Raw genomic sequence first — 288,358 nt, 5'->3', positions numbered from 1 at the left:
AATACAGTGAACACATTTTCCTGTTAATTTTCTTGATTTTGAACGAAAAAACTGCTTGTGAAAATTCCGAAATCAATGACGGATCCTGCCCCCTTAATTCTGTATCCGAGTGCGTATCAGTAAGAACGTTTAATAAAGCTAGTTTGTAAACCGTTTCCCGAAATATTTTATTTGATGACCAAATAAAACATGGTGTCAGAAGTCGTGGACTAAAAGTGTATTCCGGCGTCATTTGTAAATCGCGGAGGGTGTTAGTGGAAAAGTTCAGTTCGAGCGGTGGAAAAATCATTTGCAGCAAGGATTGTTATAAGTTGTGCGGTGAAAAGCAAACTTATTGGGTCTTGTCGTGCGCCATATTTTTTCTGTCGTGTCGGATTTGAGTGATTTCCCGGAAGTGTTAACAAACTCAAAGACAATGGATGCAGATCAGTTTTCTCGTTTTATGGACATGCAACGGGAGGCGATGCAGGCCCTGATTGGTTCAATGCGGGACGTGCAGTTAAAGCAGCCGTCGGCACCCGTGATAGGAGGTTCAGCCGCATCATCCGTTTCTCTCCCGCCCTGGAGTTAGAGGGGGATATGGAACAAAACTAATTTTTTCGAAGAGAATTGGAAGTGCGGTTGGCATGGATGCGTGGCCGGTAGAGCAGAACAAGCAGAAAACGAGTATTTTGCTATCGGTTGTTGGAAAAGACGCGTTAAAGAAATATTTCAACTTCGAGTTGAATAATGCTCAGCAGAACGACCCGGACCTCGCTCTGGCAGCGATGAAGCTCAAAGTAGTGCGGGATCGGAACAAGTTCGTCGATTGGTTTGATTTTTTTTCGCTGGAGCAAAGCCCCGCGGAAAGTATTGACAATTATTTGTGCCGTGTGAAATCGCTGTGTAAATTCGGTGATTTGGAAGAGGATATGATCAAATACAGGCTTGCTACCTCGATCGAGTGGATGAAGCTTCGATCTAAGTTAATCACAACTCAAAACTTGACGGAAGCACACGCTGTGGATTTATGTCGTGCCGAAGAAATCACCGAGAGGCATCCGGTAACAGTGGGTCATGCAAGCGCAGAAGTGAACATGGTGAAGAAAAGCAAAATGAGATGTAAATTCTGTGGCAGCAAGCATGACTTTTCGAAAGGGTCTTGTCCGGCACTTGGCAAAAAATGCAATCGTTGTGGTGGGAAGAATCACTTTGAAAAAGTGTGCAAGGCAGAGCGAAAGAAGAAGTTGAAGAAGAAGCTCCGAGTGAAGAAAGTGCGTGAGGATGCCAGCTCTGATAGTGAATCCTCGGAGAGCAGCGACAGTGAAAATTCCGAGTCGTCCGCTAGTGAGAGTTTGTCCATCGGAAATATCGTTAATAAGTCTGGTGGGGGTGGCCATGTAATCGCCGATTTGGAGCTGAAGCTGGCTGGTCAATGGCAGTCAATAAAATGCGAATTGAATACAGGAGCAAACACAAACCTCGTTGGACGAAACTGGCTGGAGACCATGATTGGACGTGACAATTTTGAACTCAAACCGTCAGCATACCGTCTTCAAGGTTTCGGCGGCAGTAACATTCCAGTAATTGGGCAAGTAAAACTTCCATGTCGGAGAAAAGGCCGTAAGTACAACCTTGTTTTACAAGTAGTAGATGTCAAACATGGACCACTTCTCTCAGCAAACATTTGCCGAATTCTTGGTTTCGTAAAATTCTGTAGCTCGGTCAGTTTCACTGCACGGAAAACGGAACAAGAACTGCTGAACGTGTACCGTGTGAAAGCGCAGGAGATCATTAAGCAGCACGAGGACGTTTTCCACGGTATCGGTAAATTTTCTGGCGCTGTTGCTTTGGAAATCCGACCAGATGTTCCACCTTCAATTCAGCCACCTCGGAGAGTGCCGATTGCAATGAGGGAGAAACTTAAAGCAGAGTTGCGCAATCTGGAGCGCGATGGGCTGATTGTGAAGGAGAATCAGCATACCGACTGGGTCAGTAATATCGTATTGGTGAAACGTAAGGAACAAAAGTCGGAATCAATCCGTATCTGTCTCGATCCAATCCCGTTGAATGTAGCGCTCAAACGTCCGCATTCACTACCATCGATGAAATCTTGCCGGAATTGGGAAAGGCGAAGGTGTTTTCAACAGCGGATGTTCGTAAAGGTTTCTGGCATGTGCTGTTGGACGAGAAAAGTAGCCGATTGACAACGTTTTGGACTCCGTTTGGCCGGTATCGGTGGACTCGTCTACCATTTGGGATCGCTCCAGCTCCGGACATTTTCTAAATGAAACTAAAAGAAGTTATTCAAGGACTGCAGGGTGTAGAATGCGTTGCGGATGATTTGCTGATTTACGGCTCAGACGACACGTTGGGGCCTTCCTTAGCCGAGTGGTTAGCGTCCGCGGCTACAAAGCAAAGCCATGCTGAAGCTGTCTGGGTTCAATTCCCGGTCGGTCCAGGATCTTTTCGTAATGGAAATTTCCTTGACTTCCCTGGGCATAGAGTATTATCGTACCTGCCACACGATATACGAATGCAAAAATGGCAATTTAGGCAAAGAAAGCTCTCAGCTAATAACTGTGGAAGTGCTCTTAGAACACTACGCTGAGTAGCCGGCTCTGTTCCATTGGGGACGTTAATGCCAAGAAAAAGAAAAAAAAAAGACGACACGTTAGAGGTAGCTCTGGAGAACCACAATTTCTGCTTGGAGGAGTTGTTGGTTCGCCTGAACGAATGCAACGTAAAGTTGAATATCAGCAAGCTCAAGTTGTGTTAAACGTCGGTAAGGTTCTATGGACACATGCTGACAGACAAAGAAATTCAACCAGACGGGTAAGATTGCAGCCATCAAGAATTTTCCGCGGCCGACAGATGGAAAGCAACTTCAGAGGTTTGTCGGCATGGTAAATTACCTCAGTCGTTTCATACCCAATCTCAGCGCTAACTTCACCATTCTCCGGCGACCAATTTCGGAAAAAGAAGTTTGGGTATGGTCGGAAAAGGAAGATGAAGAATTTGATCGTGTAAAAAGGCTAGTAGCAGACACTAAGACGTTGCAATAATACAATATGAACGAACCGATAGTCATTGAGTGTGACGCTAGTTCTTATGGTTTGGGTGCAGCTATCTTCCAGAGTCATGGAGCAATTGGATATGCTGCACGTATACTGACAGCTACCGAGAACTACGCACAAATCGAAAAGGAGTTGCTCGTTATCCTTTTCGCCTGTCTACGTTTTGACCAGTTAATTGTTGGAAACCCTTAAACTACTGTTAAAACGGATCACAAACCGTTGGTCAGCGTATTTCGAAAGCCATTACTATCAGCACCACGGCGTCTGCAGCATATGTTGCTGAATCTACAGCGTTACCGATTGACGATAGAGTTCGTGACCGGAAAAGAGAACGTAGTGGCTGACGAAATATCCAGAGCTCCGTTCGATGGAAATCTTGCCGTCGACAAGTTCAACAAACGGGATATTTTCCGAGTCTTTCGGGAAATCGAAGAAGTTAACATCTCCAGTTTTCTGAAAGTAAAGGACGCGCAACTAAACGAGATCATCGTAGAGACAGAGTCGGACCCTTCGTTGAAGCAGATCAACTGAACCAAGTTCCAGACTGCGCCAAAATGTTTTTCAAAAACAGGCACGAACTAAGCACGCAAGAAGGAATCATCTATCGTAATGACAGAATTGTGGTGCCTTATTCGCTACGTCGGAAATTAACAGAAAAAGTTCATGTAAGCCACAATGGAATAGAAGCGACCTTAAAGTTGTCACGCGCCAATCTTTTCTGGCCTGGCATGAGTGCCCAGATTAAGGAAGTCGTCACAAAATGCAGCATCTGTGCTAAATTTCAGCCGTCTCAAGCTCCAGCCCCGATGCAAAGCCACCCTATTCCGGTGTATCCATTTCAGTTGGTGTCAATGGACGTGTTCTTCACAGACTACCAAGGAAAGAGCTGCAAATTTCTTGTTACTGTTGACCACTATTCGGATTTTTTCGAAGTTGACCTGCTGAAAGATTTAACACTAAAGTCGACGATTGTTGCATGCAAATCCAACTTTTCGCGATACGGAAAACCTCAACAGGTTATTTCAGACAACGGAACAAATTTTATCAACAGAGAATGGAGACAATTTGCAAGAGTCTGGGATTTCTGCCATTCAACATCGGCTCCCCATCATCAGCAAGCTAACGGAAAAGCTGAAGCAGCCGTGAAAATAGCGAAAAGATTACTGAAGAAGGCAGATGAAGCTGAAAGCGATTTTTGGTACGCATTATTGCATTGGAGAAACGTGCCGAATAAAGTTGGTTCCAGCCCGGCAGTACGTCTGTTTTCAAGAAACACTCGCTGTGGCATACCGATTTATTTTTATTTCTTTATTAGTAGGGGAAAAGCACCAATTTTCGACCCAGCACTAATTTTCGACCCATTCATACGATTTCGGCCTACTCCGTATGGAAATCAGAAAATTGGCACAGAATTCTTGTAGGTCGAAAATTAGTGCTTTTCCCCTATCATTTAAACATTACATTCATTATTTCTTATATCTAGGTATTCTGTGTTATTAGGCAACACTATCATCCTAATTTGGTAAAATAAATCTAAGATTTTATTAACATTTTGTTAACAACATATTACATTTCATTTGCCGTAGCAGTTCATATTTTTTTACAGGTGAGTTGATTTCACCTGCTTATAAGAGAAAAAAAAAACGTTTTCAATATACTTAACCTAACTCAACCTAACCTAAACATATAACGCATTAATCGTGGCAATAGCAGATTGTAACGATTTTTGCCTGAAATTATTGATTATTTTATTTGACATTTGTTCCAATGTTTCAACATTGGATATTCTATGTAACTCATTGGTACTATACCAGGGAGGAAGCCTCAGAATCATTTTCAAAATTTTATTTTGAATTCTCTGCAGAGCTTTCTTCCTGGTTTTACAACAGCTAGTCCATATTGGTACAGCATACAACATGGCTGGCCTGAAAATTTGTTTGAATATCAAAAGCTTGTTCTTAAGACAAAAATTTGATCTTCTATTAATAAGTGGATAGAAAAATTTTACATATTTGTTAGATTTGGCTTGAATGCCCTCAATGTGATTTTTGAAAGTTAAATCCTTATCTAGCATGAGCCCTAGATACTTAACTTCATCTGACCAATTTATTGGAACCCCTCTCAGCGTGACAACATGTCTACTTGAAGGTTTCAAATAAAGAGCTTTTGGTTTATGTGGGAATATTATTAGTTGAGTTTTGGAAGCATTAGGAGAAATCTTCCATTTTTGCAAGTATGAAGAAGAAATATCCAAACTTTTTTGCAATCGACTACAGATGACACGCAGGCTTCGTCCTTTGGCGGAGAGTCCTGTGTCATCCGCAAACAAAGATTTTTGACATCCCTGAGGTAACTCAGGTATGTCAGATGTGAAAATATTGTATAATATTGGTCCCAAAATGCTGCATTGAGGAACACCACCCGGATAAAAAATACAATACAAAAACAATTTAACGTATTGTAACAGTACTATTCAATATATTGGAAATACAATACAGTATATTGTAAAATGACAATACAATTACAGTGCAATATATTGTTTTGAACAATTCACTGTATGGTGTATGAGATTTTTGCAATATAATGTATGGGTGGTTAAGTATCGTAACAATACAAATATAGATTTTTTCTCATCCAAACATTTTGAAAATACAATACGTTATATTGTTCATGTATTGTCTTGATTGGCAATTCGTGTATTGTTATACAATACAAAAACAATTTAACGAACTGTATCATGGTTGCATTCGTCATTACAGCTAATGTCAAGTGACTTCTAAAAAACTACTTATTTTTACTTTTTGAATATTTTTCACCCAACATTTCTTGCTTTCTGAACTTGTTTTGTTTATTTCTTTAAGCAAAGCTACATAGAAAAAAGCAACAGTTGCGAAAATAGGAATTTGACCAAAATTGTAAGGTATAAAACCAATTAAAAACAATACAATGTTCTGTTACAATATATTATATTGTTATTGAATTGTATATCCAAACAAGAATAATATTGCTTCGACATTCAATACGCTGTATTGTATCCAATACGTTATATTGTACATTAATGGTTTATTCCATTCACTGAATGATACGTTTTTATCCGGGCAGCTCTTACAGGAAGTCTTTCAGATCTGGAGTTCTGATAATTAACCTGAAGTGTACGATTGGACAGATAACTTTGAATTATTCTGACAATGTGGAAAATTGTAGTTTTTTTTTTAAAATTTACGATCAAACCTTCATGCCAAACACTGTCGAATGCTTTTTCTATGTCTAGAAGAGCAATACCAGTAGAATAGCCTTCAGATTTGTTGGAATGGATCAAATTTGTTACACGTAAAAGTTGATGAGTGGTCGAATGTCCATGGCGGAATCCGAACTGTTCATTGGCAAAAATTGAATTTTCGTTGATGTGGGCCATCATTCTGTTCAAAATAACCTTTTCCAGCCCTGTCGTCGTAAAATTTGAGCTTCTTAGTCATTTCCTTTTGAGGGGGGCGTTGCTATAGCCCAGAGGGCGGTTGTACTCCCAGGCGTTAATGAGGGAGTCTCACTCGAAAATTGTATCAAATTAATATATATTCCAAACACATGAGAACTTATATGCATTTGCACGTGTTTAGTTTGTGTTCAATGCTCATTCCAATTCAAATGTGAAACGGAGAAACACCTATACATTTAAAAAAAATAAATGGATTTTTTCGAGCCCTCTAGAAACATCGGAATATCTTCAAAACCAGGGACAAATGATCAAAATTCACACAGTTTTTCAAAATGGAGAGTATTTGCTTCAACTCAATTTTTATTTCATTTCAACATGATGAGTATCATCATACTAAGTAACTCATACTTTTGCTTAAAATTAAGACGGCCGCCAGACGTTTTACCCAAAATTGAATCCCATTTTACAGTTTACTCGAGGAAAGAACCAGCGATTAAATACTTTTTACTTTGTTGTACGAAATATGTTGTTTCCATAAATTTAGAAAATCGTTCATTTCAAACGGCTAATACCATTGCTCACCTAGTTTTCGCAGCTGTTCTAACTCAGTTTTTTCTTAGGGAAGTTTCAAATATGACGTCCATCATTTTTCGGGATTTCTAGACCCCCCTACCCCCCTTCTATCATGCATTTTAATACCTAATAAAAGCACTGTCACACTTTCGTAGACCATCGCCCTCCCTTAAATGATGACTGTCATTTTTGGGTGACCCCTTACCCGAGCAAAGGCGGATAACTGGATGATATCAAAATGATAGCAACCTTCATTATCACTGTTATCAATTTGATATTCTGTTATCAATGATAACCGAATGATAACAAAATTGATTATAATTGTATCCGTAACAGACATTATTGATAACAGATTAATATATGTTATCACAATTCTTTCCAATAACATTTTAACAAAGTGTGTGTTGATAAACAAAGTTGACTTTTCGCCATACACAATTTTGTAAAATTATTTGAAGCATAAGTTTAATCCAAATCACTCACTTCCCAAAACTTGTCCGTGATTTATGACCATAAACTTCATAAAAATATGATACTGTAAATTTAGTTATTAACATAAACTCAAAGATAACATAAATTACTATTACTTTGTTATTTGACGAACAAATTTGAGTTCTCAATTTTATTATGTTGGTTGTTAATTCAGCCAAGATCATAACAAAATCAGTTATCAAATGATGATAACCAGGTAACAAGATTTATTATCATTTTGCTATTCAACTTTGCTCGGGTAGTTAGCTTTTTGATGGTGACCACAAAATTAAAAACGAATGGTGCACTAATGGTGATTTTTTTCTGATAAAATTCAAGATGACCAAGTTTAAAATAACCAACATTATTGCATATGAAAGCTACATACTTTCTCAGTTTGATTTGTGTTTAAGGATAGGGTAACGGTCGTATCTTGGACCTCCTAAGGAAGTAATTTCAGTTTTTTGTCCCAATTGATTAATTGCACAGCGTAACCAATTCAAACAACATGCCAAAATGGAGAGAAAAACTTCCTTTACGAGATAAAAATGCCCATACGGTCATGTAGGATCCAAAAAACGTCGAAAATAATTGAATTGGGAATCCCTGTTTTTCATTATTTTGGACACACCAATACATTTTGGTCCCTCAAAGTATATATTTTGGACCCCCGGCATTTTTTATCGTTTGGCGACAAAGTCCACGACACTGGTTGTATAATATGCTTGCCCATAGTCTAATCAATCGATTGACAATGGAGAATCGAAGAAATTCTACGCTTTTAGTTCAAAAATTTGAAAAAAGTTTTTGTTTACATTTGGAAAATTTCTGACGGCTTCAATTTCTGTGTGTAACGTGTTGTAACGGTTGCATGGATGAACCGATTAAATTAAATTAATTTCAGAGAAAATAAACACATTTTCTATGTACAAACGGTTGATGCAAGTGCGGATTGGTCCTATCTTTCCAAATGGCATGTGAATTGAGTTGGTGTTTCGATTTAAACTGGGAAATTTTTAGGAAAATGGCTCAGGGGGTCCAAAATATATAGGGGTCCAAAATATATTGGTTACCCTACATGAAAAGAAAAATACGTGAAGAAATAACTGAAATGTATCAAAAAATTAGCTTCTCTTCAAACTGCTAGCTAGCGTTAGAGGGATCCACTAATAAGCTTGCTTCCCCCTGACGAGATTTCCGAACAAACAATTTCGCAAGAGATGTCATTGATTGAAATAAATACGCCTCAAAATGTGGCTTATGTGGAATTGCCGAACAGATTTACCTGTAGTTCTTATGGGAAAGGCTGCTTAAAAAAAAAGGATGCCGGCAATAGTCACAATTACATGAGGTATTTGAAGTATTGTAAAAACGTTTCTAAAAAGTTTTCAACAAGCCTGCCTGTGTGATCCAAGACAGGATTGAGAAGCACATAAACGTAACAAAAATTTGTCTGCGTATGTCCGAGAAAATTACAAATGAATCACGGCATTGGCTTAGAATGCTGAAAATGCGTAAATTCCCTTATATTATTTTATATAAAAATAGAATCGAAAAATTAAGTTCACGATCAAATGCTCAAGGTTTCTTAAAGCGGGACATCTAGAAAGTTTGGATTAAACAAGAGGTTCGAACTTCTGCCAAATATATCGCTTAATTTTAAAATGAAATGTCGCTCTTGAAGTGATATTAAAGTACAAAAAATTTGACAATTGCCCTGGATTTCAAAATATTACGCGTTTATAATAGTAGTTTGGTGTTGGATCTATTAGTGGATTTTAGACATGTTAATTATTCATTACAGCAGGTTTTCAAACTCATTTCAGAAAATACCGTTTTTACGTTGCGTACTTGATAATGAATTTTCGTCACTATCACATGAAAACTATTGGCCCAAAATGAACAAGAATACGAACTGATTGTCTTTAGAACATATTAGGTACATTATTTTTTTCTGCTTAAAAAAATCATGTATCTCATCAAACTTCAAGAGTTACTTCAGATGATTCTGAGTTACTGAGACAATATCAAATTACTCCAGTGCGTTAATACAGCTCGGGTTAATTTAATTTCGATTGTTGTCATAGAGGGCGTTAAGATGCAGCTGATCTAAAATTTACTCCAAGGGATTTATACAGCTTGACAATTTTGATTCATACCATACAGAGCGTTGATATGCATATGATCTACATGGAATTAGGTCAATATACTTCAGAGCGTTGATAAAGTTTGAAATATTTAATTGATGCCCTACAGGGCGACGAGATGCAGCCGATCTACATATAATAAAGTCAAATTACTCCAGAACGTTGACACTGCTTTGAATTTTCAGCTTATGTCCTCAGGTCTGACCTAAATGAGACATGATCAAACTTCATGACTTTAATGAAGCTTAACAATTTTAATTGATGCCATAAAGGGCGTTAATATGCAGCTGATCTATGTAGGGTAAGGTCACATAAATCCAGTGCCTTGATACAGCTTGAAATTTTCAAATGATACAGAGTGTTAAGATGCAAATGATCTACATTAGACAATGTCAGATTACTCTAATGTGTTTTAGAAGCATGTATTTTACAATTGATATCCTTCAGGGCGTTAAGATGCACCTAATCTTCTTGAATTAAGGTCAAATTACTCCAGGGCGTCGATACTGCTTGGAATTTTTAATTGATTTAGGGCGTCAAGGCGCACTTTATCTACATAGGATAAGGTCAAATTTGTCGTATGTACCGATTAGAATTTGCAATTGATCTTAATCAGGACGTTAAAATGCATTTGATTCACATAACACAAGATAAAAAATTCAGTGTGTTGAAACAGCATGAAAAATTTCGATTGATTTTCCAAAGGGGTTTTTAGATCATTCAGATCTTGCAAAGATATAGGTGAGATAAAGTCAAATTACTCAAGGGCGTTGATATAGCTTACCAATTTTAATTGATGTTGGACTAATTTTAATTTGATACAGGACGTTCAAATACACCTGATTTATTTGGAGTACTGTCAAATTTATCCTGGGTGTTGATACATCCTGTAATTTACAATTGAAGTTCTACAGGGCGTTAAAATGCACTTAGTCGACAAAGGATAAGGACAAATTACTGCAGGGCGTTGATACAGCAATGAATTTATGATGATGCGTTTAGATACAGCTGATCTATTTGAGACAAAATCAAATTACCCCAGAGGGTTGATACAGCTTGACAATCTCGATTGATGTTATACAGGGCTATGAGGTGCGCATGATCTACATAGGATAAAGTCAAATAACCGTAGGGGTTAGATACAGCAAGAAAAATTCGATTGATTTGCAATAGGGCGTAAAGATGCTTCAGATCTCGCCAAGATCTTTGTGGACTCTTACTTCAGGGCGTTGATACAGCTTGGAATTATCAAATTAAACCCTAAAGGGCGGTCACATTCACCTGATCTACATGGGAAAATGTCAAATTAATTCAGAACGATGATCCAGCTTAGAGTTTACAATAAATGTATCTGATATACATGAAATAAGCTCAAATTACTCCAACGCCCTGGAGTGTTTGGATTTATTTTCTACAGAGCGTTCAGATGCTATAGATCTCGCAAAGAGCTTGTAGAATAGAGCCAGGGCGTTGATGAAGATAGGAATTTACAATTGATGTCCTACAGAGCGTCAAGATGCACCAGATTTACATGGAATAAGGTCAAATTACTCCATGACGTTAATACAGCATGAAAATTTCGATTGATTTTCTACAGGGCGTTGAGATGTTCCAGATCTCGCAAAGATCTATGTGGAATAACGTCAAGCTACTCCAGGGCGTCGACACAGATGGCTCGATTTATTTCATACAGGGAGTTAAGATGCATCTGATCTACGTGAAACAATATCAAATTACTGCATGGCGTTGATAAAACTTGGAATTTTCAATTGTTGTCCAACAGAGCGTTGAGTTGAACCTGATCTACATAGGGCAAAGTCAAAATACTCCAGGGCGTTTATACAGCTCGGAAAAATAGATCGATTTTCTACAAGGCGTAAAGATGCTCCAGATCTCGCAAATTAGTCTAGGGTGTTGAAACAACTTGAAAATTTCGATTGATGTCCTACAGAGCGTCAAGATGCAGCTGATATACATAATAAGGTCAAATAACTACAGGGCGTTGATACAGAGACATTTCAATTGATTTTCTACAGGGCATAAAGATGCTCCCGATTTCGAAAAGATCTGTGTATTACACAGAGCGTTTAGTTGCACCTGATCTACATGCAACAAAGTTAAATTAATTCAGGTCGATGATACAGCTTGAATGAACTGATGTCCCAAAGGGCGTTAATAAAAAGTCTGAGAAAAGCTTCTTAGTCGTCGACTAAGCGCGACTAAGCAGGACGACAGGGCTGACCTTTTCAAAAAGTTTACTGATGGAGGAATGCAAACTGATTGGACGATAGCTAGAAGCTTCTGCTGGATTTTTGTCTGGTTTTAAAATTGGAACAACCTTAGCATTTTTCCATTTGTCAGGAAAATATGCTAATTGAAAACATTTGTTAAATATATCAACTAAAAATGATAAGCTACTTTCTGGAAGTTTCTTGATGAGGATGTAGAAAATTCCATCATCGCCAGGAGCTTTCATATTTTTTAATTTTTTAATAATAGTTCTCACTTCTTCCAAATCAGTCTCCCAGGCATTTTCGAAAACGTTCTCTTGATTGAGAATATTTTCGAACTCCTGAGTAACTTGATATTCAATTGGACTAGTAAGTCCCAAATTAAAATTGTGCGCACTTTCAAACTGCATAGCAAGTTTTTGAGCTCTTTCGTAATTTGTTAGTAATAATTTGTTTTCCTCTTTCAATGCCGGTATTGGCTTCTGAGGTTTTTTCAAGATTTTAGATAATTTCCAAAAGGGCTTAGAACCAGGGTCAAATTGAGAAATTTTATTTTCAAAATTTTTGTTTCCTCAATCTGCAAAACGTTTCTTGATTACTTTCTGCAAATCCTGCCATATAATTTTCATAGTAGGATCACGAGTGCGTTGAAATTGCCTTCTCCTCACGTTTTTAAGACGGATCAAGAGTTTAAGATCATCGTCTATAAACATGGATTCAAATTTTACTTCACATTTTGGAATTGCAATGCTCCGGGCTTCAACAATGGAATTTGTTAAAGTTTCAAGAGCATTGTCAATATCAAGTTTAGTTTCTAAAGAAATGTTAACATCAAGATTAGAGTCAACATACGTTTTATATGTATGCCAGTCGGCTCGTAAATAATTAAAAGCGGAGCTGATAGGATTGAGAATCGCTTCATGGGATATTTGAAATAATTTAATGTAACAGGCACATGATCAGAATCAAAATCAGCATGAGTAACTAATTGGCTACAAAGATGACTAGAGTCGGTTAAGACCAAATCAATCGTAGATGGATTTCTAGAAGAGGAAAAACATGTAGGGCTATCAGGGTATTGAATTGAGAAATATCCTGAAGAGCACTCCCCAAATAAAATTCTGCCGTTGGAATTACTTTGAGAATTATTCCATGACCGATGTTTGGCATTAAAGTCACCAATGACCAATGATTTGAAATAAGTAGAATGGGTACCCATGGATCGAACAGGGGAGGAGTTTGAATTTCCTGCTACGATATTGGCAAAGGATTTACCGTGGGTAGATACATTCGAAATTGAAAGATTCGAACGGCTACCCGACGGATTAAAATTTGTTTGTGAATGAGCATGATTATGATCTTCCTGGTGGGTATGATTCCTAATCAAGCGATCGTTAACTGAAAAATGAGCATTGTTCGACACTCTACCAGGCAAATTCCGGAAACGACCGTTAACGTAACGGATATTATCCCTCATCTGCCTGGCACGAGCCTCAATGACCCTTTTGCGTGAAGGGCATTCCCAAAAGTTAGCTTTATGAGGGCCCTTGCAATTGGCGCATTCAAACTTTCTGGTATCTTCTTTCACAGGACAGACGTCCTTAGCGTGAGAAGAACCTACGCAAATCATGCATTTAGCATCCATGCGACAATTTTTTGTACCATGACCCCATTTTTGGCACCGACGACACTGAGTGGGGTTCTGGTAATTTTCTCCAGGTTTCTGGAAATGTTCCCATGTCACACGGCCATCGAACATAAGTTTTGCTTTTTCTAAAGCTTAAATATTATTAAGTTCTTTTTTGTTAAAGTGAACTAAATAATATTCTTGAGAAAGCCCTTTCCGAACAATGCCAGATTGGGTTCTCTTTTTCATAATGATTACTTGGACTGGGGAATATCCAAGTAAATCATTTATTCCATTTTTGATCTCTTCAGGTGACTTATAGTCACTTGAGAGACCTTTCAAGACAACTTTGAACAAACGTTCAGTTTTGTCGTCATAAGTAAAAAAATTGTGCTTCTTCTCTTCAAGATGTCTGAGAAGAAGTTCACGATCCTTAAGAGTTTCCGGTAAAACGCGACAATCTCCTTTCTTTGCGATTTGGAAGGAAACCTTGATTCCCCTAATGGAGTTCAAGATCTCCTGCCTAAATCCCCCAAATTCGGAACAACTGACCACGATAGGCGGCACTCTTTGCTTCCTCATTTGAATCAAAGAGCCTGGGCTAGAGGCTGCTTCGATTTGCTGTTCGGAAAATTTGTCTAGAACATCGAGCTGATTGCTCATTTCGATACAATTATTCATTTCACCCTTGGAAGAAAGTTCGCATTCCGGGGAAGCGTCCTTTCTTCCATTCTTGCCACGTGTAGTGACAGTTTTAAAACCCAATTTTTTGGAAGGAAGTAGTGAATTCAGAGATTCACCCTTCCTTTTGTTTGTTGTTGATACCATGTTTAATTAATAAACGAAATAAGACGTGACCTTCGAGAGGTTTTTTCCCAAGACGGTGTTCAAGAAGGATTACCACCGCTAGCTTTCGCCAACGGGTCCAACGAAAAATCGAAGGCACGGGTCCAAACAAGGATCGTAAAGGGATCAATAGTAGAAAAAAAAGTACTGAAAAGTACTGTTTTAGTAGCACTGAAAAGTACCGTTTTTAATTTTAGCACTGAAAAGTACTGTTTATGTAGCACTGAAAAGTACTGATTTATTGCTTTAGGTAGTTTTTAAGAAAACTTCCAAGAGCAGAGAGAATTTGTGTACGCACAGTTTACTGATGGAGGAAGGTACGATGCGCACTGCTGTGTCATACCGATGTCTACAGATGGTCTAAAGCGAAAACATGTAACAGGAGTACCAGAAGCCATTGAAGAAAGAAGAAGGAAAGCAAAGTTCCAGTACGATCGAAAAACCAAAAATCTTCCGCAGTTGGAAACAGGATCCGCGGTCTATGTACAACTAAACCCAGAAGTCACCAAGAAGTGGACACCTGCGAGAGTCAGTAACAAATTGAATGAGCGATCGTATGTTGTAAATGGTGCACAATATCGACGTGATCTAGTGCACTTAAAACCACGTAATGAACCTGAAACGCCTGAAGTGAGTACCAATCCAGCAATTGCTTCAAACGTCGAAGCAACTGTTCCAGAAAGGTCGAATAGTGATTTGCAGTTGCCGATACCTAATGACGTGGTGGATATGAGCGTACCTACTACCATTACTCCGTAACTGATCTCAACACCGAAGCCGTCAAAGACTACGAGAATTGGGTCCTAAAATTTTTAATGAAATCTTGTTTTTATTTAATAACACGAAAAAGCATGTTACTGTAAATACTTTAGCAATTTTTCCCGCTCAAATAATGGCTATAACATGTTTAAACTTTAATTTAAAAATTTGGTCCATAAATGAACCTTGACACTTTTGATCATGTTTGACGTTTGCTTAGTCGACAAAAACACCACAGGGGTTTTAGTTCGACCACTGGGGTTGTTCCTATCTGACATTTCGTAAGGGACACGGAAAACAAAATACACCCAAAATTTGAGTTTAAGCCAAAGGATGTGACAAAATCTAAAAAAATGTTTTTTGGGCTTAAACCAACGGAAAACATTAGAAAATTGAGTAAACATGTGTTTTTGGCCTAAACTTAAGCGTTTGGCACTAAAATTGGGACAGGGCTTTAGGACCCTATTTCCAGATCATCTTGTGATCCAATGATCGAGGAGGGTAAAAATGTTAGATCTAAGAGAAATATCAAATTGCCAGTTCGTTTCAAAGATTACTGTTTTAAATAATTTCCTTTTTAATAAAACAGGGACGATGTTGCACTATGTAGTTATTGAACGCCACATGAGAATGTAATTTGTTAACGACCCTTTTGTACGTCATTCATTACGCGCACATTCCTCTCCATTGACTAGTTTTTCCATTCATTCTGTATCCGAGTGCGTATCAGTAAGAAGGTTTAATAAAGCTAGTTTGTAAACCGTTTCCCGAAATATTTTATTTGATGACCAAATAAAACATCGGCAAAAGTGAGAGCTCGTTGAAAAGTTATCAACTAGACCTCCTATTTGGTGGGCCCCCAAGTTGTCATTCATTGTAATACCATCATTTTCCATTATCTTAATATCTTCCACGAGTCTACGAAAAATGCAATTACCGCCGAAATAAGCAAAGTCGAGGTTGCCTACTACCATTTACACGCACAGTAGTTTGTACCGTGATGTGGCGTTCCTGGGACTTTGAGTTTTTACCAAAATACTGCGTCGTAAATTTGGGGATCATTGAGCATGGATGTCAATGTTTCTAATATTGGTACATTATGATAAATTCCATCTTTATGTTCATTGTCCTTTTGGAGAGATATTTCAATTGAAGGAACAAATCTGTAATTCTCCCGATAATATTTTTTTTCTCATATACGGAGACCTGAACAATCCATTGCTTCCGAACATGACATCAAAAATATTTGATTTGTCGAATTTTTGTCTCAAATCAGCTAGGAATATCCCACTGTCCACTTTTTCCCGGATCACACTTTCCACTGTTGCGCAGCAATTTTTAAGGTTTTGCACGACAACAGCTTCCCCTAAGGCCAAAACTATTTCTTGGATTGCCGTTTCTGTCACGTGATTTTTGGATAAAAGTTTAAGAAACAAGTTTCCATATATGTTTATTAAGAACTCCAAGTATTCGGTCTGAGATAACACGTCGTGGCAATCAAGTTCACACGATTCGTCAATTGAGAGCGGTTCCGAGATTGATGGGACTTCGGGAGGGACGTCACTCTCAACTACGTGGTCACTGTAATCCATCCGGACATTCTCGTTACGATGAAAATACATGTTACGCATGTATACACATACTGTTCGCGGTCACGAATGATTTCTTATTTATGCACCCAAATGGGTAGAACACTGGCTGGCCAGATTTCAAGTGTTTGGCCATATGCTTCACACTTTGCACAACGCAAGTGTAATGTCGTTTTCGTTTTTAGGAACTGGGTCGGTGATCAACACATAAACAAACCAATGTCAAGTAAATTGTAGTTCGGTCGAACCTGAATCGGGTTGGGGTTGAAACTGTGATTCAGAACGGGTTGCGCCAGTTCCAACCTAGGTTCAAAAACGAATTCGACATAAGTAAAGTAAAGTAAAGATGCTGCTGGTGGAGATATTTTTGTACGATTCGAAGGATTTGCACCGCAATCCACACTCCGGAATTGCACAAGGACTTCTGGAATTTGTGCACTTGCGGCACAAAACTTACACACAATTTCGAACAATGCACATGAATTCATTTTTCAACCAATCACTGAAAAATACATTGCGAGATAAGTTTACATTGATACACATTGATTTTTCGATGATTTTTAATGCTCTAAATATGTGCATGTATTTTTATTTAATTTTCAATTGTATTCCGATTTCAATTCGTGTATATTTGAAAGCTAATCGTTTTACATATCTTTTAAAATTCATATATTTTTGCTGTGCAGTGATAAATTTGCCCCTAGATTACGGTACAATAGATCAACGAATTATATTGCAAATCTGGTTAGGCGTGAAGATATCAAGGATCGCATCTCCATTCATAGGAGACTCCCTACCTATATCCTTTCCGTGACAGCTGTGGAGATGTAGAGGTATACTCGGTCGGTTGTCTAATTAACATTCCTTCTTTTCCCCGATGACTGGACATGGAACGACTACTGGAAAATCCGTAGCTTCAACTATATATAACTTTGATATGTTTGTTTCTTCGGAAATAAAGTTTTCAATAAAACAAAAAACTGTACGAAATTTCAAATTGCTTAGTTATTTTCATCAAAAGATACAATACAGTCGCCTCTCCACATGTCGATATCGAAAAGACATTTAGATAGGGAGAGATCGAGACACAGAACATATTTTTAAGGAATACTAGATTGAAAATCACTCGGTTACTAGGAAAGTTGAAACAAACAGACGTGTTTTCGTCTTTGCAAATTGTTTAGAATTTCTAAAATCTAGTCTGGTAACCTATGATAATGGGCATATCGCATAGGGGCATAGGGGCCAGATAGCCGTAGCGGTAAACGCGCAACTAATCAGTAAGGCCAAGCTGAGGGTCGTGGATTCGAATCCCACCAGTCGAGGATCTTTTCGGGTTGGAAATTTTCTCGACTTCCCAGGGCATAGAGTATCTTCGTACCTGCCACACGATATACGCATGCAAAAATGGTCATAGGCATAGTAAGCTCTCAGTTAATAACTGTGGAAGTGCTCATAAGAACATTAAGCTGAGAAGCAGGCTCTGTCCCAGTGGGGACGTAACTCCATAAAGAAGAATGGGCATATCGACATACGAAGAGAAAATCGGGAATGAAAATCACATCGAGATCGGGAGCTATCGAGATAAGGAGGAAAGTGAAAATGTATGCAGATTGAAGGGACCGAAAAAATCATCGACATAGGGAGAGATATCGAGTTATAGAACATCGAGATGTGGAGAGTCGACTGTAATTTCAATTTTGAAATCGTAAAAGTCCCAAAGCTTTCAATAACGTTAAGCACCATTATAGAAACGGCGATAGAAGATCAGTCACTTCACGACTTGTTGAGTGACCTAATACTAAATGCATGTCCATTTTCATCGTTTAACTACATACCAAACTCAAAATGCGAAGTAGGAAAGGACAAATCTACTACTCGGTTGCAGAATTGAGCCATCTGTTGCAAGCAGCTTGTTGCTATCTACGCACAATCGGGTCTCGGCCTGTTCTCGGTGAGTGCCTCCAACTTCGTGTGCCACTCACGCGTCCGAGAGCTTTCCCGGCTGATATCCTTCGCTGGAGTATCTGGAGAGTGGACTTGTCGGATTGTGAAGCTGGAAACTGGCCGCCAGTTGATTGATAAGATTGCTTCTCGTCTGACTCGTTTGGTTTCCTGGAGAACCACAGCGCGTTTGCTCCTACAGATCTGAAACAATATATTATTGTGTTGCATATACTGTTAATGAGTGTGCCCTGTACAGTGTACATATATTATACTGGACACTTTCCGTTCCGGTTCCGTGCATTCGAAGGATACATAAAAAAGAGTTACTTTTATCTATTTTTGTGATTGAAAAGAATTGCACTTGCATGCGATACATTGCGCCAACTTATCTTCGGTGATTTACATCATCGGATCTTAGTGTGAACCTCTGAATGGTGTTAATGAGATTATACTGTTTGTGATCGGAGTTGGAGGAAAAGGATACAAATAAGGAAGGGAGCAAAAGTGACCCGGAAAAGTTTAAATTGCTTCTAGTGAGTGAGTGGATAATAAAGTTATACTCGACGGATGTTCAACAATCCGAATTAAACACTGAAAAGCAAACTTTTTTTCCTTCCTGGAATGATAGGTAGGTTGAAGACATCCTGTTTGAACGAACTGCACTCGAAGTTTAATGCTGATGCTAACTTTCATCGGTGGCTTCACATGAATGGAGAAAACTTTTAGTTGAGAATAACATTCGATACATGCAACGTCCATTCGTTTGCCAAATGATAAGAGCACTTCCTGCGTTTTTCAATTATTGAAATATGAGAAGTTCGCCGCTCCAGGAACCGATATTCTCGAAAGGATTACTTAATGAATACTAGAAGAACGGCTATGAAAAGTGGTCACGGGATTACATTTCCGCAAATTTGCCATTTTCAAGGAATAGTTCAACGCTTTTTCTTGCTATTACGTATCACCAAGCTCACGGCCCTTTGTGCAGTGATTCATGCGCAGAATTGGAAATCAGTTTCACAACTGATTTGCTAAGCTTCTAAATCCGTTGATCAGTTGGACCCTTTCTCAAGAAGTCAAAATAAACATTTCTTGCTGATTTGTTTTTTGCTGAGAAAGAGCACCAAACTATGATGAATGCAATAATGAATTTTTATTTCAAAATTTGAAGTTTAATAGAAATTATTATTTTATGATTATCAAGAAATATGGTGACAAGTGTCATGAAAAATGATTCAAAACATTGAAGTCGATTAAAAAAAAAACGGCCATTTTAGATTTTGATCATCCTTAAGCAAAAAGTTTCGTAATTAAATTTACTAAAAGTTGCCCATACATTGCAAATTGGGCATATTTTGGGGAAAATTTTTTTTCTAACATCGAATTTTTTAAATTCAAAATAATTTTTTTATTTTACTTTCATGTCGCTTTAAATAATCTAGTATGATCATATTTTCCAATGAGAAATGAGTTTTGACCACAAAATAGATTATATTTGTTTTATTCGGAGTAGTTAAAAGAAATAAAACGGAATTATACAGAGTTTTATTTTTAATTAACCTTTACGTTACCGGCCTCCGACAAGGCATTTTCAAACAGCTGCCATTTCGTCAATTCCCATTCGATTTTTTTGAAACCACCCTCAGTTTACTTTAAAAAGGTTTCAGTTATTCGTCATAAATGGACAATTCTGGATTCGTAACCATGCCGGAGATATTCCGGGTTGTACTGGGGTCACAAGGGTGCCAAATTTAGGAAATGTGATTATTTTTTTATTTATTTCAGCTATAGCACTAAAGTTTTTATAAAAAACGTGAGATAATGGTCGATTGTCATCATTTCAACATAATTTGAATAAGTGGACCGTTCCGGAACATCGTAGCCGGTTCCGCCAGGGCCTCTTTGGGGAAATTTCCGTTTCATGTCCAAAACATATCGTGCGACGTCTTAATCTTCATGAATTCGGGAGAACACGTCAATAAAGAAAGAATAAACTAAATTTCAATAGATTTGGCCACTCCAGAGCACCTGACACAAGTTCCGCCAGGGCCTATTTGAGGACATTTTCGTTTTTTGTCGGAAACATACCGTACAACGTATCAATCTTCATGAATTCGAGAGAACATGCCAATAAAAGAAGAAAAACTCTGGTATAAACAGATGTGGCCACTCCAGATCCTGGCACAGGTTCCACGAGGGCCTCTTTGGGGAAATTTTCGTTTCATGTCCAAAACATATCGTGCGATGTCTCAATCTTCATGAATTCGGAAGAACACGTCAATAAAGAAAGAATAAACTAAATATCCACTGATGTGGCCAATCCACAGCACCTGATACAGGTTTCGCCAGGGCCTCTTTGAGGATATTTCCGTTTTTTTTTCGGAAACATACCGTGCGACGTATCAATCTTCGTGAATTCGAGAGAACTTGTCAATAAATATGAAAAACCCCGGTTAAAACAGATGTGGCCACTCCAGATCTCCTGGCACAGGATCCACGAGGGCCTCTTTTGGGACATTTCCGTTTTATGTCCAAAACATACTGGACGACGTCTCAATCTTCATGAATTCGGGAGAACACGTCAATAAAGGAAGAATAAAATAAATATCCATAGATGTAGTCACTCCACAGCACCTGATACAGGTTCCGCCAGGGCCTCTTTGATGACATTTCCTTTTTTTGTCGGAAACATACCGTGACATATCAATCTTCATGAATTTGAGAGAACTTGACAATAAAAGAAGAAAAAGCTCGGTATGAACAGATGTGGTCCCTCCAGATCTCCAGGCTCAGGTTCCACGAGGGAACATTTCCATTTTATGTCCAAAAACATACCGTGCGACGTCTCAACCTTAATGAATTTTAAATAACTTGTCAATAAATGAAAAATAACATGGTAATAAAATCAGACAGAGCAGTTTGTGGTATGTTAGAATATGTAATTTGGATTGTCTCCATGATGTTGTTAAATGGTTTCTGATTTTGTTGCTAATGGGATACTTATGAGACTGGTTATCTCAATCCAAAATAGCAGAACTAAAATCAGACAGAGCAATTTGTGGTATGTTAGAATGTGTAATTTGGATTGTCTCCATGATGTTGTTGAATATCTTCTGATTTTGTTGCTAATGGAATACTTTTGAGCCTGGTAAGCTCAATCCAAAACAGCAGAACTAAAATCAGACTGAGCGATTTGTAGTGTGCAAATTGAAACGAAATGTTACTAATGGGATACTTCTAAAACAAATGTTCATGATATTGTTAAATATTTTCCGATTTTGTTGCTGATGGGATACTTCTGAGCCTGGTAAGCTCAATCTAAAACAGCAGGACTGCAATCAGCTAAGCTTTTCGTAGTGTGTGAAGTATGTAAATTATTGGAACATGTCCAGCAAGTTTTTGGATATTACCTTATGTTTGATGCTTCGAGCCTGGTAAGCTTTAACAAAAATTTAGACAACTTACGTTAAATTGGGCTCATGGTGAGGGTTTGAACAATAAAAATTGTTATACCGCACGTAAATAACATGTTTGACAGCAATCGAATATTCTCAGAGAGTAGAGGTGATGGTAAATGTAGAGAATAGAAGATTATGGGTAAAAAAAACGTAAAAAGTTATATAATATTCTGATCGTGTATAAGCATGCTATAGTTAAAGTGTTAAATCCACGATCTTCAGTTTTGGAATGAATTTGTGCGAAAGCGGGTGTGCGTTCTTACGCTTTATGTGTCTTTCGGAGCGCAATTTACGACAATGGCCACTCCAGAGCTTCTGGCACAGGTTCCATAAGGGCTTGTTTGGGGATATTTCTGCTTTTGTCTCAATCTTTGTGAATTGTAAAAAAAAAACATGTCAACAAAAGAAGAATCAACTTATTAACATGTGATGTGGCCACTTCATAGCTCCAAGCACAGGCTCCACCAGGGCCTTCTCGGAGATATTTCTATTTTATATCCATAACAAACAGTGTGACGTGTCAATCTTCGTGAATGTTAAAGAACATGTCAATTAATGAAGTATCAACTAGGTATCAACTAATTAGGTCACTCCTAAGCACCTGGTCCTGGTTCCACCAAAGCCTTTTGGGGGACATTCCAGTTTCATGTCCAAAACCTATTGTGCAACGTTTAAATCTTCATGAATTCGACAGAACATGTCAATTAATGAGGAATAGACCCTGTGTTTCCACTCCTAAGCATCACGTACAGGTTCCAGAAAGGAATATTTTATGACATTACCGTTATTTGAAGAAAAAAATATGTTAATAAATGAAGAATGACCTCGCTACCAACAGATCTGGCTACTCCAGAGCACAAGGAATAGGTTTCGCCGAAAACCTTTTTTGAAAATTTCACGTTATTTGAACAAAACATGATGTGCCACGGGTAAAGCATAATGAAAAATCTGAAAAGTATTTAAATAAATCTAGGATAAAATAAATACAAACTGATGTGGCTTCTCTTCACTGATGCAGTCTTAGGCAGGATCTTGCTGAACAGATGTTTTCCACGATTTTTGGGAAATCTGTTATGCAGATCTTCATAAATACGCAAGGAATGCACTGTGCAACTAGTTAAAACTCAGCAGAAAGCTGAGAAGAAAACTAACAAGGAATCCACCAGAACTTTGTTTCGAACATCATCAGAATTCCAACAAGAATCCTAAAAAAGTTTTGGCTAGGATGTTATCAAAAATCTATTGTAAACTTCGAAGAAAATTTTCTACTAATTACTCAGGGTTCTCAATAAATTTGTTGATAAAAACTTAAAAGGAATTCGCTTTGGAACTTCTCATGAACACCATAAAAACAGTCTTATGATTTATGACATCGCTTTGGCTTACCGACCTTCAGCATATTTACTGCCAATAATTGTTTTAACAGTATAAAAAAGAACAACCTATTGCCCGTTTAAAGAAGAGTAAATTCGACAAAACGTCGGTTCCGTCTATCGTACCGCTTATTCATTAATGGAGGAATTTCACGTGTAACAGAATGAAAATTTTGTTTAGAATATATTAAGGATTTCTTCAGAAATTAAACAATAATCTAGCGATCCAATAGAAATCAGACGTGTCCGGTTCGCGCAGTACGAAGAAAAAGTGGTGTAATCCAGTCATAAATGTTTGGTCTATCGATTGTATTGCTTGCTCCAGCTGAAGCGAGCGATGGGACCGGAAACACCCACTAACCCAATGTACTTTCCAAGAAAATTGTGGGGATGCAGAGGTACATTCAGTCTTTGAACTCTCGATTCGTGCTCTTTGAAAATGGAGAATGGTACTAATCCCAAGCCCCATTCAATAAATCTCTGTGCATCTTCGACTGCTCCGGTCAATCACGGAGTGCAACTACAAAGCGGTCATCTAGCTCATGGTCATTATCCGCAAAGGTTTTACTTACAAATTCTTCATGCATTTTTTATTTTTTTATTTTTGAACTAATAAGCCAGTTCATTCACCCCAATTCAAATTGTATTGCTCTGGAGTGGCCAAATCTTCGTTTATTGACAAGTTCCCTCGAATTCATGAAGATTGAGACGTCGCACGGTATGTTTCCGACAAGAAACGGAAATTTCCTCAAACTGGCCCTGGTGGAACCGGCTACCATGTGTCGGAACGGTTCACTTATTCGAATTATGTTGAAATGATGACAATAAGCCATTTTACGAGACGTTTCGGAACAGCTGATCGTCGCAACGGCGTTAATTGACAGGAGACCTGGGATAAAATCCAGCGTGATTTTTAACAACGCCTGATCTTACCAAACGGGAACATGGAGAAAATAGCAAAAAAGAGATCCAAAAATGTTCGTTACTACATATCACACCTAGTAAGTGTATCAGCTACCACTTTGTTACCCATATTGCACATAAAATGGCACTTTTGTAATCACAAATATTTTAATATTTTTTCTTTATTTAAGTTTTCGCCTGTATGAAAAGCTACGCTAGAAATGCGCACAGTCATCAACCATCATCATCGCGAAAACTGATGACGATGATTGAAAAGGTAAACTTTTCTCCCAGGTCACCTGTTATTTGACCAGCTTCGTAAAATGGCTCATAGACCATTATCTTATATTTTACATAAAAACTTCAGTGTTGTAACTGCAATAAATAAAAATATAATCACATTTCCCAAATTTGGCACCCTCGTGACCCCAGTACAATCCGGAATATCTCCGGCATGGTTCCGAATTCAGCATTCTCCATTTATGACAAATAACTGACTCATTTTTAAAGTAAACTGACGGTGGTTTAAAAAAAAAATCGATGGGAATTGACGAAATGGCAGTTAGTTGAAAATGCCTTGTCGGAGGCCGGTAACGTAAAGGTTGAATACAATTGATCTCGAACGGTTTGGTTCGAGAAAATCAACTCCGTTTAACAATCCGATGGTTTTTTTTTTATGGTTGGAAAGATATCGCAATAATATTTCATTTCTTATTTGGTCAAAGCCAATCTTAACAGGTGTCTGGATAGCGTCAATATTATGCTTATGAAAAAAAGTCGTGGTTTGTTTTTATCATGCATTATTTTTTTTATTATTGCTATATATCCTAAAACGTAGTATCTGCACATGAATATTTACATTATTTTTGGGCTTTACTGAATAAATTAAATATTTTTGGTTCATCCTCCTAATTCCTTTGACATTTTAACATATTGTCAATTAGATATCACGGTGTGCCAGAAACCGTTATTAACAGAAACAAATGTCCATGAATTCGGCACCTACCAATCGAAAGAAATAGTATTCAAGCATCTTCTCCGTGAATTTGAAAATATTCTAACGGGGGAATCGAAAGTTATAGTGATTTGAAGGTTTTAAGCTATTTTGCATGGGATATTCACATGCTTATAAATATTCCTCAACGGTGCATCATTATTAACTTGTAAACAAGCCAAGTAACCATCAACTTTACATTAAGCATTCAAAACATGTGATATCCAAGCATCTTCCCTGTAAATTTGAAATCATAACGTCGAGAAAATCTGAAGTTACAGTGATTTGTATATATACCATTATTTCTATGAAGTCTAAATTAGAGCTTTTTTATGGCTTTTTGTATATTAGTGCACAGAATTTATAAATAAAAATGTCCACATGACTTACACTCGGCATTCAAAAGATGATTATTCAAGCCTCTTCGCAGCTAGTCTGAGAATACTTTATCTAGAGACAACACTACTAAAGTACTTTGAAGTTTTGGACCTATAATAAAATAAATTTTGAGTATTGAATTACCACGTTCAATATTTTTCCACTACTAATTGCCACAAATTCTTATCAATATATTGATCAATGTGATTTAATAGCGTGATTGAACGCCTACTGTTGCTTCTCCGTTATTACAAGAGCAACTATACATGCACAAGGAGCAACGGATGTTACTTAGGCTTTGTCGCAGAACTCTCAGTGTGTAAGTAATGGAATTCTCATTCCTTGTACTAGCAATACCAGCAGAACGGCGTCCGAATACATGTCAATTGGGGTTATGGAGTAAGTATTTACGAGAAGTCAATGGGAGTTTGGAAAATTGGAAGTGGTTATATAACAGATTCGTCTTGGTAAAAAAAACGCTTAATTACAATAGTCCTAGGGATCATCACATCATTTTCACTGGTTATACCCTGTTATACCTCTCTTAAAACGTAATGAAGTCATCAACATAATGAATAAAATAATATGAATAATAATCCTTTTATATGCACAAAACATGGCAGAATCAATGCATAATCGATACCTTTGATGACGAACTATTCAAAGATTTCGCATGATGAAAATCATGTAGTATCAATCCAAAAAGTAATCTATCAGTATCTAAAGGAAAAGTCGACGCTAATAGTATCCAATAGTTCTAGGAACTAAACAAAAAATAAGGCTTGTTGCATTTACATATTTTGTAAAACATGAAACAAGGTTAATTTCTACAATAAACTCCTACTAACTATCAATTGAACAAACACATATATAAACGTATCCCCTTCGCTGTCATGAACAAAATGTACATCATCATATTTAGCATCATATCATATTTTATTTAAAACACTAGCATAAAACGATCTCACTAGTTGATAATCCAACCTCGACTGAGCAACATGGTGCCACTTTCAAATTGTTCAGGTTCGCCAATATGCTTGTTTGGGCCATAACGAAACACTGCCCCGCAAAACGCGCAGAAATGAAACAAAATTCCCAAAAACGAGCCCATTTGCTTATGACTTAACGAAACACTGCATTTCTTCAATGTAAGATATAAGTTGAATGCAAATCTGTTAAGTTAATATGTGTCGAAATTATTAAATGCGTGTTGCGAACACTATTTTAGACGATTGAAAAAAAAATCTTAATGACTCCAAATCTTCAAAGTACTCTAGTTATGTTGTTTTTTGATAAAATAATCTCAAACTAACTCCGAAGATAATTAACTACTATATTTTTTGAATGCCGATGGTCAGTCCTATAGACATTTTAATTTGCAACTTACGTACACTTTCATAAAAAAGGCATATAAATCAGCCCTCATTTAAACTTCACAGAAATAATCATAAAAATTCAAATCACTGTAACTTCAGATTTTCTTGACGAAATTATTTCAAATTTACAGAGAAGGTGCTTGCATATCACATGTTTAGAATGCTTAATGCAAAGCTGTTGATAACTTGGCTTGTCTACAAGTTAATAATGATGCACCGTTGGGAAATATTTATAAGCATGTGAATTTCATTTCCAAATAGTTAAAAACTTTCAAATCACTATAACTTTCGATTCCTCGTTAGAATATTTTCAAATGCACGGAGAAGATGCTTGAATACTATATCTTTCGAATGGTAGGTGCCAAATTCATGGACATTTTTTCTGTTAATAACGGTTTCTGGCACACCGTGATATATAACTGAAATTTAATTTGGTGATACATGTATCAGTTTGTTTCACTGCCCAGTCGAATAGTTCTCGCGGAGTTGCGATTGTGTTTCCATAGTCTTTTGCAAGACTTGCTCTTTTTGTCTTTCCGCTTGAGAGTACCACCAATAGCGTTACAGGGGCCTTTGCCGTGGGATGTGGTAAAAAAGTACCACTCTGCTTCCAATCCATGTATTTTCTTGTACAGGTCGGACTCGATTATCCGGAGACTCGATTATCCGGGGACTCGATTATCCGGGGACTCGATTATCCGGGATTCGATTATCCGGAATTTGTTTTTTGATGTTCTTGTATTTCAATTTTTATGCACAAATCTGAGATAATTTGGTATTGCAATATACAATATGAATGGTTTTGCAGTTTTGAACGTATTTAAGGAAAAGGGGGTTCAAAAAGTGTTTTTTGTGTATGCTGATCAAATTTTTTTGTTTTTCTTGTATAGACCCTTACTGTTCCTATAAATAATTTCTGTCTATGTCACCGCATCATATAAATAAAACAAGGAAAAAAGATAATATTTAAGTTCTTTTATCGAAGATATCAATTTTTTTCTTAGTGATTCGATTATCCGGAGGATTCGATTATCCGGAATGAAAAAAAATCGATACTACGGATAATCGAGTCCAACCTGTATTACATAAGCTGGCAACATTTTTTTTATTTTTATAATGAGCTGCAGCTCCATCTGACATAAAAATAACTTTTGAGAAATTTATTTTTTGTTTAACAAAATTTATCAATTTTGAAATAAAAAGCTGAACTGCTACTGTGTCATGGGTCAACACTTCTGATATTATAATAAAACTAACGTTTTCCAATTTATTATCTTGTTTATGGTAAATCTCGAATGGCTGTATCGTAGCTTGGGAATTATTCCAGTGATATCCTTGAGCAGCGTTTTGTATGATAAAACTATAATTTTCAGAAAAGTCGCTAATTACCAGTATTTCACCTTGTTTTAAGGAGTATTTTTTGTTTCGTAGAAAAGAAGACTGTTCTTTGCAAATAAAATCATGAGTTATGAGCTTATCAACTTTCTCCACGAAATGCGTAACAAATTCTTAAACAGGCTTGATTATAGTTTCTAAGTTACAGCGATCGGTGGTGAGCCATTGCTGAAAAACTACATCTTCTTTGTCGCTTTCCTCTACAAGCGAGATTAGTTTTCCTGTAATATTTGCTTTGGAATTACAATTTTCACATTCTCGAAAAAAAAAAAACAATCAGTCGTTCTTACTAAAACATCGCAAAACAGTTTTTCACTAATTTCTGCCTGAGAGACAATTCCTTAACTGTTAAGCATTAATTTCACATTTTCGTGGTATGTGCACACACATACATTGTATGTGCACACACATACATTGTGAATTCCTGTGCTATCGAGAAGCCTACAATGTTTAGGCCTCAACGTAGTAAACAAAGTAAAACCAATTTCTACATTTTGGCATCTTTCTTCAAAAATCATGTACGCTTCTTTAAAAGACATCATCAATAGACGCTTTTGAACTTGTTCTTTACTACCATTTCGGTAGTTAGAAACGAAGTCATTGGCACCTGGCATAGGCCTACTAATATCATCACTATCAAAGAAATCAGTAACAACCTGTTTATCTGTATCAGTTATCCCATGCCCACTTCGAGCACTTGTGGTGCATAGAATGCCCTGTTCATTCACAAGTTTTTTTTAACTTGTCTTAGGAGTCATGCACAAATTACGTCACGCTCCGAGGGGGGGGGGGGGGTCAAGCCAAGCGTGACAAGCATCACAAAAAAATCGGAGGACTCGTAAAAAAACGTGACAAAAGGGGGGGGGGGTCAAAAAGTTGAAATTTAGCGTGACATAATTTGTGTACCATCCTTAACCATTGCAATCATTGTTTCGCAAACTTGATAAATTTACGCATAAAGTTAACGTAATTTTTGCAAAAATCTTAATTTTGAATAGCTCATAAATATAAGTAAGAGAAGCAGATGAGTCATTCCGATCAATGTTACCCCGCATTACGGTATTGGAAATTATCTGGTATGGAATACCTCAATTTGGTATACAGTAGTTATTTTCTTCTGCTCGGGAACGGACTAGCATGCAACGCACAGTGGCAAAGTCGAAATACATTCCTGACGAGAAGTTTTCCAGATTGAAGTGGGAATCGAACCCGCACTCCTTGACTCTATACGGCTAAATGCTTGGTAACACTAACCGCACGGTCACGAAGCCCAGTTTAAAAATTGTTAATGATCAAAATCAACATATTAAAATAGAAGAGTATTTTGAGAACTAGTAAAACTATATACAAAATTATATATTTCATCACGGTGCGTAAACTTCCAGTGAAACATTTCGGGATGACCAAATTCAACAGTAAATCATTCTAAGTACGGTTCGGTAATCTGACAATTGCCAATAGACCGATGCTATTCACTATGAGCCTCTGTACGTGCCATTAATTCTTTTGTTCTTTTGACTTAAAGTGTGCGCCATGTGTTGGTGCTGTCTTGCTCTCTCTCACGAGAGATTGGTAAACAGTAAACGTTTTATAGCATGTAAAAGTCAAAAGTTTTATAGCATGCATAGGCTCGAGTGACAATTAGAAGTTCGGCAGTCAAAACTTCGGCGAAGTTCGGCGTCGCATTCTAATTTAGTGCTTCACCAAGGCATAAGGAATGCCTTTGTCGGCTTAGCACTTCGGTAGTATGCCGATGCCGAACTTCGGCGAACTTTTGTTGGTGATATGCTGCTTCGCGACTAAAAATGGATGAACCAACGTGCGAAGTTCGATTTTTGACCAACTTCGCCGCGTCACGAGTACTTTGCTATAGTGCGCATCTATGCCCTCAGCCGTGTGCATTATGCGCACTATTGAAAATCGAGTTGCGACGCGGCGAAGTTGGTCAAAAATCAAACTTCGCACTTTGGTTAACCCATTTTCTAACGTGAAGCAGTATATTTCATTTCTCTCATGAACTTCTGTCAAAAAATAATCTGATTGCACAATGTTTGACTTTTCAGCGGTGCCGTGTTATTTATGTGACCATAGCAACGAGTGAATTCGGCACCGCTCAAACGTCTAATTCGTGAACTCGTGCAGTGGTTAATGGACCAATGCGCGAGTTCACTAATTTGACGTTTGCGCGGTGCCATAGGCCAGGGGAAGTGGTTCATCCAGAGTGAATTTATAGCAGAGAAAAAGTAGATTTTGTATGAAAATTGACAAGAAAATGAATGACCAGTTCATCCACTTCTCCTGGCCTATGGACCAATGCACGAATTCACTAATCTGACGTTTGAGCGGTGCCAAATTCACTTGTTGCCATGGTCACATAAATAACACGGCACCGCTCAAACGTCAAATAATGAACTCGTGCATTGGTCCATGGTCACGTAAATAACACGGCATTGCTCAAACGTCAACGAGTGAACTTGTGTATTGGCTCATACTTTGTTTTCTAAGAACGAGAGCAAATGCATTTCGCATTTGATTAAAAATGTTTAAAGTCGAGTGTTTGGTTCGCTATGTGAAATAATGTGTCCTGTTGGTGGCAGAATTGAATCCCTCGATCTTGGGTGAGGACTCTTACAATCGGTTCATCGGCATTGGAAAAGTGAGACTTGGACAGTCACCGGAAGTAGCTAGATCTTTTTACTCCATATCATAAACCACGTGGATTTTTTCTTGGATTACCAAACCCCCTCCCAATTCCCCTTGTGGTACCGATTTGATGATACATATTACAAACAGCTTCAAATTCCGGACACTCTACTTTGTATGGAAAATATTTCACACGAAATGTTTCAATTTTTCTGTTCAAAAGTTCTCAATTTCAAAGCTCGCTTTAGTAAGCTTTTTCCACAAATATATTTGAAAATTTATAATGCCCAACTACCTCAGATGTCTCTTTAGTGGTTTGGCGAATTCAATTGATGATTTGACTGTTCCATTGATGATTATCATGAGCTGTCCGGAATTCGAATCAAAGTGTCCGGAATATGAGGCAAAAGTAAGGAAGCGTCCGGAATAAGAATCATGAAAAGGCCACACATTTTGATTTCTTTAAAATCCTTCATGTTACGGAAGCGTATTATTTACCCACCATTCGAAAGTTAAGGGCTTTTGACGCTCGATAATGTTAAGGAATCATACAGAATGATTTATTTTATTTTTGCTGGGTTATACTTCGCTGAGGCCTTAATATTTTGTCCATTCAACATTTTTTTCAAATTTATTTGTACTGAGGTTTTAACCATCCCCCAATTGAGAAAAGACAAATAAATGACTCCAGCGGTCTGGGGACAATTTCAAATCAAATATGCGAAATACCGGTTATTATTTCAAAGGTAGCTGGAGATGCACTAATGCAAGCGGTCATATATATATGGAATCTATAAGCATTAATCTTGGCTGCTTTTGATAAGAACTAGGTGTGTCAACTGTTTGCTTTAGTTGAATAATTACCAAAAAAAATATTACCAATACGTACTAACGCTTTTGAATTGCAAAATAAATGAGGAATAAATTCTAAAAATGATCACTTTTTAACTGAAAATAGCAGAGAATTGATGTTTACAGCGGCTAGATTAGATTAGGCTAATTAGAATAATTAGATTATAAATATCTCGTTTGACATTCTACTGAATCAAACGAAGAATATTTCATTTTATTATTCCATTGTTGAAGTAACGCAGAATCGTACTTTACGCGGCTTTAAGTGAATCCCTCTATTATTTTTGAGGTGAACATATGCTGGCGGTAGAGGGTTCAATCAAAACCATCATTCGTTGGATCGCTGTATAATATACTGCTTTCGCGACTAAAAATGGATGAACGAACCAACGTGCGAAGTTCGATTTTTGACCAACTTCGCCGCGTCGCGAGTTACTTCGCTATAGTGCGCATCTATGGCCTCCACCGTGTGCATTATGCGCACTATTGAGAATTGAGTTGCGACGTGGCGAAGTTGGTCAAAAATCAAACTTCGCACGTTGGTCAACCCATTTTCTAACACGAAGCAGTATATCGATTGTTCTGTCCAATCACTAAGGGATGGTACATAAATTATGTCACGCTAAATTTCAACTTTTTCGAACCTCCCCACCCCCTTTGTCACGCTTTTTGGTAGAAGTCCTCCGAAAGTTTTATAATGCTTGTCACGCTTGGTTAGACCCCCTTCCCTCCCCTTAGAGCGTGACGTTATTTGTGCATGACCCCTAAGTAGCAAATAGTTTTCGTTTGCTAGGCATTGAATGGTATTTAAACAAATATTGAATTGAAAATGAAAACAGAGTTCTAGGAAACGCGTTTTACGTTCTCCTGTTAGATAGCTCTTCACGTTGAAAATTTATCAAGTCGTTATTAAAAATATCCGAAAAAATCGATTGCTTGCTGTGTACTTTTTCCAGCAGGATGCCGAAAATACATAAAAGCGGTGTGGTCCCATCCCCCAAAATGGCCAATATTGGTTGATCGATAGAGTAAACACGCGGTCTGGAAATGATTTTGGGTTCTCGTTCCCTTCATTTTCGATGCGCTAGAATGGAAATTAATAAATTTTAGCCAACCAAAGCATCCACTGGAGTTTAACCATAATCACACAAGCCCGGCCGAAATTGAACGTTCCTCCTACCAGATTGGGCCTAATGAACCCAATGAAGTCGTTTGGCTAGAGGCAGCTACTCATTATAACTTTTTATCATTAACGGTCTGATTACAAGCTGGTTCGCCTGAGGTGATAGAAATTTGATATAACGGAGCAATACCGTCATGATTTTATTTCAAAGCGATGTGGCTGATTTCCGTTCCTGATAATATGAGCCATGGTGATAAACGCAACTACAGGGTATAGTTTTGGTGCACCGAAATGACAGACCAGTGCAAAATATATGAATTGAACAATTTTCAAATGTAATTAAAAATATTTTAATCTATTATAATACATTAGCTTTGTAAGTTCCGTTTTTGGTGGTGGTTCATATTTGCCGGAGCAATTATTATCTGATCCAGGGATTTTCATATCTAATGGTTCACGCGAACACTTTTTCTACTCAAATAAACTGTTGCGCAGGTCACCTGTTGTTCATAGTTAACAATATCATCCAAAAAGGACGTTTCTCCGGAATGCGAACTTTCTTCCAAGGGTGTAATGGATAAAGTTGATAATTCCATCGAAATGAGCAATCAGTTCGATGCTCTAGACAAATTTTCCGACCACCAAATCGAAGCATACTCTAGCGCAGGCTCTTTATTTCAAGTGAGGAAGCAAAGAGTGCCGCCTATCGTGGTCAGTTGTTCCGAATTTGGGGGATTTAGGCAGGAGATCTTGAACTCCATTAGGGGAATCAAGGTTTCCTTCCAAATCGCAAGGAAAGGAGACTCGCGTTTTGCCGGAAACTCTTAAAGATCGCGAACTTCTTCTCAAACATCTTGAAGAGAAGAAGCATATTTTTTTACTTATGACGACAAAACTGAACGTTTGTTCAAAGTCGTCTTGAGAGGTCTCTCAAGTGACTATAAGTCACCTGAAGAGATCAAAAATGGAATAAATGATTTACTTGGATTTTCCCCAGTCCAAGTAATCATTATGAAAAAGAGAACCCAATCTGGCATTGTTCGGAGAGGGCTTTCTCAGAAATATTATTTAGTTCACTTTAACAAAAAAATAAATGAATTATATTAAAGCTTTAGAAAAAGCTAGACTTATGTTCAATGTCCGTGTGACATGGGAACATTTCCAGAAACCTAGAGGAAATTACCAGAACTCCACTCAGTGCCGTCGGTGCCAAAAGTGGGGTCATGGTTCAAAAAATTGCCGTATGGATGCTAAATGCATGATTTGCGGAGGTTCTTCTCATGCAAAGGACGTCTGTCTAGTGAAGGAAGATACCACCAAGTTTATATGCTCGAATTGCGGAGGCAATCATAAGTCTAATTTTTGGGCCTGCCCTTCGTGAAGGAGAGTCGTAGAGGCTTGTACCAAGCAGATGCAAGATAATATCCGTTACGATAACGGTCGTTTCCGGAATTTGTCTGGTAGAGTATCAAACAATACTCATTTTTCAGTTAACGATCACTTGATTAGGAATCATACTCATCAGGTAGATCATAATCATGCTCATTCATAAACTAATTTTAATCCGACGGGTAGCCGTTCGAATATTTTAATTTCGAATGTATCTATCCACGATAAATCCTTTGCCGATATCGTAGCAAGTAATTTGAACTCCTCCCTGTAGTAGATAAAGGTTGCATAATGAAATAAAATAATTATCATGAAAAGCGTGATTAGAAAAACCTGCTTAGAAAAGGTTCAGTGTGTTTGGCACCTGCTATAAAATACGGGAACAGGAAACGATGCAACAAAAACAAAAACAAAAAGAAGCCAGAGGAATGAACTGCATAAAATGAATATGATTCATTTATAGCATTATCGCGAAAGAGAGAGCATTTGTATGTGGCTTGGGAATCGGATTGTGTCGAGCGGAGATGCAAGCTTCGGCATGACGAGTAGAGTGGAAAAAAGGCGCGAGAACTTCGGGTGGTTAGAAACGAACCAACGTGATTCCGAACGTACGACACGCGCACATCGAAGGTGCGTTGAAAAGGGAGAGCGTGTAATCGGTAAGCACTCCGCTTCAGAAAGACGGAGACGACCGATTGAGCTTCTAGAGACCAGCTCCAACTCAAGAATACGAGCAAGTAGGGTCGAAGAGCCGGCGTCGTGTTTGATAAATCATTCTGTTGGCTAACGTTAACACGATTAGGCGTGATTTTCGTTTACGGAAGTTTTCTGCCAAGTCGGTTGGAGCCGGCCGAATTTTTAAATTCGGAAGTTTTAGTAATACGTCACGACAATGGCGCAGTTGTAGTAGATAAAGGTTGCATCGTTTCCTGTTCCCGTATTTTATAGCAGGTGCCAAACACACTGAACCTTTTCTAAGCAGGTTTTTCTAATCACGCTTTTCATGATAATTATTTTATTTCATTCATGGGTACTATGAGTACCCATTCTACTTGTTTCAAATCAAATGAAAAAAAAAAAACCCTGCCGCCACAGGTAACATCTACTCCGCCTCTTCGTCTACCGAAAATTCTAACGGAAAATCATCAAATGTACCCACTTCAGGTGATATGACTGCCTCTGATTTTAATTTTCTAACTGAACAATTGAATCTAATGATTGCTGCAATGTTCAAAGCCACCACTATGACTGATGCAGTCCAGGATGGTGTAAAATTTACAAATCAAATTGTTATTGGATTACGTTTTTCAAATGGATCCAATAAATAATAATTTAAATATTTTAAATTGGAACGCTCGTTCTTTGAACGGTAAAGAGGACGAGCTGTTTAATTTTATTACAGCTAATAACGTGCATATAGCAGTTATTACTGAAACATATTTAAAACATGGATCCTAACTAAAAAAAGATCCTATCTTTTTTGTTTATCGTAATGATCGACTGATGGGGCATGTGGGGGAGTTGCAATCATCATTCATAGGCGTATAAAACATCAACTGTTTCCGTCATTTGAAACTAAAGTTTTTGCAACTTTAGGTGTTTCTGTTGAAACACAGCTTGGTAAATATACTTTCATAGCTGTCTATTTGCCTTTTCAATGCTCTGGACAGCAAGTTAATTTGCTCCAAACTGACTTGCGAAAATTGACTCGCAATAAGTCAAAATTGTCATTGGTGACTTTAATGCCAAACATCGGTCATGGAATAATTCTCGAAGTAATTCCAACGGCAGAATTTTATTTGATGAGTGCTCTTTAGGATATTTCTCAATCCAATACCCTGATAGCCCTACATGTTTTTCCTCTTCTAGAAATCCATCTACGATTGATTTGGTCTTAACCGACTCTAGTCATCTTTGTAGCCAACTGATTACTCATGCTGATTTTGATTCTGATCATGTCCCTGTTACATTTCAAATATCCCATGAAGCGATTCAAAAGAGAATTTTATTTATTTATTTATTTTTTTATTTTATTTAATTGCGAAAAAGCTCAAAAACTTGCTATGCAGTTTGAAAGCGCGCACAATTTTAATTTAGGACTTACTAGTCCAATTGAAAATCAAGTTACTCAGGACTTCGAAAATATTCTCATTTAAGAGAACGTTTTCGAAAATTCCTGGGAGACTAATTTGGAAGAAGTGAGAACTATTATTAAAAATTTCAAAAATAAGAAAGCTCCTGGCGATGATGGAATTTTCTACATCCTCATCAAGAAACTTCCAGAAAGTAGCTTTTCATTCTTAGTAGATATATTTAACAAATGTTTTCAATTAGCATATTTTCCTGATAAATTAAAAAATGCTAAGGTTGTTGCTATTTTAAAACCAGACAAGAATCCTGCAGAAGCTTCTAGTTATCGTCCAATCAGTATGCTTTTTTTCCATCAATATACTTTTTGAAAAGGTCATTTTGAACAGAATGATGGTCCTCATCAACGAAAATTCAATGTCTACCAATGAACAGTGCGGATTCCGCCATGGACATTCGACCACTCATCAACTTTTACGTGTAACAAATTTGATCCGTTCCAACAAATCTGAAGGCTATTCTACTGGTATTGCTCTTCTAGACATAGAAAAAGCATTCGACAGTGTTTGGCATGAAGGTTTGATCGTAAAATTATAAAACTTTAATTTTCCAACTTACATTGTTAGAATAATTCAAAGCTATCTGTCAAACCGTACACTTCAGGTTAATTATCAGAACTCCAGATGTGAAAGACTTCCTGTAAGAGCTGGTGTTCCTCAAGGCAGCATTTTGGGACCAATATTATACAATATTTTCACATCTGACTTACCTGAGTTACCTCAGGGATGTCAAAAATCCTTATTTATTTATTTATTCATTTATTTAATAAATAAATAAATAAATAGATCTAGGGCTCTTGCTATATAAGAATTTAACTTTCAAAAATCACATTGAGGGCATTCAAGCCAAATGTAATAAATAAGTAAAATGTCTCTATCCCCTTATTAATCATCAAAACTTTGTCTTAAGAACAAGCTTTTGATATTCAAAAAATTTTCAGGCCAGCAATGTTGTATGCTGTACCAATATAGACTAGCTGTTGTAATACCATAAAGAAAGCTCTGCAGAGAATTCAAAATAAAATATTGAAAATGATTCTGAAGCTTCCTCCCTGGTATAGTACCAATGAGTTACATAGAATATCCAATGTTGAAGTATTGGAACAAATGTCAAATAAAATAATCAATAATTTCAGGCAGAAATCGTTACAATCTTCTATTGCCACGATTAATGCGTTATATGTTTAGGCTAAGTTAGGTTAAGTAAATTGAAAACGTGATTTATTTCTCTTATAAGCAGGTGACATCAACTCACCTGTAAACAAATCTGAACTGCTAAGGCAAATGAAATGTAATATGTTGTTAACAAAATGTTAATAAAATCTCAAATTTGTTTTACCAAATTAGGATGATAGTGTTGTCTAATAACACAGCACACCTAGATATCTATATAAATAAAATCTATATAAATAAAAAAGGAATGGTGTTTGTATATCACGAAATGACTTCCGAACAGGTCAACGGATTTGAATGATTCTTCTTCTTCTTCTTCTTGGCATTAACGTCCCCACTGGGACAGAGCCGGCTTCACAGCTTAGCGTTCTTATGAGCACTTCCACATTCCAAATAGTGTTTATATATTCGTATATCGTGTGGCAGGTACGATTATACTCTATGCCCAGGGAAGTCAAAGAAATTTCCATTACGAAAAGATCCTGGACCGACCGGGATTCGAACCCAGACACTTTCAGCATGGCTTTGCTTTGTAGCCGTGGACTCTAAGCACTCGGCTAAGGAAGGGATGATTATATTTCCGTTTTGTTCGGCAAGTGTTCCGACGTGTTTGTGTGTATAAAAATGCCAGGATGTTCACACGAGCGTGAAAGGAACTGTCATCTTGTGTGGGACGATTCATAGCGTTTTCGAACAGCCTACTTGATGGCAAGACGAAGTTTGCCGGGCTCTGTGAGGGAGAAACCGATACAAATTTTATGTACGTCATAGTGAGCCGAGATTCTGCTGTCACGAACTGTCACTGTGAGCCCAGATCTTAAAGAATGGACAAACATGAAAAAAGCGCGTAATTAATCAAAACATATTTTTGCATTTCAACAAAGTTGACAACAATCGGTTGAAAATCAATTCCTGCACACCCAAAAGCAATGCCACAATAGCATCTTCCAATTTGATCGAATATAAAGTACTGAAATACGCATCTTTTTACTCTTTTCCAATCATAATTAAAATTAAATGCACATAAACCTATGGCCCTTTTTCCAAGTTTGTCCAGAAAGATCGCAGGCGCACATCAAAAAAAAACTAGCGATTTTTCCCAAGCCTGCCTCGATTGTCGTTGGTGGGCGGAAGTTATCTTGCAATTCGGAAAAGTGTTGTTCAATATTTCGTGTGTAGTATCTGTGCCTCCCTCTCAGGCCCGGACCACTAGTAAGAAATGAATGTAATATTTGGAATAATATTAATAAAGAAATTAAAAATATATATATATATATTAAATTATTCAAACAGTGAAATCAAAATCTGTATCCACAAAGTGAAATATAAGTATTTTCATAGCTAGATAACGCAGAGGAATCATGCTTTATTTTATACGCTACTTAGCGGACTTTGGGGCAAGTGTGCCATAGGGGCAAGTGTGTCACCCCTGCTTTTTATAAAAACTACAATATATATTTTTTCTTTGAGCTTAACAATATGTTCCTTCATAGTTCACAATATAATAATCGAAATATAATGAACATTGCTCTATTTTACACGTATTTACATCGATTTTTGCAAAGACAATCAAATTTGAGTGGATTTTTATAAGATTTTGTTGTTTCTAAATAGCATGGTAAAAGGTAAATTATTACCAGATTTTTCTAACGTACTGTACATCGTGAAATTATTCAAATGTGTGAGTTATTGTGGCATTTGAACGAAAAAAGTATTTAGTTTTACATACAAAATCCAGTTTGGTTGAAATGTATAGTTATTGGGGCAAGTGTGCCACCTATTTGGTAAACAAAAATTGTTGAAGTGAAATTTATAAAAATGTAAACATCATCAACAAAATCATAATAATAAACTAAAATGAGGCACCAGTAGTGGTTTCTGAAGTATAGTAGGGGAATAACTAACATGTTTGCCCCCCAAAGTGATTTTATCTCAAAATATTCAATAATAACATGTTTTTCGGCTTATTAAGTACCGTTTTACATATCTACATCAATATTTTACCGTTATTTAGTGCTGATCTAGTGTAATATTATACATATTTGCCGTAATATAAGGGTACTACTTATATTGTATTGAATGGAGACAAAAATAACCATTTTAGTTATTCGAATGAGTAATAGAGAGTTATTACGGTAAAATTAAAATTATTACGGTAAAATTAAAATTATTTTTTTAAAATATCGATTAGCGTCTGCTTTTTAAGTAATATTAATAGGAAATAAAGAAAATTTCATTGCAAGTAGAATTACATGCGATGTTCATTCGGTGGCCGTCTTGCTCCATATGGGTGGCACACTTGCCCCATAGTGTCTAAAAATAGGTTATTTTGGATGATATTTGAGAAGCTCCAAAACTAATACTTTGTGAAATTATTTTCATTTCAAATGGCACAGTGGTTATGAAAAGATGTGAAACTATCATCATGAGGCTAAATTGGTGGATTTTATAAGCTTTGGGCAAAGTTAGAGAACAATTTGCTTAAGGTGGCACACTTGCCCCAAATTCCGCTATATATAAGAGGTTTCTTCACCATCGCTTCGGCCTTGAACCTATTTTAACCATAGAGTAAGGTGGGCCAAAAGTTCGACCATAGTTATATCAGTAAAGTTTCCAGAAAAACAATAGCAGTTGAAACAAAATAAATACCACACAATGAACTTTCAACATATTGGAAATAATTTTGTTGAACAAACTTGTGTCAAAATATTAACCCACTTTTAGATATAACAGTTTCAAAATTGATTGTCTTAAACGAATTTTTGCCCCACCGGTGGGGCAAGAGTTCGCTGGTAAAACACAAACTATTGTTACCTTCCTGACAGGCATACTTTAAACCAGTCGTAAACTTATGTTTGCCGAAAAATACACACTAAATTATCATTATAAAATTGCATAAAACAAGGGTTAATTGTAATATACCCGAAAATAGCATATTTTCGCAAAACTTAGTGAAAATGTAAAATTTTAGTGACATTTTTGCTAAATTTGAAGATAATATGTGAATTCTAGGCAATTTGATTTTTTTCCATGAGTTTATACATGGGTCGAACTTTTGCCCCACTATAAGCCAAAAAACCTTATGGTAGGCCTAGAAACGCTCTTACATAAAATATCGAAAATGATTTCATCTTCATTTGGTTCCATGCAACGAAAGTTTGACCAAAAGTTACAATATTCAATTGAATTTGTTTACCGGCATATCGTAAAAGTTACAATATTCACGTCGAAAAACGACAAACAGCCATAACTTTTCCAAATTTCAATCGATTTTCATAATATTTGGAGTGAAAGTCTCTTACTTGAAAAGCAATCGAACCACCATAATATTTTTAAGTCTTGTTTTGAATTGAATTAGAAATCTTGAAAAGAAACTCTTGCCTCCAACTTTTACCCCACTTTACTCTATGGGAAAACGTTATTTATAGCGTGAGGAAAGAAATCGGCCCTTAATGGGTTAAACTACAATAAGGCCTTAAGTTCCCGTAAAATGAATTGAACTGATACTTCTCTAATTCTTATAGCAATTCATGCAGATTTTTTTTCTGGAATTTATCGAGTGAATTATCAAAATTAATGGAAATCTTTGATCATAGAAAATAATAACTATTCATGTATTTTATATAATACAAAGAATAAATTACATGTAGTTGGGTCAAAATACATTCATTACCCTACCGTGCATCGTAGACTGGCATTAAACCCGGTGTATGAATTGTGCGGTGCGGCATGGCGATCCCGAGAAGAGTACGAAATGACATGGAAAGAAGCCCTCACGGCAATGAAATCCATCATTGATCTGGGATTCGCCAGGGGGACAGCACGGGGTATTTGTGTTTGCTTTATTGAAACGAATATTTCTGCGAGCTCCAAGCCTTAAGACAAACACACCGAGAAAATGGAAAAGTTTGTTGAAAGAAATTTTAGGGATGGCAAAGAGTAGTCATGATAAGAGAAATCGAAAAAGACACCGCAGCTGTGGAATGACTTTTCTGATGGAAGAGCTGCGGTGTTGGATTCGAGTTAGGACTGTTGGTAACATAAGTATTCAGCTGACTGGTTGGACGGAACATTGGCTGGACGATTGGTTTGAGAAGAGGGCACAAAGAAAACTTTGTCGTCTGCATTGCGTTTCGAATAAGCTGTGATTCAATTTTTATCGTGACATTTTGTTGAATAAGTGGCAATTAAAATGTGACGAGGAGAAAATAAATCAAATCAACGCAATTTTAATTTAATGATTAATTTCTTCATAGAATCAGCTCAGTGGTTGGAATATGTGATTCTTTGGTTGAAAAGTAAGCTTCTGGCAAGAGTGAAATCCAGTTTCTGATTCCTAAACAAATTCCAATCAATGGAAATATTCTGCAATCTTAAAAATCCTAGGATAGCTTTAAATAATATTTATGGCAAATTACTTTGAAGAATCCCTGTAGCAACTTCTTGCAGGAATATCTGTCATAGTGCTTTGAAGAATTCCTGTCCGAATCTTTGAAAAATTGCCGTAAAAATCCTTCTTTAATCTTAGCAGTTTCTAGTGGAATTTCTCAGAATGATCTTAAAGAGTAAATTCTGTTAAAATCAAGGATGAAAATTTGTGAAGTTTCGGTACGAATCTGCATGAATCTCTAAAAGGGTTCTTTGTGGTGTCCCTGAACATTTATTTTTACTTTAAGGTTACATTTCATCAAGAATTTAAAGAGCAAATGTCAGAGAAGGGGATTTTTGTAGGGATCATCGAAGAAGTTTATTAACCCTCTAATACCCAAATTTTTATTTTCGATCTAAATATCAATTTTAGTTATCTAAAATCGTTCTAAACACGTTTTGGGCAATGATTTAATTATTTATTATTTTTTATTCGCAAATCTATGAATTTTGGTATTTGATTTTTATAATTTTTATTTTTCAACATCCCTAACCTTTTTCATTTTTTCTTGAAGCCTCTTCTAATTACTGATATTTGGCAATAATTAAAATTCAAATTTTCAAAAAATTTAAATTTTTAATATTTTTATTTTCCGCGTAAATAACGGAAAAACAGATTTGAAATTATTTTAGTACTACCAAGTTGTTCTTCTATGATAGGTTGATACAGTGATACCTCCATGAGTCGATGTTCCATGACTCGATATCGACTCATGGAACCATACTAAAACAAAATTTCATGGTTACTATGATGGTCCCTAGAACAGCTTTCCAAAGGATTTCTGTTCCATGACTCGATATTTCCATGAGTCGATGGTCCCTTCAATATCGACTCATGGAGGTTTCACTGTAGTAGAAAAATATAAAAGGTACTAATTTTTATATTACACGTTAAATGAACCCCATGCATTTGTCGGTTATATAAGAATGCAATTTTTCAAACAATTTTCAAAAATACAAAAAAGTTTCAAAAGTCATAAAAAACTTTTCTTATATGCGTGTTATGAATCAAGGTGTAGACCAAAAATAAAATTACAGTGAAACCTCCATGAGTCGATATTGAAGGGACCATCGACTCATGGAAATATCGAGTCATGGAACAGAAATCCTTTGGAAAGCTGTTCTAGGGACCATCATAGTAACCATGAAATTTTGTTTTAGTATGGTTCCATGAGTCGATATCGAGTCATGGAACATCGACTCATGGAGGTATCACTGTATTTTGATTTCCGAGCTCCGAAAATATACACAAAATTCCAAAGTGTACCCCGTCTAAAGGCGGGGTTGGGTATTAGAGGGTTAATTTAGTTTTTATTAATGAATCCCAAGAGTCAGGAGCAAATCTTAAAGGCATATCTTTTGATACAACTATCTAGAAAAAATAAAAAAAATTAAAAAAGTGGTTTCTTAAAAATATATAATCATTACTTTCGATAGTAACTTCTGGCCGATTTTGAGAGACAATGCATGAAAAAACTTTTTAAAAATATGCAGGAGAATTCCCAAAGTTTCCATCTTAGTAAAATATGAGCCCTAGATACTTAACTTCATCTGACCAATTTATTGGAACCCCTCTCATCGTGACAACATGTCTACTTGAAGGTTTCAAATAAAGAGCTTTTGGTTTATGTGGGAATATTATTAGTTGAGCTTGGAAGCATTAGGAGAAATCTTCCATTTTTGCAAGTATGAAGAAAAAATATCCAAACTTTTTTGCAATCGACTACAAATGACACGCAGACTTCGTCCTTTAGTGGAGAAGCCTGTGTCATCCGCAAACAAGGATTTTTGACATCCCTGAGGTAACTCAGGTAAGTCAGATGTGAAAATATTGTATAGTATTGGTATCGAAGATCAAATAAATGGTCGCAGTGTAATATGTCCCCGACACTGGAAAAAAATGGTCCCAAAATGCTGCCTTGAGGAACACCAGCTCTTACAGAAAGTCTTTCAGATCTGGAGTTCTGATAATTAACCTGAAGTGCAGTGTTGACCAGACTCATTTTCCCAAAATTTGAATTGTGAAGCCATGAATGTTATAACTGTGCGTTGTATTCCTGAGATGGAGGGGGAAATGGTTGGGCTTGAGTGTTGCACATGGGATCCGACAGTTTCGATCTCGGTGGGCTTCAATTCAAGTTTCAGTGAAATGATTCGCACTCACTCACTCACTCATTTCATTTCACTGAAACTTGAATTGTGGCTCTCTGGGATCAAAATTGATCGATATTGTGTGCAGTATTCAAGCTCAACCATCTGATTTTCTATCTTAGGAGGATAGACCATGGTTGTAGTAGCTCGTGGCTTCGTAGTTCGGGAAATGTTATTTTCGGGGAAATGAGTCTGAGCAACACTGCTGAAGTGTACGTTTTGACAGATAACTTTGAATTATTCGAACAAAGTATGTTGGAAAATTAAAGTTTTTTAATTTTACGATCAAACCTTCATGCCCAACACTGTCGAATGCTTTTTCTATGTCTAGAAGAGCAAGACCAGTGGAGTAGCCTTCAGATTTGTTGGATCGGATCAAATTTGTTACACGTAAAAGTTGATGAGTGGTCGAATGTCCATGGCGGATCCGAACTGTTCATTGGCAAAAATTAAATTTTTGTTGATGAGGACCATCATTCTGTTCAAAATGACCTTTTCAAAAAGTTTACTGATGGAGGAAAGCAAACTGATTGGACGATAGCTAGAAGCTTCAGCAGGATTTTTGTCTGGTTTTAAAATTGGAACAACCTTAGCATTTTTCCATTTGTCAGGAAAATATGCTAATTGAAAACATTTGTTAAATATATCAACTAAAAATGATTAGCTACTTTCTGGAAGTTTCTTGATGAGGATGTAGAAAATTCCATCATCGCCAGGAGCTTTCATATTTTTGAATTTTTTAATAACAGTTCTCACTTCTTCCAAATCAGTCTCCCAGGCATTTTCGAAAACGTTCTCTTGATTGAGAATATTTTCAAAGTCCTGAGTAACTTGATTTTCAATTGGACTATTAAGTCCTAAATTAATATTGTGCGCACTTTCAAACTGCATAGCAAGTTTTTGAGCTTTTTCGCAATTAGTTAGTAATAGTTTGTTTTCCTCTTTCAATGCCGGTATTGGCTTCTGAGGTTTTTTCAAGATATTGGATAATTTCCAAAAGGGCTTAGAGCCAGGGTCCAATTGAGAAATTTTATTTTCAAAATTTTTGTTTTTTATATCTGCAAAACATTTCTTGATTTCTTTCTGCAAATCCTGCCATATAATTTTCATAGCAGGATCACGAGTACGTTGAAATTGCCTTCTCCTCACGTTTTAAAGACGGATCAAGAGTTTAAGATCATCGTCTATAATCAAGGATTCAAGTTTTACTTCACATTTTGGAATTGCAATGCTCCTGGCTTCAACAATGGAATTTGTTAAAGTTTCAAGAGCGTTGTCAATATCAAGTTTGGTTTCTAAAGAAATGTTAACATCAAGATTAGAGTCAACATACGTTTCATATAAATTCTAGTTGGCTCGTAAATAATTGAAAGTGGAGCTAATAGGATTGAGAATCGCTTCATGGGATATTTGAAATGTAACAGGGACATGATCAGAATCAAAATCAGCATGAGTAACTAATTGGCTACAAAGAAGACTAGAGTCGGTTAAGACCAAGTCAATCGTAGATGGATTTCTAGAAGAGGAAAAACATGTAGGGCTATCAGGGTATTGAATTGAGAAATATCCTGAAGAGCACTCATCAAATAAAATTGTGCCGTTGGAATTACTTTGAGAATTATTCCATGACCGATGTTTGGCATTAAAGTCATCAATGACAAAATTTTTTGACTTATTGCGAGTCAATTTTCGCAATTCAGTTTGGAGAAAATTAACTTGCTGTCCAGAGCATTGAAAAGGCAAATGGGCAGCTATAAAAGTATATTTACCAAGCTGTGTTTCAACAGAAACACCTAAAGTTGCAAAAACTTTAGTTTAAAATTAGTTTGTGAATGAGCATGATTATGATCTTCCTGGTGGGTATGATTCCTAATCAAGCGATCATTAACTGAAAAATGAGTATTGTTCGATACTCTACTAGGCAAATTCCGGAAACGACCGTTATCGTAACGGATATTACCTTTCATCTGCCTGGCACGAGCCTTAATGACTCTCTTGCGTGATGGGCAATTCCAAAAATTTGATTTATGATTAGCCCCGCAATTAGAGCATATAAACTTGGTGTTATCTTCCTACACTGGACAGACGTCCTTGGCGTGAGAAGAACCTCCGCAAATCATGCAATTAGCATCCATGCAACAATTTTTTGTACCATGATTCCACTTTTGGCACCGACGGCACTGAGTGGGGTAATTTCCTCCAGGTTTCTGGAAAGGTTCCCACGCCACACGGGCATCGAACATAAGTTTTGCTTTTTCTAAAGCTTTAATATTATTTAGTTCTTTTTTGTTAAAGTGAACTAAATATTATTCTTGAGAAAGCCCTTTCCGAACAATGCCAGATTGGGTTCTCTTTTTCATAATGATTACTTGGACTGGGGAAAATCCAAGTAAATCATTTATTCCATTTTTGATCTCTTCAGGTGACTTATAGTCACTTGAGAGACCTTTCAAGACAACTTTGAACAAACGTTCAGTTTTGTCGTCATAAGTAAAAAATATGTGCTTCTTCTCTTCAAGATGTCTGAGAAGAAGTTCGCGATCCTTAAGAGTTTCCGGCAAAACGCGACAGTCTCCTTTCTTTGCGATTTGATTCCCCTAATGGAGTTCAAGATCTCCTGCCTAAATCCCTCAAATTCGGAACAACTGACCACGATAGGCGGCACTCTTTGCTTCTTCACTTGAATCAAAAAGCCTGGGTTAGAGGCTGCTTCAATTTGGTGTTCGGAAAATTTATCTAGAGCATCGAACTGATTGCTCATTTCGATACAATTATTCATTTCACTCTTGGAAGAAAGTTCGCATTTCGGGGAAACGTCCTTTCTTCCATTCTTGCCACGTGTAGTGACAGTTTTAAAACTCACTTTTTTGGAAGGAAGTAGTGCATTCAGAGATTCACCCTTCCTCTTGTTTGTTGTTGATACCATGTTTAATGAATAAACGGAATAAGACGTGACCTTCGAGAAGATTTTTCCCAAGACGGTGTCCAAGAAGGATTACCACCGCTAGCTTTCGCCAACGGGTCCAACGAAAAATCGAAGGCACGGGTCCAAACAAGGATCGCAAAGGGATCAATAGTAGAAAAAAATAGTATTGAAAAGTACTGTTTTAGTAGCACTGAAAAGTACCGTTTTTAATTTTAGCAATGAAAAGTACTGTTTTATTGCTTTAGGTAGTTTTAAGAAAACTTCCAAGAGCAGAGAGAATTCGTGTACGCACAGCACGAAGGTACGATGCGCACTGAAATCTTATAGGATTATGTGAGCAATAGATTCTCACGAGCTTTCGTTGTACAGCTTTGATCCTAGAGATCCATATTGATTGATACGTGCACCATACAATAACATTCGATTTCAGAATAGACCGAACAAGTCCACAATACAGAGATCGTAAACACAGAGGGTCGCGAAACTAATGAGCTGCGATGGAACGATATTACATGGCATTTTTGTAGACTCAAGCTACTGTTGCACCAGTCGACGAAGTGATTAATGGACTGTTGAAGATGAAGACAATCTTGGAGACAATTGATAACCACGTATAACTTCACATCATCTGCATAGAACAAACGGCATCCGGGTAGTAGAACACTAGAATGCTCGTTGATGAATATGGAGAACAGCAGCGGATCGAAGTTGCTCCCTTGTCGCACTCCGGACAAATTGGAAAACGGATCGGATGAGTCTAATCCAATTTTTACTGTGAGTTGAGTATCCGTTAGGTATGATTTGAACTAGTGAACGAGATCACGTGAGACGCCAGTTTCTCAAGCCGAGCGAGTAGTATTCCATGGTCCACGCGATCGAAGGCGGATTTCATGTCCGTATATACCGCATCTATTTGCGACCCAGAGTCCAAGTTACATAAGCAGAATGAAACAAACTGGACAAGATTTGTGGCAGTTGATCCTGTAGGAAAAAAACCATTTTGATCTGGGGTGAGGTAGTTTTAGCAAGAAGCAAACAACATGTCATTCATGATAATCTCGAAAATCTTGGAGCAGGCACACAGTGATGTTACACCGCGGTAATTTTCAACATTGCGCTTGTCATCCTTTTTGTGCACTGGAAACATTTCAGACGACTTCCAACTGGTAGGAAATTTGTCTGCACATGTTCGGTCGTTATTTGGAACCATTCCATTTGAAAAGCATTTTCCGGTGTATCTCTGCATGCCATTTCAATATGTGCGGCGGAAGATACGAAATTGTTGAACGCACTTTTGAAATGGGACGCAAACAGGTTACATTTTTCCTTTGCAGAGCTACCTACTTCGGTTTTCAAATGCATCTCAAGGAGTAAGCCTTTTTCTTTGCGTTTTGAGTTGCCAAACTTCCAAAATTGCTTAGGATTTCTTCGCAGATTCTGTTGTGTTCGTTGAGTATATCGCTTGTAGAAGAACCGACTGTAAATCCGATACTGATAGCTAGCTCGGTTGAACAACTATTACTAACGGGACACTGATTCCGGGACGGTATTTGCGTTGTAATTTTGATCTAACCTGCTTCAATCGTCGCAAGTGAGGATTCCCCCATGGAGGTTTTGAGGATGGTCTAAACTCTAAGTGAAGGAATGTGTTCAGCCATGGTGCTGTGTAATTTGCGAGAAAAAAATCTGGACCGCTTCATCGACTTTTGTATCGAAGTCAACGGTCGTCCAATAAAGGCACGCTACTGCTTTAGCTAAACCTAAATACCGTTTTGATTCATATTACGGACAGCTTCAAATTCCGGACATTGTACATTGTATGGGAAACATTTCACACGAAATGTTTCAATTTTTGCCGTTCAAAAGTTCTCACTTTCGAGGCTCGTTTTAGTTAACATTTTCCATAGATATCTTTGAAAATTTATAATTCTCAGCTGTCTTAAACGCTTCTTTAGTGGTTTACCGATCGCAATTAATGATTTGACTTTTCTATCTATGATTTCCATGAGTTATCCGGAATTCGAATCAAAGTGTCCGGAATATGGAGCAAAAGTAAGGAAACGTCCAAATTTAAACTTTTCGGTGACGTTTTTCCTGAGGGCCGCTAGTCATACTGGAGATGTGTTATCCCTTAAATCTAAAATAGATGAATACAAATGTCCTATTGTTATTTGAAGTAACCTACAGGCTAGTGGCTTCAAGTTAGACTGGAAATAGAAAATTATACGGTTCAAATCCAGTGAGTTCTATGGACATTTGTCTTCCGTCATAAAGCTTGAAAAACAGCTCCCTTTAAGACACCTCAATACATTTGGCTTTGTTTTGCAAATATTTGAAATCTGAAAAGTGTCAAACTTACTTCTTAAGAATAAAATAAGCCAATGTTTAAAACCATGCAAGAATATTGAATTTATTATGCTTGATTGTATAGGGCCATGTCTTCAAAGTTTGTACGGATTATTTGCGGACACCCTGTAATTTCCTAGTGAAGTCTCATTCACTAGGACAAGATCCAAAAGGCGATTGTTCCTATTAAATATTGTGTTGATTTGTGTCAACCCGTGGAGATTGAAGCTATCAAGAAGTGAAGCGCATGCTGGAGAAATGTGCGACCTCAATACGTCAACTTTAGGAGGATCGCACAGTATTTCGATCTGCCGAAATCGTGAACTTAATTCTGTAGCACCTTTTAACGTGATTTTTTCGGAATGGTGTCTTCAAACGAAAATTTTCTAAAAATATAGCGCATATATTGACGGTAAATGTTAGTTCGCAACTTTGACACGGGCGGCGCTGCGAAAATATTTTTTTTTGAAATGACGATCTTTAAATATGATGTCTTCGGTAAAGTTGTAGATAATTCAAATACAAACAACTTTGCCAAAGACACCTAGTGTGTATTCAGCCGCATTTCCAAAATACGGGAGTATTTTATGAACGACCCCCTAAAACTAGTTTTTCTTCGATATTTTGAAAATACGAAGTTTCCGGTAGCAACAATGTTCTACAAAATTATGTAAACAGTCAAAATGAATCATTCTCTGAAAGACACTAGTCTTCTAAAGATCAAGGAAAAGCAGTTATAACCGTTTAAGTGCAAAAATCAGTCATTTTTGGAGTTCGTGTATATATTCGGGTGGCAACTGGTGGAAACTGGATGAAACCTAGTAGGATTCAAAATACATCATTCGTAGTTTGAAATGTCGATAGTGTCATTAGTATCCACGAGTATCCCTTTTACTTAGAGGAAGTTTCATCAATGACTCTTACTACCCTGTAGTACTTAGTTATATGATGGGTAGAGGGCTATGTGGCTCCATACTTCTTCTTTTTCTTCTTTTTGACACATTCTTCATCATTACGCACAACCAATAGGTTCCGAATACATTTTTGAAGAAAGTTCTCAATCTCCTGAAAAGACGCTTTACGAAATGACTCGCCCTACAACTATTTTTCACTTAAGATTTTTGCGTTTTTCGTACATCCCAAGTAATCAATTTAATTCGCTCTGCGTGCTAGCATTATACAGCTGACACGCTTAATTGGTCGAATAATAGCACTAAAAGACCAAAAAGATAAACTAGCAGGCTAGTGTTTACTACATGACACGTGCAAGAACGATGCGGTGAGTAGCAAATTAAGTGATGTATCAAATTCAAATCCAAAATCAGGCAAGTGCCTCAATATCAGATCATTTTGTAAATGAGTGTCGCAGCCACAAGAACTGCGTTAATATTTAAACACTGATTTGATTCACAGAATAGTGATTCAATGATTTATTCTTTTCTCAACAGAATATTTCACCAAATTTGCCTAGCTTGCCCTTACTATAGTGTCTATGTACGAAAAATAGCTAAAACTGCAAGCGAAAAATAGTTGTATGGCGAGTCATTTTGTAAAGACTAATTGAGAACTTTCTTCATAAAAGTATTTGGAACCTATTGAGTGTGTGTATAAAGATGAAAAATGTGTCAAGGAGAAGAAAAAGAAGAAGTTTGGAGTCGCATAGCCCTCTACCCATCACATAACTAAGTACCTCAGGGTAATAAGAGTCATTGATGAAACTTCCTCTAAGTAAAAGGGATACTCGTGGATACTAATGACACTATCGACATTTACAACTACTAATGGTGTATTTTTAACCCTACTAGGTTTCATCTGCCACCAGCTGCCACCCGAATAAATACACGGACCCCAAAAATGACTGATTTTTGCACTTAAATGGTTATAACTGCTTTTCCTTGATCTTTAGAAACCCAGTGTCTTCCAGAGAATGATTCATTTTGACTGTTTACACAATTTTGTAGAACATTGTTGCTATCGGAAACTTCACATTTTCAAAATATACGAGAAAAACTAGTTTTAGGGGGTCGTTCATAAAATACTCCCGTATTTTGGAAATGCGGCTGAATACACACTAGGTGTCTTTGGCAAAGTTGTTTGTATTTGAATTATCTACAACTTTGCCGAAGACATCATATTTAAAGATCGTCATTTCAAAAAAAAAAATTTTCGCAGCGCCGCCCTTGGCAAAGTTGCGAACTAACATTTACCGTCAATATATGCGCTATATTTTTAGAAAATTTTCGTCCGAAGACACCATTCCGAAAAAATCACGTTTAAAGGTTCTACAGAATTAAGTTCACGATTTCGGCCGATCGAAATACTGTGGATCGTCGGTGTGTAAATCTCAAACAAGGCCCGACAATGAGACAGAACGGCTTCAATAGATTCAACATGATTGTCAACACTGTCCAGATCTGATTTGCTCAAGAGTTGCTCAAGAGAATCAACAATTGGCGTTGAGTCAGCAGCGCTATCAATGTGACGTGCAACAGCGATAAAAACTCCTCCACCACGAGATGTACGACTGTTTCGAGCATAACGATCGTTTCGAAATACAGTATATGTAACAATTATTATGCATCCCCGAAGATCTGCGTCGAAAGAATCGGGTCGGAAAGCCACGTTTCAGTTAAAACGATTACATCGTAATTGGTTGCGGAGATGGCTACAATACATCGTCGATTTTCGTGCGCAAGCTTCGTACGTTCTGGTAGTATACGGTCAATTTCGCATTATCGGAAATTGTTCGACTGATCGAAGAAATATTAGCTGATCCCGACTTCGAAACAGAATGAGTGCAAGTTTCTGTATTCTGGACAGTGCATTCCGGAATAATTGCAGTAGATGAGGAGCGCGGACAATGGCCCCGGGTTGTTGAGGAGCGATGCGTAGATGTATAGACGATTCGGTTCGGACTAGCAGTAGGATCTTGTACCAATGATGTGTTGGAATCCGGAAGGCTTTCAAGCAGAGGACGTTCCGTGTGAAATGTGTACTTGCCTGTGATTAACGGTTGGAAGACCCCGATACCATTCTCGACCACAGTGCCAGAACGACTATGAAGGCAGGAACAACCAGGGAGCGCGACTGGGTCGGGAGGACTAGGGGCTTCCAAGATGCTACAGGCAGTGCGTTCTGGGATGACAGCAGTAGATGAAGGTGATATTGAATGGTTTGGTGATTTCAAATGTTTTAGTAACGTTTGTAAGATCGGATCAGAGATTGCGATTGCATCTTGGGCCAACGGTGTACTAGAAGTCGAAAGGCTATCAAGCGGTGGACATTCATTGCAAATAGAATACTTTACTGTGATAAACGGTTGGAAGACGGTTTGGGTTGTTCCTATCTGACATTTCGGAAGGGGCACGGAAAACAAAATATACCCAAAATATGAGTTTAAGCAAAGAGGTGTGACAAAATCTAAAGAAACATGAAAATTTTTTATTGGGCTAAAACCAACGGAAAACATTAAAAAATTTAGTAAGCATGTATTTTTGACCTAAACTTAAGCGTTTGGCACCAAAATTGGGTCAGGGCTTTACTGCTCATAAACGCATAATTGTCCCATGTAAATAGGAATCCAAGCAAACATGGGAATGACATGTGTTTATGGACAGTTTAGGACCCTATTGATAAAGAAATAAATAAAGGGGGTCTTCCTTAGCCGAGTGGTTAAAGTCCGCGGCTACAAAGCACAGCCATGCTGAAGGTGTCTGGGTTCGATTCCCGGTCGGTCCAGGATCTTTTCGTAATAGAAATTTCCTTGACTTCCCTGGGCATAGAGTATAATCGTACCTGCCATACGATATACGAATGCGAAAATGGCAACATTGGCAAAGAAAGCTCTCAGTTAATAACTGTGGAAGTGCTCATAAGAACACTAAGCTGAGAAGCAGGCTCTGTCCCAGTGAGGACGTTGATGCCAAGAAGAAGATGATAAAGAAATTTTTTGTGTTCTGAAGAAAATGCTGATAAGATTCTAAAGATGCATTCCAAAGAATGTCTGAAGATAGTGAGCAGTATCTCTTTGAAGAAATTTGAGGTGCATCGAGTGATTATTGAAGAAATTTCTTACAGAAACGAAAGTACTACTTTTAGAAGAATCTCAAGGTGGGTTTCCTGGAGAATAGCCCTCCCCTTTGCCCCTTTCTGTGTGCACACTTATTCTGATCTAAATAATTTCACCACAAAATTCGAAAAGTTACATTAACACAAGGGCAACGAGGGTCCGTAGCCAACAATCTTCCATATATTTTTTTAAACGAGAAGGCGTCTGGGTTCGATTCCCGATCGTTCCAGGATCGTTTCATAATGATGAATTTCTATGATGGGCAAATAATATCATTGTGCTTACGAATGAGGCAACTTTGGCAGAGAATGCTCTCAGATAATAACTGTGACAAAGCATGCGACACTTAACTGAGACCAGGCTCTGACGCAGCGTGGAAGTAGTGCCTTAAAGAAGAAGAAGAAGAAGCAGCAGAAAAAGGTGGCGATAGTGCTTCTCAGAATCCTATTTCTGCAAAGTCCTCACTATCGATTATTTCGCACAAAAGTTTCCGGTGCTTCGAGTTAGATACACTTTGTTGATAACGATGTAATACATTAAGCTGAGAAAGCACCACAGAATAATAGCTGCAACGGAGTTGAAAAAATGTTTCCGTTGTCTCTCATCATCATTATGCATTTACTTCCACGTCTATAGCGTAATGGATCGCGTCGGACCGTTTTTCTGCATCACCCGTTGGATACCTGATGATTGCAGCCCGTATTATGATGCTTAAGGGCTCTTTATCCATCCTAGTCTGTGTATCCTCGACTTGATTCGTTCCGTATTGAACTACGGAATTGCTTGGCCGGTTTGTGGCAAGAATGGTAAACGAACGATTGGATTGATTCGAGCATATGTAGCTCTATTTCTTGCATTCAATATGTACGAAAAGATTGACTTGGTTAAAAAAGATGATATCGAAAGTTAATGATTTTAATGTTTTGTTGTGATTTTTGTTTGTTAAGAGATTTTTTCCTTGGTATTATCAGTACTGGACAGAATAAAACACGCATTAGACATTTTTCATACAAAGTAGTTAGAATATTCATAAATTTCAAACTTAAACTTTCAAATTATTACAATTCATCCATTCTGCGAAAAATGGTATTCTACAAACTAGTTTGTATTATTATTTTTTAAATTTTGCGGTAGGGCCTGTTGTTTTAAATACATCCATTTAAGGTTTTTGTCAAGACAGGAGATTTGTGATAATTAAAAAGTTTTTGTTTGAAAAGATGTGAATCGAAAGATAAGAATATTTGAGGTTAAAGATTGGTTTTCATGGCTAATTCGATGATCCCTTGAATAGCATTTGCACTGGTTTTGTGTTATATAACTCGATACCTCAGTAAATCGAGTAAATCGATGGTCCATTCAATATCGAGTTATGAAGAGTTGACTGTATTTCCAAGCTGCGGTGAAAATTTCAATCGGAGTTCTAGAAGCTGACATTCAAATCTTTAAACTTTACGATTTTGTATGGAAAAACGGGCAAGAGTACTAATTCTGTAGAGTATTATAAATTTCTCTGAGAAATAATTTTCCAACACGGTACCTTACATAGCAAAAACCTCAGCATTTATTCGAAACAGCTTCGCCATCTCGCATTATGGTCACGCCCATTTCCACTGTTCTACGAACTTTCAACCGATAGCAGAGGTAGTCCTAACTGTTCTTTCTGCAGAACGATGTTCGAATGCATTGTATTCAACGTATTTAGATATTCAACAACCGTAATTAATGAACGAACAATACGAAACAAATTAAAATGTGCTATAAATGGGAAACCACGTTACCCACTCAAACGGAAGCAATGACAAAGTTTTCGTGAAACAATAAAATTTTCTCACTTCTTTGTGCCACTCTCTATCTGTTTGATGAAGTCGTCTAAGTTGTGTGCTGGCAGGTATGCGAATCGAGGGGGTTAAATGTTAGATACCGTTTTACGGGGTGACATTGATTTTGTTTATGGATTTTTCTTCAATAATTTGGGGTAACATTGATGCAAACAATATTTGGTAAAATTCAAAATGTCGTTACTAATCACAATTGTCGCTCTTCAAGCCGAATATGGAAGTCAAACTCTTAGGGCAACTTCACCGGTGGTCCAAAATCAATGGTTGGTTCCAAATTTTTGGGCCATGTTGAAAATTGGAGCTTGCACCGGTGTTGCAAATGATGTTTCACTTTTATTTTGTATCAGTTTTCTGTCCTATTTTTTTGGAACAGGCTAAGTGCCTAGTCCATTTTTGATCGGTTTTGGAGCATGATTTTGCTGTTCCAAATCTGGTTTGACACATGTTTGTTTACCAGTTTGGATTTTTCTCCCTGAAACAACCAAGTTGGGGGGAAGCTCCTCCGATTTACTTCGGGAATTCCTCTGGAAATTTCTTTGAGACGTTCGTCCGTCATTGGTCCTTCCTTCAGAAATTCCTCGGATTTCCTCCATAAATTTCTCGAAGTTCTTTCAGGAATTCCTTGGTAGATCCTCCAGGATATTCTCCAGAGTTCCTCCGAGATTTCCTCCATAGTTCCTTTAGCAATTTCTAGCAATTTCTTCGGAGCCCCTATAGGAATTCCTTTGAAGGCCCGAAATTCTTCATTGACTTCCTCCGAGAGTTCCTTAAAATTTCTTCCGGGAATTTTTTTGAGCTCCATCGGGAAATCGCTCGGATTTCCTTTATAGGGGAAGGGGTGGTAAAATGAACACCTTAAGGATTTCCTCTTGTTTCTGATAGAAAAACAAGGAATTTGTATAGTTCTATCGCACTACATCAAAAATAGGGATATTATCTAAAGCAACAACGTGAATTCAGACTAAAAAATATTAATTTGCACATATATTTATCGTTAGCAAAAAATGATGCAAATGTTCATTTTACCTGCACTATGTAGGTAAAATGAACAGCTGTTGGTGGTAAAATGAACATCATACAAAAAACGCGAGCAAAAAAATTTTTTTTTGGAGATTTTCATGGCACTTTCGAAAATATAGTTATCAATGATTGTAACCCATTCGAAAAGAAATCTTAGGATATCAGATTTGACATCATATCATAACATCATATCGTTCATCTCACTAATAAACCTCAATATCTACGAGCTAAAAGTTACGTCAGTTCTGATTTTCAAGCGTGGTTTTCTAAAATCTTAGTTTTCGATGATATTTTCACTTCAATTGACCTCCGTATCAACTCGAACAGTATGATTTATGCTCCAAATCATTCGTGCATGATAAAAATTCGTTGAAATTATTTTTTTCTCGATAAATGCCACGGTGTTTATTTTACCACCCCTGTTCATTTTTCCACCACTTCCTCTATTCCCTCCTGGATTTTTTTTCGGAATTTCTAAAGGAATTCTTCAGAGTTCCTATAGTAGTTCTTAAGAAATTATCCGGAGGTCCACTACGAGCTTTCCTAGAGTTATTTCGGAAAATTATCTACATTTCCTCCAGGAAATCCTCCAAAGTTTCCCCAAATAAAAAAATCTCAAGAGTTTCTCTGTCAATTACTCCAGACTAGACTGGCCCTTAAACAAAAAAGTTGTAAAACTCAATGGGGCACCCCCTAGATATGAGCCTTAGGGTAAGAAAAACGCTCTCTCAAAATTTCAACTTAATTGGTTGCTATACCAGCTGGCGCATTCGATTTGAAGTTTGTATGGGATTTTCGTCTCAAATATATTGAAAATTGATCCTATGTCACTGTTTCGTTCTGTATACTAATTCTTCACGTTCAAATGAGCCCATAATGACAAATACACTAGTTGTATCTGGATTTAATATCATTTTCATTACTCTTTCGGTTGTTGAAAGTTAAGGTCCAAACGCAATGATAGCGGAACGGCAACGGAAAGCGGAACCGGTTCGCCAACATGAATCACACCATCTCGACTGAGCCATCAACGAATGAAAGTGAATCAACACCAAGTCGTCAAGCATGTTGTAGTCCATGCTGGCGAACCGGTTCCGCATTCCGTTGTCGTTCCGCTATTATTGCGTTTGGGCCTTTAGGCTTAGATCAGCACTCCCGTAAAGTCACTTATATGAATGCGACATGTGCCTCAGCTCGCCCAGCGTCATAGGTGGCTATGATGCGCTTAGTGGCTACCTCCAAGCTATGCTGAAGAAATACAAGCAGTATTGCAAGATATACTTCAGATGGTTAAAACACCAACTTTATTAATTTCGATCATGGTACAATCTTCTACAATATTCTTCGCTATTAAATCAAGTAGTGTTTTTGACATTCTGGGTCCAACTGAACGCAATCATCAATTTTCCTGAAACAAACAGTAGATGATATGCTGTTGCTCATATGTTTGAGCTGAAAATCCCATATTAATTTCAATTCAAATGCGCCAGCTCATGGATTTTTTGGGCATTTACACCAGGAATTTCTCCGAAGATTTCTTCCAAGAATTCCTCCGGCGATTTCAACGATTTTGCCGGGGAAGTCCTTAAGCACTTTTCTGCAGATTTTCACCCAGGAAATCTTCCGGAGATTTCAAACATTTTTCCGAAGATACAGTCGCCTCTCCACATCTCGATATCGAAGAAACCATCGAGATAGGGAGAGATCGAGACATAGAACATTTTTTAAAATGAATATTTACTAGATTGAAAATCGATCCGTGGTTAGGAAAATAGGAATAATAATGAACAAGCAAACGTCATTTCATGCTCTTCGATGTTATTTAATCATGACAATGTGGTCTAGTATCCTTTGATAAAGTGCTTATCGACATACCGAGAGAAAATCGTGAGCGAAAAATCAACAATACCGAGGTATCGAGATAAGGAGGATATCGATATATGGAGAGAAAATTCATATGCAGAATGAAGGGACCGAGAAAACCATCGACATAAGTAGAGATATCGAGATGTAGAACATAGAGGTGTGGAGAGTCGACTGTATTTCCAAGAACTCCTCCGGTGATTTTATCCTGGAATTTCTTAGGGAATTTCCAACAAGTAATTCTTTCGACAATTTCGTCCAGGATCTGCTCAGGAAATTTCATTCAGGAATTCCTTCGGCATTTCCCACAGGAATTCCTTAGGGAATTTCAAAGATTCCTTCGAAGAACTCCTCCGGAAATTTTCTCCAGAAATTCCTCAGGGGAATTCCAGGAGAAATACTTCCTGGGATTTCGTTCAGGACTTCGCTTGGAATTCCTTCAGAATTTCACCGCGAATGCCTTGAAATTTCTCCTTTCGGGAATAAGTAGGAGCTCCATCGGAAATTCGTCCGAAGTTCCTTCCAAAATTCATCCCGAGTTTCTCCCGGAATTCTTCCGCAGTTCCTCCGTGAATTCCACCGTACTTCCTTCTGGAATTTCCCTGCGAGTTGCTCGAAGAGTCCCGCTAGCAGTTTTCTACCGAATACTATCCAGGAGTTCCTCAAAAATTCTTATAAGGAGTTCCATCAAGAATTCCTAAGTCTGTCTCCTAGGTCATAGTTCCTCCGGAAATTATTCGATAAGTTCCACCAGAAGTTCCACTACGCAGAGATGAATACGCAAAACGCCAAGAATTAATAAGTCCGCCATAAATTCCAGGATGGATGAGCTCTGCCAGCAACTCCTTTGTAAAATTCGCGGTATGTTTAATACATGGTTCTTACGTGAATTTCTACACAAATCCCTCCAGGGATCTAGTTGGAATTTCGCTTTTTTCAAGCATCACCAACATATTTGTTTTTGTGATCACGTTCGAAATGGATCGGAAAAAATACAACACCGGTGCATGCTCGTGCGGTTTGGTCTATTTTTACTGGTCTAATAAATTTTGACAGGTCCATTTTTGGAATAAATTTGGACCAAATAATGGACCACCGGTGAAGTTGCCCTAAGGGTCATGTAGTTACTGTTTGAGTTATTCTTAAAATAAAAACATCTTGAATTGAGGAATACGCCTGATGATAGGCAATTTCCTACGGGAATTATGCATTCTAAACAGTAGTTTGTTAATATTGCTGAATTAAACATTAGAGTGATGCAAATTTTGAAATTTTGGCTCCCCTATGCTTAAACGATGTTTATTATGGTAAGTAGCATCCTCCCAAAGCTTGAAATGATTCGGAGGCAATAACGCCATTTGAAGCAATGTTGCTGAACAACGATCGGAAACGCGAGGCACGATGAATTTTCGTAGGCATCAAAACAGAATCTGCGAATAAACACAAACAACCGTTCGGGCGCTTCATTCGTTCGTGTTTCATTTTCGGATCGCTGTTTCTCCCGACGCTATCATCGGGTGATTTTCCATCGCTTGGTAATGTGAACGGTACGATCCACGCCGCCTGCTCTTCGCGAAGAACAGAAAAATATTCATTTCGATCATCTTCATGTGGGCTTGCAACAATCACGCTAAACTTGCTCCGCTCAAAAATGAGTGCCGAGCGCACAAAATTGGCCTCTTTTCGTGCAGCACAGATTTTGTGCAAAGGGGCTGTACACAGTTTTATGCAAATGGTGGTAAACAAAACTGAATGAGTGAATTGCGCACAGAGGAGGAGCGCTTGGAATGCGGAATTCGTTTCCATTTTTGTTTTGCTCCTGAAAACATTAAAAAAAACATTCAAATTTTAAAGATTTTCAGAGATTTTTTCATTTGAATAGCCGAAGCGGAAGCAAATGGGGAAAAAACTTTCGCATTTGCGACCACCTTCCGGCTTTTCGCTAGAAAACATCTCAGAAAACTCCCCATCTTACCAACGGCCAACTGTTTGCTGCCACGCGGGATATCATTGACAGTTCCCTTTCCATCGATCTCGGACAGCCGAAGGCGAAAACGTCGGCAACTCACAGAATTAGTGCGACCTACTCAGAATTTTCACTCAGTCAGCCAGTTCTGCATTGGTTGCCTCATTCTGTGTAGTTTTATCACATGCGCTGCGTGGAGCTGGCTTAGCGTGGAGTGTTTGCTTGACTCTACGAGAAGAAGCAACCTTACAATGAATCACGAGAATGAACAGCACGTGGATAAATGAATCCTACGAGGGGAGAGGCTTCGCGAACCACTTATCGGTGTGTTCATTTTGCTTCTTCGACGTTGCATCCGTTCGCTTTTTGCGATGCTCTTCGTGACGCAAAAATGAAAAATGAATGTTGGCGAATGTTGGATCGCGAAGATGCGTCGATCATTGTTCACGAAGAAGATCCATCGCAACCCTGATTTGAAGTTTATATGAAGATTACTATGGAAAACACCGATCTTTTGTGTTTAGCCCTCTATCGTCATCATATTTTTTTTGCCGTCTACAGGGGATAGGCAAAATGATTGAGATAGGCAAAATTTTGCCCAAATTCAAATGCTTATAACTTTATGAAAAATGAATGAAATTGGATGCATCTGGAAGCAGTCGACGGCAAATTTGGTCCAGTTTCAGGAACTTCCTTGGCCATGCATATTGGCCACTGGACACCGGAGATGTTCCGGATTTTCTGAGGTCATGTCCAAATGTCATTTTTTCTGTCGCTTGTATTTTTGTGCGGTGTAAAGTTAGATAGATGTTTGCAATTTTCCTAGAAACAAGAACTAATAGGAAGTTGAATGCCACCGGACGCATTAAGATTGGTCGGAAATCTTCAGAAATATGACCATTTCCGTAAAACTGGTTCCGGAAAGCATGGTCAGTCATGTTTGTATTTCCAATCATGTAAATATTATCCGGAGCTATATCCAAGTGGACATCAACCTTAAAAATGATGTTTCCTGCAGCGTATTCAGAACCATTAGATGCACAGACCACTCTATAGAAGGTTCCAGGTGCCCTGGGGGAAGTTGATCCTCAATCAGCTTCTATACTCGAATAGCCGTGTAGTGTCGGTCGCCGATTGCAACAAGGCTAGAAATAACACTACGTATTGCCTGTTCCGGTGGTATAAGTCCATCATACAGGTGGCCCCTAATTCATGGTGTCATGCGGCTAAATGCATACCGTGTCTAGGAATGAATGGTTAGGGGGGTCAAAAGAAACCTAACCGTGAACGGTGCCTGTTGAGTCCCAGGTAACAATTTGAAGCTGCTCAAACGCTTTTATAATTAAGTCAAATCAGCCTTTGTTTGAACAAAAACTGTTCATAGCCTCCTCACACTTTTATTCAGTTTTAAACATCTAATTCTGGCGATTTTTTTCAGCCTGAAGCTGAATTGAAGCTATATGGAAGGCTGAATAAAGGTCTAGCATGCTATTATTCAAGTTTCTTTCAATAACGATAGTTCTATTTTTAGAACAGATGGCAACCTTTAAAAGCTTAATAACCGCTTATTCATCCATTATTCAACAATAAATCAAAAAAAGTTAGAATATTTACTGGGTTTTATCAATGCCGGTAACCATTTCAAACACATAATAGAGATATGAGCTGCAATTTAAAGACGAAGATTATTAATAATGATCAATTGAACTCAGATTCACTGATTACTACTCCACATGAGACTGTGTGAACATCATTCAGAACAAGAGAATAACTTTCCGACATGTCTGAATAAGGACTATGTCAAAGGTTGCATAGAGGTTGGAGAAGCGATATCAATGCTATGCGAAAACGGCGAAAACATTTCAATTAGCTGTCAATCGAGTGTAGAATTTCATCTTGTTGTTACCCAAGCTCATCGATGCCGAATCCAGGTGATTTTTTATCAAGAATAGAAATGCCTGTGCGCGTTTAAAGTGTGTCCGCTTCGTGATGGGTAGATTTGTTGTTTAACAAGTTTAACCCTCTAATACCCAACCCCGCCTTTAGACGGGGTACACATTGGAATTTTGTGTACTTTTTCGTAGCTCGGAAATCAAAATTATTTTATTTTTGGCTTAAACCTTGACTCATAACACGCATGTACGAAAAGTTTTTTATGACTTTTGAAACTTTTTTGTATTTTTGAAAATTGTTTGAAAAATTGTATTATTATATAACCTATAAATGCCCGGGGTTAATTTAACGTGTAATATAAAAAAAATCATACCTTTTATATTTTTCTACGATCGACCTATCACAAAAGAAGAGCCTGGTGGTATCAAAATAATTTCAAAACTGGTTTTCCGTTAGTTACACGGAAAATAAAATACGCTCCGAAAAAAAAAATGAAAATTTAATATTTTTAAAAGTACCGCAAAAATTTAAATTTTTATTATTGCCAAAAATCAACAACCAGAAATGGCTTCAAGAAAAAATGAAAAAAATCTAGGGATGTTCAAAAATAAAAATTATGAAAATCAAAAACCAAAATTCAAAAATTCACGAATAAAAAAAAAATAATTGCCCAGAACGTGTTTAGAACGATTTTAGATAACGAAAAATAATGTTCAAATCGAAAATAAAAATTTGGGTATTAGAGGGTTAATGAAACAATTTTCAAATAAGCAGGACCTACCTACATGAACGACCCAAACTTTGGTTGGTGTATTTTTGTTCCCATAAGATATGACAATTTTTCGACAGTGGATGTTGATTTGATTAAAGCTTTAAGGCGAAGTAGGCCGTCATTGAAACTTGTACGCGTCGTTGATGATTGTTGCTAATTCATCGCACGATTCGAATCAAAGAAAATCAGTTGGTTTTGCACTGACACACCTGAAAAAGTATCAGCATACTTAATGCATGTTAGCGTGCACAGTGATACTTTTTCGAGTCAATATAAACTATCAAGGCTGAGTTTTATCACTTTGAAATCCAAGCTGAAAAGTCATCATTGTTGCCAAGACGAATGACGGGCTACTTAGCCTTAAATAAACTTTTATCAGTGTCATTAACAGGGCTGGGAAAAATTTGAAATTCACTCTACAGTAGCCAAACAAAGCCAATCACAGTCAACGGGGCCAGTGAAACTCACGCCCATCGCTGCTGTAGGCAAAAAGCCTTGAAAATAGCAAAACACCCAAAATTACTGTAGAAAAATGTTCTATTTCCCGCTGCATTTCCCGCATTTAGAGCCTTCAATGACACTAATGATTTAGAGAAATTCATGTACCCAACGTAAGCTACTTGATGAGATTCACGTTTTTGAACTACTGTACTGGGAGAGCCACGTGATTTTCGCGAAATTCAAGCCTCCTACTGTTACCATTCTCAGCACTGGTCATTAATGCATGCTGAACAAAATTGAAAACTGTAGATGGAAAAAAGTTTGTTCAATTGATGTTTGATATTCAGCTTTGAGTGTACTGCTAAATAAGAGTGTTTAATAAGCTTTTCTTCAAATTATTGTTCAGCTGCCATGGTGTTCAGCCTTGTACACCATTGTTCAGCCAATGTTCAGAAATAACTCTTGCTATTCAGCTTTCATTGTTATTTGGGGTACCAGGGCACCCTACACAGTATTATGCCCTTCTGTGCTACCCGGACCAATGGCGCAGTTGATCTTGCACTTCTCCGAAATAATCGGCTACTCATATTTAGCCTCAAATCAGAGGCTTGATACGAGTGGGAGCATGTTAATGTAATATGAATCGAATAAAAATTATCCAGGTGAACCTTCATCATGCAAAGGGCGCATCAGCAGTACTCAGCAGAAGCTTCACCAAGGAAAATATCAATGTGGCACTAATTCAAGAGCCCTGGGTAAATAATGATAGGGTACTCGGTTGCCCTTCAAGCAGTTGTAGAGTTTTGTACGGCGAAACTCACTCCAAACAACGAACAGCTATTCTGGTAAATAGGGACATAAAATTGGTCCCAATTACAGAATTCATCCGTAGAGACATTGTTGCGATCAAAGTAGAGGTGCCAACTATCCAGGAAAAAACAGAGGTATGTGTTGCTTCTGCTTACTTTCCTGGAGATGCTGAAGATGTGCCTCCATGTTCTGTCGTTCATTTTGTCAACTACTGTAAGAAATTTAATGCCCAATTTATAATAGGGTGCGGTGCAAATGCCCATCATACAATTTGGAGCAGCAACGGTGTTAATAAAAGAGGAGAAGATCATTTAAACTACATGTCGTCTAACAACATACACATACGTAATAGAGGGGATTCTCCTACTTTTGTAAACTCTATCCGACAAGAGGTTCTTGATCTCATGATCTGTAGCGACCTGCTATCGGAGAAGATTGTGAACTGGCATGTTTCTGATGAAGAATCATTGTCAGATCATAAGCAAATTCGGTTCGATTTTAAAGCTGGATTAGAAATAACAGAAAGCTTTAGAAACCCAAAGAAAACCAATTGGGATTTCTATCGTTTTCATTTAACGAATAAGAATTCGTATAACGGTGAACAGTTCACGACTGTTTCACAACTGAAAAATGCCTCTAATGGGATCATTGACCAAATGGTCTCATCTTATCATGTTAGCTGTCCTATTCAACAAAGGTCATCTAACAGGGATGTGCCTTGGTGGAATGACAAGCTGGCAGGATTGAGGAAGAAATCCAGGCGGTTGTTCAATAGAGCAAAGATCACTTTAGATTGGGTTGAATACAAAAAAAGCCCTAACAGAATACAACAGAGAACTAAGGCACGCCAAACGTAAGGACTGGAGACGGGTATGTGAAAGCATAAATAATGCTCCTGCAGCTGCAAGGCTGCACAAAGTCCTTTCAAAAGACCATTCAAATGGTCTAGGTAGTCTTAGAAAGAAGACGGCAGTTTTACTGTTGACACTTCTGAAACACTGGAAGTAATGATAAGAACTCATTTCCCTGAATCGATTCCACATTCGGATGAAGAACAGGTCTCAAATGGAGCAAGACATGTATGGTCGATAAATGCCTTTCAGAAAGCTTGTGAAATCTTCACGCCTTCGCGGGTCGAATGGGCATTAGATTCTTCAGCCTTTCAAGTCGTAAGTTTACCGGGGGTGGCGTCCTGATCGCGCTGAAGAAGAAACTTAAGGCCAATATTATCGAAAACGATCTTTGGTGTAGCGCCGAGCAATTATGGGTGCCCTTTTATAGCTTTGGTCATAGCTTATTTCTGTGCGAGATTTACGTTCCACCAGATCGAGCGCGTGATGAGACGCTGATTGAAACTCACCTGCAGTCTGTTATGTCCGTGATCGAAATCGCAAAGCCCATGGATGTAATCGTTGTGCTTGGCGATTTTAACTTACCTGGAATATCTTGGGTATCATCTGTCAACGGGTTCCTTCACCCAGATATGAACCATTCACACGTGCACTCTGCCGCTTCTCGACTTCTCGATGGCTACAGTACGGCAACTTTTCGACAGATCAACCACGTAACCTAGGTGGGACTGTAGCCTTGAGGTTACGCTTTCGCTTCATAAGCGGAAGGTCATGGGTTCGATTCCCAGCCCCTCCACAAAAAAACCGTCCAGCCACCAGAAGACGCCTCACGGAGGACCGTGCTTTGGGGAGCACATCCATCCTCCGTCAGTATCAGATGGTGACTGAGACAAACTGACCCTCTTCGCAGGCAGCTAGCCTCACTAACAACAGAGCTCTCTCCTACCTACTCGGTGTGAGAGTAAAAGAGTAGGAGAGAGTGAAAATAAGATGTAAATATAGATAAGTTGAAAATAGATCTGTATCGGTAAAGAAGAAGCTACAGATCAACTGATTCCGGCACAGTAGTGGCCACGAGCACAAAGTGCCTTAGAAAAAAAAAAATTAAAAAAAAACACGTAACCAATGAGAATCTCCAAAGCCTCGATCTTTGCTTCGTCAGTGCTCAAGATGTCGCTCCGCCCGTATCCAATGCGCCCTCATCATTGGTAAAGCAAGTCAACCACCATCCTCCTGTGGTGCTCAAGCTGATCGTCCAGCATTACAGCTAAGTGAATCAATCGCCGAATGCAGCGCGGGCGATGATGCTGCAGCAAGGCACCCGTCAAAACGTGGAACGATACAAACAGAAGCGAAGACAGCAAACCCATCTATTCCGGGATAAAAAGCGCCGCCTGGAAGAGTTGGAGTGCGAAGAGATGGAGCAGTTGTATCGTTCTCAAGAAACACGCAAGTTCTACAAGAAACTAAATGCATCCCGCAAAGGCTTTGTGCCGCGAGCCGAAATGTGCCGGGATAAGGATGGTGGTATCTTGACGGACGAACGTGAGGTGATTGAAAGGTGGAAGCAGCACTACGATGAACACCTTAACGGCGCAGAGGAGGAAGATCAAGACAGCAGGAGGAATGGCTTCATCAGTACGGCGGATGAGGGAGACGTGCCAACTCCCACAATAGGTGAAGTTAAGGATGCTATCAAACAGCTCAAGAACAACAAAGCAGCTGGAAAGGATGGTATTGGAGCGGAACTTATTAAAATGGGCCCGGACAGGTTGGCCACTTGTCTGCACCGATTGATAGCCAGGATCTGGGATACAGAACAGCTACCGGAGGAGTGGAAGGAGGGAATAATATACCCAATATACAAAAAGGGTGACAAGTTAGAATGTGAGAACTATCGAGCGATCACCATTCTTAATGCAGCCTATAAAGTGCTTTCCCAGATCATCTTCCGCCGTCTATCGCCACTGGCAAGCAGATTTGTTGGAAGTTATCAAGCCGGATTTGTGGACGGTCGATCGACGACAGACCAAATCTTTATGTTGCGGCAGATCCTCCAAAAGTGTCGCGAATATCAAGTCCCTACGCACCACCTATTCATCGATTTCAAAGCGGCCTATGATACCATCGACCGCGAAGAGCTATGGAAGATTATGGACGAGAACGGTTTTCCCGGGAAACTGACTAGACTGATCAAAGCTACGATGGATAGTGTACAGTGCTGTGTGAAGATAGCGGGTGCTTTATCGGACCCGTTTGAAACACGCAAAGGACTTCGACAAGGCGATGGTCTTTCCTGCCTCCTGTTCAATATTGCGCTAGAAGGTGTTATGAAACGGGCGGGCTTCAACATGCGGGGCACGATCTTCAATAAATCCAGCCAGTTCATTTGTTTCGCTGACGACGTGGACATTGTCGGAAGAACGTTCCAGGTGGTTGCGGAACAGTATACCAGGCTGAAACGTGAAGCAGATCGGGTTGGATTGAAGGTAAATACGTCGAAGACGAAATATCTGCTGGCTGGAGGAACCGAGCGCGATAGAGCTCGCATAGGCAGACGCGTGACGATCGACGGGGATGAGTTCGAGGTAGTGGACGAATTCGTCTACCTCGGATCATTGATAACGTCGGATAACAACTGCAGCAGAGAAATTCGAAGACGTATCATCGCCGGAAGTCGTGCTTACTATGGACTCCACAAGACCTTGCGGTCTGGTAAACTTCACTTCCGTACTAAGTGTACCATGTACAAGACGCTAATAAGACCGGTAGTCCTCTACGGGCATGAGACGTGGACAATGCTCGAAGAGGACCTGCAAGCGCTAGGAGTTTTTGAACGACGTGTGCTTAGGACGATCTTCGGCGGAGTATGTGAGAACGGCGTATGGAGGAGAAGAATGAACCACGAGCTTGCGCAACTCTACGGTGAAACCAGTATCACGAAAGTCGCCAAAGCTGGAAGGGTACGATGGGCGGGACATGTTGTGAGAATGCCGGACAACAATCCCGCAAAAATGGTGTTCAACTCAAATCCGGCCGGTACAAGACGAAGGGGAGCGCAACGAGCTAGGTGGTTTGACCAAGTGGAGCAGGATCTTGGAAGTGTGGGGCGATCGAGGAATTGGAGGTTAGCAGCCATGGACCGAGTTAGTTGGCGTAACATTGTGGCGCAGGTCATGTCTTGAAGGACGTAGCGCCAGCAAAAGTAAAGTAAGTAAGAATCAATCGCCCAAGTGACGTATGTTTTCGCAAAAGCTGACCATGAAGGCATTCTGGGATTCCTCGCCGCCGTTGAATGGACAGAAGTTCTCGACACTCGTGACGTGAACAATGCTGCTTTGACTCTTGCTCACATTCTCGGACTCGTGATTGAGAGGCATGTTCCCAAAAAAAAACTCTTACCAGCAAGAGTTTGCCATGGCAAATCAGGGAGCTTCGCATGATGAAAACCGCAAAGAGAACCACATTAAGACGCTACACCAAAAACCCTACTTTGCGGATGCGCGAGCAATATGTTAGGTTAAATGCCGCCTATAAGAGAACAAGTCGGCATTGCTTCAATCGCTATCAGCAACAAGTGCAACGTGACCTTACAGCAAAACCGAAAACTTTTTGGAGGTACGTGAATGAGGAGAGAAAAGTGACTGGTCTGCCTCCAACTTTGTTTTTAAATGGAGATGTCGCTTCAGAGCCTCAAAGCGTTTGTCAACTCTTCGCTCAAAAGGCTACCAAGTTTCGCAGAGGGAGCGCAAACGGACGCTATCTATACCAACTTGACAGCTGCTTTCGATAAGATTAATCACGCTATCGCACCGGCTAAATTGGAAGGGTTTGGCATTAGCGGAAACATGCTACGCTGGCTCCATTTGTACCTCATTGGACGTAAACTGACGGTTACCATTGAAGGTTTTCAATCCAATGAATTTCTAGCTACATCCGGAATTCCTCAAGGCAGTCATTTGGAACCGTTAATTTTTTTGATATATTTCATCGATGTTCACTACACTCTCAAGGGGCCTCGGTTATCCTTCGCAGATGATTTAAAGATCTATCGACGAATTCACTCGGACCACAACGCAATGTGCCTTTAGCAGGATCTTCATGCATTTGCCAGCTGGTGCACCCTGAATTGAATGACCGTTAATCCCGGAAAATGTTCTGTGATTTCTTTTGTCCGTATTCGTAGACCTGTAGTTTTCCGGTACGAACTCTTCAACACTGTGGTTCAGCGCGTTGACAGTGTGAAAGATCTTGGAGTGATTCTTGATCCACAACTCACTTTTAAGCATCATGTGGCGTACGTAGTTGCGAAGGCATCGAAATCATTGGGCTTCATATTTCGCGTTGCCAAAGATTTTACTAGCGTAGGGGAACATGGTCCAAGACGCACTGATGGGGTAAAATGGCCCACGTCATTAAATCATTCCTAGATCGTTTCAATTTGTATTCTTTGCCAAACGAAGTTAAAATATGTTTAGCTAAGAGTTGCCGCCACAACCCTTGGCCATAAACTCATAGATTTTTCCTCAATTTTCCGGTGAAATTCAACATTTTTCCCTTTTTTGCCTAAACATTAAGGTTTTCCGATGATTTCATAAAGGAATAAGCGTTTCCATACCACAGAGCAAACTCATGGAGAAACATGGTTGCTAACTAGTAGTTCTCCATACTAAATGGCATTCTACCCCATCCATTTGGTCATTTTGAACCACCCCCATTTTTCAACAAACTTTTCTACACGATTTAAACCCGTTAAAAAACTCAAATTTGGGAAATGTTTTCATGATGGTAGCTAGCAAATATTGTAAAGTTACTGTTAGGACTTCGAATGGCGTTAAAATGTGGATCTCATTAGGAGAAAACGACACAAATCCTTAAAGTGGCATTTTGGACCATTTTGCCCTATATTGTCTGAAATCGCTGTACTGCTGGTTCGATAAACACTTGAATACTGCAGTGTAGTTTGGAATCCCTACTACCAGAATGGCTGTGACACGATTGAATGCTCTCCGTCAGCTTCCATGGCGAGATCCACTTCGGTTGCCGAGTTACAGAAGTCAGTGCCAACTAATTGATCTCGAAACTCTTCAGCTACGTAGGGATATCGCACGAGCTATGGTTGTAGCGGACACATTGCAGGGTAGAATCGACTGTCCTGTATTTCTGCAGTCACTCGACTTGAATGTCCGCCCAAGAGTATTACGAAACAATACGATGCTACGACTTCCTTTCCGGAGAACAAACTTTGGACAACAGAGCGCCTATATTGGCATCAAACGAGTGTTTAACAGGGTCGCTTCTGTTTTCGACTTTCACCTTTCCCGACAAACTATCCGGAGAAAGTTTAAAACCGTGTTTCTTTCATTTCTTGACGAATGATGTTGTTTTATGTTGTTATATTTTTATCGTTGATTGTGATTTTGTTAGTAACTGCTTTATATTTGTTAAACTAGAATAAGATATACATAAGTTATACATCAATGGGACCTGTTTTGTCTGTTGATGTCATCCAATAAATAAATAAATAAATCTGCCGGGAAAGATGACATCTTCCCAGGCCTACTGCAACAAGGAAAAGAGATGCTTTGCCCGTTCTTAATCGAAATATTCAAAGCAAGTGTTTCGCTTCCATATATTCCAAAAGCGTGGCAAAATGTACGAGTTGTTTTCATTCCAAATATTGTTATTTCGATCAAAGACACTCCGTTTTACGGTATATTCAAACCGACATAAAAGGTAAAACATTGTTTCCTTTCTGGATGAGGTTAAAGGCATAACTTCCGCCATCTCGCTGCCATGGTTCAACGCAAAGCCAACAACGACAGCGGCACATGCAACTGGTGGTTTTTCGCGAGAGCACTTCTTTTCGTCAATAAAGCCATCATCAACCAGAGCAGAATGTAGATATGTAGTTACATTTGAAGCAAAGTCGCTGGTGACAGCAGCAGCATCATCGATGACAAGGAACAAGCGCAAGTGCTTTGGCGCACTTCCCCCTAGCAGCGGTAGGTTCGGTGTTCGATGTGAAACATCTGAAAAGTGGGCACGGTAAAATGTGGAATAGAATTTTATTTTTGTTTACCTCACAACGATGTTACCAACATTGCAGAAATATGGACTATCAAATTTTGAACCACCTTCCTTTGGTAGTGCTATCGTGATATGCCAATCTTTGTTAAACGATTTTTTGGTATGTTTGTGAGAAAATCTTATGAGCAAGTCAAATTTGTCATTGGTGGCTTTAATGCCAAACATGGAATAATTCGCAAAGCAGCTCCAACGGCTGATGAGTGCTCTTCAGGATATTTCTCAATTCAATGCACTGATAGCCCTACATGATTTTCCTCTTTTAGAAATCCATCTACGATTGACTTGGTCTTAACCGACTCTAGTCATCTTTGTAGCCAATTAGTTACTCATGCTGATTTTGATTCTGATCATGTCCCTGTTACATTTCAAATATCTCATGAAGCGATTCTCAACCCTATCAGCTCCACTTTCAATTGTATACGAGCTGACTGGAATACAGTGAAACATTCCTACATCGATATGCATAGGTTTTTTGCTGCATTTTTATCTGTAAGATACGTTATCGTTTATTTTGAATGTTACAATCATTCGTTTTGCTAGTGTTCGTTTAGTTCTGAACTGGCGTCGTGATAATAAATCACCTTACATTTTCACGTATTCGGAGTGTTTTGTTTAGTGCTGTTGTGTAGTTTTTGTTAAAAATCTCACTTCTTCTACGTCGATTTTTTCTTCGGAAGCGACATCTGGCGGATTCGTGTTCAAACTAGTGAATGAATTTTCAAGCTCCCAACCAGGGTTGCCAAGTCAATTTTTCAAAAGTCTGGAAGATTTTGAAAATTTGTCTGGAAAAGTCTGGATCAAATATGTCGTATATGGAGAACCTTACAAATTATTTATAAAACCTTACAAATTCATCACAAATTTTATCTGGATCTTCCAGATTTTTGTAAAATGGAGCCTCAAAAATCTGGAATATTACAGACAAATCTGGAAGGTTGGCAACGCTGCTCCCAACTACTCGAATACGTATCAATTTACGAGAATCTACGTGTAGGCGCATTACCATGGCAAAACACTGCGCAAAATGTACCGACAGTGTTGTGAAAAACTCAATTTCTCATAACTCACGCATGAGATTTTTCATGCGTGAGTTGTCAATCACGCAATTCAGCAGTCAAAAAATCATGGATGAGTTAGCTTATCTTTTTGACTCATTGTCTCGTATTTCCACAGTTTACTTACACACGGCAATCATTTCTTGTAAGTCTGGTAAAATTTGTGGGCCTCGTGGCCGTGTGGTTAGTGTCACCAGGCATTTAAGCGCATCGTGTCATGGGGTGTGGGTTCGATTCCCGCTGCAGCCATTGAAACTTTTCGTTAGGAATGTTTCTCTGCTGTGCCACTGGAGCATGCTTGTCCGTTGTCTAGTGTTAAGTTACAGTCTGTGCAGCTAAATGGCTGAAGACGGTGTCCGTGTCTTTTAAATTATAGTAATCCTTTCTAACGTAAACAACAACATTTTGGTTGGAGTTTTTGACGGGTTTTGCACCTGAATCATTTTTTACGGTTTGAGTTGATTGAATCAAAATCTCAAGCGTGAGATTTGCGAAGCAGATCTCTAATGAGTTTGCTCTCATTGGAGAGCACATTGATTGAGATTTGAGTGTGAGTCTATCAACACTGTGTACCGAAGCAATCAATGGCATATTGACTATGTAACCTGTCGCGGGGCATGTTTTCACATGAACACATGTTCTGGTGTTACACGTGCGTTGCTGAACTACTTCACAACCCATCAGAATAACCTTTTCTGGATGTGTGACGGGTGCGCAATCTTATTCGAAAATTCGCATTTTCTTGTGATTTCGAATAAATCTGATGAGAATTCGCCACTTTGCTCACTTACGACTGCTATCACCGAACTGAGAAGTGAAATCAACCAACTGCATTCTAAGCCCGTCGCTCATTTCTCTCCAGCTGCACCTATACGTTGACCTACAATTGAGCAACGAAGAGCCATAACATGTCCCGCATCACCGATGTGGAATCTAAAGCTCCTGACTGCCACATGGGTAGCAAAAAAACCTGAGGAAAACGATGTTATTGTTCCTGTCTGCAAAAATGACACTGAGGAAAAATTCTGGTTGTATCATTCGAGGATTAAACCAAACGTCAGTAATGAAGCTGTAGCGAACTTAGTGAAGTCTAGCCTTGAAATGATAAACGATCCGACCATGGTGAAACTCGTTGCCAAGGGCAAAGACACATCCACGCTTTCTTTCGTATGATTCAAAATCGGACTAAACCAGTCATTGAAGAACAAGGCAATCGACCCCTCGGCATGGATCGAAGGTCTGGTATTCCGCGAATTTGAGGAATACGGATCCCAAAATTTTCGGATTCCTTCAACGACCATAAGAGCTGCAACACCGTCTCTGACACCATGAACTTCATCACTACCAGCAACCCCCGCCGAATAGACTGTTTCTTCCCGGGACGCAAAACTTTAAGCTCTTTGGAAGCCCCTTATCCTCCCAACTCAGTCGCGCCATTCCAGCCAGCGCTCTTCAGTCGTCCCGGTCCTGTGTTTTGGTTTGGAAACGGGGTCTTCTACACCATTGCATCAGGCACGTATTTTTCCAACGAATGTATGCCATCGCTGTTCGTACCTGATACTCGAAACGTTTTCAGCCAATCGAATGAAACTTCGCACGATGTTCAACCGGGATGCACGCCTGTCAGCCTCGTGGAAGCCTCCTATCCCCTCGTCACAGTCGAGCCTATCCTGCCAGCGATCAGCACCCATCCCTGTCCTGTGTACGAGTATGGAGAAGAGGTCTTCCAAACTCTCTTTGCAGGCAAGTACAGTTATGATTCGAGCAAATTCTCTCCGGTAACGTCTGTTACTTCTAGCGATGAACCTACATGTGAATCGGATACTAAGTCCGCGACGCTCCATGATTTTGCTTCCGACAACCCTGCCAACCGCCTTCCTAACGTTATTGCTGATTTGGACAACAACCAATCGTGTCATGTTTTGCGGTTTTATTACCAAAATGTTCGTGGACTTCGTATTAAGGTGGATTCTTTCTTCTTGGCTGCCAGCGAATGTGACTACGACGTCATTGTTTTGACCGAGACATGGCTGGACGAAAAATTTCAAATTCGTAATTGTTTGGATCCAAATTTATTGTCTACCGCACTGAACGAAATGCAGCGAACGCCGTGGTGGAGGCGTCCTAATAGTAGTTTCTACGCATTTGAACAGTTTCATAGATCCCACTTGTTTGGGGCAGGTGGAGGCCCCTTCATCAGCAATCCCAGCTGGTGCTAGCTGATAGGGCCTGAGCCTTCAGTAGGTCAAATTGCGAAGCCCGCAGTATCAGTTCTTGATACCTGCGGTGCAGCTGGGCGCGGGCGTTGTGGTCGACCCTGCCCGCCTTCAGCGGACAATGGGAGGTAAGGACCATCTGGGAAGCTGGCAAAGCGCCAGCATACTACCTTGGTGGACCCCCCTTAGCGTGTCATCGATGTTCGTTGTTGCATGGCCACGCAGCTAACCTGGAGGTTGCGATGTGCAACAGCCCCTCTCCGAAGCAATGCCTTCTTGGTGGTCCCGGAGAGACGAAGGGTTTGGCGGCAATGGGAATGGTTTAGTAGGTCGGGAGAGTAGTCCTGTTTACTGCTTGCATGTAGTAAATGGTCCCCAACACCACACTCCCGGACCTTGGTCCGGGGTCTGTTGAGCAGATTATCCCCCCATTGCTAAGAAGAAAAAAAAAATACGGATCTAAAAGCAGCGTTTGACCGAGTGGATCACGGCATTCTGCTAGCTAAGCTTGATAAACTTGGAGTTTCTCATTCCTAAGTGCGGTGGTTTGAGTCATATCTAACGAACCGCTTGCTATAGGGTATATGTATATGTGAAATGTACTAGTCTACGTCGGTTGACGAAATAAATAAATAAATAGATGTACCAGTTATGGACATAATGGTTCCCTATTTTGCCATACGTGATAATTTGATTATTTTCAAATGTTTAATCATTTTTTGTGTTTTAGTAGTTTGATATCAAATCAATCTTGATGTTAAAACATTAAAAAATTTATTTATTTATTTAGTTGGTGTTACATCAATTAATTTGACAAAACCTCGTTAACGATGTTACGCCAATTTACTCGGTTTATGGCTGTGTCTCTCCAACTTCGATTTTGGCCCACGTTCTCCAGATCTTGTTGCACCTGATCAAGCCACCTCGCTCGCTGTGCTCCTCGCCTTTTTGTGCCAACCGGATTCGACGCGAACACCATCTTTGCAGGATTGTTGTCCGGTAGTCTTGCAACATGCCCTGCCCAGCGCACCCTTCCGGCTTTCGCAACCTTCTGGATACTGGGTTCGCCGTAGAGCCTAGCGAGCTCGTGGTTCATTCTCCGCCGCCACACACCGTTTTTCTGTACTCCGCCAAAGATCGTCCTAAGCACCCTTCGTTCGAACACTCCAAGTGCTTGCAAGTCCTCTTCCAGCATGGTCCATGCTTTATGTCCATAGAGGACCACCGGTCTTATAAGCGTTTTGTACATGGTACATTTGGTGCGAGGGTGAATCTTTCTCGACCGCAGCTTCTTCTGGAGCCCATAGTAGGCACGACTTCCACTGATGATGCGTCTCCGTATTTCACGAATAAAGTTGTTATCAGCCGTTAACAAGGATCCGAGGTAGACGAACTCATCAACCACCTCAAAAGTATCCCCGTCTATCGTAACACTGCTTCCCAGGCGGGCTCTGTCGCGCTTGGTTCCGCATATCAGCATGTACTTTGTTTTTGACGCATTCACCACCAGGCCAACTTTTGTCGCTTCACGTTTCAGGCGGGTGTACAGGTCTGCCACCATTCCAAATGTTCTGCCGACAATATCCATATCATCCGCGAAGCAAACAAATTGGCTGGATCTTGTGAAAATCGTACCTCGGTTATTGAACCCGGCTCTCCGCATGGCACCTTCTAGCGCGATGTTGAACAGCAGGCACGAAAGTCCATCACCCTGTCGAAGTCCCCGGCGGGATTCGAACGAACTGAAATGTTCGCCCGAAATCTTCACGCTATTCTGTACACCGTCCATCGTTGCTCTTATTAGTCTTGTTAGCTTCCCGGGAAAGCTGTACTCGTCCATGATTTTCCATAGCTCTTCGCGGTCGATGCTATCATAAGCCGCTTTGAAATCGATGAACAAGTGATGCGTTGGGACTTGGTATTCACGGCATTTCTGGAGGATTTGCCGTACAGTGAAGATTTGGTCCGTTGTCGAGCGGCCGTTGATGAAACCAGCTTGATAACTTCCCACAAACTCATTTGTTATGGTGATAGACGACGGAAGATAATCTGGGATAGCAATTTGTAGGCGGCATTCAGGATAGTGATCGCACGATAGTTTTCACATTCCAGTTTGTCGCCCTTCTTGTAGATGGGGCATATGACCCCTTGCTTCCACTCCTCCGGCAGCTGCTCCGTTTCCCAGATTTTGACAATCAGCCGGTGCAGACAGGCTGCCAACCTCTTCGGGCCCATTTTGATGAGTTCAGCTCCAATACCATCCTTACCAGCGGCCTTGTTATTCATGAGCTGGTTGATGGCATCCTTAACTTCCCTCAATGTGGGGGCAGGTTGGTTTCCTTTATCCGCCGTGCTGACGTAGCCTCTTCCTCCGCTGTCGTGACCTTCGGAGCCTGTGTTCTCCGTGCCATTCAGGTGTTCATCGTAGTACTGCTTCCACCTTTCAATCACCTCACGTCCGTTCGTCAAGATGCTTCCATCCTTATCCCTACACATTTCGGCTCGCGGCACAAAGCCTTTTGGGGATGCGTTAAGCTTCTCGTAGAACTTTCGCGTTTCTTGTGAACGATGCAGCTGTTCCATTTCTTCACATTCCGTTTCTTCCAGGCGGCGCTTTTTGTCCCGGAATAGGCGAGTTTGCTGCTTTCGTTTTCTTTTGTATCGCTCCACGTTTTGTCGGGTTCCTTTGCTGCAGCATTGCAGCCCGCGCTGCATCCTTCTCCTCCAAAACCTGCCTGCATTCTTCGTCGAACCAATCGTCACAAGTCCTCCTTTCCACGTACCCGACGATGCTCTCGGCTGCGTTGTTGATGGCTGCTTTTATGTTGCTCCAGCAGTCCTCAAGAGGGGCTTCGTCAAGCTCGCCCTCTTCCGGAAACGCTACCTCGAGATGCTGCGCGTATGCGGCAGCGACGTTCGGTTGGGCCAGTCGCGCTAGGTTATACCGAGGCGGGCGTCGATACCGTACATTGTTAATGACGGATAGTTTTTGCCGCAGTTTCACCATCACCAGGTAGTGGTTGGAGTCAATGTTAGTGCCACGATAGGTTCTAACGTCGGTAATATCGGAGAAGTGCCGTCCATCGATCAAAACGTGGTCGATTTGTGATTCCGTCTGCAGTGGTGATCTCCAGGTGTATCAATACGGGAGGCTGTGCTGGAAGTAGGTGCTGCGAATGGCCATGTTCTTGGAGGCGGCAAAATCTATCAGTCGTAGGCCGTTCTCGTTCGTCAGCCGGTGGGCGCTAAACTTTCGTATCGTCGGTCTGAACTCCTCCTCCTGGCCAACCTGAGCGTTTAAGTCTCCTGTGATGATCTTGACGTCGTGGCTTGGGCAGCGGTCGTACTCGCGTTCGAGCTGCGCGTAAAATGCGTCCTTGTCATCATCAGTGCTTCCGGAGTGAGGGCTATGCACGTTTATGATGCTGAAGTTGAAGAAGAGGCCTTTGAGCCTCAACTTGCACATTCTTTCGTTGATCGACCACCACCCGATCACGCGCCTCTGCATATCACCCATCACTATAAAAGCTGTTCCCAGCTCACGTGTGTTGCCGCAGCTCTGGTAGATGGTATGATTACCTCTAAATGTTCGCACCATCGAACCTGTCCAGCACACCTCCTGCAGCGCTACGATGTCGAAACCGCAGGCTTGCAGGGCCTGACACCAACCCCCTTGATTTCCGGAGGACCATTCCCCCTAAATGTTCGGAGGGCCATAGTGCGCAGATTAGCTTAGAGTCCTTCTCTGGCACTCGGACGATGATCAGCCGCCCCTGACATGGGGAACAGACGCTGTTGTGAGCCGCTATTAACATGAAAAAATATTCAAAATGTGAAAGTTTTTGAGAAAGCACATATGGCCAAATAGGGAACCACTATAGCCATGACTAGTAAACTTTCTCTACGTGAAAATTGGATCATCGCAATCTGAGAGCTTCACAAATTCATCTGGAGTACCCCAGGGCAGTAATCTTGGACCGCTTCTGTTCCTGCTGTTCATTAACGAACTTTCTCAGCTGCTACCTCCTGAATGTCGGTTGTTCTATGCGGATGACGTTAAAATCTGATCATCGACAGCACTGCGGACGGCGAATTGCTGCAATCACAGTTGGACATAATGGCAATTTGGTGCTTTTCAAACTTTCTGACACTCAGCGTCAACAAATGCAATGTCATTTCATTCCACCGCAGACAGATGCCAATCATTTTCGATTACCGGATTTGTGATACAGTTCTCAACCGAGTGGATCAGGTTAAAGATTTGGGTACATGAATGAATTTCAAGCCACACTACAATGACGTGATCGCGAAGGCAAACCGGCAGCTTGGATTTATTTTCAAGCTTTCTGATGACTTCCGCGACCGTTCATGTTTAAAAGCATTGTATTGCTTGTTAGTCCGTTCCATTGTGGAATTCAGCGTTGTTGTTTGGTGTCCGTACCAAAGTTGTTGGATCGCAAGATTGGAGTCAGTACAACGTAGATTCCTTCGGTACGCGCTTCGACATCTACCTTGGCGAGATCCTCTCAAACTTCCTGCCTACGAGAATCGCTGCCGATTGCTGGGAATCGAAACGTTGGAGCAGAGAAAACGTAGAGCGCAGGCTGTTTTGCGGCTAAGCTGATCGTTGGTGATATCGACTTTCCGGAATTATTAAGGCAATTGAATATATATGCACCTGAACGAGTAATAAGACAACACAACTTTCTTCAGCTCGTTTGTATGGCATGAATGAACCTCTACGGCTTTTGATTTCAATTTGCCTTTGATTAGTTTTATCCGTAAATTGTCATTGAGCTTGATTGTTATGTTTTTTTTTCTTTAAGGCAAATAAATGTCAGATGAATTACAACTCCAATAAATAAATAAATAAATAAATACCGTAATCCGGGGTAACATTGATCATTTTTTTGAATATTTCCTAAATATTTCGTTTAAAAATGCAAATGTTGCAAATTTTATATTTTTAAAACAAGTACTGCCACCAATAGCTCGTGACTATATACTGTGTTTTGTTTTTGAAAAGATTTAAGTATGTTTAAAAAAATGTTTTAAACGATTTTTTTAATAAGCTGATATGGGGTAACATTGATCACCTATGTAAACAACGTTCGGTAATATTGAAAATGTCGTCACTTACTTAAATCATGGCCCCTGAAGCCGAATATGAAGGCCGAACGCTTACAAGTCATTTACTTTTTGAGTTATCTGAAATTTAAAATTACCTCGAACCACGGAATACGCCTAAATGTAGGCAATTTCCTAAGGGAATTCTATATTCTTAACAGTAATTTGTTAAAGTTGTCTTATTGAGCATACTTATGAAAATTTTGATTTCGGAATCGTTTTTAGCGATGCCTTTTTTAATAGGAACCGCATTTTCCTTGCTCATATCGTTTGCAGAACTTATGTAAAACATGAATCCTTGGTAGGGTCATCCTTACCCATTGAAATCATTGTTTCGAAAAGTTGACAAATTTACTCATAAGGTAAACGCAATTTCCGAAAAAATCTTCACTTTCTTTAGCTTATGGATATAAGAAAAAGAAGCACCATTCATGATTTGGAAATGTTCCATCAATAAATGATGATACGAACTTTTTATGAGATGAGTCATTCCGATCAATGTTACCCCGCTGATCAATGATACCCCGGATTACGGTAAATAAATAAATAGTTATCTTAATGTTAGCATTTCTTTACAAACAAAACTTGATATTGACAATGCTCTCGAAACTTCAACTAACTACGTTGTTGAAGCAAAAGGCGTTGAAATTCCAAAATGTGAAGTAAAATTCGAATCCGTGATTATAAACGATGACTTCAAACTCTTGATCTGTCTTAAAATCGACAGGATAAGGATTTCAACGCCCTCGTGATACTGTTATGAAAATTATATAGTAGGATTTGCAAAAAGAAATTAAAAAACGGTTTCCTCAATTAAGAAACAATAATTTTGAAAATAAAATTTCTCAATTGGAGCCTGGCTCTAGGCCCTTTTGGAAATTATCTCACATTTTGAAAGAAAAAACCTCAGATGCCAATTCTGGCATTGAAAGGGGGAAAAAATACTAACTAATTGCGAAAAAACTCAAGAACTTACTATGCAGTTTGAAAGCGCGCACAATTCAAATTTGGGACTCACTAGTCCAAATGCAATTCAAGTTACTCAGGACATCGAAAGCATTCTCAATCAAGAGAATGTTTTCAGTTGGCATATGTCCCTGATAAATAGAAAATTGCCAAGATTGTACCAATTTTGAAACCGGACAAAAATCCTTCAGAAGCATCCAGCTATCGTCCAATAGGGTCCTAAAATTTTTACTGAAACCTTTTTTTCATTTAATAACATGAAGTAGCATGTTCTTGCAACCACTATAACATTTTTTCCTGCTCAAATAACGGCTATATCACATTTCAAATTTTATTTAAAAAAATTGGACGAAATTTGCACCAGTGTCAAACTATTTATCATGTTTGACATTCACTTTGTCGACAAAAACGCCCAGGGGCTTAACATTTTAACACTGGGGTTGTTCCTATTTGACATTTCGGAAGCGACACGGAAAACAAAATACACCCAATATTTGAGTTTAAACCAAGAGGTGTGACAAAAGCATTCAAAAATTGAGTAAACATGACCGAAACTAAAGCGTTTGGTACTAAAATTGGGACAGGGCTTTAAGACTCTATTAGCTTTCTCTCCTCCATCAGCAAACTTTTTGGAAAGGTCCATAGCCCATGTTTACGAAAATTAAATTTCACGCATCAATTTTTACGTGTTACAAATTTAATTCATTCCAACATATCTCAAGTCTATTCTACTGGTCTTGCTCTTCTAGACATAGAAAAAGCATTCGTCAGTGTTTGGTATGAAAGCTTGATTGTAGAATTCAAATAAAAAGTTCATTTTTCTAACAGAATAATTCAATGTTATCTGTCAAACCGTACACTTCAGGTTAAATATCAGAACTCCAAGTCTGAAAAACTTCCTGGACGAGCTGGCGTTCCTCAAGTCAGCATTTTGGGACCAATATTGTACAACATTTTCACATTTGACTTTCCTGAGTTACCTCAGGGATGTCGAAAATCTTTGTTTGCGGATGACACAGGCCTCTTTGCCAAAGATTGCAAAAAAGTTTGGATAATTTTTCTTTATACTTGAAAAAATAGAAGATTTCTCTTAATGCTTCCAAAACTCAACTAATAATATTCCCACATAAACTAAACGCACTTTATTTGAAACCTTCAAGCAGTCTTCCGAAATTATCATTGCACAAGAGAGATTTAAAAAGCATGCCTTGGAAATTTTCTTTTTCTAATGATAAATTCAAATCCTCGCATTTCATTGCTCCTATGATCATTTGATGTAAAGTATTGCATCATTGATGCAGATCATTTTAAGTAGCTGCCCTGGTATCAAACGTTTTTGACGATGGAAGTGATTTCAAGGGATCGATTCAGAAAATGAGCACTAAGGAAATTATCTGATCTACCTACGTATAACGATCCCATACGAAAGATAAATTATTTTTCCGAAAGAATTTGACCTTTGGAAAACCATACCGTAATTATCTTTAGGAAGGTGCCTAGAAGGAAGAATTTCAAAAATGTCTATTTAAAGGATTGGTTGGTAGGGACTCGAATTTTGGTAGGGACTCGAAAACAATTTTGATCACTTTTCTCTGCGTCCGCAACACCATATAAGGGGGATTTTATTATGCTTTTCAAATTAGTTATTACCATATTTGTTTGAATATCAGCTAAAACTGAATTTTAATACGTATACCTTATGAGGGTGATTTTCGGTGAAAATGTCTCACGAAATAATTTAACTGTTTCCTGAATCGATGCATACACAAATAAAAACTGATGGTAGGATAGATTGTTGTAAGTCGCCAGAGAGAGCTCTATATTTCTTCTTCTTCAGTTCGCCATCTTACCCCGTGACGCACCATGTAGAGGTGATCTACCCATGTCACGGGAACTCTATACTGAAGAGCCTAGTTGCATTCAGTCATAAGTGAGTCGGGTGAGTTGAGATGAGCCGAATGAAATTATGAAAGTCGACTCATTTTGAGACTCGCTTGGGAAGGACAATAGCAGGGTGTGTTTAGAATATCTTTTAAGTTTATTTGATTAAAATTAAATCTACAAAGCACTAGAAGGGTTCTTGGGCAGCATTGCAAAGGCACAGATCCGGTATAATTCTTGCTGGAAACATGATTGGTCGATTTGCACAACAATATGATATCCATTCCCTACAAGCAAACAAAGTATTATTCATAAAATTCAATAAAACCTTAAGCAAATTAAAAAAACTTTTGTCTTGTATCTTCGAAATTCTCAAACGCGTACAACTGCTATCTGACACTTTGCAAGCTTTTCAATATTGTCAGTGCAGACATAATAAAGAACGAACACTAACTTCGCTCAACTATTTCGGGCGACCAAAACGTCGCTGGTCGCTGGCAACCTTTTCATGTTAGTGCTCGAGCGAAACAGGCTATTTCAATGCGTCGCTGGAGCACTAAACTGCAAAGCGCTCAACAGTCCAGCGACGCGACAGTTGAGCGATGTTGCAGCGATTACTCGGATGCACAATAACACAGCGAAGTGATAACCGCACGGTTGTTATGCCTACTACCCATGTTCGTCCAATGTAAGGAGCTGATATTTTTTTAGATCATTGATGCAGTATTTTCCCGAAATGATAGGAACAAATCAAAGCAATGTTGGGTTGGCAAAAGAGGAGTGTGCATTTTCCTACTCCTTGAATTATAGATCAAAGCAACGCAATGCAAAGGATATTTTGAAGACTGCCTTCAAGTAGAAATGTCGTCACGATGAGAGGGGTTCCAATAAATTGGTCAGATATTAACTTTCAAAAATCATATTGAGAGCATTTAACCGAAATGTTACAAATATGTAATAAATGTAATGTTTGGAATGATACTAACAAATAATAAAAAAAAAAGTTCAAGACAATCAGCCCCTATTTTTTGTAATGTCCAAATTTTGAAATGTTCGCACACAAGTTGCTCCCCGCGTATGTTTACGTATCAATTATTTTAATATCGTATAACAAGTTTAAACCCACGAAGCGAGGACAAAACGCTGAGCGAGAAATTTTATGCAACATTATCGTGAAGAGACACTGGGGTGATACATCAAATACATAGAAGCACAACTTTTCCCGTGCCCTTGTAAACGAGAAGCATTTCAGGACTATTACTTTGTCACTGGTTGCTTGTTTCCAGTATAAACAGAAGCAGTGATTTGTTTAGCTCCGAAGAGTTTTTCCTAGCTTGGAGCATTTGCAACGATGAAGCCATGTCTCGAATGTTGAACTTCTGAGTTTGTGCTTCAATCGCTCCTCTAGAAATGGATTGGATAGCGTTTTATACTTTGTCGTCGAACAGAAGCAAATTATTCGGAGAGCTTTGCGATATAATTGCGACACTTAAGGGGAGGAGTTTGTTCGCTTGGTCTTAATTATATTCAAGGTAGTATAACATATCGTTTGACATATCTAAAGTACTTTGATATTCATGGAACACAAAATCAAACTATAAATTATGTTCTTTTCTTCGGCTTTTCGGAATATGGGAGAGTTTATATACAGTAGAAGCTCATTATTATAGCGATAAAAGCTTTCCATAACAACATTTGTTGGTCCTTTTTTAAAGTATGTTGATGTTAAAACTATTCTTTATAACGATTTCTCTCTATTACGGCTGTAATATTTTTGAGTTGGACTTGATAGTTAATTATACATGTTTAAATAATTGGAAAGGTTCTATGCAAAATGTCCACGTACAACTATTATATTTTCCGTTTTTTATGCGAGGTATGTAGGAACATTATTTATTTTTGTTTTTTTTTTTTCGAATCAGTCTCTGAGCCGTTCAAAATAGTTGATTCACTTTTTTGAGTGAGTCACCTAGGGTGCGCTCGCAAAATTGGAGAAATATTCTCATCTCTAATACCGGCCACTTCATGCAGATATATTCACTGTGTTCAGTAAAAATAAGAATGATTTCAATACCTTTCTGTAATTAAAGTGAAGAGTGTATTTTTTTTCTCCAAGAGATTTGATCTCTGGACTCTCCAAAAAGGGTGGCACACTCAGAAAAACGGGTAGTCAGAGAATTATTAAATTTTGGTAATTTATGAATATCTGCCTCACTTTTATTCTGCAGGGAATTTTATTCCTATTTGTCGACTCCTGGGTTGAAGTATCGCTAAGCTTCAACCCAATCGAAATTCCAGTAAGTAAAAAAAACACAGCAGAATGAAGGAGACACAGATAGAAAATAGTCATCAATGCATAAATTTTAGTAATTTTGTGACTATTTTCATATCTGCGTGCATGTTTCTTTTCGCTCGGATACTTTCAGCAGTGCTGTTAAATGTCATAAATATCACGTGACTTTGACATTTGAATATTGCTAATATCATCCTTCCCTGTGGAAACAGTCATCGGAAAATGTTTATCCCGGTGACTTTTTCCGAATTACTATCGATTGGCAATATTTACTAATGGTAAATATCGACTGCAAAAATGATGTAAGCATTCTATTTTTTTTTTTTAAATTTAGACATTTAACAGCATTGACTGTCAGTGCAATCGAAGATGGCTTTGAAACAGTAAGCTCTCCGCGAGCGTGTTGTACGGTTTTACCGTACGTGCCGAAAAAAAGGAACCCGACCAACTTGCCTCAGTGCGGTCCCATTGAGGATTTTTTCGATTCTCTCAGCGCCTGACAGCAGGGATTTTAAGGATTGGGACGAACTAAATTTGGAAAATTCAAAGTTCTTCATCTTTTTTCTTAGCTTTAGTTCCACCCTTCAAAATTATTGATGTTTGAGTATATGCTTCAAAATTATTGTACCATCAGTGAAAGTTATTTGCACTTACTATTCTATTTTTGACTGAACATCGTAAAAACCTTTGCTATGAAATTCTCAACATGATTTTGTGACTGGTAAAATTCAATTTGCCACAAAACTAAAAGAAATTTTCCTAAAATTTTATTATTTTTTTGTTTTATTTATTTAGTTATTAACATTTTAGAAAATATTAAGATTTTTCAACATAAAATCAAGTTTCGATATCTATACATAAATAAAAAAACTTTCAGTGTATCTTTGAATAAATTATGTGTTCTTTTACTTTAACCCTATAATACCCAACCCCGCCTTTAGACGGGGTACACTTTGGAATTTTGTGTATTTTTTTCGTAGATCGGAAATCAAAATAAAACTTTTTTGATTTTATTTTTTGAAAAATTTTGTTATTATAAAGAAAAAAAATTGAAAAATGTTATTTATTATATAACCTACAAATGCCTGGGGTTCATTTAACGTATAATATAAAAAATCGTACCTTCCATATTTTTCTACGAGAAACCTATCACAGAAGAAGAGTTCGGTGATATCGATATAATTTCAAATCTGGTTTTCCGTTAATTACACGGAAAATTAAATATGCTCCAGAAAATAAATTAAAAAATTAACATTTTCAAAAGTATCGTGAAAAATTAAATTTTTATTTTTGCCAAAAATCAATAAATAGAAGAAGCTTCAAGAAAAAATGAAAAAGAATAAGGATGTTCAAAAAAATTATAAAAATCAAAAACCAAAATACATAGATTTGCGAATAAAAATAAATCATTGCCCAAAACGTGTTTAGAACGGTATTAGATAACTAAAAATGATATTTAGATCGAAAATAAAAATTTGGGTATTAGAGGGTTAAGTCTTTCTTCCTTTTGTGTATTTTGGGATCGCTCCTGGGGTTCTGTATGTTTTTACCTCATATTTCAAAGCTAACTCTATAAGCTTAGCGATTGCAAAATTTACCTTTTTATCCACACCAGCTAAGACTAATCTATAATTAATTGTTAATTGAAATAATTTTAATTTATTGGTTTATAAATGGAAATTAACAAGAATATTTTACAATTGAAAAATATTGTACAAGGTTTCCATTTTTGCGCTTAAATTATGTGAGTGCTTTAATTTTCTTCTCAATTTGACTAAATATTTTTTAACGCTCTTATTGATCTATTATCACAGATTCATTAATTAATTTATTACCATCTAAACAGATAACATTGAATCAAAAATTTTACGCCACAACTCTTGGCTCCCTTCTGGATGCTGGGTTCGCTGTAGACACATTCCAGCGTAACGCGACACCACGAGGAACCGACTTTCATTATCAAATTAGGCATGTTCTCGGAAATATGCCTTGTGACCATGTGATAAAACAGGTTTTATATCATGCATATTAAATGTACTTGATGTTGTGACATTCATGTTGAAACATAACACTGCATATATGATAATTGAAAGCAGTTGCATTTCGTAACGCGACACCATCGCTGAAATGCACTTTTTTAAACATCACTCTATAATCGCCTATATCTGCTCTGCTATAATTTTTACAATCCGGGTTTATTCTAGGCAATCCTTCTATGTATTGATAAGAATCAGAGTGTGACTTCAAACTGGATGGAAATATTGAATAATTGCAGAAATCATTGATTTCGTTTTATGAGCGCCGCGTTACGTTTATCTTCCAACAGGGTTCTGCAAATGGTGTTGCGTTACGCAAAAAGCATTTTTTATTTTTATTGATAAAATCGGTAATGTTGCTTTCGGGATTCAGATAAAATGTATATCTAGTATTGTTATTTGTTTAATGCATTCGACATTCTGCCTCACAGTGGGGTAATTTGATCCGACACTGGTTAAAATTAACTTAATGTTTCTGTGAAACCTTTTAAGAATGCGCTTGTGGTCACCATATAAATTTGACTTAATTCTTTGCAACAATGTTAAGATATTTCTGTGATTTTTAAGAATGTTTCCGGTATAATGCTTTCGGATGGCGGCGCGAATAATCTTGAGCTTTGATACATGTTAGAATGATTGAATTTAATTGTAAAATAAAATTATGTAAACCTTTCAACGATGTACTTTTAAAACTATGCTTTCGGCAAAGTCGACAAGCAGACATTTATGGTTGTCGGAACTATCCGAAATTCAATAACACAGTGGAGTTAATGGATCTGATAAATGGGTAAAATTATTAAAAAGATTCAATAAATTATTTTGAGAATATTGTTTCAGAAATTTGTATACGACCATAAAAGCTTCCCAATGATGGGATAAAAAATATGTAGAGCTGCTGTACAGTGGGGTAATTGCACTTTTTTTTGGGTTAAATTTTTATAATCTGCTGGTTCAGACATAGCGTCTGCATGTGTTTATGATTTACTAATGGTGGTCTAAAGGATACAGAATTTTGTGGCACAGAGGTGTAATTGAACCAGATATTGGGCCAATAAAATTTCAATGTAGCCATGTAGTATTTTGAGGATCATGTTTTAGCAAAATTGTTAAGGACGTTTATGGTCTCAAAATAGTGATCTGAATATCATGGAATTCTACCGCACAGAAGAGTTATTGAATCAGGTTATTAGGCGAAACTGTGAATACATTTTAACTCATAAAATTCAGTTCCTCAATTATTCAACCGATTGTTCATTGAAAGGAAATAGTTGTACCAGATTTAAGCGTTGGCGCAATTCTTCTGAAACCTTCCACGTTTTAGTGAGAGGTAGATAGGGTAGGTGTACCAGGTACGGACATAGTGAGTCCCTATTTCGCCATACGTGATTACTTTAGTGTCTTCAAATTTTGAAAATGTTTGTGTGTTGTTAGATTTAAAATGGGATAGTTATTAAAATTTTACATATTCCCCTATGTTTCTTTTTTTTTGCTCAAAGCTCTGGTTTTAGGTCTGGTTTTAAGAATGGTTGGTTAATATTCATAAAAAATATCAATTTATAAAATCATCCAATCAGGGCTGCCATGGGCCACTACAACTCCCTTTGTAAAATCCACAAAACTGGTCGTAAGAATCATCCTAGACCACTGCGCGTTTTTTTTAACACGTAAAAAATCATAATTATAGAACAAATAAAATTTGTAATACACGTATAATTGGGGGCATTTCTTAGCCGAGTGGTTAGAGTCCGCGGCTACAAAGCAAAGCCATGTCTGTGTTCGATTCCCGGTCGGTCCAGGATCTTTTCGTAAAGGAAATTTACTTGACTTCCCTGTGCATAGAGTGTAACCGTACCTGCCACACGATATACGAATGTGAAAATTACAACTTTAGCAAAGAAAGCTCTCAGTTAACAACTGTGGAAGTATCATAAGAACACTAAACTGAGAAGCAGGCTTTGTCCCAGTGAGGACATAACGCCAGGAAGAAGAAGAAGTATAATTTGTATTGAAATTAAACACCACCTTGATCACCGAAGTTTATTGCAAAATTAATCAAATTAATTATCATACAACGTAAAGGATGAATGTCAACATAGATAACTGTCATGACAAGACATCCAGAAGATTTGAAAAAAAAAACTACGTGTCTAAGTTCATTTTTAAGAGATGACCATTTTTTACGGTTGCTGCAGATCCTCTCAAGAGCTTTATAATGGCCACCTATATCCAAGAACAATCTCAATCATCCGTTATGTTGAGTAATTGATTTCTGATATGTTTTGAAAAAAAGCGCAGTGATCCAGGATGATTTTCATGAAATGACCATGTTACGCATGCTCCGGATCATCCGGAGGTCATTATTGTGACCACCTAGGTCCATGAACAATTCAAATAATCTATTGCGTTTTATAATAAGGAGTTCTGGTGAGTTTGCAAAAAAAAATCTGTCTTGGATTATTTTCATGAATTGACCATTTTTACGGATATTCCGGATTATCCGCTGGAGAACCACGTTGTTTACCATCGAAGCCAAGTATTCCACAACATGTAAGAGACTATTCCTGTACTAAACGGCGCTTGTCTGATAAGATTTGGGTCACTAGCCATGTTGAAAACCTGAGCTACTTGATCAGATTTAAGTGAAAAACTATAGAAAATAGACATACCCACATTTTACAAAAACGGGGAGGGTTTTAGTGGGGTGGCACCAACGCTAAAAGCTAGTATACCTATTTCCATCTACTAAAAATCAAAAATTTCGAATATCGGTTGTTGCATTGCTGAGAACGAGCATTTTGAAATTTGTAGTTTCATCCTAAAAATTTACGGAGAAAATTAACGTAACGCGACACCAAAACTTTGCACCTAGTGTAACTTTTCGAAGAATGGTCCGATTTTAAATCTTTTTTTTATGGAAACACGTATCTTGACGAGTAGGAAGAGAATCCAAAATATAAGAGTTCTATAAGAAGTATTTATTTTACAATGTCAAAAATAAGGCTATCTTCGTAACGCGACACCATAATAATGTGACTATTTGAAAAAATACGTTTTCAAAGAACCAATAATTCGTTTGAAAAAATTAAACCCGCACATAACAATGTCATCTAATACCCTTCTAGTTAACGGATAAGACAATCATATTACACTTGATAAACTATGATACAGGGCTATTATGAAAAAGTTGTTTAATGTCTCAATTTCTCACCAATAAATTATATAAACTTTATATAACTTTTCAGGTATGTTTTTCACTGTATTTTTAATCAAAATTATGTTTTTTATACAATTCAACATATTATCTTTCATGTTCTGCATAGCTTTGGAAATATTTCAGAGTTTGAATTTTTGATATCCTGGCGTAGATGTGCGTGGAATGTGTCTGTAGAGTTGAGCGAGCTCGTGGTTCATCCTTCGCCGTCACACGCCGTTCTCCTGCGCGCCGCCAAAGATCGTCCTTAGCACTCGGCGTTCGAAAACCCTAAGAGCTTGTCCTCCTTGAGCATAGTCCACGTCTCATGCTCGTAGAGGACTACTGGCCTTATGAGCGTTTTTTATATCGTGCATTTGGTGCTGAGGTGAATCTTTCTTGACCGCAGTTTCTTCTGGAGCCCATAGTAGGAACGACTTCCGCTGATGATGCGCCTTCGTATTTCCCGACTAACATTGTTGTCAGCCGTCAACAAGGATCCGAGGTAGACGAACTCGTCCACCACCTCGAAGGTATCCCCGTCTATCGTGACCCTGCTGCCTAGGCGGTTCCTGTCGCGTTCTGTTCCGCCAACCAGTATGTACTTTGTTTTCGACGCATTCACCATTACCCTGTTTACTGTTGCTTCGCGTTTAAGGCGGGTGAACAAATCTGCCGCCGTTTGAAATTTTCTCCCAATACCCAGACAACCAGAATGCTCGTATAATGAAATCATCTTTTGCGTTATGCGATGCTTATATGTGCAATGTTTTACGTATAAGATGACGTGAAAAGGCCCTATACGTACAAAAGCGGAGGCGATATACGTGCATATTTTATATGATGAAACATAGCGTTCAATGCGAGTGTGTAGATTTTATTGTGAACTAATCTATACTCTTATGCGACTTAATTTATGATAACAAAATTTATTTGAGAGCTGCTACGGATTGATCCGAATTACTTTGTACGAGTATACGGAACGAAACGAAATGTACATATGAACTCGTAAAATAGCGTTTTATGCGAGGAAACTCATCGATGAAACGATTTCAACCAGCATTTAGTGCGGATGTGATGCAATTTGTATGAATAAACGACTTTGTTCTTAAACTGTTATGCGACTTCTGGTTGTTTGGGGTAATATCCATGTCGTCCGCGTAGCAAACAAATTGATTGGATTTCGTAAAAATCGTACCCCGGCTGTTGAGCCCGGCTCTCCTCATAACACCTTCTAGTGCATTTTTGAACAACAGGCACGAAAGTCCCTCACCTTGTCGTAGTCCCCGGCGGGATCCAAACGAACTGGAATGTTCGCCTGAAACCTTCACACAATTTTGCACACCTTCCATAGTCGCTCTTATCAGTCTCAATATTCTGCGGATTCTATAGCTTATCGAAATTTTTTTCTATCTTTATTAACGAGATTTTTGGCCCTGGGCTAGTTCATCTAAGGACCAGCGGCTTTACTTCACTGAAATTTTTAGTGACTATCTCGGGGATGGGATTCGATCCCAGGTCCTCGGCGTGAGAGGCGTGTGTTCTAACTACTACACCAGGTCCATCCCCGTCGTGAGCTTCCCGGGAAAGCTGTTCTCGTCCATGATTTTCCATAGCTCTACGCGGTCGATACTATCGTATGCCGCCTTGAAATCGATTAAAAGGTGATCCGTTGGGACCTGGTATTCACGACATTTTTGGAGGATTTGCCGTACAGTAAAGATCTGGTCCGTTGTCGATCGGCAGTCAACAAAGCCGGCTTGATAACTTCCACGAACTCGTTTACTATAGGTGATAGACGACGGAAGATGATCTGGGATAATACTTTGTAGGCCGCATTTAGAATGGTGATCGATCGAAAGTTCTTCGCAGTACTGACGAAGGCATTTCCTCCGTTGTCTCGTCCTTCATTGCCTGTGCTTTCAGCGCCATTCGGGTGCTCGTCGAAGTGCTGCTTCCACCTTTAGATCACCTCACGCTCGTCCGTAGAAATTCTCCCATCTTTATCCCTGTATATCTTGCGGCACGAAGCCGTTGCGGGGTGCGTTGAGCTTCGGATAGAACTTACGTGTTTCTTGAGACCGGCACAGCTGTTCCATCTCCTCGCACTCCGTCTCCTCCAGGCAGCGGTTTTTCTCCCGAAAGAGGCGGGTCTGCTGCCTACACTCCTCGTCGAACCATTCGTTTTGTCGACTCCGTCCCACGTACCCGACTGCTCTCAGCTGCATTGTTAATGGCTACCATCACTGTTCTCCAGCAGTCATCAAGATGAGCTTCAACCAGCTCACCCTCTTCCGATAATGCAGCCTCGAGGTGCTGCGCGTACGCAGTTGCTAAATCCGGTTGCTTAAGCCGCTCTAGGTCATACAGGGGCGGCCGTCGGTACCGTACGTTGTTGACGACAGAGATTTTTGGGCGCCGTTGACCCATCACCAGGTAGTGGTCAGAGTCGATGTTAGCGCCACGATAGGTCCTGACGTCGATAATGTCGGATAAGTGCCGTCCATCAATCAGAACGTGGTCGATTTGTGATTCTGTCTGCTGTGTTGATCTCCAGGTGTATCGGTATGGAAGGCTGTGCTGGAAGTAGGTGCTACAAATGGTCATATTCTTGGAGGCGGCGAAATCGATTAGTCGTAAGCCGTTTTCGTTTGTCAGCCGGTGGGCACTGAACTTTCCAATAGCCGGTCTGAACTCCTCCTCCTGGCCAACCTGAGCGTTTAAATCTTCTATGATGATTTTGACGTCATGGCTTGGGACTAATTACTGAGGCGTCCGATTTGAAAACGGTTTTCGGCAAAGTTGAAGCTAATAAACGAATCTCACAGTATCAACGTAGTTCTGATCCCCAAGAGCACGTGAGCAAACACTATGACCGATTGAATGAACTGGTTGCTTTTCACATAGTAATTTCCACCACTCTACTGTACACGTTTATTATGCTGAAGTTGAAGTACCGGCCATCACCCGATCACGCGCCTCTGCGTATCACCCATCACTATAAAAGCTTTTCCCAGCTCGTGTGTGTTGCCGCAGCTCTGGTAGATGGTATGATTACCTCTTAACGTTCGCACCATTGATCCCTTTCAACACACTTCCTGCAGCGCTACGATGCCGAATCCGCGGTCCTTCAGTACGTCGGCGAGAATGCGTGTGCTTCCGATGAAGTTGAGAGATTTACAGTTCCACGTACCGAGTTTCCAATCGCTAGTCCCTTTACGTTGCTGGGGTCTTCGCCGATTGTCCTGGTTCGCATTCTCTCGTTGATTATTTGTTGCTGATTTTTTTACGGCTGGCTTGCAGGGCCTGATACCAACCCCCTAGATTTCCGGAGGACCAATCCCCCTAAATGTTCGGAGGGCCATAGTGTACAGTTTAGCTTAGAGTCCTTCTCTGGCACTCGGACGATGATCAGCCGCCCCTGACATGGGGAACAGACGCTGTTGTGAGCCGCTCCTAACATGGAGTACAGACGCTCAAGGTTTGCAAAAGCAAAAGCAAACCCCCCCTTCCCTGTCAGCATACTACCAAAGTTCCCACCAGGGGTTGGTTATCCGATCTTCCCTAAGGTTACTCGTACCCGGGCCAGTACCACGAGGAGGTAGGGATAGGAGTTGCTGGGCAAGAGGCTAAGAACCGCACAGAGGGGTCTATTTTATTCCTTCAGGTACGCCATATCCAGCCATTTAGCAACCATTTGAAAAGTTTATTGGTTGGATAAAGATCAGGCGCCCGAACGCAAAATGGCGCCATCCACAAATTACGTAACGCTGTAGTGGGAGGGGGAGTTCGCTCAAGCCTTACGGCTCATACAAAATTTTCATACAAAAAGCGTTACGGAGGGAGGAAGGGGGTCGTACATGTACAACTTTAGCGTTACGTGATAAATGGATGCTGCCTAAGATGTAAGTGACATTTTGGTCGGTTTTGAGTTAAGTAAGTACTACAAAATATCCTACTGTTTTCAAGCCATCCATCTGTATTTATAGGTGTTTTTTTATTTCGTCCAACAGAAAAAAATAACATAATTCGTAGAGGATTAGATTGCTATTTTGGCTCCCATACAACTTGTATGGACTGAAAAATTTCAGAAAATAACTTGAAAGTGGATTTTCTTAAAACTAGGTTTTTGTCACTCACACCCATTTGCTTCTAACCCCCTCGGATTTAGACTGATTTATTGTGTTTCAAGAACAATATTTCTAATAATTGTAATTATAATCGGTATATGCATTATAACATGTTTATTTTAGATCTTGATTACGAAAATGTATTCGAACCATTCAAAATTTCCACTCCAATGCCATATATTTGACATTCACATAGGGTAAATTGTCAATTGTTGTACAGGCTAAAAATGGATCCAGTTATCACATACTTATAACAATTGAACGGGCTGTGAGAGTCTTCAGCTTGTGCAGTTGAGTATTCATCACATTAGATAAAAAGGACCCCAGAAGCAACTGTGAACAAAATCAATCTAGTCTAGTTGTTGTTTTCAACGATCTTGTAGATAGTATCGACCAAAATTACGTTCCAATTACATTTTATAGTTGAAGAAACTCTTACATTCGATAACTTAAGATTTAAAAAAGGGTCACCTTACTGTACATCAATGAGCAATTTACCCTGGTGGGCCAACACAGCATGAGCGTGACATATGTACACTTGTCGAGGGTTACTATTTTTGGATCCATATCAACCAACCGTACATAATCGCCATCTTCAGCTTATCGATGTTAGCCTCCATCCTTTATTCGCAGAGAGGTAGAAGCTATTTCTCAGAAGGATCCTACTTCATAAGGAAATATTGTTTACTCACACTCTCAACTTTACAATAGAACTCCAGCTTTCAATAGAATTGCTTATACTACAAGTGAATCATACAAACACACGAAGATATGTGCGATGGGAACAAAACGCACCGTTCACCAAATATACAAAAATAAGCAAACATCATGATTTTTTGAATGTTTTTCTTATTTTATTAAACTAGAGATACCGTAGAAACGAACTATATCTATGAAAAAAAGCTTGAAGTTTGAATGGGGATGTCCGATCAAATTCAAATTCTTTCGTTAATGACATGAAGAATATCTCTTTTGGACTGCGATAAACCAAAAGCCTTTTCGCGCAGAAACAAAAACAAATACATTTACATGTATTCCTAGGAAAACTAAAATGCTGGTTACCACAGTGTGACATGGGCAACTCTACAGAAAAAAAATATTCAAACTTTCTGCAATCTTCCTTTACTAACTCAACTAACGAAATAAATTAATCGATTTTAGTGCCACTCATGGCCGCAAATTTAAAAACATTCCGTTCATTTTAACGGTAGCCCACAGAGGGGGAAAGCAACACAGAAGGTAACTCAGGGAGTGTGGGAATGCCGCACCACTTACGACCCACTAAAACCAGTCCATGCACAATTGCTCAAGTGGAGTTCAGAATGCACAGACATTACCCTTTCTCCCCGGAACTATCTTATGGTATTTCTTCGGGGATGACGACTAACACTCTAAACACATTAAAATGTCATTCTGATCCGAATCGCTTTTCTTCTTAATTTTCTTCAATATCGTGTAGTAAACTGAATCCCTTTCGTGAAAATTTTGGCTTGAGCCATTCGGTCAAAAAATGTTGTCCCTTTCAGCAAGGAATTTTTTGATCCATTACTTTTCCTGGCATACCTTGCTTTAAGAAAAATTCTCGAATTCGATAAAATAGCGATATTGCGGTTGGTCCCGGGGGATATTTTACAACATCGTCCCCTACTTACTGACCGTTCTATTCATGAGCTTGATATTGATGCTGGGAATTTATTATTAGATTGCATCACCATGACGGAACGGAACATACACTTGCTAGCTTCCAACGGAAACTACATTTCTTTCGTATGGGAATGCAAAGACGCTAATTCCTCACATGTGCGTGATCCTGTCGCAATGAATAAAGGGAAGGCTTGTTAGATTCGCTATTATCATCTAATCAGCATAAGTATATTGAGATTCAGTATTCCCATGTGACCATCATGAAGGACCTACTGCTTGTTCCTGTGGACATTGAAACGTTGTGACGGAATGTGATATATGAACTGTAATCATTCTGCTGCTGCTAGCAAAATAATGATTCTTGGTAGTGATATTATGATGTGGGATAACTTCCAAACACTATCGCAAATTAGGATTCTAAGTACCCTCAGCCTCTTACAGTGAATTGAGATTTTTTTTTAGTTTTGGGATAAAGTTTGAACAATAAACAGACGAAAATTTCAAGTTTACTCCTAATCCAACTTCGTATGATAGTTTTTATGACACAAATACATGAATTTGGTGGGTTGGTTCACATCTTTTTTTGGAATTTCAAGAAAAATTTTGAATAGAAAATAAGAAGGGATTTCTAGAGAGGACATTGAAAAAATTGATGTAGAATTTCTGAAGTTATGCTGTTTCTTCTAGTTAATGAATACCAGAATAAATTGCCTGATAAATCGTTTAGGCATAAGTGTTAAAATATCACAGCTTCATATACAAAGTTTTAAAATATTTTTATTAGTCTAGGTTGCTGAATTTAATGCCATTTTTTGGCATTATTTATCTTCATTTCAAAGTCTCGTGAGCAAAATTGTGTGAAGGTTTCAGGCGAACACTCCAGTTCGTTTGGATCCCGCCGGGGACTACGACAAGGTGATGGACTTTCGTGCCTGTTATTCAATATTGCGCTAGAACAGTGGTTCTCAACCTTTTTGCAGTTGCGACCTCTTTTGAAATTCTACAAACTTCCCGCGGACCCCTAGAATGGATGGTCTTTAAATTAAAGTTTATGGAAGCCTTCCAAAGATCTCATTATTAACCAGCAGATACCCTTGGCTGGCACACCCAAAAGTCACGTCTGTATTTCATTAAAAATAACATTGAAACTAAGCAAATCGCATAAATTCGTAAGTAGTACGTTTTTAGACTGATGAATGAAAGTTGCCCCCTTTCCTTCGGTTACCTAAGTCAGCTTGGGAGTAACCCCTGACTCTCACACAAGATTGACACATCGACTGGCTACGTCCTTGCAAAATCTGAGGAATAGAAAGGTGTAAGAGAACTTTGAAGATTATCATACATGTATACAGACAATGCAATACTTCTGCTAAAATCATCTGGAGTCCACTAAATTTACTAAAAATCTTCTTAAAAAGAGTTTACTAGACAGACATCTTTCGACAGACAGACAGGGTTCGATAATAAACTTCTGAGAAGGATCTTGCCAAAATCAACAGAAAATGAGATAAATGAGATGCTTCAATAAAAAAAAGTTTTTGCTGGCTTATTTAAAATAATTACAATAGTACATCAAAGTTTTATTCGAAGTCAAAAGATTTTCACTAGATTTGAAAGTTTTCTTTGGGTATTCTCAAGCTTGTAATCATAATTTTCGAAACTCTCGTCAAGAAATTTACCAAAGAAATGTTAGATGTCCTCCATACAAGCTGCTTGGAATGATGTCATAAACTTTAAAGAAGCCAACTGAAGATTGTTGGGCTTCGTTAAAATTTTACCAGAAATTCTGCAATAGTCTCGTCAGATCGAGAATCTTTGCAGATTTTATTTTTGCCGTGGCGATGCAGATATAACCAGATGGTGTTCGCGTCGGATCCGGTAGGTACAAGAAGGCATGGAGCGCAGCGAGTTAGGTGGGCGAATCAAGTGCGTATCGATTTGGCGAGCGTGGGGCAGAACCGAGGATGGAGAGATGCGGTCACGAACCGAATATTGAGGCGTGAAATTGTGGATTCAGTGTTATCTGTTTAGATGTTGACTAAATAGATGAATGATGAATAAATGATCAAGTGTTTCATACCTGATTCACTCCATACTGAAATGATTCAAGATTGATTCACTTCAAATTAAAGGGATTTAGGATTGATTTACTTCATTTTTCAGTGATTCATGACGGATTAACTGCATATTCAAGTCGTTCATATCTGATTGACTTGATATTCAAGTGATGCAGGTCTTCATTTTCACCTGTTTCAAGTATGAAACACTTGAGACTCAAATAGTTCAGGTCTGATTCACCTAAAATTCAGGTTTTACCGCATTTTCAGTTGATCAAGTATAATTTATTTCATGTTCAAGCAGTTTAGGGTGGATTCACCTAATTTTCAAATTAATCATGCCTGATTCACTTTATATTCAAGTGTTTCAGGTACGATTGGTTACATTTTCTAGAGATTCAGGATTGCATTACTTCATATTTGAGCACATCATTACTGATTCACTCCATCTTTGAGTGATTATTTCGTTTACGAATGATTCATATCTGATTTACTTTATATTCTAGTGTTTAAAGATGGATTTTAGTTATTCGAGTCTGATTTGCTTCATATTTAAGAAATTCAGGACTGATTTACTTTCATTTTCATGTAATTCAGGTTTGATTCACTTTATTTTCAAGTAATAAAGTTATGTTTTGAAGTTGTTCAAGTGACTCAGGTCTGATGATTTTAATTTTCGAATGATTTAGATTATAATCCCTTCATAATTGAGACTAATTCGCATTAGTCAAATGTTTCAGGTCTGTCATACTTCATATTTAAGTGATTCAAGTCTGATTCACTTCATATTCAAGCGATTAGGGGCTGATTCACTTCATAGTCAAGTGATTCATGTTCATGAGAACATCTAAGTGATTCGTGTCGTATTCATTGCGTATTCAAGTACATTAGGTCTGATTCACTTTATGAGTCTAAATTAAGGTACAGTGGGGTAAGTGGATCATTTGTCCATATTAAGCCTAAATACTTGAATATGTTGAATGTTTTCGCACTATTGCTTCGTTTTAGGTTATATCCTCACGTCCCTGCTAATACTATTGCAAAACTGGTAATACACGTATACTAACAAAAGCAAAGTTTTTAGCCGAAAAAATCAATAAATTTCAAAATCGTTTTCTATCAATCAAAAATCCATTGTATCTCTGTCTAAAAGCGAATACTATTAGTTTTTCCAACACGTGGTGAGCATTTCAGTTCTAATTAAGTGAATCACAATGAAAAATATGTGATTTTTATAAATAAATACACATATATTGGACATGGTACACTTCCCCCTACTTTTCAATGGGATGGGGTAAGTGGATCAAGCATTATTATCGCATATTTGCAGACTGCTTATGCGAATTTGAATAAGTTTGAATATCCTCAAATGTTGTTTTCCTTTAACTTTTTTATTCCTAGCTTAAATTTGTCAAAGTTCCATAAAAAAATTTGAATTAATCCACCCAAGAGTATTTTGAATCTTTCTGGTATAAAAAATATAAAAGAATGACTATTGCAAAATTCAAACAAAACTTTTCGTGGTTTATCGAAACTGAATTGCGAAAGAGCAAAATAAACGAATTTCCCAATTAAATGCATATTATCGTACCTTATTTGACGATATAAATTGTTCTAGGCAGATAGTACAATTATATTCATGAGTAGAATAAAAAAATTTCAGTTTGTTAACCAAAGTAAATGTAACTAATATTTTTAAACAAAGAGTGTTTTTTGCGGACTTCATTAGAAATAATCCTACAATACGTATGTATAACTTACGAGAATAAAATGGTGGGGCAAGTGGATCATTTGGCGCAAATTTTCAAGTCCCTCATACTTAATACATAACAATCAGAATAATCAAAATAATTGACGATTTGAAGTATATTAGCCTCTCATTTGTCATCCACAGAAATAAAATTTAAATTACATCATTATCGTTAGCTGTACATAACAATGAAGATGACTATATATTTTTTGTATCCACTTACCCCACGGTACCTTACTTCATATTCACGTGATTCAGGTCTGAATTACTTCATATTCAAGTAATTTAGGTCTGATTCATTTTGAGTTTCCACTGCATTTTCCAGTGATTCACGTTTTCCAAACAATTTAGGATTAATTCACTTCACTTTCTAGTAATTTTCAAGAGATTTTTAGTTGGTCTAATTATTTTTAACAAATCATGTCAGATTCACCTCATATTGAAGAGAATCAGGTATGACATCATATTCAACAGTTTCAGGTTTGATTCACTTAATATTCCAGTGATTCAGTCCTGATTCATTTCATTTCCTAGTGATTCGGGTTTAAGGTGATTATAAAACGAAGTCAAACTTTGAATTTACAAGTGCACAAGTCTGGAGAATCTAACAACTGTTCGCGTTGAAAATCGATCAAATTGCTTGCTTGCTGGTGGTAACCAATGGGATCAATTTTCACCGCGTAGAGCTGTTTGGTTTTCAAGGATCGTGATCTTGAAAATTTGAGGTATGGCTTCGTTCTATAATCATCTTAAATCATTGGATATTCAAGACTCCAATTTTCTATCTTATCTAGATCAGTAGATAAAACTCGCTTGAAACCCTTCATTTCATTTGCACCAACCGTTTTTTTAGTAATTAAAAGGTCTGCTTTCCGGATGTCCATGACGCTCTGAACAACTCTTCCGAAGACTCGAATTTTGGATCACAAGAGAGAAATAGTTTAGTAAGCACAATTTCACATGCCTACTAGCACCATTTATCGACAAAATTTCGAACCAAACTGTTTGCTTTTCAGATGTCCTTGACCTTCTGAATAACTTTGCGAAGACTAGCGCCACCTAGCGGCAAAAATTTCGAACCAAACTTTTTGCCTCCCGGATGTCCTTGACTTGTTGAACAACTTTGCCGGAGACTCGAGCTTTATATCTCATGTAGATCACAAGATAGAACTTACTTAAAATGCTCAATTTTACATGCTCACTAGCGCCACCTAGCGGAAAAAATGCGAACCAAACTTTTTGCCTTCCGGATGTCCTTGATCCGCTGAACAACTTTGCTGAAGTTCGGTTCTTTGCATATCATAAAGATATCGAGATATAGCAATGTAAATCCCTATTTTGAGGTGATGCTAAACTTTTTGGAGGGTGATTCAATATCCAACTGGGTGTTGCAATACTTATTTGAGTGAATCCGTATTTATGACGAGTAGTGTATCTCGCTCAGCTAGCAGCAATACATTACTATTCGTTAAACGCGCATACCCACCGTATTGGGCTTTCAGAAAGCAATATCTGTGTTTGCGGCGTGGCTTACCAGGATATCGAACATGTCGTATGGGGATGCGGTGAGCATCGTGGCATCAGATCTGAACTGATTGAAACTCACCGGATCCGAGGATAGAAACCTGTCAGGGAAGTGTTGGCGAGCCTATGCTATTTGATTCAATATTTTGCCACCAGGCGGCACTGGTGAGCATGAAACGTTTGTTTTGCGGTTATCTTAGGATCCTGGCCACTTAAAAAGAAAGCGCCTTCGGCAACGTTGTTCAGTAGCTCAAGCGCTATCATTATTAAAGCTATGAGATTCAACATTTTGCCACCAGGCGGCGCTAGTGAGCAAGAAACATTTGTTTTGCGGATATCACGGCAAAGTTGTTGAGTAGCTCAAGCGCTATCATGGCGCCTTCGGCATAGTTGCTCAGTAGCTCAAGGACTATCATTATAAAAGCTATATGACTCAAAATTTTGCCACCAGGTGGTCCTAGTGAGCATGAAACTTTTGTTTTGCGGTTATCTTAGGATCCTGGCAACTTAGAAAGATGGCGCCTTCGGCAAAGTTGTTCAGTAGCTCAAGGACTATCATTATAAAAGCTTTGAGATTCAAAATGTTGCCACCAGGCGGCGCAAGTGAGCATAGAACCAGGAGCCTGAGATAACCGCAAAACAAAAGTTTCATGCTCACTAGCGCCGCCTGGTGGCAAAATCCCGAATCTCTTGGCTAGAATAATGATAGTACTTGAGCTACTTCGGCTTTATGAAATATGAGAATGGGCCCTTATTCACAACTCTTGTCCTCTTGTAAAGATGTAATTCTAACGGAATTTGATTGTGCGTTTTAAATGTAAAACAGCAGTTTTTCTGTTCAAAACTAGAATTAATTAGAAGAAGTGTTTTGGTTGGAATATAGAATACAGTGAACACATTTTCATGTAAACTTTCATAATTTTGAACGAAAAAACTGCTTTTGAAAATTCTCAAATTATTTATTTATTTATTTATTTATTTTAACAAAAATTTTGGAAGAGGGAAAACCCCTCTGAGTGATTTTGTTACGAAATCTTACTCAAAGAGGCACAAAACCTCTTCATCTTTACAACATTAAAAAACAAATTAAAAATGAACTTATAAGTAAAGGCTCATACGGCAAAAATATGACCATAGTAGAGCTACAAACTGCAACATGGATCCATTGTTAAATGAAGTATGGGTTGACTTTCAAAACAGGATGAGGGAGGGGGTCTGCCTTAAAAGAATCCATCTTCATATCTGCAAATAAAAAAAAACACACACACGCACACACACACACAAAGTACGAGTATCAAACAAAATATGAGATTTCATTCAAAAAACCAAATAAGAGTTTAAGTATATGATGACATCTTGTACCCAGTAATGACTGATTTTTGGGCAAATTGAATGACACCATCTTCCTTTATTACTGGAGTTCCAACAAGTTTGCCAAATATCAAGGGAATGTATTTTCAATTTAGTATAATGTTCTGAAGGAAAAATATCACGATCATAAGTTATACTCCGAACAACACCAAGTTTTGCCAATGAATCATCCTGCTCATTACTGTATATTCTACAATGAGCAGGGATCCACACAAATTTAATGATGAATCCATGACTTTGCAAGTTGAATAATATTTTTTTCATCATGAATAAAATATGATGAGTTTTGAAATTGAAAGATATGGTACTCAAAGCACGAAGACAACTCAAGCTATCAGAGCATACAATGTAAACATAATTTGAAAAAATGAGCCCAAAATTCATTGTTTACTCCACAACTCGCGATACCTTGAGCTAAGGATCCATCAGTGAAATAAAATTGTGAAGAGGTAATTCCATCAAATTTACGCATGAATAAAATATTGGCAAAAGAAGAATAAAGATGGTTTGGAAATTGTTTCAGTTCATGGAATAGAGAAAAGTCTACCAAAGGTTGAAAAGTGTGAATATTAATTTCAAAATTATAAAAACTATTACATGAAATTGGTACAATATTTTCAGATGATAAATGAATGTAAGATTACAATATTTTGCTCGTTGTTTGATAAAGTGTGTTTGTGCAGCACTTCCAAATATGAAACAACCATATTTCATTACTGAACGAATAGTAGTTTTGTAAAGTGTAATCAAATCAGATGGATCCGCAACCCACCAAGTACCAGTAATAGTACGGAGAAAATTGATTCGTTTCGAACATGTTTTTTGAATTTGTTTAATTTGAAAGCTCCAATTCAATTAAGAGTCAAACCATATGCCAAAGTATTTAAGTTCATCAACTTGTTGTCAATCAAATTTCGATTGCATTAAGATATAAATTAATAGAAATGTTCGAATGTTTTCTCGAAAAGATTACCGTGATGCATCAATACCCGGACGCTTAAGTCGACAGAAATGTTCAAACTTACATTTAGGTATGTTTGGTTAAAATATTCTTGAAGTGTTAATATTCAACATATTATTACACTTCAGATCTTCATGAAAGTGACCAAATTTTCGATATTCTTCATGATTTTTACAAGTTAATCAACGAAATATTGGAGCGTGTCTTGTCTTTAAATCTGGACACCTGATCAAATGATGTTTTTAAATCCGGACATTTTTGGATCAAAATCCGGACACCTGTGTTTTATATGATATTTTTGCATACCTTTTCAAGAAAATCATACAAACTCGTCGAAATAATATATTTTTATCAATTCGACGTACGTTTTCCCTATACTGTCCAAAGAACAACTCATAACTAATATTAGTAATTTAATTACCTGAACTGAATCGCGCGTGTGGCTTGAGCTCGTCAACGTGTGGCTGGAATCTCAGATATACACAATTATTCTTACATTACACCATTTTCTTATAACTCACAACACTTTATATTTATATATTTTAAGTCTTCTCTTGTTTCATATATCAAAAACATCATTTACACTAGTGAAAAGTGGGTCTTCCCCATGATGTCCGGGTTTAAAAACACTGACCCGTAATCCCGGACAGTCTCTTTACACTCCTTTTAATACACATTTGCTTCATAATTCACAAAAGCTATGTTATTAAACATTGAAAGTATATTTCTGTATTTAATTGTGTTCAAAACACTCCATAAAAATATACTTCACACACTCTTTCTTCAACCTTCGGTTTGGGTTGTGCGTTCAAAGATCTAAATCTGCATTCACATGGACCACGAAGGAATGACATCCGACAGAAGCGATTAACGTGTTGCTATTTTTAGTAATTATTTGGCAATGTTAACTAGATTGAAAATGATAGTATAATAATCTTCAATGTTTAAAGTATAGACTATGAAAAAATCCCAAACATAAAAACATTGAAATTGTGTATAAATTAATGAATATTATCAAAGTGTCCGGATATTGGTACCGTCCGGATTTTGATTCACCACGGTATATATTTAGTTTTTTGAACAGAAAACGAAAATCCGTTCTCAAGAGCCCATGAATCAATATTATTCAAGGCACATTGCATAAAATGACTAATGCTTCTCTACTTTTGCCACTGATAGAAATAACATTATCATCAGCAAATTGAAGCAAATAACAGCCATTAGGAATTATTGATGCCATATCGCTGGGAAACAAATTATATAAAAATGGACTTAAACTTAATCCTTGTGGAAGTCCAAAATAACTATATCTTAATAATTTTGAATCTCCATTATGGAATAAAAAATCATAATTTTAAAAGAAACTCTTATTAATGTTCGAATCCTCTGAGCAGAATCTCAATAGAGAAACTTAAAAGTAGATGGAATACCCGAGCAAAGACGGATAAATCGATGATATCAAATTTATAACAACTTTAATTATCGCTGTTATCATATTGATATTCTGTTATAACCGAGTGATAACAAAATTGGTTATCATTGTATCTGTGACAGACATGTTTGATAACAGGTTGATAACAAAATATGTCACGGCGTGTATATGGGAAAGGATAATCACAAAAAAATAGGCATCGCTAAATCTTTCACCATTCGAAAATATAGGTTTTTAGCTTCCATTTGATGTGTTTCCCAAAAAAATCCACGAAGGGATCCCGAACATTTTTTTTATTTAAAATGTTTGTTCTTTAGAGTACATTATTTTTAAATGTATTAATTGTGAAAGACAGTTTCGTTGGTCTTAAGCTCGATGAAAGTTTCATAAAAGTTCATAAAATACATATACATACATATATATTGAGTTTCATTTTGTACAAAACAAAACTGTCCTATATGATTTTGAGGATTAATTGAGCTATAGGCCACTTATTCGATTAGATATGTTGGAAGTTCGACTGTTCACTTATTCGTACTGTGAAAGTATATCTAACCGAGCACTGTTTCCTTTCATGGTTAGAATACATTAAATTTATTCTTTTTCTGTCTGGCATTACACGTCTGCTGGGACATAGCCTGCTTCCCAGCTCAGAGTTCGTTGAGTACTTAGTTATTAATTGAGAATTTTCTTTTCCAATCAACCGTTAAAAAGTTAAAAGTGGAATGGATCAACATTACAACAGTCTACGAAAGTAAATTGAATATGCTAAGCTTTGCAAAAAGCTTAAAAAATCCTCATTAAGCTTATTATTGGGGCACCCGGAGTAAGTGACACTCCACAGACTTTTTAATAGTGTTGTAATGTTTTTGATGTTTTTAGCATGGAATTTCAAAATTTAATAAGTATATAGTGCAAGATATTTCCTGTTTAATCAAATCATAAGAATAATTCCACCGTGAAAGTGGTTTTCTGACAAGCAGAACGACAATAATACAATTTCCACAATTACTGCAGTAACTAAAACACGTAAGCAGCTTACAAACAAGAAAGTCACTATCAATTTGTGTGATTTGTGCTAACGTAAGAACAACACGACATTCACGGAACGCGACGCGAGACAAGACATAACACTTATAGTTCTTACTATCGTCAAAAAGTTTTAAAAATTACCTTTCTGTCGACCGGTTTCGGGCGCGATGTAGCCCATCTACGGGACAATGTCCGACCTGTCTTGTCTTGTCTTGTCTCGCGTCGCGTTTCGTGAATGTAACAAGAAAGTGTTACCATTTTATACTCCTCGTAAATTGATATTTTATTCATATAATATATGTTTTCAACATGAAGTATGGTTAATTATGTGATTATTGGCAACGGTTAATATTATGAGGTAGATTAACAAGTTAAATTTCATGTGCCCACTTGCCCCGTAGAGTTGAGTAACTGCAATTTACAGTAGATTTTTAACCCGTATAGGCCTGAGTGAAAGCAAAAATTCTAAAACCCTCACCGCTCAACGAATTCTTAACGGATTCAAATGATTTTTTGTCAGTTTACTGGCCCACATATCTAGTTTCTAGAAGTGGCCAGAAGAACTCAGAAATATTCCTGTGGACGGAGTTATTCCGGTGGGTCACTGGGTCAAGTCGGGTAAAAATAGGCTATTTTTTTGGGACATGCCAAGTTATCTTTATTGATTTGCAATGGCAATCATTTTAATTTGCATAAATCATTTAGATCTGATATTCGACATTCTAAATGAAGAGTTTTGCACCGTTTTAAATATACCGGATGTGGCCATTCGGACGTAATGTCCGGAAGAACTGGCTATAGATTTATTAGATACTATACCGTTTCAATTCTTGAAAAGTAGAAATCAAACATAATTGTGCACTAAAATGCGTTCCCATAAGCATGGCACAGATGTTATGATACAAATTGACCACTTCATCGTAAGTTTGAGGCGTACCGGGACCCAAAAATGGTCATTTGTAGGATCAATCAAATGCAAAATTCATAGTTATCCAATTCAACTGTTTCTCAAAAGGTTCACACTGATACAATTTTCTTAAAATTCCGTCATATAGTGACCACATTAAAGCCGATTCCGGAAATTTTCTGTGACTTGAAATTTGCCTTCCTCCAGGGGCAAAAATGCACAGTACCCTTTTCACCCGACCTGACCCAGTGACCCACCGGAATAACTCCGGCAACAGCAATATTTCCGCGTTCCTCTGTCTACTTCTAGAAACTATAAATGCATGCCAGTATACTGAAAAAAAAAACATTTGAATCCATTAAGCGAATTAGCGGTGAGGGTTTTAAAATTTTACCTTTCACTCAGGCCTATACGGGTTAAGGCGAAGTAGCCTGTCATTCGTTTTGGCAGCAATGATGACTTAGCTGCGTGCAATTTCAAAGTGATAAAACTTATTTTTGATAGTTTATATTGACTTGACAAAGTATCACTGTACGCGCCAACATACATAAAGTATGCTGATACTTTTTCAACTGTGTCAGTGCAAAACCAACTGATTTTCTTTGATTCAAAATCGTGGGACGAATTAGCAACAATCATCGGTGCGTACAAATTTCAATGACGGCCTACTTCGCCTTAAGGCTTTCTTTTAAGGGTTTCAATATCTCGAAAAGATACCTTCCCATTCGTGCGCACATCAGCGAATACAGGGTACACTATCTTTTACGCCGGTAAATTTCTATGTATGAAGTATTTTATTTAATTTGAAGTTTTGCAATTTTTTGGGCTTTTCCATGAAAACAACATCCACCAAGTGGCCGCATTTATTGGTCGTAGCAAAATGAGCTCCATGCAGCATTACATTTTACATATCCTTTTGGAGCTTTTTGGCTCAAATGTGTAAATCATATGTCCCCTTTTTATATCAGATGTGCATGGAATTTCCATTGTAGAGACATAATGAATAAACTTCCAAAGATATCGTATTCCATCGACTGTTTCGTACTGCTTGAAAAAAATTGCTCAATTATTCTTTTGATGCGAACGCTGGACCAAACTGTTAGTACCTACTTGGTCATGGAATGGCGTTTCTAGAATCTTGAATAGATTTTTTGTTCCTCAAATGTGGCATTTTTGCTTATTTATGAAGCCAGATGGTGCATGTTGAACACGATATTTTCAAGGATATAACAGTTGAGTTAGCACAACTGCAAGACTATTTTTATTTCAAAGAGTCACTATTTTGGCATTTCGTTTTTTATATCATATTAATTGTGGAAAAGATGAAAATATTAACCCAGCAGCAAGTGTTATTGATTTGTAGAAATGGTTCAGAAGAGCTCTATTTCGTATCAATCAGGCAGCGTCCATTTATTACATAACGCTAAAATCGAACATTTTTGACCACCTCACAACCCCCACCCCCCTTCCTCCATAACGCTTCTTGTATGGAGCCTAGTCCTCCCTCCCGCTAGAGCGTTGCATAGTTTGTGGAATTTTCAGCATGGTTGATTACCCAGACAACCAAAATGTACGTATAACGAAATCACCTGGAGGCTTTGTATGTGCAACATTTCACTTATAAGATGTCGCGAAAAGGCCTTCTACGTACAAAAGTGGAGGTGATATGCGTGCATATATTATGTGAAGATTAATAACATACAATGCGAGTGTATAAATATTCCACCGAACTAACCTGTGATCTTATGCGACTCAACTTATGATAACAAATGTCGATTTGACAGCTGCTACGAATTGATTCGACTTACTTTGTACGAGTGTACGGGACGAAACAAAATGTACAAAATGTACAAAGAAGCTGGCTTTGTCTCAATAGGGGTGTAATTCCAGATAGAAGAAAAAGAAAATTCATCTATTCTAAATATGAAAAAAAAAAACAGTTATACAATAGAATCAAATACACACCTAAATTCGAATGCCGATCTCAGCTGTGCAAATCTCGGTAAAAGGTCGTTTGCTGACATCTTAGTAAAAGTGACGTTTGGCGACGGCACCCAATGGTGCTGTTTTAAGTAAACTTAATGTTATGCTGACATATCAGTTAAATTAATTTGCTGACCGCTCAGCTGTGCGGATCTCGGTAAAAGAATGAAAATTATCTGAGTATGTCCTCCACTGTACGAGTAAGTGTCCTATGGCATATTAAATCCACAAGATCACATAGGACAGTTATGTCCATTACAATATGTAATCTTATATATCTTTGTTATATCAACTTTAATTTGAAATTTGGGCTACCATTGAGCTTGAGAGAAAAAAAACTGCCTTTTACCATGATTATATTTTAAAATAATGTACTACTAGGAACAAAAACTTAAAATAAAAAAAAATGTTCGGGATCCCTCGGTGGTTTTTTTTTGGAAACCTGTCAAATGAAAGCTAAAAACCTATATTTTCGAATGATGAAAGATTTAGCGATGCCTATTTTTTGTGATAATATTGTTCTACCAGACACGCCGTGATGTTATCACATATCTTTCTAATAACATTTTTATATAGCATGTGTTATTAAACAAAGTTGACTTTTCGTAATACAAAATTTTATAAAATTATTTGAAGCGTAAGTTTAATCTAAAACACTCATCTATCAAAATTTTTCCTTGATTCATGACCATGAAATTCAAAAATATGATAATGCAGATTTAGTTATCAACTTGAACTCAGTGATAACATAATTTACTATATCTTTGTTATTCGACAAATAAATTGGAGTTCTCATTTTTCTTATGTTGGCTGTTAATTCACCCTAGGTGATAACAAAATCAGTTATCAAATGATGATAACCAGGTAACAAGATTTGTTATCATTTTGCTATTCAATTCTAAAACAGTAGGAACGGCGGGATCATAATTTCTTAGATTTCTGGAAACAGTCCACAAGGTAGATAAAGAAGTTTCTTTATCTAAATTTTGAACAAAATTTTTCCAATAATTTATCTTTTTGGATTTAGTTAGTCTTATGAATTATCCCACCAGAAAGAAGGGCGATTTTTTTTAATAAATTGCGAAACTTTTATTTTTATTTTGTGATTTAAGTAAACAATCAATTATTAATATTGAAAAATTATTGTAATTGTCAATTGGAGATACCGAATCAATAAGATGAATTAATGAAAAGGATACAAGATCAGAAATTTTCGTCCAGTTGACATTGTTACATATATCAGGAAGATTAGAGTCATTAACTAATTTACTGCGAACAGGATTTTGAATTTCAATTAAAATTGGTAAATGATCACTACCATTAGGATCGTCTATTAGATAAACTATTGGAGCATAAAGACAAATCAATGCATGAATGATGATTTGGTGGTACAACAATCCTAGTAAAAGATCCATCATTTAGGATATGCAAGTTTAAATCATCGATTAAATCCATAATCAATGAACCTTGTAACTTGCAGGCCGTGTTACTCCCAGCCTAGATGAGACCCCCGTCTCCAAGCCTCAGGGTCGGCGCTACGCTCGTGACACTCCGCGAAAGAAAACACTTATAGATGGCTCCAGTAAAACTCCCTCTATTTCGTGGTCTCGTGTACACTTATATTTCCACTTTCCTAACGTCCTACTTCCTGTTCCTGACTTCTAAACTTCTTCTCTAACTTTCCTTGCGTCCGCCCACAACGTTGGACTACGCCTCCCACTTTCTTATGACTACTCCTACCTTACAATTCCTTCACTTCTTCGGGGCCCCGTTCACTGCAGCACCTTCTCCACTTCTCCTTCACCGTTGCTCCTTCACCGATCGCTCAGACGTCTCCTTCTCTTCTGGCCAGGGGTGACGATGCTTCCTTCTCTATTCTTCTTCGGCTGCAGCCTCTCGTGGACCTCCTGCCTGTCCCGTGCGCCCCTCGAGTATGGTGACGGACTCGAGGCTTCAGTGATCCGTGGATTCACTGGAAAGCCTGGGTTTCCAAGCGCACTTGGTTGTCGTTCTGGGGTACAGGTCTTCACGGATTCACTCCTGAATTAGCCGCCTAGGGTCAACGCAGGTAGGCTACGGTGGAACGGCTCAAACCGCAATGGCGTTTTTAAATAAAAACCGCGAGGTCCTGTGGGCACGACGGATTCAAAATGGTGGGAGTTAGACGCGGTACGGTCAGGCTAGGTTCGGGGTTATCTGGGGACGGAAATTTACCTGGATGTCCAGTTCAACTTCACTTCCTTTCTCCTCTTCAAAATATCTAGTTTCTTAAACTTCTTCAAACTTTATAACTTTTTGGAAAGCACTTCTGCTGTCTTCAACGATCACCAGGCTTATGATGTTTCGTTTTGGTGATCGTTGACCCCGAACCTCTGGCCGTTGACCCATGTCCATCTACGTCATCGATGATCCGCCTCATCATGGCCACCCATTTCGCCACCCCCATGGCCGCCCATTCGTGTGGTTTAGCGCAGCCCTGGTGGTGACTAGCGGTACTACTCTCGTCCTTCTATAGGGTGGAGCTGTGTTGGCTGCGTTCGTGGGAGCTTTCGGGACATCTTACTTAAATCTATCTACAAACGTTTTCTTTTTTTCAACAATACATTTACGAAACTAAACGCGACAAATCTCATCAACACTAGACATCACACTGACACTGGTTACAACCTCTACCGTCCGTCTTGTTACTACCCCAAGCAAAATTATGTGCGTTAAAATCGCCTAATATATAAAATGGAGGAGGAACTTCATTCAATACATTTTTAATTTGTGATAAAGAAAATGTACAATTTGGAGGTATATAAAAGCAAATAACTGAAAATTCACACTTTTCTTTTTTAATAGAAATTGCAACATATTCAACTTGTGAATGCATTGATAAATCTAAACATTTAAATTCTATATCATCACGAATTTCAATAAGAACTCCTCCATATGAAGAATCTCTATCTTTTCGAATTATATTAAATTTTGAAACATGAAAGAATTAGGATGAATCTAACCAAGTTTCATTTAAACAAAACATATCTATATTATAACTGCATATCAAAGCTTCTATCACATATTGGAATAATGCTACGGCAATTCCATTGCAAATTGTTCATATTATTTAAATTAATTGAAGCCATTACAGAGAGCAAAATGAAGATAAAAGAGGACCAAAAGAATTCAATTTATTTAAAAAGGTAGCCAAAATAGGTAATAATAATTTAATTTTTTTTCCAGAAATCGTACAATCCCAAAAAATCTACTATTTCTTCTAAAATGTTCAAAATAGAATTATCAGTATTTGCTGTCTCTTCCGATAAATTGTTTGAATTTTGATTTTTACTGTTAGATGTAGGATCTGTCTCTATTTTATGAAATCCGGGAATGTTTTTAGAAGAATTAGTACCATTTTAAGGAGGAAAACTAACATCAAAAGAAGTAGACGGTTGAGGTTCAAAATATTGATTATGATCGTTAGAAGTTTTATTGTTCGATCTTTTTCTTTTGCTAGGAAGTTTGTTAACATAATTGCCAAAATTTGCTTGGTTTACAACGCCGTCATCATATGACAAAATTTCAAAAGTATTTGCGGAAGTAATGTTATCGGTCGATTTCATTATTTCTGCATAATATAGAAGATTTTTATTTTTAATTTTTTGATTGAATTTTGATTGATTTTCAATGTAAACAACACATTCTTTCAAAGAATTGTGTTCTGTTTGCAATAAATACACACATTAGATAGATTTTTACAAGTGGATGAAGAATGAAATTCACCACACTTAGAACAGTTTTGTTTATTAGAACAAAAATTTGAAGTGTGACCAAAAAGAAGGCATCGGTCACAATGCATGAGCTTCGGATAATAAATTCTCACGCGAAAAAATACATTAGGGACCGTCCATATATGACGTAGCATTTTTTCACTGATTTTTTACAACCCCCTACCCCCTCGTAGCATTTCGTCACAAATGCTGATACCCCCCCTTTGGAAAATACGTAGCATATCAAGCAACCACCCCTACATTTGTTTCTTTGTTTTCCTTAGCAATTGGGTTAAAACAAAAAATTGGAATTCGGAAGTTCAATACAGATTTTGATATATTTTTTGCTGACTGAACCGTAAGGATAATCAAACGAATAAATGTTTGATTTGCAGTAGCGCTCAAAAGTAATTTGGAAAACAATTTAAATTAACTTTTTCCTGTTTAAGTTGTTGGCTAAATTGTATTACTTTTGCTGTTGTTACCATGAAAAAATAGTTTACAGCTGACAATATAGAAAAAAGGAAAAATCTTTGATTGGATTGATGAAGCGAACAGTAACGAGTTAGGGTACAATAGATTTTATAATATGTTGATAAGACATTTAGTTATATTAGAGGATTGTTTTTTAATTATTCGTTGTTAGGAAACAGATTTCGATGAAAATTTATTCGTCATTATTATCCAAATTCAAATCCATTTAGCAATCAGGTGCCAGATGTAGAAAAGATTACACATGTAATATTTGGAATGTTCAGAACATTTTATCGATTATTATTCAAGTTATTCAACTTTATTAATATTTCAGCTAATGAAATTATATCATTCCCCATACTGAAATAATCTTACACAACCTATAACGAAACATTTAAATACTAAAAATAATCTTTCTTCAAATTACTGAGTTATTGAAAAAATTGAACGATAGAGCAATAGTTGATTGGGTGGAGATCTTCTGCAATATTGAGAGCATAATAGGGTCCTAAAATGTTGAATGAAATCTTGTTTTTATTTAATAACACGAAAGAGCATGTTACTGTAACTACTTTAGCAAGTTTTCCCGCTCAAATAACAGCTATATCATATTTAAACTTTAATTAAAAAATTGGGTCCATAAATGAACCTCGACACTTTTGATCACGTTTGACGTTTGCTTAGTCGACAAAAACACCACAGGGGTTATAGTTTTTTCACTGGGGTTGTTCCTATATGACATTTCGGAAGGGACACGGAAAACAAAATACATCCAAAATTTGAGTTTAAGCCAAGGGGTGTGACAAAATCTAATAAAAAATATAAAAAATGTTTTGTGGATTTAAACAAACAGAAAACATTAAAAAAATGAGTAAACATGTGTTTGTGGTCTAAACTTAAGTGTTTGGCACTTAAATTGGGACAGGGCTTTAGGACCCTATTCACGGAATGAATGTCTTGTGTTAATGTTATATTTGCCAAAGCGAAAATATGTTTTTTAAAGATATAAGCTCTAACAGAAAATATGTATAAAACTGAAACAATGTTATCCAAGTCGTTATAGCCTTGATTTTTAATTAATTTTTTATCTTTCAATTTATATATTTATAAATTAATTGATTAATACATGAATATAATGTTCACGAGATGGGGCCTTCCTTAGCCGAGTGGTTAGAGTCCGCGGCTACAAAGCAAAACCATGCTGAAGGTGTCTGGGTTCGATTCCCGGTCGGTCCAGGATCTTTTCGTAATGCAAAATTTCCTAGACTTCCCTGGGCATAGAGTATCATCGAACCTGTCACACGATATACGAATGCGAAAATGGCAACCTAGGCAAAGAAAGCTCTCAGTTAACAACTGTGAAAGAAGCTGAGAAGCAGGCTCTGTCCCAGTGAGGACGTTATGCCAAGAAGAAGAAGAAGAATGTTTGCATAATAATTATTATTTAAAACATTAAAAAATCAAAAAAAATTTAGTTTTTTTTTTCAATCTTGTTATATGAATGTTTTGAAGCTGAATCATCATTTTAGAACCCAACTTTAGAAGTCAAACCAAGAAAAAATAATTTGATTAAAAAATAATTGCATGTCATTTTTTTCAGCGCCTCTCATTTTATCGACGTGATTCAAAATGCTACGTCCACTAGCTAGGACCCCTCCCTCCCCCTCGTCGCACATCGTCACAAATTCGTGAAGACCCCCCTCCCCCTAAAAATCTACGTCATTTATGGACGACCCCTTATCAACATTTACGTAGTCTGGAAGTACAGATCCAGAAAACGTAATCTTTATGCAATTAGAGTGTACATATTTGGATTTATTACCATCAATAAATAATTTCGATAAACGGACGCAATCCAAAATCTCGACAGGAGAAATAGATTTGTTCCGAAAAAAAAACTGAACCATGATTCCTAATGCCATCAAAATTCAATGATTCGTCATATATAATTCCGTTTATTTCGCATGAATCACAAGGCGCATACACACGATAGGAATTAAAAAACAATTTGGATTCCAAGAGAGCATTTGCTTCATCTCGTGATCCAAAAACTATTCTCAATTTATCTAAAGAGTGTTTTTGATTTCCTTCACAGATTTATACTTTTTATAAATCTCCGAGGAAATCAGTAAAACATCAATGGGTTTCTCCTTTTTTTCGGAAATATTGCTATCTTGCTATCTGAAGTTTTCCAACAGCACAGCACGCCAATTACACCTTCGCTTCAAATGCTTTACACACGAAATCCAAATCGCAAAACTCCGGGGTAAAAAATTACCTGAAAGTAGAAAACAAGCGCAGAAAAAAAGACCTGTAACCCGGTCAAGGCCAACTTACCGAAGATGAAAATTCTCAATTCGGATCCTGCCCCCTTAACAAACACATAGTTCAGGCAGGTGACCCGCTAAACAATGTTTAATGTTATCAATAGGATCTTTGTCGAGTGTGTAGTTTTGTAAAAGTTCTCATAAAAAATAATCAACCATATTCTAAGGATACCCGCGTAAGGATCTAAGTCTTTCATGAACTGTAATAATTTTGGTTGTACATTATCGTCCGAAAGAGAGCTATATTTTGGAAATTGAGTGCAAATTGATAAAAATATTCTTAAACTTTATGGTAACGTCCGCGAATACAATGCAAAGCCATGCTGAAACTTTGAAGGGTTCGATGCCCGGTTGGCTCAGGACTTCTTCGTAATAAAAATGTTCGTGACTCCACTGAGCATAGAGTATTACCGTACCTGCCACACGATATCCGAAAACAAATCTCGAAAACTTATTCATACAGACTCAAGTCAAAAAAGTATACAAACTTACTTTATCGATCCTACGTGTTAAGCAGGCGGAATTCTACACGTACCGCTCTGTACCAACTCAACTTTTCACTTTTAAAACGTTTAATTTCCGGATTTACAAAATGACGAAAGTAAGATTTTCAACTTTCGCAACCTAACCACTACTTTCGCCGCCCCGCTGTATGGAGAGACAAAGTGACTTAACCACGAATCAAAACAAAACACTACTTGAGTCGATTTTGCACTGGTAGAAAAACGTCGCAAGTAACTGAATAAAACGACTTATAATTTTGTCATAAAATTCTTGTGTGAAATAATAGGAACTCCATAGTTTTTGAACGCGAGCTCATTGTATGCAAAATTTAAGAAATGTACACGTTGAAAAAATGTTACAAAGGTGATTCATTTTAAAACAGTTTTAGAAGACAGGTTGTGATTCTTCTGAATTAATTTTCTCAAAACCGTATGAAAGTTACTTACGTCGATTTGAAAAAGTAATCGAGAAATATGGCAAGCTTGGCAAAGGAAGCTCTCAGGTAATAACAATGTGGAAGTGCTCATAAAATAGAAACAGGCTCTGTCCTACTGACAAGAATAACATAGAAATTTGCCATATTCAAGAAAGAAGAATAAAAATTAACGAAAGAAGTAAAAAAAGGTGAAAAAAGGTGAAGGAGAAGAAGAAGAAGAACAAAACAGAAAAGTTCGTATAATGATTCTGCATCCGCCGTGTGTTGACAATAATTCTCCATCTGTGTAGCCACTGGTAATATTGGTATCTGTTTCAGCGCAAGTAAAATATTTTACATTGCGTGAGTGTCGAAACATAACAAAGTTCTTGTAAGTTTATTGATGGTGTATTGAATAAGCTAATGAAGCAACTACATGTGAAGTGATTAATATCCAACGCTGAATCGATAGTGCTGTACATTGAATGACTCATCAAGAGAGCTGTTGCTGAACAATTCGAAGGTCCAATTTGATGTTTTAGGTAAGTCAAATTCCCATCTAAATAAAAATATTGTGATGTGATTTAGTTACCAAGATGGTATCGCGCATGGTTGGAAGGAAGCTACACACTTAGAAAATATCACCGACTTCGGTAAAAATTTTTTACCGAAATATAAACCGCTGAGCGCTCGGTAATGCTTTCGGTAAAGTTAAGAATTACCGAAGAATCTGTAACTTTAATCGACACACAGCTGTCAAAAATTTACAGTATATTCGTAGAATATTACCGAACGAAATGTTAAATAAATTACCGAACGCTTTGTTCGTAACAGCAAGCGGAATAGAATACAATCATAAAAAACAAAGAAGTTTAAATTGGAATCAAATGTAATGAATCGATTTTATTTCGTGAATTCTGTTGCTTTCTTTAGACGAAGGTAGGCCATTGAACACCGTCAGCGGGATCAGGTAGGAAATTGGACAACAATCCTGGCTGTTTCCTCCTATGAAGAAAACCGCTGCCGGTGAGATTCCGTCATGGGTAGTTGTGCTCGTAATGCGATGCTGCAATCCGGGAACGTAAATTGGCGGTTGTATACTACAACGAAAACATTTATTTCCATCTTAAAAATAAGCTTTTGCATAGAAACACTCTGGTCATACTCACGTAAAATATGTACCGGACGCTAATCGCGCTGCTGTAGTTAAAAAAAAAAACAGATGCTATCTGATCTTGTTGATAAGCACTTAGAGACAAACATGGTTGCCTCAGAATTTTCAAATTACCATTTGTTCGGTAAAGCATTGAGCATATTGAACTGAAGTACGGTAAAAACTTACAGTTCACGGCGAATCTAAACGATTTACAGTTTTTTCGGTAATGAAACGACGATTTCGGTAAAAATAGTGGAATATTGTTTTGATTTCTTTATACATTTAAGGTTTTTCGGTAATCTTGTCTGCATTACCGTAACCTCAGTTAAATATTTATTTACAGTACGTTTCCGGTAAAATAATTTACCGAACAACGAGAAAAAATCTAAGTGTGTAGTGTTTTGCTTTCAAATAAGCTTAGGGCTACTATACTGCCCATAACTGCATAACAGTCACATTCGACATTTTTGACAAATTGCAGTTAATACTATAGAGAGTCATCAGATGATAAATACTTTCGATCAACTTACTGAAATCTGTGAGAGTGTTCTAGAAAATTCGAAAAAAATACCAAGTTGTTTTGTCACATTGGTAATCATAATCGCATAACAGTCACATTGATATTCTAAATGAGCCTCGTAATGTAATAGCAATGAAATTTATATCAGAATTATTTTATGACTTTTCCCCTAGTATGCGGTATGAGTTGTACAAAATATCAGCCTCAAATAAGCACTTTTGAGATCCTGGTAATTTTTAAAAAATTTTAGTTTCCTTCCATACTGCCATGAAATGCACATTTGGAATTCCATTTACTCAATGCCTTCTTTTGTCGAATGTTACAAATATGCAGTTATGAGCAGTATACCAATCATGTTAAGCCTTGATTAATTGATTTATGGAATTATCTACCATATCTGACCAGAAAAGTATAACGTTGATCCAAAGACTAGATATCTAATCATGAAAACAAAACAAAGATAAATCTAATACGGGCTATCTAAACATCTACGAAATAACTCGAATATTTTATGATCCTTTCATTATCCTTTTCTGACTTTGCTGTCTTAACGTTTAACTGTACAACACATAATTTACACCAATTCAACATTATCAGCTTATCATGTTTTCCACAGGACAATACCGTTCAAAATTATTGCGATTATTACGATGGGAAATGTAACACAACGCTTCTTGACTCTCGAAAAGTGGAAAGCAAGAAAAAGTCGTTTTCCTTTTAACATTTTCCATTTAGTATACGTACATATTCATGTTCAACTGTGGAAAAGTAGGTTATCACTTGCAGTAGGTGTCTACCGGAGGCCGTCTGCCAGACATGGAAAAATACATAAACGATTTCCATCATGCTTTTCCACTCTGCAACAAATGAGGGAGAATCTCTTGAAGCGTACATATGGTGCCTGTTGGCATTGCATGCGATATACAGTCACTGGCAAAATAAAGTGCTCACTAGCTCGTAATCATGCACATTGACAAAAATGTCAAAATGGGAAATTCTTCTATTAAAATATATAGTTTTTATCAATATTTTCTCCTATTTGCTCAAAAATGTCTATCACAAACCTATTGTTTACTATGAAATACAAGCATTTTCACGGAAGAAACTCCTGTTTTCACACACGATTTTCGTAAATTTGCACGACTGCGAGCAGTGGGCACTTTATTTTGACGGTGACTGTATCTACATAACGATCGGTCGGTCGGTCGGTCGTCTCCGGTGGTGCAGCCAACCGAAAACAATATTAGATGCTTATATTCACCAGATTCCGACAATTGCCTCGAAGAATGGCGAAGCATATATGATGCCCGGAAAGCTCATGAAAATATGATAGGACAGCATATGATTGTGCGATAAAAAGGATCCCTTTCAACTCTTGCAAATTTAAGATGATTCTTTGGAAAATGATTCTCTACATAATAATTCTCTACTAGCAGCTAGCAGCTAGCAGCTATTTTTCATTTCAAGGTAAAGAATTTGATTTTGCTCAATAATATACCAAACGAGAAAGAAATTTCTTACCGATGATCACTTTTTTACAACACTTGAAAGTTGTTATGCGTTGTTCCGGTAATAAGTAAAAGTCATGTGTTAAACATTTCACACGTCGCATCCTTCCGATAAAAATAATGTTCTGTAAAATGTTCAGTGCCCAAAGACGATGTAGAAATTTATTAATATTTTTTCTCCTATCCGTCGGATTGAAATAGGCACTTTAGCAGGAGAAGATAAGTTTGAAGTGTTTTCACTATGAGATGATAAGTTTATTTATTAATTACAGTAACAATGCATTTGTAACATATTTTAAGTTTCCCCATAGTTATTTCCCTATAAATCTACATCGTCATAGGGTCACATTTAATATACCACCGAAATAGCTGAAAATTTCACAGAACACTATTTGTATCGAAAGGATAATAATACTACCTATGTTTGCATGGTTAACGTAAACACCATCACTGTCAAGAGAATAAGCTTTTTGTGATCTGAGCTTTATTCTTACATCTGTTGACAATTTTAGTCAAACAATTTGTGCGTTTGGTTAAGATTCAAATTAAAAAGTTGATTAGAGGGAAAATTTCTGATTATTTTCGCGATTTTATCATTTAAAAACGCATACCGTAACCCGGGGTAACATTGATCAGGATTTAAAATATTTGTACAAAATTTCATTTTAAGATGCATTTGTTGCATGTTTTATATTTTTGACATTTGAACAATATTTTGCTCTTTTATGCACTAATGGTTGAAAAATCTCGTAAATTTCTTGCCCATCCTAATGTTTTGAAGGGCCTCAAAGATTTACACACGAGTTTGGAACTTAAATTCGACTATTCACTTTACAAATATTCAATAAACAAATTACTTCCATTCAACCACTTATCCCGCGGTGCCTTATTTTAATATTAAAAACATCTTGAACTGTAAAATACTCCTGAATGTATTGTAAGACAATATTCTAACTCTTACTTTACTTTTCAAATTCAATTAATTCTATTAAAGCTAAGAAAAAGGTTCAAATAAAAAAAAAAACACTAATAAAAAATTAACACTAAGAAATTTATATGATTATTTACATTTAATCCCTCTCAGGGTCTATCCGGGAGAATCGGTTATCTTCTGGGCGGACTCACTTCCCACACTAATTCAACGAAATTTAATTCACACAACAAAAGAAAGAAAATAAGGGAATCGTAGCAAAATAAATAATTACACTCTAAAGATTATAAAATTCGAATTCATTTGTTTAGTTTATTTAGTAATTTACGGGAAATGGGAATAGGGTTATTTGGGATTTTTTGCACTGCACATCACCTGGCGCCGGATGGCGGATCATTTGCCGGTTGCCAACTGCTGGGGGTCTTGTCGGACGAATCGCCGTTCGAACACTCCGTGATGACCCGATTCAATGTCGACTCGAGCTGGGCACCGGGCGCACTTCTTGACGGGCGAGGGGTAGCGAACGGCCTTTCGTCGCGAACGGTTGAGGGGTGGTAGGCGGTTTCGTCGGTACGTTCCAGGGCTGATTAATCAGCACAATTATCACTGGTCAAAACCCCGCGAGGGCTGTAACTTTGGACCACTCGCGTCGCACAACACTTGAAACTTTGTTCCTGCGAAGAGGATTAACTTTCTTTAAATCAACTTAAGGTTTTAACGATTTGAACTTTGTTACCGAAAAGAGGCTTTTGCCTTCACCAACATTGGCTTTTAAGCAATTTCATGATGCTGCAAAATCTATGTCCGCGGAACATTTCCCGGGAGCGGTTTGTTTTTGCGCAGTTGGTAATGCGCGCCATGTTATTTTAGTGCAAGGAGGAAGGAATGACGATGTAGGGTTTTATGGGAGGGAATTTGAATTCAAATTTTATTTACAGATTTCATATTTTATAGTAAGGGAATAGTTATATACAAGTATTTACAACTTTTATAGTAAGGGGATAATTATTTACAAAAAAGACAAAATATAAACAAAGAATAAATATTTACATAAGAAAAAGAAGAAAATTAATATTGGGACCTATCTCAGAGGTAACAATTATCCCGGACTGGGTAAAAAAAAAACAAAGTTTTTTTTTTGTTAGGAATAGCAATATTCTAAAATTCAGTTTACAGAACAATATTCTAGTACAAGTTCTCTCCTCTTAAAGATTTACATTGATTTAGGGAAATGATTGATCCTAAACGGCAATTCTTTTTCGCAAAATCACTTAAATCTCTAAGAGTAAGCCTGCTTCTATCAGAATGCTCTTATTCGGTTTCCTGATTAGACTATCGAATTCAAGTGATGTCTGGATTGAATGGTCGCAAAACAGTTCTCTGCTCTTCGAATTTTAACTGATCCTTCGCAATGATTGTTCCTAATGCGGCAAGTGCTGTTCCGAGGGATCATGCAAAATTGGAAGAGTGAGGCTGGCTGTTGCGTGATGTGGTGTCCCTTTTGATATCAAAACTCATGAAATACTGGTTCCTAACGTCAAGCTATTAATGGGATCCGAAGGCTGTTGATTTTTAACAAAGTTATCTTCTCTTACTAATTCACATTGATTTGCAGCAATGATTGTTCCTGAACGTCAAGTGCTTTTCCTGCAAATCACTTGAATTACCAAGAGTGAGCCTGCTTGGACAAAAATCCTAGCCTTCATTTCATTTAGCTTAGATCGCGAGTTACCATGAGTTCCAAATCTATCTAAAATATCAGAAAAAATAGATTAACTATGAGACCAATTTCGATTACTAGCTCTCTGCTATTTGAAATTTAGTGTAATTTAGAGCAATGATTGTTCCTAGATGTCAAGTGCTTTTCCTCTAAATTATTTGAATTTTAAATAGTGAGGCTCACTAGTAGTTGAATCCGTTCATCATTGTAATCAATACGATTAAGAGGGATCTGCGTGTCGAGATTTCGTCAACTTCGAATGACTTATACGATTGTAGTTCTCTGCTTGCTGAAATTCCGTGTAATTTAGAGCAATGATTGTTCCTAAACGTCAAGTGATTTTCCTCTAAATTATTTGAATTTCAGTTAGTGAGGCTCACTATCAACAGTATGAGTCATTCATTGCCGCTCGATCTGGACAGGTGATTTGTCCCGAAGTATTTCAATTAGGTACAACAAAATATGCAGTTTTTGAAATGCCATAAGACGCAAAACCATGGATCGTGCACAAAGTTATCGAATTGCCATTCACTTTCCCACTGTTAACAAGACCTTTTTTTAACCATATCAACCTTTGTTGACCAAATAATTTTATGACTACTTAATTATGCTAATGAGAATAAATTAATGAATTACTTCTCTTTTTCGGTAACATGTCTCAAGAAAACTCTTGGACCAAATTTACTAATTATGATGTTTTTTTATGATTCTAGGGCGCCCTAATTCTATAATTGTTTCAATGCTCACACTCGCTGCTCTTATTTCAAGAGAACGGGTGATTTTGAAACCTAAATTTAATGAATCACTCTCGATGCTGCTTATTTCCCGTTCTCGCATGCGAGAACATATTGCAAGCAACACGAGAGGAGTTTTTAGTGACTATAAAATCGACCACCTGGATATCGCAAAGCCTTCTGCTCTACCCTGCGCATGTCGACTCGAATGAAAAAGGCTCTTGTGTGGGTGTGAAACGTCAAAGCGTGTTTACATTTTGGATGGATGCAAGTAAAAGTGAATGATTCGTGATATTCTTGCACGATTTCACGGTTTGCTGCACGGGTTTCATCATAAACTAACGGTGATACGAATCGATATCGACAAACGTATGTGCGGGTGTAAGTTTCATTTGTTTTTGTTTATTTTCAGGTACATTGGCAGATACAAGTTTGGAAAAATAAAGAGGAGGATCCGACAGTTGTTTTAATTGAACTAACCGGGCTTTAAATGAATCGCCGGCCAAATTCCGAGTGGCTTGCCTGTCAGATCTTCGAGGTCATATGATGAGGATCCGACCTTGGCCTTCACCTTGCAGGGAAGATACTGCTGACCGTATTTTGCGTTGTAGTTATCTACAGCGCTGGAAGGCTTCATATTTTTCCGGTACACAAGTTGACCGACGGAGAAAGCTTTGGAAAATCGCCGACTCCGCAAATTATAGTGCTTGGTGGATGATTCGTGTGCTTTGTTCAAGTTGTTTTTGACAATATCATATATTTTTGTGAAGTTTTGTTTACGTTGCTCCTCGCGTTCACCTTCAGAGGTCTCCTGATGATGACGTGAGAGACGATGGTCATTTCCCGTTTCGGATAATTCAGTGCCGTGCGTGATAAAATAGGGCGTGAAGCCAGTGGATGTGTGTTTGGATGTATTAAGAATCATCTCGATTTCAGAGAGCTTTGTATCCCACATTCGCTGGTCTTCACGTACATATGTTCTGATGGCAGAATTTATCGTACGATTCACTCGCTCGACAGGGTTTGCCTGCGAGTGATAACGCGAGTTCAGCCAGTGTTTAATGCGGAAGTGATCTAGTAGGTCTTTAAACACCTTAGATGTAAAGACGCTACCGTTATCCGTGATGATTATCTCCGGAACGGAATTTCGATAAAACCACTGATCCTTCAGAACTGAACACATAGCTGAACTGTCGATTTTCCGAACGGGATGTATCATCACCCATTTGGAGAAGTAATCGCTGATTACTAGCAGGTGTTGGTTCCCCTTTTTACTTCGAGGGAGAGGACCTACATAATCGATGGATATAATTTGCCATGGCCGTGATGCTTGGCGCATTTTTCCCATCTCTGGCGTGATCGCTACATAAGAAGCTTTGGTTTCTTTGCACGTTGTACAGTTTTGAACATATTTGCGTATTTCTGAGGCCATTTTCGGCCAATAGTAACGTTTTTGGATACGATTCAGAGTCTTGTCATAGCCTTGGTGGAAGTTGGTGTCGTGGTTTTCCTGGAGTAAGGTAGGTATATTTTCGGGTAATGGAACAATTTTCCACTCAAAGCGTGAATCATACGGTCCATTCTTTGCCGTGACGAATTTCATTAGAATTCCATCATCTATGCGGAAATCAGCAAACTCATCTGGCTTATTCCTAACTTTCTCGACCAATGAGGAGTGCCAGGAGGCAGCCGGTGTATCTTGGACTACAGCTATGCTTCTTGATAATGCGTCTGGGACTACATTTTCCTTGCCTTTTCTGTGTACCACAGACATATCAAACTGCTGTAGATCCAAGCTCCACCGACTGCACCTTGAGCCCACCTTCCATTTGGTATTGAGAATGTGTGTTAGGGCAGAGGAGTCTGTGATCAGTTTAAAGTGAGAACCCTCAATATATCCTCGGAAGGCTTCTATGGCAAGCAGAGCTGCCAGTGCTTCCTTCTCGGCTGCGTGGTAGTTCCGCTGCGGAGTAGTCAGTTTATGCGAATAGTAAGATATGACCTTTTCGCCATCATCTTGCTGTTGAGTCAGGACACCAGCCACGGCGACGTCGCTGGCATCCGTCTGGATTGTAAATTCCCTAGTAAAGTCGGGACTGCCCAGAATTGGAGCGCTGACCAGTCGCTCTTTGATGGTGCAAAAGGATTTCTCTGCTTCCTCGTTCCATTTTATAATTTTCGATTTCGTTTTCAGAAGATCGGTCAATGCCGCCGTGATCATACTGAAATCGGATATAAAACGGCGGTAATAATTTACCATTCCCAAGAATCTTCTCAGTTTAGTAATGGTGTTTGGCCTCGCATATTCGACGATGGGTCGAGTCTTTTCTGGATCGCGTTCGATAATACCTGTATCAAGCAGTCGTTGCAATTCCGTGGCCACCAACCCTTGAGTTTTAGGTGACATTACATAAGGGAACTGGCGAACTGGAAGTTTGTTTCGCCATTCCTCTTGAATTTCAATCCGGTGCTCAGCCAATGGAGTCAGTGACAACTGTCCTTGGCGAGCTGGGATAAAAAGTGCTTTGATACTTTCGATTTCTTGCTTCTCCTCGGTAGTGAGGATGCAAATGGAAGATTTAGAGGGCGGTTCATAAACCTCATCGTCTACTAGGGCACACTCACCAATAGTGGGTTGAATATTGAATTTGGCCCAGAAGTCCATACCGCAAATACAACGGATGGCTAGGTTTGGTACCACTAGGGTCGGGACAATTTTGGTCACACCGTTGAAAGTGAAGGGTAAGTCAAGCTGACCACGAATTTGCAACTGTTCTCCTCCTGCGGTTCGTAATGTTATGGGATTTTGAAGTGGTGAAATTTTATGTGATTTGAAATTAGAATAGACCGAATCATCAATTATGGTAAGGTTACTACCACTGTCTAAAAGAGCTCGGATTTTATGCTCATACACCGTTACGGTGGTGTATGGACGATTGTCGTTAGGGTACGGGTAAGTAATCAGACATGTAATAGGGTCTCGTGAGTACATATCCTCAGATGCTCTTTCGAAGCAATTGGAAGGAAATGGATAATGAAATTTGCACGCACCTAGGGGTTCAGCGAGCCGCGTTTTTCGCTCGCTGACATGGCGTTTTTTAAACAGTATGGGCAATTTCGAAAAGGGTAACCACGGAAACCACAATTTTCACATAGAACGGCCCTTGGGGCACGACATTCTCTGATAGAATGCCCGTATATGCCGCAGTTATAACAGGTGTTTTCTGGAGGGGGTTGATACGAATCTATGAGACTTTCCAACGTCAATCTTGGTCTCTGTTGGGACTGATTATGCGTGGGTGCCTGTGTTTGATTTTTGGGCGAATTTTGATAATTTTGCCTATTCGCTTTGTTGGGATGGTTGGTACGGGGATTAGGTGGTGTTTGTGACGGTGGTTGTCGGTTTTGATTAACCTCGGCCGAATTTGGCTTGGATTTGCCTTGGCTAACGGCATTTACTGTTTTTTCTATTCCAAAAACTTTGTTGTATGCCGAGAAGTTCAATGCATCGATCTTTTGACCGGCAGCAATCAAAGAAGGCAAATCAGTTATTGGGAGAAAAGTTAATTGCTTCTTGTAGTCTATCCTTATATTTTGGAGTAGGATCTGAACCTTTTCATACTCAGGAATTTGTACGCACATGGATCGGAAAAGTTTTTCCATCTCATAATAAAATTCATGAAATGATTCACTTCTCTGCTGGCGCCGCTGATAAATTTTCATTTTTATCAGAGCGTCCAAATCGGGGTGCATGAAGGTCCGCTTCAATTCCAACACCAAATGTTGCCAATTGAGCAAACGACCTGTGGTGCGCATGGTCATATACCACTTTAATGCAGGGCCCGCAAAAAGGTGAACAGCGGATTCAAATAGCTCAACCTCGGACACATGTTCGGCTAGCGAAAAGGTCTGAACGATTTCTGAAAACTCATTGAGATTGATACCCTGATCGGTTCCCTCATATTTGGTTATTTTCCACTGTGAAACAGGTAAGGTGTGACGTGAAGGGTTAGATGGTGCTGTTGATGGATACGTTGGGTAAGGCGAGAATGGAATAGGAATTTGAGGGTAATGTGAATGAGTTTGGTAAGTATTTTGAGGTGGGTTATTAGTTTGAGGTGCCATTGTTGGAAAACTAGGATTGAACCAAGACTGTGAACTGGTTGGATGATTTCTGGAATCAATTGACGGAATTTGAGGGATGGATTGCGTTGTCGATTTAATTTGAGGAATATTTTGATAGGAATTTGAAAAATATGTATAAGGCGGGTTTGTGAACCCAACTGAAGGTTGATTTGCCGGAGTTAAGTTCGAATCCACCTGTGGTGTTGTGTGACTCATGGGCCTGCCTGAATTTGTAACTGTAGCTTGAGTTGCTAATAAGCGTAAGTTGGCTAATTCAGTTTCAAGCTGTTCGATACGAATTTGAAATGATGCAGAACTGAGATTCTGATTTGAAACAGAATCCAGATTCTGATTTGAAACTTGATTCGATGCTTGGGCAGGTTCTTGAGTGATAATATGGCGGTTTGAAGACTCTGGGTTCACAGTGAACAAATTAATCAAAGCCTGTTCATTGTCAACTTCATGTTCGGTATTAGAAGGGTTTGCATTTTCTGTGTAAAACTCTTTTTGTAAAATTTCGGTAATGTCAACCAATAGAGCTTTCAAAAAGCTACTCTCTTCTGTGCTAATATTTTCCACTTTTAACAACTGGTATACTCTATGCCCGTAATGTAAAAGCCTGGTTTTACATTTGGTTCGTACAACTCGATCATTTTGTTTCACCATTTCAGAAAGCTCCTGAAACTTTTTTTCACAGATTGTCATTTCCTCTACTTTATTTCCCACAAATCCTGCATCCAAATGCTTTTTCTCTTGCTTTTCAAGCTTGAGATGCTCACGTAAGCTCCTACGTCTGCGTGAGAAAGACGCATCATCACGAATCACTATATTTCGCAAAGCCAATTCACAAAGCAGCTCATCGTTTTCTAAATGGTCCACCCTTATATCATGGTACCACACTAAAATCATTTCACTTGCATGCAAGTAATCTGGACGCATCATAGCCATTGCAAAAAAATATGCTACTCACAAAATATATCGATAGATGAAGAAGTAATTCACAAAATAATCAATGCAGTATAAAGAAAAGTAATTCACAAAAGAAACTAATTCAATTTAAATCTATTCACTAAAGGTCACTATTGTTCACTAATAATTCAATGGAAATAATTCAATAGAAATAATTCAATAAAGGTCTATTCATAATGGGTCATTGTATCAATAGGTATTCATAATGGCAATTGTTCAATTCACAAATTATAATCCAATTGTTTCACTATTGTTTCTGCACACAAAAGAACGCAATTTGTTGTAACTAACTTTTTCTGATTTCAGATAGAATAGAAATTTAACGAATTTCGATTTCTCCCGGAGCACATTTGAAAAAGGTTCTAATTTAATCCTAAAGTAGAAACTTTTTCAATCACTAATTCACGTTGGGCGCCATTTGTAAGACAATATTCTAACTCTTACTTTACTTTTCAAATTCAATTAATTCTATTAAAGCTAAGAAAAAGGTTTAAATAAAAAAAAACACTTATAAAAAATTAACACTAAGAAATTTATATGATTATTTACATTTAATCCCTCTCAGGGTCTATCCGGGAGAATCGGTTATCTTCTGGGCGGACTCACTTCCCACACTAATTCAACGAAATTTAATTCACACAACAAAAGAAAGAAAATAAGGGAATTGTAGCAAAATAAATAATTACACTCTAAAGATTATAAAATTCGAATTCATTTGTTTAGTTTATTTAGTAATTTACGGGAAATGGGAATAGGGTTATTTGGGATTTTTTGCACTGCACATCACCTGGCGCCGGATGGCGGATCATTTGCCGGTTGCCAACTGCTGGGGGTCTTGTCGGACGAATCGCCGTTCGAACACTCCGTGATGACCCGATTCAATGTCGACTCGAGCTGGGCACCGGGCGCACTTCTTGACGGGCGAGGGGTAGCGAACGGCCTTTCGTCGCGAACGGTTGAGGGGTGGTAGGCGGTTTCGTCGGTACGTTCCAGGGCTGATTAATCAGCACAATTATCACTGGTCAAAACCCCGCGAGGGCTGTAACTTTGGACCACTCGCGTCGCACAACACTTGAAACTTTGTTCCTGCGAAGAGGATTAACTTTCTTTAAATCAACTTAAGGTTTTAACGATTTGAACTTTGTTACCGAAAAGAGGCTTTTGCCTTCACCAACATTGGCTTTTAAGCAATTTCATGATGCTGCAAAATCTATGTCCGCGGAACATTTCCCGGGAGCGGTTTGTTTTTGCGCAGTTGGTAATGCGCGCCATGTTATTTTAGTGCAAGGAGGAAGGAATGACGATGTAGGGTTTTATGGGAGGGAATTTGAATTCAAATTTTATTTACAGATTTCATATTTTATAGTAAGGGAATAGTTATATACAAGTATTTACAACTTTTATAGTAAGGGGATAATTATTTACAAAAAAGACAAAATATAAACAAAGAATAAATATTTACATAAGAAAAAGAAGAAAATTAATATTGGGACCTATCTCAGAGGTAACAATTATCCCGGACTGGGTAAAAAAAAACAAAGTTTTTTTTTTGTTAGGAATAGCAATATTCTAAAATTCAGTTTACAGAACAATATTCTAGTACAAGTTCTCTCCTCTTAAAGATTTACATTGATTTAGGGAAATGATTGATCCTAAACGGCAATTCTTTTTCGCAAAATCACTTAAATCTCTAAGAGTAAGCCTGCTTCTATCAGAATGCTCTTATTCGGTTTCCTGATTAGACTATCGAATTCAAGTGATGTCTGGATTGAATGGTCGCAAAACAGTTCTCTGCTCTTCGAATTTTAACTGATCCTTCGCAATGATTGTTCCTAATGCGGCAAGTGCTGTTCCGAGGGATCATGCAAAATTGGAAGAGTGAGGCTGGCTGTTGCGTGATGTGGTGTCCCTTTTGATATCAAAACTCATGAAATACTGGTTCCTAACGTGAAGCTATTAATGGGATCCGAAGGCTGTTGATTTTTAACAAAGTTATCTTCTCTTACTAATTCACATTGATTTGCAGCAATGATTGTTCCTGAACGTCAAGTGCTTTTCCTGCAAATCACTTGAATTACCAAGAGTGAGCCTGCTTGGACAAAAATCCTAGCCTTCATTTCATTTAGCTTAGATCGCGAGTTACCATGAGTTCCAAATCTATCTAAAATATCAGAAAAAATAGATTAACTATGAGACCAATTTCGATTACTAGCTCTCTGCTATTTGAAATTTAGTGTAATTTAGAGCAATGATTGTTCCTAGATGTCAAGTGCTTTTCCTCTAAATTATTTGAATTTTAAATAGTGAGGCTCACTAGTAGTTGAATCCGTTCATCATTGTAATCAATACGATTAAGAGGGATCTGCGTGTCGAGATTTCGTCAACTTCGAATGACTTATACGATTGTAGTTCTCTGCTTGCTGAAATTCCGTGTAATTTAGAGCAATGATTGTTCCTAAACGTCAAGTGATTTTCCTCTAAATTATTTGAATTTCAGTTAGTGAGGCTCACTATCAACAGTATGAGTCATTCATTGCCGCTCGATCTGGACAGGTGATTTGTCCCGAAGTATTTCAATTAGGTACAACAAAATATGCAGTTTTTGAAATGCCATAAGACGCAAAACCATGGATCGTGCACAAAGTTATCGAATTGCCATTCACTTTCCCACTGTCAACAAGACCTTTTTTTAACCATATCAACCTTTGTTGACCAAATAATTTTATGACTACTTAATTATGCTAATGAGAATAAATTTATGAATTACTTCTCTTTTTCGGTAACATGTCTCAAGAAAACTCTTGGACCAAATTTACTAATTATGATGTTTTTTTATGATTCTAGGGCGCCCTAATTCTATAATTGTTTCAATGCTCACACTCGCTGCTCTTATTTCAAGAGAACGGGTGATTTTGAAACCTAAATTTAATGAATCACTCTCGATGCTGCTTATTTCCCGTTCTCGCATGCGAGAACATATTGCAAGCAACACGAGAGGAGTTTTTAGTGACTATAAAATCGACCACCTGGATATCGCAAAGCCTTCTGCTCTACCCTGCGCATGTCGACTCGAATGAAAAAGGCTCTTGTGTGGGTGTGAAACGTCAAAGCGTGTTTACATTTTGGATGGATGCAAGTAAAAGTGAATGATTCGTGATATTCTTGCACGATTTCACGGTTTGCTGCACGGGTTTCATCATAAACTAACGGTGATACGAATCGATATCGACAAACGTATGTGCGGGTGTAAGTTTCATTTGTTTTTGTTTATTTTCAGGTACATTGGCAGATACAAGTTTGGAAAAATAAAGAGGAGGATCCGACAGTTGTTTTAATTGAACTAACCGGGCTTTAAATGAATCGCCGGCCAAATTCCGAGTGGCTTGCCTGTCAGATCTTCGAGGTCATATGATGAGGATCCGACCTTGGCCTTCACCTTGCAGGGAAGATACTGCTGACCGTATTTTGCGTTGTAGTTATCTACAGCGCTGGAAGGCTTCATATTTTTCCGGTACACAAGTTGACCGACGGAGAAAGCTTTGGAAAATCGCCGACTCCGCAAATTATAGTGCTTGGTGGATGATTCGTGTGCTTTGTTCAAGTTGTTTTTGACAATATCATATATTTTTGTGAAGTTTTGTTTACGTTGCTCCTCGCGTTCACCTTCAGAGGTCTCCTGATGATGACGTGAGAGACGATGGTCATTTCCCGTTTCGGATAATTCAGTGCCGTGCGTGATAAAATAGGGCGTGAAGCCAGTGGATGTGTGTTTGGATGTATTAAGAATCATCTCGATTTCAGAGAGCTTTGTATCCCACATTCGCTGGTCTTCACGTACATATGTTCTGATGGCAGAATTTATCGTACGATTCACTCGCTCGACAGGGTTTGCCTGCGAGTGATAACGCGAGTTCAGCCAGTGTTTAATGCGGAAGTGATCTAGTAGGTCTTTAAACACCTTAGATGTAAAGACGCTACCGTTATCCGTGATGATTATCTCCGGAACGGAATTTCGATAAAACCACTGATCCTTCAGAACTGAACACATAGCTGAACTGTCGATTTTCCGAACGGGATGTATCATCACCCATTTGGAGAAGTAATCGCTGATTACTAGCAGGTGTTGGTTCCCCTTTTTACTTCGAGGGAGAGGACCTACATAATCGATGGATATAATTTGCCATGGCCGTGATGCTTGGCGCATTTTTCCCATCTCTGGCGTGATCGCTACATAAGAAGCTTTGGTTTCTTTGCACGTTGTACAGTTTTGAACATATTTGCGTATTTCTGAGGCCATTTTCGGCCAATAGTAACGTTTTTGGATACGATTCAGAGTCTTGTCATAGCCTTGGTGGAAGTTGGTGTCGTGGTTTTCCTGGAGTAAGGTAGGTATATTTTCGGGTAATGGAACAATTTTCCACTCAAAGCGTGAATCATACGGTCCATTCTTTGCCGTGACGAATTTCATTAGAATTCCATCATCTATGCGGAAATCAGCAAACTCATCTGGCTTATTCCTAACTTTCTCGACCAATGAGGAGTGCCAGGAGGCAGCCGGTGTATCTTGGACTACAGCTATGCTTCTTGATAATGCGTCTGGGACTACATTTTCCTTGCCTTTTCTGTGTACCACAGACATATCAAACTGCTGTAGATCCAAGCTCCACCGACTGCACCTTGAGCCCACCTTCCATTTGGTATTGAGAATGTGTGTTAGGGCAGAGGAGTCTGTGATCAGTTTAAAGTGAGAACCCTCAATATATCCTCGGAAGGCTTCTATGGCAAGCAGAGCTGCCAGTGCTTCCTTCTCGGCTGCGTGGTAGTTCCGCTGCGGAGTAGTCAGTTTATGCGAATAGTAAGATATGACCTTTTCGCCATCATCTTGCTGTTGAGTCAGGACACCAGCCACGGCGACGTCGCTGGCATCCGTCTGGATTGTAAATTCCCTAGTAAAGTCGGGACTGCCCAGAATTGGAGCGCTGACCAGTCGCTCTTTGATGGTGCAAAAGGATTTCTCTGCTTCCTCGTTCCATTTTATAATTTTCGATTTCGTTTTCAGAAGATCGGTCAATGCCGCCGTGATCATACTGAAATCGGATATAAAACGGCGGTAATAATTTACCATTCCCAAGAATCTTCTCAGTTTAGTAATGGTGTTTGGCCTCGCATATTCGACGATGGGTCGAGTCTTTTCTGGATCGCGTTCGATAATACCTGTATCAAGCAGTCGTTGCAATTCCGTGGCCACCAACCCTTGAGTTTTAGGTGACATTACATAAGGGAACTGGCGAACTGGAAGTTTGTTTCGCCATTCCTCTTGAATTTCAATCCGGTGCTCAGCCAATGGAGTCAGTGACAACTGTCCTTGGCGAGCTGGGATAAAAAGTGCTTTGATACTTTCGATTTCTTGCTTCTCCTCGGTAGTGAGGATGCAAATGGAAGATTTAGAGGGCGGTTCATAAACCTCATCGTCTACTAGGGCACACTCACCAATAGTGGGTTGAATATTGAATTTGGCCCAGAAGTCCATACCGCAAATACAACGGATGGCTAGGTTTGGTACCACTAGGGTCGGGACAATTTTGGTCACACCGTTGAAAGTGAAGGGTAAGTCAAGCTGACCACGAATTTGCAACTGTTCTCCTCCTGCGGTTCGTAATGTTATGGGATTTTGAAGTGGTGAAATTTTATGTGATTTGAAATTAGAATAGACCGAATCATCAATTATGGTAAGGTTACTACCACTGTCTAAAAGAGCTCGGATTTTATGCTCATACACCGTTACGGTGGTGTATGGACGATTGTCGTTAGGGTACGGGTAAGTAATCAGACATGTAATAGGGTCTCGTGAGTACATATCCTCAGATGCTCTTTCGAAGCAATTGGAAGGAAATGGATAATGAAATTTGCACGCACCTAGGGGTTCAGCGAGCCGCGTTTTTCGCTCGCTGACATGGCGTTTTTTAAACAGTATGGGCAATTTCGAAAAGGGTAACCACGGAAACCACAATTTTCACATAGAACGGCCCTTGGGGCACGACATTCTCTGATAGAATGCCCGTATATGCCGCAGTTATAACAGGTGTTTTCTGGAGGGGGTTGATACGAATCTATGAGACTTTCCAACGTCAATCTTGGTCTCTGTTGGGACTGATTATGCGTGGGTGCCTGTGTTTGATTTTTGGGCGAATTTTGATAATTTTGCCTATTCGCTTTGTTGGGATGGTTGGTACGGGGATTAGGTGGTGTTTGTGACGGTGGTTGTCGGTTTTGATTAACCTCGGCCGAATTTGGCTTGGATTTGCCTTGGCTAACGGCATTTACTGTTTTTTCTATTCCAAAAACTTTGTTGTATGCCGAGAAGTTCAATGCATCGATCTTTTGACCGGCAGCAATCAAAGAAGGCAAATCAGTTATTGGGAGAAAAGTTAATTGCTTCTTGTAGTCTATCCTTATATTTTGGAGTAGGATCTGAACCTTTTCATACTCAGGAATTTGTACGCACATGGATCGGAAAAGTTTTTCCATCTCATAATAAAATTCATGAAATGATTCACTTCTCTGCTGGCGCCGCTGATAAATTTTCATTTTTATCAGAGCGTCCAAATCGGGGTGCATGAAGGTCCGCTTCAATTCCAACACCAAATGTTGCCAATTGAGCAAACGACCTGTGGTGCGCATGGTCATATACCACTTTAATGCAGGGCCCGCAAAAAGGTGAACAGCGGATTCAAATAGCTCAACCTCGGACACATGTTCGGCTAGCGAAAAGGTCTGAACGATTTCTGAAAACTCATTGAGATTGATACCCTGATCGGTTCCCTCATATTTGGTTATTTTCCACTGTGAAACAGGTAAGGTGTGACGTGAAGGGTTAGATGGTGCTGTTGATGGATACGTTGGGTAAGGCGAGAATGGAATAGGAATTTGAGGGTAATGTGAATGAGTTTGGTAAGTATTTTGAGGTGGGTTATTAGTTTGAGGTGCCATTGTTGGAAAACTAGGATTGAACCAAGACTGTGAACTGGTTGGATGATTTCTGGAATCAATTGACGGAATTTGAGGGATGGATTGCGTTGTCGATTTAATTTGAGGAATATTTTGATAGGAATTTGAAAAATATGTATAAGGCGGGTTTGTGAACCCAACTGAAGGTTGATTTGCCGGAGTTAAGTTCGAATCCACCTGTGGTGTTGTGTGACTCATGGGCCTGCCTGAATTTGTAACTGTAGCTTGAGTTGCTAATAAGCGTAAGTTGGCTAATTCAGTTTCAAGCTGTTCGATACGAATTTGAAATGATGCAGAACTGAGATTCTGATTTGAAACAGAATCCAGATTCTGATTTGAAACTTGATTCGATGCTTGGGCAGGTTCTTGAGTGATAATATGGCGGTTTGAAGACTCTGGGTTCACAGTGAACAAATTAATCAAAGCCTGTTCATTGTCAACTTCATGTTCGGTATTAGAAGGGTTTGCATTTTCTGTGTAAAACTCTTTTTGTAAAATTTCGGTAATGTCAACCAATAGAGCTTTCAAAAAGCTACTCTCTTCTGTGCTAATATTTTCCACTTTTAACAACTGGTATACTCTATGCCCGTAATGTAAAAGCCTGGTTTTACATTTGGTTCGTACAACTCGATCATTTTGTTTCACCATTTCAGAAAGCTCCTGAAACTTTTTTTCACAGATTGTCATTTCCTCTACTTTATTTCCCACAAATCCTGCATCCAAATGCTTTTTCTCTTGCTTTTCAAGCTTGAGATGCTCACGTAAGCTCCTACGTCTGCGTGAGAAAGACGCATCATCACGAATCACTATATTTCGCAAAGCCAATTCACAAAGCAGCTCATCGTTTTCTAAATGGTCCACCCTTATATCATGGTACCACACTAAAATCATTTCACTTGCATGCAAGTAATCTGGACGCATCATAGCCATTGCAAAAAAATATGCTACTCACAAAATATATCGATAGATGAAGAAGTAATTCACAAAATAATCAATGCAGTATAAAGAAAAGTAATTCACAAAAGAAACTAATTCAATTTAAATCTATTCACTAAAGGTCACTATTGTTCACTAATAATTCAATGGAAATAATTCAATAGAAATAATTCAATAAAGGTCTATTCATAATGGGTCATTGTATCAATAGGTATTCATAATGGCAATTGTTCAATTCACAAATTATAATCCAATTGTTTCACTATTGTTTCTGCACACAAAAGAACGCAATTTGTTGTAACTAACTTTTTCTGATTTCAGATAGAATAGAAATTTAACGAATTTCGATTTCTCCCGGAGCACATTTGAAAAAGGTTCTAATTTAATCCTAAAGTAGAAACTTTTTCAATCACTAATTCACGTTGGGCGCCATTTGTAAGACAATATTCTAACTCTTACTTTACTTTTCAAATTCAATTAATTCTATTAAAGCTAAGAAAAAGGTTTAAATAAAAAAAAAACACTTATAAAAAATTAACACTAAGAAATTTATATGATTATTTACATTTAATCCCTCTCAGGGTCTATCCGGGAGAATCGGTTATCTTCTGGGCGGACTCACTTCCCACACTAATTCAACGAAATTTAATTCACACAACAAAAGAAAGAAAATAAGGGAATTGTAGCAAAATAAATAATTACACTCTAAAGATTATAAAATTCGAATTCATTTGTTTAGTTTATTTAGTAATTTACGGGAAATGGGAATAGGGTTATTTGGGATTTTTTGCACTGCACATCACCTGGCGCCGGATGGCGGATCATTTGCCGGTTGCCAACTGCTGGGGGTCTTGTCGGACGAATCGCCGTTCGAACACTCCGTGATGACCCGATTCAATGTCGACTCGAGCTGGGCACCGGGCGCACTTCTTGACGGGCGAGGGGTAGCGAACGGCCTTTCGTCGCGAACGGTTGAGGGGTGGTAGGCGGTTTCGTCGGTACGTTCCAGGGCTGATTAATCAGCACAATTATCACTGGTCAAAACCCCGCGAGGGCTGTAACTTTGGACCACTCGCGTCGCACAACACTTGAAACTTTGTTCCTGCGAAGAGGATTAACTTTCTTTAAATCAACTTAAGGTTTTAACGATTTGAACTTTGTTATACTGCTTCGCGACTAAAAATGGGTGAACCAACGTGCGAAGTTCGATTTTTGACCAACTTCGCAGCATCGCGAGTCACTTCGCTATAGTGTGCATCTATGCCCTCCGCCGTGTGCATTATGCGCACTATTTAGAATTGACTCGCGACGCGGCGAAGTTGGTCAAAAATCGAACTTCGCACTTGGTTCACCCATTTTTAGTCGCGAAGCAGTATACCGAAAAGAGGCTTTTGCCTTCACCAACATTGGCTTTTAAGCAATTTCATGATGCTGCAAAATCTATGTCCGCGGAACATTTCCCGGGAGCGGTTTGTTTTTGCGCAGTTGGTAATGCGCGCCATGTTATTTTAGTGCAAGGAGGAAGGAATGACGATGTAGGGTTTTATGGGAGGGAATTTGAATTCAAATTTTATTTACAGATTTTATATTTTATAGTAAGGGAATAGTTATATACAAGTATTTACAACTTTTATAGTAAGGGGATAATTATTTACAAAAAAGACAAAATATAAACAAAGAATAAATATTTACATAAGAAAAAGAAGAAAATTAATATTTGGACCTATCTCAGAGGTAACAGTATGCAATTTTGCATTCCTTATAGTTAAATTGTTAATTTTGCAAAATTGAACATAGTTATGGACAATTTGACGGCGGCATCGACATATTTCGCCATGTTTTATTTTTCATCGACATATGATATAAAAATAAAGCTCTCTGCAAAATTTCAGTAAAAAATCTCTGTTTTTCGATTTCTGACATTTTTTTAGGTTTACTGACTTTTTCGGTAGTTCCAAAACTCAGTTATTTTTACCGAACAGATTGAGTATGTTCGAAGGAAATTCCAAAGGAAATACGGGAGGAATTCCAAAAGAAATTCCGAAAAGAATTTCGAAGGAAATTCCAAAGGAATGTCAAGAAATTCGTAAGGGATTTCCAAAATAAATCTTCAAAGGAAATTCCGATGAAAAATCCGAAGGAATATTTAAAGAAAATTCCAAACGAATTTCCGAACGAAATTTAAAAGGAAATTCCTTTGTTAATTTCAAAGGGAATTCAAAAGGAAATTTAGAGGGAAATGTCAAACGAAATACTGAAAAAAATCGCCAAAGGAAATTGCGAAGAAAAAATGAAATGAAATTCCGATGAAAATTCGTAAGAAAATTTCAAAGGAAATTCCTGTGTTAATTTCCAAGGAAATTTAAAACGAAATTCAATCCAGAGCAAAATTTTAAAAGAAATCTAAAAAAAAAAATCGCCAAAGGAAATTCCGAAAAAAAAATTAAAGGAAGTTCCAAAGAATTTTGGAAGGTAATTCCAAGAAATTCCAATGAAAAATCCAAATGCAATTCTCAAATGAAATTCCAAAGAAAATTCCGAGCGAAATTTCAAAACATATTCCGAACGAAACATCAAACGAAATTCGTATATTAAATTCAAAGGAAATTTCAAATGAAATTCCAAACTCCAAATAAAAAAAAATAGTTAAATAATTATAATTTGAAATTTCGACAAAATCCTGAAGGAATTTGTAGAAAAACCCCGGAGTAGTTTCTGGATGGAAAAGTTACCTGATAGAGTCCTGGAGAACTCGGAATTTTCTGGGAAAATATTTAAGAGAATCTTTTGAGGAATTCCTGATGGAATATTTTAGGTAATTTCTTGTTCTGTTCTTGGAAGAACCTAGGTTGTATTTTTAAGGTCTTGAATTGAAATTTTTTGAAGTGGCTTCTTGGGAATATTCTTAAAAGAATTTCATGGGAAACTCTTAGAATGGGGTACCGTTTCAAAAGAATGGAATAAGCTTGGAAAGCGTCTGACTTCAACGGAGGTTTATTAGCAAGTGAACAGTTATGAAAAATAACAAACTCTTAGTTACTAGGGCCGGGGGCGTAGCCAGGGATATCTTGATTGTTGAGCTACTTAGATTACACTCCCTCTCAATCAGATAATCCAATCTTCATCCTCAGGGGCTTGAACCGGCTGAACTCCAGGGCCTTTGTAAAAATATCCGCCAATTGATTCTGCGTCTTGATGGGTTCAATTTTAAGCATCCCGGAAGCTACATGATCACGCACGAAATGATGCTTGACATCTATATGTTTGGTGCGTTTTGTCTCCAGGTTCTTCGCCATACAAATGCAACTACGGTTGTCCTCGTACAGGGTAACAGGTTTGGTGGATTCTTGAAGGTCTTCAAGTATTCCTTGCAGCCACAAGGATTCTGCAACCGCTGCACTGAGCGCGATGTACTCCGCCTCGCTAGACGAAGTTGCAACCGTGGTTTGCTTCTTACTACACCAGGTCACCGTGGATCCAAATACTTGAAACAGGTAACCGCTTACTGATTTCCGGTCTTCAGTATCTGACGCCCAGTCGGCGTCAACGTATCCAACCAATGGACTACTAGTTGGGTTACGCTTGAACTGCAACATCAGCTTCTTTGTTCCTTGCAAGTAACGGACAATTCGTTTCAGGGCTTGCCAATGCTCGACGGTCGGCTGTTGCTGGAAACGCCCCAGGTAGCCAACAGGATAACAAATGTCCGGTCGAACGCTGAGCATCACGTACATCAGTGATCCCAGCAACTCACGATATGGTTGGTTTTCGTCCGGTCCATTTCGATCAAGCATCAGGCCTTTTTCCATCGGTGTACGAGCAGGATTGCACTCAGCCATTCCAAAACGGGTCACCAGCTTTTCGATGCTGGCATCTTGAGAAAGCTTCAGCTGCCCATCGTCGCGATTGTACTCTACCTTCATGCCTAAGAAGTGCCGGAGCTCCCCACAGTCGGACATTTCAAACTTCGATGCTAGGTCCTTCTTAAGCTTTGAAATTGATTTCTGATTGCGTCCAGCCACCAGGAGATCATCAACGTACAGGATCAGTATTAGCTCGTCGTTGTCATCCAGCTTGGTGTACAGGCAATAATCGTGTTGTGAACGCTTGAAGCCCATTGTGACTATCGCCTCGTTGAATCGCTCATTCCAACATCTGGGAGATTGCTTCAAACCGTACAAGGATTTCACCAACCGACAGACTTGACCTTGTTTCGCAGCTACGCCATCCGGGACTTCCATGAAGATAGTTTCCTTCAAGCGACCGTGGAGAAACGCGGTACGAACATCCATTTGGTGGAAGTAGTATCGCCGATGTACGCCAACTGCCAATACGGTGCGGATGGTTGCCAGGCGAGCCACCGGAGCATACGTCTCTTCGTAGTCGTTACCTTGCTGCTGGAGATACCCCTTCGCCACCAGTCGGGCTTTGTAGCGAACCGGTCTACCGTTTTCGTCCTCCTTCAGTCGAAACACCCACTTGGATTTGAGCGGTTTCACGTCCTTGGGGCAGGTCACAAGTTGCCAGACATTGTTCTTCTTCAACGACTCCAACTCGTTTGCCACAGCACGCATCCAATCGTCTTTGTCATCTCGGCGGGCGATTTCACCAAACGTTTTGGGTACATCTGTGGACAATGGGACAGCAGAAATTGCTCCGTAACCAACGAAATAGTCGAGCAACTTACCCGGAAGTGTGCGCTCCCGATCGCTGCGCCTCACCATCGCTTTTCCTCCGGACTCGTGGTGTTCTGGTTGCGATGGGAGCGCCGATGCTGTTGCCTCGTCCATCTCATCATCGGAATCATCAAGCTGGTCTAGCAGATCTTGCTGGTCTTGTTCTTCAATCTCTCTTGCTACTTCTGGTTCTTGCGTAACGGGTTCGGCTTCGGCTTCATCATCCCCCTCTTTATCGTAAGAACATTGGACTACCAACGGTGAATCTGTTTTGGCTTCATTGTCAACTTCATACGGAAAACGACCTTCATCGAACTTCACGTCACGAGCCACGATGATCTTCCGATGAGTTCGATTCCAGAGCCGATAGCCATTCGGCGCGTAGCCGACCATCACCGCTTCAAAACTTTTTGCGTCCAGCTTCTTTTGTTGCTGACCAGGTATCCAAGCGAAGGCTCTGCATCCGAAAATTCGAAGCTTCTCCAGATTGGGTTTCACTCCTAGCCACAGTTCCGCGGGGGTCTTCTGGACCGACAGGGCTGCCGTCGGACTCCGATTCATTAGGTACACACCAGTCAAGGCAGCTTCACACCACATCTTTTTCGGTAATCTGGAATCTATGAGTATAGCACGTACCTTTTCGATGAGCGTTCGATTGAACCGCTCAGCCACCCCATTTTGTTGCGGGGAATATGCAACCGTCGCCTCGATTTGAATTCCTTTGCTCTTGTACCATTTCTTCTGCTCATTGGATCCATACTCTGTGCCTTGATCCACCGTCAGCTTCGAAATTTTCTTGTCAAAAGCCGCAGTCACCATTGCTTCGTATTCTCGGAACCGCTCGAAAACTTGACTCTTTTTCTTCATCAGATAAATCACCGAAAAATGGCTGTAGTCATCGATGAAAGATACGAAATAGCGTGAGCCATCCCACGCCGGAGGGTCGATAGTTCCACATACGTCCGAGTGGATTCTCTCCAGAACCCGAGTTGCACGTTGACGAGTTCCGTCGAAGGGCTCACGGCACTGCTTGCCCTGCACACATGGTTCACAAAATCCGATCTTCTGTGGTTTCGTTCTGATACCTTCAACCATATTGTGTTGCACCAGCTTCGAGATTGCTTGTTGGTTCAGGTGACCCAGCCGACGATGCCACAACTCACTCACCTCAGCTTGACATACATTCGCAGAAGACGCTTGAAGCTTGACATCCAACTCGTACAAACTTCCTTTCAAGTACGCTGTAGCAATAACTGTGTTGTTTTTCTGCAAGGTAGCTTGCTTACCGCAAAACAGTACCGAGATTCCAGCCTTGGCCAATTTCTTGACAGACATCAAGTTGTCTCTTAGCTCCGGCACAAACAGGACTTCGTTGATCGTCATCTGAACACCCTTGTTGCTCACACCTTCGATGGTTCCTTTCTTTCGAGCTTCCAAAGTTTCACCGTCCTTCGCGACGTTGATGATTATGGGACTTGATAGCTTGCTCAACGACGAGAACACGGCATCATCGTTCACTAGATGATCGCTTGATCCGCTGTCTAGCTTGAAGCTTAATCGTCCGTCACTATTTCGGGCTTCACCTGTGCGACCAGCCATAAAACTTACCGCCTTGCTTCCAGATCCAGTAGCCGAGTTCGCTTCACTGGGGTTCTTCTGCCGGCAGTCCTTCTTCATGTGCCCTTTCTTGCCGCACTTATGGCACTTTCCGATGAATTTCTTCGGTCGATCCTTATTCTTCTCACCTGCAAACGCCGTAGATTTCTCGATCGTGCTGTCCTGTTGCCGTTTGAGCTGCTTGACTTCTTCACCCAGAAGCCGTTGCTTCACTACGTCCAACGTCAGGTTATCGTCACCGAGGTTCTCCAGAGCAGTTATCAACGGGTCATACCTTTCCGGGAGCGTACCAAACAGCGTTAACACCATATCTGGTTCCTTCAGTTCCGCGCCTGATACTCGTAGTTGCCGGATCAGATCGTCGAACCGCACCAAATGGTTCCGCATGGTTTCGCCTTCCTGTAGCTTCAAGCGCATGAGTTGCTTCCGGACCAGATTCTGCGTCGCTAACGATTTCGTGGCATGGCTCTTTTGCAATGCTTGCCACATATGCTTAGCCGATTTTGCTTCGCGTACCGTCTCCAGGCACTCATCTCCCAGGAACCCGATCAACCACGACTTTGCCTTCTTGTCCGCCTCGTCGAACTTCGCTTTTTCAGCAGCTTCTTCCGGGGCATCCTTCGTCAGGGTATGTTCCACTCCCATAGCGTCCAGGTACGCACGTACACGAAAACTCCAGTTATGGAATCCAGGACCTCCTTGGTATTGAGGGATACCGTGCACCGAATCCTTGCCGGACGAGCCCATAACCTCTTAGAATGGGGTACCGTTTCAAAAGAATGGAATAAGCTTGGAAAGCGTCTGACTTCAACGGAGGTTTATTAGCAAGTGAACAGTTATGAAAAATAACAAACTCTTAGTTACTAGGGCCGGGGGCGTAGCCAGGGATATCTTGATTGTTGAGCTACTTAGATTACAGAAACAATAGTAGAAAAGTCTGTAAGGTGCTACAAAGTCCAAATCATGCTGAGATGTTCATTCAATTACTTTCAGAGCAACACTGCCTTTTTGCTGTAGAATATAGTAGCCTTTAATCTATTCTACCCACCAGGAGCATCACTGTTGCCTGCCGAACAGTTTGTGAAGCATATAAAACTAAAATAATCAATAGAAATTTGATTTTTTCATTGAAAAATCAAGTTTTTGGATAGTTTTTGTTGAATAACTAAGTTAAAACCATTTTTTAGGAAAACGTGTTGTATGAAACAAATAAATTTTCTTCAAAAACATGTAAAAAAATTCGGAATCGATTGAGTATTTATAAAGTTATGGTCAAACAAAAATGATGTTTTTTAGTAAAATGAGGAAAAATTTGGATAAAAGTATTTTTAACTAAGACTAGTTTTGATTTTAGACAAATTCGATGTTCTACAAATTTTTTACAAATTTAATTTTGAAGGTATTTATGCTTAATGTTTCAAAATTGGTTGAAAAATAACAAAGTTATGTTTATTTCACTGCAGGTCATTTTTCATAACTTGAAAATTCACCAAGACGCTTGCGCCACCTCTAAATGTTAATATTTTTGGCTCATATGTTGAGGATTCTCTTTTAATGTGATTTAAATTCAGTAGAGTACACGAATTTTTGGTTTTGAGCTGGGGGGGAGAAACCAATACAAAATTTCTGTACATCATAGTGAGCCGGGATTCCGCTGTCACGAACTGTCACTGTGAGCCCAGATCTCAAACATTGGACTAACATGGAAAAAGTGCGTAACTGATTGAAACACATTTTCGCATTTCATCAAAAGTGACAAAAATCGAATGAAAATTAATTCATGCACACAATGCAAGTAATGTCACGTGAGCACCTTTCAATCGGATTGAATATAAAGCATTGAAAAACGCATCGTTTTACTTTTTCCAATAAAAATGAATATTTAGTGCATAGAAAACTGTGGCCCTTTTTCCATGTTTGTCAGGAAAAATCGAAAGTACACAACAAAAGAAAACTAGCGATTTTCCCCAAGCCTGCCTTGATTGTTGTTGGCAAGCTGGAGTTATCTTGCAGTTCAAACAAACATTGTTCTATATTTCGTGTGTAGTATCGGTGCCTCCCTCCCAGGTTTTGAGAACTTTTGAAAAATAAGCCGCACCCTAGTGTACAGTCAAATTTCTTCCAAATCATTTCAAACTTTGGGACGATGCTTCTTCTTCTTCTTCTTGGTATTTACGTCCTCCTTGGGACAGAGTCTGCATCTCAGCTTAGTGTTCTTATGAGCACTTCCACAGTTATTAACTGAGAGCTTTCTTTGCCAAAGTTGCCATTTTCGCATTCGTCTATCGTGTGGCAAGTACGATTATACTCTATGCCTAGGGAAATCAAGGAAATTTCCATTACGAAAAGATCCAGGACCGACCGGAAATTGAACCCAGACACCTTCAGCATGGCTTTGCTTTGTAGCCGCGGACTCTAACCACTCGGCTAAGGAAGGCCCCAGCGGATGCTATTTACCATAATAAAAATCGTTTAAGCACAGTGGAGTCAAAATTTCACTTATAAAATGAGCAGTTCTAAGTTGAAAACGGTTCTGATCTTTTTTTAACATTGTAAACAATTTTAGTGCTATTGAATTATTTTAATATTATTATTTTGAAAATTTTTATCATATAATTTCAAATAAAGATTCTTCAAGATTCCTCCTAGGGTTGGTCCGAAATTTCCCGAGATGAGCCTGCCTTGGGCTGCAAACCTCGTTAATAAAGATAATAATAATAATAATAATATTAATAATGGTTGGTCCAAAGGTACAGGATGACTTTAGAAATCACGCCATGCACTTTATTTAGATGGACATTTTTTTAGTAATAACGGTAATTTGATTTTATCTACTTGATTGAATTTTATCAAAATTCATGTTAGCTTCGCAAATAGTATTAAGTCCAACTGAAAATGTATAATCACCAATCAAACCCCAAATGAATAATGACGTTTTGATCTATGGATGGTACCTGACTAAACAAGTTAACAAGTAAGCCATTTTCCAGTTGAGTTGTAATGCCTGGTATAAGGGGAAAATTCAAAAAATCATTCCTTGAATAACCTGACTCACACCTCATCCCTGTAGCATTGCAACTTCCGGTGCTGGAATAGAATTGACATAGGTGAAAGCTACAATAACCCCATGTGCTGCTTGTGCGCAGTGGATGAGAAGACATAAAAAGGTGCCAGTCACAAAACATTCATCATGTGACAACGCCACACACGCGAAAACGGAAAGATATGACCTTCTTTATGAGCTGTTGACAACAGTTTTGTGTCTGCCTTCCATTTTCGGTGGGGGGTTGTTAGTGGAATGTCATTTTCATTCCGTTTCTCGGACTAGTTTTGTTGTTGATGCGAAGTCGTTCAATTAAAAGATGCCATAGATTATTCAATAGTTTCTTCGAAAAACAACTATCGTTATATGCCTTATTTTGCTGAACATTTCAGGATATAAGCTAAGCCGTTCTTTAAGTGGGACAATAGTTTCTTTTCAAGATTTTCAATTCGAAAGGGGCCTTCCTTAGCCGCGTGGTTAGAGTCCGTGTCTACGAAGCAAAGTCACGCTGAAGGTGTCTGGGTTCGATTCCCGGTCGGTCCAGGATCTTTTCGTGATGGAAATTTCATGGACTTCCCTGGGCATAGAGTATCATCGTACCTGCTACACGATATACGAATGCGAAAAATGGCAACTTTGACAAAGAAAGCTCTCAGTTAATAACTGTGGAAGTGCTCATAAGAACATTAAGCTGAGATGCAGGCTCTGTCCCAGTGCGGACGTTAATGCCAAGAAGAAGAAGAACAAGAAGCTCAATTCGAAACGTTTATATTATAGTAGTTTTGATGTAATTCAAGTAAAAAAATCCTTTTAAATATTATAGAAATCTTATAGAAATTGATTGAGACATGGAAAAGTTATGGCAATTTGTTGACTTAATACAAGAAAATAGTAATTTTCGGTTCGAATTTTTAGAGCACGGAACAAAATAAATATAAAATCTTATTTATTCTTCAATTCCTTTTTTTGATTCTTTGTTATACTACGTGTCCTCAGTGTCCTCGAAGACCCATCGCAAACACCGTAACATCGATTGTCGACATACAGCGTAACCGGCAGAATTATGAAAAGACTGAAACAATCCACGAAGTGATGATTCATGATTCCGTGCGTCATTTCCGGTGCTGTTTGGTCCCGGTTCGAATGAAGAAGCGAATGATGTCTCGCTTGTCACACCCGTACACGTCACACGATTTTATGGACTTGCGAGGTCGATTTCCATGCGCCCCAATGCACGTTCGACAAAGAGGGTGAGCTCGGATAGTTTTCCATAGGTTCACCACAGTCATGTCCGCAAGCCCTTTACATTCCTTAACCTTGTGACCAGGTTTCTTACATACCAGGCACGTAGCGACTGGGCCTGACTCCGTTCTTACAAAACATCTGACTCCGGTGTGTCTTCCGCATTCTTCAGTCCGCTATGAGCTCCCAAGAAGTTCTTTTATTTTTGCGTTTTTCAGATTTTAAACCCTGGGTCGTTATTGGATCCATATGAAGGGTAACGTCGACCGCTGTCACTGAGACCGTTCAAATATTACGTAACGCAACAGGGGGAGGGAGAGGGTCTTACATAGTGTTACGGCTCATACAACAATTTTCTATACAAAAGCTGTTACGTGGGGGGGGAGAGGGTCTAAAATTGGCAAATTTTGCGTTACGTAATATTTGAATGAACCCTAGTCTCGACATAAACTGCGCGAAGGTTTGTATGTTTGTAATTGGAGCTTGCTACTTGAACGCCGCCCAGTCCAATTTTAGATTGGCTGGCAGCTTTTCCACCAGCTCGTACAGAAAATTGGTGTGCTACTTGTTGTCCCATCTCCACGTGATCACACAGGTTTCGCAACCTTTTTGAAGGTATCCAGCCTATCAGATTTCGGTGCAGAGACCTCCCGAACCTTCTTCAGCAACATGAAAATTAGATGCTCCGACTTTCCATACAAAATCTCCAAAGTGGCGATGGTATATTTTGAACATTTACGACAAAATCAAATGAAAAGATCTAAATTGGTTTGAATGCTTTATTTATATCTAAGATTCTTAAAGAAATGGTATGTGAAAGGATATTATGCAACAATAAATTGACTTGCTACAGATCTAATGTTATTTTACGGATACAATGCTTTTTCTCCGAGAACAAAATAGAAATCAAACTAGGAACATTAACTTTCGACTACCGAGCAGAGCTTCCGCTTCAACATGAAGTGCTTCCACCGTCGCAGCAGCAATAAAAGTAGAAGGTCGCTAATGAATTAAATTTCTTGGCAGCTGAAATATTTAGCAGCTACTATGGAAACCAACAGTGGCGGTGGAATCTGAAGGAAATCTGGTTAGATGCGCCGAAGAGAAAAGACGTCCGCGAACGAAAAACATGCACACCGACAGCCCAACTGCTACCTTACCTTACCTGCTTGTTCTTTACGCAACAAGCAGCTTGTGTTGGGTTTTGTTTCGCGTTTCTTAGGATTTTAGCATCTTGATGGACTAATTAAATTTAAATTTAATGAAATGTATTTTCATTATGCTCAAAGACATATAGCAGAGAAAAAGCGAACTAAATTGGAGTATTTTGATGCTTCGTGTTTGGTTATTTCATAATCATACCTGGCTTTTTGTTGCTGATAAGGCGGGCCCCTTGCATCGGCTTTCTAGTTGTCCTTACCGCCATTTGGTCATTGATTGTGTCAGATATTAGTATACAATTAGAGAAAAAGCATTAATTTTCGAACTACAGTATCGGACGACATATAAAATGCACCAAAGCCGTTTTCCCATACAAAAGGATCAATTTCAGATAGTTATATCTCCGCCGTTTCTCAAACGGATCTTTTTTTTTTTCTGTGTCGAACTACAAATTACCTCAATTTTGGATAAATATTGCAAACTTTGTTTAAACATTATTGGTTCAAAAGTAACAGATAGGTTGAATTTTGACATAAAAAATGCACCAAGACGAAAAGTGGTATATCAGACAAATTATGCGTCGTATCCTTTCGGTAACTTCAGCGCATTTGGTCCTTATCACTCAATGACCAATAGACTGATGCAAATTTTGAAATTTTTGCTCCCCTATGCTTAAGCGATATCAATTATGATAAAAATCATTCTCCCAAAATTTGAAGTGATTTGAAAGAGATTTGGTTGTGCACACGCTATTTGAAGTTTATATGGAAATTACTATGAAAAAGACAAAGCTTTTGTGTTCAGTCCTTTAACTGCTCGAAATAATAATCTATGGAAAAGTGAACAAACTCTTCTCATGTAAAATCTTCCCAGCTACAACTTTGCCGAAGACCGTATTTTGATGTAACGTATGGATAATTTGTTATTATTGAGAACAAAGTCTTAACCATGCTGAGATGATCATTCAATTACTTTCAGAGCAACACTGTTTTTTGCTGGAACATAGTAGCCTGGATTACTTTGATCTATTCTACCCACTATGAGCACCAATGTGATCTATAAGAGGTGAGGAGAAAGTCATTGTGTGATTGTATTAGTACAATAAAAATCAAAACAAACATTGAGGGGAAAATGAGTGACGTCATACCGTTTCAACGAAATGCTGTGAGTGGATGTAAAACACTCCATATCGTGGAACAAATCAAGATCACACCGTATAAATCTGCAACTAACACCTAGATGAAAGAGTCGAATGGGTAGATTCCAGGAATTATGTTTTTTCACTATATTCACGGATGAAAGAAAGCACTTTTCTTACTTTTTTCTAATTATATTCAATTTGAGCACTACATTTATGGATGAATTACGCAAAATATCCTTTGGAAGAAAGAACAATTTCAGCCTATTCCAGCACATTATCAGTTTTGATGATATTTGGGTTGCCTTCCGTTGTTATATTTCCTCTGTTTTATAATAGATTTCATCCTAAAATAAAGCAAAACTTAGCATGAAGCAAACAACGCATGAATTACCTGAAATGCCATATTTCTGCGACGAATTTTTTCATGTTGTTGTTTGAACAACAGCACACAGGACAACCTTGGTAACGATAGGGTTGCTAGTAACGATACCTCGAAATAAATCGATAACAAACTGTATGACGTCACGCAGTGGTGGAATGCAATGGGTTGCTGTGTGAAAATTTAAGCGATCCACTAACACATGCAAGCAGTTGTGTATTACACAAAATCATCTCCTCACCCGATGTGGGGTATTTAGAGGTGTGGGCGAACTTCAAATTAGTATTTGTGATAACATCAGTTTTGAAGTGGTAGTTGTGCAATGCCAACTTCGGCGAGCCGAAAGTTCACGAAGTAGCCGAAGATGACGTCACGTTGAGAAAGCTGCGAACAAAATTTTTCGCAGCCTTGTCGTCACCATCAGCTGATCGTTTTGTTTACATCTTTTTCGTGACTAATACAAGCAAACACATACTAAGAGCCGGACCTGTTATATATGACATTGCTCCTCACCTCTAATAAAGCACATTGTATGAGCACCACTGCTGCCTGCCGGTCAGTTGGTTCAGCATGCAAAATGCATCCCCAGTTTATGATTATGAATAGCAATTTATCCTGACGTCCAATCAAAATGTGGTCTTCGGCAATGTTGTAGCTGAAAGGATTTCACATGAGAAGATTGTGTTCACTTTTCCATAAAACATCATGACGAAGAGATAGACGGCTGAACACAAAAGGATGGCGTTTTCCATAGTAATCTCCATATAAACTTCAAATGGCCTGAGCACAGTCAAACTTATTCCGATTCATTTCAAACTTTGGTAGGATGCTATATACCATAATATAAGTCGTTTAAGCATAGGGGATGAAAAATTTCAAAATTTGCATCACTCTAATGAACAAATGCTCTTAAGACACCAAGAAGGATCGACGCTTAGTTTGTGACTTGGTGCATTTTTTATGTCAAAATTCAACCTATCTGTAACTTTTGAATCAATAGTTTTCGCGCAGCTTTTTCAATAGTTTTCAAAAATTGAGGTAATTTGTAGTTCGTTACAGAAAAAATGAAGCAATCGGTTGAGAAACGGCGGAGATATGGCTCTCTGAAGTTGACCATTTTGTATGGGAAAACGGCTTTGGTGCATTTTATATGTCCCATACGGTACAAGAATTCGGTGCCAGAATTTTCGTACAAAGTATGCCAAAACCGTATGAACGTCTAGGCTATTAGATTCGAAGAAAATAGGCAAAGAGTGCCGCCAATCATGGTCAGTACATTATAATTTGGAGGATTCTGGCAGGAGATCTTGAACTCTTTATTAAAGCAATTACCAAATTGCAAAGAAAGGAGACTGACGCGATTTGAAGGAAACCCTTTACCTTCTCAATGCAATAGGAAAAATGGCATTTTAAAATCGACTGATTTCAATCCTAATGAACCTTATGCATGTAGGGTAAGCGGTACAGTGGGATTCCGTTTTTGGCAACAAAGTCGAAATTTTCAGTTGCAAAAAACGGAACCGTGCCAAAATCGGAACCCATTTTTTTCAACATCAAGAAAATTATTTGAACATTGTTACATCATTATTATGGAACCAAATCATGATCAGACATCCTAACGGTCCTCTTCGAAGCAGATTTCCTTAGAATATGGCTATACTATGAAATTATAGACCATATAAATTGTAATAAACGTTCCACACACTTATCATTGCTGAGGTATCTTCAATGAGTTTTATTAGCTCTATGTATACTATTTGTGCACATAGGCCATGTAAAATAAATAATCGCATAATTGACCTTTATTCAATAACTGGTCCATTCGTTAAAATAGAGTTAAAATACAGAAATTCAATTCATTTCATTGGAAACGTATTTAAGAAAATAGTTCTACGTGTTACAAAACTGAATAATTTTTCGAATTGATTATTGAATAAAGACAATATTTGGTTATTTGAAAATGGCTTTTCACATGCACATAAGGCATCTTATATCAAATGATTGACTACAGCCAAAACGGCACACAAAAACAGCTTAAATCAATTGCTGTACACAAAAATATGACAATCGTTCAATCAGATTTTTCTTTTTCACACAAATAAGTACACAATTTATACACAAATAAGCTTCATATCACTTAAATTTTAAATTAGTTTAATTTGTGTTTTAGAAGTTGAGCTTGTATGTTAACCAGCCATATGAATTCAACAGAAATTTCGCTGCAATATTGCTGAAAATTATCAAATCTCGAATGAAATTCAATGGTACATAAGGACTTTGTAGATTACCCCTAGCAATCTCCAAATTCTGAAACCTATTCAGAATCCTCATGATTTTGCCAGAATTAAAACTTAATATTATTTCACTTGAAATGCACAGGGCGCGTTAGAAATCTTAGGAGTTTACAAGGAATCGCCCAATAACTAATTATACATTCTCAGAAGCAAAACCCAATATTCGATAGGAATACTCAGATTTCGCTCAGTATCCTTAAGAATACACTGAAAAATTTCAGAAGCGTACATACTATATGATCTTTTAAGAAATCTCCAGAATCCAGTTAGAAAACTACTAGACCCAACTAGGGATCACCAGGATATCGTAAAAAAAACAACATTTTGATCATTTCATGCGATCCGCATCCTTGATCATATCGAGATTCTTATGACAACCAGTATACTACAGTCAAAGCACCAATGGTATAGAATGTCAGATCGTTTCTTAAAATATCAAGCATCATACAGAGCCTCTATCGTAATAATCGCACGCTCTAATGACCCTATATAGCGCTATAAATGGCGTATAGAAGAATCCGGTGGGTCATTTAATTGTGGATTATATGTTGACATTTCTGAAATTTACTTGAAAACGAATTTGCTTGAAATACGCATTTTATTTTGTGAAACTTAATTAAAAGTTAAGAGACATGATGTTTTGCTGGGTTCGCCTTTTGTTGTTGTTCTTTACTTCAAGTATTTTCAGTGAGGACGCTAAGACAATAAAATCCTTATTAATTAGTTATGGTACTACAGCCGTTCTAATATAAATGATATGAATTTCCAAAATGTCAGCGCAACGACATGAAAATTTGCTTGTATTTATTACACAATGCTCGTAATTCCACAATTAAAAGAACAGTGAGCTGGAGAGGCAAGAGGAATTTTATGATAGAAACTCTGTGCGAGTCATAGACTGTTTGCTGATTTTGTGTCAATGCTTTTGCTTTGTTCAGACGAATTGTCCAAATCTAGAAAAAAATATCTTTATCAACTATCGGCAAACCCAAGTGGGCTGGTCATATAACATGAATGCCTGAGAGGTTGGAGCTTTGGGTGAGATACTCATAGATATTGATGACTTCGTAAAACGTTGCGAACACATGACCATCTAGAATTAAATAGGCGCGTACGGGACCTCTATCAGTTGGTGCGATTTGGGTTAATATCGATAAAAATTGAGCTCTGGAATGCGGTTAGCATGAAGCTGACTTGTTTTTCAGATGACTAAACCTAAAGACACAATAATATTCACGAAAATTTACAAATTTCAATGATATTAAAATATGTTGCCAAAAACGGATCCATTTTGTTGCCAAAATCGGGGGGTGCCAAAAATGGAGCATGCCAAAAACGGAGCATGCTAAAAACGGAATCCCACTGTAGTACCATTTCCACTGATTTAATTATATTTTTAAGTTCGGTCAATTGTTAGAAAATGCATTTTGCTAAAGTTCGATTATTCTCTGAATACATGCAAGATATCCTACTTCGGAAGTAGGGCGCATTCGAGCACATCCAGATGCGAAACGAATGCATCACTTCTGAAATTAGGTATCTCGCATAGGCTCGAAGAAAAATCCAACTTCGGCGGGGATCCTTTTCTTACTTTTTACTAGAGATGGTCGGGTTTCACATTTTTCAAACCCGAACCCGACCCGTACCCGACTTATTTTATTCCTTCAAACCCGGACCCGACCCGAACCCGAAAAAAAATTGAAAAGCAAACCCGGACCCGACCCGAACCCGAAAATTTTTTGCTGTTCAAACCCGAACCCGACCCGAAACCCGAAAAAGTTTTCTAAGGAAAACCCGAATAGAACCCGAGTTCGAAAAGATGATAAATTCATCGTTTCTGATGCATAGGGAAGCTTTCAGGTTGTTACTTTGTGAACAATTCTCACCAAACCCGACCCAAACCCGACTTAACCCGACTTTTTTCAAGCCCGAACCCGACCCGTACCCGATAATTTTTTAGTCTTCCAACCCGACCCGAACCCGAACCCGAAAAAATAAAAATTTTCAAACCCGAACCCGACCCGAACCCGTCGGGTTCGGGTTCGGGTCGGGTTTCGGGTTTGAAAACCCGAGACCCGACCATCTCTACTTTTTACCGCGCCTACAATATTTGCTACAGAACCGACATTGCCGATATAGGGTAACGACTGTGTACTTCGTTCTTATACGCTAACAGTCGGCGCCAGTGGCAAAAAGTACAGACAACAACCTTTCGAACATTCAGTTTCTCTCACTGGCCGCCGAGCGACGACACTGATTTTTGTATTCCACTCACTGATCGCGCTACACTGGATTCTCAAATTTCTCGAACCTCCAACACAAGCGCATGGAAGAAAGGTAGTCGAGAACTGTCAAAACGTATGGAAAATTATGAAAAACGTTAATTACTTGCGATAAGGAAACTGGATCAAAAAAATAAGTGATTAGAAATCAAGCGTAATGCAAATACAAAACTTTTTGTGTTTGGTTCATCTTCCGTGGTGAACTTTCAATTTGGTCTGGATCATGAGTTAGAGCCAGCTAAAGGATCGAGTTTGCTCCGCAAAAAACTCAACTGGTCGTATTTTCAAGGAAGCGGAATCCAGCCCAACTAAAGCTTAAGCTATTGGGAACAGACATCGATCAGTCTTTGACTTCAAAATACCTTGGGGTCTGGTTTGATTCAAAAGGCACTTGGCGAACCCATATTAGATATTTAACGGAAAAATGCCAACAAAGGATCAATTTTCTACGAACAATTACCGGAACATGGTGGGGTGCTCACCCGGAAGACCTCATAAAACTCTATAAAACAACCATTCTATCTGTTCTAGAGTATGGCTCTTTCTGTTTTCTCTCAGCAGCAAACTGCCACCTGATTAAATTGGAACGAATTCAATATCGTTGTTTGCGTATCGCCTTAGGGTGTATGCACTCAACACATAATGCGAGCCTAGAGGTTCTGGCAGGGGTTTTACCGCTACAGAACCGATTCTGGGAGCTCTCGCTAAGAATACTTATTAAGTGTGGAGTGAGCAACACACTCGTTATCGAAAACTTCGAAGAAATGCTCAAACTGAATACTCAGTCGAAATTCATGAGAGTTTATCTCTACTACATGTCATCTGACATTAGCCTTCCATGTTATAACCCTCCACGTGTACGCTTCACCAATAACAGTTCCTCTGTTGAATATGATCTGTCCATGAAACAAGCTACTCATGGAATTCCAGATCAACTTCGATGTATTACTATCCCACGTGTTTTTAACGCAAAGTACCAGAATGTCGATTCCTACAGGAGATATTTCACTGACGGGTCCCGTATAAATGGATCCACTGGCTTCGGTGTCTTCAATGAAAACTATTCCGCCTTCCGAAAACTTCAGGAACCTTGCACGGTTTATGTTGCTGAGCTGGCAGCAATCAACTTCGCTTTGGGGATAATCTCAAACATGCCCGCAGACCACTTCTTCATCTTCTCGGATAGTCTCAGTTCTATTGAGGCACTCCGATCGATGAAACCTGTTAAGCATGCATCTTACTTTCTTACAAAAATAAGAGAGCAGATGTGTGCACTGGTCGAAAGATCATATAAGATTACCTTTGTATGGGTCCCCTCACATTGCCTAATTTATGGCAATGAGAAGGCGGACTCTCTCGCAAAGGTGGGCGCTGAGGAAGGTGAGATTTATGATAGACGAATTTCACACGATGAATTTTTTCATTTAGTACGTCAAAGTTCTCTTCGCGGTTGGCAAAGCGATTGGCTAAATGGCCAACTGGGACGGTGGTTACATTCCATAATTCCTAGAGTTTCCTTGCGAGCGTGGTGGAAAGGTTTGGAGGTAAGTCGAGATTTCATTCGCGTGATGTCAAGACTTATGTCCAACCATTACTCGCTAGATGCACATTTGCACAGGATTAACCTCGCGGTGAGCAATATTTGTAACAGGTGTGGTTCCGGTTATGATGACATCGATCACGTAGTTTGGCAGTGCTCGGATATGGACGCCTCCAGAGCGCAACTTTTGGATACCCTTGCGGCCCGAGGTAGACAACCCTATGTTTCAGTTAGAGATGTGTTGGGAACCCGTGATTACATGTATATGGTCGCAATTTACGATTTCCTTCGCTTGTGTGGTATAAAAGTTTAATTCTCTTGTGTTTTCTTCCCCAGTTTTTTTTTTCTCTGTGTTGTCCCCTTTGTGTTGGATTGAGGATCCTGGCCATCCGGCAGGCGAATACCGACACGAAATTGGTACCAACGCCATGAGACGAAAGTTACGATATACCTCTCGGATGAGCTGCAGAGAACCCTAAACCCAATCCTTACCATGTCCTTCCTTCAACAATTGTGACCACTAACCTCGAGTTGCCACGAGTACCCTGGCTCCATCCCGTACTAATTTTGGCACTCAAAAAGTCAATACATTGTAAATAATACAAAAGATGAATTTCGGCTCCGTAAAGCGTTAAACGCGATTGAGCCACAAATAAATGAACTAGATAAAAAAAAAGAGCCAGCTAAAATATGAACAAATTCACAAGCAAACTAATGCCATGTAGCGGTAAAATTGCGCATTGAATATTTTACCTGATGTACGCCGTAAGTTTTCTCAACAACTTGGCTGAAGACCGCAACTTTGTAGAAAGTAAAGGCTCAAACGCAATAATAACTGAACGACAATAAAAAGCAAAACCGGTTCGCCAGCATGAACTATAACATGCTTGTCGACTTGGTGTTGGTTCACATTCATTCGTTGACAGCTCAGTCAAGATAGGGAAAGTGTACCAGTTATGGCCATAGTGGTTCCCTATTTGGCCATATGCAAAATATGGATAACTTTTACATTTTTAATCTTTGTAAATGTTTTAACATCAAGATTTATCCTTTGTCTTACTGCTAAAACACAAAAGATTTTTCAAAATGTGAAGGCGTTCAAGATATCACGTATGGCGAAATAGGAAACCACTATGGCCATAACTGGTACACCTACCCTAGTGTGATTCATGCTGGCGGTTTCCGTTGCCGTTCCTCTATCATTGCATTTGGCCCTTAACGACCAGGATTACGCGCAGCCCACTTCCACTATGCACTGAGAAAAATCTACACGTCAATGTTGTGTGTTTCACTTACGATTCACTAATAAAAGAAAAATTGAATTCGCAAATTTTCATCTAACACTTTCAGCTCAAATTTTTTTTTTTCTTTGGAGGCAAGATGGCTGTCGGTTGACCCGAGATCCAACCACAATTTAGTTCGCTATGGATTGATCACAAACAATTTAGTAGTTTTGAACATGTAAATCGATAGCAAAGCTTATCGTTTTCCTCATAACAAACTAATTGCGCAATAGGTTGAAACATACGAATGCGAACGGGAAAGCATATAAAATTTAATGTGTAAAACACACGAAGCTTGCAAGAAAATCACAGCAAATCGATATGGACGTCCATGAATCGATCCATAATTTTAAACATACAGATCGAAAGTGTGGATTTTTATCAGGTTGTGTGGTGTATGAAAACAAAGACAAACTGGTCTACCAGCTGACCTTTGTGAATAGTTTATGCATGCGGCACAAGTGCAAAGCTCCCACAGGTGATAAAATTCGAATGTTATACATAGCATAAAAATCACTCATCTTCGGTATGAATTTATCTTTTGAAACCATTTTGTTTAATTGTTGATTCTGAATACTGAATATTTGCACTAGCAGTTCCAATTAGTGATCCATAATATGGACCAGAAACCAATTGTTTGTCTCAGTTATGGATCACTTCCAAATAAATTAATAAATTTGAAATTTTCCGGTAAAGGCACTAAAGATTAAACACTAACAATATCAAGAGATTCTTCCGTCGTCTATCACCTATAGTAAGCGAGTTCATGGGAAGTTATCAAGCCGGCTTCGTTGACAGCCGATCGACAACGGACCAGGTCTTTACTGTACGGCAAATCCTACAAAAATGTCGTGAATACCAGGCCCTAACGCATCACCTTTTCATCGATTTCAAGGCGGCATACGATAGTATCGACCGCGTAGAGCTATGGAAAATCATGAACGAGAACAGCTTTTCAGGGAAGCTCACGAGACTGATAAGAGCGACGATGGAAGGTGTGCAAAATTGTGTGAAGGTTTCAGGCAAACATTTCAGTTCGTTTGGATCCCGCCGGGAACTACGACAAGGTGATGGACTTTCGTGCCTGTTGTTCTATATTGCGCTAGAAGGTGTTATGCAGAAAGCCGGGCTCAACAGCCGGGGTACGATTTTTACTAGATCCGGACATTTGTATGCTTCGCGGATGATATGGACAGTGTCGGCCGAACATTTGAAAAGGTGGCAGACCTGTACACCCGCCTGAAACGCGAGGCAGCGAAAGTTGGACTGGTGGTGAATGCGTTCAAGATAAAGTACATGCTAGCTGGTGGGGCCGAGCGCGACAGGGCTCGCCTAGGTAGCAGTGTTACGATAGACGGGGATACGTTCGAGGTGGTCGACGAGTTCGTCTACCTTGGATCCTTGCTAACGGCTGACAACACATTAGCCGTGAAATACGGAGGCGCATCATCAGGGCCTCCGCAAGAAGCTGCGGTCAAAAAAGATTCACGCCCGCACCAAATGTACCATGTACATAACGCTCATAAGGCCGGTAGTCCTCTACGGGCATGAAACGTGGACGATGCTCGAGGAGGACTTGCAAGCACTTGGAGCTTCGATCGTCGGGTGCTTAGGACAATCTTTGGCGGAGTGCAGGAAAACGGTGTGTGGCGGCGAAGGATGAACCACGAGCTCGCCCAACTCTACGGCGAACCCAGTATCTAGAAGGTGGCCAAAGCTGGAGGGATACGATGGGCAGGGCATGTTGCAAGAATGCCGAAAACTGTTTATGTTTTATTTACTCCTACAGTGCAATATCATCGAAACAATATTCAAATCAGAAAATCAAAGCATAAACTTATTTAGGGATCAAATATGCTTGAAAACAATGACAAATATTATGACTGAATGGTCAAAACAGGGTTTTTTAAACATGTTAAACTATTTAAAAAAGCAATATTATTTATTGACCCATTCCTAATTCCTTTCCCTTCTGTTCATAAAGGACGTTTTACCCATGTGTCCAGCCCCAACTTTGCTATGTTTTGCAATAACATGTGACGCACTTTTGTTTTGCGCCAAATCACTGCAATGCAAATGATTTTTTCACACTGATGCATAATATGTCACAATTTGATCCATAGGTTGTGCTACTTTTCCCCGAATGTCGGTTCCCCGAATGCCAGTTCCCCGAATGCCAGTTACCCGAATATCCCGTTTCCCCGGATAGCCCACTTCCCCGAAAAGTTTTTGGCACTCATATTTGTCATAGCTTTATACATTTCTGGGGGTGAACGTACTGGTCATCTGATATGCACCCTTCTTTATTTGATTAGCGGTTCTTACGAGTTTTACCATCCTCAGCATTTTTGGCAACATGTGTATAGTCGAGAATGACTAAATACCTCCTTCTTTTGATTGCTTATCGTTCTATCTAATTCACCATCCTGCCACTGAAAACTAGTATAGCACCTATATGAACTGCTACACTTTTCGGGGAAACGGGTCATTCGGGGAAATGGCATTCGGGGAAATGCGTCATTCGGGGAACTGGCGTTCTGGGAACCGACATTCGGGGAAAAGTAGCACAATCGACCGCTACAATAATTGTGTTTTTTCCAATTTCTCATCGTAATAGGCTGTTTTTCATCACGCCAATCTGTCCTGAAACGGCCTACTTTCCTGCACTAAAGTTTGCAGTGCGGCAATAGTCATTAAGCTACTGAAACCACTGCTGTAATGATTCATTGCGCAACGCTTTCTCATTAGGCAATTGTTTTGAGTTGCGTAATGAATCATTACACAACATTTTTTTCAGAAATTGTAAAATAATTGTGGATGCATTGCGATATAATTTCTGATACCCTCAAGTGATCTTCTACGAAATTGCAAAAAATGTTGTACAAAACTTGTTGCAGAATGTAGATTTTTACAGCACGAGTCGTAAATTTATCGTACGAGGCTTACCGAGTAGGATAATTACGACTTGTTCCGTAAACTACTATTTCAGAAGGTGATGGATTTTTTAAATTTTATTCCACACAAAATAGTTTACTAACCGAAGTTCCAATTTGAAACGATACGACTCCTGCTTTTATATAAACATTTTATGTTTTCTATGTTTATTTATTGAATTGTGTAGGTTGAATTCGACACTACTCGTAGTGCTGTAGTGGAATATTTTAAGTTTGATACGGCGAATAATAGCACTTGCAATGAACTAAACCGAAACCCCAAACACTTCAAAAGTAAGCCACCATGCTCACTACTGAGGTGTTAATATTATCGTCCAAAAATTCCACTCCAAGTCGAGACTAGCAACAGGCAACCAAACGAATAGAAAAAATGAATAACTTATAAATATATTTGCCACACGTCGTTCAGAAAATTTTATTGGTTTCCCTTGCCTTTTGGAAAGCTTCCACATCTCGTTAAAGCTTTATCCCTGGCGGATACAATACCGCATTTATTTTGGCACACACGCGGCAAATTCAATGATTGCCATGAATCGTTCTTCCTTCGATATAAATTTCCCTCCTTTCCGCCTTTTTTTATCGTTCTCCTCTAACCACATGGGTTTCTTGTTGATGATCTCGCCATTGCGGAAATCGTTTCAGAACGTGAAAAACGTCTAATGCGTCCTCTTTATTTTCTGTCACGCGCTGAAAGTACGAAGTGTAGGAGTCAACCCAGAAATAATGGTATTAATATGAATCACTTGAAAAATTTCAGAGAATTATTTGGATGCATTCCTACATCGGGCCCCCAAAACGTTCCTACTGTTTCTTCAAGAAAAGAAAAAAGAAATTGAACTCTACACGCTTAACTCTCGAAAGGTCGAAGGGGTCACGGCGAAATTCATTTCAAACGTTTAGTATGGACCTATGCACGGGTTCACTAAATTGACGTTTGAGCGGTGTCGAATTCACTCGTTCCCATGGTCACGTAAATAACACGGCACCGCTCAAACGTCAAATAGTTAACTCGTGCATCGGTCCATGTGTCGAGCATTAACTTGAAGTTTTGTAATTGTTGTAGTTTCGATCTATCGATAAATGTTGATTTGAACTTCTTGCGAGGAGGGTGCTTCCGATCAATGTTACCCCCGTTTTACAATACTTAGAAAATTCGTCGAAAAGTTAGTCCAAACTGTTGTGAACCATAGATATCCATTAGAGGGTTATTTGAACACTTTTGAATGCATAATTAGTAACTTCACATCGAGAATCAGTTTTCTGCGAACGGATCGATGTATTTACGCAACAACATGCAAACGAGGAAAAAGCTAAAGGCAAATTACTGTTTCCTCATGATTGATATCCATATTTACAACTCTGAATTAGTCTAACGCATTATGTGACAGCTTCATGTACCGTCGATGCCACCCTCAGTCGTTTCGTCTGTATGCAAATTGAAAAGGTCAGTATGGAAAACCTATTACGAAGAATTTTACGCTTTCAAAAGCTTTGCATGAATGTCTGCAAAGGGAAAACTCCACACTTTGTTTTGTGACAAATAATCCTATCAAATAACAAAAAACGTAGGGTACAGGGAACTGACTTACAAAAAAGCTTTAAAATCCTCTTCAAACATCACATAGCATCAAGCAGCGCTTGTGTGCAGACGTTCTTTTAATCGCTGGTCGATTTTTACTGTTTTTCTGTGCGTTTTAAATCGTTCGTCCGTGTCATTTTGTGCGTTAAATTTTGAAATCCACTAGCGTACAAGTGGATGGTACTTTAATAAGTAGCTTGTGTACTACATCGTGTTTCACCGGGTTAAACTTTTGTGAGTGTACCCAGGTCATACTTACCTGTTCACACCGGCATTTCTTCGCGCGCGAAAATAGTTTTCGAGGGCCCCTTCTACCCTGCATTGGGGAAGGGGTTCTGAGGTGGTCCACGCTCAAGTTAAGCGGTGGTAGGTTTTGCCTGAACATTAAAGAGGCCATCCGGTGTTCAATCGAGTGTGGTTTTCGTCGTTTGCCTCTTCAACCCTTACTTACCGAGAAAGGGGGGCGAAATAAATCAGTGGTGAGGAGAAGTGAAAAAGCTTGGCGGCAAATTTGTGCAAAAAGTGTGGCGTGTGACAAAATTGAACCTTGTTGAACCCAAGGTCGGGGTCAACGTCTGAGTGCAAAAAGAAGTAAGAAAAACCGAATTAGTAAGGAGCGATAATCTCTTTCGGAGAAGGAGAGCGAAGTAGCCGAAAGCCGGCTGAGCAGAAAAAAAAGGTGAAGAGAGTGTGAACCGACTGAGATTTGTTCGCGAGTGAGTGATCAAACGAGATTTTTTGGGGTGAGCGGACTACTTCAGGGTTGAGAACCTTTCCGTGTGGTGGGATTTTTTCTCTCGATCAGTGAGTGCATATCTACATCAATTGGGGTTTTCCCATACGAGTGCCGGTAGAGGGATCCGCCTAAATGGCGGGGCAACAGGGACCCCCATCGTCTTGGGGCGACCCTCCCCCTGGAAATGATTCTTCTTTCGACAACCTCACTTGTGGTCAACGCGTTGACGGATCCCACGTAGGCCCAACTCTGCCGCCTTACATGGATAAAGAAGGTACCCATGGTGAATTGATGATCCTTCGTCTTCGCGGCGTTGAAAATCGACCGCTGCCGACTGCTCCTTTCCTTATTCGGAAATCGATTCAATCCTTCTTAGGCGTAAAAATTGAAGGAGCGTTCCCTGAGGCGAATGGCAGCTCTTACGCGTTGAAGGTGAGAAGTTCGAGGCAATTTCAACGACTTCTGGAGATGAAGGCGCTCGTCGACGGTACTCCTGTTGAAGTTATAGAGCATCCTATCCTCAACACTGTCCGCTGTGTCGTCAGCTGTAGAGACGCAGTAAACATGTCTGAAAGTGAGTTGAACGATGAACTAGCAGATCAAGGCATTAGGGAGGTAAGAAGAATTACTAGAAAAGTAGGCAACGAAAGGGTTAACACCCCAGCGCTAATCCTTTCCTTCAGTGGTACCCGCTATCCGGAGTTTGTCGATTTCGGATATGTAAGATGTCGAACTCGACCTTACTATCCAGCTCCGATGCAATGTTTCAACTGTTGGGCTTTTGGGCACACAAAAACTCGATGCAAGGCGGAAAAACAGGTCTGCGGCACCTGCTCAGGTCAGCATCCCATTGTTGAAAACACCAAGTGTCAGGAAGAAACTTTTTGCTGCAACTGTCAAGTTAACGATCATGCCGTTTCCGACCGACGTTGCCCAGCATACCAGAAAGAAAACGAAATCCAACGAATCAAGGTCAATGAAGGAATCTCCTACCCAGCCGCTAGGAGGCTCCTCGAAAGGCAAACCGGTGGGAACTCCTACGCTAACGTTGTTGACTCCGGCAACCAGAACGAAATCTCAGGCCTAAAAAGAAAGATAGACGAATTGATCGATTTGATTGAAAGCAAGGATCGTCGGATACAACAATTGCCCTACTGGCCCGCCCATCCCAATCAATCGGTGAGTCCACATCCACAACTTCCCAACAAGATGCAATAATCACCACGCCGCAAGATCTGGCCATCCCGGCTGCAATCCAGATTATTCTCGATCGCCAGGAACAAGTTTTCAGTAACTTCGCGAAGTCTATTATGGCAACACAGATTCAAACCCAGAAAGAAGTTCAATCCCTAAAAGACGCCGTCGAACGTTCGGAGAATTCTGCAACTCCGAAACCGACGATTACTACAACCACACCGCCAAGTAATCACAAGGAATCCGAACCTTGCGCTAATGAAAAACTAACACCAAAAGCATCAGTCCCCTCCAATTCGGCGCCGGCTGATGAATCCACACCAAAAAACACCTTAGTATCTTCAAAATCTGCGCCTGTTCTAAAAAGGCAGGTGACCGATCAATCCGCATACGAATTCCTTATTGAAATGGACTCAAGTGACTCTAACCAGTCTTCGCCGGATACGAGTCCCAATCCCAGCAACACAACTGGGACTCCTAGACCAGTTGTTCTTTTGAAAAATGCTAAAAATAGTTCTGCTACTCCAAAGAGGTCAGCCTCCGACAGTTTACCCCTTCGTCAGAACACAAAGAGGCAGAAGGACGTCGGTGGACCATCCCTGCGTAAATAATGAGCAAATTGAGCGAAAAAGTATGCAACACCGATCGGTTAGGGACATCTTTCTCTGAACATGTCAACACGAGATCAAGAAATACCAGCCGGTTGAACACCACCATCATTTCAACACCGGATGACACCATCGTTGCCATGAGTAGTGGGGGCGCCCGTCGACCAGAAGCCGGAAGGGGACTGGAACGGCCGGATCGACTCTCACGCTCAACTGGCGACTTAGAAAATCGAACTCACGCGCCAATCTATCGAGGATTCGAGGACGTTGGTCTCGTTGCCAAGAGTAGTGGGGGCGCCCATCGACCAGAAGCCGGATGGGGACTGGAACGATGGAATCGACTTTCACACTCTGCTGGCGAAGAAAATATTAGTAGAGGCGAGGTCCCTGGCAGCTCGGGCACCTGTCGACCGGAAGTCGGTGGAGGACCGGAACGGCGGAATCGACCCGGGCGCCAGCCGACTTTTCGTCTACATCGAAATGAAGAAAACAATAGTGCCACAAGTATTCGGGGCGCCGACAGACCGGAAGCCTGGATCGAACCGGAACAGTCGGACCGACCTCGGAGCTTGGTGGACGAAGAATACAACCTGGATCTTTTTTGCCCAGCGATAGCCCCTAGTAGCCTTGGCACCTCCAGTGCGGACGTCTATTCCACACCGGAACTGGGGGACAACCCTTGGCGCTGGGGGAGGACTGGAAGAGGGACGGAAAAGGGCAGCATTGCCTATCCCCCTACGGACTCCGTGGGAAACAAGCAAAATTGGTTTTCGGGACGCACAAGGGGAGAAATCCTCGTCCCCCGATGGACTTCGGGGGAGTCAAGCTCGTTACGAATCTCTGAAAGGCACCAACCAGTGCTGCCTGGGCACCCCGAGCACTCCAACTCGGGTGGTAAGCCCCGTCACAACCATCTAAATGCAGGTGACAATGTACCATCTCGTCAAGAAGATCGTAAACTATATCTTCTTCATTCCCCTGGTGCAAGTAGTAAGTCCAACAACACTTCTAAGACTTCGTCATTGTTTATATCTCCGAATGTTACGGGTAACCTGGCACCCTACGTAACTCCGTATCCAGCACTCCAACCACTATCTGCGGAAGACTACTCCGCTCTCTATATCGGTGAATCGTCGGCTATTCTCGCCGAATCCTTGCAACTATCTTCAAAAAGGCACCATCCGGTGTCATCTGGGCAGCTTGAGCCTTCCAATTTGAACAACCTTCTAACCCACGGCCGCGCCAATAGAACTCCTGAAAGAGAGACGCTCCCGACCAAATGCCTGATTGACAGCGTAGAATATGACCGGTTCTATGCCCAGTTTTTGGACATCGACACCCTCACCGTACCATGTTGCTCCACGAGGCTTTTCCCAAACTTATTGAGCGAATGGCGAATCACTTCGCAAGGCAAAACATCAACCTCATCAAACGTCCTGGCCGACAGGCTTTCTGGGCACCCTATGCACCCCAACTTAGGTGGTAAGTCCCAGTCTCCGCCTCACTACCCTAATAATATTCGCAGCATGGCAGCTGAAACTGACCTCTACCCGGAAGGGGCGATTAACGGAGTCAGCAGTCGTCATAAACTTGGAAGGAGGTCCCAACAACTAGACCAAACTCTCCGACTGACAGCCAATTCTCGAGCCGACAACAGCAACATTCAAAACGTCACTGCCCCATTACCACCAAGCCCTATTCGTAGTTTGTCTCCTGGTAATGCTTCCAATGGATCCTGCACCCCTCCCTTTCCGGTGCCAACTTTATCGGCGCCCATCAAGTTCTGTCTGCAATGGAACTTAAACGGGTTTCTCAACAATCTTCCGAATCTAGAGTTACTCACCCATGATAGTCAACCTTGGGTTATTGCACTACAGGAAGTCAATCGGGTTGAGTTATCAACCATGAATCGGACTCTAGGAGGACGGTACAGTTGGATCTTAAAAAGAGGTTCCAACTTCAGGCATTCAGTAGCTATAGGGGTGCTCCAAAACATTCCTTTCGATCCCATTGAAATTGATAGCGACCTTCCGGTAGTCGGAGTCAGGCTTAAAGGTAGCCTACCGGTCTCCATTCTGTGTCTGTACCTGCCCTGCGGCCCTCTTCCCGCTATTAAATCAAAGTTGGTGGAAATTATTGGAAGTGTTCCGGAACCCAGAATCGTCCTCGGCGATTTCAATGCCCATCATCCGGCTCTTGGCGGAAACAAAGTTGATCCCAAAGGAGTAGCGGTTCTTGAGGCTTTCGAAGAAACTGATCTAATTGTTATGAATGATGGTGCCCCCACTTTCTACAATAAATATGTTTTTTCATCGATCGATGCTACCGCGGTCAGTAGGGAAATTGTACCAAAATTTACATGGCAAGCCGGCACGGATCTTTATGGCAGTGACCATTTCCCTATACAAATTTCTGCTTTCGCCATGGCTCCTACCATAACTCGTCGACCTAGATGGGGCTATAATAGAGCCGACTGGAAAGCCTACGACGATGAAATCCGCCACGCCATCAATTCCCACGAACCATCTTCTCTCTCCGATCTCACCAACATAATTCAGAAAGCGGCCGATTCAAATATCCCTAAAACCAGCAGTCAACCCGGCCGAAAAGCCCTTCGCTGGTGGTCTGAAGAAACAAAAACAGCCATTAAAGCCAGGAGAAAAGCTCTCCGAGCCCTAAAAAAGCTACTACCGAACGACCCCGGTAAACAAGCAGCCCTTTCCAGTTACCGAAAAAAGCATTTGGAATGCAGAGCCGTAATCAGGAAAGCAAAAAGCGCTTCATGGGAGGACTTCCTCGAATCTCTGAATTCAGACCAATCGGCGGCTGAACTCTGGGGCAAAATTAATGCTTTGAGCGGCAAGAGGAAAAGCTCGCCCATTGCATTGGACATCGAGGGTAAGACGATTTCGGATCCCTCGGAAGTTGCTGAAGCTCTCGGCAAATATTTCGCTGAATTGGTATCCATGAACTCGTACAGTCAATCATTTCAGAACATAATCCGCACTCATCAACTCTCGCTCGCCGACTTCAAAATACCTGTGGATAAAAAAGCTTCGAAAATCAATAGCCCGTTCTCTATGCGAGAACTAGCCTTTGCGCTAAGTTGCAGCAATGGAAAATCCGCTGGCCCCGACGGAATTGGGTATCCACTGCTAAAACAGCTTCCATCTACCGGAAAAATCAAGTTTCTCGAGCTAATCAACTCCATGTGGGAAGAGCAATCTTTCCCCGAGGAGTGGAAGGAGAGCATCGTAATCCCGATTCCAAAGAGCAACGTGAATTCCCGAGATCCATCAAAATACCGACCGATTTCATTAACCTGCTGCATGTCCAAGGTCACAGAACGGATGGTGAATAGAAGGCTCCGTGAGAAACTGGAAGAAGACAATCGGCTAGGACATCGTCAACACGCCTTTCGTCCGGGATATGGTACTGACACCTACTTCGCCTCTCTTGGTGGCCTGCTCCACGAGGTCCACACCGACGGAAAGCATGCCGAGCTAATATCGCTGGATATAGCGAAAGCTTTTAATAGAACTTGGACACCGCTCGTACTTCGTCAACTTGCCAAATGGGGTTTCTCTGGGAACTTGATGGCTTTCATTAAAAACTTCCTTTCCGGCCGGTCCTTCCGGGTACTTATTGGCAACACAGCGTCGCAACGTTTCCAAGAAGAAACCGGGGTACCACAGGGATCCGTCCTCGCTGTTACTCTGTTCCTAGTAGCGATGAATGGAGTTTTCGAGCGTCTACCAGCGAACCTCTATGTTTTCGTCTACGCCGACGACATTCTTTTAGTTGCGATCGCCAACACTCCTGGTAGAGCCAGGATTAAAGCTCAAGCCGCTGTGACGGCCGTACACAAATGGGCCTCTTCTGTAGGTTTTTCCCTCTCGGCCAGCAAAAGCGTCCGAGGACACGTATGCCGCTTCCGACACAAATTGGGCAGCCCGGCAATTAAAATCGACGGCCAGCCTATTCCGAATAAAAAAACCGTCCGTGTTCTTGGGGTGTCAATCGACAGGAACCTCACCTTTCGGGAACACTTCAACCAGGTTAAGGAAAATTGTCGGACACGTGTCAATATCGTGAAAACAATCTCGAAACCCCATCGATCGAACAATCGTAGACTGCGCCTCAAGGTGGCTCAAGCCATCGTCGACAGCCGACTCTTCTATGGTTTGGAAATCACGTGTATAAATCACGATAAGCTTGTAGAAGTTCTAGCGCCGATTTTCAACAGCTATGTTCGGACCATCTCTGGCCTGTTACCGTCAACCCCCGCGGATTCTGCCGCGGCCGAAGTTGGCATACTACCTTTCCGGCATCGTTTATATGCAGCCATTTGTCGAAAAGCGGCTGCTTATTCTGCCAAAACAGCCGGCGCCGAGAGAATCCACCTCCTTGAAAAAGGAGACTGGATTCTGCGCATAGTCGCCAGCGCCTGCCTCCCCCCGGTGGCCAAGACTCACTGGCATGGAGCAAAGAGCTGGCAAGCTCAGACGACCAAAATCGACGATACCATCAAGAGTAATTTCAAGAAAGGGGACAACACGGCGGCCCTCAGAGCTTCGGTTAATGAACTCCTACAATCACGCTTCCTCAATCATGAGCATCGGTACACGGACGGTTCCTTATCCCAGAGAGGTGTTGGCTTTGGCGTTTTCAGTTCGAACCTCTACGTGAATCACAGCCTCCCTAAAGAGTGCTCAATTTTCTCTGCCGAAGCAGCGGCAATCTTCTATGCAGCAACAACTCCGTCGAGCCTACCAATACTAATCCTTTCCGACTCAGCAAGTGTACTAGATGCCCTCAAATCCGAATCGCCAACTCACCCCTGGGTCCAAGGAATTTCATCCGGAACCACACAAGATGTAACGTTGGCCTGGATCCCCGGGCACTGTGGTGTCTCCGGAAACGTCGTTGCAGATCAGCTTGCTGGAAGTGTATGGGAAGCGAGGAGTTTCACCAACGAAGTCCCACTGCCGGACATTAAAAAGTACATAGCCAAAACTATATGGGACCATTGGGCTAAGATGTGGCATAACACGACTGCTACCCAATTAAGGAAAATAAAGGGAGGAGTCCTACCCTGGACCGACAGGACATCTTTAAGGGAGCAACAGATCATCTCTCGACTAAGAACGGGCCACGTGCGGTTCGCCTATAACTTTGGGCGTGGGCCTTTCAAAAAAAGGTGTGAATCCTGTGATGTAAGCAACTCTGTGGAGCACGTTCTGTGTTTTTGTCCTCAATATTCTGGTCCTAGAGACGCCTATGGAATCTCCGGTAGCATTCGGGACACGCTGGCCGATGATGCGAATACTCTAGGAGCCTTATTCTGCTTCATAAAAGATGCTGGGCTGTTTTTCGAAATTTGAAACACCTTCTTTCTCTTGTTAAACCCACTCTGGGCACCCCGAGGCTCTTCCAGTGGAAAGTGGCAAGGGGGTGAACCTCGGGTCATCGTTCCAGGAATAACCCTCGACCTTTTTCATCAAGACGACCAAGGTTAATCTCGGCACCAAGAAAGAGCACGTACTCGGAATCAACGAAGTCCTCCTACATGGCGGGACAACTAGCAACAAACCCACAACGGAGCAGCTCGAACATCACTTTTCGTATACAGGCGAAACTACCGCAGTCACCTACCATGCCACACCTAATCGAAGGGGAAACCGATGACCACCGGCTAGAGCTTCGAAAAACCCGAGAGTTTCTGAGAAATTCGGCCCTCACTTACCACAATAAATCATTTTCTGGCGCTACGATATACAAACCTAAAAAAGGAAAAGATCAAATACCGGGTCAAACAGAGCTACCGGATTTTCTCTCACCTGGACTGCCGTTACAGCCCCATCCGTCACGTGACAGGGACTGGCAGCCTCCGGCCCCGAGAGTGATACGGCCCTCGAAGCACCTCCTTTCTACGTCGTGTATCGCTGCTATCCAAACGATGGCTTCAATCGGAACATCTACACGTTCTTTTTTACCCCGATGAACCTCTTGCAGGGTGCCAGGGGAATGACCGGTAGGATCATCGAGAGCGAGGGATAGTCGTATGGAATCGACCGCCCTGATGATCAGCCGATACTGGTACGGACAAACTAGATCGCCTGCTTTCCTCAAAAAGCTTGACGCGCTTGGCTTCCTCTCCTGGTGTATGGATCCGACGACATTGGTGATGCTTATCCTGCTGGAACACATGCGAGGCCGCAATGAAAAGCTTCTTCGAAGTTCTTCCAACTGTGAGAACGGAAACCGTATCACCACGTGAAAACTCAATTATACTACCAAGTGGAAAGGGAAAGAGGAAACATTCAGCTGTCAAAATTGGAACGGAACGGAAAGAATATCTGAACTTGCATTCAACTTTCAGCGACCATCGAAGGCCAGATAGGAGAAACTAGTTATTTCAAAATCTCCACTGGAAAAACAGTTTTGATTCGAAAACTTTATAGTTGTATTGATTCTGTGGTTTTAAATTGTCCTTCTTTTTTGTGTTTTAATTGTTATTTTTTTTCTTTCAAATTTGTTAACGGCACTTGAAGAATCAAAAATTGGCGAGACCCCTTGGTTGGGCTCGAAGGTAGGCCCTTCTGGCTTAGCTTATAAACTCTTTATGAGGAGCCCATCTGGTCCTCTTGAACGAGTGAAGAACTAGCCATATGTGTTAAAATTCACGTTAATAAAGAAAAAAAAAAAAAAAAAAAAAAACTCTTCAAACATTGGTATTGTTTGCGATTGGATGACCATGTTGTTCAACGTCATAGCTATGCATATTCCATGACACTCTTGCATACCCAAAATGATAAAATGAAACGCGTCAAATTTAATCCCAATAGGGTAAAAGCACCGGTTTTGGCCAGCCTAAGAGATAATGTCAATAAAAATTGAATGGGAAGTCGTATTTATACTACAGATATGTCAAATGCAAGCTTTCAATCCATATTATGTGTGTAAATATCAAAACTGAGCTTAAACCATTTTTTCGCTTTGAAAATCCCGTTGGTCAATATAGGCCAACGGAATCAGTTTCGGCCAGAGATTTAACTTCGGTTCCTTAATTGGCCAATAGCATTGATTTCTAATGAGAGTGGCCAAATTTAGGTGTATGGGGGTTAAAATTATAAGGAAAATGAATTCTTTTTCTTATGTTTTGAATCAATTTGGACGAGTAAATGAATGTAGCTCTATCATATGAATGTTATCTTCTGAACACAAAAGGTTTTATGCTGATTGGCTATGCAAAACAGTGTAAAATTCACTATGGCTACAACTGGCGTATGGCCAAAACCGGTGCTTCTACCCTATAAGGCTAATGCTTTTACTGGTGGGATGCATGTATTGTCGACCAAATATGTTTCAAACCAGTACTAATTGAATGTTTATCGAATAATGTGAAGGAAATTTTGACAAAATGCTATAATGATAACAAAATCAATTTTCAGAAAGAAAAAAACAGTTATTTATGCAACAAGTTGCAAAATGATGATTTTTATGGAGTGCAGAAAAAAATCGAGTTTTGCAACGAGTTGCCTAAATTTTTTTTTGCAATTACCAAAAATACAGCTATATTTGTTTTATTTCTAGAAGAATCAGCATATTTTAAGAAAATCCACAGCGCGTTCAAGTGTAGTAACGAATCAGTATTTCTCAATCAGGTAGGCTGTGGGATACTATCACTAATATTCACACTTCTATTTCCATTGCTCATTCTATTTTCAAAGACAGATCAGATAAGATGTTGAACACAATTTTCAGCCATATTTTAATTCATTCATGTGCTGGATTGTCTAGGCATACGTATAAACGAATCGTCGGATAGAGCTCCAGTCTTTTTAATAGTGAACTCACCAATTCTACTGCCTCCACTATGTCCTACTTGAACTCAGAATCCCTCACAGTCAACTAGCTTTTGATTCTACATCCGAGTCTACCATCCGAATCCGACACAATTCGGTTCGTCAAACGTATGTAGAATCAGAGTCTAGTTGACCAAGTCATTGAAAAATTCAGAGCAATCCGACGTCAATTTGATGACTCTCAAAACAGTACTGAAAAGTGCTTTTTTTCGATACTTATATTAGTGCTCAAAAGTAGCACTTCTCAGTACTGTTTCTTTTGGTAGGAAAAGTAGGCCTTCTTATCGTTTTATCAACATCATGGACATCCAATGTTTTCTAGTGTTTAGACAGCGTCCATTTATTACGTAACGCTAAAAAGACCGCCAGCTAAGGATTGCATAATTAGCTGTTAGTGCAACCTGAGCACTGTTGTCCTTCTGACATCAACTAGAGTGAGGGTGTGCCAGGTGGGAGCTTGGGATTCTTGCCTTTCTTAGCTATGCAGCCGAATGGAATACCACCTTTAGCACTTCCTCCGGGAGGTGGCTGAGCTTCGGTCCATCTGACCAGGGGCTCAAACATGGTCTACCTAGGATGTGGTGGGGGTTCATCAGTGGGCTCTGTTGAAACACTACAAAAAAAAACATATCTGCAAGTAGCCCTGAACAAGCGACCTGGTACCGCTTTTGAAGTGCTTTAGCCCTCTGGAGTGCCAACAGGCACATCAAGATGGATGCCAGTAAACTTTTGATTATGGTATACTGGTCATAACACAGAACAATGGACAGGACGCAGATTACGGATTGAGGAGACTGCCTCTGTCCTGATAAAATCTTGGTAGGCCTTCATGTATGCTCGAAACTTGACACCAACATTCGTAAATAGTAGGCTCAGATTTAACATTTCTGGCTTACGCCGATCCGGCTCTGAACACAACCCCCATGAAGGATTATGTCAATCCATGCACGGCCTCCTTACTTGCATAGACAACCATGGGATCACGAGAGGCGACTACATACAACGATGGAAGATAGCGGCCCGAAGGGAGGACCCAATCGAATGAAGAAAATAATCGATTTGGATAGAGAACCTAGTGGAGGAAACGAAGACGCGATAATATTCCCCAGACAACCAGAATGTACACAAAACCAAATCACCATTTGCGTTATGCGATAATTATATGTGCAAAGTTTCACGTATAAGATGACGCGAAAAGCCCATATACTTACAAAAGTGGAGGCGATATACGTGCATATTTTATATGATGAAACATTACATTCAATGCGAGTGTGCAGATGTTCTCGAGTTACTCTTCATTTTCTAGACAGATAACACTGAATCAACAATTTCACGCCACAATACTCGGTTCGTGGCCGCATCTCTCTCTCTGCGCTCCTCGTCTTCTTGTACCAACCGGATCCGAGGCGAACACCATCTTTGCAGGGTTGCTGTCTGGCATTCTTGCAACATGCCCTGCTTATCGTATCCTTCCAGCTTTTGCCACCTTCTGAATACTGGGTTAGCCGTAGAGTTGGGTGAGCTCGTGATTCATCCTTCACCGCCACACATCGTTTCCCTGCACACCGCCGAAGATCGTCCTAAGCACCCGACGTTCGAAGACTCCAAGTGTTTGCAGGTCCTCCTAGAGCATCGTCCAAGTTTCATGCCCATAGAGCAAGCACTACCGGTCTTATGAGCGTTTTGTACATGGTACATTTGGTGCGGGCGTGAAGCTTTTTTGACCGCAGCTTCTAGTGGAGGCCATAGTAGGCCCGACTTCCACTGATGATACGCCTCCGTATTTCAACCCCCGTCTATCGTAACACTGCTACCTAGGCGAGCCCTGTCGCGCTCAGCCCCATCAGCTAGCATGTACTTTGTCTTGGTCGCATTCACCAACAGTCCAACTTTTGATGCCTTGCGTTTCAGGCGGGTGTACAGGTTTGCCACCTTTTCAAATGTTCGGCCGACGATGTCCATATCACCCGCGAAGCAAACAAATTGACTGGATCTCGTAAAAATCGTACCCCGGCTGTTAAGCCCGGCTCTCCGCATAACACCTTCTAGCGCAATATTGAACAACAGGCACGAAAGTCCATCATCTGGTCGTAGTCCCCGGTGGGATCCAAACGAACTGGAATTTTCGCCTGAAACCTTCACACAATTTTGCACACCTTCCATCGTTGTCGGAGTTGTCGGAAGTAAAGAGGAAAGTCAAGACCAAAAACAATGGCCACCTCAGGATCAAACAGCTGGTTACGAGCATCAAGTCCGCCGTTACAGCCGCAGAACGTGGACAGAAGGAATTGTGGATTAGAGCGGAAAAAAGCCAAAAAGGCATCGATCCCGGTGAATGCAACAGCCGTTTCACAGCAATCTGATTATCCGCTGGGAGAAAAGAACGAGGGGTACACCAGGAGAGCAGGAATATCCCAAAAAGCAGAGAAGTGACAATGTTTAAAATGGTACTGGTAAAGAAATAAAAATATAACGTGCTGGTCACAGCCGCATATTTTCGACGTAACTACATCTCACGGGAAGTGCTGGGTGTATATCAATAAGCTATACGATTGCCATTGACTTTACTTTTAGTAACGAGGACGAAAGACATAGACTGAACATTCAAAAAGTTTATCGGATTCAGCTGTTGCTCTTATATTATTCACTGGCTAAGGGTTACTTGATCCGGAAAACCCACACAATAGTGCGGTGTTCAATTATAAAGCCCATTATAGGGTTCACCGGATTGGATTATTGCTGTGGTTCTGCTTCGCTTGGTAAAATAAATTTAAAATATCATCATGACGAGCAGGCAAAATAAGTGATGAGAGAGTACATTTTAAGCTCGTGTATCTCGTGATTTAATCGTACACTGTCTTCACAGACTGTATCTGTTGCGCTTCTGCTTTCGTAACGGAAAAGGATTATCTACGTATATATATAGTTATATACATATAACTTTCGTCGATGCCACGCCGCCCACAAAATTAAAGTATTTTCTGCTTTTCATTCGTCGCCTGCTAAGTTTTGTTTGCACTGTTACTCCCAACGGTGAGAAAACTCAGCATGAGCTTAATAGAAGCGTCGCTGTGCTTTTCACAGCTGTTCTGCAACAAAATCCAACCCTGTTGCTCACCGGGGACAACACAAGCGACGGGCTCCGAAGGGAAAAGCGGTTGCATATAAAAAAGAAACTGTTCCGGTGGAAGCGGACCTTTCGGGACCTATGGATGACAGAAACACAATATCAGTGCAGAAAACTGTCCTCCGAGGTGGAATGGTATTAAAGGAAAATATAATATTGCAAGAGAGGATGATGAGGATGTGTCGAAAGATTGCTTGCCGTGCCTTTGTAAGGTAATACATACCTAATTTTGTTTAATTTAAAAACAGACATCGACAAAATAATAATGCATAAGTTAATCGAAAAGACAATCTTAAACCTCCCCCAATAACACTTCAGTAGTCACGCTATTGTATTTTGTACAACTGAGGTAGGACGTAACGCATAAAGACGTGTTTATAGAACGCTATGATTAAACTTCATTCAAGGATTGCTCCATGAAAATATACATTTTTTAAATTTCTGGACTTTCACGTATCCCATGAGAATTGTATGGCTTTCTTCAAAATGCCACATTTTCTTGTATGACTCTGCTTTATGCGAAACGTTCTTATGCGAAACGTATTCATATACATATACATTATACAAATAAAAAATAAATAAATGAAAAGCATTAATAATTAAGGTGAAGATGAATCGAAGCCAAACTTCAAATTTTCAAAAGTACAAATCTGGAGAACCGAACACCCGTTTAAGCTGACAAGTTAATCGATTGGTCACCACCAGCTAGTGACCAATCGACTAAGTTTTCAGCTTAAATGAATGTTTGGCTCTACAGATTTGTGCTCTTGAAAATTTGAGGTTTGGTTTCGATTCATCTTCACCTTAATGGGGCACCCCCTTGCACATCACTGCTGGACAAATCTCGCTTCTTGTAAACAACAGCAGCGTGGTGAATTCGACGGTGACCACCCGCGCGACAACTGGAAGGTTAGAGTAAGGTGGGGCAAAAGTTCGACCTTAGTGGTATAATCAAAGTTTCCAGGAAAATAATAGCAGACGAAACAAAACAAATACCATACAGCGAACCTTCAGCATATTGGCTATAACTTTGCTGAAGAAACTTATGTCAAAATATTTACCCATTTTTAGTTATAACAGTTTCAAAATTGATTGTCTTAAACGAACTTTTGCCCCACCGGTGGGGCAAAAGTTCGAATCTAGTGTGGGGCAAAAGTTCGTTGGCTAAAACACAAAATATCAATACTTTTATGCCAGGCATACTATATACCAGCAGTAAACTTATGTTTGCCGAAAAATACACACTAAATTTTCATCAAAAAATGCTCAAAACAGAGTTAATTGTAATACACCCAAAAAATAGCAGTTTTTCGCAAAACTAAGTGAAAATGTAAAATTTTTGTGACATTTTTCGCACGATCAGGCAAATTTCGCTAAATTTGAAGATAATATGTAGATATCAGGAAATTTGAAACATTTTCCGTGGGTTTATACATGGGTCGAACTTTTGCCCCGCAGATTCGAACTTTTGCCCCGCTATGAGCCAAAAATTGATTCTAACTATTTATGGAAAAACTAATACACGTCAAAGCATCCTTATGATAGGCCTAGAAACGCCCATACATAAAATATTGAAAAATATTTTATATTCATTTGGTTCCATGCATCGAAAGTTTGACCAAATGTTACAATATTTACGTCGTAAAACAACAAATTGCCATAACTTTTCCAAATCTCAATCGATTTTTATGATATTTGGAGTGAAAGTCTCTTACTTGAATAGCATTCGAACCACCATAACATTTTTAAGTTTTGATTTGATTTGAGCTAGAAATCTCAAAAAGAAACTCTTGCCCCACTCGAACTTTTGCCCCACTTTACTCTAAGAGCTACGTCTGCTAGAATGATAACATATTTTCGCACGTTAACTTTTATAAAACATTGCCAAAATCTCAATACTCAACTCAAAAAGTTCACTTCGTGACGATTCTTGGTTAGCTTTCTCTATACAAAATATTTGAAAAACTGTATTGAATTCATTTTTGTATTGAGCTTAGATCGACTAATCTTTAAAATTATTTTCTTATGCCGATGCGACGTTTTAAACTGATTTCATGGCGAAGATGGGACCAAATGAAACCAAAACAGTTAAACATCACGCTACATGTAAAAAGAACTGTTGTAAAAAGTACACTTACCATTGAGTATCATTGAGCTTTTGTTCTTCCTGAAAACGGATTTCATACTAAAGCAGAAAATTACATTACCAACTGGAAGATGAAATACGTGCGACAGTTTTAAAGCCCCTCAGCTGGGCGAGCACATTTTATCTTTCATGTTAGAAAAAAAAAGAGCTCTGAAAGCACTTGCCTCTGGCTTAAAATAGCGTCATCAGAGGCAAAGAGCGGCTTTTCTACTTAATGCATACGTTGGTTCACACGTCGTATGGTGATATCAGAGGTGGGTAATCAAATTTTAACGAGCTATAAGGGACGACGTTGGATTTTTTTTCTAGAAGAATAGTAAAACATTCAGTAGAACGCTCTGATTCACACTACCCGGAGTATAGCACTTCCTCTCACGCCGAGGACCTGGGATCGAATCCCATTCACGAGATGGTCACTTATGGCGTAAAAAAGTTATAATGACGACTTTCTTTGGGAGGGAAATAAGCCATTGGTCCCCAAATAAACTTGCCCAAGCTGACCTCTTTAATAAAGATAGAAAAATAAAGCCAGTGGTGGAAGAATATCCCTTTTTTAACCTTCGTCAGTCGCTCAAAAAAAAAGTTACACCAGCGGTCGCATCGTGGACTGAGCACACGTGGAGAAATTTTGATAATAAATCTAAAAGAAGGTAATATGTTAAAAAAGGGAAAAGACTCTACACGTTAATGCTTCCAGTGGGCTATTTGCCCTTTGGAGGAAGCACCACACTAGACAACGGGCTAGCATGCAACGCCCAGTGGCACAGTCGGAAAACCTTCCTCTCGAAAAGTTTTTTCGGCCTGAGGCGGGAATCGAACTCATACTCCTTAGCACGATGCGGCTCAATACCTCGGTGACACTAACCGCACGGCTAAGACGCCCATTTTAATAGATTAATAGATATTTTAGCTTGAAAATCTACCACTGGATGGCGCTAGGGAGCCTGCTGTATTTAAGCAAGACGGTGTCTTTGGCAAAGCTCTTTAGTAGATCAAGGACTAAACATGTGATATGCCGTTTGATTCGGCATTCTTCTACAAAACGCCGCTAGTGATCAAGCATTTTTTCGAGCGCAGATATTTCAGGATTCTGATTAAGAAAAAAATGGATTAGAGAGATGGTGTCTTTCATGATGTTGTTCTCTATATCACGGGAGCGGTTCCATTTGAATTCGAATGTCGGTTTACTTTTGTATTTTTTGATTTGGATGAAATTTTGCACATGCTTTCTTTATGCCCAAAAATGCCTTTTTGCATCATCGGCTCGCCATTTTGACTCTAGCCTTACTTTTGAGAAGGGCCTAAGAAAAAATCCTTAAAATTTTTTTAAAAAATTATAACCTAGAAACGGTTTGTCCGATCAGTTTGGTGCCTTCCGCAAAGTTTTAGGTTATTGTTGGGACTATCTGGAAAAAAAATATACACTGTAAAAAATATGTTGTAATTTTTTATATATCGAAAATAAAGCTTAAACATCAATTTTCTCAAAAAACGTATTTTTGATTTTTTTTTTATTTTTTATATGTTAAAGTAGACAAAAAATGAAGTCTTTTGCACAGTGGGTCAAGATGGAGAAATCATGGACAAAAAAGTTATGATTTAAAAAAAAGGTGAATTTGTTGTAAACGGTCATAATAAACTTTTCAAATGTTTCGGTAGCAATTAGCAAAATTTTCTCATATACCTTTTTTGTTGAAAGTTTTGCGTACTTTTTTTTCCAGTTTCGGGGACATATTACCACTGCGACCATTTGTTTGATCTTTTGTGGTGTCATCCTCTTTGTTTTTACCGCGCTGAGAGGACTCATCACTATAAGAAGTGACTATCCACTCATCAGTTGGCGTGTATCCCAATCAGGTACTGCATTCCGTATGAAACTTAGTACCTGTTTGGGATGAGAGTTCCAGATTTCCCAAGGCTCTAATAAGCCTTTTTCAAGATATCTACAACGCTTACGGTAAAGTGCAACACACTCGCACATTAAATGTTCAGAGCTCTCACTCTCCAACTTGCAGAAACGACACTTATCCTCCTGCAACTTTCCAATTATTTTTAAGTGGTATTTACTAGGACAGTGACCTGTGATTAGTCCAGTATAAGTACTTAACTCATGTTTATTCAAGTTTATTAACCTTAGTGTTTTTCTGGCGTCCGGTTCTATGAATCGTTTCGCCTGACGGGAATCGGATGTATTGGTCCAGGTAAGTTTTATCTTTGTCCTTTCTAAATTCTTTAATTCTAGTTTAAGACCACATGGAGCTATTCCAAAATAAGGCTCAGGTCCAATAAATTGAGTGGATGACCCTATTTTAGCTAGCTGATCAGATTTCTCGTTCCCTTCTATTCCGCAATGACCAGGAACCCAATAAAGATTGACCTTATTGCGACAGGACAACTGCTGCAGTAGCATGGTGCATTCCCAGACCAGTTTAGATGTATACTTGCGTACTTTCATAAAATCGGGTCGAAAAGCATTCAAAAAGTTTATTTAGACCATATTGAAAAATCAACCTTTTTTAAAAAAATCATAACTTTTTTGTCCATGATTTCTCCATCTTGACCCACTGTGCAAAAGACTTCATTTTATGTCTACTTTAACATATAAAAAAAATAAAAAAAAATCAAAAATACGATTTTTGAGAAAATTGATTTTTAAGCTTTATTTTCGATATATAAAAAATTACAACATTTTTTTTTACAGTGTATATTTTTTTTTTCAGATTGTCCCAACAATAACCTAAAACTTTGCGGAAGACTCCAAACTGATCGGACAAACCGTTTCTAAGTTATAATTTTTTGAAAATTATTAAGGATTTTTTCTTAGGCCCTTCTCAAAAGTAAGGCTAGAGTCAAAATGGCGAGCCGATGATGCAAAAATGCATTTTTGGGCATAAAGAAAGCATGTGCAAAATTTCATCCAAATCAAAAAATATAAAAATGAAATTAGGGAAAAAAAGTCGTAATTTTCTGTGGAACCGCTCAAGGGCCAACGTGTGATGGGTAAAATATACTCAAAATTCTTCTACATTCAATTAAAAATGGCTGCTAGATTATAAGTACTTCCATTAAGCTACGCTAGTGCTCCTGATTTATTTCTTTTTTCAAATACAGAATCTCGAGTTATCGATTATTTTAAAACTTGACGTCTTCATCAAAGTTATTTAGTAAAATAAGTGCTGACAATCATTTAATTTTCATTTCATTTATTTAGTTAACATCTAAACAGAAAACACTGAATCAACAATTTTACGAAAAAAATTTCGGTTCATGGCCGCATGTCTCCATCCTCGGTTCTGCCCCACGCTTTCCAAATCGATACGCACTTGATCCGCCCACCTAGCTCGCTGCTCTCCACGACTTCTTGTACCAACCAGATCTTACGTGAACACCATCTTTGCAGGGTTGCTGTCCCTGCGATGGCTCTGCCCATCGTATCTTTCCAGCTTTGGCCACCTTCTAGATACTGGGTTCGCCGTAGAGTTGGGCGAGCTCGTGGTTCATCCTTCGCCGCCACACACCGTTCTCCTGCACACCGCCAACAATCGTTCGATGTTCGAAGACTCCAAGTGCTTGCATGTCCTCCTCAAGTATCGTCCACGTTTCATGCCCATAGAGGACTACCGGCCTTATAAGCGATTTGTATATGACACATTTGATGCAGGTGTGAATTTTTTTTGACCGCAGCTTCTTGTGGAGGCCCTGATGATGCGCCTCCGTATTTCACAGCCAATGTATCCCCGTCTATTGCAACACTGCTACCTATGCGAGCTCTGTCGCGCTCGGTCCCACCAGCTAACATGTACTTTGTCTTGGCCACATTCACCACCAGTTCAACCTTTGCTGCCTCGCGTTTCAGGCGGGTGTACAGGTCTTCCATCTTTTCAAATGTTCGGCCGACACTGTCCATATCATACGCGAAGCAAACAAATTGACTGGGTCTCATAAAAATCGTACCCCGGCTGTTGAGCCCGGCTAACACCTTCTAGCGCAATATTGAACTACAGGCTCGAAAGTCCATCACCTTGTCGTAGTCCCCGGCGGGATCCAAACGAATTGGAACGTTCGCCTGAAACCTTCACACAATATTGAACACCTTCCATTGTCGCTCTTATCAATCTCGTGAGCTTCCCGGGAAAGCTGTTCTCGTTCATGATTTTCCATAGCTCTACGTGCTCGATACTATCGTATACCGCCTTGAAATCGATGAAAAGGTGATGCGTTGGGACCTGGTATTCACGACATTTTTGTAGCATTTGCCGTACAGTAAAGATCTGGTCCGTTGTCGATCAGCCGTCACTGAAGCCGGCTTGATAACTTCCCACGAGCGAGTTCGTGGTGATAGACGGTGGAAGATGATCTGGGATAATACTTTGTAGGCCGCATTTAGAATGGAGATCGCTCGAAAGTTCTCACAATCTAAATTGTCGCCTTTCTTGTAGATGGGGCATATCACCCCCCCCCCCCTTCCACTCCTCCGGTAGCTGTTCCATTTCCCAGATTGTGCCAATCAGCCGGTGCAAACAAATGGCCAGCCTCTCTGGGCCCATCTTTATGAGTTCAGCTCCGATACCATCCTTACCAGCAGCTTTATTGCTCTTGAGCTGGTGAATGGCATCCTTAACCTCCCTCAAAGTGGGGGCTGGTTGGTTTCCATCCTCTGCAGTACCGACGAAGGCATTTCCTCCATTTTCCCAGCCTTCATAGCCTGTGCTCTCAGCGCCATTCATATGTTCGTCGAAGTGCTGCTTCAACCTTTCGATCACCTCACGCTCGTCCGTCAAAATGCTCCCATCCTTATCCCTGCACATCTCGACTCGCAGCACGAAGCTGTTGCGGGATGCGTTGAGCTTCTGATAAAACTTGCGTGTTTCTTGAGACCGTCACAGCTGTTCCATCTCCTCACACTCCGTCTCCTCCAGGCTGCGTTTTTTCTCCCGAAAAAGGCGGGTCTGCTGTTGCCGTTTTCGTCTATAACGCTCCACGTTCTGCCACGTCCCTTGCTGCAGGATGACCGCCCGTGCTGCGTTTTTCTCCTCCAGAATCTGCCTACATTCCTCGTCGAACCAATCATTCCGTTGACTCCATCCCACGTACCTGACGTTGCTGTCAGCTGCATTGTTGATGGCTACCTTTATTGTTCTCCAGCAGTCCTCAAGAGGGGCCTCATCCAGCTCACCCTCTTCCGGTAATGCAGGCTCGAGGTGCTGCGCGTATGCCACTGCGACATCCGGTTACTTGACCCGCTCTAGGTCGTACCGGGGTGGTCGTCGGTACCGTACGTTGTTTACGACGGAAAGTTTTGGGCGCAGTTAACCATCACCAGATAGTGGTCAGAGTCGATGTTAGCGTCACGATAGGTCCTGACGTCGATAATGTCGGAGAAGTGTCGTCCATCAATCAGAACGTAGTCGATTTGCGATTCTGTCTGCTGTGGTGATCTCCAGGTGTATCGGTATGGAAGGCTGTGCTGGAAGTAGGTGCTACAATTGGCCATATTCTTGGAGGCGGCGAAATCAATTAGTTGTTATCCAGTGGGCGCTGCACTTTCCAATCGTATTCTTTCGTTGATTATTCGTTGCTTGATTTTTTGACGGCTGGTTTGCAGGGCCTGACAACAGCCCCCTAGATTTTCGGATGACCATTCCCCCTAAATGTTCGGAGGACCATAGTGCGCAGTTTAGCTTAGAGTCCCTCTCTGGCACTCGGACGATGATCAGCCGCCCCTGACATGGGGAACAGACGCTGTTGTGAGCCGCTCCTAACATGGAGTACAGACGCTCCAGGTTTGCAGAAGCAAAAGCTAAGGGTTCATTCACATATTTCATAACGCCGAAAATAGCCATTTTTGACACCCATCCACGCCCTTGTAACGCGTTTTGTATGAACCGTAACAATTTGAGTACACCATCCACCCCCTTTAGCGTTATGAAATTTGTGAATAAGCCCTAAAGCAAACTCACCCCCCCCCCTCTCTGTCAGCATACGACCAAAGTTCCCACCGGGGTTGGTTACCAGATCTTTCCTAAGGTTACTCGTACGCCGGCAAGTACCGCGAGGAGGTAGGGATAGGAGTAGCTGGGCAAGAGGCTAAGGACTACATAAAGGGGTCTATTTTATTCCTACAGGTACGCGAGGTACCAATGGTACGCCACGCCCAGCCATTTACCAACCAAATTAAGTGCTGACATGTTATGGGCAATTATATTTGGAATAATGTAACCCGGCGCCAGTTAGCATTTAATTTTCTGAGCATATTGTGATGCTGATCATATGGGCTATCAGTACACGTTTTGTCAAATGTTAAAATATTTCGCTAGCAGTAAATCAAAAGATAAGCATAAAATATAACGAAAATTATAGGGTTTATTTGAAATTCCTTATTCAAATTGATCAACCTTATTTCTATGTTTAGCCTATTGAACGAACTTCTGATGAATACATTGATTATGTTTGCTTAAAATACTTTGTAGAACGCACAGCAGGGGCCTTTTTATAGTCGAGTGGTTAGAGTCCACGGCTACAAAGCAAAGCCATGTTGAAGGTGTCTGGATTCGATTCCGGTCAGTGCAGGATCTTTTCGTAATGGAAATTTCTTTTTGTTCCCTGGGCAGAGTACCATCGTACTTACCACACGATATACGAATGCGAAAATGGCAGCTCTGGCAAAGAAAGCTCTCAGCTAATAACTGTGGATGTGCTCAAAAGAACACTGAGAAGCAGGCTCTGTTCCAGTGGGGACGTAATGCCAAGAAGGAGAAGAACGCTCAGCAGCATGCCAAAAGGTTTCCTAAATATGTTATGATATTGCATCCCGACTAAGGGTACATAACAAAATCATATCAGCACATGTTATTATGTTATGAGTTTTTTTTTCGAACATAGGTTGTTACAAACTTGATGCAAAATGTTGTTAAAATAACTCAAATTATTACAAAAAGTGTATGAATAGTAACACAAACATAACAAAATGTGTTTCTATTCTATCAAAAACATATCAACCAAGTTATAAAGTATGATACAAAGTATCAAAATTATAATACTGTCTAATATACGGGGTGTCTAATTCAGTTACAAATTATTTGATAAATTATATTCTTGATTACTTTTTAAATCGACGTAAGTAGCTTTCATACGGGGTTGAGAAAATTAATTAGGAAGAATCACAACTTTCTTCTAAAACTGTTTTTAAATGAATCCTCTTTTTGACATTTTTTTTACCGTGTACATCGCTTAAATTTTGCATGCAATCAACTCGCGTTGAAACTCAAAGTAGTTTCTAACACTTCTCACAAAAATTGTATGGCAAAATGAAAAGCCGTTTCAATCAGTTACTTACGAGGTTACATGATCTGATCAACAACAATATAGATTTAGATGTTGTATAAATGTTAAAATAATTTTGAATGGTGATTAGGGCGATTCAAATTTTAAAAATTGTTGGAACCATCCTTACAATAAAAATATTGTTCTGTGAAATTTTCAGCTTTCTAGTTGGTGATTTAAAGGTGGCCCAAAGACAATGTAGGTTTATATGGAAATTACTATGGAGAAATTTTGAGATATGTTCCAAACACGCTAGTACTGTAATGTAAGTAGAAACTTATCATCCCATATTCAAAACTCATTCCTCAAAAATTAATGAAGGATGTTGCTGAAGAAACAAATCTCTTTTGAGCTAATTTTGTTTGGGATTTTTGTACATGTTTGCAGGGCTATAATCCCATATTAAGCTAATGAATAGCAAACAAACTCATCTCTTCTGCTATCCGTCGGATTGAATTCCTCTCTTCAGAAAATTTCTTTATTATGGTTTAAAGAATGAGCTTTCACTATGGGATGCTAAGTTTGTACATACATAACAGTATTAGCTTGTTTGGAATATATCTCAAAATGTCTCCATAGTAATTTCCATATAAACCTACATTTTTTTTGAGCCACCTTTAAATCACTACCTAGAAAGCTGAAAATTTCACAGAACACTATTTTTATGGTAAGGATGGTAAGGAATATATGGGAGATTGGATCCTCAAAAAATTTTAAATTTTGAACGGCCCTAATGGTGATCAAGGACACACAATAAAATATATTTCGCTTTGTAAATCAAAAACAACAACATTATAATATCAAATAACCGTTAGTTTAAAAGAAAAGAGAAAATTTCAAATATTGTATATTATTGAAATGCATAAGTATGTTATTTAATTTTGTTATAAGGTTGTTAGTTTGCGGGGCCCAGATAGCCGTAGCGGTAAACGCGTAGCTATTCAGCTAGACCAAGCTGAGGGTCGTGGGTTCGAATCCCACCGGTCGAGGATCTTTTCGGGTTCGAAATTTTCTCGACTTCCCAGGGCATAAAGTATCATCGTACCTGCCACACGATACATGCAAAAATGGTCATTGGCATAGTAAGCTCTCAGTTAGTAACTGTGGAAGTGCTCACAAGAACACTAAGCTGAGAAGCAGGCTCTGTCCCAGTGGGGACGTAACGCCAGAAAGAAGAAGAAGAAAAAGGTTGTTAAAAATGAATAAAAAATATGTACTAGCGAAATAAAACACACTACAATATAGTTTTGTTTTAATATGTTCTGTGGATAACGGAGGCTAACAAAATTATATCATAATATGATATGCATATCATATTCTGATAACATTTTATTATATGTTTGTTACAAGCCTCTAGTCGGGATTAATTATGAACAATGTGTATAACAAAATCAATGTTGTAGGATGATTTTCTATTTCAATGTCTGAATACTTGACTGCAAAATTGAACCATAAAAAGATCGTTAATTTTGGAATGCTTCGTTTATAGCAACATGAAAAGTATAGAATATTCGCTGCACTGGTACCGTTTTGACTCATATTCCGAACACTTAACGCCAACAGTGACTTCAAATGCATCTGATTGGCATAAATTGGCTAATATTTGTGTAAATTTTGATTTCTTCGCTAAGCCAAACTGTTAGCTGTGGGGTGTACCAATAATAATGTTAATTTAATTAGTTTTAGTATTGGTTTTACGTAAAAGTATGGAACAACATTTTGATTCAAATGCCGAACACTGTGCTTATGCTGTCTCATATTCCGAACACCTTGATTCAAATTCCGAACAGCACGAATAAATCGTATTCAAATGAATAATTTCGCAAATAAATTTATCTGAGCTTGTTCTACTGGTCTCAAACTCGAGACTCATCACTACTCCCGCGGTAAAAATTATATTGGAAAGGTTAAAATTGAATTGCAATTGACAGCTATTTCCTTGTAATTTGGTGACATATTTCAACGAAACATTTCAATCAAATCGCCATACAAAAACCGAGTGTTCGGAATATGAGTCTGTTCGGAATTTGAGACAAAACGGTATATTGTGAAACCTCAATAAGTCTATTTTACGCTACTCGAATTCTACTAAAATTCAAATTTTATGTTTACTGTAATGATCCCCAACAACAGCTTTCTTTTCATCTACCGGCTCATGGAGCGTTGACTATAGGGGGAAAGCCCCCAGCACCGGACAGCACCCAATACCGGACAAAGTCGAAAAATTGAGAAATCATGATCCAATCAAGATGGTGTATTAGTAGAAAAGAAAGCTATTATGGAGACTAATGTTTGCGTAGAAAAACACATCCTTGAAATATGCACGCCTTTTTAAAAAAGTAGAAAAGTTTGAAAATCTTAATAAAATTGACGTATCGCCTTAATTCTGAACCTATTTAGTAACTATTTTGAATATGAATAAATACTTTGGATTACGCAAGCATGATCGAACATAATCCTAATTTGATAGTATGAATGTATTTTATATCATAATTGAAATAAATATGGACAAATTACAATTTTGGTTAAGCATCTCCTGTCCCCCAGTTTCGGACAGCTTGATGTATTACATGATATCTTTGTAATTATTGCACCAGTGTCTCAAAATACATTCATTTATCATGGATTCCATCGATTATGGTATCGAACATGCAATAAAATTAAGAAGAATGAACATTCAGAACAACATCATAAAATGTGCTATTTTTCATCATATATGAAAAAGGTTTTTGATGGACATCTTGCAAACTAAGAAAAACTCAAATCGTTTTTGTAAATGTTGCAAATGCATTGAATTGGCCATTATATACTATTCATATAATAAACACATTCATTGATGTTCAAATTTACATAATTCGAGGCATTTCCAGATCGTGTCCGGTATTGGGTGCCACCTTTCAAGATCGATCAATTTGGTACTAAAATACATCGTCAAAATTCAATGTCAAAATTAATATTTATACTTTCAAATTTATTTTTGTACACTATAAAAATGATAATATTTATCGTAAATGGGTAACACGAGCACATAAAACTAATATTTTTCGAATTATGAATTTAGTGGCTTAAGTGTCCGGTACTGGGGGATCTCCCCCTAATGTTTATATCTCACAAATAATTGTTTATCATGGTCTAATCACTTATCGAAATGAATCCTGCGACCCAACGATCCTCCCCATTATCGAACATCCCTCCCAGTAACCTTATTCATATTAGGGTTAACCCATTAAGCCAAACCTAAAATTTTCAAGAGCACGAATCTGGAGAACTAGGCATCCGTTTGAGCTGAAAACTTTATCGATTGATCACCCGGACTCTAACCACCCGGCTAAGGAAGGCTTGGACATCACATGTTTTGAATGTTTAATGCAAAGCTGTTGGTTACTTGGCTGGTTTACAAACTAGTAATGATGCACCGTTTTGGAATATAAGCATGGTAATATCCCTTCCAAATTAGCTCAAAATTTTCAAATCACGATAACTTTCGATTCCCTCGTTAGAATATTTTGAAATTCACGGAGGAGATACTTGAATACCATATCTTTCGAATGGTAGGTGCCAAATTCTTGGACATTTTTTGCGTTAATAAGGCGGCATCCACAAATTACGTAACGCTCTAGGGGGACTTAAGGGTAGGCTCAAGCGTTACGACTCTCACAAAAATTTGAAATTTTTCATACAAAAAGTGTTACGGAGAGGGGAAAGGGGTCAAACATTTCTAATTTAAGCGTTACGTAATAAATGGACGCTGCCTCACGGTTTCTGACACACAGTGCTAGCGTTGTGTGTTGGCACGGGGTGAGAATCACGTTAGGCGTGCTTAACCATTAAAAAACTTTCCCTACTGTTCCCATGCCTCGATCTCCCCTGGAACTACATCACGCAACTTCATCGGGGGAGGGCATAAGCACAAATGGACTTTGTCAGTCTCAGCCTCTAACTGTTCTGCTAGTTCGGTGTTGGAGCTTAATGTCGTCAAAACCGGAGCTCTCCTGGTTGACAAGTTAGATGCCGAGGTCGGTCCAGCGATTCCGGTTGAAGGATGGCTTACGGTTCACTGGCGCTCCGATGACCCAAAACTGGTTTGTGACGATCGGTTCTTCTCGGCTACCTTTTTCCGACGGTGAAGCTAGCCTACTCCGGCTACGCGCTTCTTCATGTTTTGATACTGGCCGGTAAAGTGCCGAAGCCGGTCCAGCGATTCCGGCTGGAGGATGACTACCGGTTTACTGGCGCTCCGACGACTCAACCCGGTAATACGCTACGTACCAGGGGGGGTATACGCAAAGAGGTGCGCCTACCGTTCATGTTTTGTGGGTGTATTCGTTTGGCTCACTCACAACGCTGCTAGGCATCCCGCTGTTTGAGTGTTGAAATGCATCAGCATTTGCTGCCTGGCATGGCCCGCGTTTCGACCTGTGCTGTTTGGGTCGGCCCGCGTGACAGATGATGCTGTTTGAGCCGGCCCGCCCGAGAGATGATTGTTGGGCGAGCTTTGTTTGTAGTTGACAGCTGTACACCCACCCTACTACATACTACTCAGAATAGTCCCCGGCGGTTGATCTATCATACGCTGACAAAGATTTCCCCGGCGGCGAAAGATTTCCCGAATCCAGATAAACCGGACAGATGCCGAGATCGGTTCTACGATTGCGAATAACGGAACGGTCATCTACCATATTTTTGAACCGTTAAAAAGGAGATGAGAGTGGGATATATTTTCTTCTGTAATAGGGTCTTAAAGCCCTTTCCCAATTTTAGTACCGAAAGCTTAAGTTTAAACCAAAAACACATGTTTACTTAATTGTTGATTGTTTTTTGTTAATGGGTTACATGCACGCCCTTATTCGCTACTCGGCACATAGTAACGCACTTGCACTAGTGTCTATGCACGAAAAATCACTAAAAGGTAACGCGAAAAATAATTGTATAGCGAAATGCATCTAACGAATTATTTCTCACAATTGGGAACTATTTTCGAAATAATATTTGGTACCGGTTGTACGTAATGATAATGACTATCACGCCTACCAAATGTTTTTTTTTTCGATTAATGCTTTCATTTACGAGAAATTTGAAGTTAGATGCCTTTCCCCATACAAAATGAAACGAAAAAACTTCTGCTGATCAACTGTGGGCAAGAGCAAAGCAGGTAATCCATTTAATTCCAAAAACTTTTTTTCTGGGTTTTGAGATTTTGTCACACTTTTTGGTTTAAATCCTAATTTGGGGTGTATTTTATTTTCCGTGTCCCTTCCACAATGTCAGATGGACTTATCCACGGGTCTTCTTTTTCTTTTCCGCTCTGAATGCAGGCCGTCCTTACACGGAGAAAACGGAAAACCCATATTTGAGTATTTTTTAACTTACTTTTGAGTTATTTTTCTCTCCCTAGTTCATTCGCTCATTCTATTGTTGTCAGAGAGCGAAGAGCAAAACAACCCAAAAACCGAACCTCAGTGCGTTACCTCAAATTTGAGTAAGTGGTATAGTACTGTAAGTTGAGTTATTTCATCTACCGTTTGAGTGAAAAGAACTTAGCCAGAAGGTATTTTTTCGCATGGCTGCAAATGAAAACAACTTCTACCCCATTAACTCAAAACTAGGTTAGCGCACGAGCCCCCGGAATTGAGTGGAATGAACTTACTTTTGAGTACTTCATTTTCTCCGTGTACATAAGATGACATCCGGACCAACATCCAGTGAAGGAATGTTTACCAAATGAAAATGAAATGGATAAATGTTGCAGCGTAACGTCATCGTAGGTTAGTTCATAGGAACAACCCCAGTATTAAAAAGTAAAACCCATGTGGCGTTTTCGTCGACAAGCAACTAAGGTCACCAGAAGGGGTCCTAATCTGTAACATACATCGTTGCAATAATTTAGAAGCTAAAAAACCTAAGATTTTTTTTAAACAAAACACAGGTTCTTCAAATGATGTTTATCATAAGGGAGAGATCCCCCAGTGCCGGACAGCACCCAATACCGGACAAAGTCGAAACATTGAGAAATCAAGATGGTGTATTAGTAGAAAAGAAAGCTCTTATGTAGACTAATGTTTGCGTAGAATAACACATCCTTGAAATATTCATGCCTTTTTAAAAAAGTAGAAAAGTTTGAAAATCTTTAAAAAATTGACGTGTCTTCTTAATTTTGAGCCTATTTAGCAATTATTTTGAATATGAAAAAATACTTTGGATCCCGCAAACATGCACGAACATTACCCTTATTTGATAGTATGAATGTATTTTGTACCATAATTGAAGTAAATATGTACAAATTACAATTTTGGTAAAGCACCTCCTGTCCTTCAGTTTCGGACAGCTTGATTTGTTATATGATATCTTTGTAATTATTGCATCAGTGTCTCAAAATACTTTCATTTTTCATGGTTTCCGTCGATCATGGTATCAAACATGCAATAAAATGAAGAAGAATGAACATTCATAACAACATCGTAAAATGTGCTATTTTTCATCATATATGAAAGAGGTTTTTGATAGGCATCTTGCAAACTAAGAAAAACTCAAATTATTCTTGTAAATGTTGCAAATGCATTGAATTGGTAATTTTAAACTATTGCTAAAGTGTACACATTCAATGATGTTCAAATTTACAGAATTCGAGGCATTTCCAGATCGTGTCCGGTATTGGGTGCCACCTTTCAAGATCGAACAATTTGGTACTAAAATACATCATCAAAATGCAATGTCAAAATTCATATTTATACACAGTTCGAACGAAACGTGTAAATTTCTGAGACACATAATGCACATAATTGGAGCGTGAAATATCATGGATATTTACATGATATGTCATATAAACTTCAATTATATGTCATGTAATCCAGCAGAAATCTGAGTGATTACATGACATATAACACATTTTTACATGATTTCAGACTTAAATTTACATGACGTCAAATTTATTTTTGTACACTATAAAAATGATGATATTTATCATAAATGGGAAACACGAGCCCATTAAATCAATATTTTTCGAATTATGAATTTAGTGGCTTAAGTGTCCGGTACTGGGGGATCTCCCCCTAATTATTATTTAATTTTATTAAGAAATTTTGCGCAAAGTCATTAACACCTCAGTAGCCGCGCTGTTGTGTTGTGTCCAATACAGGTGAAAAAACCTCGCTATCAGTACACAACATCACCGCTGTGCTGCTGGTGGTGGTAAACCGCGCAACGACCGGAAGGTCAAGGCAACATCCATCAATAACGTTACGAAAATTTGGCAATTTTTCAACCACGCTTTGCAAAACGTTATGGTTTTTGTTTGAGAGCTTTCATTATTTATGTACATCTTGTCGCGTTTGGATAAAGCTTCCTTACCCTGAGGCGCGCGTCGTAATTTATGGAAATGACCAAATTTATCCTAATAGATGTGTAAATGCTAATTTTATTCTTTGATAATTTATCGAACTGCGAAAAAATACAACAATCGGAACAGCTTTTCGGTGAGAAGCCCGCGAATGGGGAAACATGTTGCGTACAGCGTGAAAACATATAAAGGTTGTGATCTGAGCTGTGTTAATCCACCGGAGGTGTTTTTCCACATGACATCTACTGATTGATGCAAAATTGTTTGCATAAAGTTTTACCATACATACATGCAGCTGCATTTGCATGAATGATAGCAGCAAGGGAGATACCTACTACAGATGATTGAAAATAAAATATTGATTGCATTCACACCTGTACCCGGTCAACCATTCAACTAGCACGATCACACCGTGGATGTGGATGTAGGAGCTTGCCAAACCAGAGACTGGATATGAGGAAAAATGAGAAATGGGAAAATCGACCGTATTAGACTTTTCAAGCTCTGCAGGTGGCTTAATGGTTGTTCACGATAAAACTGCAATATCCACAACAATTTTTCACATGTCCAATAATTTCAATCTTTTAAATCTTCACATTAGGTGCCATGGAAATGACCACCATAAAAATTGGGGTTTTGAGAGGCGATGAGATTATTTAATTTTATGATTATCGTTCAAAACCAGTGAATCAATTGTCACCCAACACGCAGCAATAAAGATATTGTCACCTCCTATTTTTGTTGCAACAATTGTATTCCACAACATGAGTTTATCATCACTTGAACAGAATATGACAAAGATCGATTACCACGTGCGCAGCGATTTTCTGGGCTTTGCATTGCAATTTTCGAGAACTTTCTCCGTGTTGGTAAACATTGACACATTATCAAACAGCATCCATAAAACAAACTCGGTTTTGAGTTCAAAATAACTGATAAATCGCGAGTTGAAGAGGTTGCAACAATGTTGCGCTCTGTGATTGTCATGAAAATTTTGCTTTTGATTATGTCCTTATCCGCAACAGCTGTGACAAACGGTTGTGAGCAAGCTTGCTGTGTTGTTTGTTTTTCGTCTATTTTGATTACAATTTGATTCACTGTTCAAAACTAATTTTCAACAGCGTTCACATTAAGCTGGAACGTGATGGAAAATGTGAAAGTTTTGCCGTGTACGGATTAAGATTCAAATTGAAATTATGAATCAAAATCCGTACAACACAATAATCGTCACAAACAGTTATTATTCTGCTCAGAAACTGCATTTAAACTATCGGAATACAAATACTTACTATTAAAAGCATAGGTTCCCAAACTTTCCAAGTGCATGACCCATCTTGGCGTTAAGTGTCTTCCTCGTAACCCACTAGAATAAAATTGGAAAGGAATTAGTTTAGTAGGTCATTGGTTACTTTGTCGAACACTTAAATTATTTTCATGTTTCCGGTGAAATTACATCAGAATCGTAACAGTTGAACTTTTGGAAAGAAATCACCAAATGATCTGTAAAACTGTTGAACAAAATCATGAAGAAAACTAGAAAATGATCAAACCGGAAACCTAAATCTTGTCATTTCAATCGAGAAGCAAGCATGTTACCACTGAGCCTGCTTCAAATTTATGAGGGTGGTGTATACAAATTAAACAGTAAGAGCTAATTAATGCAAGAGTGACTGCCAAACGGCTTGATAGAAGTCCGGTGAAAATATTTCTGTCACCGAAATATTGGTTAGTTTTTTACATATTAACTGCACTATATAAACAAACAAACAAACAAATTTGCAATATATCTGTAAAATATTTGAAAATTGTTGATTTTTTTAAATTCTGGTTCAAAACGATGTGATGTATATGTGTGTGTGTGTGTACAATCCACCTCCCACTGACCGGCAGTGCTTTTATGGAAGAAAATTGTATGCATGTATTTATTGATACCCTTCGATATCTTTATATATGCAGACAATTTTAGCCCGGGAGATGAAAGGTGATAGCTCTACTGAAATTCCAACGACCCATTTCAAGAATGGCAGTAAATACACACACATTCTGAGGTCATTTTCATTTACAGTAAGCCCCGCATAAAAACACCCAGATATCAAATGGATATATGAAATGTTTTTACACTTCCCGAATCGAAAATTGAATTTTCGACGTACGTATTTAGTTTCAAGTGGTAATAGGTGAGTAAATAATAATAAAGAATAAAGAACGATTTTACCTTGATGTAAGGCTGTTTTTTCCGTCGCCACACTGAGCTTACCGCAAAATACTATACACTTTTTCACTGCACTACGCGCATAACATGATCGCTTCACCCGCCCCCGCAGGAGCAAGCGTCACGGTCAAAGGATCACACACTACTAAATTAGATCGCGGATCACGCCACTTTTCTCCCCCCCCACTGCACTGCGCGTAACAAGATTGATCCTGTCTGACCGGTTCACTCGCCCCCGCAGGAGCAATCGTCACGGTCAAAGGATCACACACCGGTTCAAAACGATGTGATGTATCGGACAAAAAAAAAATAACTTATGACGAAAGAAGTTTACACATTCAATATATAATATGTAACTTCAAAACTTGTTTAATGGTTCAAAACTTCTTCGCTAAATGACAGCAATATTTTGCTTTAGTTTGCGAGCTGATGAGTTTAGTGAATTGAACGCTTATACTTGAAAATCCACTGAACTTCCTATTTTCCACGTGTAAAACTCCAAAACATTCATCTCAAACAAATTCACAAAACATTACAGCTAGTGGTGCTAAAGACGAAATCTATTTTAATTCGATGTTTCAGTTTCAGAAAAACCTTGGATGTTAATGGCAACTGACGCCATGCCTGATTGATCATTGAAACAATTTGTTGAATTCAATAGTGATGAACAACTTTAAAAAATCGTTTGTCCAAAATCGAGGTAACTATCAAAAAGCAGAAAAACAATGGAATTTATTATATATTTTGCGCGACCCACCAAAGATCAGCTCACGACCCCCCAGAGGGTCGCGACCCATAGTTTGGGAAACTATGATTTAGAGACATCGTGATCAACAGTTGGTTCAAATAAATTGCAAATATAATTATTGGTATGCTGGAAACTATTATCACTCTTCTTAGCAAATCACTAAGAAGGCACTCAAATCAAGATTCACAAGGACAAGCGATCATATAACTTTTAACTTATTGCAAATAGATTGTAATTTTAAAATTGCATATTTATTCATTTTAAGGCGAAGTAAGCCGTCATTGAAATTTGTACGCGTCGCACGCTATGTCTGAACCAGAGGATTATAAAAATCGAATGTACATCTGATTTTTTCTCGCTAGAGATCAGTTTTTGGTCCATAGTTTCATAATCGGAAGGTTTTAAAATATTCTATCGGTGAAATTTTTCCATACATTTTGTATGGGCTAAAATGCATCAAAAAAGGGGTTTTCGTGGGTTTTAGTATGAAAAATAGCTAAAAGTGGAAAAAAAATCCAAATTTCACCGATGGAATATTTTAAAACCTTCCGATTATGAAACTATGGATCAAATACTGATCTCTAGCGAGAAAAAATCCATTCATCCAAAAAATACATTCGATTTTTATAATCGTCTGGTTCAGACATAGCGTGCGTCGTTGATGATTGTTGCTAATCATCTAACGATTTCGAATCAAAGAAAATCAGTTGGTTTTGCACCGACACAACTGAAAAAGTATCAGCGTACTTTATGTTAGCACGTACAGTGATACTTTTTCAAGCCAATATAAACTATCAAGACTGAGTTTTATCACTTTGCAAGCAGCAAAGTCATCATTGCTGATAAAACGAATGACGGGCTACTTAGCCTTAAAGCTAGTATGCTGTTTAGCTCAAGAAAAATAAACATTTCTGCGGAAAGAAATTGTTATTTCTTTTCAACTGTGTACTGCAATCAGAGAAAAAAATGCTTTTCTTGAGCATTTCTTGGAAGAAATTTTCCACGCATCCCATATTAAAATAATGAAAATTCAATCAAGTGTACGGATTTCGGTGCTGTATGAATTTCGGTCTCACACGGTACGCGCTTTTATCATGTTTGTCCATTGTTTAACCGGGATATCACAAATGACAATTCGTGACAGCAGAATCTCGGCTTTGACGTTCAGACATTTCGTATTGGTTTCTCTGAGTAGTGTTTGATCCTTTAATCGCGTTGCTTGCTCCCTCGGGGGCGTTTGATGCGGGCAGGATCAATCATGTTGCGCGTCGCTCGTGCGGCACGATAGTATATAACAGTCGCGGATCGCGTGATTAGTGTTAGTAGTGTTTGATCCTTTGGTCGCGTTGCTTGCTCTTGCGAGGGCGAACGATGAACACTTGTTCGGCATACAATTCATTTATCGAATAATATCGCGAATCCGGTCAGGCGTGAATATATCAAGGATCGCATCATCAACTAAAGATGACTCCCAGACAAGGATGGAAATCTAGTGATCGTGACAAAATACATGATGCTTCGCGGTTTTCTTTATCCTGCGATCAAAGCAACAACGATCAATCTTTTGTCGTCAAGCCATCACAACAAACTACGCTCCCCGAAAAATGAATCGTGTTGCGTGTGGGCTAGCGATTAATTGTTCGCGAATCAAAGCTCTATTGTTTTGAAGATTTTTCTACTTTTACTTATTGATTTAAGTCCGGACATGCTGTTTGTAATTCCTAAATCGTTCGAAAATTATTTGAGTGAAAAATAATAGCGCGATTGCGGCATGATTAAAGTTGATCGCGACTTGTTACACCATCCGATAAACTCTTTGTCCCACGACAAACAGTGCAACGGATGCTTCATATATCTGTTCTACGTGCGCGTAGTGAGCTGTTCAAATCATGCTGCTGTAAGAACGACGGCCCTCTTAGACTATTCAAATACTTTGTTTTTTTATCGCTAGAGACGATTTTTTTTCCATCCTTGCTCCCAGATCCTTACCTTATCCCACTAACCCAATATCCTTTCCATGACAACTATGGAGATACAGAAGATTCCTCGGTCTCTAAAACCAATGGTTGTCTAACCAACATTCCTTCCCTTCCCCGATGACCGTAAGGACGTGGCCGGCGCCGTTATTGACTTCTAAAGTTTGAGCTCTCGATTTGTGCACATTGAAGAATGGTAAGCTAATCCCAAGCCCCATTCACTAAATCCCTGTGCAACTTCGATTGCTCTGGTCAATCATGGAGTAGCAACTACGAATTGTACGGTCATTTATGCTCATGCTCATGCTCATTCCGTATTGGTTTCTCCCACTTAGATTATAACCGTTTCATGTCTCTGCTAAACATGATTTTCCTTGCCTGTATATATTGTAGCCTATTAAAAACTGAATTTCTAGTACAGGTATGTTCAGTTTTTATCACGTTCCGATTTTGTCACGCTCCGATTTCGTCTTCTATCTCTCAAACTCGATGTGCAATGCTCGTAGCAGACAGCCGTTGATAAGACCTTGTTCCAAGGGGTAGAGGAAGACGTTCAGCAAAATTAAGCAATCTATAGAAAAATTTGGATCCTCCATATAATGAGTGTGCAGCGAGGAAAAGATCAAAAGGCTGAAATGGCTGACAATTTGTAAAACTGTTGATACTGGACGTTCCCACGTCACGCACATTGCCATCCAATCCAATTTGCTGGGCTCTTGATCTTTCAGCAGACATTGTAGCAGAGTTTGTAAACTTTTGTGTTTTTGATGATCTTATATATATAAATAAAAATGGAATGGTTATTGTATGTCCTGGCTAATAGACTTACATGATTATTTAACTGTTGCATTGGTGTTGTAAGTGTTCTGAGGTGTTTGAGTGAAGGAAAGGATTTGGAAAATTCTCTGGAATAGCTGGAAAAACAACTTAAAACTAATCTGTCGTTTTTTATTGAAGATTTCATGCAACTTTCAGCAGCCTGTTTGATGGCAAAAAGAAGTTTGATGAGACCACTAGTATTTAATATTACTTTTACTTACCAAAAAACTAGAATTTTAGTTTAGTTTATTGCCAGTCTATTCGTTATCTATCGTAAAGCTATGGCGATATAATGGCGATGATGGCGCTGTTCTAGATTGGCGGTTTGTGTATTCCTGTCGAAGTTGATAGTATAGTCAAACCTCCATGAGTCGATATCTGAAGGGACCATCGACTCATGGAAATATCGATTAATGGAACAGAAATGACTTGGAAAGCTGTTTAGAGGAGGGGGGGGGGTCATCAAAGTAACCATGAAGTTTTTATTTTAGTGAGACTCTATGAGTCAAAATTGGTTTGACTGTAATTGAACTTTAGAAGAAAGATCGTCACAATCATCAACCCATAAAATTTTGACAATTCAAAACTTTTGCAACATAACTCCACATTTAATCGCCCCGATTGACCAAAACGGCAAAAATAATAACTTGGCAAAAAATCTATCGATTGATAAGTGCAGAAGTGTTTATAACAACGCTAAGCTGAGAAGAAGACTTTTTTTCAGTTGAGATGTAATGTCATAAAGATGAAGAAGAAGCATAAAGATGAGGGTGAAAAGTCGAAAAAGAGATTGCTTCTTGTTTAATCTCTCATGAAAAAAACAATGTTCAGCTTTACCCACTTCCTTGAAGTTATTTTTACAAATTTGACGCACCTTATGATGCAAAGGACATTTATTTTATTATCGCATGCTGAAAATAGCTCAGTTCGATGCCCGATACGATCCTGGATCTATACAAAAATTTATTTTATTTCGCATACAGTACAATATTGTCACAATATACAAATACGTGAAAGGTAACATTTAAAAAAAACGCCCATATATAATAACTGTGGAAATGCTCTAAGAACACTAATTTTTAACGTGTACATACTGTAGCTAGTTAGTTTTTCCACTAGTCGCGCATGCAGTGATATGCAGTTATTCCAGTGATTACCGAGGAACATATTGCCGAGCTGTTTGGATGAAAACGGTTCCATTACCAATTCTATTCTACCGCATTCCATTTCATCGTAAAAATTGATTTACTCATCGTATTGAAAGATCAATGTGATAGTGAAGCTTAGTTGCTTTGAAGCAGTTTAGTCATAGATTCCAATCCTGGCTCCGAATTCTCGTGCCTGTCATGCGATATAGAAACACAAAATATGGCACCATTGATTGGCAAAGAAAACTCAAGTAATAACTTCGGAAGAGCTCCTAGACCCAGGTCGCCATTATTCTTTTTTTGGTATGTATTTCTGGGAAAAAGAAATATTAGTCTTGAATTCGTCGTGTTTAGGTAATACCTGAAATGAATAATTGAAACACTACGTATAACTTAAGAGTAAAATTTGTGTCGGTAAGGAAGTTAAACCTAGAAGGAAAAGGTCCAAAGTGCAGTGAAATCATATCATAAAGTACAATCCATTAAAATTGAAAGCTTCTTCTAGCAGAGAAAGTAACCACATAAAAGTGAATGTGGGCCCCCATGTGCACCGAGGAACCTGAAAAAGCTTGCTATCTTTTCCACTGCTTACTACAGCTGAGGATTCAATTAAAATCCTGGCAGGTAAATACTTACCGGCTTACGAGAGTATTGTTTACTACCTACTGCTACTGCTGCTTGTTCGAAGCATGACTAGCTGATGGGGTGTTATGATATGTGGCTTCCATAGTGCTTCCTTCTGCGATGCACTGCTTTTCTCGACGATAATCCCTTCCGCAGTACGATATATCTCCCTCTTTAATGGAATACAGCCCTATCCCAATACGGCATATTGATGTCCACTTAGTTTATTTATGCAATAATTCTGCCATGATCGATATTCTTTTAATTTCCATTAAGCTTTGTATCAAAAGATTTGCTTTCACAGTACATGTACGAGAGAGTCCAGTCTTGCTATTCAGCAAGACCATGCTGAGGATAGAGGGTTCAAATCTTGGTTCGGTCGAGGAATAGAAATTCTCTCGATCTATCTGGGCATAGAGTATATTAAAGAAAGACAATTTACACCGTCTTCAGCCATAGGCTGCACATAACTAACATTAGACAACGGACACACAGAACGACCAGTGGACCAGTGAAGAATTTTTCGTTTGACGAAAAGTTTTCTCCGACTGGGGCGGGAATCGAACCCATACTCCGTAGCACAATACGCCTAAACGACTGACGCCGCTAACCGCACGGCTAAGAAACCCACCATGTGTGCCTAGCATACGATATTTGCAAAGAAAGTTCTCAGTTAATAACTATGGAAGTGCTTATTGAGTACTAAGCTGAGCAGCAGATTCTATCTCAGTTGAGTACGCGGATATAAAATACAATATAACTTATGATTCTATACCATTACCCGGAATGAAATTTACCGGAATGTACCATTTACCAGAATGCACCATTACCCGGAAAGCCAAATCTTCCATTTTCGACGACCCACAGTGCGTTGAATGTATGGAGATGCGGGACAAAAATCAAAACTGGAAGATCAAGCCATTTAAGCACCTTGGTATGAAAGGAAAAGTTTTTTTCTGGTGAAAAGAGCTGCAATTTGCATAAATGACATATAGTATACGCATAATCGCAATACTGTCCTAAGCGCCAATTCTAATATTTTCCAACATAAACCTTGTAATTTGTACTATTATTGCCTATAATGATGTAAGAAGTTATTTGCAAATGTGTCTCTTCACACTCGTAGCTGCAAAAGTGACTTATACGTTTTTATGCAAAAAAATGCGCACATTTTAAAACTTTTCTAGTATTTACCATAAAATTTGAATAAAATCTTGGAAACTTCATTTAAAATATATTATTTTAAACATAAACTTGCTCTGGTGTATTGTCTGGTTCAGTTTTGACCACATAGCGTTGCGAGATTTTCGGATTTTTTATCACAAACAACTCATTTTCATACTTGTGCTGATTAAGGAGTATACCGAAAAATAGTTGAAAATCTCGAAGAGTTGCAGGGAGTTGCAGCTGTATCTTTCAGACCTCTTAGAGGACACTCTGAAAAAGATGTCTGTGAGTGATTAAGAGTGGAACTCGGTGGAACTTTTTTTGAATCGATAACCAAAGTTACATGTTAGTATTTTATAAGTTTGATTTCGTAGCCAACTCATCGTGCCGATTTCTCATATTCAAAGTTAAAATTGGTGTGCTTATCCCATCAAATATACTTAACGAACCTTCAAACATGTTCTCTTTTAAATTTTGATTGAATATATTGGTTTCAACGCCCTCCGTACTGGTTGAAAGTAATGTTGAAAACATGCGACAAAATTAAGTTTTTCTGCTACTCCGACAACTGTCACTTTCGACGCTTGTTGTAGTCGTTTTAGTGCTTTATGAATCTTATAAATACACGTTTCAATAGCCGATGTTATCTATAAACACTTTTGGATACTTATTATCGCCGAAAAAAAAAACTTGAAATTTGATTTTTGTCTATGGAGCAACGCACTGTGCGACCTTTTTCAGTACATTTGTATACAATATTTATTCTCTTTTATTGATGCTTAGCACAAATTATGTCACGCTAACCATGCACATTCTTGACTCTCTCGGTTTCCATAAACAATATTTCACTATATAAGTACTCTAGCTGCAAAAAGAGGAACAACAGTACGCCGCATATTGTGGTCAAATATGAACCAAGTAGCTTTCCACCCTTCCTTAGCCTAGTGGTTAAAGTCCGCAGCTACAAAGCAAAGCCATGCTGCAGGTCAATGTGTTATGTCAATGTATTACATCACATTGGCTGCAGGTGTCTGGGTTCAATTCCCGGTCGGTCCAGGATCTTTTCGTAATGTAATTTTCCTTGACTTCCCTGGGCATAAAGTATCATCGTACCGGCCATACGATATAGAATGCGAAAGTGGCAACTTTGGCAAAGAAAGCTCTCAGTTAATAACTGTGGAAGTGCTCATAAGAACACTCAGCTGAGTAGCCGGCTCTGTCCCAGTGGGGACGTTAATGCCAAGAAGAAAAAGAAGGTTTTGAAAAACCTCACTGCCGAAGTGAATCAAAAGTGTCAAGTCGCCTAGAAAGCTGGCGATAGACCATAAACATTTGTTGTTTAAGTGTTTTCAATTTAATCTTTTGAAAGCCGGCTGTAACGTTCATTTCGAATGTCTTCTGATTTTGAGCAAATTAATTATGAGCCACTTATTCGCATACGCCCCACACTGGGGCAGATCGCTGTTTTCGACGGTCAAAACCTCTAGTACTCTAGATATGCACCCTAGAGGTTTGGTGTCTTCGACAAATTGTTTTGGAATAACTTGTACTATATTTTGACACATTCAGATTTGATCTAGATAAGTGAAAACTGATCTAGATCAGTTTTATCTTTTGATAGGAGCGTCCTAGCAAAAAACTTTCTTCTGCAAAGTTGTTCATTGAGGCATTTTTGACATTTCTTCGCAAGACACTTACACTCTATCACTGACGTGGATTACGATATATGACAATTTAGTAAAAACAGTCAAAAAATCGATTTTGACCATTTTTTCATAAAAAAAATATTAAAAAATATTTTGTCATCAAGTATCAGAAGCTTAACTATAACAAAGTAAATTTACATCATTTACTAGCAAAATTTTCAGATTTAATTATGTTTTTTGATAAAACAGTCTAAAAATAGTGTTTTACAAAATCCAGGATAACTCATGAAGCGGCAGATGGCGGCAGCTAATTTTTTGTATACGACTAGTCAAGAACATAAGTTTCATTGTCCCGAAGAAAGAAAAGTGGGGCTTTTTTGTTGTTGTGGTTTGAAAATTTGATGAAAATATGTTAATAAATGCTTATAGTTGTGAAACTTTTCATGAATTTATATTTTCTAAATGTATTTCTGAAACATATTGCATGTTGACGAAGTGTTTTTAAGAAGTCATCTCTAAACTGGTATTCCAATAAACTTTTAAACGGAATTCAAGATAATTTGTGACATATGTGTATCCATCTATCCTTTGATTTTTATTAGAGTAATAGTATTGTGTTTAATAAAAACCGTATTATACGATACCAGTTTGGTGATGACTTTTTCAAATCACTTCGTCAACATGAAATTTGTTTTAGAAATACATTTGAAAAATATAAACTCATGAAAAATTTCTCAAATATAAGCATTTTTTAACATATTTTCATTAAGTTTTCAAACCACCACAACAAAAAAGCCCCAAGTGGCCCCACTTTTCTTTCTTCGGGACAATGAAACTTATGTTCTTGACTAGTCGTATACAAAAAATTAGCTGCCGCCATCTGCCGCTTCATGAGTTATCCTGGATTTTGTAAAACACTATTTTTAGACTGTTTTATCAAAAAACATAATTAAATCTGAAAATTTTGCTAGTAAATGATGTAAATTTACTTTGTTATAGTTAAGCTTCTGATACTTGATGACAAAATATTTTTTAACATTTTTTTGTATAAAAAAATGGTTTTAATCGATTTTTTGACTGTTTTTACTAAATTGTCATATATCGTAATCCACGTCAGTGATAGAGTGTAAGTGTCTTCGGAAGAAATGTCAAAAATGCCTCAATAAACAACTTTGCAGAAGAAAGTTTTTTGCTAGGACGCTCCTATCAAAAGATAAAACTAATCTAGATCAGTTTTCACTTACCTAGATCAAATTTGAATGTGTCAAAATATAGTACAAATTATTCCAAAACACTTTGTCGAAGACACCAAACCTCTAGGGTGCATAACTGGAGTACTAGAGGTTTTGGCCGTCGAAAACAGAGATCTGCCCCATTGTGCGCCCTTTGTCAAAATAAATGACAGTACTCAACAGTCGTACCAAAACGAAACAACAAAACTTCTTCCGCTTGAGCCAACAAAGGAAAAAAGGAAGGAGCCATTCGGCAGAAAGTAAGTGTCGACGGAGCCGTTCAGTGCCATTTTGTGGTGCCTCCAGTCTTGGGGAATTAAAATCAAAAGTGCGTGAGCGAGCAGGATCGGAGAAAGCAAATCGCGTCGCTGTAAGTTCCTGTGAAGGGCGGAATTGTGTACGAAGCAGACGACGTAACGAACCATTTCGTTGGCCATTCGGACACGCGCAACCTTCCGGCTGTAAAGAGCCACAATCACCGCTAGCCCTCAAGACCACGGACGCAAATCAGCAAAAACAAATAGGCGAGGAAAACGGCCGTTAAGTTCCAACGGATTAGATCGAATGTTCGGACACTCATGAAGCTTCTTTCTTTAGTCGATACCGGCTTTCGGCAGTAGAAACGCTGGCCTACGATTGAATAGCGGCGTGAAATCACCTACACAAAAGGTAAGAACCTCTAATTGACGCCGAAAGCAAGAGTGTTAAACCCTCCCTGCAATTAATAGACAATCCAGAGGCGAAGTTGGCAAGGGCACCGACAAGCACGAGCTGAGGTAGAATAACAAAGAAAGGCGTCTCTACTACAGGGTGAGTTACCCAAAAATAAGTGCAAGCCTATGGAGTGAGGCTAATGTGGAGCCCTTACAGGGCGCCTATTGTATTTCCCCCTCTTCGCATTAGGCAGACGAATTCCTAGCTGGTGGATGAACGGTGAACTCCGCTCCAATACCGGATTGAGACAGTTCCCGCGAAGCCCAACAGAGTGCTGAACATCACCGAACGGCAGGGTGTGACGAGCGCTGGAGCTCAATTCGCTGGTAATCCAGTCAAACTCAAGCGACGGGAAGAAAGGAAGCAACCGGTCTGAGGCCGGAAATCAACCACGAAAAGAACGGCGGAGCGACTACCTGTCCGCGGCTGAGAGGAAGGAGCTAATGCCTAGCGATCGGCCGAGTGGCTCAACTACAGCGAGAGTTGCAGAGCGTAGGCGGTCCGTGAGTACTAAAAACATGGTGACTGTGGTCCCAGAAGACTAGCCCAAGGGCTGAAGAAGGTAGTATGCCATCAGGCAGCAATGACTGCTCGACAGATAGAAAGTTAGGGACAGATAGAGTAGAAGCTTAGCCCTGGGGGCGTGGGTGTGCAATTGGCAAAACGAATATATGATGTGGCTCAAATGAATTAGTGGCTCTTTTCTTTCATTTTGGCTTGAGGAAAACCTAATATTGGCACCCAACCAAAACGAGCCCAAAATATTATTACTTTGCATAATAATATTTTAAAATTTGTGGGGATTTTAGTTCTTCGTCCATTTGGCTAAATTTTCGTGTTGAAGATCCTTAAGACAGTATGGATCCTTTGTACCTCAGTGATGAGGAACTTAATTATGAGTTGGCTTTGCGCAGATGCAACCAACCTACTTCTGCCACACGCAGAATCAAAGGAACGCAGCTTAGAGCGCTGATTCAAAAAGAATTGGCCGAAAATGTGAAATACACGTCATCCGAGCATGCAATGCCGGCAGATGTGAACATTCATCGTTGTGAACAGCAAGTCAGACTTCTGATTCCAATGATTGAAACGGCACTTAAAAGACGTAACACAGATTTCCTAATTCAGTGTCGATCTCGTATGATTCATTATCGAGATCGTCTGTCAATCGTGAAACCTCCGGTAGACCTGATCGATATGCACGCGTCGGTGTCAATTCAAGTGAAGTTCTTAATAGAAGACATCAGTGACAGACTTGGTGATCCGTTGATCAGCGAGAGTAGTCAACAAGTGTTACCGCCAGTGGAAGGAGCGGGATCGCTAGAATATCAACAGCACTACAACACTCTTCTATCGCCGGAAAGAGAACAAAACCAGCGTCGAATCAACGAACCACAGAAGTCAACAGCGCAAACGGGTGCTGTAACCAGGCAAAGCAATGAAGGGCTGAACAACGATTTTATCCGTGCGACGAGCTCGCCGATAAGACCCGGCAGAGGAAGAGGACGCGGAGTTGCGATCAATCTCTCGCTACCTGGGCGAAACTCATCGCAACCGAGAGGCACACCTCCTCCGGCGTACCATCCAGCTGGACCAGAAATAGCTCACGATAGCACAACCGATCGCCTGAGAGATGAACTACTCATACAGCTGCTACAACGAGAACAACACACGCAAGATCGGCAAGACGCAGGGAGAGGTCTCAAAGCAGTTCACAACTGGCCGTTCAAGTTCAAGGGCGAAAAGGACACCACATCACTCAACACCTTTCTCGACAGAGTGGAAACATTCGCACGTTCAGAAGGCCTGTCCGATGATACGCTTCTGGAGTCCATCAAACATCTACTACTAGACGATGCGTTGGACTGGTATGGACGAGCGATATCGCAGAACCTGCTGATAACATGGACAGCCTTCAAAAACGAGATACGGAAGGAATACCTGCCCAGTAGTTACGAGCAGATCCTCAAATTAGAAGCCATTTTCCGATTCCAAGCTCCGGATGAGTCCTTCGCAAAGTACTACCGTGACATATCCGCATTATTCCGCTTCGTACAACCTCCAATGAGCGAACAGGAAAAATTCTTCATTGTGAAGAAAAACATGAATGCGGACTATGCAACGATTGTCACGGCAGCGAGACCAGACTCGCTGCAAGACATGGTGGAAGTGTGCAGCAGCTATGATGAAACACGCATGCTATTAAACCGACAGAAACGAGTTCCATTTCCGCAGAGCAGCCTGCTAGAACCGAACTTAGCAACGCCAGCGAATCGTTCAACGCCGTTAAATCGAGGAAATCCGCGATTCGGGCGAGTGCACGCGCTGAATTCAGAGGAGGATTTGAGTCCCCTAGAAGCTTGCAGCTGTCAACCACAACCCCACACAAGCAAACACGCGAACGTCAGCGAGAATCAAAAGAAGTCACCGGAAACGCAATCTGCAGCAGAAAAGGACAACTGGCAGCAACGAATTCTGGAACTGACGGAGCAAGTGAATGCGCTGAAACTTCGACAATATAACAGGGAGGAAAGACCATATCGCAGTCAACATCAACAGGAACAAGAGCTGCGAGCACACCATCAGCAAAATCCTGGCGATCAAAGGAGAACTGGTTAGATCTGTTGGAATTGCGATGAAGATGGGCATCGGTTTATGGACTGCCCAGAACCGCAAGCGGTGATGTTCTGCTACCGTTGTGGGCATAAAGGTTATTCGCTGCGCAACTGTCCCACTTGTCGAACTGGTTTGGGAAACGCTGCTGCGGGGAACCAGCTATAGAGGGAAGGAAATCCTCGCAAAACTTCTACAATCCCTCACAAATCCCGAACCCAACCATGATCAACTCCATAATCATCAACCCCGAAGACGACGAACGCCCGCATGCAGAAATATCAATCCTACGACTACGGAAAGGCGAAGCTAGGGGTCAAATAAAAACGGTCGCACAACATACGAAACTTCGTTTATATTCCCATAGCATTCAACAATCAGATTCAGACAATCACAGTATTGCTGGCTCCTTCCTTACCAGAATGTGTAGTGCTCGGCATGAACTTCTGGAATACTTTTGGGGTAAACCTGTGTGCTTTGCCTAGAAGGAAGCGGACGTCGAGATCATCGAACCGTCGGAAGTCGTAGAGTCCACAGTAGAAGAACCAATGAAGGAGTTAACACCACAACCGAAAGAAGCGCTAGATCGGTCCATCGCCACATTTCCCACAGCTAAGGAAGGCAAGCTGGGTCGAACCAGACTTTACGTGCATCGGATTGACGTCGGTGAGCAAAACTGAAAAAGCAGCGACACTATCCAATGTCAAAGTACGTGCTGGATGAAGTCAACAAGGAAATCGACCGCATGCTCGCGCTTGATGTGATAGAGGAGGCGATGTTCTCGCCATGGAACAACCCGCTTGTTGCGGTGAGAAAGAAGAACGGTAGTTGCAGGGTGTGCCTAGATGCACGACATCTGAACTCGATCATGACCGATGAAGGATACCCGATTCCTCAGATCTCCGCCATCATCAACAATCTCGGTGGCTGTGCCTACATCTCTTCAATTGATTTGAAGGACGCCTTCTGGCAACTTCCACTGGAGGAGGCATCCAGACCTATGACAGCATTCACGGTACCTTCGAGAGGACACTTCCAATTCAAGGTTGTTCCCTTTGGACTCTGCACCGCCAGTCAAGCGCTGTCGCGGTTGATGACTCATTTATTTGCGGACCTGGAGCCACAAGTCTTTCATTACCTGGACGATATCATCATTGTTTCCCGCTCGACGAACATTTAGCAATGCTGGCAGAGGTAGCAGCTCGGCTGCGGCGTGCGAACCTAACCGTATCGCCGGATAAATCGAAATTCTGCTGGGAAGAAATAAAATATTTAGGTTACGTCCTGAATGAAGAGGGTTGGAAGGTTGACGAGGACAAAATAACCTGCATTGTGAAGTATCCACCTCCAACAACTAGGAAGGAAGTACAAAGGTTTCTTGGTTTATGCAACTGGTACAGAAGGTTCATCGCAGAGTTTTCCCGTATCGCAGCACCACTAACTGAATTGACCAAAACCAAGACAAAATTCCGGTGGACGGCCAAGGCAGAAAAAGAATTTCTAAATCTCAAGGCATCGCTAGTATCGGCACCAGTTTTGATCATGCCGGATTACAACAAGCCCTCTCGGTAGCATGTGACGCCAGTGATATCGCCATCGGTGCGGTCTTAACCCAAGAAGTAGATGGAGAAGAACACCCGGTGAGCTACTTCTCACAAAAACTATCGTCCTCAGAGCGAAAATACTCTGTAACCGAGCGGGAGTGCCTAGCGGTAATTCACGCTGTGGAAAAATTCAGGGGATTTATAGAAGGAGTAAAATTCGTCGTTTACTGCGATCATGCGGCCCTTTCGTATCTGCTGTCAATGAAAAACCCAACGGCACTAATGAGCAGGTGGATTCTTCGATTGAACGCGTTCGACTATGAAATAAGGTACCGCAAGGGAAACGTCAACGTAGTACCAGATGCGCTCTCGCGAGTGGCTGCGGCCACCACGTTCAATTTGCAGACGGACTCTGAGGATTCATGGTACGATGCGCTGTTGCACAAGATAAAAACGCAAGGTGAAGAATTTCCTGATTTTAGGCTAGTGGACAACGAACTCTACAAGAACTGTTTGTATTCAGAAGGGGGAGTGACTGCACACAGATCGAAACATTTCAACCAAATCGGCATACAAAAACTGAGTGTTCGGAATATGAGTCTGTTCGGAATTTGAGACAAAACGGTACCTCAAATCAGTAAGTGTGTGTGTGCGTGAAACTTAGCGCATTATGTTGCCATGACAACGACGAAATGTGGTGTTAGAAGGGGAACAACCTAAAGCTGTATGCCGACAACATAATAACGCGGCGCGTCAAGCGGAGCGTGACGCGTTCATTGTGCGATTTTCATATAATCGTCGAGTGACGCTATATGTGACATTGTGACGTCTTGTTGAAGTAAACACAATCATTAATGAAATGTATCGCGAGTGCCGTGTAGCATATAGTGTAAATAGGAAACCATAAGAAAATTCAAACCATCATTGGTCATCGGAGAATTCATCCAGTTCATCAAGTGTTACAAATCTGCATGGAGTTCCAACTAACTTGGTGAGATTGTTCTAATTTATATTGTATTTATTTATCTTTTTATATCATACTAGTGGTCCCGGCAAACTTCGTCTTGCCATCAAGTAGGCTGTTGGAAAACGTCAAGAAATCCCCCATAAAAAATGACCCCTTAGTCTTCTCCCATTCCCCCGATTATTCCGGAGTTTTTCCCGAACTTTTTCCTCACACGAACACGTCGCATCCCTTGTGGAGTGCAACAGTGAAAAACTTGCGTTGATCCGTTAACCCGTTCTCAAGCCATTTCGTGACATACAAACACCACTCCATTTTTATTTAGATATAGATAGATATAACTGAGTTGGGAGGGACCATCAGGGCACCCGAATGAAGCGATTTGGACAGGGAGCTTGGGACTGCCTCCTCCCTGTTGTTAACATTTCGTGGATTGAGGGCGGGCTCTTCGACCCCATCTATTGGGAGTATTCTGTCAATCGAGGGCTTGGTTGTAAAATTGTTCGTAAATACTTTCTTCTGGAAGGAGATTCTTTTCCCCTGCCGCGGGTTTCGTGCAAGTGTTTCTGCACATCCGTTTTTGGCCCTTCATACAGGAGACTGACTGCTCACGAACAACAGCACAATCTTGATCAAATCGCTTTTCAGATTATTCCAGTGCTATAGGCAGATGCCTTGCTACAATAGATGGTAGAACCAAATCATCATCATCAGTGTTGACCAGACTCATTTCCCCGAAATTCGAATTGTGAAGCCATGAACTGTTATAACTGTGCGTTGTATTCCTGAGATGGAGGGGGAGGTGGTTGGGCTTGAGTGTTGCACATGGGATCCGACAGTTTCGATCTCGGTGGGCCGCAATTCAAGTTTCGGTGAAATGTTTCGCACTCACTCACTCACTCATCTCATTTCACCGAAACTTGAATTGTGGCTCTCTGGGATCAAAATTGATCGATTTTGTGTGCAGTACTCAAGCTTAACCATCTGCTTTTCTATCTTAGGAGGATAGAGCATGGTTGTAGTAGTTCGTGGCTTCGTAGTTCGGAAAATGTTATTTTCGGGGAAATGAGTCTGAACAACACTGATCATCATACAACTAAACATTACAGGCAAGGATAAAAATAATGAAAAATCATATTTTTGTTATATATATTTGATGTCAAATATTAAAAAAGTCAATATAAATCGAAAAAATCGCCTATCAATTAAGGTAGGGTGCATTGGAGTAAATGGAACATCCCAGCATTTGAAATTGTTTGGATTTATGATGGTTTTCTTATTCCCTCTAGTTAAAAAATCTACGTGATTTAATTATTGAGTCGTTGCAAACACCCTTATTTGGGACCATCTAGACTGACACGACGAAAATCGCTGCGAAATTGCGTCGCTGTGGGTTGGACACGCTCATCAAACTGTGTATGCAGCGCATCTGCATGTCGCTGTCGCCGTAAAAAATCGCTTTGGTTTAGGGGAGCCTTTATGGTTTGAGGAAATCTAAAAAATCAAGACGAAACTAAAAGTGCGTTGGTGATCGAGAGTAGGGACACTATAGGCCATTGTGACGTCCATCTCTGGATTCCGAAATATTGAACCTCAATAGATCTACTTTTCCTTTGAATTTCCTTGATTGTGCTATTTCGCTACGAATATCATAACTCTTAATGTCTGTACCCCGAATCCAGGATAATATACTAGAAAAGATAGTAATCATACGAAGAAGATATTTGGTCATTTTCGACTAAATACAGTTTGCCAAAAAATGCCGAGATCGGTGGAACTCGAAAGAATCGCCAACAAAATAAAGAAGGGTGAATATCAGATGACCCGAAATGAGTCATTCTAGAAAAGGGGATATACGGAGGATTTGCATTCAGTTGATTGACGTTTACAGAAACGAAATTCGTTGAATTGACACTCGGTGAAAAGTAGCACAATCAATCGTGTTAACAATTCTAACCATTGCTTATTAATTACCATTTGGACACTTGGAGAGCCGACAGTCGAATGTCAAAATTAGAGTTACATAGTTGTAGCCAAATTTAGCCAGTTCAGCCCAGACAAGCTGCAAAGATAAGTTGAAAGAACAGCTTATTTTTAAAAGAAGGGTGAATCATCTATGAAATGCAAATTTATGAAGATGGTGCATATTGACATGATCACAAGTACGAATATATCCTCTCCTCTCGAAGACTCCTCTTCGATGCTTACGTATTTTGAAGGAAGAACATCCCCTGTCCAGTCAGAATACTGACCTGAAGGACCGTAAAACGGTTAAAAAAAGGTAATGAAAAAGGCGAAAAATAGAGAAATTTTCCGGTGAATGGTCCTTCCGGGTAATGGTTTTCCGGTAAATGGTTCATTCCGGTAAATGGTTTTCCGGTTAATAGTCTTCCGGTAAATTGCATTCCGGGTAATGGTTTTCCGGGTAATGTCGGAGAACCATAACTTATTGTAACAGTACCATTCAAAACATTGGAAACAGAATACCGTAAAACGGGGTAACTTTGATAGTTTTTGTTCGACGAAAACTTGAATATTATGCATGTTGCATCAAAGAATTATAATTTATAGTTTTTTTTAAACAAATACTGCCATCTTTGCTATCGATTGCAGTTGATAGATTGCCAAAAGATTTATTTTGAATGGATATATAATTTTTCATATAATCGAAAGTCGGTTTTCTGTTTTGGGGTAACTTTGATAATGAGTTATAAATCGAACAAAATTGAATGAATTACGTTACATTGATAGGTCATTGCAGACCTCTAGGCGTTTAACGTTAAATGGAAATTTCTTACTTAGATTACAAAAATGGTCCCAGTTTGTGAAAATACTTTTTGCTAAAAGATTTGATACCATATTCAAGTTCTATGATAACTTGGCTGTCAAAGATAAGTGACCAACTATTCAAAACAACATCAAATAGTGATCATAGAATAGATTGTTCGTAAGCGCTTAGAAAATGCTGAAATCGTTTCAATTTTTAATGTTCGTATATAAAGCCTCAAATGTTCTCGATTAAAAAAAAAACAGCTCTTACATGAAGTGTCATACTGATATTGTTTAGTTTTGCATTCGTTTTGCTTAACCGATTAACTGAAATTATGATAATTCGTTTAGTATGTGCTGGGTAACGTACTATCAAAGTTACCGCATTATCAAAGATACCCCGTTTTACGGTACAGCAAGTTTTTAGCACCTGTGTCTGAAAATACATACATTCATTTTTCTTGGATTTCGTCGATCATGCAACATGCATAAAAATTAAGAAGAATTTAGAACAACATAGCCCTATGCATTGTTTTTAGCATGTACGGTAGAGCGATGTTGATGGAAGTCTTGCAGACTAAGTAAAACTCAAATTACTCTTGTCATTGTTGCAAATGTACTTAATAGACAATGAAATACCGTTTTGATTTATATTACGGACAGCTTCAAATCCAGGACGCTCTGCTTTGTATGGGGAAACATTCCACTCGGTGAATGATGGGCCTTGCATATCATTAGTACCTCATGTACCTGCAGGAATGAAATGGACATTTTTGTGTGGTCCTCCTCTTGTCTATCAACTCCTATCCCTATCTCCTCATGGTACAGCTAGGTCGGGGTATAAGCAACCTTAGGGAAGATTGGGTAACCATCAAGTGTTCCGGAAAACCTGGAGCGTCTGTACTTCATGTTAGACCGGCTCACAATAACGTCTGTTCCCCATGTCAGGGGCGGCTGATCATCGCCAGAGAAGGACTCTAAGCGCACTATGGTCCTCCGAAAAATTTGGGGGGATTTGTCCTCCGGATATCTAGGGGATTGGTGTCAAGCCCTGCAAGCCAACGGTAAAAACACATCAGCACAGGAACGTCAACGAGAGAATACGGACCAGAACAATCGGTGAAGACAGCGACAGAAATAGGCTAGCGATTGGAAACTCGTTAGGTAGAACTGAAAATCACTCAACCTCATCGGAAGTACTCGCATACCCTCCGATGTACTGAAGACCTGCGGTTTCGGCATCGTAGCGCTGCAGGAGGTGTGCTGGACAAGATCAATGGTGCGAACGTTTAGAGGTAATTACACCGGCTCCATCCCATTACCCCGAACGCCATTACCCCGAACGCCACTACCCCGAATGCCACTACCCCGAATGGGTCACTACCCCGAAAGCCATTACCCCGAATGGGTCATTACCCCGAACGCCACTACCCCGAATGAGCCATTACCCCGAATAGTATGAGATACAGTACAGTATCTTGTTTTGCGTGCAAAAATGCGTCTCTAATGAAGGCTGGTAATTAATGGCACGTAAAACTTGTCGATAAAATGTTCATCATATATTTTCCCTTCATTCATATGCCAGCTATTCTTTCGAAATATCTTGATGGCAACTATATTCTTCTCATTCATTCTGAGACAGTGTCTGTTTATCAGCTCAGTGGGCATCTTCGCAATTCAAGGGTTCATTCACAAATTTCATTTCGCCAAAAATTGCCATTTCCATTTGTATGGAAATTCTACATATTGTGAATAGGCTGTAACATTTTGAGGACAACCACCCACAAACTTTTTTGCTCCCTTCAGCGTTACGAAATTTGTGAATGGGCTTTAATAAAATAAGCCATTTATTGACTGAAAGGAATTCGAATCCATAACCCTCAATATGGTGTTGCTTAACAGATGCGTAATCACCGGCATTTGGACTTGTTGGTGGTGTTCATATTTCAATTTGGTTTTGAACAAATATTTTTCTTTCTTATGAATATAGGTTGTGTCAAAGCATCACGTTGTTACAGTGATCTTTCACGTCATAGCTGCAAACATTTCACCAGAAATTTGCCCTTCTTTTTTAAATAGGCTGTTCTTTCACGATTTTGTTGGATGAGCTAGTCACTAATATTTTCATATAGAACACCTAAAGTGATTCCTGCTATAATTCTAATCGGAAATTTTCCCTTTCTTTTATCTGCTTGTATTAAAACAGACAGGCCTCTTATGGATTTACTCACCACTTTTCTGCCATCATCATTTCTTCATTATCTTGAATCAAAAAAAATATTTTTTTTTGTGGTTATCTCACAGAAATTCAAATTAATGATCCCACAAATCAACAAAAGTTCTTACTGTAGCGTCAATCAGAGGCCGCCGATTTTTCTAACATGTACATTGTACAAGTGTACAAGTGCGATAGCGGAACGGTCGTCCATTAGATTTGTTTTGGGTGGGTTTCATAGAACAACACATGTAGCGACTATCTCAAATCTTTAAGAAGATCTTAATCTTAATGCGCGACACCTATAAAAATGAGTAAAGGAAGTGGCTACCGACGTCCAATAAGAGACTTTACTACATCCTAATTTTGTGCATATTATAGCTATCCTTCTCAAAATAAATTCACCCTTCTTTTCGAAATAGGCTGTTCTTCAGAGCATTGCAATGTGGCTGTGTGAATCTTCCCAAAATTAGAGGACAAAACTTAGTGTGTAAAAATTATTTGCTGAACAACTAGCTGCTTTTTTATCTTCTAATATTTGAAAAATACGTTTTTGACCCAAACTCGTGAAATACTCAAAAGGAATCGTACAATTATCTCCCCACTCTCTAACTAGAATATGTCTCAAAATGTTATCCATTCGGGGTAATGGCGTTCGGGGTAGTGACCCATTCGGGGTAGTGGCGTTCGGGGTAATGACCCATTCGGGGTAATGGCTTTCGGGGTAATGGCGTTCGGGGTAGTGGCATTCGGGGTAGTGGCGTTCGGGGTAGTGTCATAGAATCATTACACCATCAATGAAAGATTGTGCAAGGTAAGAATCAAAGGCCGATTCTTCAAGTCAGCATAATCAACGTGCATAGCTCACACTCCGGAAGCACCGATGATAATAAGGACGTATTTTACGCACAGCTCGAACACGAGTATGACCGCTGTCTAAGTCACGACGTCAAGATAACCATGGGAGTTTTGATCTCTTATGTTGGCCAATAGGATGAGTTCAGACCGACGATTGGAAAGTTCAGCGTCTACTAGCTGACGAACGAGAACGGCCTAAGACTGATAGACTACGCCGCCTCCAAGAAATATTGCCATTCGAAGCACATATTTCCAGCACAGCCTCCCGTATCGGTACACTTGGAGATCACCTCAGCAGACAGAATAGCAAATCAACCACGTTTCGATCGATGGACGGCACTTCTCCACATAACCGACGGCAGAACCCATCGTGGCGCTAACATTAACTTCGTTCACTACCTGGCGATGGTTAAACTGCGCCAAAGACTATTCGTCACCAGCGATGTACCTTACCGACGCCCGCCTCGGTACAATCTAGCGTGACTGAAACAAACGGAGGTCACCATTTCGTACGCGCAGCATCTTTAGGCAGCGTTGTCGGACGAGGGCGTGCTCGATTAACGACGCTGCCAAAAGCACTGTGCATTGATATGTGGAACGAAGCTCAAGATACGATTGGCTTGACGAGTAATAGGTTTTGGACGAGATTAATGAAAGAGATGGACTGCCAAGAAATGGAGTTGCTGTACCGTTCTCAAGAAACGCGGAAGTTCTATCAAAAGCTCAACACATCCCGCAAAGGCTTTATGCCGCGAGCTACAGTGTGCAGGGATAAGGATGGGAGCATCTTGACGGACGGATGCGAGGTGATCGAAAAGTGGAAGCAACACTACGATGAACACCAGAATGACACAGAGAACACAAACACAGAAGGTAAGGACAGCGAAGGTGATGGCTATGTCAGCACAGCGGACAGTGCAAATCAACCAGCTCCCACGATGGGAGAAGTTAAGGATGCCATTCAACAACTCAAGAACAACAAGGCTGCTGGCAGGATGGTATCGGAGCCGAACTTATCAAGATGGTGTATATTTTGAGTTTTTTAAATACACAAATACGTCGGAACTTTTCAAGAACCTAACTGTGGAAAAATCAGGTAAATCCTATGACTCGTTCTCAAGTTATTTCGTGACATACAAACACCATTCCATTTTTATTTATATAGATTTAACAGCAATGTGTCTATAGAAAGTTATTCGAGGATTGTAATGAAAGCTCCAGTCATCGCTTTGTTGATCTTATGGTTTGAGAGAAATATTATTCATTGCTTGGCAATGTGATAAATAAAGTCGGGAATATTACTCTGTTAACTCTTTTATGCACAATTGGTGGCCCAGAAAAGGGCCAAATGCTCTGTTAGCTCGGATGCTGTCATAGAAAATTAGCACTACAGGATGTTATCAGTTGATTGCTATGGTTAAACGGAGAATCCTCAACGCAAGTGTATAAAATTGAATAAATTCTCTGTTTATACGACGAACCAGTGGAATGTTTCGTGGTGCGGATGGCTCACATTAGCAACAAGTATTGGAGCACACGGCTGAAGTCGAAATCTGGAAATGTAGCCCAAGTTTGAAACCTTGAGCGATTTCACAAGCCGAACGCTCGATTTGCCTAATAATAGTGGTAATGTTGCCTAACGAGCTTGATTCTTGACTGCACCACAGATGATGAATTTATCACGAGTCGAAATCTGGAAGCGCGGGTCAATCTAGGTCGATTTCACAAACTAGACGCTGATCTACAGCTCAGCAGGCTTCTGGCTGCGAGGTGCTCCTCGCTAAGTAGGTTCGGATGAGCTCTTACCAACTCGAAAGCGAAAATGGAATGAAACCGAATTCGACGAATGAAGCATGTTTTAAACCCTTAGATAAGCATATGATGCTCCTCCCTTTCGTGCTTGTTTCGTGCTGAGTTGGGCTTAGAATTACTTGAAAGTTGCGAAAAATGATCATGCGTGAAAAATTGGTCGAACATGAATAGTTGGAATGGTTGACATTTACTAAATATTCAAAAGTTAGCTAATGACACTTAATAGTTTTCTTTAGTATGAAGGTAAATTTCTGATCCATGGGAGCCAAAATGATGAAAATTGTTCAATGAGAATTACTTTTCAAAAGCATTCTGAATATGTCGCAATTTTATAACATGTGATCATTTTCGTAATCGAAGTGTTCTCATAAAATATGGAAAATCAACGACACTGTTGGAAATGCCACTCTAGTTTACAATCGTTGTGAAATGTTGAGCACTCTCACCCCGACGGCACTGCAGCAGCGTCCACGGATAGTGTCAAATTGTCGTGCCATCAATTATTCATGACAAATTAAATTGTGTACGAAGCTGTGAGATTGATTGAGGAATATAAGATGTAATAAGGTCGGAAATATTATTCTTTTAACTCTTTTCTACACATTTTTGATGGCCCTGACAAGGGCCGATGGCTTTCTTAGCCTCGATGCGGTCACAGATAAAAAGCACTGCAGGATGTTATCAGTTGATTGCCATAGTCAAACGGGGAATCCTCAACGCAAATGTATAATTTTGAGCAAATTATCTGCTTATACGACGAACCAGCTGAATGTTTCGTGACGTGGATGGCACACCACAGCAACGGGTAGTGGATCCCCGGGCACAAGTCGAAATCTGGGAACGATGCTCACTCTTGAAATCTTGAGCGATTTCACAATTCCGACTCTCGATTCGCAGCAGCTCCTCGGATCAGCAACTCTGGGGGCTTCTGGTATCTGGTAAGCCCGTTGGGAACCAGATTCTTGACCACCGATGCTGAATTTATCACGAGTTGAAATCTGGAAGCGCGGATAAATTTGCGGCGGCGATGACGATGGCACAGACAAACAGACGTAACACTTAGAACAAATCGCGATGAAAATCATAGTCGAGAGAATATGTACGCCCAATGCTAAAATCGTTGTGTTTGGCCGATGGGCAAACAGATGGCGCTAGTGTGTAAATGTCAAACGCGAACGAAAACGATGGGAGCGCTGCGGGTGGTAGATTGACCGCCTACAATATATTTGAATCGATCGTTAAAAAAATGGTCGATGGACAATGATGAGAGTGTGACGTCTGTTTGTCTGTGACGATGGCTTAAGCGCTTGGAGAAGCGCCCAAGCCATCGTCATCGCCGCCGCAAATCAATCTTGCGTCTTCCTCTTCCGACGACACAAATTAAACTGTGACGCGGGTGCAAACGCAAAGCGAGTATGACGCGCCCAACCGTGTTCACAGTCCGACCACAAAAAGAAGACTGAAGGAAGAAGCAGGGACCCGTTTGCTTTTATAGTGGGAAAGCGATACCGTCGAAAAATGCTCGAACGTGATTGGTTGGATAAGAAAGAAGACATTTATCAAAGTTTCAATAATTTAACAACAAAATTCACTTATCAGAAGTATTACATCGATGCATAGATACCTTTCTGATCGAATGATACTAAAATCATAATAATTGGTTCATAAACAACTGAGTCATTAACGTTCAAAATCTCCCGTAATTTCGTTACATGTCTCATTTTCCGTACCTTTAAAGTGCACCCCAATATAGAAAACAAAGACGTAGTCCTACGACAAAAAAAAACTGACGGCTTCTCGGGCGTTCTCGACGCACTGCTCAGACTTTCTCGACGCACTGCCCGGCAGGAAAGAACGCGTCACCCGAGAGGAAAAAATAATGACGATTTCTCGGGCTTTCTCGACGCACTGCCCGGCAGAAAGGAACGCATCACCCGAGAGGAAAAAAAAAACTGACGGCTTCTCCTGTACCGGAGGAGCGGAAGCAAGGGCGATAAACTGGACTGTGAAAATTATCGTTCAATCACTATCCTAAACGCTGCCTACAAAGTGCTATCCCAGATTGTCTTCCGTCGTCTACCACCTATAGCAAACGAGTTTGTGGTAAGTTTTAAAGCAGGTTTCATTATGGCCGCTCGACAACGGATCAGATCTTTTCGGTGCGGCAAATCCTCTAGAAATACCTGATTACCAGGTCCCTACGCACCATCTGTTCATCGAATGCAAGGCGGCATACGGCAGTATTAACCGTGGAAGATCATGAACGAGTACAGCTTTCCCGGGAAGCTCACAAGATTGATTAGAGCAAACTGCGTGAACATCTCGGGTGAACACTCCAGTTCGTTCGAGTTTCGGCGGGGCGATGGACTTTCGACAGGGCGATGGACTTACGTGCCTGTTGTTCAAGAGCCGGACTTAACAGTTGGGAGAAAATTTAAAACGGTGGCAGATTTGTTCACCCACTTAAAAAACATCAAGAGTCGTGCTAATGGTGAATGCGTCGAAAACAAAGTACATGATGGTAGGCGGAACTGAGCGCTACAGGGCCCGTCTAAGAAACAGTGTCACGATAGACTGGGATACCTTCGAGGTGGTAGACGAGTTAATCTACCTCGGATTCTTGCTGACGGCTGACAACAATTGTTGTCGGAAAATACGGAGGCGCATCATCAGTGGCAGTCGTGTCTACTATGAGCTCCAGAAAAAAACGGCGGTCAAGAAAGATTCACCACTGCACCAAATGCACGATGTACAAAACGCTCATAAGACCTCCTCATCTGCGGGCATGAAACGTGGACGATGCTCTAGGAAGACCTGAAAGCACTTGGAATCTTCAAATTCCGGGTACTTAGGATGATCTTCGGTGGTGTGCAAGAGAATGGCGTGTGGCGGCGAAGAATGAATCACGAGCTCGCTCAATTATACGGCGAACCCAGTATCCAGAAGGTGGCTAAAGCTGAGTGATTCCAAGCAACAGCACCAAAATTTGGTAAATTTTTTAATTCATTTTTTTCAATTGAGCTGAAACTTTGCACAGTTTTCCAGTTCCATCTAAATCGTCATTTTCCGATATCAAATCTTCAAGTTGAGTCACGACTAACTTTTCAAAAGGGTGTATGTGAAAATGGTTCAAAAATATTCAAAAAGCTGCACAGCAAAAACGGTTCGTTCGATTGTTAGACAACTAAAGAAACAAAGTTAGACAACTAAATAAATATTCCAAAAAAAAAATACACAAAGTAAAAAAAATTTTTTTTTTGCATTAAAAAACATAATTTTTGAAACAAAAACTCAAATATCTCAAAACCCTATCGGAATTATATTAGCTCTCTCTCTCTCCATTATATTAGCTATCTACCATAAAAATTTGGTGATGGTAAACCAATATACAAAAAAGTTATGACATTTCAATCACAATTTTCACATTTAGTAGAAAAAAAAAATTTTTTCGGTGTAAATTATTACGGGAACCGCAGTTTGTTGCTGATTTTATTGTTAAGGGCCTTGCGTGAATTAAACAAGTCGTTTTCATGTGTTCATTAGTATTATGTATATTATATGTATAAATATTATGTATATGTATAAATATTATATGTATATGTATATATGTATAAATTAAAATGAATTAACAAAAATATATCTTTCTGATTTCTTTATCCTTATCAACGCGTAAAAAGTTAATCATTTTGGCAATGAACAAATTTACAGATACTGAGTCGTGTCTTAAATCTTCGGAAATTACAATAAAACTAAAATGTTCAATTTGCGTGATGGGACTGCACTTCATCTTGCAATACAAAGCTATAGTTTTCAGAAAAATCACAAAAGACTAAAAATTCACTATCTTGTAATGTATTTTTCGTATTTTTTAGAAAGCGGGATTGCTCTGTTTTAATAAAGTCGTGAGGAATTAAACTTTCTAATTTCAAGCAAAAAAATGACACAAACTCATCTACAGGTTTTACAATAGTTTCTAGGTCACACCTATCCGTGGTCACCCATTGCTCAAATGATAACTGATCAATATAATTTTCTTCAAACTCAGCGAATAAAGTATTTTCCAATGATGAAGAATCTGGACAATCCGAACAAGATCAGTTGTTGTTGTTTTCGAACTTCCTGCAACCTGATCCACCGATGATGTACAGATTGCCCGTTTGTCAACGTTTAAACGGCAGGACGTACAAATGCGTAAATTTGTATTCAATGTAGACATTGGAGCATAACCAAGCCGCTTTCAGTTTATCTATGGTGCTTTCGGTGAGATTTCGTAGCTCTTTCGAACACTTTTTTCTGCAAACGGCCTGCAACAGTTGAGAAAGCGACTACTCATGTTGCTCGTTAGATTTTAATAAACAAAATCACTTTTAAGTTTTTACTGACTAGTTTGGTGTCGTTTGCTTGACTGAAGAAAAATTTTACAATTAAATCTTTTATAACCATAGTGGTAGTATATTTTTAACTTTTTCGTGAGTATGTTCATGGTATGTACCTATCATGTTTTTGATGTTGTTGAAGTTACTCGCTTTCTCCCAAATATGATTAACAAAGTCTATTCTCTACCAAGGCGGGTCTATACCCAAGTGTAATCAGATTTTAACTTTGTGGAGAAAACCAGCGCCGAGAAAACCGACCTGCTTTACGTATACTAGATCACCTGGGTATAGACCCGCCTTGTTCTCTACGAGGTAAACTTTTTGCAGGTAAACTAGTCGTATACCTGTATAGAAAACTTTTTTTGTAGCTTTTGTCTTCAATATAAGATTTCTTATAGGTTTCTTTTATCAAAAGGTATCAACACTATTGAGAGAATTTTTCTTCAGTTACGTACATTAAAAAATATGACACTATCAAGACTTTAGATCACAACACTGGATCGCGTCTAACTTTCTAATAGATGCTATAATAGTTATGAATAATTAAATAAAATATCATGAAAACAACTTGTTAACCTCATGTGGTACCCTTAACAAAAAATTCAGCAACAAACTGCGGTCCTAAAAAAAAATTAACAATGAAAAAAAAAAAATTCACTAAGTGTCAAATTTGTGAAATATTTGAAATGTCATAACTTTTTTGTTTATTGGCTTACCATCACCAAATTTTTATGGTAGATAGCTAATATAATGGACCGTTTTCTCTCAAAAAATTACGTTGGTATTCCGATAGGATTTTGAGATATTTGAGTTTTTGTGACAAAAATGATGTTTTTTAATGCAAAAAAAAAATTTTTTTACTGTGTGTATTTTTTTTTGAATCTTAATTTAGTTGTCTAACTTTGTTTCTTTAGTTGTCTAACAATCGAACGAACCGTTTTTGCTGTGCAGCTTTTTGAATATTTTTGAACCATTTTCACATACACCCTTTTGAAAAGTTAGTCGTAACTCAACTTGAAGATTTGATATCGGAAAATGACGATTTAGATGGAACTGAAAAACTGTGCAAAGTTTCAGATATTTTTGAAATGGTCGATCAGAATCGACTTGCATGCCTCCGTGGAATCCCTCAGCTGGAAGGATACGTTGAGCAAGGCATGCTACAAGAATGCCGAAAAATAGCCCTGTAAAGATGGTGTTCGTTTTGAATCCGGTCGGAACAAAAAAGCTACGGGCGCAGCGAGCTAGGTGGATTGATCAGGTACCCCAGAACCTGGAGAGCGTGGGTCGCAGTCGAGGATTGAGAGAAGCGGCCATGAATGGCGAAAATATTGTTGGTGAGGTTTTATCAAGTTAATTGATGTAAAACCAAAAAAATAAAAAATAATTCCCAATAGCTAGCAGACCCTGGGATTGCCGGCGTCTTGTACCCTGAGTTGGCCTGGCACTGTGTATAGCATTTTTCGCTTAGTTTTACTTGGCGCCCCACGTTGGGCGCCAAGTGAAACTATTCGTGAAATAATACAGTGCTAGGCCAACTCAAGACGCAAGAGACTCTCTGGCAATCCCAGGGTCGGCTAGCTATTGGGCAATCAAGGGCTTTCGGGTACAAAAAAACTAACAAAACAGAACTTTCACTTTTCTAGAACATTTATTTAAAAGTTCCTAATTGTGTATTCAATAAACAATGGTCATAGTGTTTGCCCATGTGCTTTTTGGGGATTAGAATTATGTTGAATCTGTGAGATACAATAATCAGCTACAACTTTGCCGAAGACCGTTTTTGAGTCGGACGCCCCAGTAATTAGTTATTGATTTTTGAATGAGTTGTAAAACTTTGGCTATAATTAATGGGCTGTTCTGCAGGCATCACTGGAAAAATGCAGTAAAACATAGTAGCCATGATTTGTGCTTGCTATCTTTCGCGCCAGGTGCACCAATGTTGCCTGTTCAGAAGTTGAATGAGCACTGCTGAAGAATTTGTGACTGGATATAATTCAATAACTAATTACTGAGACGTCCAATTTAAAAACGGTCTTCGGCAAAGTTGTAGCTGATTATTGTATCTCACAGAATCAACATCATTCTAATCCCCAAAAGGACATGGGCAAACACTATGACCGATTGAATGAATTGCTTGCTTTTCCCATAGTAATTCCCATACAAACTTTAAAAGGCTTGTGCAATCTCAGTTTTCATCCAAATGAGCTCAAATTTTGGGAGGACACACAGAATTTGCTCTAGAATCGAATGAGCGGTGTGGAGCAAAAACGATTTTTTGAACCACTCTAATAAACATATACATCTACTTAAAGCATCAAAATGTTGCATTTTCATGCCATATCTATAATTATAATTTACTAAGAATAATGCTCATAGATGTATTTCAGGAATAATTTCTTTTTTAGCCAAAGTTTTGCACAAACATTACAAAGTGAGGGCCCCTCACTTTGAGACATACATATGTTTAAATGGGGATCAAGTGTAACCAAGCTTTTTAAAACGCGTAAGACATATCACTGGAAAACAACTGGAAATTGTAAACCATTTTGTATCATACATTAAAAAACATCTGTTTTTTACTTGAGATGCTTCGTAGAAATCTCTTAAAATAACGATTTCCCTGCAGAGCTACAGCCGCATTAAGACAAGGGAATTCAGTCTCCCCAGTCTCCATCCAGCACTCAACTGTAGTGAAGAACGAGCAAGTAAGGATAAGAATGGTACTTAAGTTTATTTAAACAGACAAATGTTTGTATAATAATTGCAAGTGTTGAAGGCAAACACGTTGACACAAATGAGTACAGGATATTTTCCTCTGCTTTTATATGAGAGACTTGAAAAATGCGCAAGTTAGCTCTTAAGCTTTAACAGTGCATATGCAACATTTAAATAGATGCGTAAAGTATATTGGGTGCATGCAAAGCGATGATGTGACTTACTTTAATCGATTATGGTAAAAGTGATACCTACAATTCCCGTGTGGTGGAAAAAATTGAAAACTACTTATTAATAATAAAATAGTCATTCAAGTCATCAAGCAAAAGTTTGGGTTCAACTTTTAGTATGGTGTATCGTGCAAAACTTTGGGTAACACATTTCATTAAAATCCATTGCCCGTCGCTTACATTATCATCATCTGTTTGGGCACATCAGGAGTTAATCATCAATGTTAACTGCCTTTTCCCGATCAACCTAGATAGCCGTGTAGTGTCGGTAGAGGTTGTTTCAATTGGCTAAGAATTAACACTACGGACTGCCTGTTCCGGTAGTAAAAATCCACCTAACAGGTGACCCCTAATTCATGCGGCTTTAAGCTTACCGTGCCTAAAAATGAATGGATAGGGGGGTCTAAATAAAACCTAACCGCAAACGGAGCCTGTGGAGTACCAGGGCGCCCTCTACAGTATAAAGCCCTTCCTGTGCTACCCGGAGCAATGGTGCAGGTGACCTTGTGTTTCTCCGAGATAATCGGCTGCCCTTCTTCAGTCTCAAGCCTGAGGCAAAATAAGGGTTGGATTATTAATACGTTGTACTTTAGTTTAAATTTTCACCTTTATGGTTCCGCATTATGCGTTTTACACAGTGTATTCTGTGCTTTTTGCCTTTGGCGACTTTTGACGTGAAGATGCATCGAAGCCAAACCTCGAATTTTCAAGAGCACAAATCTAGAGAACCAGACAACCGTTTGTGCTGAAAATGCTACTCACTAGTCACTCGCAGGTGGTGACCAATCGATTAGATTTTCAGCACGAACGGTTGTCAAGTTCTCTAGATTTGTGCTCTTGAAAATTCGAGGTTTGGCTTCGATGCATCTTCACCTTAAGAGATACCGATCTGTTTTTTTTTCGCTGCTGGTCTTTTTCGTTCTGAGATTGCGAAAAGCTTAATCCTGCCTAGTTTGGGTAGTGGCTACGGTTAGGATAGCTTAGTTAGACCAATCTTCAGCATAAACTATCAGCAATGATTAATCTTTGTAGACTCATGTAAATGGTACAGCTCAAGTAGCGCTAGTTCAAAAACCTTACTTTTGTGAACTTTTATCTAGGTAACCTAGTGGATCCAGTTTTTGTTACTTTCAGAAATATGAAATGGCAAACTCGCGTGCCATACCTTGTGCATGCGTGCTCGTAAATAGCGCTGACGTTGCTACACTCATTTCTGAGTTAACAACCAGAGATGTATGTGCTGTCACAATTGATATTTCTGTTGGTGACCTCAATAGGAAATACGTCTTTCGTTTTGTGGTGTATTTACCACATGATGAACCATCCCAATGGATGATTTCAAACGAGTTGTCGTTTACTCCCAATAAAAGGCGTTCTGCTGATTGTGGGCAGTGATGCTGATACTCATCACATCATCTGAAGCAGCTCATAAATCAATTTGAGAAGCTCCAGTCTGATGGAATGCTTAAGTATTTCAAATCTTGGAAATCGCCCAACCTTCATGGTATCTGCTAGAGAAGAAGTGTTAGACATAATGCTCTGCTCGAACAGAATCAGTCACAAGTTGACGAATTGGCATGTATCAGATGATGAATTATTATCTGATCATCGCTACATCTCTATATGAACATATGAATATAAATTCGCTGACTTTGCATTTGTTATACTCCATAAACTGGGAATTGGTTGTGACCAAACTCCATGGATTCTCTCCGTCCATTGGAATTCCTAGTGATTTGGATGTTTCCACTTCCGGTGAATTGGGACACAATTGTCCTTGCTTCGAGTGATCTCACAATTGCTTGTTACTTTGCTTATAGGAAATGTTCCAAACAACTCCCTTCGCGGGACGATGTCTGGCTATTTGTAAAGGAATATGTCAGATAGTCAGGCTGATTTTAAAGCTTTTGCTTCGGCTAACTCAAGGTCGAAGCTTATTATCGCATGTCGAACTCAAATTGAGGAACTGAATTCAGTCAACTCTGTAAACCTTGTATGGGTACCTGGCCATTCTTCCATCGCTGGAAATTAATTGGCTGATGAGCTAGCTCGCGATGGAGCATCGCATGCCTTCATTGGCCCTGAGCCGGCTATTCCAATTTCGAAGTGCTGGGTAAAGCTTCAGATAAACTCTTGGGCGGCAACTCAGCACAAGCAATATTGGAATAGTTTGGAGTCAAACAAAATTGTACATTACTGAGCCATCTCCAAGGGTGGCGAAGTATTTAACGAATCTGTCAAAGCAGAATTGCAGTCTCTTGGTCAGAGCGTTGACAGGCCACTGCCGACTCAACTATCACATGGCTGATATTCAGCGTGCTGACTCATTTGTGTGTGATAGTGGTGACTCCGATTATGGAACTTCGTATCACCTGATATGTAACTGTCCAGTTTTTTCGCAAATGCGATTCCAATTACTTGGTAAACACTTATTAAGTGAAAGTGAATTCGGAAGCCTGAATCTTCAGGACATTCTTTTATTCTTAACCCGCTGTGGTAATGAGCTATAGGCTCTCTTTACGCTCATGCGTTTTACAATGCCCTTTTTTGGGCGCTGTTCGAACCCATTGTTGTATGGAGCTACATGCTCTCATTTCGTTTTTTGCGATCTTCCCTCATCAAGGGAACCCACTCCTATTTCCTCCCATCTTTCCCTTCCCTTTCCTCTCCCATCGGGTAGATGATGAAATAGGCTCAAATATGGCGATGGCACAAATCTCCCAACTGGTGGGGAACGTGCCTTTGGAGCCAGCCTTCTGATACCTGATACCTGATGATGTATCGTGCAAAACTTTGGGTAACACATTTCATTAAAATCCATTGCCCGTCACTTACATTATCATCATCTGGTGATCATGTTGCATTATCTGCTGTTGAGTCTGATAACTACCGTAGTTCAACAGAGAGTCAAAAACATTACTTGATCTCATTATTATCTTATTAAATAGCTGATATTCCAATATTTTCTATAATTTACAATTCTTGCCCAGTATAAAAAAGTGCCGAACAAGTAAATTGTGACTGAGTGTTCTAGTTTAACAGATGTCGAACTAGAGAATCATTTTAACTTCCAAAGTATAAAATAGATTAAATGACATTGAAATTTAATTGCGATTGACTGCAATGTCCTGGAAATTTAATTTAGTGTTGTTAGTGCTTTCAAACTTTTTGTGCAATATTGGAAGTTGTATACCAAGCTGTTTCACCTCAAATATCCATAATTTTAAAATGTTTAATTGTAGGATAGATATGAGAGAGTTAATTGGAATAATTTATTCAATCCCATGAAATTTCTATTTAGACTCGTACCTATACCTGAAGCATCTATGACCCAATGATCGTTTCTTCGTACGTTCTCAACATACAATACCTCAGAATACGTGACATGACACCGTTCTGTTCGTGCAATCAACAATGGCAAGTCTACTTTGGAATCGCGTGAAAAAGAGAAAGTTTGCTCCAAAATCAATTTTCCCTTCTTTCACCGGAAATTATAACACAGTCGTCGGTCGTTGCTCTGAATGGTAGGTACAAAATGATGTGACATGGACAATGCTGCCCATAGACGTGTCATCAAGGGCAGGGGTCTTCAGTCGTTTGTTGCGACGAAGCCCGTTGCTGGTGATTTTTTTTTTTTTTTCACCACTGGACTGTGAAGCGCGAATACAAATGCGGGATTGCATCGAATTATTATGGAGTCTCCAGAGCACATGATTTGCATGATTTGCGAAGAATGAGTCCGCTAAAGACACCGACTCGATTTGATACAATCACGCACTTTGATTGCTTTTCCGCACTTGTAAAAACTTCTGAGATAGTCCAGTGGTGAAATGCGCAATATTTTATCAATCTGCTTTTGCAATAGAAATATACGTAGTAAAACGCTAGTGGCGCTGCTATCACGAAACAGAATTATTTTATAAAAACTTACTATTGAAGTTTTTGATTGTTTATTTAGTGCCATGTTGTAGAGAATGTTTTATTTTGGTTAAAAAATTGATTTGATACTTATAGACCCGGTACTTAAGCTGTTAGAACGTGGCAAACTAGATGATGGTCACACGAACAGTCGCGGTCAGTGTTGTAAGCAATCACGGTAGTCAAGACGTTTTTGCTGATATTTGGCAGCACTTCGATAGCTCCGCTAGGAAACGTTACGGTTTTGTTTGTTTATTTTCTGCTTTCACTGAATGTGAGTCACATAACAGGCAAAATTAAACTATTCATGATGTTCATGATCCGATGTCTGATTCCTATGCAAAACGTATGATTTATGCAAATGTCATCGTGTCAGACGACATTCAATTGACACTTTTTTTTTGTGTTTATCGACGTTCAATCTACAGCTCGTGCTGTGACAACGAAACGAATGTCGCGCAAAGGCTAATGCCTCTACTGGTCTCGCAGCCTTTGAAATTTAGGTTTCTAGTATTTATCCAATGTTAGTAATGAGATTTTTGACGGTGGTAATGGAATCGAATTAAATAGAAAACGAACAACTAAAACAGATTTTTAAAGGAAGAAATCTGAAAACAGTCGAGGTGTGGTGTAGACGCCCCTCCAGACCATGCTTTGCATTGAGATGTACAGATGTAAATCACTTAGAAATTACCCTTTTCTCCTCGGAACCAAACCACTTCGGGAAGCGACCAGTACATTTCTAAATTATCTTACAATCCCTGTTCCAGTTTCGTTTTACGCGCTACATTTACGCTGTACAGTGGGGATTCGCTCGTTGGGGGTCCGCTACATGGAATGACTCGATTGTTGGATGTTCGCTGGTTGGAAAATATTCCAAATTTCTAACCAGAAAATGTCAAACTGACTTTGACGTCTGAGTACCGTCGCATTGAAGTCTCCATATATAGAACAAATGCGTATGTATATGTGCGTTTCGTGACGATTTACTCTCCAGATGCGTTCGTGTGGAGCATTTTCACCAGCTGTCTGTCGTTCCAACTAATGGGTTGGATTCGCTAGATGGACGGCAGTCGTGTTCTAACCAGCGAACCACCGCTGTATCTAGTATGCGATAATATGGCACTTGGACACATGTAGCAGAAGCAACCTCGGCAAAATGCTTCTCCTAGCCGACTTAAACAATGTTACAGTGGACCAGCCTTGGCAGGACCAATCTTCTGCAGCCAGCGTGCTATAGGCACTGCAATTACCGTTAGTGATGTTATCCCATCCCTGCTGTCATTCTTCAAGCGTTATAACACTCCATTTAAGTTTTTTGAGAGTATAGCGACGATCGTACACCCAATGCCATTACAGCTGTAAGAATTTGCTTTTTCAGGGCTCCTTTTATCTCAGACTCGGCGCTGACTTGCTTCAAGAGTCCATCAACCATACCAAACAACCGAGAAACATGGGCAGATCACTTACTTTTACTCTTGATGGCGCTACGTCCTTTAAGACATCTGCTCTACTTGGTCAAACCACCCACCCAGACAACCAGAATGTACATATAACGAAATCACCTTTTGCGTTATGCGATGCTTTAATGTGCAAAGCTTCACGTATTAGATGTCGCAAAAACGCCTTTCTGCCGCGATTTCTGGTTGTTTGGGCAGCTCGTTGCGCCTCTCTTCATCTTGTACCAGATGGATTCGAGATGAACACCATTTATGCGGGATTGTTGTCCTGCATTCTCACAACGTGTCCCGCCTGTGGGATATAGAATCCACTGCGTTGAAAAGTGGCAAGAGGATTGATCACAGCAATGGACGAATGCACAAGTTCACTATTTTGACATTTGAGCGGTGCCAAATTCATCGGTTGTCATGGTCACATAAATAACACGGCACCCGGGTAACTAGCTCAGTAACATGAGACCCCTGAACTGTGTCGCAGGGTCGGCATGCTACTGGGTAATCGGAGGGGCTTCGCGAACAAAGTATGAAAAGCAAAGAAGATTCACATTTCTAAACATTTATTAAGCCCTTGTGTGGCGTGTGGGTGTGGGTTGAACAGATTTGTGTGGCGTGTAAGCGAGATTGGGAAATGCTGTACTCACTGCTGCAGCTTGGTGATATCTCCTCCATCGCGTTGGCCCACACGGCTGCTTCTGCACTACCGTGTGGCCAGAAACTCGAGGCGAGGCTGCTCGGGGTTGGTGGAATGGCGGATTGGCTGCATTTAGCGGGCGTAACTGATGAAGATCCGGCGAACAGGCGTCTTCCTTCCTTGACAAGATCGACACGGCCCAGGACGAGACCGGAATGACCGTGCCGAGAAGGTAAACTCCTTTACGATTAAGGCCGAAGGCCTGAGGGATCCGTCGGATGACAGACGAGGGCGAGTCCTTTGCTTTTAGGCTCGGAAGCCATTTTGACTTCCGAGCCGCCGTGTGAGACCGTTCTTGATGACGGATACGACGTCCTAAAGTGGATGAATATTTTCCGTTAGGGTGGTCAACAGTTTAATCCAGACCTAATTACCTGAACGGAGGCAGGCGAACATCCCAATTCCTTCCCATAAAGGGAGGGGGGGCAAACTTATTGCACTGCACTACACTATGGTCTACTCACACGGACACCTGTATAACTTCTGACCAATCTTCTCCAATTTCGAAGATGGCCGCGCCCATATGCGGAGTGATTTTACCTCTCATTCCACAACACCATTTTTGTACAAGTTCTACGAAATCCCTTCAAAAACGTCTTCCGCTTTAGCTACAGCGATACGTGCTACTCGCTTTCGTGTAGTCTACTGATTTATATTAAAAACGTGAATTTTCACTAACACATGAACTCATACAAACACGAAAATCTAAAATTTGGAACCAACCGGTTACAAACTCGTGCGTTGGTCCATCGGTTTCAGACTACTGTCACTTGCATTCTAGGTGCATTCATACTCTGCCTCACTTGCGAACCGACACTTAGCTGGATAAGAGGGTGATTCCTTCCAACTTCGGCGACTTTCTGGATACTGGGTTCACCGTAGAGTAGCGCAAGCTCGTGGTTCATTCTTCTTCTCCATATTCCGTTTTCACATATTCCGCCAAAAATCGTCCTGAGCACACGTTGTTCAAAAACTCCTAGCGCTTGAAGAACCTCTTAGAGCATTGTTCACGTCTCATGCCCGTAGAGGGCTACCTGTCTTATCAACGTCTTGTACGCTTAGTACGGAGAAGAAGTTTACCAGACCGCAAGGTCTTGTGGAGTTCGTAGTAAGCACGATTTCCGGCAATGCGAGCACTATTGCGCTCGGTTACTTCAGGTAGCAGATATTTCGTCTTCGACGTATTTACCTTCAATCCAACCCGATCCGCTTCACGTTTCAGCCTGGTATACTGCTCAACACATGGACTGACTGGATTTATTTAAGCTCGTGCCCCACATGTTGAAGCCCGCCCGTTTCATAACACTTTCTAGCGCAATATTGAACAGGAGGCAGGAAAGATCATCGCCTTGTTGAAGTCCTTTGCTGGTCCGATAACACATCCGATATCTTAACACAGCACTGTTGATCAGTCTAATCAGTTTCCCGGGAAAACCATTCTCGTCCATAATTTTCCGGTCGATGGTATCATAGGCCGCTTTGAAATCGATGAACATGTGGTGCGTAGGAACTAGACATTCGCGACACTTTCGGAGGATCTGCCGCAACATAAAGATTTGGTCTGTCGTACAATAGCTAGAAATATGTTGTAAATTTAAGTTTATTTCCATGCACATATTTGGAGCATCAAAATCAACTGAAATGTCAACGATAAATCGCTTATTTTTCAATCAAATGCACTTTAAATTTACACGATCATGTAACATTCAAGCATCTTTGGTTGAAAACTAAACGAAATGCCGTAAAAATAAATGAATTTGGTTTATTTTTACTCTATGCCTCAGTTCACACTACATTAGAATTTAAATATTTGTATCTGTGTTCACGATACCGTCTTGATAATTTCCCACAAATCTGCTTGCTAGCGGTGAAAGACGGTGGAAGATGATCTGGGAAAGCACTTGTCGGCTGCATTAAGAATGGTGATTGCTCGATAGTTCTTACATTCTAAATTGTCGCTCTTTTTGTATATTTGGTATATTACTCGCTCCTGGGGATTTTTTTTTATTATCGGACAATTTGGGCCGGAGGTTTTCCGATTTGCATGAATTTTTCACCAGAGGTAGAGCTCGTGGATACATGACCAAAAGTGAAATTCAAAAAAATATAGTTGCCTATTTTCCCGGAAAACTCTAGATGAATTTCCACGATTTTTCTATATACCTCAAACTTTGAAAATTCATATCTCCTGAACTATGCATCGTAGAACAAAAGTTTTTTAGTGAAATCGAAAGGAAATTTGCTGCAATCTATTAAAAATATAAAAAGAAAAACTTTCCTCGGAAAATTTTTCATCATGGAGAAAATTGTCGGAAAAATAGCGAAAAAACTATCGTCTGTATCATGAAAAATTTTCAAAAAAATATTTTTTGTTTCATCAATCCATACTCTAACTTTCGTCCATAGACGCCAAAGTGGTATCTTTTACCGTTTAGGTGACAGAACTGAAAAACCGATGACCACCCGCACGCTTCTCATAGGAAAATGTGTTCTATTGTGGGCCTCATAACCGTGCGCTAACGGCGGCAGTAATTTACACGCATTGTAAGTGTAACACAGTAAACCATTCTTTCCTTTCCAGTCAGAAGAAGCTTTTCGTCGATCGGACCACTCTCCATTGGTCAGTTGGGTGTTTTGTGTGCCCTTCATCAGCAACGTTATATAGTATTAAAGCTAACAGCCTCTATGAAAGCCGCCCGGGAAGTTCTTGTTACAATCAATCATTATGGTAACGTTTGAAGGATCAAATCTCAAGATCCACTTTCTTTGAAAACTTATGAATATATTGTTAATATGTTGTTTCGGCCAGGACGTCTTTCCTCCGTTGTGTCTTTTACGATACAACGGACGGCAAATCAAGCGAACGGCTTCACTTTAACAGATTTATTACCACTGAGAGGCAGCATGACTACTCGGTGAAGAAACGAAAGAAACTACATTCTTACAAATTCAATGGGTGCGCCTTATATAGGCGCTCGATACGGCCAGACAAAACATAACATAAAATGTTAAAAATCTTGTAAAAGAGTTACGAATTTTTTAACTTAAAGTACACAAATTTGTATGAAAAAAATAATTTAAAATCATTTTCGATTATAGCTTTTTACTTAAATTTTTAACATTTTTCATGTCTTCTACAAAGTTGTTAAACATCTTAAAACGCGTGTTTTTGCTGAACATTGCACCTCTCTATCTCTTAAAGTAAAAGAATTATCAGTCGAATTCGTTTTAATAAGGCTTATTTGTTTGATAGTAAAAACCCATGCAAAGACGCTTATAGACAAAAGTTTTATCAACTGCCGAAAGGGAAGATATGGTACTTTCATGATTTGTAAGAGTTGTCTGCGCCATTTTGCGCCGAAGCCAGTTATAGAGGCCTAAACTACCCCTTGAAAAAAGAGTAATTCATGAATAACTTTGTTACTTCAAAAGATAGGGTGATGATATGTTCAGCAAAAACACGGGTTTTTCTATGACAACCAACTTTGTAGAAAACACAAAAAATGTTAAAAATCTTGGAAAAAAGTTATGATAAAAAATATTATTTTTAGGGGTCATTCACATACAACGGCATATATTTCAAAAAGTATAAGAGATAGAAAACAAAGTTGTTTCAAATTGAAAATTCTACAACTTTGCCGAAGACACCATATGTCTATCTAAATGTTTTGAAAAAATAGTTTTTCTATCTCACTGCTAGGTGGATTGATCACAAAATTTTTTTCGTCAAAAGTTGCACCTTAATATACCAAGAAACTTCTCCGAACAAACTATATCGCTAAAGACAACGGTTAGGGCGCTATTCAAAAAGCGCATGAAAACGAGGAATTAAAACACAGTGCAGCGGATCTGGTGGACTACCCAGCGCACCTAGCCCGACGTAGCTCCGACGCATAGGTTTGAAGAAAATCCGTTTTTCGCGTGTCAAAAATTCCGATTTTCAACTGTGTGAATAATACAATAATTATTCACTACGCGCGTACGCTTCTCAATACAGTTTGGCGCGCTGTTGGGTTGGCGCCAACTGTAGAGGCTGCACGCTGACTGGCAGTGGAATATTCCACAGCAGTCATCAATGGAACAATAGATAGCGTCCCTGAGTGTTATACAGTTGATTGATATTAAATACATGCAAATACTATACTATATTTTTCCAAGGAACAATCAGAGCACAGTCGGGAGCGAGAAAGCCGTTTTTTTTAACCAAGCCGAACGTTTCAATTTCCAGTGCCCGTTCTGCTTCTTCGGCGAGCGCTTAGCGAAACAAAAAACGGCATCTGATCAGTCGAATGCAATACCAAAATTCGGACAAAGGACAAACATTTGAAAAGGGCAAGAGGAGCCTTTTTTCAGAAACGTTGCTGTTGAGCCCTTTTTAGCCCGCCCACGCAAAAGAAAGATTGGTGTTAGCTCTTCCTGATAGTGGTATTGGTGAGCGTGATCGAGTTGAATTGGGTTCAACAGCGGCTTGCAAAGCCAATGTTTACCAATGTCGATGTGCCCTTTTGAAATGTTTGTCCAGGAATGATTGTTTACATTCTGATTCCGTTCGAATGGCATTCGGGATTGAGTGCTAATGAGCGTTCACTGACTGGCAGTCCACACCACGGAATGATTCAGTGAGTAGGAACCCTCTCAGTCAGTTCAATGCATTCGGCGAATGGATGCTACGTGCATTAACTCGTGCCTCGCAGATACAAGTGTATTGATATTCACTTCTCTTCGCGTTCCTTCCGATTGTCGCTTTTACACAATCGGTTGCGACGCTTTCATGCTACACTCCGCCTAGGACGGTTCAGCTATCACTGAATGTTCGATAGCAGCAGATTTTTTGCTATTTTTTCATCGATGGCGTTCGAGTGAGTGAGTGAATTTTCCCATGCTTGCTGAGGGTCAGTTCCTATCACCTATATTATTAAATGTTAGGATAGTTTTCAATTAAAGACTGTTGGTCTCAATAGTAAAGGTTACGAATAAAGGACATACAAAACACCCTACAGACCAAAGGAGAGTGCTCCGATTGACTAAAAGCTTCTTCTGACTGGAAAGGAAAGGATGGTTTACTGTGTTACACTTACAATGCGTGTAAATTACTGCCGCCGTTAGCGCACGGTTATGAGGCCCACAATAGAACACATTTTCCTATGGGAAGCGTGCGGGTGGTCATCGGTTTTTCAGTTCTGTCGCCTAAACGGTAAAAGATACCACTTTGGCGTCTATGGACGAAAGTTAGAGTATGGATTGATGAAACAAAAAATATTTTTTTGAAAATTTTTCATGATACAGACGATAGTTTTTTCGCTATTTTTCCGACAATTTTCTCCATGGTGAAAAATTTTCCGAGGAAAGTTTTTCTTTTTATATTTTTAATAGATTGCTGAGCAAATTTCCTTTCGATTTCACCAAAAAACTTTTGTTCTACGATGCATAGTTCTGGAGATATGAATTTTCAAAGTTTGAGGTATCTAGAGAAATCGTGAAAATTCATCTAGGGTTTTCCGGGAAATTAGACGACTATATTTTTTTAATTTCACTTTTGGTCATGTATCCACGAGCTCTACCTCTGGTGAAAATTTCATGCAAATCGGAGAACCTCCGGCCCAAACCTGTCCGATAATTTAAAAAAAAATGCCCTCCTTCCACTTTTCCGGTAGCTGTTCTGTATCCCAAATCCGGTTGATGCAGACAAGTAGCCAACCTGTCCGGGACCATTTTAATAAGATCCGCTCCAATACCACCCATCCCAGCTGCTATGTTGTTCTTGAGCTGTTTGATTGCATCCTTGACTTCACATATTGTGGGAATTGACACATCACCCTCATCTGCCGTACTGATGAAGCCATTCCTCCAGCTGTCTTGGTCTTCCGCCTCTGCGCCATTCTGGTGTTCATCGTAGTTTTGTTTCCACTTTACAATCACCTCACGTTCGTCCGTCAAGATACCTCCATCATTATCCCGGCACATTTCGGCTCGCGGCCAAAGCCATTGTGGGATGCATTGAGTAGAACTAATGTGTTTCTTGAGAACGTTATTGCTACAGCTGCTCCATTTCTTCGATCTCCAATCCTTCCAGGCAGCGCTTTCTATCCCGGAATAAATGGGTTTGCTGTCTTTGCTACTGTTTGTATCGTTCCACATTTGGACGGGTAGGTACCTTGCTGCAGCATCATCGCCCGCGCTTCATACTTCTCGTTAAAAACTATCAGACACTCCTTGTCGAGCCAACCGTTCTGTCGATTTCCTTCCACGAACCCAATGGCACCTTCCACTGCGTTGTTAATGGCTGCTTTGACAGTACTCCAGCTGTCCTCCTCAAGAAGGGCTTCGGTGAGCTCTCCCTCATCCGGCAACGCTGCTTCAAGACTTTGCGCGTTATCAGTTGCGACTTTGAGTAGCTTGAATCGTTTCAGATTGTACCGTGGCAGCGTCGGCACCGAATGTTGTTCACAACGGAAAGTATTTAGCGCACTTTAAACATCATAAGGGCAGACCAACACAGGACATTCAAGGACCTCTAGCAGTATAGAAAATTGGAAGTCTGAGGGTGATGGCTACGACGTTCCCGTGCTCGCGTACGGTGCAAAGGTGCATTGGATATCGGTTTCCAACAGGATCTCATCTCTATAATTGTTGCCTAATGCAGCACGTAGCGTGTGGTGTAGCAATGGCGGTAGGCACAACAACCACCAGCCAGAAAGTGGCCGGAAACTACAATGATAACTTTGATGTTTTACTGGGAACGGAAGATGCCACCGGGAATCTCCTGCCGGGGTCGGTGATAATGTTCGTTCTGAAACTCCTGCCACCTTTGAGCGTCGATAGGGCGGGGAAACGAGTGACATCCAGGAAGCGTAACGAAACATGTACGTGACAAGTGTGCGTTGATCGGCTAAAATGATGGGCGTGAATCTGGGTGGTATTACTGGTATTCTATTATTCCGCCAACCGAATATTGGCACGTTCTTCATCCACACTACCGACTCGTAGGGTCAAATGGTCCAAAATGCCACTTTAAGGATTTGTGTCGTTTTCTCCTAATGAGATCCAAATTTTAACGCCATTTGAAGTCCTAACAGTAACTTCACAATATTTGCTAGCTACCATCATGAAAACATTTCCTAAATTTGAGTTTTTTTTTACGGGTTTAAACCGTGTAGAAAAGTTAGTTGAAAAATGGAGGTGGTTCAAAATGACCGAATGGGTGGGGTAGAATGCCATTTAGTATGGAGAACTAGGAGTAAGCAACCATGTTACTCCATGAGTTTGCTCTGTGGTATGGAAACGCTTATTCCTTCATTAAATCATCAGAAAACCTTAATATTTAGGCAAAAAAGTGAAAAATGTTGAATTTCACCGGAAAATTAAGGAAAAATCTATGAGTTCATGTCCAAGGATTGTGGCGGCAACTCTTGCGTAAACATATTTTAGCATCGTTTGGCAAAGAATATAAATTGAAACGTTCTAGGAATGATTTAATGAGGTGAGCCATTTAACCCCACGTTGGACCATGTTCCCCTACTTCTGTCTCTGGCTTAAGTTCACGATTGACTGACTGCATATGCATCTCGTCACCTCTCAATCGTAATTCGCCCCTCTCTTCTTTGTCGTCTTTTGGCGGCTTAATGATGACAACCTTTTGCAATGGCAATTTTCGATCTTATCGACGAGATCTAAAGCGTTGACGAGGGGTTTAGTGTTATGCATTGCTAACAAATTCAACTATCTTGTCACTCCGATACTACTAGTTTCGCAAATGTTGGCATTTTTCATACATGGATCAATCAGACATATTGCCAAGCTTTCATTTGAGCTAAAAATTTCTCAGATCGGACTACTATTGCGGACGCGGCAACCATTTAAGTAAAAAAGAGCCAAAAAGGTTGGACAGGCCTGCTCTAGAGATTGTTTGTTGACTCTTAAGCTATTTCGCTACTCCCAAGGCAAAAAAAGAATACCTTGAAGCACTCCTTTGGACTCGTTTCGCGCTTACGTCACTGAAAACCCCTGTACTAGAATGTATTAATGTTTTACCCACCTTACACAGACTACCGGTGCGTCTCGGTCCGTGGTTAGAACTTTATTAGTAGATAGGATGCAAAACTACGGAGTACCTTCCTCGTCGTATGCATTCACCATGAGTGCATTCACCAGTGAATTATCTACCAGGCATGTGCTATATGGCTAGGTATGTAAATCAACTTCGATAGAATGCAAAGGTACACATACTGCTCACCAGCTGCCTCCGGTAGAGACGCTATATCCGGAATCCTGATACATGTTCACCACCAGCACCATCGCATCCATCGGGGTCATTCCACGTCAGTCGAACCACCTGGATGCTGACATTCAAACCGAAAATAGCTCACTTCTGGTCTTCGATTTTTCATGCTTCTGGTTTTACACCAAAGTGAACTGTTTGATAAAAAAAAATATGAATTGCGTAATAATAAATATTTGGAGACGCTCTAACTCAGAAAAGCACCATCTCAAGTAAGTCAAACTCTCACTCAATAAGTCAAACCAATAAGGAGACAAATTTTTCTCAACTGATGAGTGTGAACCAATATCTTCTGGGCAAACGATATCTCAGTTGAGATGTAATACCAAGAAGAATCAATGATGAGAGAAGAATCTGCACGTACTCGGCGTCGCCCTGAATTCACATACCGAACCACACCGGATGGGGAAATGTTCTACTCCTGTGGCTGGAAATTTTCTCCTTCAGCATCGTGTGCCCGTCGATCCCTATATTCGACTACGACGACGATAGCGCACATTATTGCTTGGAACGCAACGTTCTATAGATGGGAGGAAACGATGGTTTATAAAACCGTAAAATATACTGTAATGGAATTATCCACACAGCAAGATTAAATTATGATTTATTGATTTTACTTACCTGAGCTGCATGGCTATTTTTATTCAATTGTGATAAACTTCTCCGGAATACGGTGGTTATCCACCGGGACGGTAGACCACCTACTAGCAAAGCGATTATCACCCATCAACCGTAACAATCGTATTTGACGGTGAGGTTGAAAACTGTTCGCCTACCACAGGTACTCATCACTCCGATCGATTGACATTGCCGTTCGATGGTTTAGTGGTTGGTTGACGAGGGAGTTGATTATAACAGGAAAAGCTACGACAGAGTTGTCCAGAGCATTACATAATGGACATGCCGTTTTGATTGAAATTGGAACGCACGCGATATAAGCTGGCATCTGTTATTTAAGCAACACTTTTGTATGAGCTATTTTATTATTTTTTGTAATTTTGGATCTCAATTTGTCCAAATTTCGAATTTCAGATTTTTCTAAAACACAATTGGCTGGTTAATCCGTAATATGCAATACAGCCTTGGTTGTGTGCACATGCAAAAATGGTCATTGGCACAGTAAGCTATCAGTTAATAACTGTGGAAGTGCTCATAAGAATAAGCTGAGAAGCAGGCTCTGTCCCAGTGGGGACGTAACGCCAGAAAGAAGAAGAAGAAGAAGAATTATAAACACTAAAACAACAACTACCGGGTACCCCTGTTGGTTTGACCACATTTAATCTGAACACTTTTTAATCTGTACCCCGCTAATTTGCACATCGTTCAGATTAAAAATGGTTCAAACGTCATTCAGCTCATGGAACGGAGTGAAGTGAAATGGAACGCTGTGGAACGGAACGCAGAATCAAAACAAAACAGTGAAAGAGGTAACCAGAAACACGTTTCTAAGGTGACTAAATGTTCAAATTAAAAATAAACCCCGATGGTTTGGTACCATGAGGTACCGTAATTTCGGGTGAAATTGATCATTTTTCACGGTTTTTCTAGTCTGTTTTCTATAATGTTAACAATCCCAAACAACTAAATGCAGAAAAACAAGTACGAAGGTGAGCCTCATCGACTTATGTACCGAAATTTTCTAACAAATGTCATTTTAGTATTAACAAATACCTCTAAAATAAAAAATCAGAGGATCTCATTTCGGGGTGAAATTGATCACTTGTCAATGCCATTATTGTTAGTTTCCAAAACAACTCTATATGATGAATTTGAGCACCCTGAATCCGAATATTATTGTAAAATTCTTAACAATGCAATATTTATATAAATAACGAATAGTTAAATTTCAAGATTTACGCTGAAAACGCCTAAAAGTATGCAATTTCCTAAGGAATTCAATGATATCTAACAGAAATTCAATTATTTCAACCATATGAGCCAATTGGTACGAGTTTTGGTGATGAAATCTGGTTTGGGGATATATTTCAAGCATCCTCACAAACTTTCAGGTTTATACCATATTCAAATCCTTGCTTATACATAGAAGTTCATAGGTGTTTGTCAATACTGCACTGTGCATGATTTTGAAATTTTACGTTATTTTCATAGTAATAAACATTCTTTAACGCAAAAAACTTCACAACACACAATTCGACAATAGTTACGACAAGCCACGTTCATTTACTGCAGCTGAAATCAATATTTGTGCTCCATTACGAGTAAATAAAATCGTGAGATACGATGATCAATTTCACCCTTCTGATCAATTACACCCGATTTTACGGTACCGTTCAAATTAACGGGGCTGTACGGTACTATGAAAAACATGTTTCTCAACCACCACCTTCGTATCACCTATGAGGGCGTCAGTCTCCTCTTATTAAGTGATACATACTTAATTAAGATTGCCGAATCTCGATTGAATCTAACCAAAATTTGCAGAGCCATTTGTCACTTAGCAACCTGGCAAATTGTAAGCTGAGTCTCAATCCCAATCCAAGGTACGGTAAAGATGGGCGGGGCCGGAAATAGCTATAATCATGCTTTTGGTTTCCTTGTTCAAGATTGGACTAAGGTTTACTCCCTTACCTTGTTCCTGACAGCAGTCTGATCATAACTAGAGATTTTGAGGCCCGATGCGGAGACAAATTTGAAGGCCCCCGAAACAGAAATATGTTTTTTTTTCTAGTTAAAACACAAAAGATATTTAACCGGCGAAAATTCTCTCATATATGGAAGTAGTCAAGATTTTCGTCAGGGGGTAATTTCTGGAGGAAAAAAGTTCTTGTATAACTTGCAGTTCTTGTAGTAAGTCTTCAAAAAAAAAAATACTTCGAAAAAATTATACAAGTTTACTCAGAGTAATTTTTCATTGAACCTTGAAATAATTGAGCAGGAGCATGAGCATGATTGACCGCCCGTATCAGGTATCAGAAGGCCGGCTCCAGAGGCACGTTCCCCGCCATTTGGGAGATTTGTGCCATCGCCATATTTGAGCCTATTTCATCATCTACCCGATGGGAGAGGAAAGGGAAGGGAAAGATGGGAGGAAATAGGAGTGGGGTCCCTTGAAGAGGGAAATCGCATAAGCGAATTGAGAGCATGTAGCTCCATACCACAATGGGTTCGAACAGCGCCCTAAAAAGGACACTGCAAAAACGCATGAGCGTAAAGAGAGCCTATAGCTCATTACCACAGCGGGTTAAGAATAACAGAATGTCCTGAAGATTCAGGTTTCTGAAATCAGTTTCACTTAATAAGTGTTGACCAAGTAATTGGAATCGCAATTACGCGAAGATTGGATTGTTACATATCAGATGATAACTTCCATAATCGGAATCACAACTATCACACACAAATGTATCAACACACTGAATATTTGCCATGTGATAGTTGAGTCGGCAGCGGCCAGTCAAGGTTGTTACCAAGAGACTGCAATTCTGCTTTGACAGATTTGTTAAATACTTAGCCACCTTTGGGATGGCTCAGTAATGTACAATTTACAACGACATGACTCAAAATTATTCCAATATTGCTTGTGCTGAGTTGCCGCCCAAGAATTTCTGAAGCTTCACCCAGCACTTCGAAATTGGAATAGCTGCCTGAGAGCCAATGAAGTCATGCGATGCTCCATTGCGAGCTAATTCATAAGCCAATTCATTCCCAGCAATGGAAGAATAGCAAGGACCCATATAAGTTTTACAGAGTTCACTGAATTCAGTTCCTCAAATTGAGTTCGACGTGCGATAACAAGCTTAGACCTTGAGTTGGCCTAAGCAAAAGCTTTAAAAGCAGCCTGACTATCTGACATATTCCTTTACAAATAGCCAGACGTCAACTAGTCCCGCGAAGGGAGTTGTGAGAAACAAAGTGACAAGCAATGGACCAATGCACGAGTTCATTATGTGACGTTTGAGCGGTGCCGTGTTATTTACGTGACCATGGCAACGAGTGAATTTGGCACCGCTTAAACGTCAAATCAGTAAACTCGTGCATTGGTCCATTGTGGGATTCACTCGAAATGGAAACATTCACCGGAAATGGAAACATTCAAATCACTAGGATTTCCAATGGACGGAGAGAATTCATAGAATTTGGTCACAACCAATTCCCAGTTTATGGAGTATAACAAATGCAAAGTCTGAAAATTTACATTCATATGTTCATATAGAAATGTAGCGATGATCAGATAATGATTCATCATCTGATACATGCCAATTCGTCAACTCGTGACTGATTCTGTTCAAGCAGAGCATTATGTCTAACACTTCTTCTCTAGCAGATACCATGAAGGTTGGGCGATTCCCTAAAATAAGTAATCCAAGATTTGGACTACTTAAACATTCCATCAGACTGGAGCTTCTCAAATTGATATCCGAGCTGCTCCAGATGATGTGATGAGTATCACCATCACTACCCACAAATCAGCAGAAGGCCTTTTCATAGGCAGTGAACGACAACTCGTTTGAAATCATCTATTGGGGATGGTTCATCATGTGGTAAATACACCACAAAAAGAAAGACGTATTTCCTATAGAGGTCACCAACAGAAATATCAATTGTGACAGCACATACATCTCTGGTTGTTAACTCAGAAATGAGTGTAGCAGCGTCAGCACTATTTACAAACACGCATGCACGAGGTATGGCACGCGAGTTTGCCATTTCATGTTCATGAAAGTAACAAAAACTGGCTCCACAAGGTTACCTAGAAAAAAGTTCACAAAAGTAAGGTTTTTGCGCCATTTGAACTGTACCATTTGCATTAGTCTACAAAGATTAATCGTTGCTGATATTTTATGCTGAAGATTGGTCAGACTAAGCTATCCTAAGCGTAGCTACTACCCAAATTAGGCAGGATTAAGCTTTTCGCAATCTCAGAACGAAAAATACCAGCAGCAAAAAAACCAGATCGGTATCTCTTAAAAGTCGCCAAAGGTGAAAAGCACAGACTACACTGTGTAATACGCATAATGCGAAACCATAGAGGTGGAAATTTTAAACTAACTTAGAACGTATTAATAATCCCACCCTTATTTAGCCTCAGGCTTGAGACTGAAGAAGGGCAGCCGATTATCTCGGAGAAACACAAGGTCACCTGCACAATTGCTCCGGGTAGCACAGGAAGGGCTTTATACTGTAGAGGGCGCCCTGGTACTCCACAGGCTCCGTTTGTGGTTAGGTTTTATTTAGACCCCCCTAACCATTCATTCTTAGGCACGGTAAGCTTAAAGCCGCATGAATTAGAGGTCACCTGTGAGGTGGACTTTTACCACCGGAACAGGCAGTCCGTAGTGTTAATTCTTAGCCAATTGAAACAACCTCTACCGACACTAAACGGCTATCTAGGCTGATCGGGAAAAGGAAGTTAACATTGATGATTAACTCCTGACGTGCCCAAACAGTCCAATATGTTTTTTTCTAGTTAAAACACAAAAGATATTTAACCGGCGAAAATTCTCTCATATATGGAAGTAGTCAAGATTTTCGTCAGGGGGTAATTTCTGGAGGAAAAAAGTTCTTGTATAACTTGTAGTTCTTGTAGTAAGTCTTCAAAAAAAATACTTCGAAAAAATTATACAAGTTTACTCAGAGTAATTTTTCATTGAACCTTGAAATAATTGAGCATGAGCAGGAGCATGAGCATGATTGACCGCCCGTAGTTGCTACTCCGTTATTGCAAGAACAGCTGTACTTACACACTTCGCTAGCCACGTTGAATATGCCTGTAAAAGGGCATCTACGGCTATAGCGGGTTGGTGAGATGACTGCCCCACTCTACCGCCCGAGCATTGAGTCGCCGGCGATTACAAGTGATCTCCGATAAGTTAGCTGGTCAGTTAGGTCCTCCAGCATCTGGTTGAACTGCTCTATTGTCCATCGAGGTGGTGCGTAGCAGCTATACACTAATATTTCATTAATTTTGGCGATTACGAAGCCTTCGTTCGCCTGGAACAAAACTTTTTGAATAGGCTACTTCCCCATCGTCCATATTGCAGCTTTCTTTGCTTTATCTGCGATCCAATTACCGTCTCCATGTGGTACGGCTCGGGCAGGATAGCTACATCACACTAAGATTCCGTTACGGATTGCCACAGCAATTGTTGTGCTGTGTCACAGTGGTTGAGGTTTAGTTGAGTTACCTCCACTGTGGTTCAGTGATTCTCACCTGCTCAAAGGCATCCAAGGCCTCCCGTCGCGTGCTTGTTACGTTTTTTTATCGGCACAGATCAGACATTTTTGTGGGTTGATACAGTCTTGTGCCCTGTGACCTTCCTCACCACACCGTCTACACAGTTTACTTCTGTCGACACCTTTGCAGAACCGGGCCAAGTGGCCGTATTCTAGATACCTGTAGCACCCCTTAGGACGCTGAGAGACGCTAAGTGGGCATACCGAACATCCGACCTTGATTTTGCCGGTTTTCAGCGTTTTGTTGGCTGCGTCTACTGGAAGCTTTATCGACGCTGTCTGCATTCCGCACGGTCCTCTTCTCAAGCGTATTGTCATCTCCACACCATACAGATCGCATTGTTCTCTCACTGCGGTCCGCACCTCGTCTTCGGTGGTGATTTCGTCCAAATCTTTGCATTGGAGTATCAGTGCGGAACTCATGGCTGTCACCTTCACCTTCTCGCCCGTTACTCTCTCCGTAAGCTCTTTATATGCTGAGCTTCTGTTCATCGAGTCCTTTTTCAACTCAATAATCATGTCCCCTGCTTGGGTGCGTCTGATTTTTTGCACGTCAGCACCAAACTCCTTGAGTTGCGGGTCTGTTCTCATGGCCCGCAAGACTTCAGCGTATGTACCTTCGCTTGCTTTTACGACGACCGCTTCACCCTTTTTTTTCTTCCTGATGGGCTTTTGCTTTCTCGCGCTATCCATCCTTCACCTGTCTTTCCTGATTTGCATCATCCGCCAAGGGGTGTCACTTTTTTCCCCGCCGGTTGCTTCGTCCGTCGGTCTTACATCTGCACTCTTTCGATTTCAGCAGCTTCAGCTCTCTGCACGTCCTTTTTCCACTCCTTGATGGCTGATCCAAGAGTACCTTGGATTCTTGTCACGAGGTCCTTAATGTCCTTGTGTACGTTATGCCTCTTATCGACGTGCTCGTAGAGCTAAACCACTAAAGTTTTCGCCGCTTCCACCTTCGATTGCTTCGGAGGTAAATTCCGTACGCTTTCCAACGGCTGTTGCTTTTCTCTCTGTTCTTGTTCGCGTTGCCGCTTATCGCGTATGTCCTGTCAACGCTTTTGCTGCTCATTCACTCGTGGTCACACTTCTGTTGCTCTAGCTGCTGCTGTTGCATCCTTTCGTTTCGCTTTGTCGGTGACCTTGGCAAACCACTCTTTGCGAACGGATTCACCGCATCTTCTCCGTCGGTGTTGTTTGAATTATCTATTTCCATGCTTTCAGGGTCCCCCCTCCGAGCCGCTATCTCCGCTAGTCGTAAGTAGTCATCTTTGTGATCCCATGGTTGTCTTTGCAAGCAGGGAGGCCATGCAGAGATTGTCACGGTCCTCCATAGGGTACCGTGTTCAGAACCAGATCAACGCTAGTCAGGAATTTTCAACCGAGCCTACTTCCACCGCCTGAGGTGGCGAGTTTTGAACATATTGCTAGGATTTTAAAATGACGGGGGCAACCGTACCATTAACCCACCTGCCGTTTCAGAGTGGCGTCAGCCGTTCTTACTAGGGAAGTGGAAGAGGCACGATTGTCGGCTCCATTACGTCTTGTTATAATGTTGAATCCTTGGGCTTGTCCTTCTCCTTACGGCCAGTGTACCGTAAGTAGGATCTTACTGGCATCGATCCTACTGTGCTCGACGGCACGCCTGCTTTTGAGCCACCTATAGGGTTAGGCGCTCGGTCATTTTTCCGTCACCTATTTAGAGTTAGGAGACGAAGAAAGCGCCAACTGGTGATTTTTCATTGGCGCTAGGGAAAGATCCCTAGCTCCCACCTCAGAGTGAGTGAGTGAGTGAATGAGTGTCCGAAAAGATCGAAGGTACACAACAGCGATTTTCATCAAGTCTGCCTTGATTGTCGCTGGAGTTTTCTTGCAGTTTGAAATAACTTTGGGTCATATTTTGTGTGTAGTATCTGTGCCTCCCTCCCAGGCTAAGCCCTTTGGCTCCTGTTAGTAGCTAGTAGAGTAAAGTGGGGCAAAAGTTCGAGTGGGGCAAGAGTTTCTTTTTAAGATTTCTAGCTCAAATCAAATCAAAACTTAGAAATGTCATGGTGGTTCGAATGCTATTCAAGTAAGAAACTTTAACTCCAAGTATCATAAAAATTGATTGAGATTTGGAAAAGTTATGGCTATTTGTTGTTTTTCGACGTAAATATTGTAATATTTGGTCAAACTTTCGATGCATGGAACCAAATGAGAATATAATATTTTTCAATATTTTATGTATAGGCGTTTCTTGGCCTATCATAAGGATGCTTTGACGTGTATTAGTTTTTCCATAAATAGTTGGAATCAATTTTTGGCCCATAGCGGGGCAAAAGTTCGAATCTGCGGGGCAAAAGTTCGACCCATGTATAAACCAACGGAACATTTTTCAAATTTCCTGAAATCTACATATTATCTTCAAATTTAGCGAAATTTGCCTGATCGTGCGAAAAATGTCACAAAAATTTTACATTTTCTCTTAGTTTTGCGAAAAACTGCTATTTTTTGGGTGTATTACAATGTGTTTTGGGCATTTTTTGATGAAAATTTAGTGTGTATTTTTCGGCAAACATAAGTTTACGGCTTTTATACCAGCCGCCTGGCATAAAAGTATTGATATTTTGTGTTTTATCTAACGAACTTTTGCCCCACCGGGGGGGGGGGGGGGGGGGGAACGGAGTGAAGTGAAATGGAACGCTGTGGAACGGAACGCAGAATCAAAACAAAACAGTGAAAGAGGTAACCAGAAACACGTTTCTAAGGTGACTAAATGTTCAAATTAAAAATAAACCCCGATGGTTTGGTACCATGAGGTACCGTAATTTCGGGTGAAATTGATCATTTTTCACGGTTTTTCTAGTCTGTTTTCTATAATGTTAACAATCCCAAACAACTAAATGCAGAAAAACAAGTACGAAGGTGAGCCTCATCGACTTATGTACCGAAATTTTCTAACAAATGTCATTTTAGTATTAACAAATACCTCTAAAATAAAAAATCAGAGGATCTCATTTCGGGGTGAAATTGATCACTTGTCAATGCCATTATTGTTAGTTTCCAAAACAACTCTATATGATGAATTTGAGCACCCTGAATCCGAATATTATTGTAAAATTCTTAACAATGCAATATTTATATAAATAACGAATAGTTAAATTTCAAGATTTACGCTGAAAACGCCTAAAAGTATGCAATTTCCTAAGGAATTCAATGATATCTAACAGAAATTCAATTATTTCAACCATATGAGCCAATTGGTACGAGTTTTGGTGATGAAATCTGGTTTGGGGATATATTTCAAGCATCCTCACAAACTTTCAGGTTTATACCATATTCAAATCCTTGCTTATACATAGAAGTTCATAGGTGTTTGTCAATACTGCACTGTGCATGATTTTGAAATTTTACGTTATTTTCATAGTAATAAACATTCTTTAACGCAAAAAACTTCACAACACACAATTCGACAATAGTTACGACAAGCCACGTTCATTTACTGCAGCTGAAATCAATATTTGTGCTCCATTACGAGTAAATAAAATCGTGAGATACGATGATCAATTTCACCCTTCTGATCAATTACACCCGATTTTACGGTACCGTTCAAATTAACGGGGCTGTACGGTACTATGAAAAACATGTTTCTCAACCACCACCTTCGTATCACCTATGAGGGCGTCAGTCTCCTCTTATTAAGTGATACATACTTAATTAAGATTGCCGAATCTCGATTGAATCTAACCAAAATTTGCACAGCCATTTGTCACTTAGCAACCTGGCAAATTGTAAGCTGAGTCTCAATCCCAATCCAAGGTACGGTAAAGATGGGCGGGGCCGGAAATAGCTATAATCATGCTTTTGGTTTCCTTGTTCAAGATTGGACTAAGGTTTACTCCCTTACCTTGTTCCTGACAGCAGTCTGATCATAACTAGAGATTTTGAGGCCCGATGCGGAGACAAATTTGAAGGCCCCCGAAACAGAAATATGTTTTTTTTTCTAGTTAAAACACAAAAGATATTTAACCGGCGAAAATTCTCTCATATATGGAAGTAGTCAAGATTTTCGTCAGGGGGTAATTTCTGGAGGAAAAAAGTTCTTGTATAACTTGCAGTTCTTGTAGTAAGTCTTCAAAAAAAAAATACTTCGAAAAAATTATACAAGTTTACTCAGAGTAATTTTTCATTGAACCTTGAAATAATTGAGCAGGAGCATGAGCATGATTGACCGCCCGTATCAGGTATCAGAAGGCCGGCTCCAGAGGCACGTTCCCCGCCATTTGGGAGATTTGTGCCATCGCCATATTTGAGCCTATTTCATCATCTACCCGATGGGAGAGGAAAGGGAAGGGAAAGATGGGAGGAAATAGGAGTGGGGTCCCTTGAAGAGGGAAATCGCATAAGCGAATTGAGAGCATGTAGCTCCATACCACAATGGGTTCGAACAGCGCCCTAAAAAGGACACTGCAAAAACGCATGAGCGTAAAGAGAGCCTATAGCTCATTACCACAGCGGGTTAAGAATAACAGAATGTCCTGAAGATTCAGGTTTCTGAAATCAGTTTCACTTAATAAGTGTTGACCAAGTAATTGGAATCGCAATTACGCGAAGATTGGATTGTTACATATCAGATGATAACTTCCATAATCGGAATCACAACTATCACACACAAATGTATCAACACACTGAATATTTGCCATGTGATAGTTGAGTCGGCAGCGGCCAGTCAAGGTTGTTACCAAGAGACTGCAATTCTGCTTTGACAGATTTGTTAAATACTTAGCCACCTTTGGGATGGCTCAGTAATGTACAATTTACAACGACATGACTCAAAATTATTCCAATATTGCTTGTGCTGAGTTGCCGCCCAAGAATTTCTGAAGCTTCACCCAGCACTTCGAAATTGGAATAGCTGCCTGAGAGCCAATGAAGTCATGCGATGCTCCATTGCGAGCTAATTCATAAGCCAATTCATTCCCAGCAATGGAAGAATAGCAAGGACCCATATAAGTTTTACAGAGTTCACTGAATTCAGTTCCTCAAATTGAGTTCGACGTGCGATAACAAGCTTAGACCTTGAGTTGGCCTAAGCAAAAGCTTTAAAAGCAGCCTGACTATCTGACATATTCCTTTACAAATAGCCAGACGTCAACTAGTCCCGCGAAGGGAGTTGTGAGAAACAAAGTGACAAGCAATGGACCAATGCACGAGTTCATTATGTGACGTTTGAGCGGTGCCGTGTTATTTACGTGACCATGGCAACGAGTGAATTTGGCACCGCTTAAACGTCAAATCAGTAAACTCGTGCATTGGTCCATTGTGGGATTCACTCGAAATGGAAACATTCACCGGAAATGGAAACATTCAAATCACTAGGATTTCCAATGGACGGAGAGAATTCATAGAATTTGGTCACAACCAATTCCCAGTTTATGGAGTATAACAAATGCAAAGTCTGAAAATTTACATTCATATGTTCATATAGAAATGTAGCGATGATCAGATAATGATTCATCATCTGATACATGCCAATTCGTCAACTCGTGACTGATTCTGTTCAAGCAGAGCATTATGTCTAACACTTCTTCTCTAGCAGATACCATGAAGGTTGGGCGATTCCCTAAAATAAGTAATCCAAGATTTGGACTACTTAAACATTCCATCAGACTGGAGCTTCTCAAATTGATATCCGAGCTGCTCCAGATGATGTGATGAGTATCACCATCACTACCCACAAATCAGCAGAAGGCCTTTTCATAGGCAGTGAACGACAACTCGTTTGAAATCATCTATTGGGGATGGTTCATCATGTGGTAAATACACCACAAAAAGAAAGACGTATTTCCTATAGAGGTCACCAACAGAAATATCAATTGTGACAGCACATACATCTCTGGTTGTTAACTCAGAAATGAGTGTAGCAGCGTCAGCACTATTTACAAACACGCATGCACGAGGTATGGCACGCGAGTTTGCCATTTCATGTTCATGAAAGTAACAAAAACTGGCTCCACAAGGTTACCTAGAAAAAAGTTCACAAAAGTAAGGTTTTTGCGCCATTTGAACTGTACCATTTGCATTAGTCTACAAAGATTAATCGTTGCTGATATTTTATGCTGAAGATTGGTCAGACTAAGCTATCCTAAGCGTAGCTACTACCCAAATTAGGCAGGATTAAGCTTTTCGCAATCTCAGAACGAAAAATACCAGCAGCAAAAAAACCAGATCGGTATCTCTTAAAAGTCGCCAAAGGTGAAAAGCACAGACTACACTGTGTAATACGCATAATGCGAAACCATAGAGGTGGAAATTTTAAACTAACTTAGAACGTATTAATAATCCCACCCTTATTTAGCCTCAGGCTTGAGACTGAAGAAGGGCAGCCGATTATCTCGGAGAAACACAAGGTCACCTGCACAATTGCTCCGGGTAGCACAGGAAGGGCTTTATACTGTAGAGGGCGCCCTGGTACTCCACAGGCTCCGTTTGTGGTTAGGTTTTATTTAGACCCCCCTAACCATTCATTCTTAGGCACGGTAAGCTTAAAGCCGCATGAATTAGAGGTCACCTGTGAGGTGGACTTTTACCACCGGAACAGGCAGTCCGTAGTGTTAATTCTTAGCCAATTGAAACAACCTCTACCGACACTAAACGGCTATCTAGGCTGATCGGGAAAAGGAAGTTAACATTGATGATTAACTCCTGACGTGCCCAAACAGTCCAATATGTTTTTTTCTAGTTAAAACACAAAAGATATTTAACCGGCGAAAATTCTCTCATATATGGAAGTAGTCAAGATTTTCGTCAGGGGGTAATTTCTGGAGGAAAAAAGTTCTTGTATAACTTGTAGTTCTTGTAGTAAGTCTTCAAAAAAAATACTTCGAAAAAATTATACAAGTTTACTCAGAGTAATTTTTCATTGAACCTTGAAATAATTGAGCATGAGCAGGAGCATGAGCATGATTGACCGCCCGTAGTTGCTACTCCGTTATTGCAAGAACAGCTGTACTTACACACTTCGCTAGCCACGTTGAATATGCCTGTAAAAGGGCATCTACGGCTATAGCGGGTTGGTGAGATGACTGCCCCACTCTACCGCCCGAGCATTGAGTCGCCGGCGATTACAAGTGATCTCCGATAAGTTAGCTGGTCAGTTAGGTCCTCCAGCATCTGGTTGAACTGCTCTATTGTCCATCGAGGTGGTGCGTAGCAGCTATACACTAATATTTCATTAATTTTGGCGATTACGAAGCCTTCGTTCGCCTGGAACAAAACTTTTTGAATAGGCTACTTCCCCATCGTCCATATTGCAGCTTTCTTTGCTTTATCTGCGATCCAATTACCGTCTCCATGTGGTACGGCTCGGGCAGGATAGCTACATCACACTAAGATTCCGTTACGGATTGCCACAGCAATTGTTGTGCTGTGTCACAGTGGTTGAGGTTTAGTTGAGTTACCTCCACTGTGGTTCAGTGATTCTCACCTGCTCAAAGGCATCCAAGGCCTCCCGTCGCGTGCTTGTTACGTTTTTTTATCGGCACAGATCAGACATTTTTGTGGGTTGATACAGTCTTGTGCCCTGTGACCTTCCTCACCACACCGTCTACACAGTTTACTTCTGTCGACACCTTTGCAGAACCGGGCCAAGTGGCCGTATTCTAGATACCTGTAGCACCCCTTAGGACGCTGAGAGACGCTAAGTGGGCATACCGAACATCCGACCTTGATTTTGCCGGTTTTCAGCGTTTTGTTGGCTGCGTCTACTGGAAGCTTTATCGACGCTGTCTGCATTCCGCACGGTCCTCTTCTCAAGCGTATTGTCATCTCCACACCATACAGATCGCATTGTTCTCTCACTGCGGTCCGCACCTCGTCTTCGGTGGTGATTTCGTCCAAATCTTTGCATTGGAGTATCAGTGCGGAACTCATGGCTGTCACCTTCACCTTCTCGCCCGTTACTCTCTCCGTAAGCTCTTTATATGCTGAGCTTCTGTTCATCGAGTCCTTTTTCAACTCAATAATCATGTCCCCTGCTTGGGTGCGTCTGATTTTTTGCACGTCAGCACCAAACTCCTTGAGTTGCGGGTCTGTTCTCATGGCCCGCAAGACTTCAGCGTATGTACCTTCGCTTGCTTTTACGACGACCGCTTCACCCTTTTTTTTCTTCCTGATGGGCTTTTGCTTTCTCGCGCTATCCATCCTTCACCTGTCTTTCCTGATTTGCATCATCCGCCAAGGGGTGTCACTTTTTTCCCCGCCGGTTGCTTCGTCCGTCGGTCTTACATCTGCACTCTTTCGATTTCAGCAGCTTCAGCTCTCTGCACGTCCTTTTTCCATTCCTTGATGGCTGATCCAAGAGTACCTTGGATTCTTGTCACGAGGTCCTTAATGTCCTTGTGTACGTTATGCCTCTTATCGACGTGCTCGTAGAGCTAAACCACTAAAGTTTTCGCCGCTTCCACCTTCGATTGCTTCGGAGGTAAATTCCGTACGCTTTGCAACGGCTGTTGCTTTTCTCTCTGTTCTTGTTCGCGTTGCCGCTTATCGCGTATGTCCTGTCAACGCTTTTGCTGCTCATTCACTCGTGGTCACACTTCTGTTGCTCTAGCTGCTGCTGTTGCATCCTTTCGTTTCGCTTTGTCGGTGACCTTGGCAAACCACTCTTTGCGAACGGATTCACCGCATCTTCTCCGTCGGTGTTGTTTGAATTATCTATTTCCATGCTTTCAGGGTCCCCCCTCCGAGCCGCTATCTCCGCTAGTCGTAAGTAGTCATCTTTGTGATCCCATGGTTGTCTTTGCAAGCAGGGAGGCCATGCAGAGATTGTCACGGTCCTCCATAGGGTACCGTGTTCAGAACCAGATCAACGCTAGTCAGGAATTTTCAACCGAGCCTACTTCCACCGCCTGAGGTGGCGAGTTTTGAACATATTGCTAGGATTTTAAAATGACGGGGGCAACCGTACCATTAACCCACCTGCCGTTTCAGAGTGGCGTCAGCCGTTCTTACTAGGGAAGTGGAAGAGGCACGATTGTCGGCTCCATTACGTCTTGTTATAATGTTGAATCCTTGGGCTTGTCCTTCTCCTTACGGCCAGTGTACCGTAAGTAGGATCTTACTGGCATCGATCCTACTGTGCTCGACGGCACGCCTTCTTTTGAGCCACCTATAGGGTTAGGCGCTCGGTCATTTTTCCGTCACCTATTTAGAGTTAGGAGACGAAGAAAGCGCCAACTGGTGATTTTTCATTGGCGCTAGGGAAAGATCCCTAGCTCCCACCTCAGAGTGAGTGAGTGAGTGAATGAGTGTCCGAAAAGATCGAAGGTACACAACAGCGATTTTCATCAAGTCTGCCTTGATTGTCGCTGGAGTTTTCTTGCAGTTTGAAATAACTTTGGGTCATATTTTGTGTGTAGTATCTGTGCCTCCCTCCCAGGCTAAGCCCTTTGGCTCCTGTTAGTAGCTAGTAGAGTAAAGTGGGGCAAAAGTTCGAGTGGGGCAAGAGTTTCTTTTTAAGATTTCTAGCTCAAATCAAATCAAAACTTAGAAATGTCATGGTGGTTCGAATGCTATTCAAGTAAGAAACTTTAACTCCAAGTATCATAAAAATTGATTGAGATTTGGAAAAGTTATGGCTATTTGTTGTTTTTCGACGTAAATATTGTAATATTTGGTCAAACTTTCGATGCATGGAACCAAATGAGAATATAATATTTTTCAATATTTTATGTATAGGCGTTTCTTGGCCTATCATAAGGATGCTTTGACGTGTATTAGTTTTTCCATAAATAGTTGGAATCAATTTTTGGCCCATAGCGGGGCAAAAGTTCGAATCTGCGGGGCAAAAGTTCGACCCATGTATAAACCAACGGAACATTTTTCAAATTTCCTGAAATCTACATATTATCTTCAAATTTAGCGAAATTTGCCTGATCGTGCGAAAAATGTCACAAAAATTTTACATTTTCTCTTAGTTTTGCGAAAAACTGCTATGTTTTGGGTGTATTACAATGTGTTTTGGGCATTTTTTGATGAAAATTTAGTGTGTATTTTTCGGCAAACATAAGTTTACGGCTTTTATACCAGCCGCCTGGCATAAAAGTATTGATATTTTGTGTTTTATCTAACGAACTTTTGCCCCACCGGGGGGGGGGGGGGGGGTGGCGGGGTGGCAAAAGTTCGTTTAAGACAATCAATTTTGAAACTGTTATAACTAAAAATGGGTAAATATTTTGACACAAGTTTGTTCAGCCAAGTTATAGCCAATATGTTGAAGGTTCGTTGTATGGTACTTGTTTTGTTTCATCTGCCATTATTTTCCTGGAAACTTTGATTATACCACTAAGGTCGAACTTTTGCCCCACCTTACTCTAATGCTCTCGTTTTCCGCCATTCAGCCATTTGTTCACCATGGTAAGCCCTTTGGCTCCTCTTAGTATTAATGGTAGTAATGGTCGTGGGTTTCGTAGCCAAGCGGTTAGTGCCAACAGACATTTAGCCGCATCGTGCTAAGGAGTGTGGATTCGATTCCCGCTTCAGGCCGGAAAGCTTTTAGTGAAGAATGTTTTCCGACTGTGCCACTGGACGTTGCATGCTAGTCCGTTGTCTAGTGTGGTGCTTCCTTCAAAGTGCAAAATGCCCACTGGGAGCATTAACGTGTCGGTATCAAATGGTAGCATGCTATACTTTCGCCATTCAACGATCCTGTTAGCATAACCTTTTGTTTAACTGTCGCCATTCAGCGACCCATTTTGGAACCAGTTAGTTCTCAACTTTGTCCCAATTCCAGCTGAGAATTTTTCCTGACGAAGAAATTTTCCCCAACACTAACCGTGAACCATTTAGCCCTCGAACTCTACTCGGATAATCCCCAGCGGTGGATCTACCCTATTCAGACCGAGAGTTGGCTTTCGCATTTAACCGACCGTGAGCCATTTAGCTCCCGAACTTTCCACGCTCTACTTGGATAGTCCCCGGTGGCGGATCTACCCAAATCCGTCATAGCTCCCCGCCGTAGGACACTCGACCCGAATTGTATCGCCAATCACTCGTTTGCTGTTCACTCCATTTCCGCTGGAGATACATTATCTTCACCACCGCTGTATTCACCGCATTCCAGATATTTTCGTCACTACACATTCTGTCCACGATGTTGCTCGCTCGGACGTCTTAACCACTGACAGCTTTCATTTCTCTACGCTCCGTATCGCAGCGTGGGAACTCGGCGACAGAGCGGCGATCCAACGTGGCCGAACCTATGCAATTACCAGAGATGCATTTGAACGCGTTATGTTCATGTTCTGCTCAAAGCTTGTGCTCACGAGAGCCGCGTTCAAGTTCAAACAATTTGGATGTTTGATCACAGTGCGCTGTTCATCTCGTGGCAACCGTCACCGTCATTATTTGTTTTCTTTTAGGCATGTAGTGCACCGCAAACACAAAAACCATTTCGATTCATCGTTGGATTATTCCTTGCAAGCAGAAATTCATTGTATGAGATATATTAAGAAATATGTTAGACCATCATCTCTGTTTCAGGACCATCTTTTTTAATTGATTAACTTTGAAATACGACGGAATTACTGGTTAGACAACGGCGCTGTTTGGGACGCTATTTCTAGGCTTGAGCGTCTCGGGATGTCATTCGCAGTTCCATATTCTCATACTATTCCTTGACTCGATGTAATCGGTTCAGTACACTCTATCTAGGCGCAAAATATGATCTATATCGTTTTACGATCTCATTCGGACATTTTAATGGATTTTATGAATAAAACTTATGCTATACAAATTTGAAATTTGCGTTTTATATCGTCCGTCAAGGGTTTTACTCGTCATTCATTGCAATACAAATAATGAACACTATCCGAATGTTGTTTTGTTCTGTGATAGAAATGGACGTCTATCCACACCGGTGCTGACCCTATAACTGCCATCCCACAGACAAACAGAAGTCATACTCTCATCATTGTCCATCGACCATTTTTTTAACGGTCGATTCAAATATATTGTAGGTGGTCAATCTACCACCCGCAGCGCTCCCATCGTTTTCGTTCGCGTTTGACATTTACACACTAGCGCCATCTGTTGGCCCATCGGCCAAACACAACGATTTTAGCATTGGGCGTACATATTCTCTCGATTATGATTTTCATCGCGATTTTTTCTAAGTGTTACGTCTGTTTGGCTGTGGCCATCCGTTTGTTAACAGCGTTCTGTCAAAAAGCACAAGGTCAGTCTATGTGCAAATAGGTACTTGAGTGTTTTGAAATTGATTAATCTTTATATGTGCGATTCCGGCATTGATAAGCATGATCATTAAAAAATCAAAGCAATCTTATGCTGCGAGCGAACTGCGCTGCTCAGTTAGGTTGTAGTTAGCGATCATGAAAGCTCACCGTAGGGATAAACTCATTGCATGGAATATGACTTGGCAACCCCAAAGTGTATGGCTATCACAACTACTGGGTAGGACGTTGAAATCAAAGCAAATTATATTGATTCCAAAACGTCAGTGGTTTTGAAAAGACTGGTTTCAAAGAAGTTAAAAAAAATCGACTATGATTCCAATTTATTACCCCATGCGTGTTGAATAATTAAACAAATGTTTATAGGGCATCTTTTAATTAACGCCAAAATGGATAATTTTATACCTCCTCCCGTCGTCCTTTACGCGTTTTGTATGAAAATCGTAAAACTTGTATATGAGCCGTGACGTGGAAGCCTATATAATCCTTTAACCTAAAACATTTCGGCAGAGGCGCCTGGGTTGTATTTTCAATGCATTATAATTAGGTAAATCTGGAAACGAAATTCATGCGGCGGGTAACATTCCCACTACTTACATCAAAGCACCAAATATCTATAATATATATCGCATAGACTCGTTTTTTCATATTGGAAAAAAAAACAGACTCCTTAACTTGGCATTTTAATCCTATATAGCACTATGAATGCCTTATATACTGCAACAACTTTATTAACAACTTCAATTTGACCAATGGGATGCCATGCTCAGTTAGTTTTATATTGCTGATCTGTGCTGATCAGGCAGTGGGTTGATCAATGATCGTCAACGCTCAACGAGTTTGACTAATCACGGCCTACCCCTTCGATGAGCATCAAGTTACCCTAAAATGGGCTGAACTTTGCTCATGAACTGAGCATTTTCAATGCCTGCTCCTGATCGTACTAGCCTGTACCAACATCTTGATATATGGTTTGGTCGAGCTTTAAGGTCGAAAAACGTACACCGTGTCCAGTATATTCTCATACAAATTCGAGATAACGTTGCTTCGCGCTCGTCTAACTGACATCATTGGTGATAATATTTTTTAAAAGGGGTTATAATACTAATTCACTACAGGAAATATTTTGGAAATATTTCAATTATAAACTTATTTCATCAACTCAAGACTTTACGAAAAATATTTCCAACGGCACGCTCATAGACAGAGCCTAATTTCAATCTACAGTTATCGCACATCTATTCACCAAATTTTATCAATATTTATCTTTAAAACGCAATATAATTAACTTAAAGTTTTTTGAAACTATTTTGAGAATGCTCTGATTTTTACTTTGTAAACCAGACCAATATGATCAAAAACTAATTTTAAGTGCAAAACACGACTTCAATGGACATTTCATCACATATCATAGCAATTAATTTTTCTAATTCATCAAACAAGCTATTCTACGCTGGTATAATACTACCAGATTACAATGAAATACTAAAACATTGGATTATCCTACATTCAGTAAAATTATACCAAAGAAAAGAAAAAGTGTATGAGAATATATTGGACACGGTGTAATTGCGGGTTCGTCGAAAGTTTTGGAGATCACAACTTCATGATCAATCTAGTCGTCGTGTGTGTGTTCAATAAATATTTCGGTGAAACATTTCAAAGCGTTACTAACAGACAGACAACTCTGGGATTTTATATGTACCGTTTTGATTCATAGTACGGACACTTGAGGCCTCAGTGGAGTAAAACTGATCAAAAAGCATTACAATAAATCAGTTTGTATGATTCCTCCGCATTATAGAGCCTTGGAAACACTTAGCTTTCGAATTGTGAGCGAAGATTTTTTTTAAAGATTTTGATTCCGCAACGTGATTAATTTTAATAAATACAAATGTGTGGACTTTCCATGATTCTTATTTCGGGCACTTCCTTAATTTTGCATTGAATTCCGGACACTTTGATTCAAATTCCGGACAGCTCATGACAAACAATTAAACCAACGTGCAGTTGAGCAATGTTAATATTCATAGATATCGATGAAAAAAGCTTAATAGAATGAGCTACAAAAGTGCAAACTTTGGAACGGCAAAAATTGAAACATTTTATGTGAAATGTTTCCCATACAAAGAAGAGTGTCCGGAATTAAAAGCTGTCCGTAATATGAATCAGAACGGTATGATTATCAAGCTTGATGTTGATACAATGTGCTGCATTCATTCAAGGTAACAAAAATCATAGAAATGTCAATAAAACGAGATAGAAAATTAGGTCGAAAACAAGACTGGTCAAAAGATATCGGGGCAAAGTTAACACTCACGTAGTATTTAGTGAATAAAACTTTAATAATAAGCGTGTCAATCACACCAGCAAGAAAAAATATCTATTGATTCGTTACTTTGCTCAAAAGTATTTTTCCACCTGTTCGATTATATGTATACTAAATTAAACTTAAAATCAAATTGCAAAGGACAATTGAAGCTATAAATAAACTTTCAAACCGTCAAACAATTCATATACAGATTTCATAAAAGATATAAAATTACTAAGAAATATGCATATTCTCAGAGAATAAGGGCGTATCCATTTCGCTCCGTGTGTTCATTATTCCCCTAGTCCCTCTACATAAATGATGTTCGTTGGATGGAACAAAACCCAAATAAAAAAAAGGTGCTTGCACAGGCATTTGATACTTCTTTGTGCCTGCCAGATTTGTGCATTTAAAGTTCTAGTACATTATTATTGAATTGCGATTGTATGCTGTTTCACCTTAATGTTAGAACTCATAGTTGTTATGTCACTTGTAAATCAGCCTTGTCAAATAGTTATTCGATTGTAAATAAATGTCATGGAAAAGTTGAGCATTTGCAAACCCTCTTTTTCCAAATAGGCTCATTGCAAAATTGTGGAGAGAGCTAATTGTATCAAAACCCACTACTTTACTATTTCTCATTAGTAATGGAATAGAACAACATGCACTAAACAGAGGAGACGGGTTACCACAAAAGAACGAAGAAAACTGGTCCCAGTGGTTCATCCTAAACAGGAAAAAAATCGGGTCTTGCTAGGGCTTTGTTGTATATTTATATTTCTTGTAATGAAACCGGGCCCCACCACTTTATTAGCTTAGTGCACTGAATGGAAAGCCACTAACACATGTTTACTTCACAGAACGCGTTTCCAAAATTGATTAAAAGTTAGAAAATGAAACATGAAATTTGAATGTCCATAAAATCGAGGTAAAATGTCCATAAAATCGAAGTACATAAAATCGAGGGTCCACTAAATCGTGATATACGTGTATTACTACGCAACAGAGTTCCAAGAATACCGTGGTGCATCAATACCCGGACGCTTAAGTCGACACAAATGTTCAAATGCTAATATCAAGGTGTTGTTTTAGAATACCTTTAATGTAATATTGTTTCAAACCATGTTTCACTCAAGATCTTCACGCTACTGATAAGCTTTTTCGTAAAAAGTATGATTTTAACCATGATTTTAACATGAAAACCATTCAAATACTTGAGCATGACTTGCCCATAAATCCGGACAACTGATGCAAACGATGTCTTTAAATCCGGACACTTATGAATCAAAATCCGGACATCTGTGTAATAGCACATAATATTCGTTTAATTTTAATGAACATCATATCAATACACAATAAAATATAAATATTTAAAAAGCTTGATGTCTGCGTTTGCCCTATAATGTCAAAATAAATAGCACGTTTGTAATATTAGTGGTTTGATTACCTGAGCCGAGGAGCGTGTGGCTTGAACTGCAATCGTTGCGGCTCGAACTGTTATTATGAAAGTTAACACTATTTATTTCACATCGAGTTAAATTTTGAATACTCACAAAGCTACAAATAGCTATTTTTTAAGTTTTCTCTTATTTTTTCTTGCACAAAACTCACTTACACTAATTAAACCAGGGTCTTTTAGAAGATGTCCGGATCTTAAAACACTGGCTCGTAATCCCGGACAGTATCTAGAAGCGCCGATAAATATGTATTTCTAACTTATTCACACAAAAAGGAGTCACCAAATTTTTGAAATATCTTTTCTTAAACACTTCTGGTTAAAACTTGCTATACAATATAGTTAACAAACTTTTCTTTCAATCGAACGATGTTCGCGCGGTCATCGATCGTAAAAACTTGAGTTGGAGTCAGACCGCGGCGAAATGACGTTCAACACCACGGCATAAAAAATTAACAAGGCAGGCTCTTCACTGATGTAAACATCAAGTTTGGTTGAAAACATGTGACGTCACTCCTATCGTACCATATACCATCCGGACCACTAGATCAATTTTTTTGAAAATTTGTTCGAGGTGGATAGGAATGACGTCGTCAAGTAGCTGTCAGTTTTCGGAATAAATATAGTACACCGTGTTCAACACGAACAAATTATTTGTTTTTATTTTTATTAATTATTTGACGATGTTTACTAGATTTAAAAAAAAAATGTAAAGTTATAAGCATTGTTAATAATTAACGGAGTGAATAAAAACCAAACATATTTGCCATTTAATTTAACTCTAATTGACTACCTAATATAACTAGAGTGTCCGGATATTGGTACCGTCCGGATTTCACCACGGTAAGCAAATGTTGTTTGTCAATTTCCACTCATCATAGTCCGAATGTTATTCTATCCAAATGACTCATATCAAATCAACACTCCATTTAGAAGAATAAACATTGCTGGCTAGCGTTTACACTGCATATATGTAATATGCATGATGTCTTCAATTCCATTACGAGTTAATTAAGCCACCGTACGTACAGCTGATGAGCTGCAACAGGCCAACTCTAATTGTTGTCTTCACGTAGCCAATCTATCGCTGCGTGGGATTTTGGCTGCAGGGTAGCAAAAGCAATTTGAACTTGTGGCCAGCTTTTCGCCACGAAACGCTACAAATAGAAGAGAGCCTACAGTTGTTGACCATGTTGCAGGTGAACGAATACTACAACAGTTACAAAAAATTTAGTGGATTCACAGTAGTTTGAATCTTAAATTTATAAAGATAGCTATCTGAAAATATAATGGAATGAATATCTCATGTATTCTACTATCAATTTGATGTCAACATTCCCCTTTGCGCATAACTAAATTTACTAGCTATAGCACGTAGTACCAATTAGGGCACACCTTAGGCGAAATAACACCTGTTGCATGCGGTACATACAGTGAGAGGCAAAATAAAGTGCCCACCTTACCAGTTTTCGAATTTCTCTCATTGATTTGGTTCAAATTAAAGTTAACACACCTAAATCTTTTGTGATATTTTATTTTTGATGTTCTTTTAAAGTTGCACTTACGAAATTTTGATAAAAAAAAGAATTTTACTTAAAGAAAAAGAAAATCAATTTGTATTGAAAAAAAAGTAGTGACAAAAATAAGTGCCCACTTCCTTCTTGGCCCCAGAAAAGATGATTTAAGAAAAATAAAAAGCAATTTAATAGTTAATGTGTCCTCCTTTGGCCTTAAGGACTTGCTGGAGGCTCTTCGGCATGCTTTTCACCAGGTTTTGTAGGTGTTGTGGATCTAGTTCTTCCCAGGCGCGCTCCAAGGCTTCAAAATAATTATTTTTGTTGGTAACACCAGTTTTTTCAACCCTGGCATCGAGAATCGCCCACAAATTCTCGATGGGGTTGAGGTCTGGGCTTTGTGGAGGCCATTCCAGCGGTTTAATCCGACAAGACCGGAAAAAAGACTTGGTCTTCTTTCCAGTATGCTTCGGGTCGTTGTTCTAGAGAAATATGAATTTCTCTTCAAGGCCCGTCTGGATCAGCGAAACCTCCAGATTTTCCAGCAAGATGTTAATGTAGGAATCTGCCATCATTATTCCGTCGATTTTCACGAGGATTTCTACTCCACTCCATGAAAAACACCCCCAGACCATCACATTTCCTCCTCCATGCTTCACCGTTCCTTGGATGTGGTGCTCTGCATCACACACGAGCCCGCCGCTCTCGGTTAGACAGCTCGAGCTTCAGGAGCGCCACATCCAAGGAACGGTGACGCATGGAAGTGTGATGTGATGAAATGTGATGGTCTGGGGGTGTTTTTCATGGAGTGGAGTAGGAAGCGTCGTGAAAATCGACGGAATAATGACGGCAGATTCCTACATTAACATCTTGCTGGAAAATCTGGAGGTTTCGCTGATCCAGACGGGCCTTGAAGAGAAATTCATATTTCTCTAGAACAACGACCCGAAGCATACTGGAAAGAAGACCAAGTCTTTCTTCCGGTCTTGTCGGATTAAACCGCTGGAATGGCCTCCACAAAGCCCAGACCTCAACCCCATCGAGAATTTGTGGGCGATTCTCGATGCTAGGGTTGAAAAAACTGGTGTTACCAACAAAAATAATTATTTTGAAGCCTTGGAGCGCGCCTGGGAAGAACTAGATCCACAACACCTACAAAACCTGGTGAAAAGCATGCCGAAGAGCCTCCAGCAAGTCCTTAAGGCCAAAGGAGGACACATTAACTATTAAATTGCTTTTTATTTTTCTTAAATCATCTTTTCTGGGGCCAAGAAGGAAGTGGGCACTTATTTTTGTCACTACTTTTTTTTCAATACAAATTGATTTTCTTTTTCTTTAAGTAAAATTCTTTTTTTTATCAAAATTTCGTAAGTGCAACTTTAAAAGAACATCAAAAATAAAATATCACAAAAGATTTAGGTGTGTTAACTTTAATTTGAACCAAATCAATGAGAGAAATTCGAAAACTGGTAAGGTGGGCACTTTATTTTGCCTCTCACTGTAGCTATCGAGAACGAATCACCAGCTTGGGCAGCGCGATACGTTCGTCTATGTATTTGCTGACAGGAAGGAAATTACGACACCACATGATAAGGACCCATTAGGGAAACACATAAACTGTAAGAGTATAGATGAAGACACCACGTGGCGTAGGTTCTTAATTTTAAGAGGAAACAATATTTCATCATTATTGTTACAGTCTACTCATAATATATGTTATCAAGTTTTTTTAGAATCACAATCAAATTTGTGATTGTTTAAGAAGGTGTATGTATAGTTCTGCTTTTATTCTGTTATTTTTTGTGAAATCAACATGCTTTAAAGTCAATTGAGAACGAATTCTGAAATGCCTGGTATTGAGTGAAACTCCGAAAGATAGGCAATATATCAAGATTTTTTGTCTCAATAATTTCAGATTATTTTAACAAATTGAACGATTACGAACGAGTTTTTATGTTGCAATCTGATCCAGAGATCCATCTATACAGTTTTTCAAGGTGTAACGAAGTGCAAATCTTGATAAGAATTAAAATTTTATAGCTGACTGTCATTATTATATTTAAAACGATACTGCCCAAGTACTTTTGTTATACGGGGAAAAGCAACTAATTCTTCTTCTCTCTGGCGTTACGCCCCCACTGAGACAGAGCCTGCTTCTCAGCTTAGTATTCTTATGAGCACTTCCACAATTATTAACCCCTCTACCAGCAGCTCCATATTTAACCGCAAAATAAATATTAAAATCATTATAACTTTTTTGATTTTCAATATTTTTGCACTATTTTTTCACAAGTTCTCAAACAACTCTTCAAGTTTAGGAATCCGTGTCGATATTAATCATTGGTGATCTGGTTTTGAAAATATTCCGATGTTCCTTGAGGGACCGACATTTTCAATATAAAATGTCATTGGCGGCCATTTTGTTTTGTTAAAATCAATCAAAAAAATAAAATGTGGGCTACACTGATAGGCAAAATAAAGTGCCCACCTTACCAGTTTTCGAATTTTTCTCATTGATTTGGTTGAAATTAAAGTTTACACACTTAAATCTTTTTTGATATTTTATTTTTGATATTTTTTTAAAGTTGCACTTACGAAAATTTGATAAAAAAAATAGTTTTACTTGAAGAAAAAGAAAATCAATTTGTATTGAAAAAAAAGTGACAAAAAAAAGTGCCCACTTCCTTCTTGACCCCAGAAAAGATGATTTAAGAAAAATAAAAAGCAATTTAATAGTTAATGTGTCCTCCTTTGGCCTTAAGGACTTGCTGGAGGCGCTTCGGCATGCTTTTCACCAGGTTTTGTAGGTATTGTGGTTCTAGTTCTTCCCAGGCGCGCTCCAAGGCCTCAAAATAATTATTTTTGTTGGTAACACCAGTCTTGTCAACCCTGGCATCGAGAATCGCCCACAAATTCTCGATGGGGTTGAGGTCTGGGCTTTGTGCAGGCCATTCCAGCGGTTTAATCCGACAAGACCGGAAGAAAGACATGGTCTTCTTGGCAGTATGCTTCGGGTCGTTGTTCTAGAGAAACATGAATTTCTCTTTAAGGCCCGTCTGGATCAGCGAAACCTCCAGATTTTCCCGCAAGATGTTGATGTAGGAATCTGCCGTCATTATTCCGTCGATTTTCACGAGGCTTCCTACTCCACTCCATGAAAAACACCCCCAGACCATCACATTTCATCACATCACACCTCCATGCGTCACCGTTCCTTGGATGCAGCGTAGGGTGCAGCTTATTTTTCAAAAGTTCTCAAAACCAAAAATTCTTGTACTCTACTGAATTCAAATCACATTAAAAGAGAAACCTCAAAATCTGAGCCAAAAATATTAACATTTATAGGTGGCGCAAGCGTGTTGAAGGTGAATTTTCGAATTTTCAAGTTATAAAAAATGACCTGCAGTTAAGTAAACATACCTTTGTTATTTTTCAACCGATTTCAGAACTTTTAGCACCATTTTCTTTCAAATTAAATTTATGAAAAATTTTTAGAACATCGAATTTGGCTAAAATCAAACCTTGTCTTAGTTAAAAATACTTTTATCCAAATTTTTCCTCATTTTGCTAAAAAAATCATTTTTGTTTGACCACAACTTCATTAAAACTCAATCGATTCAAAATCTTTTAACATACTTTTTAAGCAAATTTATTTGTTTTCAAACTGTACATACAACATTTTCTTCTAAAAAATATTTTTGACTTAGGTATTCAACAAAAACTACCTAAAAACATGATTTTTCAATGAAAAAATCAAATTTCTTTGGATTATTTAAGTTTTTTTTTGCCGAAAATAGCATTTTTTCTATAAAACTTAAATATGTAAAGCATCTTGCCTTAATTACGAGTTGAATAGTGCATATACTTTTTAACATATGCAAACATAATTTTGTTTCAAAATTATTTAAAAATTGTTGCAAAGTCCATCCCAAAGGTTTAACAAATGATAAAAATCAGTTTCAGCTTAAGAGACAATATTTAACTATCAAAGATTTGACAAAACTAGCATTTTTCGTTAAAAAATAATGTTTTTGTGCAGTTTTTGCTGAATAACTTGGTCAAGACATTTTTTTTTTGTGAAATGTGATATATGAAAGGTTTGAAAACAATTAAATTAGCTTCAAAAACATGTGAAAAGATTTGGAATCGGTTGAGTAATCATGAAGTTATGGTCAAATAGAGTTGAAATTTTGAGTAAAATGAGGAAAAATTTGGAATAAATTACTTTTAACTAAAACTTGTTTTGATTTTAGACAAATTTGGTGTTCAACAAAGTTTTTACAAACTTGTCATTTTTTATAACCTGAAAATTCTACTTCAAGACGCTTGCGCCACCTCTATATGTTAATATTTTTGGCTCAGATTTTGAGGTTTCTCTTTTAATGTGATTTGAATTCAGTAGAGCACACGAATTTTTGGTTTTAAGAACTTTTGAAAAATAAGCCGCACCCTAAGCACTCCTGAAGCTCGAGCTGTTTAACCGAAAGCGGCGGGCTCGTGTGTGGTGCAGAGCGTCACATCCAAGGAACGGTGAATCATGGAGGAGGAAATGTGATGGTCTGGGGGTGTTTTTCATGGAATGGAGTAGGAAGCCTCGTGAAAATCGACGGAATAATGTCTTTTTCTTCAAGTAAAACTCTTTTTTTATCAAATTTTCGTAAGTGCAACTTCAAAAGAATATCAAAAATAAAAATTAAAAAAAGATTTAAGTGTGTTAACTTTAATTTGAACCAAATCAATGAGAGAAATTCGAAAACTGGTGAGGTGGGCACATTATTTTGCCTATCAGTGTATATGATGTCAGGTAATAGGGAGCTACTGTGAAAAAATCATACAAATCAATTAAAAATTCTTGGAGATATCCGAAAATTTTTGATACGATGTTTTTTGAAGTTTTCAAGATCTCTATTTGGTCAGCGTGGTACCAGAAACCTAAATGCTCATTACTCAAAGACGAATGAATTGTTCCGAAGAGTGAATATCCGAATACGGTTAAAATTCTGCAGCCTGAGAAATTAACGCGGGGTTCTGGTTACGCGTCGGTCCCCTAAGGAATTATGGAATATCTTGAAAACCAGATGACCAATGATCAATATCGACTCAGATCCTAAAACTAGAAGAGTTTTTTGAGAACTTGAGAAAAAAATGGTGCAAAAATATCGAAAATGAAACTGCCGGTTGAGGCGTTAACTGAGAGTTACTATGCCAATGACCATTTTTGCATGCGTATTTCGTTAGGCATGTACGAAGAAACTCTATGCCCCGGGAAGCCGAGAAAATTTCCAACCCGAAAAAATCCTCGACCGGTGTGATTCGAACCCACGACCCTCAGCTTGGTCTTGCTGAATAGCTGCGCGTTTACCGTTACGGCTATCTGGCCCCCCTGAGCTGCTAATCAAGACAGTCAAAATACGCGTCCTTCGTTAAACCCTATTTACTTGCATTACAATATAACGTATTACACAACCCTATAATTACAAATTTCCGCTAATTATTTCATTTTTTCTTTCTTCTTTCAGCTGGATACATTTCTTTGTGTGCAAATGCATAGTTGGTTTACAAGTTTTATATTCAACTGGTGAAAAACCTCTGGAACATTTAATCGCATACACAACTGCTAACAATTCAGTGCATGCCAAATTTCTGTAAGCCCATATACTAAGACGAGGCAAACTCGGACAATTCCTGAACACTGGTGAGACAAAAAAGAAAACGTGGAGTGCACACAACGAAATCGAGAGTATCGAGAAGGTGTTGAATAAGCGGTGTTAAATCGACACCGCGGACGGAATCAAAATGGGTAAGGATAATTGCTCGTTGGGGGGCGTGCATTCATTAATTGTGTCATGCAACAATTGAGAGTCTTCATACCTCTTCCCTCCTGTAGGGGAAGACGGGGTAAGAGCGCCCGCCGGGGTAAGACGGACCACCTTCAGTTTGGCATGAAAATGGCGGTTTTCTTAAAAGTTCACCAAGCACTTTCCATAAACACAAGATTTTTGACATTCCGAACCATTTTGGATGATGTTTACATTAAATTTTTCATAACAAATATCAAAAACAAAGTTTCTGCTCGTCGAAATTGAATTTGATCTAAATTTAACAGATGCTCACTTAAGCATTTCGGAAAGGATTTTTTTTTATGAAATCATAACAAATTACCCGTCCATGCATCAACAGAAATGTGAAATATGCTTCAGTGAAGTGAATTAGGAATTGTAAATATTTGGCTTTGAAATGAGGTCATAGTTGTGAAAATTGCGCAAGCGGGGTAAAACCGACCACTGTTGATGGGGTAAGACCGCCACCCCTAATTTATACCACATAAAATGTCTAAATCATTTTAAAAGCTGTAACTACGTTTTACATTACTTTTCAAGTAAAATGAAATCAATATTGTTATAAATACAAGCCAAATCCACATATTTTTCCTAAATTTGGGTGTCTCATGGTGGAAATAAGTATATATCTAAGTTTTTCTAATTAATTAACCCTATTTTTTTCCGATATCCCCGTTAATCAATGCAGAATTCATAAAAGATTATACTTTTGAGAATCATAGCGAACTGATACATTTTTTCGCAATATTATGTACGAAAATCATGGTGGTCGCTTTTACCCCGTGGGTGGGCGGTTTTACCCCGTTGCTGAAAATAATCCTGATAAGACATCACTTTTTCAAGCGTCAGGAAATAAATATTTTTTACAAATACAACACCTGTGATATTTTTTGATCATGCCTAAAGCTTCAAAAAACGGCATGCTGCGTCGAAAAAGGATTTATTAATTCTTGATTTTGACATATGAATTAAATTGCTTAGGCGGGCGGTCTTACCCCGTCTTCCCCTATAACGTTGAAGCTTATAAAAGTGTTGTGTTGATCTTCTCATTTTCCAAAAATTCTTCCATTGAAATCTGGGATCAAAACTCGATTTATCTGGCTCGTGATTCATCCTTCACCGCCACACACAATTTTCCTGCACACTACCAAAAATCGTCCTTGCTTGCAGGAGCTTCCTCCTTGAGCATCGTCCACGTTTCATGCCCGTAGAGGACTACCAATCTTTTAACCGTCTTGTACATGGTACATTTGGTGTAGTAAGCCCGACTTTCACCGATGATGCGCCTCCGTATTTCACGGCTAAAGCGAACTTCAACAGAAAAGTAATCGCCTATCTCAATGCGTGGGAAATTTCTTGCAAGAAATGCTCAAGAAAAGCATTTTTCTTTGATCGCCGTACGCAGTTGAAAAGAAATGTCAATTCAAATGGAGCTCATTTTAGAAAATTTCTTGACAATTTCTTGGGCAGAAATTTTTACTTTTCTCGAGCGAAAGAGCATACCTAGCTTAACGTTATTATCAGCCGTTAGCAAGGATCCAAGGTAGACGAATTGTCGGCCACCTCGAAAATATCCCGTCTATCGTCTATTCCACCTAAGCGAGCTCTGTAGCGCTCGGCTCCACCTACTTTGTGGACGCATTCACCAACAGTCCTACTTTTGCTGCATCCTGTTGGAGGCGGGTGTACAGCTCCGCCACCATTTTGAATGTTCGGCCGACAATGTCCATATCATCGGTGAAGCAAACATATTGAGTGGATCTCGTGAAAATCGTACCCCGGCTGTTAAACTCGGTTCGCCGCATAACGCATTCTAACGATATTGAACAACAGGCACGAAAGTTTATCATCTTGTCGTAGCCCCGGATAAATTCAAACGAACTAGTTCGCCTGAAATCTTTTTGGATTTTTTGCAGGATTTGCCATATAATAAAAATCTAGTCCGTTGTCAATCGGCCGTCAACGAAACCGGCTTGAGAACTTCTCACGAACTCGTTTACTACAGATGACAGACCACGAAAGATGATCTAGGATAATACTTTGTAGGCCGCATTTAGGATGGTGATCGTTAGACTTCTCACAATCTAACATTTACCCTACTCTGATTAAGCCTACTCTGATCTCGCCCGATGGTCTCCTCTCATAAACAGACTGACTTGTCGAGTGCCGATTTCGGTGGGATATTGACTTCCGGTTTAACAGCGCCCCAGCAACCCGAGATCTAGCGCTGCTCCCTGCGTCTCGTTTCGCTGCTTTGCTCGCCAGTTGCGTTGTAAGGCAGACATTATTTGCACTACCATGTTGGTCATCATATTCCAAAGGTCGGGATCGCTTATCAATTCGTGTACCACACCTTCTACGCCGAAGTACCCAAAAAAGCAGCCGCCGCCGTGTTTCGTACTATGTTGAATCTCGGGCAGTCGTATCAACATGTTCTGGCGTTTCTTCAATCTCCATACACACAGGACAACATCGATACAGATACTGCTTGAAGCAGCCGTGACCTAGGAACTGTGACAGGTGGAAGTTCACTTCTCCGTGCTCCCTGTTCACCCAGGCTGATAGATTCGGGATGAGCATGAGGGTACACCTTCCTTTCTCGGAGGCATCCCATTCTTGCTGCCACTATGCCAGCGAACGAATTCTTGCCAACTTTCTCGCCTGCCTTTGCTGATAGCAATCGATGTCTTCGGACAGGATGATGCAGATCGGGATCATTTCAGCGATTACGCATGTCGCCTCCGACGATATAGTCCTGTACACGCACACCATTCGCTTGGTGATGAGTCGGAACGCGATGTTTAACTTCTCCCGATTCAGCTTGGTCAGTAGCGTCGTGCCCCAGCTAGCGCACCGTATCTTAGTAGCGATGTTGATACGCCAACCAGAAAACGCCTCTTACTGCTTCTAGGACCCACTAATCCTTGTACGCGCATTGCTCGTCTTTGCTGCTGCTGCCCGCTTGCATGCATAACACTGCGATTGAGGGCGATTCACTATTAATTCAAATTAATAATCTATTATGTAAGTCTTTTCAAGTATTTGCTACAGATTATTTATGTACGTAAAATTCACGAAGTGATGTGTGTGGTCGAATTCGAGTAATATTACAATTTGCTGAAGTTTTCAGAGATTTTCATAAAACTAAACTTTTCAATGCTAGGCGTTTTCGGCTTGTTTTGTAAAAAGGGTCCCTTAAAGAAATCTGATCCGGGTCCCCCGAGGCCCAAATCCGGCACTGCCATTAGTGTTATTTTGTATAATTTTATTGATACTGTCATTTGGCTTTGCAACTAGGTGCGCTAAAATTTAGTGGATTCAGAATTTCACTTCGTATTCTTTTCGGTTAAAAAGCATATTTTCCTATGTTTTCTTTTCCTGCAACGCCAACGCTATGTTTCATGTTTTTATTTTTTTTTTCATAGATTCTTTCTTCAGATTACGCCGATCTTCGCATGCGCCTAGTACCAGTAACCAGGAGCCGTTGATTGTGGTGGAAGAATCAGAAAACTGCGAGAAAGAAGAGGAAATAAGTCACACCTCGTCGCCGCGGCAAAGTTTAGATATCGACTCACCCGAAAACCCATATCTCCTCTCGCCATGGCGTGATCCCCGTGAAACCCGCAAACATTCCCTGCCAACACCGCCATGCACCAGCGGTATCACGGCCAGCCAAGTGCGACGCCTCTCGGAGCGTGGTGGAGAGGGCTCCGGTCCATCGCCCCGCGAACAGGCGTTCCTGGCCACCTTGTACAGTTCACCTGCACCGCAACCGGGCGGACGGAGACATTCTGTCGTCACAATCAGCAAGGTCCCACCGACACTTTTCGGCCGCAACCGACGGGAGTCGATTGCTGCGCTTCCTGCTGGACAGAGGTAAGATTTCAAAGAATACAAGGCATCGAGGCTGATAAACATCTAGCTATTAAAGTGATCTATACATGCTCTATTACAGACGATGAACATTATAGTATGATAATTCACAAATTTGTCTTTTTCGACAGATCCGCAGCAAGTTCTCGTCGGGAAAGCAAAACTGGCCCACCACCGTCAACAGATCATAGAGGTAGTATACACAATTTACAATTAGATATAATGGATGATATAGTACAAGCTAGAAAGGCGCGTATGAAGTTATGGAATACGAGCAATGAGAAAGTATGTGAAGTTCAAACACTGGATGAAGCTGGTGCTGGTTCTAGTTCACCGATGCGTTACACGAATAGGCGTTATTCGGATTTTGTGGGTACGACGTTGCCGCCAATTCAGTCGTTCAGACGCGCGTCCGAAATGCCTATTTCGCCGTCTGCCCCGCTAACACCAGCAACAGCGTCATTATCGAAACAAATTAGCGCGTCACCAAAAACCACCATATCGGGAATAGTCTGTACAAATACTGACCTAATATCTCTTCTATCGTCCCTAGCTTCTTCGGCAACTGAAATAAATAGATGTGGTGATAAAGACTATCCAACCCCTCAAACTCCTCAATCATCATCATCATTTAAATCCATCACTAAAATCCCTCCAGAAGCAAGCGGTAGCAATCTAAAGAAAAATCGATCCAATAGTTTTGACATTTCCCTGTATCACAATATCAAGCAATTAGCGACTGGGTCAAGCTCGAGTGCAACTGAGCAGGAGAAATCTTCCGTTGAGCCGGGATGGTTTGCCAAACGACATCAACCGATGGCACGGAGAAAATCCATGAAATCTCCTAACGCTACAGTATCATTCGCCAAGGAAGCAATAGACAAGCTGCGTGACAAATCAGACTCCAAAACAGGGGATTCGACAAAGCCAAAGGCGAAGGAGTCACGGTCACCGCTGAGCAAGTTGAAGTGGGACGGTAGAAGTGCGATTGTGGATGCGCGTATGATTGGACACGCTATCGAGAATTTCATCACGGGCTCTGGCTCTTCAAAGAAATCATCCAGTTCGAAGGATTCCTCGGCTAAGTCCAAAAAAGCCTCATCGTCGTCCAGCTGGTTTGGAAAGGCAGATGATGACGACTCTAACGATACTTGTGACTCATCGCTGTGCTCAACATTAAAGGATTTGTTCGTGAAGTAAATCAACTCGAGTGCAGTGGGATAACCGTGGAGTGCGGAATGCAGTGTGCGAATGGGGTTACATGATTCGCATGGGAAAATGTGTCGCATAAGGATGCTTTGGACATTCTACGGAGGCAACTGAAGCTGACTAACCCACCAATAATAGTACATTTGTGTCCAGATTCTGAGAGCTTTTTTTCACTAGGGGTCCGGTACTTGCTTGCTATTCTTACCTTCTCTTTATTTTACCTTTTATGCTAAACTGCCGCCTTGGCTGACATAAAGACATACTGGATTGTATCCAGAGTATATATACATTTCCTGAATTCGAACTGGTTGTTAGACTGGTCGCCCGCACCTCACGGTACTAGCCTTTTAAGGATCAACCTGTCCAACAGCTTATTCGTCGTATGTAGCAGATAGATAGTCTATATGCCGACGGAACATCTGATGGTTTCCTCGCCTTAGATAATAGCACCGATTTCTGTCGCTTACATACATCCGAGGAGATTATCTCATCTGGTTCAGAACATGCCCGAATTCGTGGTAATTGCCGCTTTCAAGGCAACATTCGGGATACCATCGGGTACCGGAGCTTTAATTGACGCTAACGATTTCATGACATCTACCAGCTCCTCGCCACTTCTGCACCTTAATCTGCGATGAACAAAAAGATCAAACCTTTCAACCTCTCTGAAAACTCATTATGAGTACACTGATAAGCAATTCAGCTAATTCTACCAGAGTTCGTCTGCTGCCGTAGGAATAAGCCTCTGCCCAAAGTCCTTAAGTGAAACAATTCTCATGTGAAACTGACCACCTCAATGAACCATGCTGCAGACGTTCGATGTCCAACTAGTTGTATAGTAAGCTACAAAGTCGAATTAAGCATAGTTACCAGACAGAGAACGAACCCACCAAAAACAGAAAAGTAGCCTTGTAAGTACTATTTCATCATCAAAACAATCATTAACTCCTCAGATGGAACACCACCGCCTACTTTACCATCCCAACTATACTGCTATGTACATCTATTATCCAAGTGTGCTTTGACTTCGTCTTCATCCGGTACGCTCACATCCACTACGCCAGACCAGAGATTAAACAAAGGCACTTAATTAACCACAAACATACCCCTAGCACGGGGAAACCCTTCATTGGGTAGCGTACGAGGAAAGAAAAAAAAGTGTAGGCAGAGCATGAGGATAGTTCCTGAGCTAAATGAAACCATGAAGCCACATCATGACTATTTTTATGAAAGCAAACAAAACCGACGCCAAACACAAATATAACACGAAGCGATACGTGATACACTTTGAATTCCTGATGGCCAATTATCCTTTTCATCCGTGCGCCAGTCGAGCTCTCACATCCGCTCGCTGATACATGATTGAAAATGGGTACACTTTACCTGCCGCTTCCCAGGTTCATTCTCTGTCCAAAAACATAGCACACAGCTTTTCCAACACAGTAGACCTACTAGATTTGAGTTTTGCGTGCTTCTAGGGATCTAAATCCATAGGGTCTACCACTCCTGCAAACTGATTACAGCTGTCGCTCCATGTGGGTTCCGAATTAACACTTCGAAGATGGAATCCGCGTAGAATTGTGCGTACCATATGAGCACAGACAAACTGACGTGACCCTTATGAATTTTCCATCGATCACACTTTAAACAGTCATTTTAAATTTCCAATGTTGCACCTAGTGCCATCTGCAGACATCGTTGCACATAATCGTATTTCGTGCAACATGCCCACCGCATGTGTGAAATGGGCGATGGATTTCGAAGGAAATTGTTCTAAGTGATACGTCTGTTTGTCTGTGATATGAGATTTAGGTTAATTGGTTTCAATTCAACCCGGTCGGGATGAAGCACTAAATTTTACACTTTTGTACGTTTTGGTTTACTACCTTACGAATGGTATTTAGTGCTCTAGCGTATACCAACAATTATTATGGAGACGCAAGGTACATCTCACATGGAGGAATGGCTGTAAACGCAATGTAAAGCACACCTCCTCACGACACCAGCACAAAAGCCACTCAGCATGAGCACATAATTTGGATCGATCTTCCCCTCAGGTGCTGAAATCTGATGAAGCATTTTACAGCAGCACTACCCATACAGCTAATAGGATGGCGAAATATACCGCGCTTGCTATATATGCTATGCCAATATGAGCTAATTATGGAACAAAAAAAAAATGTTGGCGAACCCTGGAAGCAATTGGTTTACATTTCATACAAAGCTCAACGTTAGTGCTGCTGTGCATACAAATCTATTCAAAACTATTTCACGGCGTAATGTGATACTCTCATTTTCACCACCACATCATCATACATAGATATTGCCAGGTATTCTCTAGTTTTCACAGTCTCATCATTTAATCCTTTCCATTTTAGTTCATTACAACTTCATTTCCTTGTTTCGAATGAGTTATTACTATTTGGATATATGCACATACTGATGTGCCTTCACTAAACAAACGTTTCCAATCCTGGTCGCAAAACAAAGCATTGAAACAGTTTCCAAGCGACTGTTGCCGTTGATTAAATCCAATTTGGTCGTTATAGATCATAATCGATAAAACCTCGTGAACGGCTGTGTAATTTGATTCAAAATAACGCATTCACAAGTGTAAAGCGCTTTTGGATATTTCTTTGGACAGGAAGAAGTCATATTACGAAGAAAAGATGGTATCCTTTTTGATCATATGCCGTTCTGTTCTCCTTTGTAATTAAAGTGTCCTTCTGTTTTCAAACTGAATACATTTTATAATTGATTATCTCTTTTCGTAGGTTCAAACGTTAGATTCAAGTTCAAACGAGTTTTCATCAGTTCAGATGAATATGAAACGAAGCCATAACTAGATTTTAAGAGCATAAATCTGAAGAATCAGACATTCGGTTAAGCTAAAAACTTGCTCAATTGATTACTCACTCACTAGAGCAACAGTTTGTAATCAAATAGTTCGAGCGTAGTCCACAGCTGAAAAGTACTGTGCAAAACGATAGGACAACAACGGTTAACAAATAATGTCGCTATCGAAATTCATTGAGCAGGCGGCACTGTTTAGAAGAGTCGATGTCGTAACGTTGGTAACGCCTGCCGTACAAATCAAATGGAGCTGTCTTTTTTTCCGTGCGAAATGCGTGGTTCATTCCTTGACCGTTTCTTGTCCTATCCTTTTGCACAGTACTTATGATCAGCGTATCGGCCAAATAAATGTTCCGCTCCATAATTGATAATTATTATTCCACAAGTAAAAGTGATATTTCGCTCCTTGGAGATCAGCTGTCAAAATTACTTTGGTAAAAAGCATATTTATTTTCTTGAGCACTTTTCTTGTCAGCTGTGGACTACACTTTATCAGTAAAATGAACGTAGTCCTTGGCAAACCTCCATTTGTACGCCACAAGTCAATTCAAGGATAATTTTAGTTTTTCTTTTCATTCAACATTAGCATTAGCATTAAGCATTTCGCATAAATTCATAGGTGGTACAGTCCTAGATCATTGTATGAGGGTTGCCTCCTTCCCGTCCGTTACCAAAGTCAGAAATTTGGGACTAACCTCTAACTCTTAGACGAGATTGACGCATCCTCCAATAAACGAAAGCTGGGGAATGGGAAAGGATGATTGATTGAACACCTACTTAAGGTGAAACAGCTTGGAATCAACTTCTAAGATAGCACTAAAACTTCAAAGGCACAAATCTCGCGAAGAAAGCATTCAACAACAGTGCACTTTTTATTTTAACTTTGTGCACTGGCAGAAAACTTAAAATAAGAAGATCAGGATCACGTTTGTCAACTAATTATCCAGTTTAGTGCCTTTGAAAACGTGAGTAGGGACACAAGTCGGCCATAGAGACGGCCATCTTTGGATTCCGAGATGTTTCACCTTAAAAAAGATGCAGAGAACTCTACGACCTCTCATAGGTGTTACGGGATGTTGTGGAATGTTGATGCAAAGGGTAGTGCCATAGGATACGATTGGTAGACGTTTTGGCCGACAAATGGTTAATATTTACGCATTGTGATCATGCGCTGCTGATCAGATCAAACTCACAAAATTCCATTTTCGAAATTCATCTGCAATCCCTTGCTTTTCTATTAATGAACAATAGTGTGAGCCGTAACTTGGCACTGCCCATGAAAATGCACGCACCGCAGACATAAAACTGTAGTTCATAACCTATCCTGAACCGAGCATCCACGAACCACATTCAATGTTTCAATCAACACGCTTAACACACACACAGGAGATAAAAAAAACGACACAAAAAAACGTGACACAAAATTCAAAACGCAGCCGCCTGCGCGCACGGCTTGCTGCGATCTCAGTTTTCCTTTTCATTCAACATACCAGAAAATTCCAAAAGCATTCTTTTTGAAATTCTATACGATTTCGTGAGGTATTCGGCATACATATTCTTAAAGGAATTATTATAAAACATAACCTAAAATTTACAATACATCCAACTATTTGTTCGACTACTTCAATAGGCTTCCTAGTTTATGGGAACTGTCGAAACATTAGATATTTCCAAAAAGATTTTTCAGAAAAAAATAAAAGAAAAGAAAATCAGAAAATACTGAAACTTTTCATAGCTAATTTAAGTGGAATGCATTGAGCATAAATTAAATGTTTGTTTGGAAGATCCGCAACCATTCCATCTTCTTTCAGAAACTTTTCAAGACATTGTTGGATTTAAGTAGGGCAAAAGTTCGAGTGGGGCAAGAGTGACTTTTTGAAATCTCTAGCTCATTCAATACTTATCTTGTACATGTCATGGTGGTGCGAATGCTATTCAGTTAAAGGACTTACACTCCAAATATTATGGAAACCGGTTGTGATTTAGAAAAAATATGGCTAATTGTTGTTCTTAGACGTTAAAATTGTAATTTTCAGTCGAAATTTCATTGCATGGAACGAAAGTAAAATCATTTCTTATTCGATTATTCATCTAAAGGCAAAGTTAGCCTCATCATAAGGATGCTTCGAGATGTATTATTTTTTGCATAAATACTTCGAAACTATTTTTGGCACATAGTGGGACAAAAGTTCAAATCAGCGAGGCAAAAGTTCGAGCCATATATTATTATCTCGAGGAAAAATGTTCAAATTGCTAAAATCCACATATATCCTTTGATTTTAGCGAAATATCGCCTGATCAAGCGATAAAAGTCGCCAACATGTTGCGTTTTAACTAAGTTTTGCGAACACCTGCTATTTTTGGGTATATTTCAATTTTTTAAGTTCGGTTTTACTAAGGAGGACGCAAATATACTGAAGAGCGGAAGCATCGGTCACCAAAGTGAAGTGGCTACCTTCAACATAGCCACGGATCTTTTCCAAATCCATCAAAACGACCAACGCTTCCTTCTCAGTGGCCGAATAATTTTGTTTAGCTGAGTCAAATTTCTGAGATACGAAACTTATAACCTTTTCCGACCCGTCCTGGATTTGAGTTAGCACTTCTGCCACGGCGCGATCACTCGCGTCCGTCTGAATAATAAACTCTTTCTCAAAATCCGGGTTTGATAGTATGGGAGCGGTAATGAGACGCTCTTTGATTAACCAAAATACTACGTCCGCTTCTTTAGTCTACCGCACGATCCTTGTTTTGCCAGCTAGGAGGTCCGAGATCGGTGTTGTGATGGCACTAAAGTCGGAAATGAAGTGCCGGTAATAATATACCATCCCAAGAAACCTTCGCACCTGGCGAATGGTCTTGGGGGCTTCGTAATCTAAAATTACTTGGACTTTGGAAGGATCGGGTCGGAGTCCGTTAGATGACAGCAAATATCCCAGAAATGGTACTTCAGATCTACAAAACTTCGACTTATCGATATTTATCGATAGGTTTGCTTTTCTTAGTCGGTGAGCAACTTCCTCGAGAAGTCGAATATGTTCCTCAAAACTGTCGCTAGCTACTATGATGTCATCTAAATAGACGAACACCCAGGATTCTAGCTCTCCAGCTCCGAGGATTTTATCCATCAATCGAGATAAGGTCAAGCCGAACGGTAGGCGAGCATACTGAAACATTCCCGCCCTTGAAAGCAGATAGCGGTAAGAGGCTTCGAGTCTTTACTTAGCGGTATATTTAAAAAAGCGTCTTTCAGATCGATGGTGCTAAGGTACTTCGTCTTGCCTAAATAATAATGGGAATATTTTCGTGTTAGAAGTTTTCCAAAGCGGGGTGGTTGTGGCAGAGATCAATGTTCTCTGACTTCCGCAATCCAACAGTGCACAATGGTCGGGCTCCAAATAAAGGAGCGGCCAAAACTACCAAAACACTTTTTTGATATTTTTATGATTTTTATCATTTTAAAATATACCTCATGAATTATATTATTATGATTCTTATTGAAATTGAACTAAAATTTAAATTTCTTTGACTTTTATGACGTCAAACTGACGGAAGTCAAAAAATTGAAAAATTTAACAATAAAACAAAGTACAAAATTCATATTTAAGGAATGCAATATTTTCCCAAAGTGGTACACTATCTGAACGCTTATGGTTCAACACTTTTATCGAGCATGAGGATAGAAAACGATATTTGGTTGAAGTTTTTATACCGTTCAATATTACACTTTGGCAATTTTGATGATTTTGAACATGAAAAAAAACTCTTGTCGCGTCATGTCACCGCCATTTCGAATATTGCGCTTTAAAATGCATCCTTAGATCTTACAAAAAACGTTTAAATTTTTTGCAGAAATTTGCTGATTTGCAAGTATATTTTCATACATTTTGACGATATTTTTCACACAAAGTTGATATAAAATATATTTAACCACTCTTCATACATATTTTGATCAAACTCGTTAAAATACAAACAAAATTTGTGCTTTCATTTCTAATAAAAAAAAGCTTTTTTAAAAATAAGTTACGTAATATGTGAATAACTCTTTCTGAAACAATAAAAACGCCAAATAATATATTCAGATTACATATTTCATCGATTAAAGCGATAAAACTAGTTTTGGCCAAACTTCGTTTTTTTTCCGACCATTGTGCAGTGTTCAGATCACTGTATCAAAAATTTTAGGTTTTATGTAAGGTCTAATATCATTCATTATTGATAATACTGAGGAACGTTGAAAATCTTCAGTATCATCCTCGCATTCGGGTAAGGGTACATACTAGAGTGGTTCAAAAAATCGTTTTTGCTCCACACCGCACATTCGATTCTAGATCAAATTCTGAGTGTCCTCCCAAAATTTGAACTCATTTGGATGAAAACTGAGACTGCACAAGTCCTTTAAAGTTTATATGGGAAAAGCAAGCAATTCATTCAATCGGTCATAGTTTTTGCCCATGTGCTCTTGGGGATTAGAGCTACGTTGATACTGTGCGATACATTCATCAGCTACAACTTTGCTGAAGACCGTTTCCAAATCGGACGCCTCAGTAATTAGTTATTGATTTATATCCAGTCACACATTCTTCAGCAGTGCTCATTTAACTTCTGAACAGGCAACATTGCTGCACCTGGCGCGAAAGATAGCACGCACAAATCATGGCTACCGTAAAATCGGGTGTAATTGATCAGAAGGGTGAAATTGATAATCGTATCATACGATTTTATTTATTTGTAATGGAGCACAAATATCAATGTAAGCTGCAGTAAATGAACGTTGTTTGTCGTAACTATTGTCGCATTGTATGTTGTGAAGTTTTTTGCGTTAAAGAATGTTTATTACTATGAAAATAATGTAAAATTTCAAAATCATGCACGTTGCAGTATTGACAAACACCTATGAACTTCTATTTCTAAGCAAGGATTTGAACATGGTATAAACCTGAAAGTTTGTGAGAATGCTTGAGATATATCCCCAAACCAGATTTCATCACCAAAACTCGTACCAATTAGCTCATATGGTTGAAATAATTCAACTTCTGTTAGATATCATTGAATTCCTTAGGAAATTGCATACATTTAGGCGTTTTCTTCGTAATTCTTGATATTTGACTATTCGTTATTTATATAAATATTGCATTGTTAAGAATTAGACAAGCATATTCGGATTCAGGGAGCTCAAATTTACCATGTAGAGTTGTTTTGAAAACTAACAATAATGGCATTGACAAGTGATCAATTTCACCCCGAAATTACGGTACTATGTTTTACTGCATATATCCAGTGATGCCCGAAGAACAGCTCAATAATAATTATAGCCAAAGTTTTACAACTCATTCAAAAATCAATAACTAATTACTGGGGCATCCGATTCAAAAACGGTCTTCGGCAAAGTTGTAGCTGACTATTGTATCTCACAGTATCAACGTAGTTCTAATCCCCAAGAGCACATGGGCAAACACTATGACCGATTGAATGAACTGCTTGCTTTTCCCATAGTAGTTCTCATATAAACTTTAAAGGGCTTGTGCAGTCTCAGTTTTCATCCGAATGAGCTCAAATTTTGGGAGGACACTCAGAATTTGATCTCAGATCGAATGAGCGGTGTGGAGCAAAAACGTTTTTTTGAACCACTCTAGTACATACCCTAATGCAATAAGAGAATCGGTCAAGCGAGAAACCGTTACTTGGAAGGACTCCTTCCGGCGCTGGGAGTTTTTTGAGCAAAACGGACACCGATGAGTAGGAAAAATCCGCACACTTGGCAATGAACTTTGTAGGGTTGAGTGCACTGACGTGTGAGATGCTGTTGACTTCGGCAGTTGAAGCAAACGAACTTATCGTTCAGCGGCACATGTGTACGCATCTGGCCTTCCAATCCATTATTTCCTTTTTGACTCTCCGGCGCCTCGCCTTCACTTGAGTCACTCTTTTCCGGTCTAGATTCTCTTTTATCCTTGTCATCCGTTTTAGAGTTTGGTTGATCCTTTTTGATAAAAGGCTTTCCTCCAGGTTTTCCTGGATTCGCTCCTTGCTTGGGACGGAACTGTTGATTTGAAGTCAGTTGTTGGATTGAACCTTTGCTTCCGAACATTTGCGATCCTTGACTCAGGTCTCGAGACGCCGTGTTGAATGACGCTGGTTTCCCTGTCGCCTCAATCGCATTAGTTTGCGCATTCCCCTGTGGCTTTGTGAAGAAGAGATAGGTGTTTGTCGCATCGATTTCTTGACCCGCCATTTGTAATGAGTACAAATCTGGAAACTCTCGACCAATGAGAGCAAGTTTTGCCGCACCGTTTGGGCAATCTCCTCTTCAGACACTGGCTTGGTCAAACTTTTGAACTTCCTCTCGACATCAAGGAAAACTCCAGGAAGCTTTCATTCTTCTGTTGCCTACGTTGGTAGATTTCTAGCAACATGAAATGATCCAGGTCCGGATGACGGAATGTGGTCTTGAGACTTTTATCCGATCGCTTCGATAGCCAGAATACAAGAGAGCGACCAATTCTCGCTTAGCTAGGCAGAACCCTCCTTGAAGATCCTCGGGTTGTAGTTGGGCGGAAAACCCAACTCGAAATTTCGATTTGTACGTTTCCCCCTTATCGTTATTGTGATAGGAGTAGCTAGCGTTTTTGAGTTGTCGGAGTAAGGTATCGGCGTTTTGCGGCGCTCCGAAAAAGGTTTTTATATTATAAAAATAATATAACTCTTACCTTCTTGCAATACAATACAATATCAATTAACTATGGGACATTTTCCAAATGTAACAATTTATTGATGATAAAATGTGTGTATTTTTCAGCAAACATAAGTTTATAGGTGATATAAAGTACGCCTGTCATAAAAGTATCGATGAGTTGTGTTTTAGACAACGTACTTTGAACGAAGTTCGTTGAAGGTTCCTTGGGTGGTAGTTATTTCTTTTCAACTCTATAACAGTTTCCTGAAAATATTGATTATCTCACTAAAGTCGAACCTTTGCACCACCTTACTCTTTTAATTTTGGCGACTGTTCATAGAATATTTCAAAACAAACAAAATAACTAGTAGTTAATCCTTCAATATCATTCTCAGCAAAAAAAAAATGTTTCATATAAAATAGAGACTTTTAAAATTTTCAGCAAATTTCTTTATTAATTTTTCCAATAATTAAAAATTGGTTGAACTGTGTCGTCAAATTTCATACAGTCATGACAACTTAATTTATCAAACAAGCTGAAAGAATTTATATTAAAAAAAAAACAAAGAATTTAATTTCTTCAAGAAAGTTTCCAAAGAGAAAAAAGGGAATTTCTGCTTAGGTTTGTGTGAGAAAACTGCATCTTATTTATTGTGAGATTCCTGCCTAGAATACTTTTTGAATTACATAATCTTTATGAACACAGTAACACAAATCAATCAACGTATACTTAGTAACCATGATCCATATCATGTCCAATCAATATGGACACTCTTGTTTTAAGATAAATTATCATCTCAAAATAAGCTTAATATGTAGAACGATTTTAATGACATGCGAAATAAAAAAAAAATGCGTATAGTCTAGCTGCTTAACATACCCGTTTCAAATTCATTATCACAAAATCAATAACCTTAGGGATGATTGCACCAGTTCTCAAAAAACTTCTTCTACTTTAAGAGTCTAGTGTTGATGTTGATCGTTGATCCGGAGATATTCCAAAATTCCTTGAGAGACCGACGCGTAGCCATAACCCATGTTGATAACTTAGGCTACAGATATTTTCGAAACAAATGAAGCGGTTTGGGGCTACCGTTTTTTCATTTATGTTTTTGGTCATACTCTTGGCCGAAATCTTGAAAACTTCAAAAATACAGCATATTGTAATTTTAAGATTTCTTAGAGATAAATCATTCAATTTGAATGATATTTTCAGAGAAGCTCCTGTTGAAGCTAACATTTTATAGCCCATATTAATTTTTTTTATAACTTGACAAAACGGCAACCAAAGAAATCTTATATGGGGAATGTCGGTCCCCCAAGAAACATCGGAATACCTTCAAAACCAAATGACCGAAAACAATACCGACGCGGATTGGAAAAATAGAAGAGTTGTTGAGGACTTGTGAAAAAACGGTGCAAAAATTTGAGCATGAGCATAGATGACCGTAGAGTTCGTAATTGCTACTCAGTGATTGACCAGAAAAATCAATATTACACAAGGAGCCAAAAAACGGAGCGTGGGAGTAGCTTACAATCTTCAGTGTACAATTTCTAAAATTCCAAACATAACAAAGTCAATAACGGCACCGGCCACGTCCTCACGGTCATCAGGGAGTGGAAGGAATGTTAGTGTAATTTGATTTTCTGGTTATTTGGTAATCCAAATTGTCAATACGAAAACCTGGTGTTTGGAATTTTAGACAAAACGGTATGTAAAGAATGTTCTGAAGACGAACCAAAATCTTACAATTAGTTTCTTTTTATGTTATTCGGGAGATAAAAACACCGTAAACACCTACAAATAGGCAGTTTTCAAAGGAAGTGATGCATTCTTTACAGTAATTCGTTAATTTTGTTGAATTAAAATTTTTGATAACGTAAGCGACTTTTTTGTTTGGAATTTGGGAAATTCTGTACAAAAAAGTCACAATATACAATACAAAAATTGTATAATATCTTTACAAACACAGAAAATGTAAGATGTCAGTACAAATACTGTATAAAAACTTTGATTTTTTTTTAGCCGCACGCGCATTATTTTTGGCAATATCTCTGCCATTCTTCAACCGATTTTAATAAATAAAGGTTTTTCGAGCGCAAGTAATGGCGCGTACATGATTGGTTTGCGATTCCACAGAATGATCGTGTTTTAAGTAAGTTCTTGTGAACCCAAACTTTTGCACGAAACACCATTCTGAGAGGTGAATCCAAACTTTTGCACGATGACTTGAATGACTGTTCCATTGATTTTGAATACTTTTCAGATTTTTCCAGATTTCGTGAGTGCTCTTCAAAGAATATAAGATTACGATGACACCTTGTTTTAAAATTTAGGTCGATCCAATGCTGAGAAAATTAACTATGTTTTTTCAGTGTGTTTTTTGAAAAATGTCACGACTTTAAGTAAAATTTAGCATACAAAGTTCAAAGATTTTTTTTTGGAAAAATACATACGAAGTAAGAATAACTCTTTGCCTTTTGAATGCGACTTAGAGAGTTTCAATTGGACGTGTAATCACAGAGATATGGACTTTTGTATGTGAACCCAAACTTATGCACTTATGCATCTCAATTTGACATGTATGAGATCGCAGCTAGCTGCGCCCGTGTAAGGCTGTTTTCGTTTTTCTGTCACGTTTTTGCTCGATTTCGCTTAATTTACGTTTCGGATGCCTAAAACTCAATTTTGGCTGATTTGTTTCTTAACAGTGAATGGTGATCTATACATTTTCGCAAGTTTTAACAGTAGTGATTAGTAGTAGTGAACCGTAAAGATCTTGCGTGTTTTACTTCCTTTCCGGAATAATACTGTGTTGGATTTTTGGACGGAATACATTATTAGGAGGCAGGCATCTGGTTAGTTTGTTCCTTTTCTAATATTTGTGCTCGGAGTGCGTGGCATGGCCGTCGGAAATTACCAAGCAAACGATGTTTTGTGAACTTTTTTTCTGATTATTCGTAGTGTGGTTTGTTCGAAATCTGTTTGAATCGCAGACGGACAAAACAGAAAGACAACCAATTTTACACGTAAGAAGCGGTTTTTCATGGATTGTAGGTGGGCACCAGCTAATTATATCTTGTAGGAGATCCGTATTTTGTTTTCATAGTCTGAGGCTTTTTAAATGTTCTATTGGTGAAATAATTTTAATACTTCTTATAAGCTGAAATGGGTCGCGGTCGCCAATTGTAAGCTCATGTTATAGCAACTACGAATTGTACGGTCATTTATGCTTAAGCTTATGCTTCATCACAGTTGTCAAATGTGTATGACGCCCTCTATTTCAAAATTTTCCCAAGTGCGATATTCATTTTTTCATCCTGTAGTCAGATGGCTTTGGTGGGGCCTACTTGACCCTGCGGCACTGAAAACGAAACACGTTATTTACGCATAAATAATTATAAATTATGTTTTCTCGTTTGCTCCGAACGTACATTATGTTGGACCAACATTATAGCCTTTTCATCCCAAGGTTAGTTTTACCATTGATGTCAGATATGTAATTGTTGTACTACTGATATTAATCCTCGCAACTAAACGCTACAAATAGAAACGATTCGTTGCGAGATACGACCTTCAGGCGGTGTGAAAAGGGATGATTTTTCATACATGAAATTCACCACAAATTAGCACACAAATCACACACACATCGCAAACAGACGCCAGTCACATCCCCCATGATGTAACCTATTCACAGTGGTTAGCAATAAAATTAGTATCAGATATTCGTTATGGCAAAATACAGTGGTTTCGTTGTGGAGGATGAAATTTAATCAAAATGTTGGATGAGAATGGGGAACGTAGCAGAACATGGAGTAAGTGTGTCAAGTGTGGGGGCCTTCCTTAGCCGAGCGGTTAGAGTCCGCGGCTATAAAGCAAAGCCATGCTGAAGGTGTCTGGTTTCGATTCCCGGTCGGTCCAGGATCTTTTCGTAATGGAAATTTTCTTGACTTCCCTGGGTATAGAGTATCATCGCTCCTGCCACACGGTATACTAATGCGAAAATGGCAACTTTGACAAAGAAAGCTCTAAGAATCAAGACAAAACGTGTTCGGTCCGCGTGGTGCGAGTGTGGAAAATTCATTACAACGGTGATTTTTCAACAAACTATGAGTGGTACGTCACTGTGAGTGTCGGCATAAACTCTTATTCATAAATTATTCACGTCTCACAGATTTTTTTTCTTTCAAAATTAATTTCTTGTAATTGAAACAATGATTTCTTTGTAATTAAAATAAAACTTTGAATGGTTCGCCACTGTATGTGTCGGCATACGCGTGTTCTGTGATGGTCCAGCCAGTCGAGTTTTTATTTCTTTTCATATCAGAAGAATATGGCAACACATGCTTTCGTCCTGACAGCTGTAGGAATATTGTGTTTAGATATTTGTTCAATAGAGCTTAGTGACATTTGAACACACGTAGATTAGCATATGCTCGTCATACACAGTTTGTTTTTGTTTTCCTCAAAGAAACTTGCACACCCTTTCCAGACTAATCAAAATACATATGGAAATATTACCCAATTTGAAAAATTTATAACCAGATTATGGGTGTTTTCCGAGACAGAGTGCATATTGTTTTCCTCTAAGGTTCACAACTACATCTACACTGGGGCACCCATACCATTGGGCGTGATAACCACTATAAGCTTTGAGTAGTTCGTCATTTAAAGTGTCGACATTATTTTTTCTTCTACTTTATATTTTTTTATATCAATTGAAATACTATATTTAAAATCATGTTTATATCTCACAAATAATTGTTTATCATGGTCTCATCGCTTATCAAAGTGAATCCTGTGACCCAACGATTCTTCCCATTAAGGTGATTATAAAACGAAGCCAAACTTTAAATTTTTATATACTTGCTTGCTGGTGGTGACCAATGGGATAAATTTTCAACGCGTAGCGCTGTTTGGTTCTCAAGTCTTGTGCTCTTGAAAATTTGAGGTGTGGCTTCGTTCTATAATCACCTTAATAAACATCCCTCCCAGTAACCTTTGTGGAGATGCACAGGCAAACACGGTCTCCAAATAGCAAAGGTTACACACTAACATTCCTTTCCCCTATCCCACCTGACTGCAAGGACGTGGCCGGCGTCGTTATTGACCCTGTATGAATAGAGGCACTGAATTATGCACACTGAAGGAGATTATGGCCAATCCCAGCCGAACTGGGAAAATTTGTTGATTGAAAGAATTTTTAATTTTGAATTGTTTATCCGACAGAACACTCATTTTATGGTAAGGATGGTAAGGAATATATAGGAGATTGGATTTTCAAACATTTTTAAATTTTGAATCGCCCTAATGTACATTCATAGCGCTCCTTGAATTTTGAGCGGTCAAATAAAGTCAAATCGTGCTTAGTGCCTCCTCTATTTTAACATATACCTTACACCCAAAATTTAAATAAAGGGGGGTGACAAAGTCTCAAAACTGGAAAAAAATGTTTTATGGACTTGAACCAACAGAAAACATTTAAAAATTGAGTGAACATGTGTTTCTACGCGTTTGGAACTAAAATTGGGACAGGGCTTTGGGACCCTATTTAAATGATTGTAGGTGCGGGAATTTAATCACCACAAGGTATGTTTGGTTTTCAGTGCAAAATCAATGTTTAGGTTATTTCACGCTAGACACGATTGTCCCCATCATTACCGTCCGAATTAGAGTCCATGTTGTAGCTGATGAAATTGCATCATCCATGCGTGCGTCGAATAAATCCATTCGGAGCTTGGAATAAACGCGATATTGTTTCGCAGAACAATTAACTGGTCGCCAATTTTACTCCTGGTTCACCGCAATTCTCCGCCACGAGTAGCCGTAAAACTCAATGACCCACTCTCAATACACAATACGCCAAATGCCACATAATCCCCGACGTGCCAGGAATTCGCATTATGCCTCAAAATAAGTTATAGATCCCACCCGAACAAATCACGCAGAAAACCAAGC

At 39.4% G+C, this 288,358-nt stretch overlaps 1 protein-coding gene across 2 annotated transcripts; it reads left to right on the top strand.

The window, feature by feature from the left end:
* The first annotated feature begins 116,470 nt into the window (after positions 1-116,470).
* Positions 116,471-273,151, top strand: LOC5575288. Of its 2 annotated transcripts, XM_021850565.1 has the most exons (4): positions 116,471-116,919; positions 267,468-267,748; positions 271,214-271,664; positions 271,793-273,151. In XM_021850565.1, exons 2-4 carry the CDS (start codon positions 267,745-267,747, stop codon positions 272,859-272,861), a joined length of 1,524 nt encoding a protein of 507 aa, XP_021706257.1. In that variant the 5' UTR covers positions 116,471-116,919; positions 267,468-267,744; the 3' UTR covers positions 272,862-273,151. The 2 variants fall into 2 exon arrangements, with proteins under 2 accessions (XP_021706257.1, XP_021706251.1); XM_021850559.1 differs by lacking the exons at positions 116,471-116,919; positions 267,468-267,748 and having other exon boundaries at positions 271,056-271,664.
* Positions 273,152-288,358: the final 15,207 nt, after the last annotated feature.

Source organism: Aedes aegypti, chromosome 1, assembly GCF_002204515.2.
Source record: "Aedes aegypti strain LVP_AGWG chromosome 1, AaegL5.0 Primary Assembly, whole genome shotgun sequence".
NCBI lineage: Eukaryota > Metazoa > Arthropoda > Insecta > Diptera > Culicidae > Aedes > Aedes aegypti.
Note: the sequence above shows the minus strand (reverse complement) of the source record. Positions and strands in the feature narration are given on the sequence as shown.

Bases quoted from the DNA above. Each gene is read 5' to 3' on its own strand.
- LOC5575288 (XM_021850559.1), top strand. From the start codon at position 271,183: ATGTTTCATGTTTTTATTTTTTTTTTCATAGATTCTTTCTTCAGATTA. The intron at 271,665-271,792 runs GTAAGATTTCAA...CTTTTTCGACAG, and splicing joins GCGCTTCCTGCTGGACAGAG to ATCCGCAGCAAGTTCTCGTC.